Source organism: Hermetia illucens, chromosome 3 (assembly GCF_905115235.1).
Source record: "Hermetia illucens chromosome 3, iHerIll2.2.curated.20191125, whole genome shotgun sequence".
Classification (NCBI taxonomy): Eukaryota; Metazoa; Arthropoda; class Insecta; order Diptera; family Stratiomyidae; genus Hermetia; species Hermetia illucens.
The window spans coordinates 163,060,049-163,348,406 of NC_051851.1; the positions used below are offsets into that span (position 1 = coordinate 163,060,049).

General features: G+C 43.4%; 3 protein-coding genes and 1 long non-coding RNA gene across 9 annotated transcripts; 2 read left to right on the plus strand and 2 right to left on the minus strand.

The window, feature by feature from the left end:
- Nucleotides 1–21,659: 21,659 nt before the first annotated feature.
- LOC119653230 (sushi, von Willebrand factor type A, EGF and pentraxin domain-containing protein 1) lies at nucleotides 21,660–153,157 on the plus strand. 4 transcript variants are annotated; one of them, XM_038057817.1, is made up of 18 exons: nucleotides 21,660–21,778; nucleotides 22,651–22,872; nucleotides 66,832–66,931; nucleotides 67,055–67,076; nucleotides 101,047–101,128; nucleotides 126,409–127,839; nucleotides 127,903–128,105; nucleotides 128,174–128,716; nucleotides 128,779–134,082; nucleotides 134,155–135,123; nucleotides 135,184–135,396; nucleotides 135,479–135,641; nucleotides 141,824–141,952; nucleotides 142,292–142,396; nucleotides 142,755–143,583; nucleotides 143,646–144,204; nucleotides 144,356–144,466; nucleotides 151,556–153,157. In XM_038057817.1, the coding sequence occupies exons 3-18, from the start codon at nucleotides 66,863–66,865 to the stop codon at nucleotides 151,585–151,587; spliced, it is 10,764 nt and encodes a 3,587-aa protein (XP_037913745.1). In that variant the 5' UTR covers nucleotides 21,660–21,778; nucleotides 22,651–22,872; nucleotides 66,832–66,862; the 3' UTR covers nucleotides 151,588–153,157. The 4 variants fall into 4 exon arrangements, with proteins under 4 accessions (XP_037913745.1, XP_037913747.1, XP_037913748.1 ...); XM_038057819.1 differs by lacking the exon at nucleotides 151,556–153,157 and adding an exon at nucleotides 150,586–150,630; XM_038057818.1 differs by having other exon boundaries at nucleotides 21,683–21,751.
- On the plus strand, nucleotides 120,396–120,843 carry LOC119653231. The gene is made up of 2 exons (XR_005249659.1): nucleotides 120,396–120,527; nucleotides 120,606–120,843. It is a non-coding gene; the product is annotated as an uncharacterized LOC119653231 (long non-coding RNA).
- Nucleotides 153,158–166,528: 13,371 nt separating the features above from the next.
- On the minus strand, nucleotides 166,529–244,638 carry LOC119651029 (laccase-2). 2 transcript variants are annotated; one of them, XM_038054341.1, is made up of 5 exons: nucleotides 244,397–244,638; nucleotides 186,129–186,296; nucleotides 169,083–169,255; nucleotides 167,027–169,012; nucleotides 166,529–166,895 (listed from the first exon to the last, which is right to left on the minus strand). In XM_038054341.1, the coding sequence occupies exons 2-5, from the start codon at nucleotides 186,205–186,207 to the stop codon at nucleotides 166,554–166,556; spliced, it is 2,580 nt and encodes an 859-aa protein (XP_037910269.1). In that variant the 5' UTR covers nucleotides 186,208–186,296; nucleotides 244,397–244,638; the 3' UTR covers nucleotides 166,529–166,553. The 2 variants fall into 2 exon arrangements, with proteins under 2 accessions (XP_037910269.1, XP_037910268.1); XM_038054340.1 differs by lacking the exon at nucleotides 244,397–244,638 and adding an exon at nucleotides 198,283–198,765.
- Nucleotides 220,557–281,035, minus strand: LOC119651030 (alpha-(1,3)-fucosyltransferase B). 2 transcript variants are annotated; one of them, XM_038054343.1, is made up of 5 exons: nucleotides 280,925–281,035; nucleotides 280,726–280,868; nucleotides 269,822–270,231; nucleotides 237,284–237,461; nucleotides 220,557–221,573 (listed from the first exon to the last, which is right to left on the minus strand). In XM_038054343.1, the coding sequence occupies exons 1-5, from the start codon at nucleotides 280,980–280,982 to the stop codon at nucleotides 220,800–220,802; spliced, it is 1,563 nt and encodes a 520-aa protein (XP_037910271.1). In that variant the 5' UTR covers nucleotides 280,983–281,035; the 3' UTR covers nucleotides 220,557–220,799. The 2 variants fall into 2 exon arrangements, with proteins under 2 accessions (XP_037910271.1, XP_037910270.1); XM_038054342.1 differs by having other exon boundaries at nucleotides 237,284–237,473.
- Nucleotides 281,036–288,358: the final 7,323 nt, after the last annotated feature.

Consider the following 288,358-nt stretch of genomic DNA (forward strand, 5'->3'; position numbering starts at 1 on the left):
CTCTTCCTTTTGTCCGAAAATCTAGGGGAATGGAAGGAGACGTGCTCTGGGTCGTTCGAAATGCTGTTGCAACTTGGGGTGAACTATCTAGTTCAAACCTATGTATGCATCAGCGAAATTCTCCATGATCTGGGAAAGATTGCGTGAAGTTTTAGTTGATCTTTTCTTGCCTTTTATTCATTCAGATTTTTGACTTTTGAACATCTTTTTCTTCACAAGCGGGGTCGGCTCGTCATGATCGGTTTCGCCATTTGGCTCTATCGAATGCCTGATCTGGGTGCAATCTCGAGGCTTTTAAATCCCCATCCAGCGTATCAAGCTACAGTTGTTTCGGCCTGCCATCGAAGACGCCTCTCTCGCAACTTTTCCACGATCGTTGCAATCCCATAACGATCGCGGATATCCTCATTTCGGATGTGATCGAAACGTGTGACTCCACTAGTCACCCACACTCTAGATGAGTGGCAGCTCTCTTGGCAAAATGAAACTAGAGGTAGATGGACTGCGCGGCTCATCGGCAACTTAGATGCGTGGCTGAATCGGAAGCATGGTGAAACTGACAATTTCCTTACCCAATTTTTAAGTGGGCATGGAGGTTTTCAGTCTTACCTGCACAAGATTGGAAAGGCACGTTCTCCGGATTGTGTGTTTTGCAATGGAGTTGTGAACGACGCCCACCACACTTTTTTTTCTTGTGGAAGGTGGGATGGGGTTCGTCAGCAGCTCTATTTAAACACAGGGGATCTCTCTCCAGACAACATTGTCGAAGAGATGCTGAGGACTGCTGACAGGTGGAACCGTGTTGTCCATTACATTCGGACCCTTCTCGTTGATAGAACTCGACCGGTGGAGGAGTCGGATGGCAGGGGGTTCCTTGAACTGACAGTTCCCTTCCTCCTCTCCCCTCCCGTTGGTGAAAGGAATTCCCTGATTTGAAGGCTCCGCAAAGCGGGAGAGTTCGGGGACTAGCCCGAAGTAATGTGACAAACGGTTCCAGGCTAGCTCTCTGACGATGAGGAGGTGTTTAGTTGGTAGTCCGACGACGTACCGAATCGGGAGTCCAACACTGTGTGCGTAAATGCACTCACCTACCCTACCCAAAAAAAAAAAAAAAAACTAGTCCAACGTAACATCTTCGTTTCCGTTACCGCAAGACGCCATTCATTGTGTTTTAAATTCGGCCAACACTCAGAACCATAGAGGGCGACAGGATGGACGACATTGCGGTAAATTTTACATTTGAGACGTTCGTTGATGCGTCGATCACAAAGAATACCAGTTGTGGAACACCACTTCATCCAGGTTGCGTTAATGCGTGAAGCAATTTCATAACGCAGTTCTCCATTGGCTGATAGCGTTGATCCGAGGTATTTAAATCGCTCAGTTCTTGGCACATCACTGCCGCTGACAGTGACTGTGCCTGATTCATGGGGTCCAGTCGTCAAAAATTCAGTTTTGTTTAGATTCAATCTGAGACCGTGTTGCATGAGGGGATCATTCCATTTTTGGACAAGTTGCTCCAGATCATTTTTGTTATTAGACGCTAGGAAAACATCATTTGCGTAAAACAGTGTGTTGGGCGCTGGACGTTGGATATCCCATATGACGGTGTCCATAACAAGAACAAAGAGGAGTGGTAAGAGGGCGCTTCTTTGATGAACACCAACAGAGACACGAAGCGGTTTTGATACACCCGCCACAGTTCGCACTATGTTTTTGGGATCGTTGTAGAGCAGTTGAACCCAGAGCACGAATTCTTCTGGCACTAAGTGTTGTCGTAGAGCATACCAGATGAGTTCGTGTGGTACACTGTCAAACGCTTTCTCTAGATCTAGAAATGCAATGTAAAGAGGGTGATGCTTCTCACGGTGTTTCTCCATGAGTAACCCGGGTAGCGTGTATTGCGTCAGTAGTGCCGCAGTTCTTGACAAATCCGGCTTGATTCATGGTTATATACCTGGAACTCACACGGTATTCCCGTGTGTAGTTTTAGTGTGTTCCCGCATTCGCCTAACGTTTTCCCTTTTCCAAATGGGGTTCACAAAATACAAGCTCCGGCATGCTTTAGTGCAGTCCCTGGCTTTAACGATTCCGCGTTTATTATACTTACTTCCGAGTCCGTGTCAACGACTGACTCCACCTCGCTTCGTGCCTCTACGCCTAAAAGGACCTGAACACATGAAATTGTCTTACGCGATGCACGAGTATACCCTCCTATGCTACTTTCGTTGGTCGGATTTAGGGATTTTAACTTGACCTTTGGGAGTTTCCCTGATGTCGGGATTCCCGTATTGCTTTAAATTCGGAATCTTCCACCAAATGTCTTAAACGTCTGCAGAAATAACAATCCCTTCTCTCTGGCGGAGGTTTAGTCATGGCTGGTTAAGGTTTTCTGCTCTATCACGTTCTCTTTCTTCTGTTATTTCTAGCGCCATTATGTTGCCAACGGCAAGTTTGCGACAAACACGCATGTTATATTTTGTAGGTTCCCTTTGACTCTATTTTTCTACCGTGGTTTTCTACTTGGACATTTGTCAAGTTTAAGTAGGCATAGTTTGGCTGCTGGATATTCAATGCATACCTGGTGCAAGATTATTCATGCTGTGGAAAGCCGAATGCTGCAGCTTTTCCATATCCGGAGCCCGTTGTGCAATAGTGTCTGCAAAGTCTTTTAGCTGTACACGTATGTGGTTAGCCGCTGCCCTATACTTTGAGCTGGTTGCCTTCTTACAGTTGTCTAGATAGAAAAGTTATCAAAGTTTCTAAGGGAGATTGTTTCATAGTAAGTAATTTATTTACTAGGTCCTGATATGTATGATAATTTCTAGCCAAGAACTTTTCTACCTCTTCAAAGTTCGACGGCAAGCTGCTCACAACTAATTGATAGGCCTCAACACTAAGTATATTTTTTTGTTGAGGATGCTGGGAGTCCTGAGTTCGCACCCACTTAGTGACGGACCGAACTACTTGGCGAGCAACTTACTCCCTCTTTTGTAGTTCACGGACTCGTCTTTTTTGAGTTAAACCCAGGTTTTCAAAAGAGCAAAAATTGACTGACGGTTTTGTCCAGGGCAGAGGCAACTCATCAGATGCTGCGTCACCTCTGCCCTGGGAGCAGCGTGATCGAAGGTAACGATAGATGGTGATTGCTCTACTTAAATATAATCGCAAACAAGTAATGGGTACGAATTATATTCAAGTGAAATCCGTCATCAGTCTAGACCTAAACCAAACCAAACTTGGGTTTAACTCAAAAAAGAGGAGTCCGTGAACTACAAAAGAAGGAGTAAGTTGCTCCCAAGTGGTTCGGTCCGTCACTAAGTGGGTGCGGACTCAGGACTCCCAGCATCCTTAACAAAAAAATATTATTTACTTCGGCCTGGTTTAGGTCATCTACTACTGGAGCTTTTCATTCTTGCCCGGCAGATGCCCTTAATGTACTTCTACACATTCTCCCCCTAGACCATCATATGAAATACCCTATTACGCAGTGGTGTTCAATTCTGGAAGCCTGGATGCTGGACAGGTAAATCTAGTGGCCCTAGTAACATCACGAACGAAGTACCACAGAAACTCTGGGAATTCCCAACGCCCCACGTGAGCTGAGCTTCAAGAGCAATTTAGCAATGTACTTTCAAGATGTGTTGCGGAGTTATGACACAGTATTCTTTGCTGACGCATGAAAAATGGTTTAAGGAGTTGGAGTACTGGTATTTTTGGATACGCGCAGTTTAGTCGAGTCATACGGTCTTTCAGGATATGCCAGGGAATTTCATTCATGTCATTCATGCCGGTGACTGTAATATGATCCGAGCTCCAAGTGTAACATTCTGGGTTATTCTGGCTGGCAGGCAAATGACCGTTCAGGATTTGTATCTAGTGTCGATATATTCCAGGTTCATGGGATAGCGCAGAAACGCGCTGAATCCTTCGTCTGGGTTTGGGCCCATAAGAACATTGAGGGAAATGAGCCGAGCCGAACCGTTCTTCATAGTTCCTTGATGGGCCCAGTCTGCGGCTCATCTGTCACCGTGCAGGGGTGAAATCTTCTCGCACTATTTGATAATCGGTGACTCCAGACAGTGCAAGCTCGCCATCTGTGCTAAATCAAGGATAATTTAAGTCTCCTGCAACAAAACCGGATTGTGAAAGTTTTTGGGCTAAATACGTACAAATGCCTGTAGGATTACGGGGTTGTATGAGGCGTTGGTTTATAGTAGATCCATGGCACCAGATTCAACATATTCTACAATTTCCTGGCGAGCGTTGGCTTTGAAAATCTGACCCAGTTAAATTCTACTCAGCTTCTCTTTTTCACCCCAGTCACGTTCTTAGGAGAGTGTGGCTTCAAAACGGTACACCGCAGAGGCTCCCCGGAGCGGCCAATTAATATTTATTTCAGATGATCTTGCACTGAAGAAGGAAAGAAATGATTCCCGAAATACTGTATATACGACAGGAAAAAAGGTTTGCCGAAAGCGGAAATTTTTCTACTAGTTGGAATTTACAAGATTGGAAAGCAACCTACTTCATATTTAGCAACGCTAAGTTAGTTTCAGGATTTCTGAATAAATTATAATAATAATAATATAAATAAATAATAAATATAATAATAAAAAATAAAAAATAAATAAAATAAAACTCCGCCGAAGCCGGTCCCAAGCCCGGTTGTGAAAGGAGGAGGGATAGATAGCTTCAGTCTGAATGGCTGTACGCCACCGCAGCGTCTCAGGGGGTAGGTGAGGAAAGTGCAGGAACTTTGCAGTCTTGCAGATTACTCACTAAGGAAGCTATCTACACACCTGGCAGCTAGGGATAAAATGCACCACCAACAATGAGAAGAAAGAGAAATTTGAGGTCCGGTACGGATAACCGGCGGGAGTCGTCTGACTTGGTGACTGGGTCGGGCTCTCGTAATGGACAGCACGGCGTCGAAACCGCTAGTCGTGGGGCGGTTCGACGTCTAGGCGCCACGACGACCAGGAGCACAGCTCCGCCTGCTGCAGCTGTTTCGCCACAATCTGTGGCGACCACTTCAGCAGGTTCGCGTAGGAAGCGGATGAAATGGACTGAAGAAATGAACCTCTTCATCATCCGCTCCTACTACGAAATAACGGCGGGGGCGGGTATAACATCTTACCGCCCCTTGTTGCACCAGAGATTCGTCGAGCGTTTCCCGCAATTCGCGCACGTGACTGTGCAGCGAGTCGCAGACCAGTACCGCTTCATCACTCGCAGTGACACAATCCCGGCCACCATCAGGGAACGTGTTCGACTTGAAGTCATCGGGGAAACTGGTGACCGAGAGTCGATGGGGGCAGAGGCGGCGGCATCAACAACACCACGCCGCACTGCAGGCAACAGGTTCAGTACTCGCCGAAGCACTCTTCTCCACCGTCCAGCTGAGGTTTCCGCTGAAGTTCGGGACGAATTCCAAAGAGCGTGTATAGAATTCTCGGATATGGATCCTTTGCATAGACCAGGTATTCCCAGGCTCTATGCATCTCCAGCAACTCCGGGAATTCTATCTCAAATCAATGATGAGATTGCATCTCGACTGTGTGCTGATATGTCGCTGCTGCAACTACAATCACTTGTGTATTGTGGTGCAGTTGCGGCTATCAGATTGCACGGTCAGAAGATTCGCTTTCGCGTTATTGGTTTGAGTGACAAAAGAGATCCACCATGGAAAATTCGTCTGGAACGTCGGCGGGACTCACTAAGGCAGGACATTGCTAGACTGATTCAGATCAGCACTGGCAATGCCAGCCGACGGGTGAGAAATAAAGTGCAGAGGGTTTACCGGAACTATGCCATCCCCTGTGAGACACCCGTAGTTGAAATTCTGGACACACTAAAACAGAAACTTTCTGTCATATGCAGTCGGTTACGACGGTATGGCGAAAGTTATTCCAGACGTGTCCAGAATGCAACATACGCGAGGAACCAGCGGAGCTTTTTCAGATCTCTCAACGAATCCCAACAGAGCGCCCAGACAATACAGTTCTCGGTGACGGAAGCGAAAGAGTATTGGGGTGGACTTTGGGGGTTACCTGCCCAGCATGCTGAGCATGCTGAGTGGATCACCGCCGAAGGCACCCGCCATGCCAATACACCTGGCATGAATTTCGCGGATGTTACCGAAGAGGAAGTTCGACGAGCTATAAACATCTCGAAGAACTGGAGGGGCCCAGGTCTGGATCGGGTGCAGAATTTCTGGTATAAGAAATTTACCAGCGTACACAGTCGGTTGGCACGCAGTATAAATGAGGTCATGAGTCGGCCGGAGGAATTTCCACCTTTCCTCACTGCGGGAATTACCTACCTTATCCCTAAGAAGGACACGGTGCAGGACCCCGCAGACACAAGACCGATCACTTGCTTACCAACCCTCTACAAATTCATCACGTCCATTATTAGTGGAAGGATCAATGCGCACCTCGAGACCAACAACATTCTGTCCGAGGAGCAGAAGGGCTGCCGAGTTGGGTCAAGGGGTTGCAAAGAGCAACTCATTATCGACTCGGTAGTTGTAGGACAAGCAACTAGAGGCCAAAGAAACCTCTTCAGTTGCTATATCGATTATGCCAAGGCTTTTGATAGCGTTCCGCATACCTGGCTAATCGACATCCTACATCTGTATCGCATTGATCCGAAACTAATAAAGTTTTTGGCGACAGTCATGGAAGGGTGGCATACCACCTTGTCAGTCCGTACATCTGAGGGTGCTAATACCTCAGAGCCCATCCGTATTCGGAGGGGCATCTTCCAGGGGGATTCATTGAGTCCTCTTTGGTTTTGTATGGCACTGAACCCCCTTTCATGGCTACTGAATGATACTAGAGGGCATGGTTTTGCAATAAAATATGGCCTACGTGCTAAGTGCGAACTGACACACTTGATGTACCTAGATGACATCAAGCTGTATGCTGGTACTGACAACCATCTTAGAAGTCTGTTGCGAATAATAGACATGTTCAGCCGTGATATTCGGATGGAGTTTGGATTAGACAAATGTCGAATCCAAGCCATTCGCAAAGGTCATCACGAGCCGCATGCCGGACATAGCATTGGTGACCTCCACATCGAAGCTATGACCGAGACAGACTTCTACAAGTACCTAGGAATTCTGCAAGGAACCCATGCTCGAGTTGGTGATCTGAAGGAAGCTCTGCTGTCCGAATTCCTGCGACGTGTAAAGCTGGTGCTGAAATCGCATCTCTCGGGGAAGAATAAAATAAGCGCGTTGAATGTATTCGCCATCCCTTCACTGGCTTATGCATTCGGAATATTGCCGTGGACGAAGACTGACCTGGAAAACGTCCAGCGGCGGATACGGACAACTATGTCCAAATTCCGAATGCATCACCCAAAGTCTGCCGTGGAGCGGATGAACCTGCCTCGTGACATCGGAGGCAGGGGCGTGGTTGACGTGGCGGCACAACATCATCGCCAAGTCGACTCGCTGCGCGCTTATTTTTACAGCAAAGAGCAGGCGAGTCCCTTGCATGCGGCTGTCTGTAAGGCAGACTATGGACTGACTCCACTTAACTTGAAGGATCGATCTTTCAATCCTCTGAGTGGGGTGAGGTCGGACCAGGAGCGGATCGAGGAATGGAAGTCGAAGGCAATGCACGGTAAACACGTGAATTGTCTTTGGCAGCCATTTGTCGATTTGCATCTGTCGAACAGGTGGCTGTGTGCTGGGGAGCTCTTTGCTGAGACGGAGGGGTTCATGTGTGCCATTCAGGATGGCGTGGTCGCCACCCGAGCTTATAAAAAGCTCATCATGAAAGAACGGGTGGAGAACGACCAGTGCAGAATGTGTGGTTCGGCGTTAGAGACGTTGGACCATCTCATTTCTGGCTGTACTGTTATGGCACCGGTGCAATACATCACCAGGCATAATGCTGTATGTAAGGTTATCCATCAAAACCTTGCATATAAGCATGGGCTGATCACGGGAACATGTCCGGTTTACCGATATGAGCCGCAAGCAGTACTTGATAGTTCTGCTTACAGCATGTATTGGGACCGGCAAGTTCTGACTGATCGCCATACCGCACACAACAAGCCTGACGTACTGCTAGTTGACAAGACGGGTCGCTCCGCGTATATTATTGATGTTGCTATCCCCCATAATAGCAACATTGAACGGAAATACGTGGAGAAGAAGGTGAACTATGAGCCATTGGCTCGGGAAATCAAAGAAATTTGGCGTCTCGAGCGGGTGGTTGTAGTTCCCATAATATTGTCAGCTACAGGTATTGTACCTAAATCCCTCACGGCTTCCCTTGATGTCCTGGGACTTTCGCACAGTCTGGTTCAAACCATGCAGAAGTACACCATTCTGCATACGTGCTCGATGTTGCGGGGGGTGCTCGACGGATTCTCCCACTGACCTACCACCGGCCACCACCACCAGTGCCCCTTTAGTTTTTAAGTAGGTAGGATCGTCCGAGCCTAAATGCTTGGCACTTAGTGCTAGTATTAGGTAAAATCCGGCATCTGCCGAGATTGTGATAACTCGGAAAATAAAATAAACTCCGCCGAAGCCGGTCCCAAGCCCGGTTGTGAAAGGAGGAGGGATGGATAGCTTCAGTCTGAATGGCTGTACGCCACCGCAGCGTCTCAGGGGGTAGGTGAGGAAAGTGCAGGAACTTTGCAGACTTGCAGATTACTCACTAAGGAAGCTATCTACACACCTGGCAGCTAGGGATAAAATGCACCACCAAAAATGAGAAGAAGGAGAAATTTAAGGTCCGGTACGGATAACCGGCGGGAGTCGTCTGACTTGGTGACTGGGTCGGGCTCTCGTAATGGACAGCACGGCGTCGAAACCGCTAGTCGTGGGGCGGTTCGACGTCTAGGCGCCACGACGACCAGGAGCACAGCTCCGCCTGCTGCAGCTGTTTCGCCACAACCTGTGGCGACCACTTCAGCAGGTTCGCGTAGGAAGCGGATGAAATGGACTGAAGAAATGAACCTCTTCATCATCCGCTCCTACTACGAAATAACGGCGGGGGCGGGTACAACATCTTACCGCCCCTTGTTGCACCAGAGATTCGTCGAGCGTTTCCCGCAATTCGCGCACGTGACTGTGCAGCGAGTCGCAGACCAGTACCGCTTTATTACTCGCAGCGACACAATCCCGGCCACCATCAGGGAACGTGTTCGACTTGAAGTCATCGGGGAAACTGGTGACCGAGAGTCGATGGGGGCAGAGGCGGCGGCATCAACAACATCACGCCGCACTGCAGGCAACAGGTTCAGTACTCGCCGAAGCACTCTTCTCCACCGTCCAGCTGAGGTTTCCGCTGAGGTTCGGGACGAATTCCAAAGAGCGTGTATAGAATTCTCGGATATGGATCCTTTGCATAGACCAGGCATTCCCAGGCTCTATGCATCTCCAGCAACTCCGGGAATTCTATCTCAAATCAATGATGAGATTGCATCTCGACTGTGTGCTGATATGTCGCTGCTGCAACTACAATCACTTGTGTATTGTGGTGCAGTTGCGGCTATCAGATTGCACGGTCAGAAGATTCGCTTTCGTGTTATTGGTTTGAGTGACAAAAGAGATCCACCATGGAAAATTCGTCTGGAACGTCGGCGGGACTCACTAAGGCAGGACATTGCTAGACTGATTCAGATCAGCACTGGCAATGCCAGCCGACGGGTGAGAAACAAAGTGCAGAGGGTTTACCGGAACTATGCCATCCCCTGTGAGACACCCGTTGTTGAAATTCTGGACACACTAAAACAGAAACTTTCTGTCATATGCAGTCGGTTACGGCGGTATGGCGAAAGTTATTCCAGACGTGTCCAGAATGCAACATACGCGAGGAATCAGCGGAGCTTTTTCAGATCTCTCAACGAATCCCAACAGAGCGCCCAGACAATACAGTTCTCGGTGACGGAAGCGAAAGAGTATTGGGGTGGACTTTGGGGGTTACCTGCCCAGCATGCTGAGCATGCTGAGTGGATCACCGCCGAAGGCACCCGCCATGTCAATACACCTGGCATGAATTTCGCGGATGTTACCGAAGAGGAAGTTCGACGAGCCATAAACAGCTCGAAGAACTGGAGGGGCCCAGGTCTGGATCGGGTGCAGAATTTCTGGTATAAGAAATTTACCAGTGTACACAGTCGGTTGGCACGCAGTATAAATGAGGTCATGAGTCGGCCGGAGGAATTTCCACCTTTCCTCACTGCGGGGATTACCTACCTTATCCCTAAGAAGGACACGGTGCAGGACCCCGCAGACACAAGACCGATCACTTGCTTACCAACCCTCTACAAATTCATCACGTCCATTATTAGTGGAAGGATCAATGCGCACCTCGAGACCAACAACATTCTGTCCGAGGAGCAGAAGGGCTGCCGAGTTGGGTCAAGGGGTTGCAAAGAGCAACTCATTATCGACTCGGTAGTTGTAGGACAAGCAACTAGAGGCCAAAGAAACCTCTTCAGTTGCTATATCGATTATGCCAAGGCTTTTGATAGCGTTCCGCATACCTGGCTAATCGACATCCTACATCTGTATCGCATTGATCCGAAACTAATAAAGTTTTTGGCGACAGTCATGGAAGGGTGGCATACCACCTTATCAGTCCGTACATCTGAGGGTGCTAATACCTCAGAGCCCATCCGTATACGGAGGGGCATCTTCCAGGGGGATTCATTGAGTCCTCTTTGGTTTTGTATGGCACTGAACCCCCTTTCATGGCTACTGAATGATGCTAGAGGGCATGGTTTTGCAATAAAATATGGCCTACGTGCTAAGTGCGAACTGACACACTTGATGTACCTAGATGACATCAAGCTGTATGCTGGTACTGACAACCATCTTAGAAGTCTGTTGAGAATAATAGACATGTTCAGCCGTGATATTCGGATGGAGTTTGGATTAGACAAATGTCGAATCCAAGCCATCCGCAAAGGTCATCACGAGCCGCATGCCGGACATAGCATTGGTGACCTCCACATCGAAGCTATGACCGAGACAGACTTCTACAAGTACCTAGGAATTCTGCAAGGAACGCATGCTCGAGTTGGTGATCTGAAGGAAGCTCTGCTGTCCGAATTCCTGCGACGTGTAAAGCTGGTGCTGAAATCGCATCTCTCGGGGAAGAATAAAATAAGCGCGTTGAATGTATTCGCTATCCCTTCACTGGCTTATGCATTCGGAATATTGCCGTGGACAAAGACCGACCTGGAAAACGTCCAGCGGCGGATACGGACAACTATGTCCAAATTCCGAATGCATCACCCAAAGTCTGCCGTGGAGCGGATGAACTTGCCTCGTGACATCGGAGGTAGGGGCGTGGTTGACGTGGCGGCACAACATCATCGCCAAGTCGACTCGCTGCGCGCTTATTTTTACAGCAAAGAGCAGGCGAGTCCCTTGCATGCGGCTGTCTGTAAGGCAGACTGTGAACTGACTCCATTTAACTTCAAGGATCGATCTTTCAATCCTCTGAGTGGGGTGAAGTCGGACCAAGAGCGGATCGAGGAATGGAAGTCGAAGGCAATGCACGGTAAACACGTGAATTGTCTTTGGCAGCCATTTGTCGATTTGCATCTGTCGAACAGATGGCTGTGTGCTGGGGAGCTCTTTGCTGAGATGGAGGGGTTCATGTGTGCCATTCAGGATGGCGTGGTCGCCACCCGAGCTTATAAAAAGCTCATCATGAAAGAACGGGTGGAGAACGACCAGTGCAGAATGTGTGGTTCGGCGTTAGAGACGTTGGACCATCTCATTTCTGGCTGTACTGTTATGGCACCGGTGCAGTACATCACCAGGCATAATGCTGTATGTAAGGTTATCCATCAAAATCTTGCATACAAGCATGGGCTGATCACGGGGACATGTCCGGTTTACCGATACGAGCCGCAAGCAGTACTTGATAGTTCTGCTTACAGCATGTATTGGGACCGGCAAGTTCTGACTGATCGCCATACCGCACACAACAAGCCTGACGTACTGTTAGTTGACAAGACGGGTCGCTCCGCGTATATTATTGATGTTGCTATCCCCCATAATAGCAACATTGAACGGAAATACGTGGAGAAGAAGGTGAACTATGAGCCATTGGCTCGGGAAATCAAAGAAATTAGGCGTTTCGAGCGGGTGGTTGTAGTTCCCATAATATTGTCACCTACAGGTATTGTACCTAAATCCCTCACGGCTTCCCTTGATGTCCTGGGACTTTCGCACAGTCTGGTTCAAACCATGCAGAAGTACACCATTCTGCATACGTGCTCGATGTTGCGGGGAGTACTCGACGGATTCTCCCACTGACCTACCACCGGCCACCACCACCAGTGCCCCTTTAGTTTTTAAGTAGGTAGGATCGTCCGAGCCTAAATGCTTGGCACTTAGTGCTAGTATTAGGTAAAATCCGGCATCTGCCGAGATTGTGATAACTCGGAAATAAAAAAAATAAATAAAACTCTGCCGTAGCCGGTTCCAAGCCCGGTTGTGAAAGGAGGAGGGATAGATATCTTCAGTCTGAATGGCTGTACGCCACCACAGCGTCTCAGGGGGTTGGTGAGGAAAGTGGAGGAACTTTGCAGTCTGGCAGATTACTCACTGAGGAAGCTATCCCCACACCTGGCAGTTAGGTATAAAATGCAAATCAATCTGATGAGAAGAAGGATAAATTTGAGGTCCGGTACGGATAAACACCTGCTGCAGCTGTTTCGCCAAAATCTGTGGCGACCACTTCAGCAGGTTCGCGTAGGCAGTGAATGAAATGGACTGAAGAAATGAACCTCATCATCATCCGCTCCTACTACGAAATAACGGCGGGGGCGGGTACAACATCTTATCGCCCCTTGTTGCATCAGAGATTTGTCGAGCGTTTCCCGCAATTTGCGCACGTGACTGTGCAGCGATTCGCAGCCCAGTACCGCTTTATTACTCGCAGCGACACCAAAGTTTCAGTACTCGACGAAACACTCTTCTCCACCGTCCAGCAGAGGTTTCCGCTGACGTTGGGGACGAATTGGAAAGAGCGTGTAAAGAATTCTCGGTAATGGATCCTTTGCATAGACCAGGTATTCCCAGGCTCTATGCATCTAAAGTAATTCCGAGAATTCTATCTCAAATCAATGATGAGATTGCATCTCGGCTGTGTGCTGATATATCGCTGCTGCAACTAAAATCACTTGTGTATTGTGGTGCAGTTGCAGCTATCAGATTGCACGGTCAGAAGATTCGCTTTCGTGTTATTCGTTTCAATGACCAAAGAGATCCACCATGGAAAATTCGTCCGGAACGTCGGCGGGACTCACTAAGGCAGGACATTGCTAGACTGATTCAGATCAGCACTGGCAATGCCAGCAGATGGGTGAGAAATAAAGTACAGAGGGTTTACCGGAACTATGCCATCCCCAGTGAAACACCCGTAGTTGAAATTCTGGACACACTAAAGCAGAAACTTTCTGTCATATGCAGTCGGTTGTGACGGCATGGCGAAAATCATTTCAAGTTGTGTCCGCGAGGAACCAGCGGAGCTTTTTCAGATCTCTCAACGAATCCCCACAACCATGCCATGCTAATACGCTTGGCATGAATTTTGCAGATGTCACCGAAGAGGAAGTTCGACGAGCCATAAACAGCTCGAAGAACTGGAGGGTCCCAGGTCTGGATGGGGTGCAGAATTTCTGGTATAAGAAATTTACCAGTGTACACAGTTGGTTGGCACACAGTATAAATAAGGTCATTAGTCGACCGGAGGAATTTACACCCTTCTTCGCTGTGGGGATTACCTACCTTTTCCCTAAGAAGGACAAGGTGCAGGACCCCGCAGACACAATACCGATTACTTGCTTACCAACCCTTTATGAATTCATAATGTCCATTATTAGTGGAAGGGTCAATACGCACCTCGAGACCAACAACATTTTGTCCGAGGAGCAAACAGCATTTCGTTATCGACTCGGTACTTGTAGGACAAGAAACTAGAGGCCGAAGAAACCTCTTTAGTTGCCATATCGATTATGCCAAGGCATGTATTCGCTATCCCTTCACTGGCTTATGCATTCGGAATATTTCCATGGACGAAGACCGATCTGGAAAACGTCCAGCGGCGGATACGAACAACTATGTTTAAATTCCGAATGCATCATCAAAAGTCTGCCGTGGAGCGGAAGAACCTGCCTCGTGACATCGGATGTAAGGGCGTGGTTGACGTTGCGGCCTAACATCATCGCCAAAACGATTCGCTGCGCGCTTATTTTTTCAGCAAAGAGCAAGTGAATTCCTTGCATGCGGCTGTCTGTAAGGCAGACTGTGGGCTGATTCGACTTAACTTGAAGGATCGATCTTCCAATCCTCTGAGTGGGGTAAAGTCGGACCAAGAGCGGATTGATGAATGGAAGTCGAAGGTAATGCACGGTAAACACGTGAATTGTCTTTGGCAGCCGTTTGTCAATTTGCATTTGTCGAACAGATGGCTGTGTGCTGGGGAGCTCTTTGCTGAGACGGAGGGGTTCATGTGTGACATTCAGGATGGCGTGGTCGCCACCCGAGCTTATAAAAAGCACATCATGAAAGAACGGGTGGAGAACGACCAGTGCAGAATGTGTTGAACCATCTCATTTCTGGCTGTACTGTTATGGCATCGGCGCAATACATCACCAGGCATAATGCTGTAAGTAAGGTTATCCATTCAATCATGTATTGGGACCGGCAAATTCTGACTGACCGCCATACTGCACATAACAATCCTGACGTATAGTTGACAAGACTGGTCGCTCCGCGTATATTATTGATGTTGCTATCCCCCATAATAGCAACATTGAACAGAAATATGTGGAAAAGAAGGTGAACTATGAGCCACTGGTTCGGGCAATCAAGGAAATTTGGCATCTCCAGTGGGTGGTTGTAGTTCCCATAATATTGCCAGCTACAGGTATTGTACCTAAATCTCTCACTGCTTCCCTTGATGTCCTGGGACTTTCTCACAGTCTGGTTCAAACCATGCAGAGGTACACCATTCTGCATACGTGCTCGATGTTGCGGGGAGTACTAGACGGATTCTCCCACTGACCTACCAACGGCCACCACCACCAGCGCCCCTTTAGTTTTTAAGTAGGTAGGATAGTCCGAGCCTAAATGCTGGCACTTAGTGCTAGTATTAGGTAAAATCCGGCATTTGCCGAGTCTGTGACAACTCGGAAAATAATAATAATATAAAACGAATCTGTAACCATTCGCTCAAAACCGTTGGTACAGAGACCAATTTTTTTATTTCAATAAAGTTAAGTCATACAAAAAACGAAAGACTTGGTTAAAAGCGAGAAACCTGATTTCAATTTACATCATAACCAAACCTAGCTCAGTAGCATAACACCAATTTAATTTGAATAATTTCTTTCAAACCCCATTGAATGGAAAACATGTTTTTCGAAGTAATACATGCGTGACTTTTCTAACGAAGAAGATCTATCATCATCAAATATCTTGAGTAATCTTTCCTCCACGAAATTGTCTATTTGGTACGTGTACTGTCCTCATCTTCACTTGACCGCAAGATCCACCATTAAATTCATTTCATGTCGGATAGAAACCGTTCGATTTTCCACGCAAACTGAATACTTTTTGTTGACAATTTCGGAACATCTATATTCTATGATAGGCGAACAAATAATTGAGTTGTATAACTAATGGTTTTTGCAATAGCAGAACATTGTATCTGTTGCGTTGTGTTTTTCGTTATGAATTGGGGGGTATTGAACTTGGCGGACATTTTCGTAAAAGACATTGCTGCGTTAAATAATTAATAATTTATGGAAAATATTTTCTCGATTGGTATTTATGCAATGGGATTATTACCATGAATTTTGTAATATTTCAAAATTGTGTTAGGACAGCGCATATTTTGGCCATGATTCGCTGCATCTTTGTTGCCGGGTTTACATTTCTTTTCATTTTTTGCTGTCGGCTAGTAGATATGTTTCACGACACAGAGGTTACTTGTCTTCGGCGGTGATACCATTGTTGAATGTATTCAAATTTCAATTAATTTTACCACATTCCATTCCAAGTGACACAGGCATACTCGCTCTTTATGACAACCTGTACGTCTATAGTTTCAATAAAATTCCACACCATGCCCATTGCCATTGTAAAATGTGGCAGCCCAAACAAATTATTGGTAAACAGGTCGTCCAAGACTGGGCCGCACCGTAACACCTGTACAATTCTTTCGGAATGACTAAAGCATCCCAAGAATAAATTTACAACGAGTCGATTGTATTGGGCTGTTTTCCATTTATCTCTTCTCGCCGTTCTTGTAACTCACCGGCGGTAATAACGTAAAAATTATTTATGCTAACTATTGACATACGTGCATAAATAGAAGGCATCTAAACAGAACGTATAACCGTAGGCATACTTATATTGCAAGAGCACCATCGATACCTTTTCACCTACTGTTATTCCGTTTTGCTTGTACGAACCTCGAGCCGTTTCCATATTCCTGGTGCTAGCGCTGCATATGGCGGACCACATCGATGGTAAGCGGTTTAGCGGTGGCACGCGATTTTTGGTTTTTAAACCGGTTCTTTCGGTCTTCGAGAAAATGCATTGGTAGCTTACTCTCACATCTCTTCTTAGGCTGAGCCGTACGTAGACAACACAGGTGAGATTCAACCAAGAAAAGACTCTCATGGCTTGCGGGTGCGACTTCACGTTTTGCGCCTGTGAGCTACTGAGTATGATACGTGTTAGAGTTTATTGAAATCTCAGGGGTTGGGCATTGGCACTTTGAGTTTGTTTTGCCGAGTTTACGTAATATTTATTCATTTTGGGAAGATGCATGCAGGTAATGGAAGAGGTAATTTCCGCATTTGTTAACCCCGACCCCTGTCTCCACCGTTGTAATCGAATAGTCTCTTATCCTGCATTCAATCCCGTCACTTGATGTGTACGCTTCAGCCTTAGAGGGTCATTGATTTTCTGTCTCTGTCTGCAGGTTTAGGGTTCAGCTTGATATATTTCTTTAGATCACCAAATGACCATAGAGTGCGGGTCATGGTTCTGCGCTTAAGATTGTGCACAGCCAAAGTACTAACTATCTCTAAATCTTGGATCTTCTCTATGCTCCAGAAGCGGTTACTACACCTCGGAGGCGGATTAATTTTTCAGCTGCAAAATTTTGTCTTGGTCAACGAACGTGCGAACACTCCTCGAAGACGGTATCGAGGCTTCTCAGAATGCTCGCTTTCCCCAATTTCTATTCCAGCCATACAGGCTTGACATTTTTGGTGAAGTTCACCTCTTGTAGATGAAACTTTGGAAGCGGAAGGGTTGTCGACATCCACCGTCATGTGTCGGGATGGTGGAGTTAGCCGCAGTTTGGATACCGCGTCCCTGAGCAGGCGTACCATGCTGGAGTCGCTCTGATATCCAACACAGGGTCGGCGGGGAGCCCCAGATTCTCCCCGTACACCATCTCTGCGGGAGTGGCCGTGAACTCCTCTCGATGAGCTGTGCGAAAGCCGAGGAGGACGAAAGGTAAGAACCGCAACCACGTCATATCGTCACTTGCCATTGAGGTAGCCTTCAGTGTCCGGTGCCAACGTTCCAGCATCCCATTGGACCTCAGTAGTCCTGTGACGTTTGAAACCAAGGAGTTCATCTAACTCCGAGAAAAGAGTAGACTCAGACTGCATTACCTGGAGTGTGATGATTAGGGCTGGTACAACAAAGCACGGGATCCATTCTCGACAAAGGGCCTCGGCGCATGATTGTGCCGTAATATCAATCAAAGGTGCTCCTTCAGGGCAAAGCGTAAATCTTTCGAAGAGCCAATGATGTCGAGGTGGATAGTGTAAAAGCGCTTGGTTAACCTAAAGAATACGCCTACTTTCTTTTTTACGTGCGTGCTGATTTTACACTTCTGGCACGCGAAGCACTGTCTTTCTCAAGAATATACGCCCTTGTTTATGGACGCCCAGAAGTATTTTCCAGTGACTGACCGGTTCGTCATCCTGATGCCTGGGTGCGCAAGATCGTGTACTGCATGGAATACTTTCTTGCGAAAAGCGGCCAGAATAAATGGCCCAGGTCCCTTGTCTGAGGTTCGCAAAGTGTTTCGTAGTTTCGTAGGACAGAGTGGATAAATCTCTGAAATGTCTGCGCAGCGTTGCACAAGCGAAAAGTCATCTTGGCGATCTAGAAGAGTCCGAAAAGTGCGCAGATATCTGTTTTCGATATGTCTTCGGGAACATCAGGGATTTGGTGATATGCCTTGGCCAGAACCAAGGTGTTGAAAATAAGGCAGTTTGCCAGAGTACGCGCGAAATCATGGATAAATGGAATAGGGTGACGGTCGCGAATTGTCTGAGCATTCAGACATCTGTGACTTTCGCAAAGCCTCTATTAGCCGTTCAGCTTAGGGACCAAATGGGGTGGGGATGATCAACAGCTATTGGAAGGTTTGCTAATGCCCCATTTCATGAGATCATTGAACTCTTTCTTTGCAAAAGCCCTATCAGCTAGCGGTGACCTTTGAGAAGATCAGGGAGCCGGTAGTGTTGGTGTGGGGCTGCACATCGTTCTTAACCGGCTGAAAGAAACTACATTCAGTGGTGCTGTTGCCATATTTTCGGAGGTGTACCTACAGTTGTCGAAAGTTTCGACACGGCGTCCGCAATTGTCGTCACCATTGCTTTTAGGTCTTCCACTTACTGATTTGTATTTCTAGAGACTTCCGTGCGTACACCTCGTGGGCTTTATCGGCCATGGCGGACAACACCTCTAGCGGCCCCAAGTCCGCACAGGCTAGGCTGGTGCGGGTTCTCTCCGGGAGCTGCTGCAACCATAGGGACTTCAATAGCTCTGAGCCGACCTTATCCCCACCCAGCTGCCTCATTTCGAAGCACAGTCTGTCCTACGCGGAGATACTCAGAAAGGTTAAAGCTAATCCCGACCTAAAAGATCTGAGCGGAAATGTGAACAGAATCCGAAGAACCCAGAGAAGGAATCTCATGTTCAAGCTGAAAAGTGATGAATTTCGCACTCAAGCCAAAAACTCAGTTGATGAGAATGCCGAAGTGCGTGCCCAAAAACATGAGATCTACATACAATGTAAGGATCTCGATGAAGTGACATCGAAAGGCGAAATTTGTATTGCTCTGAAGGAGCATTTCAAATTGGAAGAACTTGCCGAGGAGTCTTTTGTGGGTTTACGAAAAGCCACAATACGAGTACCAGCGGAGGCAGCGCAGAAATTGCTGGCGGCCGGAAAAGTTTGGATTAGATGGATAGTCTGCTGATTAAGAGAGCAAACTTCACTAAAGGCTTACGGTCGATAGGTCATACGATGTACTGCAAGTCAGGCAGGAAAATAAGTGGTGTATATGTATGCACCAGCTGCGCCCCACTAAGTTTGGCACTGTCTGAATTAGAGATAATCTTGTTCTCCACGCAAGGGGACGAGGCCCAAAGGCTTGAGCCTTTGAGTGGTGTAGCAGAGAACGAAATGCCAGGGGGCGCAGCTTATTAGAAGCTTTTGCGCAGATGGACATAGCTTTGGCTAACGGCGGTGCTGTAAACACTTTCCAGAAAGAGGGGTAAGGTTCGGTTGCCTTGCGCTGGCGTATAGTATGCCCTGGTGCGTCAGCAAACGCTACACCCACTGCAATCACCAGGCAATTAATCAGCCTGCCGCCGAGCTAGAAGAGCACCTCAGAAGGTGGTAGGTAGAGTCGATCAGGGGCAAAAAGAATGCATCTATAAGGCAGCCCGCAAAACCCTCAAGCTCGCCATCCAGCGAAGCAAGAGGAAATACTTTAAGGAGCTCTGCTCAAAAGTGGACGCAAACCAGTGGGAGAATACTTATAGAACCCCAGCAAGAGGAGGGAAGTGTCACATTCCAACAGCCTTTGATTGTGACGGCAATTCCGCCAGCCACAAGAGAGGAGCTGCTGGAGATCAGCAATCAGACAGTAAAGCGCCGGGTCTGGACGGAGTACCGAATAAGGCCCTTAAGTTTGCCGTAAAATCCAGATCGGACGTGTTCGCTGAGTTGTTCCAAGCGTGCATGTCCGAGGGAATATTTCTAGCGGCATGCAAGCGGCAGAAATTGGCACTTTTGCCTAAGCCTGGTAAACCTCCAGGTGAACCATCCTCATATAGACCTATATGTCTTTTGGACAAAGTGGGGAAAATGATAGAGCGGGTAATCTATAACAAATTATTTCCTGCTGTTAAGAGCGAAAGGTGGCCTTTCAGATCGGCAGTATGGGTTGCGTAAAGCCAGATTAACCATTCATGTCATCAAATTGGTTACTGGTTTGGTCAGTTCGGCAAATTGGAATCTAATACGCAAATCTCCAGCGAAGGTTGCTATTCCCGCCTATCTCGCTGCTATTGTCGATATTTACTTAGCTGAAAGGAGGTTCCGGTATGACAACGATGGCGGACCTCAGGGATACGTTGATTCCGCGGGTGTCCCGCAGGGCTCCGCATTACGCTATGGAACATCATGTACAACGATGCACTTAATCTTTCCCTTTCAGGAGAAGCTACGGGGGTGGGTTACGCTGACGACATAGTGCTGGTTGTTGTCGAAAAGCATCTCGAAATGCTGAGTTATACTCAGGCGAGGCAATCAGCGCTGTTAAAAGCTGGCTAGAGAGCTCTGGTCTGATACTGGAAAAAAAATGGAAGTAGTCCTCATCACTAAGCAACGGAACGGAAATTACGCATGTATTAGAGGAAATCATATCATCACTTCCAAGTCGACCAACAAATACTTGGTGGTGGTGATAGACAGGAAGCTCAGTTATAGGAAACACGTGCAGTATGTTTGCGATAAATCATCCACTGCAAGTATGGCTCTGGCAAGGATAATGCTATAGCTAGGATGGTGACCTCAATCATGCTCTATACGACCGCAGTTTGGAGGGAGTCGTTGCGGAGGTTAGTTAACGCTAACAAACTGCGTGCACTCTACTGGAGAACAGCCCTGAGGGTATGCTTTGCCTTCAGGACTGTCTCAGATGATGCAGCATTCGTCATCTCGGGAATGATACCGATTGATACCTTGGTAGATGAAATGGCGAACATATATTCCTGCCATCAAGGAGTGGTTGGAGAGACAACACGGTGAGATTAATTATGATATAATCTCACCCAGTTTCTCACGGGGCACGGAGGATATCGCCAATACCTGCACAGGTTTTGTTTTGCACTAAACTTTACAAATAAACGTTTGTATGAATTCAACAATTTGCGAGTTTCTGGCTTAAATCTTTTGATCTACGATAGAGAAGACTCCTGAGCATACTTCCCAAATAGCTTTAAAAGTCAATTCAAGCAGTTTATATTAAGAAGTGTTGGAAACCTCTGATTCTACCGCTTAATCAGCCAGCAACTTTACATTGATCCCCTGTCCAGAGACCGCGATTCACCGCAATATACAACACACGTAAAAGTTTACCTTGCGAAAGGGGCCAAACCCAGTCTCAGAAATCTACACGAAGAGAAGAGAAATAATCTTGGAAGTGTTAAATGCTGCACAACAACTTCAAGCAACTACACAGCAACTGTGTCGTAGAGGGAAAACGTAAAAGTGAAGTAGCGAACAAGTTGTATCTTATAGAGTTTTACCTGTATTTCTTGGCCATTCCTTCCCATTGCTCTCTACCTGTCCGTTTTTCACTTACTCGCGGACAAACTTGAGTCGATCCACTGAAGAATACGAGTATTAGCCACGGTTTTTGCTAGTCTTTAGTGAGTGTTTGGCCTTCGAGTAGTATGGTACCATAGTGCAATTATTATTACTGATTTTTCATATTTCAAGTCCAGATAGATTTAGAAACATTCACCGCTGAATTATACAATTGAACAGAAAAAAAAATCATTACCGAGAATTGTGGAATAATTTTCTTCAGTAACGGATAGAATTGGATAAAAAATTGAGGATCTTACTGAAATCCCAATGGGATTCAGATGAATTGAAAGCCGAGAAAAGTGTGAAATTGTTAAAGTTACATTTTATTGAAAGAAACGAACGAACATGTGTGGTGTTTGAAGTGTTTGACCTTCTTTCTAGTCGAAATGAATTTCTCGCCATTTCACTAATTAAAAAAATAACCAAGAATAATGAACTTTCGTGAACACTAAAACAAGAAGAAAAAAAAACTGGATTTTACGAGAACATATAGCTTGCAATAATTACTCTATGAAATCGTGCTTGCTCACAATTCCGCTTTCTTCTTCATTATTTATCTTTTTCATCGGCTCAATTGCTTCTACATTTTGATTACATCTTTTTTACTTTTTTTCTTCTGATTAATACGCTTGTAGTGGAATATCTTTTCTCTCTTGCAAGTAGCTTGCGGCTGAATGAAATAGATTTCATTATTAGTTTACGTTCTATTTGATGAAAGGTTTCTGATCCTAACGTGAAAGTCGTCATTAATCTGAATTGTTCTTGCCCTTTTTTCGGAAAGTTGTTTTATTTATTGGTAAATTTGTCTTCTGCTTTCCTGGAAAATTTTCAATTGATCGGAAATCTGATGAATTTGTTCTATTGGCGGAATGTTTCGGAAGAAAAATCTTTGTTCGATTTAGATAGATAAAACCATAGCAAGTACGTTTCATTCTTATAATTTAACATTTCTTTCAAGCTGCTCCGAAATGTTTAATTTATTCCTAAGCTAAAGTTTGAGTGTTTTTCCTATAATTTCCAAGTGGATAGTTATAAATTCAAGTTTAGTGTGGTCTATTATTAGCCTCCTCGAGTGCAGAAGAATTGTGCGTGACTGCAATATTGGATACATTGTGTGCATTTAAAATTGGATTATTTCACTCCCTCATCTACCAGTCCCAGTGGTCATAGTTCGTTTTAGGTAAGTCATGAAGAATGCGTACAAGAGTAGGATTTACTTCTTAGTTAAGAGTTCTCAAGACCCGTTTAGCCTATGAACGATAAATACTGCAAATATATTCAACTAACGCCTCTCGTTCGGCTCTTGGGAGTCTGAAGTTATTTTATACAGTAAATTGAAAAAGATTAACCGGTTTCCCGTTTTTTACTTTGTCTGATTGGAATTTCTGCGGTTTGGGTGGTGAGTGATATAGACAGTAATGATTGAGAATTATTAGATTCAATGTAACGATGCTGGAGATAGCCACTATGCGGTTAGCACAGAGTTCCATACCAATAGTTATAAAATTAAGTCAAACGGGGCTCTAAGGTTTTGATTCGTTCAAAACAGGCCCTTCAATTTCCACATAACTTTTACAACTACATGCCATCCTTTAAATTCATATCTGCAAACTTCAACCTCGAAAATATCCCCTCATCTACAAAAAAATTGTGTCTACTTTTCTGGCGACTTCAAATGATGACTCTTACATAATCTGATCATGCCTCAGAACAACAGTCAACATGAGACCACAAAAAAAACCCCGAAAAAGAAAATAATCACCAAAAAGATACACTACCCAAGAATTCAGGACCCTACATTATGGAATGTTAAATCACGTCTGACCCTTTTGTTAATCTGAGAAGGAAGAGATCAATCACGATCCTTATAATTGGTTAGCCTTCAGCACAATGTGCCTATGATGGATTACAGATAATTTATGTTCTATTTCTACCAGAATCATGTATCTATTTTTTCCCGAGCTACTCAATGGCAGGTAATCAAGAAATCCATTAGTGAAAATGAAATTCTAGACGTTGGCATTTATTTGATAATGTAACTAATGTTTTCACATCCCTAATGGTTTTTGCTAGATATGCTAAGCTGAGAAATAGATACAAGAACAGGTTTTGGTTGATATGTGGTCATTGAGACAACACCAAGATTTTTTCTAGTTTCAATGCAAGTATTAGTCATATTTTTAAGCAAAAAGTTATTAGATGAATTGCTAAAACAAGTTTCTTACTCATTGGATTTTTGGGGATAACATACAACCTGTGTCCGCGTCTTTGAATGAAAAAGAGAGAGTTGAGAATGAAGTCTGTGACTAAAATTATTCCTGAAGTTAGATTGTTTTCTCTTAAATTTACCAAAGTAAATAAATCGTAGAGAGCAACTCACCCTAAGATGCTTCTTTTAATATTGAGAACAGGATATTGCAATTTGTAAAAGGTATCACCGAATTACATTTTCGACAACGGCACACCAGCTGATATCTCGTCTAGAACTGGAAATATCCACTTAATCTCACTAATTTGCTATCCCTAGCAGCTGTTTGGTGTCCTGGCCAAAGCCACTGCTTTGATTGAGGTAGGGCCTGACAGGTCTTCTTTTTTTACCATTACCAGTGCTCTCATAGAGTTTCTGGGGTGGATCAGCTGAAGCTGAAATAGGCTCTGTTGGCTGCCAACAACCGTAGCTGTTATCGGTTGTGATTTTCGACCCTAGATAGGAGAAATTTTCAACGGTCTCATAGTTGTAGTCTCCAATCTTCATTGTTTTCATTTGATCAGTGCGATTCGATGTTGTTGGTTCTTTTGGTTTTGGCGCTGACGTTGCCACTATGTACTCCGTCCGTTTTGCCTCATTATTATGCAGCCCAAGATCGCGCGCCGTCTACACGATCTGGATGAAGGTAGACTGTACATCTCGGGTTGTTCCACCGATTTTGAGCTTCCTCAGGACTTTTTATCCGACCCGATCCAATCGATTCTTCTTCTTTTTCGTCTTTCCTCTGCTTTATTCAGGCGTAATTCACTCCAGAATTTGATTTCGTTTCATTTCTAAGTCCACCCTCGGTTTCAGTAGTTCAATTTTCCTTCAATTTAAGCAGCTATTTGCTTCGCTGATAGCCCCGGAGTTCTAGAGATGGACCTTGTGCATATATGAATAAGATGAGGGCTCCCTCACAGTAGGACCTCCAAGGATGCCGCTGGTCATGTTCTTATAGGTTTAGTGATAAACACACAAGAAACTGACGATTGACCTTACTCCTGCATGGAAGAAATAGAATACACCCCAAATAGTATTCCATTTCTTTCGTGCTAAGGACTTAGAAGTCACCAAACCTCTTGTAGCTTTCTTACATATATTTTCAAAGTGCGTCCTTGAGAGCAGCTTTTCGTCTAGCATAATTCTTGTTCAGCATCTATGTATACCGTGTAGTCGAATGAATCTTAAGGAGTTAAGTTCACGCTTATCAGTGAATAGTAAGCACTAAGGCGATCTTGATTGAACTGATTCCATTGATTGTCCTGCTCGATAAGCATGTTGGCATGGATGTAGCAGATTACGCATTAACGTTAATTCTAACGTAGTTGTCCAGGACCTTCTTCACTGTTTTCAGTACGAAGAATGTCAAGCAAATAGGTCTGAAAGATTTACCTCTTTTACTCGTTTTCAGAATGAGAACCATTTTTTCCTGGCTTCATATCCTTGGTATGTATTCTTTGGCTATGTCGCTCATTTCCACCCTCAGGGGGAGTATTAGCAAGGTCTCAGCTTCAGATCGTTTCAGTGGTTTAAAAGTTTGCATTGCCCACCATACTCTAGCTTTCGAGCATACTCCTAGTTTCCCTTCTTCCCTTTATACAGAGGAGGCTAGGATCCCAGGAAATGAGTTTTGGGAATTAGCTGGTTCTAATTCCATCGGCTCCGGGTGGCTTATGATTTTTAAGCCCAGTTATTGTACGTACAGTTGCTTTTATGGTTGGTGGCAGCATTTGTCCATCGTCATCAGTTAGCAGGACGTGCCACTTTGCAATCTGCCGGTTGTTGAGTAATTCATGAAAATAAACATTCTCTTGTTTCACTATGCCCATACGGTGGAAAATCAGTTGTCCTCCTTTATCTTCGCTAGATGGGGTTCGAAGTGTATTTGGCTTCATACCGGTGCGACTCTTGAGTTCTGCAAGCCTTGCTTTCTCTGTCTGTTAAATCACTTCATCGGTCAGAACTTCTTCTTCTTCGTTTTGCCCGGAGACTTCTTCAGCTCCAGCATCAAATCTCCTTTTTGAGAGCGTCTGATTTGGCTGACGTTTCCTACAATGTCCGTCAGCTCAAGATCGGATTTGATCTTCCTGAAGATATCGGCGTAAGTCATATCACCTTTTTGAAGATGATAATTAATTCGGGCCGTAATCTTCTTTTCTGTGTCACATGCTTTCCATGCTTCCTTGGTTCCTTTTTGAGGCTTTGTTTCTCTTGGGTCGATTCTAGCCAGCGCCGCAGTTTCCACGATTTTGGTAACTTTGTTTGCCTTCCCTTTTGCCGATGAGAGGCCTTTTTGCCGTTTCGCGTCCTGTGAGGTTCCGAAAGAATCATTCGCGCCCTCTCTACTCCTCTTTTCAAGCTTACCATTCTTTGGATTTTCAGAGGGTGTCACTTGTGTTACCTGGGTGACGCGTGATTTCTTCACGACATTTTTTTCATCCTTGGCACCACTGTATAGTACACGAATGGTATGGACCATGTTTTTAATGGCCTGGTGCACATTGTGTTTGTCCATTATAAATTCAGACAACTCTACTATTTTACCTTCGAGTAGGGCAAATGATGATTCGTCCGGATTCTGACACAGCTCGTCAGCTTGGTTTTCCTAATGGGCGCTTACGTATTTATTAGCCTTCCGGGAGCTTCGCTGATTTCCGCCCTTCATCAATGTTGATTTCGGAGGAGATCGCTGGATCGTCGAGCTTCTCCTAAATGGATCAAACACTAAGTCCTGCGGTAGTCACCCCACTATGGGCTAATGGATGACTAGTTTACAGGGCATCTTTTCGTGTATTTTGAACAGGCGTTCTCGGGAGCCATATACTCTTTTTGAATGCCTCTTTCTCCAGGCTACTTGTAGTATTTGATGCAACGGTGGTCAAGTGATCCACCACCGGGGCCCTGCAGTTGAGGGATATCGACGGCCGGGAGCGTGCTGGTCCACTCCCAAAAGCCACCGGTACCGGGTTTTCGAAGCCCTACCCCGTAACTTTATTCTCCTTCTGTTCCTCCATGTTTGGTTTCATTTCTGGGTATCCTTCCCATAGTCAATTTTTATCCACAGGTGGGAGTTTATTTCCCACCTACCCGGCCTGCGTATAAGCATGATACATGCACACCTCCAAATGCCTATACGTGGATATTCCGCCGAGCATTCCCTTATCCGCACAAAGGGACGCGCCTGATGGGAGATCTGGCACATGTCTGTCTGTCTATATGTCCGTCTGTCTGTCCGTCACAAGTATTTTTCTCGTAGACTATAGCCGCGATTGACGCCAAATTTGGTGGAAGGGTGGGAACTGTGAACGCTCACGCATACAGTGAATTAAATCATTTTACGTTTAATTTAAGGGGAGGTCCTCATACATGCCAAAGGGGTGTACATTTTTTTGTGGTTGTCTTATTTATGACATAGTTCTTTTCGTTTCGAATACCTTCAACTTTTCTTGTTGCTTTTGCGCCACATAATATTGACTTTCATCCCTTTTGTATTTTTATATTACCCGGTTGGCTACGGGGTTTTAATTGATTGTCTCTTGTTGACATATCAGCATTAATTATACTCTTATCTTAATAAGGAACCTCTGCCACAAAGTCGTCAAATCCCAAGAAAGACAAATAAAGTGAATGTTTCAGGAAATACTTTCTTAAATTCCACCGAAAGCTTGTAAAACGTAAATCAAACTTTTTAATTTCGAATGCGATTTAATATTCGCTAATATAATTCTAAACACTGGAAACGATGTTATCCGGTTCACTTCTGAATTTAAATTCATTAAACCATTCAAAAAAGTGCTTTACAATAATAGTGAAAGTAACACAACTTTCTTTGCGATTGTTTTAGTTGTGGGAACGCCACTCTCAATTCGAATAATTACAGGCATTAACAAATCAATAGGTCATCAGCACTAACACTTCAAAACTCAAATCTAAGTACCCTGAATTATCGAAAGGTTAAGATACTTCATCATCATCATCATCAACGGCGCAACAACCGGTATCCGGTCTAGGCCTGCCTTAATAAGGAACTCCAGACATCCCGGTTTTGCGCCGAGGTCCACCAATTCGATATAATTGACAAATAAAGTGTGGTTGAAAATATGGCCGAGACCACATACAGGAAAACCATGGAATATCCAACAATTCCCTGGCTCGTGGGAGTCTTTCATTTCAAACATGGGCAGAGATGGTAAACCACTTGAAATTATGAAAGTAATTAACGAATCGAATTATACGATCTCAATGACGGAGCAATTAAGTCTATTCGACGCTCTTCTGGTGAGGAAGTCTGCATAGTAGCTTTCTCCCCAAGTATAGTAAAGCAGTTATTGCGAATTTGATAGGAATGTTGCGAAAGAACTGAAAAATAAAAGATAAAACTGGGAACTGATAAAATAATTCTATTTTGGGGTGTAATTCTGTTTACATTCATTTGCATCGAACACGAAGAATTTTGTGTTTTTCCAGCAAACATGAAAGTATCTGAGAAGCTCACATATACGGAAAAGATAAACGAGGATTCTGGGTCACGAATATTTTAGCTGAAAATAACATGGCCCAATGGTTATCGCATTTTATTTCTTGAATTTTTCTTTTTTGTAATGTTTTTTATATGCACATGTGATATGGGCAGAAGGTATGTGAATGTGGGAAAATAATATGAGTTTGAATTATTCATTGGATTTGGGAGGTAACTGGCATATGACCGAGATTTTAAGCCGTTAAAGCCATCAATTTCCTTTAAATGAATCTCATGATTGGCCAGGAATTATTTAATTTGGTGGAGATTTTTAATTATATAGAATGATTCATTTCGCAGTAAATTTAGTATTTAACTAAATGTATTTAGCGGTTAAAAATTCATTGCCGTTGTTGCATTTTTATTTAGATTAAAATTTAATAGAATATTTTTTATGTTAGCATTTGGTGAAGTTTGAAAAAAATAGCGAATATGAAAGTGTGGAAAAAATTATCATAATTAGAAATTCTCTCATTTGCATTTGAAAATCTATAGAAAATACCGGTGAAGCACGATTAACGTAAATGGTTATCCTCAATTTCTTGTACGCCAGCTGTCATATTTGTTGCCTCTTCAAAGTTAAGAAGTTCTGCTCAAAATCTCTTCTCTCTTGAAGAAATATTTTCTCCTAACTTTTCACCCTGCAGTCTCCCTTTGTACCCCCTAGGACAGCCTAAAAATTAAAAATTTATGTTTCACCCCGTAAAACACTTTCCTGCGCTTGGCAAGACAACCAACGGGGGTGGTGTTAAGTCTCCTCTCCGTACCGAAGTCATTCGTGCCTCCTGCTCCTCCACCTACGATTTTGTCACCATACGAGCCATTCCGTCAAACGCATGCCCCTTTGCCGTATCCTGTGTATATTTTCCCTGCCTCAGCTCCCCTTCTCAGTACGAGGATTTCTTTGACAGATTATCAGAAGTCGTAATCGTTTTGTTTCCTTCGCTTCCTTTCCTCCTCTGTGGCGACTTTTACTTTCCTATGCTTTTCTGGCCCACAACTCCCGGCCTTCCTTCCGTCCCTAATAACCCCGCCCACCCTTCCTTTCCTTGTACACATGTGCCGTGCTCCAATTTAAACTTTCTAGAAATCCACTTAGATCGCATTCTTGATCTTGTCCTCCCTAACCTTCTTGTGCGTTGTTTTTTCAAATCCTCTCATGCCTCCTCTTACGTTGTCCCTGACGTTCCCGTCTATCCTGCTCTCGAGTTCGATGTTCAGATATTCCGACTTCACTCCCCTACCGCGCGCAGGCTTACCAATTTTAACTTTCTTAGGAGAACTTCATAGGTCTGAACCTAGGCTTGGCAGCAATGAACTGGGTTTCCCTTCTCTCTTCAGTAACGTGTGACTATGCACTCAACAACTATACCACTTCCCTTCCTCTCCCAAGCGCTTGTGCTCTTACTCTCTCTAGTTCGCCACTGAAATTCACGAAAAACTTCCTCAAAAACACACTGGGAGGAAGAAGTTCCTGTCTTCTAGAACCTATGCAGAGTTAGTTTTTTTCAAAACTCTGCGTTCTTCGGTCAAATCCTTAATACGTAAGTCCAGAAACGAATATTTGACCAATGTTGAACACTTACTGGAGCGCGACAACCTCAAACCTTTCTGGTCCCATATTCGCAATTCCCGCTGTCCATTAAATTCCTGGCTCCTCAGGTAACTTCCCCCCCTTGATTTACTTTGCCGTTACTTTTCCTCAGTTTATGTTCCCTCTTCTTTCTCCCCTTCCCTCCCGCTAGTGGATGTAGCCTGTCCCGCATCGCCTACCATTTCCTTCCTTACTCCTCTCCTTGTAGAGTACCTCATTGGCAAACTTGATGCCTACGTCGACCCTGACTGTAATGATCTTCCAAACCTCTTTTTGCTTAAAATTGGTCTGTCCATCTCCCTGCCCCTATCCCTTATTTGGAACAAAAGCCTCGAAGAGAATCATTTTTCCGGCTTGTGGAAAGAGGCTCTCATCATCCCCATTCACAAAAGTGGCGATTGTGCGCTTGTCGAGATTAACCGTTGCATTTCCACTCTTTCTTTTTGTTCAAAAAACTTGGAAGGATATGTTACCGGCTGGTTGTCGACCCACTTTGGCCACCACTTAGTGAAAGAGCACGGCTTTGTTAAGCGAAGGTCCACTGCCTCAAACTTGCTCGACTTTACCAGCTTTTTCGACAAGTGTCTAAATTCATGGCAGGGAGTGCATACTATTTATACAGACTTTGCTAAAGCCTTCGACACTGTAAATCACAAGATACTTCTATCCAAACTCTCCTCTTTAAGCGTTCCCATTCCAGTTGTTTTATGGCTTGCTTCTTACCTTTCCAATCGATCCTGCCGCGTCTTTTTTGATGGCTGCACATCCTGCGTCTCGCAGGGATCTATTCTGGGTACTTTATTATTATTTTTATTTTTTATCAACGGCTTTCCCCACCAGCGCAGATCCTACCTGGGTACCTACTTCCATTCCCCGATTCCTAGGCTTTGCTGAAATTACAACGCACAACAGCTTCGCCCTTTTAATTACTCTTCTTTAAGTAGTTTTAAGCATAGGGTAAGATTATTGCCTTCTCTTCCTCCTTAGGGCAACAAGTAATTGGAGTGTACTCTGTTTATTGTGAATCTAGACTCAGATTCTCCACTTATTCTGGTAGAAACGAATCCTATTGGGACTCAGTCCTTAATGGACAAGCCGAAGCAGTCCCCTTCTGTCAGCACTCCTGCCCCCCTCTGGCACGACTTACTGAGGTTAAAGTCTAACCTACGGGTAAGTATCTGTCTTCGGGCACCATTGAACCTCCGGGCAAACGGCCTTCGTGGGAAGCAATGACTCCGAACAAAAAACACTCGGGCAAATCGCTTCCCGGCAAAAAGCTTTCGGACAAATTGCCTACGGGCAAACCGTCTCCGGGCAAGCCACCTTTGAACAGACCACCTCCGAGCAAAATACAACTCCCAGGTTATACCAATGTAGAAAGGAAAGTATTCATCTGGGACATCTGCGGCTAAGGTCAAACCAAAGCGGTAGCGGTCTTTTGACGATCGCAACTCGTTGGCTCAAATGGCTGCAAAGAGGGCTCGGCCAGGAACGGCCAAATCTTCATTTGCAACGAAGGCCATCGAAACCGATGGATGGGTTTTGTATGACGGCACCATCCGGTTACGATACAGAGCAGAGTACGCTGCTTAGAAGGAAACTCCTCCTAGCTATAAGAACTGAATCCTTGCATGGGATTACACTACGCTTTAAGTCGGCAGGTGTATACCGTAAAATATTACGGATAAACTTTACCGACGAGAGCATGAACCAGTGGCTCAGACAGTACTACTCCTCCTTCAACGATGTTTGGGAGGGTGCGCAACTGACCTTTTAAAAAGGGCTTTCTTTGACTTCCAGAAGAGGAACATAATGGCGCTGAAGTCTTGGAACAACTTGAAGTCCAGGATAACCTCAACATCTCCATCTGGATGCTATTAGGCAGCAAAGCAGGAGAAAGAGCCGATTGGCCGGAAACTTTCCTCACTATCGGCGTTCCTGAACCGGATATTGAGAAGACCGCTTGAATGCAACACTGCATTTAATCCACAGTTGATGCCTCCACAATGGACTCACGGTGAACACCACGAAGACTGGACTGGTTATATTCACTAGGAACGTTAGGTGGGGCAGCTACCTACCTTAGTAGGGATCATCCAGCTGGTACAAACAGTCAGATACTTAGGAATATATCTCGATTTCAACGTGGACGAACCATATTCAGGGCCAATACCAGAAATCTTTGCAGAGACTTGGTATCCTAAGTATTGCTCGAGCAATGAGTAGTGCGCCCACTGTGGCACTCGGAGCTATTCTAAATTGACTCTCAATCCATTCGGAGGTCAAATGGAAAGCTGCTAACGACGCATATAGGCTTGATACTATTGGCGCGTGGAAAGGCGACCAATGAAAATTTCTTGGCAAACATCAGGTGGTTCTGATGCCTGCCTATCATATGGTTTCCAGGTTCGTCTTCGAAAAGATATACTCCGTCGTAATGATCAAAAGATAAGAATGGTCGATAAATGGCCCACGAGTCTTTTGGGATTACAGACTTAATAATTTTCCGATTATAGAACTAGCTCGATCTTCCGGAAAAATGGCGACCATATTCCAGGTGGAGATATATAAAATTTGATTGGCAGTAGAAGAATGTTTGTGACAAAAATGGAGGGGCCGCACCATTCGAATTTGTTCCGACAGTTGGGCAGCATTATTAGCACTAAACAGCAACGATATATGAAACCAGTTGGAGTGGAGTTGTCATCAGGTGCTTGCTGAAACTTTGCCGATTGAACAAAACATTTCTGATGTGGGTACCCGGGCAGCCAATTATCGCTGACAATGGGGAAGCTGGTTGACTGGCTCACCAAGGTCCTGGATCCACAATGTTGGGGGCAGAACCAGCTTTTGTCATCCGGCCATTTACAGACAAGTCTACTCCGAAGGGAGAAATTCGAAGAATGCGTGAATTGAGAAATGGAGAAATTTGAATTTCTGCCGATAGACGAACATCTTTGTGAAGGAACCGGGGCGACTAGAACAGCATTTTTGTTATCTATTAAGAAGTGGTCGATGAAAACCCTAGCAGGGCTTTTAGCGGAACACTACTCCTTAAATTAAGGAAAACGTCAGAGTGGTGGTCTCGGCCATATGCAGCCAATGTGAGGAGGAGGGAGAGACGGCACTGTGCTTTGTATGCTGCTGCCTGGCTTCCTCGGACCTCAGATGAAGATACCTTGGTAAGGTTTTCTTTAACGGAGAGTCCGCGCATTCTTCGTTTCTGGAGAATGTTGTTAGATTCGTGAAAGCCTGCGAACGTCGTGTGCGAGAGGTCGTTGAATAGGAGATCCCTGAGGATAGAACAATGGGTCTAACAACGGTCTGAGTGCTTGGAGCCGCGGCTTCCCCCACTAAACTAAACTAATTAACTTAGGGGATTTCCCTTGATTTAATTCTCAAATCTATCCCAGCTCGTATTTACTTACACTGTTAAATCATTTTCAATTTTCAACTAACCAAAACCTTTTGGCAGAGTTTCAACTATGAGTTTTCCGGGAATGAACCACAGGCTAGTGATTTTTTAATGCTAAACCGCAATGACATCTTAAAAATGCAAAGCATGTAAATAAGTCGCTAAGCATATGCATTTTTGGCTTTATTTATCTTCAACCTCAATTCCAACCACCGATTTCTGAGAAAGTTGCTGCATTACATTGTTCACTGGAATTTCCAATATTTTGAGAAAACTTCCACCAACATTTCAGATTTCCTCTCTTAGCACACCTTCTAAATGACTCGACTAAAAATCTTCACCTTCACATAAGCTTCGGTAGCGTGGTAGATTGCCGAAAAGCATGAACAGATTTCAGTTTCTTTTTCTTCATTTGAAACATTTCAAGGCCAACGCTTGGTGTCATTTAAGCCAATTTTGAATGCTTGAATTAGACATGTGGAGTTGAATTTTTGTACTTAGCTAACCTTAACTGCTCCTTAGTGTATAAACTCCAGTCAAGAAAATGTTACTCAACTGCTTAATTAACAATTGAACACCTTGGAGTGCTCAAATCGTACACTTGGTAGCTCTTGTTTGTGCTGCTATAAAAGTCTTATTTTGTGATGGAGTTATTGCTTTAAATATTTCCCAAGAATGGAGACACTTAAAGTTATTGTCCACCGAAGACTTGATATTTAACGAGTGTGCTAGATGCAGTAGTGCCAGGAAACACTCGCCCACTGGCTGGTATTAACTTGATAAATGTTACATGACCATTAGAGTTTTTAGCCGGTTTTAATTTGCTTTGAACGCTGACATTATGTCATGGATCACCCATATCATGCAAAGTGGGCTGACAATGATTTTTGTCTACTATAATTCATACGTATATGGAGTAAGCCACTGGGTCTAGATCTACTTTTCCTTTTCAGCCTCTATCGCGATGTTTTTGGGTGGGTGGTTACGTTTTAACTGTATCTTTATGAGTACAAGAATTTTTTGGTTTTAACCTTGCGAATATTTGATTACGCTTGAAGTGTTTCTACTAAATTTTTGAGATTTTTGATGATTGTACCTAATTTGTGTAACATATTATGAGATTGTAAAATTTTTCGGTATTTGACTTTGAATTGCTCGAAGAGCTTCTTGTTGCTACAAAAGAATCAAATATTTTAGAAGTCAATGAGTCTTTACATCATAGTTGGTACCATTATGCATGCCTAAATAGGGATTCTGCAGGAGAGTGCATTGGGTACCTTACAGTTTCGGTTGGTGAAAGGAAACTAACGATGACACACAACATTCGAATTTATCGAAGCCAATAAATGTTATTTAGTAACCATATAATTGTATACAAATGTCAGTATTCAACTAAAAGCGTTTTACCTGACGGATCGATTTAGGCAATGGCGAAATCTCCTTGTACGTAAGTTTGCGAGGCTGCAAATGGTCGCGGCAAAATTTATAAGCAGCAAAGGCCACTTGAAATTTTGCTGCAGCGCTCGGGCATACTGGCAAGGTACTTTATTTTGTATGAATGGGCTATAACCTGATGAAATGCAGGCAACCCGAAATGCAATTTAAAGAGAAAAAGGTTTCCTTTTTTTTGGGTTAGACGACCGAATGATCACCTGATCGCAGGGGAGACTATTGGGTCCTCTTTCCAGGGCAGAGCCTACTTAACAGCCCGTGTTGATTCTATACGTGCTATTATTTTCAGTAATCGATCAATATTACTTCAGACTAGTTATCTGAGTTTATGGAGGATTTCAAATAATTGGAAAAACGTCCGAGATCTGTTATTGACTTCATGCTCGTTCAATAGAAGAAAACAAGTCGGGAAACCGGAAGCTGGACGCTTTAGGTATGAAAGGTTTTGTGTATTCCTTCGAGTGGTCATTTGGTTATGGTATTTCGTTGAATTAGGAATGAGGGAAGTTTGTTCGTGGAGTCGTATTTGGATGCCCATCGAACTGGTGCCATTTCCATTCCTGATTTCGCCTGATTTTAAAATGAAGAAAAGGCTTGGAAAATGTAATGTCATTGGTTTAAATTTAGCATCCTGTTAATTACAACTAGGTTTGCTTTATTTGGTTCTCAAGGGTACTTTCAATTACTATGGCTGGAAGCTATTGAGGTCGGGAGAAGACTCCAAAGGTCGCACTCCTTTGAAATCTTAGGCCGGAAAGACACCGGTTGGGGATACAATTACCGTGGGTCTTCTCTCTCCATCGCGGCATTTGGGTCACGAGTTCTCCAACTCCACCTGTAGGCGAGGTTGTCTTGTGTTTATTTTTCAAATTCGGTCTCGCTTTAGTGTTAAAAAGGCTCCTCTCCAAATTCCCAGACCTGGCTAGCACGGTGACGTACAAGCACGTGTTGACAGGATACTCAATTGGACCTGCATTCAAGTGCTGCGGACCTTCGTGGTCAACTTTACCAATGGTTTTTAGGTTTTAGTTAACCCGGATAGTCAATTAGACTATCCCTATTTAAATAGTTCATTATATATGCCAGTAGTTTTCGGTAATGTGCGGGCAGCAGTTGAATTAAAACACTGGCATCTTTCTATGTCAAATGGTAACCCATTGGTGTGAATAAATCGATGTTTGACCATTAGAGAACTTGCTGATAATGTAAGAGACTAACGAAATTTTGACCCTTCTGAAGTTTGTGTTAAGTCTGGTGACGGAATATCAGAAAGCCAATTGCTTTCAAGTTTGTCGGGAATTACCTTCAATCGTTCAGAAGAACATAAATGGACTACTCCATTCCAAAAATAAAATAGGGTTGTTGAGACCAGCCAAGGTTCAAACCATCTGCATTGGGTCATTATAATGCATGTCAGATTTTATATATATTAGGGGCCAAGAACAGAGCAGAAGTGAAGCAGTGTGCGATGAGTTTAGTTCTTTCCACTCAATCATTCGATCCCTAAACAAAAGCAGCAAAAGTTGAATACCTCTTCTGAAGGGTTATAACTAGCGATTATTTGTGAGCTTACGGTTATGATATTTAAGCGGAGGCCGAATCATCGCAGTGGGTGAGTGAAACGTCTCCGAAACCCGAAAAAGCTCAAATTCGTTTCAATGTCAACACGATGCTAACAGTTTTCTTTGATGCTAAGGATGTTATCCACCATAAACACTTCTGCTAAGGCAGTCCAAACCTGTTCAAGTACTGCAACGTTATAGCAACGCCATTCGTAGCAAAAAACCTGAAATGTAGAGCCCCGCCCACCCCCGCCGACAGTGGCGACGGTGTGCCTCAGCCAGATTCACGGCTTGGACCACTTTCTCAACAGTATCAATTTAGGGTCCTCCTCTCTATATTGCTTTCATCAGTTTTTTAGGATTCTCAAGCAGCTTCCCCGTTGCATCCAACATATTGCGAGAAGAATTTGGTGGTGGTGCCTTTGGGTCGCTTTTGTCCTTGCTTATCAGCATAAGCCTCGCAATCTTCTAGCGGGAGGGAAAGCACCTACTGTCAAATATGCGATGTATGCATTTCAAGTTTCAGCACTTCTCAACTGGGAATACCATCTGTTCCTGGTGCTTTGCTTGGCAGTGAGGAGTGAGCATTCCTCAGTACTTAGCCTGTCATCAACAGCACCAGCTCAGATAGGGTGGACAGGAAAAAGGGCCTTCACGCTTTGTTCCCTCTTCACTGCTTCAATGGGACAGGGTGACAGATGAGCACCAAATATTTTGATAACTAGTTTAAACCCGAGACTCTACAGCAAGCTGTTAACGTCGTTGGTTAGCTAATGTCAGCAGCGTGCTTTCCGCCTGTTGATTTTGTGGTGTTGTTTCTTACTCCCCCTTCTATATTTAGTGGATCTAAAGGTTACCTCATCTTGGCTAATCCGCCGAAGTCTGAGGTAGTTTCCTAGTAAACGTACAATTTCAGTCGATCACCAGTATACAGATTAATTACTTTTCGTGATAGAATCTCCTTTTGGTCACGCATGCATTGCAAGCCGCATGATAAGGCTCATTGTTGAATGCACTAGCGGTTTTGTTGGAGTTGTTCTATCCACGCCTGAGTTTTGTCGCTCATTTATTCCTCTTAAGGGAACTTTGGCAAATTTTCCAATGTCGATTTTCTCGAATGTCCACCCGGTGAGTCGTTGTTGAATTAGGCCGAACAACAGATAAAGTTACGTTCTGTGAAGCGGTGAAAGGACTACAGGGAGAGCGAGCTTTGGTTTTTAGCCGAAAAACCGCGTAATCTTTGAAAATCCGAGATATTGACTGCCTCACAAAAAATAGCGAAGTAGAAAGGGATCGTGGCGAGTCTGAGGAGAGCGTCGTCCACACTGCAAGCTCGGGGGGGGGGGATTGATCATGATATGGCAGTTAGCTACGGAGATCAAAGCTGATATAGTGCTCATTAGTGAACAGTAACGCAACGAGGACCCAGCTTCATGGCAACTCGACATACCCCCACCCACCCTACGCTTGTTACCCAAGCCCGAGGGAACGGCTTTGCCTAGATTCGGTGTTGAGGGGTAACATTTTTCAGTGTCACGGAATGAGACGATGCCGGACTTTCGACACAAGCTTGATGCTCCGAAGGACGTTATCTTGGACACGGAGGAGCGGACTCTGGTCGGAAGTGACTTTCCCGCCAGGACATTGGAATCGGGCACGCTTGTCTCCAACTCCATAGGGAAACAATTTATCGAAATGGTGGCGAGAACAGGACTCATGATTTTAAACAATCGATCCACCCCAACGTTCCGACGTTCAGGTTGCGGGGAACCATTCCCAAAGTAACTTTCGCATCGGAATCACTGGTCTCGCTTGTGGATGAGTGGCGAGTTCTGGAAGACTTCTCCGTAACCGACCATCAATACATCACCTTCGAAATGATTAACGCAACCTCCTGGTGTGCGCCACACATGTGGAACGTCGTGAAATTGAACACCGGTAGATTTATATCTCTTGGACTAGATGGGGCCGTCAATTAAGTTATGAACCTGACAACGGTGGACTGCGGAGCTCCAATGGCATTGGTATGTGGCTGAATTGGAAGCGTGGTGAAACTGACTACTCATTTACCTAGCTCCTAAATGGCAATGGACGCTTTCAGTCTTACCTGCATAAGATTGGACCTCGTGATTGTGTGTTTCGCAATGGGGTTGTGGATGACGCCCATCACATGCATTTCCTTGTTGAAGGTGGGATGGGATTCGTCAAAAACGTAATTTAAACAAAGGCGATCTCTCTCCAGACAATATTTTCGGAGAGATGCTGAGGTGTGCTGACCGTTAGAGCCGTGTAGCGCATTACTTTCGGATTCTTCTCGTTGCAAAGAAGATAGGGCTAGACCGGTGGAACGGCCGGATGGCAATGGATTTCTGGAACCAAAAGTTTCCTTTCTCTTCACCTTCGCCGTTGGCAAAAGGAATTCAATGATTTCGGGGCGTCCCCCCCACCCGAAAAGTGGATATAGATTTGTTCGGGCAATCCATAAATATGTGGTTTCAATAGAAACGTTGAATTAAATTTCAAGTTTAATGTTTTCAGTTGGAATAAAGAGCATAGTAGGGTATCCATTTAAAGGAGTTACCGCCGTCAATCTTGATTATTTACAGTAGAAAAGTGTTCCTACCGTGCCTCTGCCCTCCCTCCTATTAGAGACACCGGTTTCATCAGCATGTCTAGATGGTGACCTCCAATAATATCATAATTGAATAAAAACCAAATAAGAGCCGCTTACTTGATGTAGAAAATTATAAAACGTTTAATTTCAGTTTATTATTCAATTATACATCTTGTCTTGCGCATGCAAAGCAAAAATCATTGCCATTCCATCTATTAAAACTTGTGCAGAAAAAATGCTAGAATATATGAAGCAAAAACAAAAGACTTAAGCGAGAAACTTGTTTTTAAATATCAGTTTAGAATAACTAAATTACTTCCGGCTCTTTTGTTACGATTGTCAAAGTCGTTATAAAATATCTATCAAAGGAGGTTAGAGAAGTATTTTTAACTGAATTTTATTCATTTTCAATAATTTTACAACTTTAACAGCGAAATTGATTCAACGAAACGGATAAATTCTCAAAGCAGATGCTCGTAAAATATAGATATGTTTTTTTGTATTTGCTAGCACGTAGCAAAGTCGTTTTTATTAATCAGAGAAACCGGTCGTGATTTGCTTTCATCATATGTCTATCAAAATGCAAGTTCCTAAAACCCAGATATGCTTGGAAAGTCGAATACCAATGTTAACTGTGCAACTACGTTCATATGTGGTGCTGGTGCTTGCAATACAGCTTGGTGGAAAAGAAGTGATTTCGTTGGGCTTGAAATGCATACTGGGCCGGCTGAACGTGTTGATTTTTCTCTTGATTTTTACGCCCATAGGTAGAAAACCAGCTATAAAATGAATTTCTTTCATTCGTTTAACTGGTTTGAAGTTGTTACATGTTGCATTTTTCCACAATTCTTTTGGACAGTTCCTTTGGTGACCGTTGGGAAAACTTGATGTCTGTTGTTGCACTTATCCGTACAGTGAACGATGGAAAAGGTTTGGGGATTCAAGAAAAGCAAGTTTTTGAAGTGTTGTTGAAATTTTCTGTTGTTTTATAGAAAATATATTACGTGAGAAGGTAGAGTTCCGGTTGCAGTATTGGAAAATTTTATGTTTCATGAGTTTCCAGGGGGCTCATGGTCCATTGGGCGGTATTTGAAAAGTTAGTTTTTCTTCCGAAATTCTTTTGGAAACACTTCTAAATCTTCTGAAGAGACCTTTAATAACTTTTCCGGCACAAACCAATTTCGTATTTACAACACCTGAAAAACTTGCTCATGGTTTTCTGCGTCCGCAATATAGATGCGGATGATAGACTTGTACAGATTGAAATGCTGCCAAAATGCAACACTTGTCCAGGCCAAATAGAAGCTAAACTCCGTACTTCCGGAAAATACTTCAATGCATTTTAACTGCTCACTTGAAACACTTTCTTTTGTAATATTAGGTGAAGAAAATATACTTGAACATGTAGGCATGCGTCCTACTTAATTGGAAAACGGTCAGCAATTGGTTGTCTTACAATTGTCCGTAATTTTCCACTTGAAATTTCCTGTGGAAGTCGAAGATGATTGATTTCATCTAAATCATTGGCAATAACGTTAGAAACCGGCAACATGAGGAATGCGAATGGATTAGATTGAACTGAGGAGCGAAAAGATAGTTATCTTGAATTTAATACCATATGACATTCTCGGGGTAGAGAAAGTTACGCATATGGCATACAGGCAATGTTAGAATGATAAATGGAACCAAAGTGATTACTAATCCATCCGTGATGCTGTAAATGTGATGCAAACGCTTGCACTTGAAGAATAATACTTTCACTACCAACCAACGCATGAATCAATCTATCTTAGCTACTCATACGACAAAAATGTGTTAAGATTGTTCGACGACAGATTACTCATGCCCTCTGCATATCGATTTCGATCCACTTATACTTTCGATGTCCTCCAAAAACATTTCCGTGTCCAGGTCAACAAGAATGGAATAAAGAAAACCGCGAGCCGCGCCAATTCAATTGTATCTTTATTATGTGGGTCATTACTACAAGATTTACCCGTTTACACGAAACATATCTTGTGAACATAACGAAAGTAAATACCATTTAAAATAACGTCTCGAGTCAATATTTACACCGCGAACAGAGTGTTCAGGTGCTATAAGTCAAATAAATGGTGAAAGTTATCCACCGAAAAGAATATCGGAAAAGCATTTTACCGAGTAATGCCTTACAATGCATATTTTCTCGAGAGGAAAAAACCTACTTTGAGTTGAGGTGTTAATGAACCTGGAAGACTCAATGCTATTTAGAGTTTCAGAACGAGTAAATATTTTTTGTTTAATCTGGCGTCTTAGATTTTAATGAAAGTATCTCCGCAACAGTTTCTATTGCCCTGAAAAACTGGTGAAAATCAGATGAGAGCAATGATTGCCAAAAATTTATACTGAAAAGTCCCTGGGCTCATCATAATATTCATCGAGATGGTAATTGTATATATTTTTAACCTCTGAATAGTTTAACCGACATCGAACAAGTCTTGGAAGTGGAAGAAAAAAGATTGAATACAGTTCACCCGAAAGCCTTGAATACGACATCCAAGTCAACCGACAAAATTATACACAATCTTCAGATTGTTGTTGTTTCATTGGATGTCTGACATTTAAAAGTAAGATTTTTTCACGAAAGGTTTTGTTGGCTTGGCAAAAACGAGTTTTCGACTCGTTTATTCGCCAGGTTCGCTGCTTGATTCATACACAACGAGACGAAGTGAAAAGATTTTTGCATTCCAAACGTGTGACGATGATGATGATGATGATAGAGGTGGTGATTATGTTGTCTTAATCGTGTACGATCTTTTTATATACAGGTGTGTCCTACTAATGAAGAATGTGTTGCAATTAGTTGGGAGTGGTATGCCCTTTGAATTTTTAATTAAGGTTCATATGTTGCCTGAACAAGGGCCAAAAAATACCTTTGGTGTATGATTATATTGGCTGTACTAGCACGAAGAGGGAGCTAAAGCTACCTCACTACTCCTTTCATTGCTTCAGACAAATTCTCACCGAAAATTTGATGAGCTTCTCTCTCTCAACGCGATATCAACTGATTCATCGAGAGCTGTTCAAAATTTCCAAATTACTACCATATTTTGATTCGAGGAATTGCTCTGCCAATCTGCAATTCATTGACTTTTATAAATTCTAAAATACAAGAGGTTCGCTCGCACTACAAAGACTGAGGATGGAAAAATTCTTGCATACTACTCCTGAAAATTGATCCTGCTCATGTAATCCATAATTGGTCAACAATTGCTCGATTAAATTGATTGAGAACTCAATAAGATTGGAGGATTTTTCCATCCATTGAGTTTGGGTAGCAAAAGGTAAAGATCAGCAGGTGCTGGCTGTGGTGCTGCATGTGGAGAACGTCTATGAGAAAGTTGATCTGACTACCCTTAGCGACATAATGCCACTTCCCTGCTGAAATTGTTCTCTGGGTGTCAAGGATAATGTCCAATCGACGCCTACTACTAGGGTCGGACCATGTTCAAGTTGGAAATGGAATTCCCAAGGTTGCGTTTTAAGTCCAATGTTGTTCAATGTCTATACAAGATCCCCGCAATTGCCCTGCTACCATTGAAATCTTCCAATATGCGAACGATTTTCTCATTTTGGCCACTGGGGACGATTGGTTGCGTTTGCTGCTAAATCCTGAAGATTTTGCCTACAAATCAACATAACCAACTCCCGATCCATGTCCTTCAATAGAAGCAAGGTAACATCCTTGCTCATTAAAATTTATAATCTTATCCTTGCCCGTGTCAAATTCATCACTGTTCTAGGTAGGGAGACAACGAGGACGTGTTCGGACAACTGGTTTTTCTTGGTTTCTCACACCCTGTAAGGCCATCAATCTCAATAGACCTCTTGAAAGGCTCATTACAGAGCATGCCGCTACGTCCACTATGAAGCACAACACAATATTTGCTTGCATTCTGAGAAGATACTTGCGGCTGACCAGAACCATCCCATTACACCAGATTTTTGGTATGACCAAGGAGCCGCCTCTCCATTTCAGAAGGTCCCTCCTGCAAACCAAAGAACTTCTTAAATTAAAGGAAAGAAATCCCAAACCCTATCATTTGGTGGTTCAGAACCTGGATGCTGAAAATGGCCTCTCTTCGATCTATAGGTCGTTCCGAAGCTTGTTTGGCACTGTAATTCCTAATATTATTCCTGCAAACTCTAATAACAATTATCCTGTCGTATGATTTGGGGGACATTTGTGGGAGAGCCCGGGTGGCGGCAGGGAGGCAGAGGGCCTCAAATCAAGAGGTTTTCTAGTCCTGGCTTCTGATGCTGGCTGCGTTTATGCATGGTGGGTATACCTATGCGGTGGTTGGATTGGATGGGACGCAAGTTTCACCTTTCTCCTTGCATGCCAGTTCGGTTTTGGTATCAAGGTGGCTTTCAGGATGGGTGAGTAGAAGTAGTAGAATTGCTATCATTACAGACTCCCTCAATACTTATAAATTACTCAAACTAACTACGCTATCACATCACCTAGTGGGCAAAGTACATGCCCTTGCTTCTGACCCCCTTTTTACAGCTTAAAGTTTTATGGTGCCCGGCGCACGCGAGACAGCTCTTAAATGAACTGACTTTTTGACGATATCAGGTGGCAAAGGACCATTTTTTTCTAACATTCACGCTGCTTTACCCATAATTCAACCGGAAGCTACGGGTACGCTTAAAGTTTTTCTCTTTTTGTCACAACAACTCATTGAAAACAACTGGTCCTCGAAATACCGGTATATGAGGAATAAAAAACTCACTATTCGGCATTAAAAAATAAAATTTGTTTTTTTTTCAACATGACTTCGTTTGGCAACGCTCTTCAGTATCTTTCTGACAATGTTGTACAGAGGGTGTTCCATGTGTCCGCATAGATTTGCTGATGAATTCCACCCCCCCAAGAAAAAAAGATGCGATCGTCGTCGTCCCAAATCTCAATGCAGAACACATAGTTTGGGGTCGTACTTTACCTCCATGCTTACTTGGAAACTGGCTACGAAGATAATTAATCTCACTATTTTTTCGACTTGGCTATGGACTCCTGTTTCGTCGTTGGTTTGTTTCGTTAAGATCCTTTCGAATCAATCAGTGCATGTTGCCGATTCTCACGAGCAAGCCTTTTCTGAGTCTTCTCTTTTGTGCCTGTAGGTTGCAAGATTGCCGTTTCAGTTACCCCTAAGACGGTACACTAGGTAGATGCCACCGTCGAAGCTCCTCAATTCTGTCCTTTTTTTATGGTTGGAGGAGCAAATGTTAAAAAGATACTGCTATGCCAGGTGGGCGCAAAGTGTGGAATTCTCACTCACCAAAACCACCCCCAATTATCCATAATTACGCGGTTTGGGCTCTGGTTTACACCAGGACAATTAACTCAGATGTCCGTCGGGCTTTGCGGGTTTAATCCAATTTTTGCAGCTTTTCGTGTATCGCGTATGTTCCGCAGCAGGGCCACAATACGGAGCCTTTGGAAACACCTGCTGTGGCAACATATTCTTTCGGCCCCTCCTTCGTCTCGTACCAAAGAAGTGTTTCCGAAAGGTAACGCTCAATTATCCTAACTGAGTAACAAGGCCACCCAGTTTAATCAAGATGCCTGTAATGCAACCCCAGTTGGCCGAGTTAAAGGCATTTCTGACATCCAGCGTTACCACCACGTGGTACCAGCAACCAATGCCTCTTGAGCCAGATTCACGACCGTTGCTATTACATCGACCATAAAACGCGCTCTACGAAACCAATACTGGCGCTTCGATAGATCACCCGCTAGCTCGGCAAACGGAAGCACCTCATTGTATCTCACCTTTTCAACATTTTCCTCGTAGTGTTCAAAAGACAGATAAGGTGATATGAAGATGGTTTTTTGGGGCTTTGGCTGTATAATCAACCTCTGCCCCTTCCACTGGGCGAGAAACACTGTCCACCATGCACGATTCAAATGTGCTTATGAATCATGCGGGGGGCTTTGGGGGCCCCACGGATTCGTATTTTCGTTAACAGCGAGATTTCCTAATTCTACCAGCAGTTTGGTTTCTTCCTGTAGTGGAATCTCCGTCGAGACATTGTAGAATCGCAGGCCTCACTGACCCGCTGACTCACCTTTTCTAGCGTCAGGAATATCACTTTCTCGAAAGCTTCAATGGGCTAGACTGATTTTTCCATTTTCTTTGCGTATTCGAATGTCGTCTCCATCGTTTCTAGGCTTATAAAGCGGTTTGTGTACTGACCACACTTTCTTCTATTTCGCTAAGGTTGAATCATTCCTTAAGCGCAACATAAATATGCTCCCGACGTGTGATTTCATGTAGGTTCTTCCACTCGATTACTTCACTCCTGCTTGCTCATCTAGCACCTTTTCCACCTGGCTGCGAAAACTATCCGCTGTCTTCTTGCTGAATCTGTTTAGCTCCAACAACAGATCCCCTTTCTGCATACGCTATGGTATCATAATACATACTACCATCTAAGTCTGGCAATTCGTGATCGGTTTCAACATTTCAGAGGATATTCGCAAAAGACATATCTCCTATCTCGAAAATAATGATTATTTCTGGAGGAATCTTCTTTTTCCCCATTTGCCGTTTTTTGTTGTTCACCTTTGTACATTAGGCGGGTCTACGAAAGGCAGATTATTCCTCTCTTATCAAAGTTGAGGCCGTAATCGAGGAACTACCAACTTTCTTCGGAACTTTTGCCGGCTCAGCTTTCTTCGGAGATGAGGCCTTTTTCTTGTTGACGGCTTGCAATTTCCGCAATTCATTATTCATAGAAGGTATGCCACAGCTCAATGCTCATCTACGGCAAGGAACTCTCGTAGGGTGGCGTTTATAAGAATCCCCTGCACCCTCTGAATTACTTGGAGCGTGGCTCTACCTGTTCCAAAAGTTTGGACGAGTCTTCCAACGTTGACTTTGGCGTCGATACAACATTTTACACCAGGAGCTCCAACCTTGTTGCTATTTCTGTTTCGAGGATCTGAAAGGGGAAGGTTTTATTTAAGTGACGATTAAAGTCGCACTCATATTTAGGGTGTTCCCTACCCCAATTCTCTGAAGTTTTGACATATACTCAATTGATTTCCCGGGCGGATGAGCACTCGTTAGGGGCGCTGTGGTTTACTAATACCGATGTCGAAATCGCTGACTTCTTTTACACACAAAAAATTACCACGTTGGTAGAGTCAGGTTCACATCACTCTTTCGGCGTCTGCAGAGAATTGTCGATAACTTCAGGAACTTTGAGTGCGTCCCGGCGCATACGAGTCACTCGCGTTTTGTTTTTCACCAAACAAATTTCTCAACACTGGAAACGATTCTTTCGTTCGATTACCGAGGTTAAGTGTTGTTGGAAGTTGTTAGTATTATGATGAAAGACTACATTCCTTAGTTTAGTTCGGATAAATTTGGATGTCTCCCTCCTGTTGTTTTTCTCTGGAGTCATTTTGAGAGCAGGCAAGGACTTCCATTGCCTTACCCCTAACTGCCACCCCCAATCAAAGATCACAAAAAATTCAGACTGGATGAGGTCGAGGATACAATCCATTTAAGGTACCCCCTGATCATTCTATAGGGAGTTTAGTGTTGGGCTTCATGCGCGCAGTCGAGTCGTATTTTTTCTTTTTGTTTTTGTTGACGGATTTCATACTTTTAGGGGAGCTGCATAGTCACCCACGAAGGAGTGTTTGGCGGAGGTCATATATAGGAGCAAGAAAATCTATCCCAGCTGCGATATCATAAGGCCGACATAATCCTTGGGCATGACTTACAAATCGTAGAGGCTCCACTACTCATTTAGGGACCAATCCAGTTGGGATCCAGCCGTTAACCGATGAGCTGAAACAGTCTCTTCTGTCAGTACTCCTGACCATTGAATACAATCGGCGTCACCTACTGAAGCTAAAGTCTTGCCCACGAATAAGTCTCCGGGAAATAAAGTGCTTCCGGGCGAACCGCACGCGAGCCAAGCCACGAGTTGAGCCAAGGTTTAATGATAGGATTGTTCGGCCCATTTGCAATTAAAGGTAAACTAAAGGGGCAGCGGTCCTCTGACGATCCCAACTCTTGTGCCCAAAGGATGCTTTTATACTCTGGAAAGCCAAATAGTAGCCGACGCGAAACTAGTGTTGGGTTACTTTTGATGGCTGCAGCAAGGAGCTCTCCTTTGATCTGGGAGCCGGTTTCTTACAGACTTCTAACTGCAAGATTACGGTCCAGCTTAAGGAGCACCACATTTCCGCAAAGTTTTTCGATGTAGTGGAGAAGGATGCTTTCTACGAGGAATTCAGGGGAGGTTTGTTAAAGATGATATTGTGATCGTGATGGGTGACATGAATGCCAAGTTTGGCTCTGGCAAAACCCTGATGGGTGAACACGGTCTTGGAGACTCTAGCGATAATGGTGGCAGGTGTGTGGATTTCTGTAATTTCCACCACCTCGTCATAGGCAGATTCACCGAGTAACCTGAATGAGAATATCGATGACCATTGGACTGCCATAAAAAATTCTCTTTTCGCGGGTGCTACACAGGTCGTCTATTTTGCCTCGGAAGGACGTCATAAGGTCTAGCCGACTGCGGAATCGATAGTGAGCAGTGCGGATGACTTCGGATTAAACTCCTCTTAGCCTTAAGGATTGGCTTATGACAAGGCCGATGGAGCCAAAAGAGCGAAAGCGATAATGGGAGTGTCACAAGGCTGGGTACTAGGACCTCTAATGTGGAGTGTGATGCATAAGAAGTTTGGTACTTTGTTACGACTTTGACCGTATGGCTCCCGGAGGATGCAGTGGCTTATGAAGCTGAGATAGTAGGCGCTGAGGGAGTTGGCTATCAAATATCAAAGGGTGACAGTTGACTGGAGAGTTGAGAGAGACGCGGGTGCTTTCTAGTGGTTGAGACTTTCATGTGGGATCGCTCTAAACCAGGGACATCCTGCAGACATTCAAGCTGGAGCTAACGTCATATCTAATTAAACCCTCAAAATTTGAAAAATTTCCTAATTTACCGCAGACCATTCATAATTAAGCATCTACAACAATATAGCATTTCTCCTACACATTGTACATACCTTTTCTATGGACACATTCATTCATACATATATCATTGCATAATTTTTGTGTTGTCTTGTCGGCCTAGTCAAATGTGAAAACCATTCCCATTGACTGAATTCAATATAGAAGAATGGAACGATTGCGAATATAATCTTGACATGACTAAGATACGATGCGATGCGGATAATCATCTCCGCAATGATGATGATGCTGTTGTTGTTGCTGATGATATTGTGATATGAAATCATAGTTTTAAATAAGAATCAGATACGGACTTTTTATTTCTCTTTGCGTTAATGAGAAATCATTCATTTATTGAGATTTATAATGTGTCCGACTCTGAGTAAGAAAAGATATGATGAATATCTTTGATGGTTGGGTAACGTTTATTATTTTTTTTGTTAATTTTTCTGTTAGTCTATCTATCTATTACCTTTTCTTAGTTTTCTATTTGGTATTTTGTCCATGGGGATAGAAGGTTATTAGCGGTACTATTGTCTTTCAGCTGAAAGTAAATTCAAAGGTTGAACTTTGGGCATACTATTCCTCGCACTTTGTTGTTTCGTTGGATAAAACATATACAAAATTTAGCCCTATATACGAGGTGTGTTCAAAAAGTAAGATAATCCCCCTCAGAGATAATATACTTGTGCAAGCGCTCTTTCCAGTCCTTGAAACATTCCTGATCAGCACTTTTTGGTATAGCCTTAAGCTCTTCCAGTGATGCAGTCTTTATCTCGTCTATCGTTGCAACTCTCCGTCCATAGGTCTCTTCAGTTTTGGGAACAGGGAAAAGTCGCAGGGTGCCAAATCCGGTGAATATGGTGGCTGAGACAAGATTGTAGTTTGGTTTTTCGCCAAAAAATCCCTTAAAAGCAACGATGACAGCAACTCCTCTTATGGTAATTCGATGATTTTCTGAAATAAATGTCTTCACAGCTACAACGTTATCATCTGTTGTTGATTTCTGGGATGTCCAGAGCAAGCTTGTGCCACTTGTAAACATTTTTTGTACTTAAAGCATACTCAATATGCCAGTGCCAACATCCTAAGTGCTTCAGAGCACTTGATTCCATTTTTAAGGCTTTGTGTAAAACAAAACCTTATTAAAATCGTTTTACCGTCTGTCTGTCCGTCGTCTTTTTTTTTCAGGAGGTGTAAACCTTCAAAAGACACTGATCTGGACAAACCAGTGTGTGGGATTTTTACCCACTAAAACCACCAACCACTCCCTCCCTGCCCCGCGGAACCACCATAAGGTATTACATCACGGGGCGGATTCAGCTCACTCTAGCTTCGTCACCTTTCTTCTATACACGACGTACGTGTCCGCGTTTTTCTCCTCTCCTCTGCCTCCTCTGTTTATTTTGAATGGAGTTGACCGCATCCCAATTCTCTTGTTGTGTTACCATTTTCAGCTCCAGATTTTCTGGTACCAGCATCTCTCCTAGAGTCTCATCTTAGATTCATCATTTCTTCCGCAAATATTGGACAGTGGAAAAGTAAATGCTCTGGATCCTCTGGGACTCCATTGCAATTTAGACAGCCGGATGAGGTCTGCAATTTAAACCTGTGCAGATATTGGCGGTATCCTCCGTACCCCGAGAGAAACTGGGTGAGATTATAATTAATCTAACCGTGTCTTTTCAGCCACTCCTTGATGGCAGGAATAAGTCTGTGAGTCCACCGACCCTTTCCCAAGCGTTCTCACCGCCCTTGCCATCTATTTATGGATCTCTCCCTCTCAGCCTTCTTCGTCTGCGATGAGGGAGAGACTGACATCGAATTGTATATTTTCGCCATCTCATCTGCCAAGATGTCAATCGATATCATTCCAGAGATGACGAATGCTGCATCATTTGAGACAGTCCTGAACGCAGAGCATACCCTCAGGGCTATCCTCCTTTAGACTACACTCAGTTTATTAGTGTTAACTGACATTCGCTACGACTCCTTCCAAACTGGGGGCGCATTGATCATGATTGAAGTCACAACCCGGGCTATAAGCAATCTAGAGATATGCCGTGGTCCTCCCACGTTAGGCAGCATCCTTGCCAGGGCCATACTTGCCGTGGATGATTTGTCGCAAACAAACTGCAAGTGTTGCATATAGCTGAGATTCCTGTCTAGCACCACCTCCAAGTATTTGATGGTCGGCTTGGAGGTGATGATGTGATTCCCGATTCTAATACAGGCGTAATTTCTCTTCCGGCGCGTAGTGATGAGGACCAGACCAGAGCTTTCTAGCCAACTTTTAACAGCACTGATTGCCTCACTTGAGTATAACCCAGCATCTTTAAGATGCTTTGCGACAACAATCAGCGCTATGTTTTCAGCGTAACCCACCACCGTGGCTTCCCTTGGAAGGGGAAAATTACGTACATCATTGTACATGATGTTCCACAGTAGTGGGCCCAATACGGAGCTCTGCGGAACACTAGCGGAAACAGCGTATTCCTGGGGTCCTTCATCGGTGCCATACCAGAGCATACCAGTTAAATAATTATCGACGATAGCTGCGAGATAGGCGGGAATACCAACCTTCGCTAGGTATTTGTGTATTGGATTACAATTGACCGAATTGAATGCATTTTTCACATCCAGGGTTACTACCACACAATATTTGCTGGTACTACCCTTTCCGTGGGTTGCATCTTCGGCCAAGCCAGTAACCAATTTGATGGCATTAATGGTTGATCTGGCTTCACGGAACCCATACTGCCAATCTGAAAGGCCGCTTTGGCTCTCAACAACCGGGAGTAATCTATTATAGATTACCCACTCTAAAATTTTCCCCATAGAGTCCAAAAGACATATGGGTCTGTAAGAGGATAGTTCACTTGTAGGTTTACCAGGCTTAAGCAGAAGTACCAACAACGCTGGAAATATCTCCTCGGACATGCACGCTTCGAACAACTCAGCGAACATGTCCAGTTTGGACTTCATGGCAAACTTAAGGGCCTTATTCGGTACTCCGTCCAAGCCCGGCGCTTAATTGTCTCCTATTCTACCGCAGATCTCCAGCAACTCGTCTCTGGTGACAGGCGGAATTGCGGTCACATTCAGAGGTGGTTGGAATGTGTCGGTCCTCTTGCTAGGGGAATAACCCCTGGATGATTTTCAGCAAGAGGGTAGGACACGTGATTTGCGGAGATGAACGGCCTCTGAATCGTCCCATTACGATTCTGTGAGCACTTCCCCGTGGGTTTACACTCGCTTCTGAGCAGAGCTCCTTAAAGCATTTCCTCTTGCTTTGCTGGATGGCGAGCTGGAGGGTTTTGCGGGCTGACTTGTAGGCGCGCTTTTTTTGCCTCTGATTGACTCTACCTACCGCCCTCTCAGCCGCTATTCTGGCTCGGTAGTAGGCAAATCGAAGGTCAGCCAGTTCACCACTCCACCAGTAGTTTGGTCTGCTACTGGGGAATGGGTACTTCCTAGGCGTGGACACGTCACATGCTTTGGCGATGCATTGGGCCACATGGACGGCTTTTTCCGTAGAGACGCCTGCTTTATCACGTTGATCTAACCACACCTCTATGAAGGTCTGCTCATCCAAAGCTTTTGCTGACCAGCCTGAAATCTTTTTCGATTTCGGGCATGATGGATCTTTGCTCTGCGCCTGGACATATGTATCAAAGAAAATCGCCTGGTGATCGCTGTGGGTATAGCGTTCGCTGACTCACCAGGACGTACCACGTGCCAGGGCAGGGCTAACAAAGGTCAGGTCAACCGAACATGACCCTTCTTTCTGAAAAGTGTTCACAGCACCTTCGTTAGCCAAAACTATATGTCCATCTCTGCAAAAGCTTCTAACTAACTGCGCCCCTTTGCATTTAATTTTCTGCTCTATGTGAATAATAGTATAATTATTTAGGAAACATTAAACTTGAAATTATCTTATTCACGGAAATTCCCGACATTAATTCGCAATTATCCATGAAATCTAAGTCCTCTTGTTCCTATTCCAAAACAAATTGAATATCCGTTATATTCTATTGGCGCAACAACCTTTTATCTTAACCAATGAATTTTCAAGATGCTCTTCCATTTCTAAACGTTACCGACATCCTATGAATATGATTAAAAGTAACAATTCAAAAGGTTTCAGCAAGTTAGTATGAGTATATTGCAAGAGAAATATGATGAAGGGAAATTTTTATTTGAGATTAATTTAGGAAAACAGCATGATACCGGTAAAGGTTGATTATTGGGAAAGTTGCAGGTATCTATTTCGCAATTATCGTTACTTTATGGGTTACATGAGCAGAAGATGGGTAAAAGATAGATTGTATGAGATTGTATTGTATTTCAATTAGCAAATATCGAAATAAATTTAGCTAAAAAAAATATTCTCTTTATGGTCTTTTATATAAAGCAAATAAATTACATAATTTTCTTTTAAACAAAGGAAAACCGCAATAATTTCAGTTACCGTATTCCTGAATAGGCATCAATTTTTGATAAATTATTTATTAGGAAAGATATTTCCACAAACGTACTTATGGTGCTTGCATACTGGTTATTTTGATCATTGTAATTTTGTAGCTATAACATAGATATATTGTTCATTCATCATTCAGAAGAGGAAAAAAAATGAAAAATTAAAACCACAAGCAATCGATCTTCAAATACCTTATATTGAGAACTTTTTTGTTTCCGGAATTATCATATCTAAAACGGTTTGAGTTACCTCTACATCATAAACATGCCTCCAGTATCTAATTTTATCTGGTCTAGTGTTATACATAAATATGCAGACAACATAGCGCCATACGTATCAAATGTAACTGAAACTCTCTGCTCTATAAAAACACTTATGTGCCTGCATTTAATTAAACCCACCGAGACGTAATAGTATCTTCACGGTCGGGGTTAACAAAGTACTAACACAGATTTTTTACAATTGTGCAAAAATATTCATTAACCAAATCAACACTTTCAGATACATATGTATATGAATGTCTTCAAAAAATCACAAATAAAAAAGATAAATTATGCTGAAATGGTTTATTATGTATTGTTGGTCAAATTGAAGAAAATTACTTGGAAAATTGCTTAAAACATAATATAATTGGAATTATTCGCATATTAACATTATTCAGGAAAATGAAGATGTTTTTCAAGGTTTTGGGAACTCATTATCACACTAAATAGAATACGGGTCCATTTTAGTTTAATTAATTTTATTGTTTCTTGCATAGCATTATATGCCTTGTGTGGTAATTTGGCTGGACAGAAAGTCCACGACCTCTCTTTCCGCTCAACCGGACCGAGGGGCGATTAACCTAAGAATGGGCTGAAGGCAACATTTAAAGGTCCGCAACGAAGCGGTGATGTATTTTTATGCAATCATGCGAAAATCTGTTGCTACATTTTCGATTATCACACATTCTCCAGAAGTGTTTATTAAAAACAGTATAAATTGCTGTTACCAGAAAGGACTCTTCCAGTTATAGCACAAGTTGCAGGCAAGACAGCCTTTTTCACCCTTAAGTACGAGGGGGGACCCAAAAGTAGCAGGAATTGGAAGGGAGAGGAGGAACCCAACCCAACACCAAGTGTCATTTCTTTTTTTAAGGATAGCGGGGTCTTAAATCTGCATTCACTGAATATCGGACCGGACCAAAAGGGGAGTAACTTACTCCCTCTTTTTTGGTCCACGGACCCCTCGTTTAGGGCTTAGCACCCAAATTTTCAAAATATTAGGCTTTGCGGTTCTTTACCAGCCCAGAGACAAATCGTCAAACGTTGCCTCACCTCTGCCCTCGGAGCAGCGTGACCGAAGCGGCTCGCAGATTTTTCGGTTGATTAGTTTCTGAGAATATGTTCGTGAAAGAAAAGTCCACTTTCGACCCCGGTACTCCCCACCTTTCCAACAAATGCCAAAGTTGAGACCGACTTCCAAAAGTACTAACCGAGGTCCTTCATTTGATACCCCACATGACTATAATTGGTGAAGAAAAAAAATACACCCGCTTTTGATTGAATGGGCCCTCCTCCTAAGTTCGACGTAGAATGATGAAACTCACTATATGCGTGAGCGCTTACAGTTCCCACCTTTCCACCAAATTTTGTGTCAATCGCTATAACCACTTTCGAGAAAAAATGACAGACGAACAGACGGACAGACGGGTGATTGTCATTGCAAAAGATCTCGCGGATGTGGAATTGTATTCATACCAAGCAGTCACCGCTATAAAAAAGTGGCTGGAAGATGCAGGTCCTGCACTCGCGGTGGATAAAACAGGGGCGGTACTTATCACGAAGCGGCGTAAGGAAACCACTGCCCATATCAGAATGGGAAGCATATCATCACTTCAAAGCCAGCAATGAAATACCTTGGAGTGATGATAGATGCGAGACTGAATTTCAAGCAGCTCTTACAAAATGTTTGCACCAAGGTATCCAATATTAGCATGGCTCTGACTAGGATGATGCCAAATATTGGAGGCCCGCGATGCACTCGTAGACTGCTTATAGCTAGAGTAGTGAGCTTTATACTGTTTTACGCAGTGCCAATTTAGTCTGCGGCATTGCATACCGCATGCAATGCTCAAAAAAGCGTGATGTATAGAAAGACCGCCCTAAGAGTGTGCTGCGGTTATAGAACCATCTCGGACGAAGCGGATTATGCAGTAGCCGGAATGATACCGATCGACATTTTGGCCGATGAGATGGCACGTATTTATGATGGACCCGATTCTTCCTCTTATTGGCAAAGGAAAAACGCCGAAAGGGAGGAATCCTTAAGCAGGTGGCAGCAACGGTGGAAACAGGCGAAAAAGGTTCGATGGACCTACAGATTGATTCCCAGCATCAAGGTGTGGACGCAGAGAATGCATGGTGAGATAAACTGAGAGACATGGCGGTTACCGTAAATACCTCCATAGGTTTAAACTGGACAGCTCACCCAACTGTTCAAGCTACGACGGTATTCCGGAGTATTCGGAGCATGTTTTCTTCCATTGTTCTAGATTCGTTCAGAAAAGGAAAAGTCTACAGGAGACATTAGGAGGAACACTAGCACCGGAAAATATAATTGGAAAAATGCTTGCATGCCAGGAGAGCTGGAATGCATCGAACGACATGGTAGGGCAGATTAAGAGAGGCATAGGAGGCGAGAAATGCTAGGTTGCGAATGCAATCAATGGGCGAAGGGAGAGACTAGAGCCATGCCCACCTCGCGACCTCGTGCGGAGAAGAGGACAGGAGTTAGGAGGTGGTTTTATTGGATGAAAATCTCACACGCTGGAACATGTGTACCAGTGTCTTTCGAAGATTTTCACTTCCGGAAAAAGAAAAAAATAAAAAGGCGGATAGACGGACAGACAGTAAACCGATTTTAATAAAATTTTGCTTTGCACAAAACCTTAAAAATGGAGAAATGTCAGTTGAAAATCAATCCAGGACGCTCCTAAAGTCAAGAAGTGACGAAAACATCGACAAAATCAATTGCCTTGTTTGTGAAAACCATCATCGAACTATTAATGAACCCTATGAGATGTCTGAAATATCAGGCGATTTTATCCGAAGATTTGCACATGAGAAGGATTGCTGCCAAATATGTCTCCGTCATCTCACAGATGAACAAAGGAAGTATCGACTTCAGATATATTTTAAGCGGTTAATCACTGCTAACTAAATAATAAATTTCTGCGGCGACCCCTCAAGTTTCAAAATCAGCTCCAAGAGGATTTTGAATTTTTTTCCAAGGTGATACCACCACGAAACAAAACAGCAATCAAGGCAGTGGAAAAGTGTGCTTCTACTCATCCCAAAAAAATGTTCGCCAAGTCAAGTTCAACATCAAACCAATGCTGATTTGTTTTTCCGATTGCGGAGGTATTGTGAACGCAGTGTTTGTTCCTTCGGGAGAAACTGTCAGCCAGAACAAATTGAGGCAGACCATCCGGAAGAAAAGGGCAGATCTTTGGCGTACCGGCGACTGGTTCTTCCACCAAAAGCGACCTGGCACCGATTGTATGCCCCCCTACTCACCGGATCTGGCCTTTCTTTTTGTCTGAAATAATAAAAATCTTGTTTCTTTTTCGTTGGTGTAGATATTTATTCTTGCAAATGCGAAAGAAACAACAAGTTTTTTATTATTTGAGATAATTAATCGTTGGAAACACCGTATAATTACACTCAGACTTTCTTTTTGCCCCGTAGACTCCGTCCCCACGTACTCAAAGAGGGCGATCAGACCCGAGTCTGCAAGGGACTCATTTGAAGTGGCTCTTGTCACGAAGCCTCACCGGAGGCTATCTGGTACCATGGGAACCGGGATGGCCCTCTGAGAGCATATGCTCCAGGAAAATTCCTCTTAGCTGCGGCAGAGGTTGGCCTTGCATTCACTGGTATGAATACTGAGTCTGTACTCCTGTCATGGCGGGGCTCTGATTGTGGTCTCCAAATCAATTTGTATCCGAAGAGAACCGTGAGGTCATGCCTACACGGCAGGTACTCACGTTAAACCCCAGGATCTTCATGTCCCGTAAATTCGGAACGAACATGAATGAGAAAAAATTTGCCTCCGTGGAGGAGGTAAAACAAACATCGCGGGAAGGCATCAAGAACATTCCGATAAGTGAATTTAAATTCGTTTAGAGATTGTATTTTGGTCAATGGAAAATCCTTTCAAGGTGATCTAAATTTGATGGAAAGATATTAAGAAATAAAGTTATGACGAATTTCCCGTTTTGTGAGTTACCTCTCGTATAATCTGGCGCTTAAAACGAGCGTCTTCAGCGCTTTATATAAATCACAACTGAGATTACTTGAATCTTCCATAGTTTCCATGTCTGCTCGTTCTCCTTTGAGGGGCGGATACTTTGTGAATACTACTTGAAATGCTGTCAAAGTCTCATTATAAATTGGGCGACATCCCCAGCTTCTCCTCAATAATATGTTCATGGAGTGCCTTAAGGGTGGCTCAATTCATTTAGTTAGCGACTCTACACTGAACTCAAATGAAACTTCTCGGAAAATCGGTTGTCTATTTAGAAGGAGAATTCAACTATTTACCACCAGCATTCGGCATTAGTTGCCAAAGTTCTATTCTGTAATTGGACTTAGTTCTGGGAAAGCGGGTTATAAATGAGGCATGGAGCCGGTGTCTGTATCTTGTGCGATTTAAGTCCAAATGTGTGACGCGATAGTAGGCCCGGACGGCTTCGTCCAAATCACATGAGCCTAGTTCTCCCATTCTAGTGATTGACGGAATCACAGCCAAAACGGCCAAAAATGAATAACCATTCTGATGTTTTTGTGCACTAATGTTAATACCCTATGATTACTTCTCGCGATTCAGCGGCTACATCCCTCATAGTAAAACAATAGCGATAAAGCGATAAAATATTAGGTAGTTTGGCTTTGGACGCTAGAGATCATAGAAACGAAAGAAGCAAACCGAAGGCGCACTGGCTGGTTGGCCTGCAGCGACTTTCGAGTAGGCATCCTTAGAATGAAGTCACTGCCCGACGGAAACAGCGGTGGAAACGATCAGTCAGCTATATCAGCGTAAAATTGAGTCATGCGACACTTCAATACCACGTCGCTGCTCCCACCACAGCAGGAAATGAAACTACTGACTGAAACAAGTAATCTCGACATTGAAATCAAGGTAAAGAGGATGTTTCCGGCATACCTGTCAAGTCTGCTGACTGTATCCAGTGTGTATAGTACAGCATCACGTCAAGCAGTGTATACCACTGCGGAAACAATTCTCTTGGATCTTCTGGCGAATGAAGCCCACTATTTCCGCAGGGAATCAGAGCGAATCTATCCGAGGTGGCAAACTTCTGAAAAGCCATTAGAAAGGAGCCGTACAAGAGAAAGAAAAAAAGGTAGGTTAAGTTCTGTAAAGGTCGCTGGATCCATACGTGTATTCAGTGTGGTTTGAGAGAAAACATGGAAAATTTAACTCGCAGCTGACATGACGGTTATAGGAAGCATTTTCATCGGTTTGGTTTGGATGACTCTACCAATTGTACCGAATGCGCCGCTACAATGGAGGATGTAAATCCTCTGGTTGATAAAAAAATTGGGGGCGGCAAATGCCAAAATGCCTGACACTATCTCAAATGAAGAACTAGGTCGGCGAACAGGCTTTCTACTCTTATGCGATATGACAAGGAAACGGAAGTGTCAATGAATAGGTCACACATTAAGGAAGGATGATAATTGCATTGCGGTTTTGTTATGCAGTGGAATCCACTCTCTCAAGATGGCCGACGACTGGTTCGCCCCAAGGCACTTGGCGCAGAACAGTAGAGGACGAATGCGAGCGTATCGGGAAGTCGTGAGGGGAGCTGAAGGGCATTTCAGGTAACCGAGAATGATGGCACGTGGGTGTGGTTGACGCCATATATATATAGCACTAGCTGGATTTCTACCAATGATGAAGTGCGTATCCTATGACTGCCACAGTTAATGTTCTTAGTGAGCATATTTGACCTAAATATTCCAGCATTTACAGTCAGCCAGGTTTAGGTTGCTCTAGACGAATATCACGTATAGAATTTGATTCCTGTAGTCGTACCCTGTATATTCTTCCGTCCTTCAGAGGCCAGAGTAACGAGTTTATTACCAAGCGCCATAGCAAAGAGGAGAAAATGCTGTCTTGTGTTCCCTTAAGAAATATGTTTGAATTGAATAGGTTAAAATTTGAATTTAGTGATAGGGTACATAATCCGGGTTCTGTCGAATAATTTATCCGGTTGATTGTAAACGACCAAAAGGCAGACCGAAACAACGGTTTCTTGATACGCTGGATGGGGAGTTAAAAGCTTCGAGATTGCACCCAGATCCGGCATTCGATAGAGCTAAATGGCGAAAATGATCACGACGAGCCGACCTCGCTTGTGAATGGGACAAAGGCTGAAGAAAAAGAGGAAGGAGAAGATGAACATCTTTCTTAATTTGTTGTACATTAGGGTTAGATATTTAGCAGTGTCCACATTGAAGCCCTATTTCTGGTTGACCTCTTTTGTGCTTCGGTTTCGATTTTGGTACTTTAGAATTCGAATAAAAACTCCTAAATACGTGTTACATATTGTTGTAGTCCTCTCAATGAGAGCGAAACTCAATCTAGAGAAATAGAGATGAGAAATTTATTGACCTTTTTCAAAATAAAATTATATTTTATTAAACTAAATTCAATAAGAAAAAGATAGTTTCAGAGCTTTCCTATCGACCCCAATTGAATAAAATTTTCATAAAGAAATATTATATTTTAGTTGCCCGTGAGTATGATTATCAAGTTCTTCCATTATTCATGAATTCTCAATATCTTTTATTTGCAAATTACTGCTATGTAGTCAATTTCTAACTAAATAAGATTTTTCAATCTAAATTAGTTCAACAAAAACAAACCAACAATTAACCAAATTTATGCAGATACAGCACTTACAGTTTACTTCGGCCCACTGCCCGGCCAAGTAGTTAAGTGAATAATAACAGCTTTGGGGCAAAATATTTCAGATTAATAAACTTTCAGTTTCGCAAAAGAGGTCCTCACTTATATCTTAAGTATTCAGTTAAGTGCTTTATTCGCAATTATTTTTTTAGAAAGGTTCCCCGAGCTCAAAGGCCTTTTCATGGAATTTAGTTAAATTTGCACAATAAATAATAAACATCTTCAACGATTGCTATGTACAAGCGTTATTATCGATGTTTATAAAAAGATTCTTTTCGTGATAAGAAAAAGATACTATAAAACGAAATGGCTTGGAAAGGAAAGCCAAAATGAAAGCGATATTTTTTATGAAAATCAGTCCGTAAGTCGTATGTATGTCGGTAAAATTTTCAATAAGTGAGCGATAATTGCCGGCTGAAAAATAAGTTTAATCGGAAAGATGAATTTCTTTAGCCGCAAACTGGAAAGTTTTGTGGAATATCATGGACCATCATTAACAATCATAAACAAAAATTATTTTTATAGTCATTTAATTTGCAAACTTCTATTTTGCGGTAAAGAAAATCGATTGATAGTTTATTGCAGTGAGGAGTCATTTTAACCAATGGAAATTTCATTTTTTATGAGTGAGAGTTGTATCTTGAGTGGCACTAGAACGATGGTCCAAACTTCACGGATGAGACTCGATCATATCAGTTGATGTTTGTTTTAAGTCCTAAATAACTTCTCACTTTTTTAGATGTATCTTTCGTTTAATTTTACCGCCGTACTGAGTAATCCCGTTACATATGTGTAGATGGCCTAATCTGAAAAATATATTCGAAACTTAATCTCAAAGCGGATTTTATGTGACTTGGGATTAAAAGGCTTTAGCAGTTTCTAAGCATCACCGACTCTTCATTCACATCTTTAATTATGTTTTTTATCTCTTACATAAGACGTACGTGTTGCGGAGAAATTGTAGATACATTTCACCTGTCGCAAGGCAAACTAACAAAAAAGCTGAAATACATGAATATCAAATCAGTTTTATCCAACATAACTCCGTAACTTATCCACTTGTCTATCAAACCGTCTATTCACATATCTATCGCTCACTATCTATTTTGAATGTATTCAAGTCACCAATTTCACACATTTTTCGGGACTATGGAGTCATTTTTTTCTCCTTCAATACATTCTTCACGAAAACGGTAATCTACCCAATGGCCAAGACTGTGTGATGTAAACGGACAACTTCGTTTGCATAACTTATTTTCAAGACATTTATCTTTCATGTCACCTTTCGTAATTTACAGATTCGTTGGACCGTATCTGTATCACTTGGTGAATAGCAACACAAAATTGCCAAGACAGACAATAATGAGTTACGATTTTTTTGTTTGCTGCAGCCGCTTTTATGCTACTTCAAGACTTGAATGGCGAATATACGCAAATTATATCTGCTGAATTGGCTGAGTAATTTTTTGGGTGTAGATTATTTCATACCTTTGTAATTCTTGACGAATTGGAAACTTTCATTTTCTGAATCTTATTACCGGGTGACCTGTATTCGGGTTGGGTTTTAAAATGAAAAGAACGAGGGAGCCGTTTTCGGGAGTTTTGGTAAGAAACGAATCATTATTAAAGTAGATCCAAAGGATAATAATATTCTCTAACACAACATTCGTATTTGAACCTAGCTTGGAAGTGGGCTTTATCTGAATTATTACACTGATTTTGCTCAGATAATCAGCCACAGTTGAGTCATCCGATAACAGAGTGCTCTAACAGCTAAGCCATCCTTACCAAGGATGTATATCTTTTTTATAGAGATTGAGTGCTTTATGATACAATTCTGTTCAAAGAGATGATCATATTTTTTTTAGATAATGATCTGTGACTGTTCGGAAAGCGGTACATAGTTCAAATCATACAACAAATAATCAATATCTGTCTATTCTTCTCCTTGAAGAGATTTTCAATAGTACTCTCACCTAAATGCTGAGATTCCGTAGCTATACGTACAAATGTTTCTTTTGAGGTTTTATCGTGCCTTATGTTAGTAAGCCAACAGCAGTCAGTCAAACACAAAGACACATAGAAATTGATAATAAAAATCGGGTGTGAAATATTATAATTATTTGGATAGATTGATGCTTAACCAGCTCGGCCTTCGCACTGTTGAAATCTTTCAGGGAACTAGTGAATCACAGAATCACTGAAAAATGTGGTGGACAATTGATCCTATCCATGGTCATGGATCAGGTCGAATAGAAAATGTCAAGTCTCAAATCTTTTTTAAACAACTTGATTTCCTGGATTTCATCTGATTAGTTTTTAGCACAGCTGTAGAAGAAAGGGAAGACGGGAACGAAGATTTGAAGTTTAAGCTTTGCGTTTAAGCATGCGTTACGTGGTGAATCGTTAGGCAAGTTCCTTGTGGTCTCCTCAAAGAATTTTCTTGTGGTCTTTTATCTCAAGAGAGTCACAAGATGAGAACTAGAGGTTCTCATCGAGCTTGCGTAGTCCTTACCGCCTATTTCAATACGCTTGAGGGACTTGTGATAGCCAGTGACCCGATTTAGTTTGTGCTGTTTTGTCAGTTGCTTTAGGGCCCATCTTGCACACAACTAACCCAGCTAATATGTAATTGCTTCTTGTAAGGGAGATTTGGAGAGTTGCGGGAACATCACAAAAATTCTATCCAGGGCCGATCACTAGTCTTCAGGTAAAGTATTAGGTTATCGTTTAGAATGAAACACCCTTCATACCTGTAATCAAAATTAACATTCCTTCACTTAAACACGCTTGTTCTCAGCTTTGCTTATATGTTGCGATTTTTTGCTGCATAGCGTCACCAACACGCAGGCGCCAGGAATCACTCTTTCTGCAATATTCAATAATCAAGCATGGTAGAGCGGGGCATATCAATGATCCGTGGAACCGAGGGTTTGAAAGATTGTTGTAACTGAAGTGCGAAATGTGCTAGAAAAGAAAAGAAATGAAAACTAATCTTTACAAATTGGTCTTGGCTAAATTATTTCCCAAAATTTTTCTCCGTTTAATTCTACCTTAAACCCATTAATCTTCAACCTCTTATAAAAATATTTATTTCTAGTGTTTTTTTCTTTTAAATTATTTTATGCTATTGCTGGCTTTATAGGCAACTGAATGCGTGGCAAAAACATTGGGTAGCTTATGGGTGCTGGCAGTCTATGAAGAAATAATTGGCCGTAAAAATTTAGCTAGTTCTCGGCAGACCGCTAATAGTTTTGACGGTCATCTACTTCAATGTTCGTTTTTTCTCCGTTGTGTGTCTATTATCGCTACTTATCGAGTCTGCTATTCCAGATATATCTTCACCGCATGCGCAATTTATGGAAAATTTGACGGTTTTTGTTGATTTTGGTATCGTTTGGGCCGATGTTTTTACTAATGGCTTTTCTGATGAATTTGATAATTTTCACCATTCGCCATTTCCAGGTTTTCTAAGTATAATATTTTTGCTCGTCGTTCTCGGATAAAATGGGTCACTCGATAAGGGCAGTTTTGTTAACCTGTCTCAGTTTCCGTCACGTGTCACGTATTATTTTTTTGATTTTTTATAAGTTTTATAGAGCGGCACAAATGGGATGGATATAGTCCAAGCGGATTTATATGTGAAGACATTTATCTATTTTCTTGGGTCCGAACGAACGTGGCTGGCTTTAACCATCAAATCTGCATCACTGTTTACAAAAATGTCCTGGGACTGGGAAAGCAGTTGCATTCTCGTATGTCTTCTCCATAGTACTACACCCTGGGTGCCCTTTAACTCATATCTTAAGTCCTTGGAGTATTGAGGGAAGAAGACCGATCCAGAGAGTATCGGGGTTGGACCTCATAATTGGGCTATACCATTTCAGGCAGGTTGATTGGGAAATCTATTAGTTTTGTTCGTTCCAAAGAGATAAGAATGAGGAAGCTTTGAAGAAGAGTGAGGAAGCTTCCATGGCTTGTGGTGATTTTCTTGGAAGTGACAAACCGCGCGATCCAATACTCCAATAATGTTCAAGCCACTGTTATTCGCTTTAATGATACCACTCTTGACCAGAAAGTGAATCGGCCATGAGACAATAGCGATAACCGTCGAAGTTAGGAAGTTAGTAAGTTCATGTAGATGTAGTTGAATCTGGAATTGTAGGTTTTAATGCCTTTGAGAATTGATCTGTTCTGGTAGTAAATGTTGGTTCTTGGGCACATTACACATTCTCTGCCCCAATACAATTTATCTTTTTTCATTCCGAGTTAGATGTGCAAATTTTTCGCTCAGAACTTGAATCTAGAAGGGTTTGACATAGCTCCTGGATCACCCGAAAAGTGGCTGGTATCTATGGTCGTAAAACTAGCATATCTCAGGGTAACCTTGCTCCTGAAGGTAGAGTGGACAGCTAAATTTTGGACGAGCTCTTATAGTTTCCTTCTCCTTTTTTTGGAATTTCTAAAGTTTTTTCTTCGTCCCAACTTTCAAGCATATTTGTTTTCGCTGACTGCTTTTTACAGTTGTTCGTTGTTTTTGACGTATATATGACAAACTATGTGATAAAATACTCATGGCTAGGTAGGTTGATATCAGTGACCGCTCGGAGTGCTGCAAGGATTCTAGCTGGCTCAGATCTTCAGAGCCAGCCCGTAGCATTCACAGAAGAATGCAGTTCTGCCATAGAAATCTCTCTGGGGTCCCCAAAGAATAATTTACCTAGTGTCCGTAACCTGTTTCTAGCTAGAGCTGGGCAAAGGAAGTGCTTGAGACTTTGTTATAAGCGGACTAAATCCTTCTTTGCTTGCCGTAGGTGGTGAACCTTTGCCATCTGAGGTCCATGGTTGCTAAGTAGTGCGAGTGGATTCCGCCATTAACGGTCACCAGTGACTGTATCCGTCGAAAGACTGCCAAGAGAAGAGCACCGCCAGGTCTATCCGTCAGTTCGCTCACTCCCCTCTATGTTCCTATAACCTAGAGGATGGTGCCGTTGCTCACTACAAGACCTTAATGGCCACTTAGCAGTCAGTCAGAATGGCTACGTTATGGTTGGGGCTTGGATCATGCCCCAGCTATCGACGGACTTCCAGTATCGCCAGTACTTCCGCTTGAAACACATTGGTAAAACATGGGAGACCACATAACTCGGATCCACTGTGCGCATTTGACTAGGTGTTCGTTTATCTGTTCGTACCAGAAACATTCGGGTTGACTTGATGGTTGCAAGCAATTCTCTATCGTAGATGATGTGCCGTATTTCTGTGTTTGGCAGCTTTTCAGAGAAACTCCTATTGCATCCATGGTGAAGTCTGTGATGTGGGTGGTGAAGGCTATTTTTGCATCTTAGGAGAAGAAGTTTAGTATAGCGCTTAACAGTACGAGCTTATTTTTGTAACTCTCAAAAGCTTTTTTGGATACTGGCGCCCAAGACGTCCTATGCATACCTTGAGAAGGCTATTGAGAGGCGCTCGTAGATCTATTGTGTGTAGGAGATATCCTCGGCAAAATTTTGTAACCCCCAGAACGGGCGAAAGTGGCAGATTGTTTCTGATTTCCTTTACTTTCTGATGGTTTTTATTCTCTTTTGAGATCGTTTGCATGTTGTGGAAGTGTGGCAGCGCAATATATAGAAATTGGGAAAAAATGAGTGCGCGATTAAAACCATTTGAAATTTGAGCGCGCTTGAGTGGTTTCGGCATGCATTCAGTTTTGCCTATGCGCTTTTTTTAATCATTGATTTGACAAAGGAGCCGATAGCCTCGAGAAAAAAGCAAGCTCAATTGCCTTTTTACTTGACAGAAACCTGTTTGTAGTACGTGTTTCAAGCGAATGTTTTCATGGAAATCCATAAAAAAACAATAATATCTGGATAAGTGCGCAGATATATAGAAGAAGAAGGGATTTGATAAGATGTTGTAAAGAGCGCTGAGATACCAGCTGGTTGATGTTAAATCTAAATTGTGACCGTTGAAGTTGTTTTTGTGGAAATTGATTTTTCCGCAGCTCCATTCCTTTTTCAAGGGCTGGATAATGAGCGTCGATCTTGACATATGGGCTGGAAAGGGAGAGATCGAGAATGCGGCCCAAGCAATTTTTGGTGGTGTTGAGTTGGAGTGCAGCACAAACAAAGAAAGAAGAGACCAGTAGAAAAGAGTTGGAGGAAAAGGAAGGGGAGGATTTGAAGGTATTTCCAAAGTTAAGAAGATTAGGACAGCTGAACATGGGGAGGTTAAAACCGGCATGAAGAACGAACGGGAAAGAAGGAAGATTGTCGTTAAGAAGTTCAGATAAACTGTCAAACAAGTCTTTGTACAGGTGGGAGAGTCAAGTGCAGGGGAAAAATATTAAGAAATAGAAAACGGAGCAGAATTGGGCGGGAAGACGTCAAGGCAACCCAATCCCAATGTTAGTGAGAGGGGGAGAAGGTGAGTTCCGCGTGGAGTGGACGTTTAATTATAATCATGATTCCATTGCTAGTGAATTTACGAGATGCAACTCCTGTCATAACGAGAAATGGAATATCCTTCGGAGAGCTTGGAGCTTAATATTTTGTTATGAAGCCAGGTTCCCAATACTGATACAGTATCACATCTGTTGAGAAATCAAAGTCCTGCAGCTTGGTTTTTGAACCCCTAGCAGTGGATTTTCTTGAAATTTATCAGCACTTCAAGTGTTTGGACGGCTTAAGGAAGATCCTTGCTGCCAGAAAAAAGTTGTGGGGATCAAGTCAAATTTGAGGGGGGGGGGGGAGGGGCAAGTCACCTTGAACAACTGGTCAGCTGATTTTGCTCCTGATGTACTCCAACACCTTGCCCGAGGAAGTGGCGCTAGCGTGCGTCTTAAAACATAGAGCCGTTTTGTTCGGAAGGCCATCTTTATCAGTCCCACTATTTTATATTTTGGGTTTTCATCTGATTAAGTAGCTTTTACAATTACAACTTTCATTTTAGTGTTGAGTATTTTGTATGGTATAACCATCGGCGATGAAAAAAACTGATATCAAAACGAAATTCATTCAGCTAGATACTGATATTCAATATTTTCAAACCACCCTGCATTGCCAAAAACCGTGTCACATTGCATTCCATTCAAATAGTGAAGCCAAGTACCAGAACCAAACCTTGCGTAAACATATAATTTTCTACTTTTCACTTTCACATAGAAAAAGAAGTCAAACTTACTTTTCATTAACAACTAAAATTTTCTAGACTGAATCGAAAACTAATTGACCAAAATTTTCTTTTCAATAATTTCAGGTGACTGAGGTGCCATCATTTAGGGGACGCCATGGGGAGGTTAACGGCGGCCATTTTAATTTGGCTGTCCGCATTCTATTTTCAACAAATTGCAACCGAGGTAATTACCCGAAATGTCTTCATTACTATTGTACAAATGATATCTTGCACGGCATCATTTTGATTATAGTTTTTCCAAAAATCTGATCTTAATTAACTTTCCCTTATTCTTCTTTATTTATAGGATTTATTCTCGTGCCCAAATGGTAAGTTTTTTTTGTTGATTTGCTCTAGTTGTTTTGAGGACGATATATTTGTAGACCTGATTTTCGTTCTAATTAGTTCTTGTTTTGCCTCCGTAATATATAGAAAAATATTTTAATACTAACGAGAAAGATACAAACCTACCTAAAATGGTAAACAAGATTTTGCAAGGAAAGCCATCCATAACGACCGCCTAATGTCTTTCTAAGCCTATTTGGGTAAGATGGTCGCCAGATAATGAAATGGAAAGCGTGAAAACTGGCATTTTCGTCGTCACACTAAGCATTATCGATCATTGTTGTTGGGAAGTTAGACGGATTTGTAATTGTTTCCTGCATTTTCTAAGATGATTAGCACTACAAAACGGTATTTTGTTGGAAAATAATTTGAGAAATGATTATGGCATCGTAAGCAATGAAAAGATATTTCTTTCTTCCTAGTGGGAACTGAGTGTCGAAAATGACTCTGGCATCAGCAGGGTGTGTAGGGAAAAACTTTCGATTGCTTAATGGCTAGAAAGTGTTCATTTGGCGTTAGTGCTATCATCAGTAATTTAGCAGAATGGCTGGTGAGTTAAGTTGCAAGACGGTAATAAAGGCGATTAGATAATTTGTAGGATTGAATTGCTTGTTGAGGTGGAGATGTCTGTTCGGAATTCTTCCGAGCAATTAGCAATAACTTTGGGTGGTCTTTGTAGATGATACTTTCAGTACATCAGTCTGGTGGTGCCTTCTTTCAAGAGGCATCGACACTTTATTTGATTTCATCATGATTATAGGCTTTAGCCGTAGTATGTCTCTCAAATTAACCACACTAAAAGCTATCGAGCAAAGTTGGTCCGATAGAATAATGTTGATAAAAGAAGGATCAATAGCTCCTGTTCAGGAAGGAAAGTTTTCCTGCTACTACAATTTAGTTTATTTAACAAATATCTTACTTCGGGAATCAATTGTTCCTTTCTTCGATGTTTATTTCCTGAGGAAGGCAACAACTGATTCCCGAAATACCGTATTTGTTCTCTCGAATTAAATTGTACGCGATAAAGGAACAGCGATCTCAGTTGAAATACTAACCACCAAATTACTTGAAAAATTACAAACTTGGTGACTGGCATTCCTGTTCTTTCCGAACAATCCTTCGCGGTAGACTCAGGTGCCGTGTATGATCTCATTTGCCAACTCTTCCACAATGACCAATTGAACCAATACCTCTCGACGTAGACCAGGCTCTCCTTACGCTTCGATCGACACGAAGGAATATTAGGAGGTTCGTCGAAGCTCTTTGAACAGGCGGAACCGCGCTCAAATTCGTGGAAAGAGGGGGAACTAACACGTACATTATAACGTTAATATATGGGCTTTCTATGGCATGGAGGGCAAACGGCCGACATAATCCCTTTACGAATTTATGGTAGACGGCGAAAATTTCCGACCTGCAGAAGAGTCTCATAAATGCCGCTATTTAGTTCCTTGCCACAACCCTGCAACGCGATAAATTAAAGAAAAATTTACTGTTAGCAGGAGCTAGTCGGCGAAGTATTTGGGGATGCATCGGGACTTGGTTATAAAGTGATCATCCGAAAAACCGATGCTGCGTGGAATGACTGTTCACCTAATGTCGAATAGATGGGTCGCATCGTACAAACATTATTCCCGGCACACCCCGTTTAAATTGATGTGAAATGCGCCGAGTAATTCGGTTTGAGATCCAAAATGGAAGCTATTATGGGAATTTTGAAAATCGTATTGCCGTCGTTGTTCCTCGTGACGCTCAATGCTAGAGGTGCTGTCGATTTCGTAAAATACTACATATACTAGACATACTAGACATATTCGTTCGATTCCTCGAACTGCCTCTTAAGAGTATTGCGGGGTTTTCTAAGAAACTGCCTCATGCTCTATGAGACGCTGGAGGGAATTAGAGGTAACGTTGACGGTAGGACCGGGTTCCATTTAAGACCGGATCCCAGGAGCACTTTTTACGATAGTCTGCTAAGACTTGGGACGCCAGAAGACTCTCGTCTAGGCAGAAGATGCTGCGGCATTTGTTACACTGTTGAATAGGCTATAGTTTTAGTGTTGCGTTGGGAAAAACTCCACCTTGCCTTAAAACAAAATGGTGATGATCGGCCATCGGATTGTAGAGTTAAAGCTAAAGTTTAAGTACCTTGGATTGACGTACGATTCGGAGATCCGAGCAAATTAACCAGCGGCAAACAAGTTTGTAACAGGAGCTGCGGAATAAAGTCGGATAATGGCAAGCGTTGGTTGTCTTATCTCTAGTAGGAAACGACTTTTCATAGGTGCACGACGCGGAGTTGATGATGCCTTTAACAGGGACATGAGATATCTATCTCCTACTATACCGTCTCAGTGCCCACTGTGATGATAATTGCAGGAATGATCCGTGCTGCTAATGAACGCAGGCATCTGACCATTTTAAAAGTAGTTAGTCCGTGCTACCCTACACAGCTCTGGTTTGGGCAATTGCTCTGGAAATACAAACTGGTCGTTGAACATGCCGCATCATTTCGAATATTCGAAGATGGATTGGAAGTAACTACGGGAAACTAAATTACGAGTTGAAACAGTTCTTTCGTAGACATGGAGACTGTCGTACATATTTACATCGACTTTCACTGCTCCAGGTTTCTTGCGCCAGGGTTGGAGGTTGCCGCAAACAGGCGTTTCACATCCAAAAATATTGCCGAGTTCATGCTCAACTCAGCGAAGGCTTGCAGCCTAATTGAAAAAGAGTTGAAAACTCATGAACAGCTTAGAAAGGAAAAATTCGGGAAAAAAAAAGGCAGAGAACCACAACGAGCTGGAGTTAAGAACTTGTCCAGCCCCGCGGCGCTATCTTCTACAGCAGTCCCGTAGGGAGAGCACATTCTGCTTCTTCTTCTCGCGAAGTGCCTGTAAGAGCTTCTTGCCAATAAGTTTATTAATGGTGTGAAAATAACCCCTTTTCAGTGCACCATAACCTTTCAAGAGGATATGACCACCACACTTCTTCAACGGCGTTAGGAACGAGGGTTCTTTGCTTCATCAGGAAGAAGTCTATCTTGAGCCCGAAGTTCTCGGCAGAGTTTTCTTAAGCACACATGCTTTTAACATACTCATATATGGCCTGACCTTTCCCACTTTCGTAAAATTTAAGCTTCCACTTTGATGTTAAATTCTCGTCTAACGGCTTTTTAAACGCAAGCAGTCCTAGCCCCTCCACCTCACCAGCATTAACTAAATCAGTTTGCAGCAAAGGAATGCCCTTCCTAATCCTGCAGGCCGTGGCACGCCGGAGAAGAGGAGGAATATACAGCAAAGCCTGGGGGTGATGTCGTTCGAAATTGCGAAACATACAGGAACGCACGTTAACAATGCCACTCGCTAACAAACGGTAAGAAATTGCGTTTTCACATGCATTAAGGCATTATCGGTGAACCTATTAGTTCGGAAGCTGTACTACCTGGCGAACACCAGATGGGATGTTTTCACTCTGAGGAGAAAAGATACGCTCTGTGCGATGATTACTACTATCCTCCTCCGGTGAGTTCAGCAATACAACAATCCTGGCAGTCTTCCAGAATGCAGGGAAATAGCCCTTCCGTAAGCAACAGGTCATACAATTACTGGACATGAGATGGTACCGCTTGTCATATGATTTTCCATATCTCGCCGGTTATCCCATTCCAACTAGGTATCTTCCGAGCCCTGAGCCTCCTCATATTCTCTTCAATTTTGCAACAAAGCAGAGGAGAAATATCTTCCCCCTTCAGCGTGACCGCCAGGAGACACCGAATACTTTGATTTCGGAAACAGTTCACCCAGTGAAAAACAAACACTGTCACGCCAGGCCAACATAGACTTACCGGTCAACTTGATGCAAGCAATGTCATGACTGCGTTTCCGTTTGTATTTCTGGTAGACCCCTTCCTCCTTAATTATGCTTACTGACGAAACACCTTCAGTCTTCTTCCATCTTTATAACACGACACACCATACCTGTGCAAAAGCATAAATTGGTCGACATCGACAAGGGTATTAACATCATATTGACAGCGCGCCCTTTGGAATTTCTTCTTCAGGTTACGAATTTGCCACCGTTTACTGTGGAAAGCATGCATCCACCTTAAGGCATGCTTCGGTGCCCTCCGTTCAGGCGTCCTTAGCATGTCATCATTGGTAATACACATACACTCATTCAAAAACTCAACTTTCTAATCCACTGGCAAATGTATGTACTCAGAGAGAAGAGAGCGACTCGCTAACTCCTCCATGCGACCAACATATTCCACCCAGTTACAACCAGGCGTATTTCAGCGAATCGTCGTAAATGGCGGACAAATACTCGCATTTACCCCCTTATTAAGCAACACGATCTCAGTATAAGTATGGTCATTGACATTGCATCCATCTAGCAATCTCCATGACTAGACAAACACCTTTGCTACAAAATTAGCACACGTATCAAATGTCGCTGACGGCACTGGGGCTCTCAAACGTATAAACATTTGCCGGGACGTTGAAATAAACCAAATAGGGCTTCAACAGCATTTCGGACAATATCTCTTCCCTATGCATAGCACGGTGGCAAGATGTCCACTGGAAAATCTTGATGTGCCACAAAGGGAAAATTGCACTTGTGTTGGTAGCCAAGATGAACGCTGTTTCACGAAGATGTGGAACCACTTCATCCACCTGGATATCCTACGCGATATAATGCTCTAGATCTTTTGTCGGCTGTATGCAATACCACCGTCCTAAGAGCCCCGTGATAGAGACACACACGTCCCACTCATTAGTGAGAACCTCAACATAGACGCAATCTAGATGCATATCATTAACGTCCACCTTGGCCGATCTCCTAGCGATGAACACCCGCATGTCAGTAGTAGAACAATATGGCACCACTAATGCTCGCGAATGTGCTGGTCGAGATCGTGCAACACAGCATTTGTCCTAGCGCAATTCAACCACGTGGGGAGCTAAAAGAAGCCATTCGGAGAAGTAGAAAGAACTGTTGATATAAACCCTTGGAACGAGTCCTGCAGGGTGGTAATGGAATGGCTGCGGATATCACCTGAGGTGACCTATCCGCGCCTCCCGAAACAGATTGTTTTCATTCTGTTCCTTCACCATGAAAATATCGTAGGGCAAACAGTTATCCAGATAAATGAGTTCATAATACCTCCAGTAACTGAGAAGGGGAAAATATGTGGTAGGATCGGTGGCAACAAGCTCCCAGGTTTGAATGGTAACCCCGACCGAGCATTGAAACTGGCAGTGAAGTCTAGGTCCGGACTTTCGGCCAAATCTTCAAGACGTGCCTAAAAGAAGGAATATTCCCTGTCCAGTGGAAAAAGCAAAAATAGGTAAGAGACCCAGCATCATATCGTCCTATCTGCCTGCTAGATACAATGAGGAAGATGATGGAGAAAGTCAACTACAACAGACTCCCACCTATTTTTGAAAACAGCAATGGCTTGTCGAAGCGGTAGTTTGGTTTCGGGCGTGCCCACTCTACGGTGGATGCAGTAAGCATGGTGGTGAACCTGGCAAAAGACACATTGATTTCTGACGGTTGCTGTGAACCTGGTGGAAAATTACTTCTCTGAGAAAACGGATGAGACCCCTAAAGAGGCTGTAACAAGAGTACTAAGTAATGATCGGTACTAGGTGCCCTGATGTGAAATATCATGTATAATGAAATGCTTGTTCTTCCCGTCTCAGAGGGGACTACAACTGCTGGCTTGGGGTACGAAAAAACGGAAACAGTCCTAATAACGAATGGGGGTGATAATTGACACCAAATTGAGCTTTACGGAGAACCTAGAGTATGCATGCGCAAATACAGCCAATGCCACCATGGGACTTGCAAAAATATGACCGAATATTGACGGGCGGGAAAACTATCGGAGATTCCTTCTAGCTGGAGTGGTGCGATCCATCCTGCTTTACTCATCACGTATATGGACAAACTCTCAAAGACGGAAACAGGTGAACTCGGTTTACCGGCTGATGTCTTTAAAAATTTAGAGTGCTTTTAGAACCACATCAGATGAGGCAGTATTGGTGGTGGCGGGTATAACTTCTTTTGACATTCTGGCAAAAGAAATGAGTGTTCTGTACCATGCAAGATATCTGGAGGGACACACAGAGCGTAGGAGTGCAACATTAGGGTGTGTTTTGTGCAGAATCATGGGGAGACTAACTGTCACATTACGAACTTTCTCACGGGACACGGTGGTTAGAGGCAGTATCTGCATCATTTGAAGTTGGATGACTCCCCGAATTGTCCTAGATGCGGTGACAGGATCTAACTAAACCAAACGTTGGGCACGAGCTGAACCCGGAGAACTTAGTTGCGAAGATGCTGAGGTCGAAAGAGAACTGGCGTGAAAATACAGGTGAAATTGATAAAGGAGCAAAGCCGAAAAGAGGATAAGGATCAGTGCCTAAATGCAAACCTATCCCGTGAAGTAATACTTAAATGGTGGTCCCGTGGAGCTGGGTCTGGAAAAACCGGGGGTGGTTTTTAGTGGGTGTCAATCCAACACGCGCCCGCTCTACCAGATAGTCTTTGGTTCGGCAACCACCCGCTCTATGGCCAAAACTGAGGTATCTAAAACACGCAGGATGTTATCTGGCATTGCAGCAACAGACAAGTTGACTCTTCAGCTTCTGGAATGTTTTTCTTTACCGAAATTTATCCAAAATCGGTTAGAAATTTCTCTACGGGATCATTTAATCAGACTTCATCCCTTATCTTTCATCTTTCCCTCTCAAAATAAATTATTTTTAGCTGCAAACATTTAACTCTGACGTATCAACTAATTTTTCTCAAAACAAGTTTCTGGCTTAAGTCTTTCGTTTTCCATACGCGTGAGCTTCATTGTCTAAGGTTGTTACAATGAAATATGATTCAATTCTTTTGAATTTTTCGTTCTATTTTCTCCGTCATATTTGAATAATACTTAAAATAGCTTAAGAAAACCGGGAATGTCAATGGCACGGAATCTTTGGCCGTTTTTATCCACCGGATGAGTAATTCTAATCATACATTAAGCAATCAACTCGTCTCCGAATGATACGGAAGTCAATATAATTATGAAAATTGTACTTCTTTCGCGGAAACCAACTACCACACCGTCTTCTATATAGTAGGCATAAACAGCAATTGTCGGTAGAACAGGAATTTTATTGCTTCTGCAATTTCGCAAACCACTCAAAATAATAAAGATTGTGATCACGATTACAGTCATGAAAAGTCATCAAACTTCCAGCTACTTTTATCCGTATTCATTTCACCGATACAAATTTTTACACAATCAATTTCATATATCAACGATGACGAAAAAGAAATACCGAAGCAAATACAACAAATCTAATGCTGTATCTTTCTTTATTATTGTTAACATAAACATCTTAACCAGTTTTTTTTCTAGACTAATGCATGAAATGATCATTATTTCGAACGTCGTCGTCGCATGCTAATCCACTTACATGCGAGCATGTGGATCGTCCATACTGTAAAGCGATATATAAGTCGGTTACCGTTAGTAAGATCAACCAACGGTTTTTCCATATTTGCAGTTTAACATTCACTGATTCACATACTTATATGTTCAAATATGAACGGAATATCTGTTGAAAAATTGAAGCCTCAATGATGTCTCTCAACATTATTGAAGATGTGATTCGGTCAGAATTCTTTCGATTAAAATTAGATACGATTGTTGCTGATGGTACGCTCGTCTCTCGATTTACATTGGGAATGAGATACTTGAAATTTGTCTGCGGTTATTCTTAGATATTTTTATTGAAAGGGTAAATTTGATCAAGATGTACTAAAGATCTTCTGTAGTGGTGGTAACAGTTTAGGATTGATCCGAATGAGGTTTGCAGCCCAAAACTTTCTAGTTTTAATGAGCAAAACTAATATTCATTATTTAGGTAATGGAGAAAAGTTATAATGAGCAAGACAGATACTTACTAGTCATGAAATAGTGGGATCAGATTTTCGACAAGTGACTGCAACATACCGACTAAGTTTCGGTCCCATTCCCATTCCCATTCTCATCCAAACCGCATGAGCATCTTTACCCGTGGTTATCAAATGTAGGTTCCTGAAACACTTGCTACGTCAGCCATGGAATGCAACCCGTTGTGTATGGAATAAAATTGAGTAAGTTACTTCTCGTAAAATCTCTAAACCCGCCATGCACAAATATCATAGAATGTGGTTCTATGGGATCCCCAATAGTATTTTCTCTAACCAGGCTCGACTGGATAGTGCTAAATCAGCTTACAATTCCAGTCCAGTTCGACTAGTTCAGCAAAGTCTTTCGGTCAACCAACATGATGTTACTGTACTCCACATATTAACAGATACTCGTAGCTGCACCGTAGAAAACGAACAAATAAACCAACTTCTTCGTACGCTTTTTTTTCTAACGTTCTTTGAAAGATGATCTGGAGTTAATATATTACCAAACAACGTTCCATGACTGGCTTTACGGCAATACGGAATGAAATTAAAAAATCTAACGTTTTCTTCTTCACTTGTTAATTTTTCTTCCAGTTTCAGCTTTTCTATTTTCCCTCTTTCCACGATACGTGCAGCGAGTTTTCTCCAGTGTATGACTGGTGGTGAATATCTAAGTTGTTTGGCACTAAGGCCAACTACTTTGGTTATTAATAGTATTGATATCGGTTAATCGATGAGTAGATTGTTGGGTAGGTAGGTGCGGGTTAGTGGAGTATGATGACGCGCATACAGATGAGTAAAATTATGGTAGATGCAATGGATGCAGGGAGTTCTGTTTCAATGAAGGCTAAATGTAGGAGAGGTTGACACTCCATGTACAGAAAGAGCCGGATAGCCTTGAATGGGCATCTGAATTTTAGGAAGTCTGCATGACCAACTGCTTTATTGCTGTATTCACTGGCAAGCTACCCATTGCAGTAGAGGATCTTGAAAGGTAAAGATGGTATCAAGTCCAACCGAGGTTTGTCTGATAAATTTCAACGAATCGTGAATGATGTCCTTTGGTTACACTTTACTCAACATAAGAGGTAATATGTGACTGTCATTTATACAGTTTCCGATATATTAAGACGAGTTTGAAGATATTATTTTTTATCTCAGTTATTTTGTAATGAACCTGGGTTCGTTGCAGTATTGTACCAGGAGCAGTCTGTGCGTTACTTTCAGATGATTTTGCTGTAGAGGTTGTGCAAATTCTAAAGACTAGTTAAATTTTTTTCATTCATTCATTCATGTGTGAAAAATTACTTAGCTCCTCAGGAAATATACTTCTTCCAATTTTCTTCTATATTGATATTTGAAATTGTGTAATTCTTCAGTGCGGTTGCGGTTGTGACGAATGGTTCAGAACAGTATTTCATCTCAACTATCGTGATCGTGCTTTTGCATGCACGTGTATGGTTATCCCAGACCATCACATACAATTGTAATGTCTCTTCCAAGCTTTACCAATGCGAAATGGTGGCATAATATATGCGCAAGCTTCATTCGATAATTCGACTGTTATCCTGAAATTTTATATTTTCAACATTCTGCATCGATCTGATGTAAATTACCGGTGGGCTGAAAAGTTTGTAGGCTAACATACAGATGGCACTACTAGTATTAAATCCATATAATTTGTAGTTAATCCTAACCTTTGAAAGTCATGTGTACAAATTTGACAGCTGTCAGATTATTAGTTTCTGGGATAGAACATTTTGAATGAAGCAACTTTTGTTAGTTTGAAGAAAAAATCTCTTCCCTTATAAAAAAACCCGAATTTATGCATCGCAATGTGACAATGCACGAAACATGATTCCATTATTTCACACCAAAATCAAAATGATCATCATCTGAGTGGAATGTACCTGGTAAACCGACTCCAAAGCGCGCAAAGATGCAACGGTCGGCTGTTAAGGCTATGGCATCAGTATTTTGGGATGCGCAATATTCATCAACAATCTTGAGAAGGGAAAAACCATCAACAGTGACTATTATATAGCGTTATTGGAGCTGCATTCGCGGAAAAACGTCCCCGTTTGAAGAAAAAGAAAGGGTTGTTTCATCAAGATGCACCATGTCACAAATCAATGAAAATTGCATGAATTGGATTTCGAATTGCTTCTGCCTCCACCGTATTCTCCAGATCAAGCAAACAAGCGCTAAAGGTTTCGTCAAGGGCAGAGGCAACTTCCGACGCTGCTTCACCTCTACCCCCATTCCACTTTTAACAAGACAAAAACATATCATCGGCGTCGTCCACTACTCCATTGAAGAACACATAATTAGGATCAATCGTGTGAAGGAAGAGTGAAAAATTTCATCCACATTTAGAAGTTGGGTCAGGAAATAATCAATCTTACCATGCTTTTGATTCAGGTACGGATCTAAATGACTTGCGCAGTGTATCTGGCCTCTTGATTCATTTTGCCAAGAGGGTTGCCTCTCAGTTAGTCAGTGTGCTGCCGTTCTTCACGAGTAACCATCTCTCTCAAATCTTTTCTCTTACAGCTGTAGATGACTTTATGGTTCTTAACAAGGAGAGCAACGAGGATCACTGCCGCGATCACCATCACAGTCGGTTCTGAGACAGTGCGATAGGAATACACCACTTGCAAAGCTCACCGCGTCTGCAGTTGCATTTGCATAACTGACCAGGCACGAACCTTCTGGCATATTGAATCCCAGCAGACTTTCGTAGGATGCATTTTAGAGGTCGGGCGCTTTGATGGACCGCTGTGCCTTCTATCCTCTTCCAGTCCTCTAAGGTCTCATAGAGCAGAGAGCGATCTTTTGGATAATCCCTGAATATCCGCAAGAGATAGCTCGGCACGTGGAATGAATTTTCCAATCTGCCTAGCATATCTGGCCATCTTAAGGAGTTGAAGGCATTGAAATACACAGCACAAACAAAAGAGTGGGATATATTACATGAAGTGTAATATCTGTCCCGAAACATACATTGGTTGGACAAAAAGGTTGGTTCACGCCCAAGTTAGTGAGCATTTAAATGAGGCAGAACTAACCAAACCAAAACAGGCAACACAGACCATCCCTGGCGAGGTCAAGCATGTGAAGTTTGACACCTGTGAAAGTTCCTTTATAAATAGGCAAACTCCGCAAATCCACTTGAGCACGATCTAGTAAGCGCGCATTGACTGCTCTTCAAATTAATTTCTAGATAGAATTGTTAGGAAATTTTCATCACAAAACTTCAAGGGTTTCTTAACCCTTAGCGTATAAATGTGATACCTTCGTCTTCATCTTCAAAGCCCACTGATGAGATGAGCTATCACCGATCTCCATATCTGGGTAGATATAATAAAATCACTGGCTTAAAGCAAAGATTTCATTTTTGTGTTTTAATAATTGAATAAGTACAGTCGGTGCAAACAAGCCGTTTCTAATGAAAATTTAAGACATGTCTACCATCAAGCGTTATGAGAATCACTATCCGTGGAGGTTGATGACAGTGTACTTCAGCTCGATGAACTGCATCCGCCACCTCCACAACAGCATCCACGATGGATCTCCCTGCTCTTCACCCGAACTTCTTTGGGGATAAGTCCCGGCAGCACGGGTCACTTCAGTGAGTCTACCTCTCATGAGGTTTTCGAACCGTATCAAGCATATACAGCGCTCGGTATACAGACAGTCCCGTTTCCCTTTGATAATCAGCGCAAACCTCACCATTTTCCAGTGACAAGGTCAAATGCCCTCATTCAGGTAAGCGTTAAATGCCTCGGGTAGCATGTCTGGCCGTTGGTAGAACAACAGCTTATATTTTTCCGCAGAGATAGTGTGTCATGTTATGCCTTCTTATTCTTCATAGTACAGACTGACTTCATGGTGAAAAGCGGTTAGTCCTCGACTTCTTCCGCGCTACTGCCATCAACCCCTGGGAGATAACGCCTAAAGAATGCCGTCCATCCGGTCGGTGCTAAGTATGTCCGAAAAGCCCCGATTTTTCGGGTGAAAAGTTTATAACCGAGTCGCAACTGATCTGTGCCATGACCACCTCAGCATGTTTAAAACCTGTGCAAATTGGGCTCCAATTTTTTTATTTTTTTGCAGATATGCATATTTCGGCAAGTGCTTATCGCCTACGTCAGTGGTTATGTCCCAATAGGAAAAGGAATCCAACATTTTTACATTTATATTTCTTTTCTTCCACATCGAGTGGGTAATTACGTTCTTATCGATTCCCTCCTATAATTATCTTCACGAGTGAGTCTCTTGACCAAGTTAAAAAGTCAGGACTATCCGTTATCCGTAGAGAGAAAATCCGGATCCACGGTAAAAATTATACTGAAAAACGGGCCCCGAGATGAAAATTGTATTGTTCAGGGGTGAAAATGATGCTGTCCTCCCTATTATCTTTTGTTTTCATTAATATTTCCATTCCAAGCCGTCAATAAAATTCTGGCCCCTTACCACCCCTATCTCGTCAGGGGACGACCTTGATCCCTCATGAGAAGTGCGCCTTTCGAGGTTTTGTAAATTTTTGAAGTCTGAAAGGATCTTAGATTTTTTCCTTCATCATTATCAATGGCGTAACAATCGGTATCCGATCTTGGCCTGCCTTAGTAAGGAACTCCAAGCATCCTGGCTTAGCCTGCATTCAGTTGCTCAAATGAAGCTTTTCTTTTTTCTGTACCGGAACTCTCTCCAGGTGCATAACAATATACTATTAAGGTGTTTCTAAATCTAAACCAGAATCTACTTTTCTGTCCCATGATCTTTTTCCGCTTAATCCCAGAATGTCCAGGGGTCAGGGGTATCTCCCTAACAAGAGAGGGATATGGACAGCTTCTAACGAGTTGATAGAGATCTGTACCAGAATAGATGATAGTAAAGCCCTGGGCCTGGACGGAGTACCGAATGTTTGTTAACTGCCTAAGTCTGGTAAACATCTAGACGAACCATCATCATGCAGATCCATATGTCTTCTGCACAATGTTAGAGCGGGAAATCTATAATAGATTACTCCCGGTGGTTGAGAGCCAAGGCGGCCTATCAGATCCGGAGTAGGTGGTCCGTAAAGCCAGGTCAATTATTGATACCATCAAACTGGTTGCTGACTTAACCTAAGATGCAGTTCACGGCAAACATTGCTTGGTAGTGACCCTGGATGGAAAAAATGCATTCGGCTAATCGGAATCTAATACGGAATTTACGGGAATCTCAGGGGAAGATTGGTATTCCCGCCTATTTCACTGTTATCAGCGATTGTTATTTAGCTGAAAGGAGGCTCTGGTGTGACACCGATGACGGACCAAAGGGGTACGTTGTTTCCGCGAGTCTCCTGCAGGACTCCGTATTGGACCCACTGCTGTGGAACATCATGTACAACGAATACTTAATTTTCCCCTCGTGGTAGATTACGCCGAAGCACTGGTTGTGGTTACTGAATTACACTCGGGCTAAGCGACCAGTGCTGTTAAAGGTTGGTTAGAGAGCTCTGGTGCAATACTTGCGGAGGTAACGAGAGAAACGTTCCTCAAACTCATCCTCATCAATTATGCCTGTGTTAGATTTGGGAATCATACCATCACTTCCACGCCGACCATCAAATACTTAGGGGTGATGATAGATGGGAAGCTCAGTTATAAGCGACGCGTGCAGTATATATGCAACAAGGCATCCACTGCAAGTATAGTACTGGAGGACCACGGCATAACTCTCGGTTACTTATAGCTAGGATGGTGAACTTGATCATGCTCTATGCGACTTCGGTTTTTGGAGAGACGTTGTAGATGTTAGTTAACGCTTATTTACTGAGTGCAGTCTACAGTACAGCAGTCCCAAAAGTGCGCTTTGTCTTCAGAACTAACTCAGACGCAACGTCCGTCATCTCAGGAATGATGCCAACTGACATTTGGGAGATGAGCTGGCTCGCAGATGAAGAACGCCGTGAAGAAGAGATCTGCAAATAGATGACAATAGTGTTGGATACGCTCGGGAAAGAGTCGGTGGACTCACAGTGATCCTTGCCATCAAGGAGTGGTTGGGGAGACTACACGGTAACTATAATCTTACCCAGTTTTACACGCGGTATAGAGTTCTTGTACAGCTTTAAACTGGATTCTTCACCCGATTGTCCAAACTGCGATAGAGCCCCAGAGGATACAGAGCATGTATTCTTCCAATGCCCAAGATCTGTAAAAGAAAGAAGGAACCTGGAGGTGACTTTATAGGAGGTACTGGTGGTGGTTTTATTGGATAGAAGTCCCCCCACTGCTGTGTCCAGGCTGGTATCTTTTGAAAATACGTTCTCAAAAAAATAAAACTACAGTGATTCTTCCTCCGATGCTTTAATTTTCTGCTCCTCCAGATTATCTGACACCTCCCGTGACCATTAACTGCTCGCACAAGCGCAGCGGGGAGAAATAACAAGCAAATAGGAAACAGATAATCTTGAAGAAAAATCAGAAGATAAAAAATGTCTTCATCCATAAAAACTGACTGCCACTAAGATATCGAAAAGATTACGATCAAACTTGAGAGCGTCATCGCACATGTATAAGAAAATTTATTCAAGACTCAAGATTTTGGCATAACAAAATAGAATTTGAGGTCAGTCGAACAATTTACGATTAAATTAGCATCGAGGATATTTATCATATTAGTCACTATGGATTGAGGGATAATATTCAATTCAATCAACACCTTCTCACCTGTATCTTGTTTGTGTTTTCTGTGAGTATGATTTATTGTTATTGTTAAAATATAAGGGGGCGTGCGTAATAGATGGGAAGAATCATTAAGGTAAAATCATGAAAACAATCTTTCATTTGTGAAAATTAAGATAATCCGAACAATAAAAGAAAGAGTCCCCTATTAATCCTACATATGTAGTATGATATTTCGGGAACCAGTTGTTCCCTTTATCGTTGAAGAATGGGTTTGACTAATTGATTGGTGCACTTAGAAGGAAAACTTTATGATTGATGTAGCGCCAATATAGAGAGCAGCACTTTAAGATTGTTTCTGGACGTTACGAGTCTGCGACAGGTATCTTAGTTAGTTATTTATCTGAAGAGATTGTGGATATTTTTCTTGTCAGTTTATCCAGATTTCAAGGATCTTCATCAAGTATAGAGTGTATTCGTCTCCGTTTTTAACTTTAACTTTGTCGTAAAATTACTTTATGTCTGGTACTTCGGGAACCATTTGTTCCCTTCATCAAAACATCTCACACTGAAGAAAAGCATTGGTTTTCTTAATGTTGTATGTGTGTGGACTTAATAAAAAATGTTAGTTGAAAAAGGAACTTTCCTCTTTCGATTTAAATTTCCGAAATTCCATTTTCATATGTGAGGTCCTCCTTAAAAGTAACCTCCGGCAGAAGTCATTCTTACCATGCATCTCACGTCTTCCATGCATGCAACATATGGAAGTGACGAACTGAATGTAATCTTTCTCTTCTTTCCCATTATTTTCTTTAAACATAAAAACAAATCTTAATGATATCACCTCAACCATGACAACAAGCAGGTGAATCAGACAGACCGGAAGAAACGTACACAATTCCGTTAATTCAAAGTGGTCATGTTCATGGCTACTGTTACCGGCTCGGTCGACCTCAAAGAAATTGAGGAGTAACTTTGAGTGAATCTGACCACCATCATATGCGAGCATGCATGCACAATTAAACACAAAACCCATTTCTTACAATTTCTTATCATGGCCAACCTTTTCCATGAGCTCTTCTTGGCTTCTGCATTCAGCACAAGCTAACGACAAAGACAATCGAACTATATTTGGATGGAAAGGAAGCCATTTGGCTGAGGTTTATGAGCTCTGATCGAGGGTCCCAATGCGAGTGGATCAAGTGAAGGAAATGACCATTAAATGCGGCCAGTGTTCACTATGTGACCATAAAAGATAAGTTGGGTCGAAATAACGGATGCAACCGCTTCTTGCGAATAAAGATAAATTTATCTGAAAATTTGCATGTGAAATCCGCAACTCAATTAAATATAGCTTTCAACGGAATGTTGAAAGATACCAATTAGCCATTGTGGTGATCTAATTGTTTTGTCGAATCTGAATCGACTTACGCAACTTTGTCCACAGATACATCTATCTGATATGCGAATAGAAAGTAAAGATTGCTATTCAAATTGGAATGATAAATTGTATCGAATTTTTGTAGCAGCAAAAAGTTTATTGGGACCAATTTCCGGATTTTCTTTCAATTAATCTGATTCATTTTTTTTAAATAATTTTATCATTTCATGGCTATAAGAAAGCTCTCTCTTATAACTGGTTATGTAATTGTGATAATGTATGAATGCATTATGTTAATCCATATGTGGAGCATTTTATGCTTTTTAATCGTACATTAACCTTTGAAAATTCCACCAAAAGTGTTAGACGGATATACACGAACTTATGTATCTAGGAATTAATGCTATTATGCAAGACAACAATTAAGCATATTTTGAAAAGAACTCTTCAGCGGAACTGTTAAGACTATTTAACGGAAGAAACCATTCAGTAAGCAAAAATGTATCTTTGTCTGAACATGGTTTTACTACAACTCAGTTTTCATTAAGAATCGTTAATTGTTAATATCAGAACAAAGACTTCGAACGAAGATCAAGAGGAAGAAAACCTGTTTAACGATTACGTAGCCAGTTTTCAAAGTTTGGAGCGATATTGGAAACAATTTGACTATAAAGCAACCTCTAGATGGTAGCGGCTCTGTGTGAATCATTCCATGGAACGCTCCCCCTCGAAAAGGATTAATGGCAACAAAATTCTCCTTGGACTTTGTCGAAACTAAAGTTTTAATTAGAGGTAATCACATTTCTTCATAAGTATAACTTTGGCTTCGCCCCAAAACCTTCGCCTTGACGCTGGCCTTCTAAGTGGTCAGATCTGCCGATTATGGAAACGTAGAAACAATAGTTAACATTGTCAAGAACGTAGTTTCACAACTGGCGCGGTTGTAATGAATCTAGAGGAATAGGAGGATCAAATCACCTTCCTGAGTGGCCGAAAATGACCTAGAGGGAAGAGCTATCCCAGAAATCTAAAAAGTTGGCGAAATTGATCGTGAAGGTGCGCCCGCAAAGACTGAAGCTCCATCAAAGTGCTCGGTTGACACGTTCTTGCATGCCTCTGCGCTAACCAGGCTCGGTATTGGGGGGACGCGGGTCCTTTGAGCGTTTTGATCCCTCACGTGTCATTAGTACAAAATTAACGTGTCTATACCAATACGTGGGTCCAAACCGAATCTAAAAATAGACAACAACGCGAAACGGTGCGACTGAGTGCCACGATCTATAGGCAAGATCCACGACGGATCACAGTCCCGATCATTGCTTTTGCCGCCTCAGATAGTTATTGAGACGTTGCCCCCAAGATTCCCTCCCATCCTTAACATCCTTAGACCATTACCGGTCTACCGGACCGCCTCACACCCATGCACAAATTTACCAAAACCCGATTAGCTTCGTTATAACATCAAAACTATGCACCACTGTCTCATTAAGCCAATTCCCTGACTTTCCGACTACGCCTACACGACATCCATTCCTATTCTCGTCAACTTCCTTTCCGAATCCCAGCGTTTTTCAATTCTCGTCTTATAAAAAAATCCACTGGAATCCACCTATTACGAGGATGGAATGCATTCCTGAAGCCAGTATATTACTTATTAGAATTTTAAAAAGAAACTTACCTTACTAAATGCGCGAAGATGAAATTCGGGAGATCAATAAATCACTTCCAACTCCATTCTACACGGCTCCAGCACAAACAAGGAAATTTTTAAATCCCATCGGCCGTTGATCAGCTGTCCACCCACGAACCGGTCCCCATGCCGATACGCCCGCTGTGAACTCGATTGAACTCCGAGAGTTCATGTTGCAGCAACATTCGAGTGCCCTACGGATGGGGTAATCTCTCCCTTCTGTCAAGATCAATTCGCCCGAATGTATTCAAAAATGTGCAAACTGCAGCGAAAATTAGGGTAATTGCATATTATGGAATGCATTATTTCAGTAAATTAATTGAGAAAAATGCGAACGACATTCCGCTCCCGTCGCGTAGCCGCGGTCAATACACGGCATTTTGGTGGTTTCCTTTGCGTTGGAGCACAACTCCGTAGTTCAGTATCTCAGTATCTCTCCTATCCATCTCTTAGGCAGGGTCTGCCTCGTCTTCTTTTTTTGCCAGAGATATTGCCCTTATAGACTTTGCGGGCTGGATCATCCTCATCTATACGGATTAAGTGACCCGCCCACCGTAACCTATTGAGCCGAATTTTATCCACAAACGGACGGTCATGGTATCGCTCATAGATTTCGTCGTTATGTAGGCTACGGAATCGCCCATCCCCATGTAAGGGGCCAAAGATTTTTCGGAGGATTTTTCTCTTGAACACGGCCAAGAGTTCGCAATTCTTCTTGCTAAGAACCCAAGACTCCGAGGAATACATGAGGACTGCAAGATCATTGTCTTGTACAGTAAGAGCTTTGACACTATGGTGAGACGTTTCGAGCGGAACAGTTTTTGCAAGCTGAAATATGTTCTGTTAGCTGACAACAACCGTGCGCGGATTTCATCATCGTAATTGTTATCGATTGTGATTTTCGACCCTAGATAGGAGAAATTATCAACGGTCTCAAAGTTGTATTCCCCTATCCTTATTCTTCCCGTTTGACCAGTGCGGTTCGATGTTGTTGATTGGTTGGTTTTTGGTGCTGACGTTGCCACCATATACTTTGTCTTGCCTTCATTGATGTGCAGCCCAAGATCTCGCGCCGCCTGCTCGATCTGGATGAAGGCAGTTTGTACGTCTCGGGTGGTTCTCCCCATGATGTCGATATCGTCAACATAGGCCAGTAGTTGGGTGGACTTAAAGAGGATCATATCTCTTGCATTTACCTCAGCATCACGGATCACTTTCTCGAGGGCCAGGTTAAAGAGAACGCATGATAGCGCATCCCCTTGTCGTAGATGTCTTTAATGGGATGCGCGGTCCATTTACTTCCCTTAATTCTCTTTCCCACGATCGCTGCTATACGCTGAGAGTGGTGGCTGTCTCTTAACAAACGAAACGAAACGAACAAACAAAACTCATCATCGTGATGCCCATGGCTTCACTAGCCTGAATAGGAAGGATATTGGGAACCCTGTCTTTGCTCAGAAAAACGGTTTTCTCAAGAACTAGGGAGAACTAATTTTCACTTTTCAGTAGTAATCCCAGATGGCTTTACGGTTTCGTACAAGGGCAGGAGCAACTCCTCAAACGCGGCTTTACCTCTGCCGTTGTTGCACTTTAAATCCTTTCAATGATTCGCAAAACGCGACGTGAATACGGGCCTAAACTTAGTCAGAGCTAAAACTCCTTAAACACAATGTTCTGCTCTATTCAATCCATCGGCCAACTGCTAAGTGTATGCTTAGCTTGTTCAACCGTATCCCACTGAATAGGATTTATTAGGAATCTCGAGCCAAAGAAGACTATCGCATCAATTGTTCCAAAGGTCAGGACTGCGGATAGTTCCCTGAGTCAGCAACAAGCATTGTAACCTTCCAACTTGAGGGAAAAACTCCCGCTGTCAAATACGCAGTGAATGTGTTGAGTAATAAGTCCGGCTTATAGTCGGATACAGGTTTCAGCACGTTCTGGGAATACCATCCGATTCTGGTTCTTTTTTGTCCTTCATGGATAGGACCATCTCCTTTAATTTCGACTTAATTTTAACTGATTTTCAAGTTCACAGTGATGGAGTACGCTTTTTAAAGAAAACATACAGCGAATTTATCAAAACTTTGGAGGTAACAGGCCAGGGCGTTTTACCAGGAACTTGAAGCAAACAACAGATTCAAAGAGCTATCGCTCCATCATATTTAATACTCTAGCTTCAAGAAGATAAGCCAGGTGTGGCTAGAGGAGTAAAGGAGAGGGTTGGTTCCCCCCGGGGTCTTAACAAAATTAGATACGAAGGTTAGCCTCCTGATTTCCTATTGTTTTTATTTTTTTCTTTTTGATTTTTGATTGTCCTTCACCATCGACACAGCTCAAAGACAACCATAAACAACTAACCAGGACCAGGACATCGATGTCAAGAGGCTGATGTTCAGACAACTTAATCATCTCGCCATCGAGGAAGGCAATATGACAGGGGCCCAATTCGACCTCGCCAAGTATTTTACCGTGTTCGTCGATGCCCTAGATACAGCATCAAGAACCAAAGCTGGCCACTGTTGGGTTTCTTCTCAAAGCAGTTGAATCCCGCTCAACGGAATTACAGCGCCAATGATCGAGAATTGTCGTGTATCCGGATAGTTGAGTGGTTAGAGCGCAAGGCTGTCGTATGGAAGTTCGCGGTTCAAATCTCACTGGTGGCAGTGGAATTTGTATCGTGATTTGCCGTTGGATACCAATCGACTCAACGGTGAATGAGTACCCAACTCAAATCAGGGTCAGCGCAATGTTGACCACATTGCCTTCTACGATGTACTGTAGTGTACCGTTATGGCCTTGAATGAAGTGCTCTAACACACTTCAAGGCCCTGATAAAATATGGATTGTTGCACCAACGATTATTATTATTATGATAGTGAATTGTTGTATCTGAGTATTAAACACTTTGGATATTTCCTTCAAGACAGGTCGCTCATCTTCCTCACGGACCATAAGGCTCTTACCCTAAGGCAAAGATAAAGACAAAGCATCTCCTCGCCAACTTCGGCACTTAGCTTACATCAGCCAGTTCACATTGGACATTCGATATGTGTCCGGTGAAGACAACTTAGTCGCCGACGCTATGTCCCGGATCTGCGAGATCAACATTTCAGTCGCAGTCGGTTTTCCGGTAATCGCAGTCCAGAAGGATGATGCAGTTCTTCAGGACCTGCAATCGGATTTGAAATATTACAAGTTCAAAGCTCACATTTCTCTATCTACTCGGAAATCTCTGAAAAGGGATCTAGGCTATATATTTCAGCTGCTTTTAGTAAGGAAATGTTTCACTCCATGCACGATCGGACAGTGAATAGGTTAGTCCCCAGGAAGTATTTCTGGCCGTTCATCAACAAGAACGTAAACTCTTGGGCCAGAGAGTGCATCGCATGCCAAGAGTGTGAAGTGACTAGACATGCTAGGAAGGAAGTAGGTGTATTCCCTAGGTCGACAAGGCGCTTCCACACTTTACACCCTCGACTTTATAGGCCCTTTGCAAGACTGGCCCGGCTGAAAGTATTGCCTCACGATTATTGATCGGTTTAAGCGGTGGCCTGAGGCAATACCTCTTAAATACATAAAAGCACAGTCGTGTGCTGAGGCCCTCTATCGAGAATAGATTCCGGCATTCCCGCCATCATCATTACACACCAGGGATTGCACTACTTCCTTCTCGGAGCTCGAGAAGCTCCTGAGATTCAAATGTCAGCGGACAGCTCCATGCCATCCGCAGTCCAATGGAATGCTAGAACGTTGACACCGGACGGTTAAGGCAGCCATTATAGCGCACGACGAACCGTCCGAGCCGTCCGCGAAGAGTTTGCTGGCAGCCTTGCTGAGCTTTTGTACGAGGAGAACCTTCGACTCCCTGGCGACCTGGTCCTCGACAAAAGAGACGGTTTTGGAGAGACCGGATTGTTGCGCCTACTACTAAATTGGTACCCGCCTTTTGGTGGAGACTGATGCCCTCCGCTACAGTCACTATACTAGGACCCCTATAAAGTACTCGTGCATGGGGAGTAGTCGTTCCGTCTGGACGTCAGTCGCAAGCCCAAAAGGAACTCCTTGGACAGACTTGAAGCCTTTCTTCTAGCAAGCAGACGACACTGGAGGAAAGCGAGAGTGCCGCGTGTCAAACCCTTCCTTTGAAGGTCTTCGATCTCACCTAAAGAAGTTGGTTAAGGTGGCCTCGGCGGTATTCTTTTTGAGGTTCTTAAATCGTTTCCACTAATAAATCTGCAGTGGAGGGAGTTTTTGGTCGCATACCGCCCTGTCCGATCTTCCTTTCCGTTGAAATTTCTAATGTTACAACAATTACTCAGCCGGATCTTCCTCACTATCGCGCCTTTTCACTTAAACACCATACTTGAATAAAAAAGACGAATTTCCCATATTATATTGTTTACATGCGGAATGAAAAGTAGTTTTTCCAGAATAGGTCTTGCAAGCGGCTAGAAAAAAACCATTAAACCTGCACACCAGCTGAACATATGCACATACTTTTTTTTCTCTCTTCTAAAACGATTTCATTTTAGAAAACCAACTCAAGCAAACGAAGAAACTCCTCGAGAAATGTTGCTAGCACCCAGAAGAAAAAAAAGTATCTCATAAAAACCTGTTAATGCGATTGATCTGTGATGAATTAGATACGTACATCATAAGATAAGTTGGAAGAGTGCCAATGGCTAATGGCAAGCCTTGGATTGAATCAAAGCAAGTGAAGTGACTGAAATTCTTTTTAAAATTTCTTCGGGAAAGTATTGTACGCGATGCGCATTTCTCCGCGACTTCATAGAAATCGAATAGGGACGTGCGTAAGCGCGGATTCAGTGCAATAGCAGGCATTTGGATGTCTTTCAACTGAGTTTTTCTGCTTTTTTCGCGCAAATCAACTGGAGAAGTGATTAGAAATCACCAGTAAGGAAATTGCTCAATGTGTGGAAAAGATGGATGCACATCGGAACTCTTGCATTGTACAACCGATGATGCATCTTCATTGTTTCTGCTGTTGGTGGCTTGTTGTACCATTGAAGATACTCCTCTGTCCAATCGGCAGTGCTTTGGTCATACACTAGTAGCTCTGCTAACATGCACTTTTCGAATATCTATAGATTGACAATAAATTATGCAATTTGCATACCTGATCATGTATTGAGGGAGCTTAAACATGATATTTGGGTTGGGCTCGGTTTTTTCAGCTCATGGCCCCCCGAAATGAAGGAACGCATTGACTCTGATTCGACTGCACAAATGCTTGAACTTTACGAAATATCTATGAGAAAATATGCTAATCAGCTAATTATTATTAACATAATCTTTTGTGGGCAGAAGATCTGCCTTTGAGTTAGTTTAATTTGGGAGGTTCAAGGTCCCGCCCGTATTTCAAATGGAGAAAATACGCTCATTCAAATTTATGTAAAATACAATTTTTTTCTTAACAATAGAAACAATCTCAGAAAGTATCTTTTCTTGAAGTTACCTCTTAACCTGAAAGAAAGAGAAAATTTGCCATGGGCGCTGTTTTCAGAAGACGTAAAAGAGTAGAGCGGACTTTTGGAATTCGTTTCTAAAGTGACCTTAATTCAGCGTGTCTGTAGTTTATGTCTCAATTTGTTCTACTCGTACAAAGCCTAGAAACCCTTTTGTAACTCTTTTAGCAGCCCAGCCTTCCACACATTTTGAAATCTGGAAAAAAAATTCAGATAAATCTGTGAACTGTACCTCCCCAATGGTGGTGATTGTTCAGAAAAAGCGTTTCATAACGCCGTCAAGATTTTTAATTAAATCTATTATTCTATTGCATATTTATGTGTGTTTCCCTATATTTTCAAGACAACAAAGGTTGCGTCAAGCGTGTTTTTCCTTCAGTTGTTGTCGACACCGTCTATTCCCACGCATTAACCATATATCCAATCGCGTACATGCAAATAACCGTTGTTTGTGGTTCGCATGAACTGTAATGAAGCTGATTTAAGAAATATGGTGGATGTGATTATTGGGGGCCTGAGAAAACTGTAACAGCGCGTTTTCATTCCAATCAATGTTGAGTGTAGGTAATTTTACCTGTAGGTGCAATGGGCGCAATCTTTGTCAACATTTGCACACCAGACCGACTTCAGAATTGCACGCAAGGTAATGGATTATATCACAAAGTGTTGTGAAATGATGGGATTACGGAATAGTTGGGTCAACTTGAATGGGGGATGCATTACCAAAACTATAATCTAGAAATGTTCCAGACTTTATTAGGAGTCTATAATTGCTTGTTTATTACCCTTGCTTTGCTGTTTTAGTAAATAAGATAAGAGTGGTGTCAGTACGAGTTCTACTTGCTGTAGATTGCCCAGATAAGTCCGATTAATCCATTAATTACTGCCAGTTTATGGGAGTTAGCTATTACACATGAAGATTTACTTTGTCAATACGTATGAAGCCACGTCATTTTAGTTGCAACAATAAAGCTTCCCTTTCAAACAAACAGTTAAATGTATAAACGAATATGATAAAGGTTGAATTATCAGGGGTGGAAAATTGACGGAGGAGGAAAGAGGAGATGTTCCCTCTCCATTGGGTTTGAACCGTATGGCGGTCTCTCCCCCTCCCTTTTAAGAAGTTATGGATCCTAAAAGTAGGGGCCTTTTGATATCATCATGGCAAAGTTTCAAATTTTAACTCTTCCCTGTAAGGAGGAGAGGAAGGAGGGTATATAATGAAGAAAAAGAAAGCTCCCTTCTTTTTAACCCCATTAAAAAATTGTGACGGTGATCCTCCTTCCAAATTTGTGGCGCCCAAAAGTAAGGCTATTTGCATGTCAACGAACCCCATCCCCGCAGGAGCAGACAAGAGTATGAAGAGAAAAGCGGGAGTCTTCTCTCTTAGAAATTGCGGCAGTTAGCCTCCTTTAAAAAATTATGGCATTTCAAATGGGGAGGACTGCTTGAAGAAGTACAATTCGGCCATCAGGACCGCCAAGAGGCGGTCTTGGTTGGACTATTGTCAGAACATCAAAAGCACAAGTGAATCCGAGAGGCTCTGTCCAAGGAACATAAGAGCCCATCCTTTCTTAAAAAGTTGGAAGGCTCCTGGACGGAATCTTCTAACGAAACCCTGGAGCTGCTGGTTCAAACGCACTTTCCCTCCACCGAGGAGGACTGTGAGTCAGAATCGTGCTTGGAAGGTTTGCGGCAACCCCAGCTGTGCGAGACTATCAAATCAGTAATTACCGAGGATGGGATCGGCTGGGCTATAAACAGCTTCTCCGCATACAAATCTCCAGATGGCATAATGCCAGTCATGCCACAGAAGCCGCAGAAAAGGGTTGTGCCATGGCTTGTGGAGATTTACTGGAGCTGCATCTCTTTAGAATACGTACCGCAGTTCTGGAGACGCGCACGAGTGGTTTTCGTACCGAAAGCGGGCAGACGCGGTCATAAGTCCGCGAAGGACTTTCGAACAATCAGCCTAACCTCTTTCGTGCTGAAGACCCTGGAACGCGTCCTTGACATTCCCTTAAGGACGATTATGGAGAGAACGCCTTTCTCTGTTGGGTAAGTCCCAGCATGCCTACCTCAAAGGAAAATCCATAGAAACCGCCCTCCACGAGGTAATTGACACGGTTGAGTGGTCGCTGCAGTACAAGCAATATACCCTTGTTGTCTTCTTGGATATAGAGCTTTTAACAACGTCAGTATCAACGCCATCAAGGAAGCCTTGGCCGGTATTGGATTGGAAGGGGTATTTCACGCATTGGATTATATCCATGCTAAGTACCAGGATAATCCAGTCTGATTTGGGAGGCAACCACTTGACCAGAGCTGTGAACAGAGGCACGCCCCAGGGTGGCGCCATCTCACCGGTGCTCTGGTTAATAGTAATGGTGATGGCGTATGCCAACGACTTGGTGATATTAGTATCAGCGATGTTTCTGTCCATTATGAGCGACATTATGGAAGGAGCGTTGCGAAAGGTGTGCCTGTGAGCCGCAAGATGCGGACTCAACATATACCCAACCAAAAACGCACCAAGCCAAGGATACCTGAATTCCATCTACCACTGCTGAATGAACAAAAATTGTTTCTTTCCTCTAATGTAAAGTATCTGGGTGTAATCCTGGATCCTAAGCTAAATTGGAGAATGAACGTAGAACTGAGGGTTAGGAAGGCTTGTATAGCCTTCTATGCCTGCAAGAGAACCTTTACAAAGAAATGGACTCTACGGAGAATGGTTCTCTGGATGTACACCGCTGTAGTGCGTCCGATCTTAACCAACGGCTCTATTGTATGGTGGCAGGCTTTGAAGAAAAACAATAGAACGAAGCTTAATAAGATTCAAAGAACCGCGTGTGCAGGTGCTGCGGGGGCCGTCAGACTACGTGAGTCCGGATGCTTTGCAGCGAAGTCCTACGGCCACAGCAACATCCTAGATGAAATACCTCGGGAAATGTGGGCATCCCCCACGGACTATGTCACACGCAAGCTGAACTTTACGAGAAACTTTGCTGTGGATCTTCCAACCAGGCCAAAGTGGAAGACCGGCGGCATGTTGCAAGACTATGATACAGTATTCTTTACGGACGGATAAAAAATGGCCTGCGGAGTCGGCGCGGGGGTTTCCTCCAATACACATGGTGTATCCAAGTCGTATGGTCCCCCAGGTTTCGCCAGTGGAAGTCTGTCGATGGCTGGAGCGAAATTCGAGCCCCAAGCGAAACATAGCCATTCTGACCGACAGCCAAGCGGCCATCAAGGCCTTGTACTCAGCGACGACATCTTCCAGCCTGGTGGGGCAGTGCAGAGACGCGTTGAACCGTCTGGGCGGCACGCTCAAGGTCACTCTCCTCTGGGTTCCCGAGCATAGGAAGAAAAAGGGGGTCTAGCGGGCTGCTGGATTGGCCAGGCAAGGCTCTGCTCTTGGCGGCAGTCCTTCGGCGAATACAGTCGGTGTTCCGCTGGCGGCTGTCAGAGAGATTTCTAGCTGCAGGGTGGAAGAGCTGTTTTCTTTCGCGAATGCAACGGGTTGGCTCTCAAGATTCGAGCCGGCTGGACTCTGCCTCCTGCTCCCACAAGAACAGTCACGGTCTTAGGAGTTTGTGGCATCAAAACGATGTACCACAGCGTTAATTGGGCTCCTCGGAGCGGCCACTGATATCTACCTACCTACCCCTCAAATGGGGACTAATTTGATCTCATCATAGTAAAGTTATATTTGGCAGTCCCGCCTTCGAAAGGGGAAGTAAAGGTCCTACTCCAAAAGAACCCATCATGGTCACTATTTGTATCAAAGTTATTGCGCTCCGAAAAGGGGCTATTTTTGTATTATCAATGAGTTTATTGGATGTCCAGATAGCTGAGTGAGCACAAGGCTGTCGTACGGAAGGTCGCAGTTCAAATCTCACTGCTGGCAGTGGAATTTGTATCAATATTTGACGTTGGATACCAGTCGAATCAGGCTAATAATCTCGGTCGAGCGCAATGCTGACCACATTGTCTCCTACAGACTATCCTGTAGAATACCGTTACGGTCTTGAATGAAATGCTCTAACACACTTCGAGGCCCTGATCCAATTAGATTGTTACGCCAACGATTATTATTTCCGAGTTGTTCCAATCTCGGCAGATGCCGAATTTTACCTAATACTAGCACTAAGGACCAAGCATTTAGGTTTAGACGAGCCTACCTACCTAAATTATAAAGGGCCTCTAGTGACTGAATTCTACCTCTTCAGTTGTTCAACATCGTGGATGAGAAGTTGACCGTTAACGTCCTTCATAGGGCCATCGAAAGATTTGCGACCATACTTCACGAGAGTTCTTAACCGTATCCGGTGAGGTTCCTCCTCTTGTGGATGAGATGGCTGGTTACCGTACCATGCGAATATGGACTGTTCCTTCAAGTAGAAGAGAAAATATTTCCACCATCAAGCCCAGCGATGACAGTCTTCCTAACTGCACCTGCAGTTACTGCAAATCTGTTGCTTTCACTCGTACGGAAATATTCGAAACTCGAGTTCTTCCCCAAAGGGTGGAGGATGGGGATGATCGTTAAACTTCGAAAAAAGGGCTCCCATTTTGAGTGTGATAATTGAATATCTGCGTGCTCCCTGCCGTTGCAAAGATAATAGCTAAAATCAGTCTGGAACGCATCAGAGAACAGACTGTTTTCCGCTCCGGATTCCCTGCGTCGACCACATCAACCCCCCAGGGGTCATTTTGGAACAGTGCGCGGAATTTTTATCTTCGCTGCACCCGCTCTTAATGGATTTTGAGAATCCTTTCGATATCGCGAACAGGAAGTGTATCTGTATCTACGTAGGAGGGGCATTCCGGAGAAACTAATAACTATTAACATATCAGAGTGACATATGATGGTGCAGAATGTCATGCGCTACTCCGAGGTCCGCTAGGGTTGCATCCTGTCACCGATATTATTTCTTGTTGTTACCGGTGACGTTTTTTACGCTACCTTGCCCGGACGACGTGGAATTCAATGGACGATGACAACTTTCCTCAAATACCTCAACTACGATGATGACATGTATTTGCCCTCTCACTGGGTCATGAACGTTAGCCAAATGGTTTTTGATTGGGAAAGAGAGGCAAGTAGAGTCAGACAAACAAGGCAAACAAAACCAAGGTTCTCAGTCTGATGGGTGATCGCACTCTTCTTATCTGCATTCATGGACAGAGCATCGAAAGTGTCGATCAATTTGTTTACCTAGGAAGCGTAGTTTCTGCCGACGGCGGTACCGATTTAGATGTTGACCGACGCCTTCTTTCTGCATTGTTATATGGGAGTGGCACATGAACGCGAACTCCACTATCACTTAAAAGTTCCAAGCTTTTGTCAATAACTCTCTGCGTCGTATCATCAGAGTACGCTGGCCTGACTCTATCTCAAACGAACAGCTTGGTCGGCGCACAGGGTTGGCGCTCGTATGCAATGTGATAGGAAGACGGACTTAACAGTGGATAGGTCACATATTAAGGAGGGGCGAGAATTCTATTGGAGGCTACACCATGCCGTAGAATCCACTCTCCCAAGATGGTCTACGGGTGGGTCGCCCTAAGGAAACTTGGCGCAGAACCGTAGGGGAGGAATGTGAGCAACTCGGGACGTCGTGGAGTGAACTGAAAGGCATTTCAGGTAACCGGGAGTGTTGGCGCGTTAGATGGTTTTTTGCTCACCTTGGGTCGGCTTTTCAGTATATGGCTGACCTTACCCGGTCAGTATTTAAAAATTCAAATCATTCAAAACAACACAATGACAACTGCGCTACACTCAACTTATCATCAGTCCAGCCATTTAAAAACTTAAATTTTCATCAGTCCATCAGTTATTGCCATAAAAACACTCTAGATGATTAGGTTGTCATAATTTTGTCATTTTGACTAACGCCAAACTGTTGAAATACTGATCGTGTAAGGTGAGCCTATGATCTTTTCGTTATTATATCTTCGAAGAGGGTCTCAGGAGTGAAGCGATTTCTGTGGATACTTCAAAAAAGAAAATTTCCATACCCTTCCGGGGAAGGCGTACATCGGCACTATATAAGCTTTGTTTCTTATACCACTCTCTACCCCCACCGCCAAATTTCATTTCAATCGGTTTTGACTGAAAGAATTCGGAGATTGCACCCGATTTTCGGCTTTAATGACTGGACTGAAGAGTGTGGGGCCAAATGCGGAGATATCAAGGCAGGACTGGTCCTGACATTAAAAGGCCTTTAACCAAAAGTTTGGAAATCATTTCGACAATATGTTTTGAGTATAAACTTCCCAGACAAGAGCTAGCGGTCGTTTGCTTGATTGCGCGATTTTTTTTATGATGTGAATTAACTCTAGTTTAATAAGTAGCTTCCATTCCAGCATTCTCGTGCGTTACATTTTTCTCTCGGGTTCAATGTTTCATTGCTGTAACTAACTCCCTGCGAATTTCTACTCAACTAGAAAATATCTAAAAAGTACGTGTTTTGAAGTTAAAATTATGCGAGTTGGTATCAGCACATACATCTGACCACACGTATTATCGTTTATGTGTCCACTAGATCATTTCTCATAACATTCCTTTTCGCTTTTTGCTCTGCCACTTGAACTTAATAAAATAAGCACGCTCGACTCAAAACGAACGAGTCAAACTTTCTTATCCATAAATTCCAATACCATCCATCAACGAATTGCGTGTACGAATCTAATTTGCGCTCTGCCAGATAGAAATGCGCAAACCATTCACATACTCATAGGCTGGAACGCAAGTATTTAGATATATTGAAAAGTAATGAATTCAAATTGGCTCCAACGCAAATGAAAGGCGAACTGTTCCAAAAATTCAAACTCAAAACCAGCCAGACATCTTCAAACTGCCTGAAAATGAATCTAAAATCTTATCGCCTCCTTCACGACGGAAAAGTATCTTTAGAGGTCATTAAAGCCAACCCAGACTATTCTCTCTCTGACTGGGAGTAATTAGGTAGGCGCTAACGAACACATTTGTTGGGTGTTTGAAATTTCAGTTTCGTTTTTCTGCTGCTCCATTCAAATCCAAAAAAAAGTTTAATTTTCCCATTTTTTCACTCTTTTCGGCGAACTTGCATGGGGAATTGTAGCATTCATGAAAATACAACTAACATTGGGAAAATATGAAATGTTTCTAGGTCGTCGATTATTACATGGCAAATTAAGCATGGAGGTCATTATCGCGGATATTATCATGTTTACTGGTCTCGTAATGCAGCAGTATTTTGCCCCCTGACTTTGGAGGTACCAGTGGATCTCGTGCGAAGACTATGCGGACGAAGGTATTTCCATGGTTTTTGTTCTTTGTGGAGTAGCTGCCGGAAAATGGTGCATTCAATAGTTAAGCCTGGGAGTGGAGATGAAAGTAACATGCTTTCTGGGTTTAATGAATTAATATTCAACCAATTTTTTCTTCTCCGGAATTGATTTGAATGAAATAAATACAAAAGGCACTGGAGAAAGTTCAAGTGAAATTGCAAGCAGAAGAGATGAGAATTTAGATTTAAATATATCTTTAAACTGATCATAGTATGGAGCCCATATGACTTAATCAAGATATTGGTATCAATAATTATGACCTTTGCCGATCTTTGGGCTCGATCCACCATAATAACTTATAAAAAACCACGCCTTTATGATCCCACTAGATTCACAGCAAAGTCTTATTTCTTGCTTGGATCATCGCTTAAAATTATCCCAACTCCTTTAATTCGTATGTTACTCATTATTCGCCTTCCAGAATCCTCCTGTTATGGTAGGTAGGGGGCCGCTCTGAGGAGCCCATTAGCGCTGTGGTGCGCCATTTTGATGCCACAAACTCCTAAGACCATGACTGTTGTTATGGGAGCAGGGAGGCAGAGTACAGTCGGCTATGATCTTCAGAGTCAGCCCGCAGCATTCACGAAGAAAAGCAGCTCTCCCACTATGCAGGTAGAAATTTCTCTGAGGTCCCCAAAGAATGGTTTACCCAGCGTCCTTAGCCTGAATCTAGCTAGAGCTGGGCAATCACGGGGAAAGTGCATGAGGACCCCGCCCCTTCTCTGCAGCTTCGGCAATGCAAATTGTAGAGTATGCAGATCGCCGTAATCTTGAAGGCATTTCCACGCGTCTGGCACAGAAGCTCTCGTAATCGGGCTATGTGATAAGCGAGCCAAATCCCCCTAGACTTGGCACAACTGGTAAGCCTTCGCTTCCCTTCCCTCTCTTCCTTCCTTTGCGGAGATTTTAACCTCTCCATGCTCCACTGGCCTTATCATCCTAGCCTTCCAATTCCTTCCAACAACCTCTCCTATTCTTCCCTTCTACCTTCTTCCTTTATGAACACTTGCTCTGCCCTGAATTTCAACACCACCAAAAACTCCTTCGACCGCACTCTCGATTTCTTCCTTTTCAACCTCCCCGAGCGTCACCTCTCTTTACTTCCATGCATATTCCCGTATGTCAAAACTGATGCTCACCACCCCACGGTTGAATTTGAAGTGGAGCTCTCTCGTTCAAAACCCAAAACCAAGGGTAAATCTACTAAGTTGAACTCCCGCAAAGCCAATTTTGACTGTCTGAACTCAGCTTTAGCGTCTTTCAACTCATCGTGTGATCAAGCTCTAAACACCTTTTACAATATCCTGTCCGATCTCCTCGCCTGTTATGTCCCTTCTTCCCCTCCCTGCCTACGTTCGTACCCAACTTGGTTCACAACGGAAATTCTTATTAACATTCGCTTGAAACATCTCTCCCTTCTTCTATTTCGCTGACTCCACTGCCAACTCCCCACAACAATCCTGCGACCTTATCTGCACCTACTTCTCTTTAATGGTTTCTCCCTCGAGCCCTCCACACTCTACACCTCTCATAACTGCAGACTGCTCCGAATCTCTGGCCATTCCTCGCCTTACGCCTTCCTTGGTTGCGTTCCTCATTGGTATTCTTGACTCCAATGTCGGAACCGGCTCCGATAGGCTTCCTAATCTCTTCCTTCTTAACTGTAGGAAACACATTTCCCTCCCCTTGAGCATAATCTACAACAAAAGTCTAGATTAATGCTACTGCCTCGTCTCTGGAAAGAAGCCCTTATCGTCCCTATCCTCAAGAGCGGAGGCCCCTCTCTTGCTGTGAACTATCGCCCCATTTCTCTTCTCTCCTCCAAAATCCTGGAAAGATACGTCGAGGACTGGTTGACCACGCACTTCGATCACCTCATTGTCAAAAAGCAGCATGGCTTCGTGAAACATAGATTTACGGATTCAAACCTTCTGTTGCTAAATGCTTTAATTCACGACGTGCTATTTACAACGATCTCTCCAAAGTCTTTGATACCGCTGACTATAACATTCTCCTCTCTAAACTTTCATTACTAAACTTTCCTTCCTCCTTCCTGGCTTTCCTCCTATCTCTCATAGCGTTTCTGCAAAGTTTCTTTTCATAGTTAGTCATCTCGTTCCTTCACTCCTTCCTCTGGGGTTCCCCAAGGCTCTATACTTATCCCGCGACTCTTCCTGTTTTTTATCAATGACCTCGCCTCCATCCTAACTTGCCCGTATTTGCTTTACGCAGACTACCTTAAATTGTTTGCCTCTGTTTCATCTCCGCTGGACTATGCCCTCTTACAGGCCAACCTTGATAATTTAGTCCATTGGTGTTCGGTCAACAAGCTAACACTGTATGTCAACAAAAACCGCTGGATGTGGTATTGGCCTAAACCCTCCCCAACATCCTTTTCCTATTCTCTCAATGGATAACCCCTTTCACTACTGACCTCCTTCAATGACCTGGGTGTAATACTCGACGACAAACTTTGTTTCAATTCCCACTTCGTTGACATCATTAATAGAGCTTTCAAAATGTCTGGTTTTATCCTACGTTCCTCCTCCGACTTTAACTCAATTCAGCCTTCCTTAATACTTTTCTATTCCCTTGTCAGAATCATGCTTGAATATTGCTGTATAGTCTGGTGCCCCTTCCGCATTCGTGACTACCGCGCTCTTGAAGTTGTACAAAGCAAATTCACCCGGATCCTCTTTTAGAAAAAGAACCTTCCATTCAGCGCAGCTTGCAATCCCTCAACTCAACTTTTTCACTGGTCTTTGTTTGTCTTTGGTGTTTATGTCAGAATTACTTTTCTAAAGTGTTCGCGTCTACCGCATTTTCCCCCAGAGTTTTCAACAGGAATTAATGACTTTCAATAGCACCCATTCTCAAAGGAAAAATGTTGTCTAATTTACCTCCACAAATTATACTTGTTTACACTTTCTCGCCAGCTTTCAGCTGCCGATTGAAAGGTATTGAACGTCATTAGAACAAGGTACAGCTGTCAAGTATGGACAGCGCAGCGTGAATCTACAATGACATCTAGTAGTGGAATCAGCTTTGGAATAGATAAGCGTCTCGGATGAATACTATTCTATTGAGGCCTTTCCTGGAAGAAAAAAGCCATAAACGGCAGACTATGTTACTTCAAAATATAAACGATGACAAATTGACTAGCTTATCGCTTGAAGGGAGTGTCAAGTTAACTGCGATCTAATAATTTGATGCTGATGGAAAATGGTTGGTTTGAACATATATTAAGTCCAAAAAATGATATATACATGTGATTAGAGAGACCATGCAGTCAAACAGGACTTCCGGCCTTTATTTTAAATAATCCATAGATTATTTCCGTATTACCTACATACTTTATATTACTTATCAAGTGAACATGCAATTAAACTCATTTTATTACTTTCTTTTCAGGCTGGGAACTTAAAGGACTAAACTGTTATAAATATTTCAATATAAAACACTCATGGGAAAAAGCAGCCGAACTCTGCCGAAGGTAAGTTTGAAAAGGATTAGGTATAGACGTATAGGTGTCAACATATCTATATAGAAATATGCCAGTATATCATAACAATGATCACTGTGAAGGCTCGATAAGATGAACTGATCGGAAGCAAGCACTACTCTGTAGACTATCGCTTATAGGGGTTCAAACCCCTGCGTGGACATTACTAGTGTGCTTCATTTCGTAGTTCAAAGGAAATTCTTTTTAGGTACTTTAATCTAAACTAGTTTCCTACACCCTTAATTCCGGATCCGCTTTTTCTTTTCGAAGGACCGACATTGCATATATCTCTTTTCTCGGAAACTTCTATTTCTAGAAGGACTCCCTTTGTGCTGTTTGTACTATTCCAGGCCAATAAAATGTTCGAAACCCGACTCTTTTAGAGCATACTATTAGGAACTGGGCGGTGAAAGGGTGGCTGCCAGGCTGTACAGAGTCCTTAATATGAATGAATCGCTTTCGAATCCAAAGTGCTGCAATAGGAATCGGGACATTGCCAGAGCGGTTGTTACCAATGAAAAGGCGAGAGCTGCCGTACATTCCTTTGAACACTTCAAAGCACCTGGCATGAATGGCCTCTACCCAACGATGCTAAAGGAAGATATAGAGCACTTAGAGCAATTTCTAAAAAAAATCGAGGCAGTAGGTGGATCTAGGCAAAAATTGTTGTGTGCTGAAGTGGATGTTGGTCGTTACCTAACAACGGAAGCGATGAAAGGTTGCCTTCATGGTGGTGTGCTATCGCGACTTCTGTCTATTCATTGCTATGCGAACTGCAAAATACCTAATACTTCTCTTACTTAATAAAATGCTCTTAGTTTGCATCAGTGCTAAAAGCGTAAATAGTAATGGAAAACTAGCTTCCCTTCTGGGGGTTTTAACAAGGTCTATGATGGCTCTAAATGGTTGCGAATGGACGAGTGTCCACCCAGAAAATAAACGTTTCTAATATTGCAGATTAACTCGGGAGGGGGGGGGGGATTTTTAAAGATTGGTTGTAGATTTTTTCCAACAATCCCAAGTCGATGTTTGGAATCTGAAAAGGATATTCACATAAATCCAAATCTGTCAGAAGATTTGAAGCTAAAACCCACATTGATTCGCGACAATAAGCACGGCTAGATCATCTGTGAAACCGATTATCGTAACCTCCTTTGGAACAGAAAGGACAAGGACCCCATTGTAAATCACGTTCTACAGAAGAAGACCTAACACTGAACCCTGTGGTACTCCTCCAGTGACGGTGCAGTGCTTGCATCTCTTATCCGTATCGTACCAGAGTGTCCTCTCCGAGAGGTAATTTTCGAGGAGCTTATTCAAATAACTAGGAGCACCTGTTTCAGCTAGTGAGCTTTTTATTCACTCCCAGCTGGCGGAATTGAACGCATTTTTGTCACCACAGCACAGCATTTTCTAGACTACATCGCGTCTCGAGCCAGCTTCAAAACAACGTCTACGCATCGATCGTTCAGTGGGCTTGTCGAAATCCAAGTTGTCGCTCCGATAGTCCATCCTTATATTCAATGGTAGAGAGAAGTCTATTGTAGATAACCCTTTCGAGCATCTTTCCCACCATGTCGATAAGGCAAATCAAGCGGTATGATGATAATTTGAGGAAGTTCCTCCTCAGTTGCTGAAGGTATGGTGTAGACGCCGAATGCCTGCTTATGTTTTTTGCGCTCGCCTTTATCCGTGAGGAAAAGCGCTATGCCGATATCAAGCAAAAGATGTGAGCTGGTCACCTGTGGTGTTCGCACTCTTAGTTTCTTCATAACCACTCTGTACACTGTCCCCTGGGGTCTTTGGTCTGCTTCTGCGCAAAATTCCTTGGAGCATTCTCGCTTGCTGGTCCGTATAGCCTGCTTAAGCTTATCTCCAAGGTTCGCATATATTTGCCGTTTCTTGTCAAAATTTGGTCTTCCTCTAGATCGTTGGCAGATCTTTCTAGCTCTAAAAAAACATGCAGCCTGCAATTCCGCGATCACTTCATTCCACCGAAAGTTTGGCCGCCTTTTTGAAAAGACTCGTCGCCCCTTCGCTTCGCAGTGGTTGAGGTTGATTTGCAAATTCATGACATCTAAAGTAGCGCTTGAGGGACACCTGCTCCCTGCTAGTGTTCTTTATGCGTTGCTGTATGGGAGTAGTACATAGAAAGTGGATTCCACTGTTACCTAAAACCTGCAAGCTTTCGTCAGTATTTCTCTACGTCGTATCATCGGAGTACGCTGGCCTGACACAATCTTAAACGAACAATTTGGTTGGCGCACAGACTTGGCAGTCGTATACGATGTTATAGGAAGACGGAAATGGCAGTGGCTAGGTCACACATTAAAGAGGGACGATCATTGCATTGCGGGCTATGCCATGCAGTGGCATCCACGCTTCCAAGATGGCTGAAGAGTGGGTCGCCACAAGGACACTTGGCGCAAAACAGTAGACGACGGGTGCGAGGGGACGGGTCTTGGAAAGTCATGGGGGAGTTGAAACGCATTTCAGGTAACCGCGAAAGATGGTGCATAGGTGTGGTTGGCGCGCTATACCCTACCAAGGGGCGAAAGCTGTTTTAACCTGAGGGAAGTACAAACAAAAGTACGTAAAAAGACAAAAGATAATTGTAGCTCTACTTTCGATAAGTAAGACACCATTATCATTGTGATGGATCATATCTAATACAATATGTTCGTATTCAATTTCCTTTTTAGGATCATTGAACTTATAGTGGGATGGTTTGTATCATGACTGGAATTCCGCTTCCTTTGGATTGAAACATCTTAGATTTTCCAAGAGTTATTCTACATACAAACTGCGCAAGGTTAAAAACATATTAATTTCGAGTTAATTTGAGGATCTTTTCCTCTACTCCTCTCCTCCTTAATCCTTAAAAGTCTCTGCTCATTATCGGCTGAGGTTTAGGGGAAGTATCAGGCAAGAAAGCAGCTTTTCAGTGTTTTTAATCGTTTGATCTTGAAATTCAGGATGCCGAATTTTCATATTGAGGAGGATCGTTCATTGGAGTTTTCTTTTTTGGGCTCTAGAGCCTTCTCAATGCATAAGATACTGTCGGAAAGGCCGAAGTGCTAATGACTTTGGACTAGATTCTGGGGAGTTGTATTAGGGGGTACGGTTTCAGTGGCCGCTCCGAGGAGCCCAATTAGCGCTTTGGTGCGCCGTTTTGATGCCACAAACTCCTAAGACCGTGATTGTTGTTATGGGAGCAGGGAGGCAAAGTCCAGCCGGCTTGGATCTTCTTAGCCAGCCGGTAGCATTCACAAAGGAAAGCAGCTTTCCCACCCTGTAGCTAGAAATCTCTCTGAGTTCCCCAAAGAATGGTTTATCCAGTGTCCCCAGCCAGAACTGGGCAATCGCAGAGAAAGTGCATGAGGGTTTCCCTTCCTTCTGCGCAGCTTCGGCAATGCGAGTTGTAGGGTATGACGAGCCTGGGGGCATGGTCCCCTATGGGCCAGTGTCCCGTGCAGACCGCCGTAATCTTGAATGCTATGTTATAAGCGGGCCAAATTCTCCTTGACTTGGCACAGCTTGTAAGCCTTCGCCATCTCAGGCCCGCGGCTGCTAGGTAGTGCGAGTAGACTCGGCTCCCGGCAGCCGCCAGCGGAACACCGACTATATTCGCCGAAGGACTGTCAAGAGCAGAGCCTTGCCTGGCCAATCTGTCAGCCCGCTCATTCCCCTCTATGTTCCTATGCCCGGGAACCCAGAGGAGAGTGACCTTGAGCGTGCCGCCCAGACGGTTAAGCGCGTCTCTACACTGCCCCAGCCGGGAAGATGTCGTCGTTGAGTACAAGGCCTTGATGGCCGCTTGGCTGTCGGTCAGAATGGCTATGTTACGCGGTATTAGGCATAGACGTATCTTGTTTTCTAATGCTTGATACACCATTTCTCCTTACAGTGGGTTAAATATTACTATAATATTTTTCAGCACTTGATTGATTTATTATGTAAGCATATACAATGCGGGGCGTTCTTACAACATTGTCCTTGAAGAAATTAACCTAAAAGATATCCATTGGTGATTGCCAAGGACGATTACACAATCCGAAAACTGCAACAATATAACAATAATCCACAGAGATAACAGGCTCAATAACGCCCGATAAATCAATGTCGCCTGCAGAATAGACTAGAAACCAAATTCAAAGTCAAGTGTTTTTATTATATTAGAGCTGTAGCCGCTTTTGTAGGCTTTTTCAGATACTTCACATGAAAAACAAACCTCTTCAATTTGCGGTTTCTGTGAAGAGCCATTACAACATTATTGTATCTAATGATGTGTAAGACTTGATAAAATTGCGTGTAATGATAGATACGTAGCATTCGGCAAACAATCGATCGTATCTACGTAAATGGACGTTTACAAATTGTTTACTTATATTGATATAATGATACTATCGCTGCATGTTCTAACGGATTTCTGTGCAAATCTTTTATAAATTGCAATGAATTCAGGAAAGTGTTCCAGATACGAAGATACCAAATCCGTTCTAACAGTCAGTAGCACATGTAACCCAATAAGAACTGCAATTACCATCTCATGAACGGTATCAATTATCAAAACTAGTTTACTAGCAATCGACGAAATCATGAGCCTTTATTACTCCAATGGAAGCAATGGAAGCAACAATCAAGATCCAATTTGGTCCGGTGCAATCTTAATCTGCTAATGATCCTTGCCTCCATTCACAGATCAACCTAGAGTGGCGCTTCTGAAAACATATTCACGTATCTATCAAAGCCACTTCAGTTTACTTCCTATGTCATCTGAACTTTTCCCTCTGCATTTGGGTAGTGGCCAATAAAACAGTTTAACCTGTTTTCCATTTTGCATAGGCCGAGATAGACACTGAAAGAAAAACGCAGTAAGCTGAGCAGTTGTAAGTGTTCCACTTTCCAACGTACGTAGCCAACCCAAGAAGCACAACAACAAGGTACAGGTTTAAACCAATTATTATCGAGATACGAGTAATTACGAGCATGCAAATTGGCCTCGATCAAGTAGATACTGTTCTGTACGATGGCCATTGCAGTCAGCGACAAAAAGGCAAAGAGAATAGCGAAAAGATCCAGTCAAATGGTTCCAAGGAATGTTTGAATGAAGCAAGAGGAATGCCTCATGTGCCTGGAAGTATGTTTGTGGTATGGTAGCCGTTTCCAGCGTCTTGTAATGCTGTAAAGCCTAAGCACTGGTGGATTCGTAATAATTCCGTTGTTATTGCTGCTTTGCATACCATCTTAGGTCGGTCTTGTGACTAGCTTCCATGGTCTGCGCTATAGGTTGGCCGCCGTATGTATTTCTATTTATGTCGTATAGGTAGTAACCATTAACTTGACTATACCATATTGAAGAAACCGCAACTACACCGTTAGAATAATGAGACAAGTTATGCAAGAAAGAAAAGAATTCATTTCATAATTGCGGGAAGTTGGTCGCATTCTTCTTTATTTCAGATACAAGGTTTGCTATGTTGTGTTTTATTGTCACCATTGTTTGCTCTGTCAGTGGAGCAATGGAGTTGTTTCTTTCGTTGCTTTTGTTTTTCTTGATTTAACTGATGTTATTACTAATATGTACTACTATGTCGAGGTTACGTGGCTTTTTCCGCCCACTGAACTTTTTATAGCAGATACAGGCGAGACTACGTCCTAGTTATCTACAGCTTTCTAAATATAGTTTTTCTGTAGAGAGTACGGAGGGCAGTCGCTGACCACATGAACATTGTAAAGGTATCCCTTTATCCAATTTGCTTGTCTTCGGTAAGCATATCAAAATAAAAGAAGGGGTAAGTAAATGTGCATATGAGACCGCTCTGAGGGTCCCAACTAGCACTATGGTCCGCGATACCCATAAACTCCTAAGATCATGGCTGCTGTTGGGAAAACGGGCCCATTTCGTTTCGATGCCAGGGGAGGATGAGGAAACTAGAATCTAGTCGGTACAGATTTTTAGAACCAGCCAGTAACGTTTACGAAAGATAGCAACTCAGCTATCCTGTCCGCAGCTTGACTTTGGCTAGAGCTGAGTATACGCAAAGGAAGTACCTGAAGGTCTTTCTTTCCTCTCCGTAACTTTGAGTTAACTTTGAATTATAAGGTACACCGATTCAGATGGCTTGGTTCCCTGTAAACCAATGCCCGGTAAAAGCCACCCTAATCATATGCCCAGGTCTGGCACAAGAGTTCTCGCAATCGTGGCTCGTTCTAGGAAAGCCCAGCCAAATCCCCCCTACTTGGCTCAAAGGGGCAGCTTACGCCATCAGTAATCAATAAATTTTAAGTGGTCCGGGTAGTAGAACGGCGATTGTGCCCCACCGAAGGGCTTTCGAGCGCAACCGAATCCAAGCTCATTACCCTCTATGTATGACCGAAAACTCAGAGGAGGGTTCCCTTGAGTATGCCGCTCATACGGTTCAACGCGTCCCTTCACTGCCCTATCTGCCTGGAGGACACCGTCAGTGGTTATAAAGCCTCAATGGACGCGTGATAGTCGGTAAGAATGGCACCTTTGGGACTCGAGTCACGTCTCAGCCATGGTCAGGCTTCCAATATCGCCACTACACTGGCGAATATTGGAAGACCGTATCATTCTGCTAGACTGTGTGTATCCAATAAAACCCCACACCAACTTCGCAGATCATCTTTGATCCCTCCACACTCTACTCTGCTGGAAATCCCACAAAAAAATTGCTCTTGAAGCTCCGTGTGTGGCGTCGTGTGGCGTAGTCCCTTGGGAATGCATAGAACTACCGTCCAGGATGTTATTACGGCCGTAGGGCTTTGCTGTTCAACAAGTAGTGTGACAGCCTTATATGCTATGGCGTGTTTAATGTGGAGATCCAGGTGAAGAAGGTATAGCAGTACATTGGGGTCATTTGCCGGGCAGGACTACAGATTCCCAGTAGCAACTTCACAAACAGTTCTTTAAGTCCTTTTAAGGTGGATATCTTTTGTACTTCTTGTTTAGCGCTTATCCATCATTTAACAGAACCGTACGTTAGGATGTGACGAGCAATGGTTCTATTCAGAACCGTCCTATTTTCGTCCTCTTGCAGGAATTCAGTATCCAGGATCATCTGCCATACTCCAGCGAAAAAACACACCTTTCCCAACTCACCCTCTATCATTTCACTGATAACGGATACAAATTTCCCTAACACCAATATCAAGAAAGCATCGGTATGCACCATCATTTTCACTCCGCTTCTGTCCAATATATCTCACCCCTCTCACTCTCATTTATCACTATCAGAAGACTGGATAGATGGCACCACCCTGAGGAGGAATTTTGCTCGCAGCAAATGACTACTTCTCAGCTCAAATTGGATTATCCTCTTTCTTATCATGGATACTATCCAATGCGTAAAACACCTCTCCAATCATATTCTGGTTAAAGCCTCCTTAATAGCTTTGGTACTAATGTTGAATACTCCCTCTATGTCCAGGAAGGTAGGTATAGTATACTGCTTGGATTATAGTGACTACTCAACCGTGTCAATTATTTCGCGAAGGGCGGTTTCTGTGGAGGTAGGCGTACTGAGCCATAGAGAAGGGCATCCTCTCGATAACCGCATTAAGTGCCGCGCTCTATGGTCTTCAACACGGAAGAGGTGAGGCTGATTGGATGAAAATCCTTCACGACTCATTGCGACGCCTGCCCGCATTCGGCATGAAAACCCCGTGCGCGCGTCTCGGGGAGTGCGGTAGGTATCCGAATGAAATATAGCTCTGGTAAGTCCCTACACGTCAACGGCATAACCGCCCATTTGCATTTTCTAAAGAATTACTGGCATTATGCCACCTGGCCTGGAGATTTATATGCAGAGAAGTTGTTTACAGCCCTGTTGATTTTATCTTCGGCAATTACCGATTAGATAATCTCACACGACTGGGGCTGAATATCCTCTAAACAATGTTCTGACTCCCAGTCATCCTTGTTGACGGGGAAGTGCGCATAGACTAGCAGCTTCAGGGTGACACCAGAAGATTTTTTCTTGGAACTTTCTGGCATTTTAAGAAAGGAATATGTTACTGAATCTGGCAGATTCATTAGTGTCTCCGACGATTTGACAAAAGTCCAATCAAAACCGCTTCTCTCTGGCCGATTTGCATCACTTCAGGAAGTCGTTGTATGGCTGGCAGTATTTATGTCTATAGCAGATCTTGAGGGCCTTCCTCATTAGATTCGTGGACATATCTTCAATCCACCATGGTAGCAATATTTTTCTGTTTTCCTGAACCTTTGGTTCCAGCTCGTCTATCGTCGCAATTTTACCATCGGAAGCACCGGAAAGTTTGTTCTTGGCAACGGCAGTAGGTTTTTCTTGAGATTGAAAAATCTCCAACTGCGATCTGGGAAGGAAATTCTCTAGTTCTCCGCTGTGAAAGTCCCATTGTCGAGGGCCTCTTCCCAACCGCCACAGACCTCCGAACTGCGGAAATGGTGTAGTTAGCGTAACACCCCTAGTAATGAATTTATAGAGGGACTCATATCTTTCTTTGATTTCCGAGCTACCCCAAAGCGTGAGGCTCCCAATGGCGTCGTAGCCTGTCAACATGTTGACTTTGCTTCAGATGATGTAGTTGATCGGTCATGAGCCGTCTAACCAGCGGAAGATATATTCTTGGCTCCAGGCTACTCTATATTGACAACGGTTAGGTCACTCGAACATGATTCCGGACGCAGAAAGGTGTTCAAGTTTTTTGGCGAGGAGACAAGCTCTACGTGTGCTGTGAAATGAATTAGAATATTAACATTTGAGTACTTTGTTGGTTCGGTCTCCTCTTATGCAGGGCTCATATATTAATACGACGTCGATGTTTTCCTCTTTGAGAAAAATTTGCAGATTATCTGGGGCGCGTAAAGAGTGCTGCAGATGTATCTGCGCTACCCTCAGCATGATCTGCATGTATGTATAAGGGGATCGTCGTCGCCACTCGGACCGCTGATCTTCCGAGAGTTTATTGGCGGTATTAACTTCGGACAAGTCGTCGTCCAGTTTCGTGAAAAGGTGCACTTTCACCCTTGCATTCCTAATTAGAAACCGCACTTGGGAAACCACCCCTTTCAGTGCCTCAAGGTACTCTTCATTTATGCAGAGTAGAAAAGTTTGACTATTCACCCGAATTTCTCCTCCTTCGTCGATAAGGACCATAGGGTTTTGAAGATCTTCGGTAACCCAATGCGATCCATGGTCTCCGTTGAATCTCGTCGTATGGGGCTACCTTGAGTTTTATTCCCTTTCCGGCGTCACTGATCTTAGCGACGCACAAACCGAGTAAATTACTGGAGAATTGATTTCTGCGTGTTATGACCTGCGTGCCACCTGCACTCCCCATTCCCTCTTACCATTTAGGGCATGCTTGATGACTATTTCTGCCAGTCTGGCTTTAACGGTGGTCCATACCGCCGGCCACCATCCACCATCCGTAAATGGGTCTTGGCCATGTTGCTGAAGGGTTTTGCTGTGGATGCTCCGTCTGCTGGCCATTTCTATTCCACTGTTTGCCGAGGTTGTGTGGCTCCTGAGCCGTTGCACAATCTGTTCCTCTTTTCGACCTCATCCTGGCATCGATTGCGCTTGAAAGTGATAGGTTTCGTCCCTACTGGTTTGTCAGGCGTTTGCTGTTATACTCGTCGAAATTCGCCTGATATTTAGCGAGGTCCTTTTAGCCGTGCTCACCGACAGTACCGGCCTTTTTATTTTTCGAATGTGGTTGGCCTTTTGGTACTGACTCTTGAGTAGGACTCCGGCGAAACTCGTAGCTCCTCCGAAGACAGTTTTCAGCGGCTACCACCAGGAGATCGTGTATGGACTTCTCTGAATTATGTAACCTTAATCTGAAGCATAATCAGACCAGGCTACCTTAGATCAATTAAAAAAACACGAACTACATCCAGAAAATAAACATACTTAACCTGGGTAGGCTTCAAAAAAACTTTTTGAAAAAAAAATACATGGTTACATCTGTGCCTATGCAAGTTATTTTTCACCATAATCGCCATCCATTTCGATGCTCGGGGTCATGCAGGGGATGAATTTGTGAATACCTCGCGCCAGCTCCTTCGTTCACTGCTCCACCTTCCCCTTTAGTCCTTCGTTCGTTTTTCCACCTATGTGCATCTCCAGTGAAGTGAACAGATGATTGTCTGAAGGCGCCAAGTCAGGGGAATGTAGGGGTGGTTCAATACGTCCTATTCAAGCGAGGTTAACAATTGCTTCGTGGCGTTGTCCCTCTATGATCGAAAGTTGCCGTGAAACAGGCCGTGCTAGCATGCCATCCTTTTATTCTGAATTGTCCCTTTCATTTTTACAGGGTCTCGCAGTTCTTTTCTCGTGTTGATAGTCTCCCCCTAAGTCAGATATTCATTCAAAACTTTGCCTTTATGGTCCCAAAGCACGGATGCCTTGATTTTTTGTCAGAATTTGTAGTTCTCAATTTTTTGACTTAAGTGGACATGAGAGTGTCTTTTGATTTCAAGTGTGCCATGCCGTAGAGAAAAAATCCGGGCTCGGGGTGAAAATTATGTGGGAAAACGGAGTCCGGGATGAAAATTATGCGGGTTTGGGGTGAAAATTCTATTCTGGATCCCGAGGACGTCCCCCCCCCCCGTTTCGGGGAACCCCCTTTCTACTTCGTCTCGTCTGGTCTGGGTAATCCGAATAGTTTTAACCTCGTTCAAATTCTCAACCGGAGATTTCTCATCACAACGAGGTATCGAATTATAGTGCGGATTTTGAGAGATTCGGTCTCATTTTGAAGGGGGTGTAAGGGGGGGGGGGCGTTAGCGGTAGCATTGCCAATATGTCGGAAAACTATTCTTTACAGACATGGGAGCCAGAGTGCACTTACTTTCTGGAGATACCTCATGTCATTGGAAGAAACAGAGTCCATTTGAGTCTAGTTCAGCAGTGTTCCTAGTGTTCATTTTAACGCCGGATCCACACGTTTGTCAAACCTCAACAAGCTGTCGCAAATTCAAATTTGTGGATAGAGTATTTGCCTGGGTTTGTGTATTGATCGAGTATCGGTTTGTTGGCATACATCAAAGGGAATTTGCTTGTCTACGCACTTGCAAACGTGTGGATGGCGATGTTGGTCCCCAAAATCGAGTCAAACGTTTGTGGAGGTTTTGGGTTTGCGAAGGTGAAGGTCGAATAAAAATAGACAAGAATTTTCCGTTCTTATTTTATTTATTTTATTACGCAATTACCATATTTCGGGAACCAGCTACTCCCTTTTTTGTCTCCGCCCTCTTAGTTCAAAAACATAAAATTTCCGCCAAATTCAAAAATCGAGACGATCCCATTATCCATATTTATCTCCTAAAACTCCATACTTTTTTGCATTTCATTACCTAACTGCCATAGTGTCCCAGTTCTTAAACGTTCACGCTTTGATCTCGATTTCACCGGTATCATTCCAATGAGTCCCAGTCAATGGAATTCGATGGGTCATTTTTTCGTAGCCACGAGACAAGTGTGTTCGCTTGACACTCACACACTCTCCCGCCAAGAAGCAAGCAGGGCAACATCCAAAAGAACTTGATATACCACACCAAAAAAAGATACACTAACTTACATACCTCGAAAACCAATTCTTCTTATTTTCCTCGTCCGACATTGATAGCAATGCGTCTTGTACGCATGCCATAGAGTGCAAAGCGTTCTTGAAAGTTGTTAATGACCGTCCAGATTGTTGACATACAGTCAAAGAAGTAGCTTAGGACGGTAGGTATCAGATAGGTTGCTTTTTTGGTCGCCACGGTACTGTTATACAAATACGGCCAAAGTGGACAAGAGATGATATGATGGCTTCTTTCCATTTCTTCTTTTGTGGACAAATGAAATTCTTTTGATGGAGAAAATGTCGTCATCTCGGTCATAATTAACCTAGAATGCTTGGGTAAATGGAACCATTCCGTTTTTATCGGGAATAGAATGGATGTTTATGATGAACTGTATGTCAGCGGGTCGATTTTGGTTTCGATCAGATTAAAAAGTAATTACAATATCGTAGGGATTAGAGTGAAAGTATCTTGTCAGATGAATAGATGGGCGTAGGCAATATAACTTTTTTCTGGTTAAGAAAGCTGTTTGGATCTATCTTTTTAGGATGTATAAATATAGTTATGGATTCGTATCTTCAGATATGTAGAAGATTCTCCATTGGAATGCATGTAGAGGGTCACTCTGATGTATCTATAATTGGATAACTCGTCACAGTTATCTTTCCTCAAACTAACCCTTATCTACGGCTCGAATACCTGTTTTTCCCTGCTGTTGGTTGTCTATCATTTTATTATTATTATTACAAAAGATCCAGCCTAAAACGCTGCAGGTTCCACTCCAATCAAATTCAAATATGAACACAAACGAGTATTCGCATGGTAGCCGTTACTTCCAGCCATTTCAAATATTTGCCTTGAGGTGTGTAATCAAAAGTCAATCAACATCTCAAATAAAACTTGTTTATCAAAATCGATTTTGTAATAACAATTTCGTCAGCATGATGCTAACACGGTATCTATCTCGGGTCTCCATTAGGTCATACCTAAACAATTTAGCACCATAAAATCGATTGGAGCCAACCAGTTTCCTATGCAACTAATACCCGCCAGTGTGTGGAATGATAAGTGCTGTGTGCACGCTTAATTTGCGTTACAATAGCAAAGAGTTCAGATAAAGATACAATTCCATAACCCGAGACAGAAACGCCACGTAATGATTGAATAAGCGCAAACGATGGAGAGTTTTCGATGCTGGTGCCACTGTACTGAAATGGACATCCCAGTCCGTCCTATTTTCATAATTTTTAATAATTTTCTCCCCAAAAGAAAGCCAATAGCCCTTTGATGACCGTTTTTCACTCCAACATACTCGAGATACCTTCGAAATTCCACACAGGTTGAACCCACTTCAGGCTCACATATTTTGGTTAACTAGGTTCCATGGTACTGGAGAGGTTACTAACCTGAATGTAGGAAACATTTACATATATTTCTCGTAACTGCTACAGAAGGTACGATGATATGTGAGTAGATTACAGAAATTAGGTGATCACGTGCTAAGCATGCTAATCGTTTTGAATTGAAAGAAGAATTGAGATCGCGGAAGATTCGACGGTTTTGGAAGGCTTAACACAATAAAAAGAATAGTCGTAAGTTTTGTAAGCGTGCAATGATGTTACGAGTATGTCTATCGACGCGTGTACGTTGTACATTCCAAGTATTTTCGACATAATGAAAAAGGAGGAGTCAAATGGAGAACATAAAAGTTATTATTGTTTCTCAATAACTGCTCCTTATTTTACGACATGTTTTTCAACAAATAAATTGTATTCTGGGTCGCTGTCCGTAAAATGGTCTAAGAAGACCATCAAAGTTTCAGTGCCCCCTTTCAACTTTGCATCTGGTATTAGGTGTTCTTCCAGGATACTGTCCCAGAACGTGTATAGAGGTTTCGTCACACTCCGCCCAGAACCTGCAGGCAGTGCCCATAGATATCCCTAGCTTCCTTAGGTGATGATTTAATCGGCAGTCACCAGCGACAATCCCCAATCATAATTCAGAGGTTCTTCTTCGGAAGTTTCAACAGTCCTTTGTGCGTTTGTGTTAATATCCCCCAATAAGCAGCCTGGACTGCTCCATTCCGAGTAGGCTCGCCCAGTATAGTTCCCTCAGACGTTCCTGTTCATTTTTTAATGTCATAGCCATAAATCCTTTTCCGATTCCACAGAAGGGTTCTGGCCCGTGTAAAGGCGTTCCTTCTCCCTTCTTGACCAGTTCGTCCATTGCCTCATTGCCTTCCCCCTAACATGGCCTGGAACCCAGAGTGTCCACACCTTATTGTGCGAGCCGAGTGTATCCAGTCTCTCAAGGCATTCCCATACCAGTTTAAAGTTCACTTGGCTTGACCTAAATGCCACTTCCTTGGACCAATGACCCCGGCACTCGCTCTCTCGCCTGTGAGGGATCCGTCAGTGTACCAATTCATCAGTTGCTGGTTTAAGCCGTATGTCATAGCCACGCTCCCAGTTTGCCTTGTTACTCCAGATGCAAGCCAGTCTTTACAGTTTGTCTTACTACCTGGTTTATGTGCTGAGTTCAGTTCTTTGTGCGCAGATTACCACCCCATAGGTAATCATTGGCCTTACTATTGCAGTGTATGCCCGAAATAGTATCTTCGGGGTGCAACCCAATTCTGTGCCTGCTACGGACCTGCAAGTCTTCAGATCGCTCGTACCTTCCCGACAAGTGCTTCCGACATGCGACATGCGTCAGCTGATACAGAGCAGTTTCGGTTAACCGTTCCGGTAAGCGTGTTGACAATGATGTAGGAGATTATGCATTCGAATTTTAGTTCTAATGTAGTTTTGTATGACCTTCTCCACCATTTTGAGTAGGAACGACGTCAGGTAAATTGGTCTGAAAGATTTAAGGTGAAAAGGATCATTTTTACTCGCTTTCGGAATAAATGCCACTTTTGCCCGCCTCCATACCCTTGGTATATATCCTAGGGCTATGCTGCCCCTTACCACCCTTAGAAGAGAGAGTCTTTAGGATGATTTCTAGGCTTTTCAGGATTGATGCTGGGCCTCTCTTGATTGATGCTGGGGAGATGTCATCGATTCCGGGTAATTCCAGTGGTTTAAAAGTTCCCACTGCCCACCATACCCTAGTCTACGAGAATGTTTCTTTTGTTAGTTTCCAATTCTCCTTTCTTCTTCTTCAATTTGTTGTTGGTATGTCAGGCAGAATGTTCCGGTCCTCCACCGTGGGGTACGATCCTGGGAAATGAGTTTTGAGAAGCAGGTATAATCTGTCCTCCTCATTGTCGGTAAATGTCACATCCTCCTTCTTTAGACAGACATAAAATATTGTCCCGTCAGCTTTGTAAAGCCTGATTGCTGCCTGATGTGGTTTGTTTGATACCTTCACAGAATTCCTTGAAGCTGTTCCGTCTTACTTTCCTAATCGCGTATAGTAATACGAAGTCAGTGCATTGCAGTGGGCCAGTCTCCGATTCATTTTGCCCGGCTGAAGAGTTTTCGTTCTCTTTTCTGTTTTCATTTTGGCTAGGTTTCGATTCCACCAGGTTACATCCCTTGATGACTTAACTGTCTTACCTGGTCAGCTGGCCTCATATTGATCAATGACCACCTTGTTGAGATTTTTCACTACTGTTGCTAGTTCCAGTTCGCTCTTGATGTCACCGCCCCTTTGAAGGTGAGCCATGTATAATAGTTGCTCAAGTGCATTGCTTAGGAATCCCAATCCATTCTCCTGGGATGCCTTAATATTCTTTTTCTTTTCTCTCCAAATTCCGATAAGCCCGTTCATCGGAGTATTCCTTAGAGTTATGTCTAGTACCTCCTGCTATTGCTGGTCAATGTTGGAGTGTTCCATAAGATGTCGTCTCTTGGGAAGTAGCCCGATGCCACGACTGCCTTTCGAATGCTACCCCCAGCTTCCAATAAGACTTAGCTAGCCACAAGGTCCCCGGTTAGGAACTCTGAAAGACATATATATTTTAAATTACGTTTAAGAAAGATGCAAGCTCTAGTTTTTTTGCAAAAGCAGTCTTAAATAACCAACATGCCTCCTCCTTGAAATTACCCTTGCCATTACCGCCGCGGCAGCCTCCCCCGACATGGCGTTTTCTGCACGCCGCTGTCCACCTTAAGCCCTAGAAGGTGGGCAGCAGGTCAACTTTCCTGATTGATCCAGCCCTTTATGGCCTCCGAGATCCTTTCGGTGGCCTCTGTAAGTTTGTCTCCTCCGAATTATCTTTTCCCGGCTTCTCCCTCTGCACATGCACAGCTATGTTGCCAAATCTATAGTTGATATACCAACTCCGACGTTTGATTGCCTTCAGGGATCGATCATCCACCCCGAGGGTAAGTGCTCTGCCCTTGCCCTCTACCTTACTTCTGAAGACTTTCTATAATCGCGCATGGAGATTCCCATTCTGAGCGATTAGGATATCATCGTCAGCACATGTCGACAGTTTTGCTCCTTCCCAGCCTGACAATTTAGGGACTATGATCCTAAGCCACTCTCCAGTGTTCTCTGTCGTGCAGTCCACAAGTATGTGACCTGGTCGAAAACGTATCCCAGTGAAGACGAGTTTGGGAATCCATCCCTTGCACATCTGCCTGACGACAAGGTTTTCGATAGTTTCCTGCTCTTCACGAGTAAGTATTTGCTCGAAAAACGTTTTTTGGCAGTATAGTCAGTCGACTGACTTTGACCGCATTAGTAGAGGTAATGGCGGGCTTCCTGACTCTTGTCTTCACGCCTGACCTACCCGGGTTTTCTCCCCTATTAGGTTCAGATTTGGGTTTTTTTTTGGAGCATTCTCAACATGCGGACTAATCATCACTGCTCCCCGCTTTTTTGGCTCCGGTAAATGGCTTAGGTTTGTCCTCAGCGTTCTTAAGGGCCTCTTCTGGGTGCAGGTCTTCCTTCAGATAACGCACGTACCATTTAGCACCAGCGCCACTGAGGCCTGTCTCCTTCCTGACATTTGATATATTGATCCCAGATGTTCTTTTGCTTGTCCCTGCTTTTGAGCAGTGATATTTGTTGATAGTATACCAATATTGACCTTGGATCTACTGCTTGACGTCCCAACTTTTCCCCTTTTGGGTGTAATTACCTAGTTCTCGGTATTTCGGAGGTGTGCCTCCGCCTGGTTGCTCAGTTTATGTGCGGAACGGGGTCCTGCTTGTTTGGTTGTAGTTTTCTTTGTTTTTATTCGTGTACTCATTTGATTCCCCCGCACGTTAAGGTCAAACTCACTCACTGAGGCGACCAGGTATCAGTAAGCTTCCGTTCGAATACACTCAATTACCAATGACTGCAAACTATGCAATGGGCACGGTAAACATGACACTCTGGATTGGGGAAGGTGTTTTTCGACTCCCCAATCTAGATCCATATCGTTTTTTTAATAATAGGCTCACCTCAGACAGGGTGTGGCTCTCACCACTCATTAGCGGTCTTGGTATACGAGAGGTTTGGCCCCTGGAAAGCCCTATAAGAGAAACAGCTCACTCCCAGAGGGAAATAGAATGGCCCCAGGGAGCTACACTTCGCGTCAGTCTATCCTGCAGTGCACTGCTTGACCCCTTCTTCTTTCGCCTGACTTCTTCTTGTCTAAGTTTCTTATGGATGATATTAGCTTTTCGGCTGTAATCCATACCTTCATTATATTTTCAGGTGTCAAGTGCCCCAATTGTAGCTAGTAAATATCAGCCATTAAAAAAAAAGTCTGCTGCCATTCTGCAGGGGCATATACGAGGGTGATCTGAAAAGCTTCCGACCTTACAATGATAAAAGACATTTTTTGTTTAAATTTGTTTTTATTTTTCTACATAGTCTCCTTGCAAGTCACCAAGCGATTCTCCCATATCTCTAACCCGTCCAAATAGTACTCGGCATCTTTCTGTGCAAAATAATTGTTTACGAAAATCTTTGTACTCCGTGCGCAATTTTTAGATTAGGGAACAAAAAGGAGTCGCTTAGGGCTAGATCTGGTAAATAAGGAGGTGGTCAAACAGTTCAAATCGTAATTCGTTAATTTTCGCCATGGCTACCGCAGAGGTGTGAAACGGCGCATTGTCTTAATGAAACAGAATTTTTTTTCTTCAAATGTGAGCGTTTTTTTGCAATTTCTGCCTTTAGCTTGTCGGGTAATAATACGTAGTACGCTCCTGCAATAGTTTTTCCTGTTTGAAGATAATCGATTAAGATAAGTTCATGACAATCCCAAAAAATAGTCATCACTTTCTCAGCCAAACAAATAGTTTTTGCTTTGTTTTTTGAGCCGATTCTCTTTTCGCAGTCCACTGTTTTGGCTGGATTTTTGTTTCGGGCGTACGCAAGTTTCATCAACAATAGTTCATCTTCGCCAAAACTCTGATTTTTTGCGCCTAAAATTCGTCAACAGAGCGTTGAAAATATCCGTTCGAACATGTTTTTGATCTAACGTGAGCAAACGCGTATCCAACGCGCTGACAGCTTTCTCATACCTGAATCTTCATTCAATATGTGACCAACACGTTCTTTTGACATATTAATAGCTATCTCTCTCACTTTAATTCGACGGTCGTTTAGCACCATTTGGTGAACTTTAGCGATATTACCATCAGTGGTTGCAGTTTTTGGACGTTCCGAACGTTCATCGTCTCCCAAGCTTGTACGGCCACGCTGTTTAAAATTTCACGGTGGTAACTGTTGGTGCAAAGTCCCTGTACACAGCGCCAACTCATCTTTGATTTGCGTAGGCATATTGCCTTTCAAAAGCAAATATTTTATGACAGTTCAATACTCGATTTTTTCCATTATCAAAAAAACACTCACATCGACTCATCCGAACGATTGTCAAACAACAACTGCGGGTGCAAAATGGCTGAAATTTTGATGAGTATCTGTCAAAACATGCGCAACCACATTCCGTAGCTTTTATTGACGAGTGCTGCCATCTTCACGTTGAGGTCGGAAACTTTTCATTATAAGTATATGCACATATGGCTATTTTAGGCACAATCACCCTTTCTTTGTTTTTAAAGATAGACTTGAAGAGTTGAAAAAAATTCTGAATTCGTTGTCCGGCATTTTCACCCAAAGGTTAAAGGCAATTTTGAACTTGGTTGGCGATTCATAAGTAGGTGCTATACCAACTGCTTTAAGTTCATTCCCCCATCGACTTTCCCGTGGGATTTTTACTGAAATTAGATTTGTAATTTTCGCTATTTCTATGAACATCTAAAGATGCTGAAAATCAGTTTGCGCTAATTGTTATTCACTGACAGAAAATTTTGCTTCGACTAAATATTTTGACCCAAATTCAAAATGCGACCCAAAATCCACAACAATCGTGCGCTGGTTCCGCAATGGAATGCATCAAAAATAACTTTTTGGTTTTAAGGTAAGGTCAATCGATTAGACTGTTGCCATGATGTATACCCTCCATTTAGTACGTGCAGCGCACTCGATAACAATAAATTGGCGTACAATGTCTTAACTCTCAACACCTTTTCTTGCAGTTCTTTTTCATCTATCTTAATTTTTTCCGTACGTCGTGGTACCTCACAAGATACACGTTTCATACGGGTAATAAGTTGAACAACAGGTTTCCATGAGGTCGACCAGTTGGTATACCCAGAGAGACAGTTACTTTTCGTACATGCACTTCACTTTATAAAGTTGTTAATTCTATACGAAAATTATCTGTGAGAGGTAGATTTAATTTACTAAAGGTTGCGCACTCATGAGCATTCGTTAACGTTTGGCATTTTCGTCTTGGACAGTGAAAAACCACAGAATGGCTATCATGTGTGATTGGGTTTTCTCTGCGATGCGAAAGTAAAATTGGTAAGACATAATCACACTTGTCCGTAGGCAAATTCTATAATGCAAAGAGAAATTAGCCATTTTTTTATGGGTCAACAGGGCGGAATGGGAGGCAATGCTTAAGATGGATATCTACTTTGGACCATGGTTACGAAAGTCGGCGTGTTAAAGCAGTAAGATGATCCCACCGCTAATAAAGATACATCAACGAGCTTCTTAAGTCGTAGGGAAGAAAGCATGAACATTTGTTTTTGAAGAGTTGTAGATATGGTCATAAGTCGACTTAAAGACTGTGAATAGGAACCGTTATAATACACACTCATTTATGTTAATTTTATACTGAGTTTTGTAACATTTTGCCTCATCCATTAGAGTAGTCACTTTCAGTGTAAACTAATCTGTTCAAGCTATAAATTTTGAAATGTGATAGCTTGGACCCTGATGTATGCTTGCTAAGCTCTAATCTTGAGCTGCAAACTTAATCCAAATGTCCTTCGTAATCACTTCCCATTAGCGGCTGTTTGATGAGGGAGGGTTGTTGGAGCTGACCAAATGCTTCGTTGTTTTCGATAAAATCTGAAAATGCAAATCTCTCAAGTTGAGGTTCTTGCAGGCTAATGTTTTCTCTTTCTCTTATGGAGAGCAGCAAATGGAAAGTGATCTAGACTGTTACTCAAAGGCTCCAAGCTTTCGTTGGCCGACACTTTCTCTAACGAAAAGCTGAGTCTTTGTACTGGTTTGGTATCGATAGATGTGTTGATTGAAAGGTAGAAATGGCAGTGGATAGGTCACACTTTAAGAACAGGTGGCAATTCCATTGCTGGCTATAGTCTGGAATAAAAGCCCTTATCTCAGGGCGGTTGTCCTATAAGCACATGGTGTAGAAGAGTAGAAGGGAAGTGAGGTTTCTCGGTAAGTAGCGGGGCAGCTGAAGCGCACCATTAAAGATGAGAATTTTAGTCCGCATTGTCTTTTAAACTGTTGCCAAAATTGTCAGTAGCCAGCGGTATTCGATTTCATTGTTAATACTCAGGTTTGGTCATAACGATATCCAAACCCACAATATTATATCGTTTGAAAAGACAAATGCTCTTGCTAACTGTTTTCTTAAATTGCTGGAAAGCCCACATCCGGAATAAAAAAAATGTTCCCCTCCTTTAAGCACTCCTGATAACTATAATTCAACTACCCTCAGTCCTGACAACGGAGAGTCTTTAAAGCTTCCAACACTTCAATTACGTTACAATTGGCTTACTGCGTCTTGTCGTTTTCCTACTGGACTAAGACCTATTTTATTTGTTATCAGGCGGTCCTGTTGGTATTCATATTTATTAACCCAACTATGCGAATCTTTCGCGGAAGTGATCTTCGTTCCCTCATTAGATCGTAAGACACATCGCAGACTTTCAACCAATTACATTTCTGGATGCCGGAGCTTCGTCACTATCGAGCGAATGTCTCAGATTCGATTCGATTTTTACTCGCTCCTTGAGATGGATATCAGACAATCGATCCCAGAACCGTTCTCTAAGCAATTAGCACCTTCACGAGATTGCTGAAACTCCCAGGACAACCTCTCGTTAGCGCGAATTACGTAACCATAACATCGAAGACGCCTCTCGCGAAGTTTTCCCACGATTAGTGCACCCCCATATCGATCGCGGATATCCTCATTTCGGATGTAATCCAACTGTAGCACGTCACTTGTCCAGCGCAATATCTTCGTCTCCATTACATCAAGACTCCGTTCATTGTCTTTCATAATCGGACAGCACTCAGAACCTCTATGGTTCGACATCCATGTTGTATGAATGCGGGAAGCAATTTCATAACGCAGTTCTCCATTGGCTGATAGCATTGACTAGAGATATTTAAATCGCTCAGTTCTGGGCAGATCACTGCCATTGACAGTAATTGTGCCCGTTTCATGGGGATCAGTCGTCGAAAATTCAGTTTTATTCAGATTCCATCTGAGACCGTGTTGCATGAGGTGATCATTCCGTTTTTAGACAAGTTGCTCGAGATAATTTTTCCTATTCGACACTAGGAAAACATCATCTGCATAAAGCAGTGCACCTGGAGGTCCCGTGTGACAGTGTCCATAACAAGAACAAAGAGGAGTGGTGAGAAGACACTTCCCTGATGAAGACCAATAGAGATACGAAGTCGCCTTGATATACCGGCCACACTTTGAACTTTACTTTTCGAATCGTGGTAGAGCAAGTGAACCTAGCGTACGAGTTCTTCAGGCACTAAGTGTTGTCGTCGAGTATACCAGATGAGTTCATGTGGCACACGGTCAAACGCTTTCTCCAGGTCCAGAAATGTAATGTAAAGAGGGCGATGTTTCTCACGATGTTTCTCCATGAGCAACTGCGCAACGTGTATTGCGTCAGTAGTTCCACCAGTTCTTAACAAATCCGGCTTGATTCATGGTTATTTCAACGATTTCGCGTATAAGGTTGTCAAGAATGCGTTGAAGAATCTTGGTGGTATGGGAAAGAAACCGGCTCGGACGGTAATTTGAACATTTTGCTGGACTACCTTTCTTTTTCTGGAACTGCGGTACTTTCTTGCCAGTCAGATAGTGTTTTACCTTCCTGAATAACCGATTAATGAATTCACTGAGCCACAGTGTTGGGTTCCAGCTCTTCGCTTTCCAGAGCTCAAATGTGATGTCGTCAGGTCCTGTGGCTTTCACCGATTTCATTCGTTTTATTGCTTCAGTTGCGCTGACAGTTACGTCACCGGGCTTAACGTAGTCTCGTGGACTTAATCCCACGGTCTTCTTAAGACATGGATTGATTTTATGACTACAATGAAAGGCCCGCCGCAGCAAGCTACGACGGTACCAGTCTATACCGAGTGCATAGCTCAGCATTCATACTGGTGAATGCAAGACCTACCAAAATCTCTACCGAACTAAGGAGTACGGCACCCGTGTTAAAACGCAACCACAACCCCCATGAAGCTCCCACTAGGGGACCAACCGCAAACAACCGAGCTGAAGGCACATACAACAGGAGTTCACCTGAAGTATGTGAATTCAGGAGCTATCCCGGTTCCCATGGTACCAGTATACCCCTGGTAAGGTTTCGTGACTGTTGCCACTTCAGATGAGTCCTCGTGCAAACTCGGGTCTGATCGCCCTAATTAGGTCTTTGGATTATTCGCCTACTGCATCACGGCCGCCAAGCCAATGCGATACAGCGTCTCCCGGTGTCACCACTATGGAGGTTTTCCTCGGCCACTTGATTTTGGTTCAGCCGACAGGGTTGCCGCCCCGTCTTCCACCCAACCACCTCTGAGTACCAGTTGCGCTGTGAAAGTGGTGGATGAGCTAATTCTTCACTTGGAATCTGCAAATTTCGGAGACGTTTTGTGGTCAGTTGAAGGCTACTCTGCGCAAGTCGTACCTCTGTAAAGTACTCACGGTGAACGCTAAAAAGGCTGGAATAGTTGCGTTCACTTGGAATATGGTGGAGCTACAGGTTACCTGCCTTATTTTGGGTGGGAATCTAACTTGTACAACCAGTGAGGTATTTGGGAGCTCTCTTCCAAACTAACATCAAAACATTAAATCGAGGAAAAATATCAGGGATCTTGCAAGTAACTTTGGTATTGTAGGATCGTGATCGGGAAAATCTGGAGATATAATAAATCGGAGCATTTTGATTTGTGCATACATCGCTACCTAAGATAGTCTACTTACCTGGTCGGCTATGCAGATGATCTCGCGGCACTTGTTGCTGGATGTACTATTGAACAGTCGTCAACATACTCGGCATATTGATGCGAGAGCTAACCGCAGTAGTCATCCTGACTAAAAAGAGAATTTCGACCCTGTATTCCATATCGCTCGGCGGATCGATAATCGAGTCAAACCCAAAGACTCTTGACTCCAAATGAGCTTTTTTGAGCAAACCAAAGTAACAAGGCTGAAGCTGGAGTTTCGGCGTTAAGTAGGCTACTGGTAAATATTGGGGGTTCTACGGCTAGCAGGCGACTTCTTCTGATGAGTTCAACGCAGTCTGTCCTACTTTACGACGCAGAGGTATGGGCTAACGCTCTTGGCAAGGAGGTATCAGGCAAAGCTCTCTCTCGCAAGTATAGAGAGTATAGAGAGGAGGAGCTTTGCGAGTGGTGTCTGCATACCGTACTGCCTCTCAACCGGCCATGTTGATGATCGCGGGAGTGATCCCCGTTGCCCTTTTTTCTAAAGAGTTTTAAGCCATATACAAACGCAAAGGAGAAGAGCTAAGGGATGTGGTTGCTCGTGAAAAACGGTAACGCACCCTAGATGAGTGGCAGCTCTATTGGCAACAAGAATCTAGAGATAGATGGACTGCGCGGCTCATCGGCAACTTAGGTGCATGGCTGAATAGGGAGCATGGTGAGACTGATTATTTCCTTACCTAATTTTTAAGTGGGCATGAAGGTTTTCAGTCTTACCTGCGCAAGATTGGAAAGGCGCGATCTCCTGATTGTGTGTTTTGCAATGGAGTTGTAGACGACGCCTATCACACTTTTTTTTCTTGTGGAAGGTGGAATGGGGTTCGTCAGCAGATCTATTTAAACACAGGGCATCTCTCTCCAGACAACATTATCGAAGAGATGCTGAGGAGTGCTGACAGGTGAAGCTGTGTTGCCCATTACATTCGGGTCCTTCTCGTTGCAAAGAAGATAGAGCTCGACCGGTGGCGGAGCCGGATGGCAGAGGGTTCCTTGAACTGACAGTTCCCTTCCTCCTCTCCCCTCCCGGAATTGCTGATTTGAAGGCTCCACAAGGTGGGAGAGATTCCAGGCTAGCTCTCTGATGATGGGGGGGGGGGGGGGTGTTTAATTGGTAGTCCGACAACGTACCGAACCGATACTCCAACACTGTGTGCGTAAATACATTCACCTACCCTACCCCAAAAACAAACAAAAAAATCTGTTTGCTGCTGAAACTTGGCCGACTGAATGAAACAGCATCAGAACGTTGCTGGCAATGGCATTTGTTCTGTCAATTCCGCTCTGAAGGATGAAGTAACAAGAGTTCACGCAGTCGAATGGTGAAATTTTACCTCCTCTGAAAGAACTCAGGGTCCTTTTTTTTACGATCTCTTACGAGGAGAGTATATGAAAACCCTGGTAAATCGTTTAACAAGGTACTATTCCTTCAGCTACCACTTGACAACTGTGGAGTGACGGTCTTGGCTTTATACAGCCATTGTAAGGAAGAGGTGGAGGTCGCTGCGTCCGCCTCTGTAGACCTTAGATGAAGGTGCCTAGAAAGGGCTGTCTTCAACGAACAATCTGGGCACTCTTTTCCTTTGAAAACGTTCTTAGGTTCGCAAACGTCTGTGGGCAGGAGGCCGGTCAACAGGCTAGAGTGCTTGGAGCTACGGCTTTTAACGTCAAATTTATCATCTACACTTTCAGAATTAGACAACTCTGCAATCAGAGTTTTTGATTTTCCGGATTAAGCGAGCCTTGAGTCCACATTAACTGGTCGACCATACGAATTGAGAAATAGTACCCTTTCATTTCTAGTGCATTCTCCGGAAAGTAATAAGCTGGATTTGTTCAGGGAAGAGACAACTCTTGAGAGGTTGCCACGGTGTCCATGTTTGCGATTTATTAAAATGTTAGCCACAACATCTAGCTTTTAGCGGTGGTCACTCTACTTCCCAGCTACAGGTCAAGCAGTCCTTGAGGATTTTACTACCCCCTGGACAAAACCGGCGCTTCATTTTTCTGAAAAGTGTTCAATCTGGTTTGTCTGAATAAGGGATTCGTACATAATTGCCCCCGCGATTGAAATGACCATAAATTTACCACATTGTCCACCTGTCTTTACCTACCTATTTATGGCCTGTATGAAATTACTAACACTTTCCCTTTTCTCCACTTCTTTCAGGTATGGCGCTGAATTGGTAGCAGTTGATTCATATGCCGAAAACAACGTTACACTCGCGATAACAAAATCTAGCGACCCGAGTCGGAGAGGCGCTGATAAATATTGGTTAGGTCTCACTTCCTTGGACGATCTCAGAACAAATACCTTGGAATCAGCAGCAGGAACCCTGGTATCACAATACTCTGGCTTCTGGGCTTTAAATCAACCGGACCCAAAGGCTGGTGAATGTGTGGCTGTCTCCGTTGCTCAACAACGTCAATCTTGGGAATTGGATACTTGTGAAAGCCTACTACCTTTCATGTGCCGAGCCCCTGCCTGTCCGCAAAATTCGGTCCATTGTGCCAATGGTTTGTGTGTAAATGAAGCCTTCAAATGTGATGGCAATGACGACTGCGGAGATGGATCAGATGAGTTGGATTGCTCGAATGCATGCCATTTTCATATGCAATCTGGAGGAGATGTTATTGAGTCACCAAACTATCCACATAAATACGCTGCATTAAGCAAGTGCAAATGGACACTGGAGGGACCTCAAGGAAGCAACATTATCCTACAGTTCCAAGACTTCGACACTGAAAAGACTTTCGATACTGTTCAAATTTTGGTAGGAGGACGGACAGAAGACAAATCTGTATCTTTGGCAACTCTATCTGGAAAGGAAGACCTCGCTAACAGTCCCTTCGTAACTGCTTCAAATTTCATGATCGTCAAGTTCACGTCAGATGGAAGCGTCGAACGTAAAGGATTCCGTGCTACATGGAAAACGGAACCAAAAACTTGCGGAGGAACCCTGCAAGCATCTAGTCAAGGACAAGTACTCACTAGCCCAGGATATCCAAGACAATATCCTGGTGGATTGGAATGTCTTTATATCATAACGGCACAACCAGGTCGTATTATCTCGCTTGAAATTCAGGATTTGGATCTGAATGCCGGTCGCGATTACATCCTTATTCGTGATGGTGATAGTCCAATGTCACGACCAATCGCTCGTCTCACAGGCGCTGCTAAGGATAATGACAAAGTTGTGATATCAACAGGAAGCAAATTGTATCTCTACTTCAAATCCAGCCTTGGAGATTCAGGAAAAGGTTTCAGCCTTCGATACACGCAAGGATGCAAGGCAACTATTACCGCTACGAATGGAACTGTAACTTCTCCAGCTTTCGGACTCGAAAACTATCCAAGCAATCAGGAATGTTTCTTCGTTCTTCGCAACAGCTTAGGATCACCTCTTTCCTTGAAATTCGACAAGTTTGATGTTCACAAAAGCGATTTAGTTCAAGTTTACGATGGATCTTCAACAGCAGGACTTCGACTTCATTCAGGCAATGGATTCACAGGAACTACAGCACCGAAGTTAACTTTGACTGCCTCGTCTGGGGAGATGTTGATTAAGTTCGTTACAGACGCTCTGCATAATAGCGTAGGGTAGGTTTTTCCTTCTTTGCCTGGTTGATTTGCACTCATTGGTGGTTGATTTATTTTCCGTAGATGGTCAGCAACATTCTCAGCGGATTGTCCCGAACTGAAACCTGGTATCGGAGCTCTAGCTTCGAGCAGGGATACTGCATTTGGAACAGTTGTTAGTTTCACATGTCCAATTGGTCAGGAATTCGCAACAGGGAAAAACAAAATCACCACGGAGTGCTTGAAAGGCGGAACTTGGAGCGTGGATTACATACCAAAATGTCAAGGTAGGAAAACCACATCCAAATCCCTTAGTTCTTCCATAACGCTTGACATTTATTTCATTGATTTGCAGAGGTATATTGTGGTCCGGTTCCTCAAATCGACAACGGATTCTCCATTGGTTCATCTAACGTCACATATCGTGGTGTCGCCATGTATCAGTGCTACGCAGGATTTGCCTTCCCATCTGGAGCTCCTATTGAAAAGATATCTTGTCTTCCTGATGGACATTGGGAGAGAAAACCTTCTTGTTTGGCATCGCAATGCTCACCTCTGGCTGAAGTTCCAAACGCAAACGTTACTCTATTAAATGGTGGTGGAAGGAGTTATGGAACCATTGTTAAGTTCGAATGTGCTCCCGGCTATGAACGCACTGGACTTCCTGTTCTTATTTGTATGTCGAATGGAACATGGAGTGGAGATGTTCCGAAGTGCTCAAGGAAAAGATGTCATACATTCCCGGAAATTCCAAATGGATTCGTTGTAGACGCGGCTAGGAAGTACTTGTTTGGAGATGAAGCAAGAGTTCAATGCTTTAAAGGCTACAAATTGACGGGAAGCAACATTATCAAATGTGGTACAGATCAAGAGTTCGAAAAACCACCTAAATGCGAAGGTAAGTACTTTGTCTTTAAAACGGATCCAGGAATCCCATCTGATTCTCAAATGCTGTTCCAGATATCAACGAATGTACATCAACCCAATGCGACTTGGCCTCCACAGAATGTATGAACACGGCTGGCTCCTTCTACTGTCAATGTAAAAAAGGATTTGCTCCAACAACCGAATGTCGACCAGTTGGAGATTTAGGTCTAGCTAACGGAGGGATTCCAGATGAGAGCATTCTAACGTCTATTAGTGAAGAAGGATACGACCCAGGAATGATCCGCCTAAACTCAGTTGGATGGTGCGGAAACTCGGTTGAAGCTGGCTCTAACTGGGTGCTCGTAGACTTCAAAGCTCCCACGATTATCAGAGGTTTCAGGACAATGTCCGTGCAACGTTTCGATGGCAACATAGCCTTCACATCAGCTGTTCGCTTGCAATATACTGACAGCCTAACTGATGTTTTCAAGGACTATGCCAACCCCGATGGAACTGCTGTGGAATTCAGAATACTCGAACCCACTTTATCTATACTAAACCTTCCACTTCCGATAGAAGCTAGGTACGTCCGATTCAAAATTCAAGATTACGTTGGAGCTCCATGTTTGCGAATGGAAGTAATGGGTTGCACGCGATTAGACTGTGTTGATATCAACGAATGCGCTAAAGAAAATGGAGGATGCGACCAGAAATGTATCAATTCCCCCGGAAGCTACAGCTGCTCATGTAATACAGGATACCAACTCTACACCGCAAACGGAACGGCTGGATATTACATTGAAAAATCCGAAACAGGAGATCGTGATGGTGATACCTATCAGGGAAATAAAACATGCGTACCTGTCATGTGTCCTCCCCTTGTTGCTCCAGAAAATGGAAAACTTCTCACCAGTAAAGCCCAACATCACTTTGGAGACATTGTAAAATTCAACTGCAACTTTGGATATGTTATATCAGGAAGCTCATCACTTGTGTGTATGTCTAACGGGCAATGGAATGCCACAGTTCCAGAGTGTCAATATGCCAAGTGTGTATCACTACCTGACAATAAAAAGGACAATCTAACAGTTCTGCGTCCTGATCCAGAAAGTGTTTTGGTTCCATTCAGAGACAACGTGACCCTTATTTGTGGATCCCCTGGACGTCGCTTACGAAACACAGCAACATCAAGCTTCAGACAATGCGTATATGATCCAAAACCTGGGCTACCCGATTATTGGCTTTCAGGAGCACCACCTGCTTGTCCAAGAGCTGATTGTGGTCTGCCCATGCCCACTCCAGGAGCTGAATACGGACAGTATGTTGACACCAAATTCCAAAGCTCATTTTTCTTCGGCTGTCAGAATACCTTCAAACTGGCTGGTCAAACATCCAAGCATGACAACGTAGTACGTTGCCAAGGAAATGGAATATGGGACTTTGGAGATCTACGATGTGAAGGTCCAGTTTGTGAAGATCCAGGTAGACCGAATGATGGAGTTCAAATTGCTCGAAGCTATGAACAAGGTTCAGAGGTTCTATTCTCTTGTGCAAGACCAGGATATATTCTAATCAATCCACGCCCAATCACTTGTATCCGAGAGCCTGAATGCAGAGTCATCAAACCCCTAGGCATCAGCTCAGGAAAAATCCCAGACTCAGCAATAAATGCAACATCAGAACGTCCAAATTATGAGGCCAGAAATATTAGGTTGAACTCCGTGACAGGCTGGTGTGGTAAGCAGGAGGCATTCACCTATGTCAGTGTCGATTTGGGTAAGATCTACCGAGTTAAGGCCATCCTCGTTAAAGGAGTTGTGACCAATGATATTGTTGGACGTCCCACTGAAATCAGATTCTTCTACAAACAAGCTGATAATGAAAACTACGTTGTCTACTTCCCTAACTTCAATTTGACCATGCGTGACCCTGGAAATTATGGTGAACTAGCAATGATCACTTTGCCAAAATATGTCCAGGCCAGATTTGTAATTCTTGGAATTGTCAGTTACATGGACAACGCTTGCCTGAAATTCGAATTGATGGGTTGCGACGAACCGGAAGCCGAACCTCTTCTAGGATACGACTACGGGTTTTCACCATGTGTTGATAATGAGCCTCCAGTTTTCCAAAATTGCCCGCAACAGCCAATTATTGTCCGAAGAGATAGCAATGGAGCGGTAATGCCAGTGAACTTTACAGAACCCACAGCTGTTGACAACTCAGGATCGATTGCCAGGTTGGAAGTCAAACCGCAAAGTTTCAGGACACCGTCCTACATCTTCACAGATACAGTTGTCAAGTACGTAGCCTTTGATTACGATGGAAACGTTGCTATCTGCGAAATCAATATAACGGTACCTGATGTTACCCCGCCTCTATTGAGCTGTCCTCAGAGTTATGTAATTGAGCTGGTAGACAAACAAGACAGCTACACCGTCAACTTCAATGAGACTAGAAAACGGATAAAGACGTCTGATGACTCAGGTGACGTCAGACTAACTTTCATCCCGGATCAATCTACGATCCCAATTGGAGGATTCGAAAATGTAACCGTAATTGCTGCTGACAAGTATAATAATAGGGCCATATGCCACTTCCAAGTCTCTGTTCAGGCTACCCCATGTGTGGATTGGGAACTACAACCGCCTGTTAATGGGGCTATAAACTGTCTACCGAATGACAGAGGAGTAGACTGCATAGCCACATGTAAGCCCGGATACCGATTCACTGATGGTGATCCAACGAAGACCTTCTCCTGTGAAACTTCCAGATTATGGAGGCCAACCTCAGTTGTTCCAGACTGTGTCTCCGAAAATACTCAACAAGCCGATTATCATGTCACAGCCACTATTATATATCGTGCCAATGGAGCTGTAGCATCACCTTGCTTAGGCCAGTACCAGGATCTTCTGTCTCAGTACTACGATAACCTAAATGCTCTCCTGTCTCAGCGATGCTCTGCTGTCAACGTCAATATGAACGTTTCCTTCATCAAATCCATGCCAACACTTCTGGAAGAAAATGTAGTTCAAATGGACTTTGTTCTGGTTATCATTCCTGCTATTCGCCAACCACAATTGTACGACCTTTGCGGATCGACAATGAACCTAGTTTTTGACTTGAGTGTTCCTTATGCCAGTGCTGTAATCGAGCCACTTCTGAATGTTTCAAGCATTGGAAATCAATGTCCACCACTACGTGCTTTGAAGAGTTCAATCAATCGTGGATTCACCTGTAGCGTCGGCGAGGTGCTCAACATGGACACAAACGATGTGCCACGGTGTCTTCATTGTCCTGCCGGCACATATGGAAGAATGGGTCAATCGATTTGTACATACTGTCCCAGAGGATTCTACCAAAACCGCGATCGCCAAGGTTCTTGCCTGCGTTGCCCACCTGGAACCTACACCAAAGAAGAAGGCTCCAAATCCTTGCAAGCTTGCGTGCCAGTTTGCGGCTTCGGAACTTACTCGCCTACAGGTTTAGTACCTTGTCTTGAGTGTCCAAGAAACTCATTCACCGGAGAGCCTCCAACTGACGGATTCAAGGATTGCCAAGCATGCCCAGCAAACACATACACATTCCAACCATCTGCTCCTGGAAAGGACCGTTGCAGAGAAAAATGTCCAGCAGGATTCTACTCATCGACAGGATTGGCACCATGTTCTCCATGTCCACAAAACTCTTACCAAGCTACAGCTGGATCTATGACATGTAATGAGTGCCCAACAAATATGAAGACTGACGGACCAGGAGCGACAGGGCGTGAAGATTGTAAGCCTGTTATTTGTGGAGAAAACGCTTGTCAGCACGGTGGTCTCTGTGTTCCTATGGGTCATGGAATTCAATGCTTCTGCCCAGCTGGATTCTCTGGACGACGTTGCGAAATTGATATCGATGAATGCGCCTCACAACCTTGCTTCAATGGGGGAATGTGTGTTGATCTGCCCCAAGGTTATAGGTGTGAATGCCCACCAGGCTACTCAGGAATCAATTGCCAAGAGGAGCGAAGTGACTGCGGAAATGATACATGTCCAGCTCGAGCCATGTGCAAGGATGAACCAGGGTACAATAATTTCACATGCCTTTGCCGAAGTGGATACACAGGAGTGGATTGTGATATCACTATTGATCCTTGTACTGCCAATGGAAACCCATGTTCTAACGGTGCTAGTTGCTTGGCCTTGCAACAGGGACGGTATAAGTGCGATTGCTTGCCAGGATGGGAAGGGGTCCATTGTGAGAAGAACATTGACGATTGTGCCGAGAATCCTTGCTTGCTGGGAGCCAAGTGCACTGATTTGATAAACGATTTTACGTGCTCATGTCCACCAGGCTTCACCGGAAAGCGTTGTCATGAAAAGATTGATCTTTGCCTATCTGAACCTTGCAAACATGGAACATGTGTTGATAGACTGTTCGACCATGAATGTGTATGTCACCCAGGATGGACCGGTGCAGCATGTGACATCAACATTGATGATTGTGCCGAGAATCCTTGCGAAAACGACGCAACTTGCATTGACCTAGTCGACGGCTATACATGCACCTGCGAGCCTGGATACACTGGAAAGAATTGCCAGCACACAATCGACGATTGCGAATCAAATCCTTGCCAGAATGGAGCCACTTGCGTTGACCAATTGGACGGCTTTGTCTGTAAATGTCGACCTGGCTATGTAGGATTGCAGTGCGAAGCCGAGATCGATGAGTGCTTGAGCGATCCTTGCAGTCCTGTAGGAACCGAGCGTTGCGTTGATTTAGATAACAAATACGAATGTATCTGCCGAGAAGGTTTCACAGGAAAGAAATGCGAGACTGATATTGATGACTGCGCTACGACCCCATGTTTGAACTTTGGTATTTGCAAGGACAGAATAGCTGGATTCGAATGTACCTGCCAAGATGGATGGACTGGGGATAGATGTCAGAACCAAGTCACAACCTGCTCCGTCGAGAAGCCTTGTCAAAACGATGCAAAATGTATTGATCTTTTCACTGATTTCTTCTGCGTGTGCCCTAGTGGTACGGATGGCAAGCAATGCGAAACTGCTCCAGAAAGATGCATTGGCAATCCATGTATGCATGGTGGAAAATGTCAAGACTTTGGTTCAGGATTGAACTGCTCATGTCCTGAAGATTATTCTGGAATTGGTTGCCAGTACGAATTTGATGCATGTGAGGCGAATCTTTGCAAGAACGGTGCTACCTGCTTGGACAATGGAGCTGGTTATACATGTGTCTGTCCCGAAGGATATACTGGAAAGAATTGTGAGGATGATATCGTAGACTGCAAGGATAACTCTTGCCCACCAGGTGCTCAATGTGTTGACTTAACTAATGGATTCTATTGCCAATGTCCATTCAATTTGACCGGAGATGATTGCCGGAAAAGTAAGTCGTCCTTCAACCAACCTTAGATGGCCAATTTGCTTATATGTTTCCCATTTCTTATTTTCCTTACAGCAATCCAAGTGGATTACGACTTGTACTTCAGCGACCCAACCCGATCAACAGCAGCTCAAGTTGTTCCCTTCTTCACCAAATCTGCGAAGAGTCTTACCATTGCCATGTGGGTCCAATTCGCTCAAAAAGATGACTCCGGAATCTTCTTCTCACTATACGGCGTGGACTCTGCCCATATTGCCAACAACCGACGACTTCTGATTCAAGCTCATTCAAGTGGAGTTCAGGTGTCTATCTTCCCCGATCTGCAAGATGCCTTCCTCTCATTCCGTGAATACACCATGGTCAACGATGGACAATGGCATCACATCGCTATTGTTTGGGATGGCTCAATAGGACAACTGCAGCTCATTACTGAAGGATTGATCGCCAGCAAGGCTGAGTACGGTGGCGGAAGAAGTATTCCAGCATACGCATGGACAGTTCTTGGACGACCACAACCTGAAGAAACAGCATCTCCATCAACAACGACATACGCCGAAGCCGGATTCCAAGGAAAGATCACTAAGGCACAAATTTGGGGACGCGCTTTAGACGTCACCTCTGAAATTCAGAAACAAGTCAGAGATTGCCGAAGCGAACCAGTTTTGTACAATGGACTCATATTGAACTGGGCTGGATATGAAGAAACATCCGGTGGTGTTGAACGATCAGTACCATCTATGTGCGGTCAAAGGAAGTGCCCATCAGGATATTCTGGATCAAACTGTCAACAGCTTGAAGTTGATAAGGAGCCACCACAAGTCGAACATTGCCCTGGCGATTTATGGGTTATTGCAAGAAACGGTTCAGCAGTTGTTAACTGGGACGAGCCTCACTTCAGCGATAATGTAGGAGTTACAAAGATTATTGAGCGCAACGGACATCGACCTGGACAAACATTACTTTGGGGAATGTACGATATCACATACGTAGCTTATGATGCTGCAGGCAATACGGCCAGTTGCACTTTCAAGGTTTCTCTGCTAGGTAGGCGATGGTTAAGCCGGTGGCGTTTTCTGGAGACTAATAATGAATTTCATTTTGCAGCTGAATTCTGTCAACCTCTACCTGATCCAATCGGGGGAACCCAAACATGTAAGGACTGGGGAGCTGGTGGACAATTCAAGGTTTGCGAAATTTCATGTAATCCAGGATTGCGGTTCTCTGAGGCAGTTCCTGAATTCTATACTTGCGGTGCTGAAGGTTTCTGGCGTCCAACGAATGACCCTACCCAGCCTTTGGTATATCCATCATGCTCACGTAAGAATCTTTGGGTTTATCATGATCTGGTGTCCTTTTTTGATATAATGCATGTTTCAACGAATTATTTTTTCTATTACAGCCTCGAAACCAGCTCAACGTGTATTCAGGATTAAGATGCTTTTCCCATCCGATGTTCTATGTAATGAGGCCGGACAAGGAGTTTTGAGACAGCGTGTTACCAGTGCAGTTAATTCACTAAATCGCGATTGGAACTTCTGTTCATATTCAGTTGAAGGATCAAGGTATGGTATAAGTCATTAGTTCTCAAGTTAAGTAATAGCTTATGCAAGGCGCCGTCTGATCTTCTACCAACCAACGAGGAAACACGCTTGCTTTATGCTTTTCATTATCTCGCAGTTGAGGGCTGTGGTCACTATATATTCGAGGACAGCGATTAGACCAAAACCTGTAAAGGATTCATCTAAACTGATTCTTCCCACGAAGGTTCTCCGGAGGTTATGTGCTGCAAAGATGGTCAAGTGACCCTCGAATAATGTATGTTCTAGGAGAATTGGAGTTTTCGGTCAGGGTTTTTGTGGTTGGGGAGTGACATGGTGATTGTGGTTCTCTTTACGGACTCAATGCGTGGATTTGGGGGTTATAAGTCAGAGCATCCACTGGAATGAATAACAAGCCTCGGCTGTGTATCGTTGTACCACATCCTTAAGGCGCGCTCTGATTGTCGCCCCCAAAGCAATCTGTACGAAGAGGACCGTGGAATTATGTCTACATGACAGCTACTCATGTTATACCTCTAGGATTTTCATTCCCTTTTTTGAAATTCTTTCGATGCCCACTCGGAGACTCCACTTTATCATGAAGTGATATTGCATCAAAACCAATCAGCAAATTTTGGTGTCTCTAAATCTATCTTGGTCGTTATCCGGGGTTTTGTTCATAAACCATAAATTTTAGAAAGATACGTCTGCTCCAACTCAACCGAGCTAGCTCATAGATAAAGCGGGCGCGTGCGGGATTTGCACCCATTAAAAACTACCCACAGTTTTTCTAGTCTCAGCTCCATGGGACCACCATTTATTACTTCGTTTCTGCTTTCCTCCGTCTTTTTTCCTTCAGTACTTTTGTACTCTTACAACTGCGGAGGAAGCCGTAAACCAGTCCTCCTTGTACCTCAGCCTCGCCGCAACCAAATTTCCCGGATTCACGCTCCTTCCGGGCGATTGATTTTGATTCCTTCTGATCGTTGAGAACCTTGCGCAGTGAAGTATGACATATTCTGAATCCTCTGCTATGCCACCGCGTTCCGAACAATTTGGCGGATCATCCAAACCAAAGCGATGCAGATACTACCTGTAACAACGTGTTCCGTGAGGAACTGGATAATATGGTGGTTGGTCTTCCCAGGGTTTTACTCAAGGCTTACCCTAATGTTGGTAATGAGCCCATGGGTCTGCCGACTCTTTGTGGAGGTGCTCCGTAAAGCTCAGTTTGGTATATCGAATTCGCACTGGTTTCCACTTTCACGGTGTTCGTCTCTCTACGGTTCGTTATTAAGATCGCTTCCGTTTCGTCATCCGTAAAGGTCAGCTCGGCTCTTTTAGCCACCGTTCATCATTCTCACTGACTCTATCATGTAGACCTCCACATCTTGTTGGTGCTTTACTGTAACAACGTCGATCAGGTCATCCTGCAAAATTGACAATCATAACCTTTTCTGGGACCGCTAGAATAAGTACATCATTATGCGCGATATTCCGCAGTGGCAGACCTAGTAAGAAGCCCAGTATTCTACCCCCTGTGACGACAGACAGAAAGCCCGGGCCATCAAGGCGTTTCAAATTTTTCAAGCTCTTTGTCATTCCCTTCATCAAATTGTCTATCTTCATAGGAAGACTTGCTCTTCTTCAGACCAATTTCGCCAACCTGGCTAGTAACTTATCGCTATATTCCCTGAAGCTTCAAGTCTTTAAAGAAACTCATTCATTTTGGCAACCTTTGGTACTTTTTCAGCTACGATTAGCCTTTTCATGCGAGATATTGAGGCTTCGATATTGAATTTTGCTAAATTTGCTGTAGTTGCCAATATCCGCATGGAACTTCACCTTATCACAGACATCGGCACTTTGGTGCTATCAGCCAATTAAGAATTCGCGGTCTTTATGTGCTATTATCGGGGTGTGTTCAATTATAGCCGGGCTCTCTGAAAACATGAATATTCCTGATGAAGTTAAACTAACTCTGGTGCTTACTGCCTAGGAGCGCTACCACCACCATAGGAAGACACATCGGCTCCAGCTCATCGACTTGTGGGATTCGTCCCCACTGAAAACCATCCCTCGTTTCTCTGCCACTAACCGGAAAGAACACCATTTAAGCATTATCTCGCAAGATGAGTTTGTTTTTAGACTCTCCTACTTCTATCTCTTATAGCCTTCGTTCTTCAGCAGATTGTTTTGGCTCTCCCTAATTGCGAAGACGATTGTAAGCTAGTCCTTCGAATTGAGCATCTTTCCAATTATACTCTTCGGGCTCACCTTGGACATCAGAGTTTCGTTCCGTTCGGTTGCTATAGATCTTCTAGTATGCTACCGCATCCAGGATAATTTGAGAATTGTCCAGTCTAAAGTGGAGCTGATAGGGTCTGCAGCAACCCCCATGTTCCGTGAAGAACTGGATAGTAAGGTTGTTGATTTCTTCGTGTCTTCATTCACGCCATTCTTGAATATTATGATTAAGTTTATGTTTCCATTGACTCTTCTAGGACTTGTCGTACCCATGTTGCCAGCGGTCGTACTTCGCTTATGTTTTCTCATTACCTAGTACCAGTTCGGCCTCTTATAGGACCTCATCACTCTTCACAGTCTCCGCTGTGTAGATATCTACATTTTCACTATGACATCTGCGGTCTAGTTCTGTGTAAAGCCGGCAAATGCAGTTCCTACTGAGATAGAAAGTACGTGGACCCTATCGTACATTACATTTACCAGTAGAGAGCCCTGTGGTTTCCCGCAGTGAAAATGTATGCCTTCGCCCCTTTCGTATTGAAGAATTTTTCCGAGAGGTAATACTAGGCAAACAGCGCTAAATATCCGAGAACATCTGTTTCAGCTAATGCGCCTTTATTTCGGTATCAATTAGCGGCGCTTTTTTGGTATCCATGGTTAAGACCGCATTGCACCTGGCAGAATTCACCGCAGCTCATCCCGGTTTATCGCCATGCATTTACAATGTAGTGCGTAATGGCGTTTTGACGACGGGCAACAGTGAAGCCTGTCAAAAGGGGGATAGGTTACCAAAAAAAGGAGCTTTGAGGAAAATTGATCAATTATACTCCCTATGGCCTGTTTTACATCCTACGACCTTAGCAACAGTCGATTGTAGATGATGTCTTAATTTTTCTTATTCCACTGGACAAGGAATATTCCTCCTTTTGGACACGCCTTATAAGTATTATCAAATAAATCGGGACTGCCTCCACGGACGACTTCCAAGCTTTGCTGGGCATACCATCTAAACTGGCGGCCTAATAGTCTGGAATATTTCACAAATTTTATTTCTTAGAGAAGGTGCGTATAGGTCATATATCAGTATCGTCGTATACCGAGGCAGTCTCTTTTGCTTCTTCGGACGGCTTTGAGGGTGCCTTGCAAATAGCATCCATTAGCAACATCAGGCTGGACATTACTACCGAGTTTTCCTTTGAGCTTTTTATTAATCCTTCCTCCATAACACGTGCAGGTCAGAGAATTGCAATTTTCCTGTTTCACCAATAGCTGGACTGCATACTGGCCAGCAGTCACCTTCTGGCCATATGGTCATCGCATACTTCTGTGATCTATTGGGTAATTTAGGCTACTTTTCCATGGAAATACCCTTCAGGCACATATGGCCCTCGATTATCCAGCGCCGCGTAAATATTTCTTCCCCAGAAGCTTTCGTCGACTATTAAAGCAACCTATCCACTACCTTGAGAGACCTCCATACGGTGCTTGTTGCTACTTTGGTCTCAATAGAGATTGCCAGGTGGTCACTGTGAGTACGTACAATACTCATCAACTTTCAAACAAATCTCTCTGGCACTCACGATTTTCAGGTCTATTATGAATTCCAGGCCCTTTTCTCGGAAATTGTGTAAACTGGCACCATCCGCAAGTACTGTGTCCAGTTCGCCGAATGTTCCGAGTAGAAATCAACCCCTGACATTCGATTATCTTATTCACTCACTCCGTCACTATCCAAAAAGATTTTCGGCAGATATGATATCGCATTTAACACCAGAAAGTTAGGCATCTGCTCATATTTGGCAAGTGCAGCGTTTTAAGGTGCATAGAATATGTATGTGCTGACTCATCTCACCTGCGTCCTTATGAATCTTTTTTCCGCACGGTCCTGAGCCTGAAAAGCAGAGCCTCTCTAAGCCCATTGCGCTGCTCGACTTATTTGGCCTAAATTTGGCCACCGCGTTTTCGAAATATGAGTACTTCACAAATTATCCCAAATCGATATCTTCTTTCCGGTGACTCCGCGAGATTAAGTCCTACATCTCTTCCCAATGGTTTAGGTTGATTGGTATCAACTCCATTTTCGAATTGTATTAAGGGATGTCTGGGAAGCCTTCATTGTCTGCAATATGCTAATGGTCCACTTCCTCCTTCTCTTCGCATAGGTGGTGTCTAGACTGGAATCAGAGGATCAGACATTGATGGTTCTAAATTGTATACTTCCCACTTATGTGGAGCAAAATCTAGCTAAAATCGAACTTCTCATTATTGATGCGGCTCTTGGTGTCTGCGCTTGTATATTGAATTGATTCAGCATTTTTGACAGGGTATGGCGAATAGTTGTCAAATTATTGCTTGGATCAAGCATTTCGTTAGAACTTCACTGCCCTGAAAATAAAAGTTTATGATACCTTTAGTGGTGCTCTATATCACTCAAGACAATAACATATTGGTCTCCATACGGACATTTGCTCTGATAGTAAGAGAACCTACCCGTTCTGGTATCCATCTTCTTCTAGTAGTCTTTAAGGTCCTCGGACGGTTAACAGATACACAAGATTTAAAAACAAAGCCAATAGAAGATAATCGTAAGGGGCTAAATCGGGAGAGCGGGCGACCACATCAAACCGCCCCTTATTGATATAAGGCGCTCTGAGAAGTGCTCCCTCAAAACAGTCGTCGATGTTCCAGTCACCGATGTGCCGTTGGACCGCATGGTTGGAACCAAATGTCCTCTAAGTCCAACTTATCTAACCGCGGGAAAAAAGGCCTTAACATGGTTACATACCGGTTCGAATTCATTGTTACTGCGACTCAATTTCTCCCAAGGAACCAGGGACCAATAATTCCAGCTAAAGAAATTGCACATCACATTCTGACGTTAGGTGAATCCAAACGCCTTTGATGTGATTTTCGAGGTTTGGTGTCACCTTTCGTAGCGCATGACGGATCCAGACAAATGAAAAATGGTTACACCACTAGCCTCCTCAGGAACCACTTCGAGAAGAACCGCATACGCGTTCATCATAAAGTCACGTTCAGAACCTTTCTTTCGCTGTGGTGGTCGCAACTCTGGATCTCAGTTGATCTAGGGAGCCCGGGGACTCCAGTTGCTTATCTTGTGACACTTGCACTTTGTTTGAACGTATTGACGCTCGTAACAATTGATTTCCGTTCTAGGACAGGGACAAACGGAGCTAAATTAAAGTGAAAGGCGCGCTGGGTTGCGATCACAGAACATCCGCAGGAAAAGTAGGCCTTAACGGCAAAAGCACGCTCCTGGCTGTTCGAACGCAAGATGACAACTGAACTGTATTGGGACAAAACTTTGTAGTCTTGCCCACTCACTTCCGCTCCGACATCAACCGACTGAATGGCGAGAATTTCAAAGAAGAGGGTTCCGCCACCGGACCCTGTATTTTCTTACATGCTTAATTTTCTACTCGCAATTCAGCCCGAACTTTCTGCCCTAATGGGATTTCTAAGCACAGAAGTCCACCCCTGAATTCCCTTCCGCTTGAGATCGGAATGGAAGCTTTTAGTCCTCTTGAAGTAAGATCATGGAGCAACCTGGTGAGTCGCATAATAGTACGCCAGTTGTCCTTGGATTGAGTAAGAGAACTCAACTCAAAACCAGAAAAAATGGTCCCCAGAACATTGCTCGGTAACTGGCTCATTATTTTGATCGAACTCCAGGTTCAAATCATGAAGTTTTTTGATTTAGTTTGGTCCTTTTTGGCCCACAAAACCTTATTGTCAGAAAAAGGGAATACTCGTTGTGGTGGAGTTACTGCACGAAGGCTTAGAGAGTGAGCTCACAAAATGGTATGAGATAGGAGAAGAGAGTGGAAACTTATAAGTGTACTCAACATATTTGAAAAATTTGGTGCAACTTTGATTATTTTTAAAAAATATTTTCTAACTTGAAACTTAAAATTTTCCTTAAAACTTATTTATTCTAGGGAATGCAAAGACCTCCAAATCGATGTAAAATGTGATCACTACCGCGGAGGACAAGGTAACCGAGTGAAACGTCAAACCAGCGAAGATGGAGGAACCTACGTTGTAGACGCCTTGATTCCAGTTGAAAAGTAAGTACCTACCGTGTCAGTGTAAGCCGGATCTTTTTTGACTTCACCATGATTTGATTTTGGCAAACCTGAGTTTTTTTTCCAAACATTAGCACTTTAGGTTTTCTGTTGAATTTGTTTATTTGTTTGGTATCTTCGCTGATTGCAGTGTATTTGCCTATGTGTGTGTGCATGTCGATTATCAATTTTCAAGCACTGTTTTTATTTTCACCTCTTCAAGAGCACACCATCAAAATTTTAGTTGTTGTATTTCAAATTTACTGTTAAGTCTAGCATCATAGGAAATATTTGTTTTTCATTCTGTAAAATCGATATCCACGAAACTATGAAAATTTGTAGAGATGCAGCTTCTGATGATGAGGCGACCGGAGGACGCCAAGGACGTCAAGGTAGACAACAAGCTGGTGATACATATACTTTGGAGATCTCTTTCCCAGCGGTCAAGTAGGTTTCTCAGCTATACCTATAGAGACTATATACATCCTATCTTTTGGGTTCTTGGAAAAGTTTAGGGTAAAGCCTAATTGGCTAGCATGGACCATGGATTTTTACGATTGCTTACTCAAAAAGGTTTCTCCTAACTATCCCTCCCAGCTTTTTGGTTGGAAATCCTGTCATGAATCTTGATTGATTTATGCAGGGGCAAATTTAATACTCATCTTGCTTGACTAATCATTCACCATTTTGCACGTTATTTGACGATCATTTACACGCTTAGCTAACCACTCTCCACTCTCTGGGAACCAGTGGATTGTATCGGTATAAATTCAACTTTCTAAAGTCCTTCTTTATAATATTTTAGCGATCCTGTCTTACACTCATCGACTGGCGAACGCTCGGATGTGAAATCTCTTCTTGAGAAGCTCATCTTAGAAGAAGATCAATTCGCTGTCCAGGACATTCTTCCAAACACAGTAGCCGATCCAGCTTCCTTGATTCTTGCATCAGAATATGCTTGTCCAGTTGGTCAAGTTGTTATGGTTCCCGACTGTGTCCCTTGCGCAATAGGAACATTCTATGATGTTAACAACAAAACATGTAATCCCTGTCCACGCGGTACCTACCAATCGGAAACTGGCCAATTGCAATGCTCTAAATGTCCAACAATTGCTGGAAGACCTGGAGTTACAGCCGGACCTGGAGCTAGATCAGCAGCTGATTGCAAGGAACGTTGCCCAGCCGGTAAATTCTTGGATCCGGAGACAGGATTGTGTCGCCCATGCGGACATGGATTCTATCAACCACGTGAAGGTTCATTCTCTTGCGAACTTTGCGGTTTGGGACAGACTACCAGGTCAGCAGAAGCAACCTCCCGATCAGAGTGTCGGGATGAATGCAAGTCTGGAATGCAGTTGGGCGCTGATGGTAAATGCGAACCATGTCCACGAGGAACTTATCGAACCCAAGGTGTGCAACCAGCATGTCAAGCTTGCCCGTTGGGACGCACAACACCTAAGGTTGGAGCTTCATCAGTAGAGGAATGTTCGTTGCCTGTATGCAGTCCTGGAACTTATCTAAACGGAACACTGAATATGTGCATTGAATGCAGTAAAGGATATTACCAACCTGAGACTCAGCAAACGTCATGCATCATTTGCCCACCAAACCACAGTACAAACAATACAGGAGCTGTAAGTCAATCATCAAACCCCCAAGTCTTGAACTCCTTTTTTTAACACAAATATCTTTTCAGACTTCCAAGGCTGAGTGCACCAACCCATGTGACACAATTACCGAAGGACAAGCCCACTGCGATCCCAACGCTTACTGTATCCTTATGCACGACACCTTCGACTTCAAATGTGAATGTAAACCTGGCTTCAATGGAACTGGCATGCATTGTATCGATGTATGCGATGGCTATTGCGAGAATTCCGGAACCTGTGTCAAGGATCGTAAGGGAGTACCATCATGTCGATGCGTGGGATCCTTCACAGGACCACATTGCGCCGAACGATCGGAATTCGCTTATATTGCTGGCGGTATTGCTGGTGCCGTCATATTCATTATTGTGATAGTCCTTCTGATTTGGATGATTTGTGTGCGAGCGAACAAACGAAAGGATCCAAAGAAAATGCTCACGCCGGCTGTTGACCAGACTGGCTCACAAGTTAACTTCTATTATGGTGCGCATACGCCGTATGCTGAATCGATAGCACCCTCACATCATAGTACGTATGCTCACTATTATGATGATGAGGAGGACGGATGGGAAATGCCAAACTTTTATAACGAAAGTTATCTAAAGGAGGGTAAGTAACTGTCAATTATATACTATATTTCTTGAGCCAGGATTACACTTTGATATCCGAGACGTCATCCCTGTCATTGTCTTCAGATACCACATTCAATACTAGTATCGCTTTCTGCAAGTATCTAAAGAAATATCTTTTACTCATACAGGTCTCCATGGTGGTAAGATGAGCACATTAGCGAGATCTAATGCTTCGCTCTATGGTACAAAAGAAGACTTATACGATCGATTAAAACGACACGCTTATACAGGAAAGAAAGGTAAGTTCCACACGGTATTAGATATTAGCCCTTAGTACCCCCGATCGTATCAAAATTAATTTTCCGTTTGACGACTGAGTTAAGAGGCGGAACTTACCCCAAAATATGAAGGTTAACCAAACACTGAGGTAACTGCTTTTAGGTTTTTCAGATTTGTTGACACTCTTTTGTCAGATGTCTCTTTACGCCCTTTTCACAAGAGCGGTGCTTCGTCAGTCCTAGGAGAAATGACAGTTAGGTTTTCAGATTTTTCCCGAATTTTACCTAGGATTGATACATTACATTTTAGGGCATCCCATTTTTAAATTGCTGGATTATTCTGAACGATGGACAGGGTCTTCCAGAATAAGGATTCCTGGAACGAACTGATCCCTGGGACGGGTTCTTCAAACAGATATCTAATCATTTGCATGTTACTAAGGAGAATTGTGTTGTAACCTATGGTGAGAAAAAGGTGCTACTGTGTATGCCTAAGTTCAAAACAGTACTGAGTGCTGTGTATGTTGGCATCACGAGTGACTTGTGGTAGACATAACAGTATCCTGGAGCTTCTTAGCCTCCCGCATCATGCAATCGTTTTTCGGGCAAAACTGTTCGTATATGAGCGAATTGATGCTACAGTCAGACAGGGTTTTGCGAGTCAAAATATGATTTTTGCGCAAGTCTTTGATGAATTTATCTTGATATCTCTGGTAACAAGATCATCGAACTGTTAGCTTATCTAAATTCTACCAATTGGATTGAAAGGTCGGAACCATGATAGTGTTTATTATAATTTTTGGCCTTGCCAGGACTTCGTTATCTCGGCAATCTGTGGCCCGAATAGGAGAAGCTGACCTTCCTCATGCGAGTACGATTAATTTTAGGACGAGGAATTGTTCGAATTGGGACTTTTCTAAATCTAAACTTCAAACCATTTTTTTGTACACTTGGATGTCAAGTATACCATCCAAAGACCCTACCCCAGCTTTATGCTAACCACATAGGATACAGGACTGAATTTTTATTTGACTTGAAACGAAGACTTTTTGGAAGAGTTTTCTCCAAACAGGAAACGTCTTCAGATTCGTGATGTGGGAAGAAAATTGTCTGAATAGACTTGCCAGGGAGTAGGAGAATAGGCCTAGACTCTGAATTCTTGGAACTACAATTCCTCCCATTTACTTAACTCACTTAATCAGCTCAAAGTTTGTGGTGCATGTTTGATTCTATCAGTTTGACATCTAATCTAGGATGTTTATCGAAGTGGTTTTCAACATGTTGACAATAATACTTCAATATTGTTGGCAAAATTTACGTTAATTATGAAGTTCTCGCATGCGATCGACTGCGGCTGACACTACTGGTGCCATTCTCAGTCCTCAGGAAACCTCAAACCTTTCTGGCCCCGCATACGCAACTACCGTATTTCCGCCCAGCTATCTCCTCCTTTCATTAAATTCTCTGGCTCCTCTGCTAACTCCCCAAAACTATCTTCAAATTTATTCTGCCGCTACTTTTCCTCAGTTTATGTTCCCTTTACTCACTCTTCTTCTCTTTCACTAATGAGTGCAGTCTGCTCTGACTCTCCTACCATTCCCTCCCGGGGTTCTAGGACCTTAAAGGGCCCTCATATGGTGTGCGCAGCGGCCTCCGTGGAGCATCCACCCTATTGACGACCTGTGAGAATGTCTCGAGGTTCCGAAGGGTGTTAACCTCCGGTATCGTGTGCCAGGGAGGCTGAGTCGACCACTTCCTTGAGCAGACGCAGCATGCTGGTATTGCATGACCCTACTCTGATATCCAGCGGGGAGCCGCAGACTCTCCCCGTACAACATCTCCGTGGGGCTGGCCCTGAACTTCTCTCGATGCGCTGTGCGAAGACCGAGGAGGACAAAAAGCAAGGACCGCGACCACGACGGATCGTCGCCAGCCATTAAGCCGGTCTTTAACGTTTTGGCACCTTTTTGGCATGCTAGTAAGAGGTATTGCATCAGGCTACCGCGTAAACCTATCGATAATTGTAAGACAATTCTTGTATCTTGTGGATGGTGTGGCGCCCGGTCGAGCAAAGGAAGATTACTACTTCCTTTTTTACGGGCTTGATGATCTTACACTTCTGGCACGCGATGTACTGTCTGGCCCAAGAGTTTGTTCATGGATGGCCAGAAGGATTTTTCGGTTCGTCGTCCTGAAATACTTCCTTCCGAAAATCGGCGGAAATAAACAGCCTGTGTCCCTTGTCTGAGGTCTCGCAGGATAAGTAGGAGTTTGAGCCGAAGATAGGGAATTCTTTGAACTTGTATTGGAGGTTCGTCCCGAGGCCCTGAAGCTCTGCCTCCTCTTTCTATGCCTCCGCGATTCCTGTGTGATCGACCGCGGCGGGGACTGTAACCTCCGAGATTCGCGACAAAGCGTTCGTAATGACGATGTCTTTTCCAGATACGTGTTCGATGTTGGAAGTAAACTGGCTGATGAAGCTCAGTTGCCGAAGTTGGCAAGGAGACGCTTTGTCGGGCTTTTGTTTGAGCGCAAATGTAAGAGGCTTGTGGTCCGTGTGTACAGTGAGCCGCCTGCCCTTAAAGGAAAAACGGAAGTATTTAATAGAGAGGTAGTATTTAGTATAGGCGAGTAGCTCACGATCGTATGCGCTGTAGTTACGTTGAGCTGTTTCGAAAAAAAGCTCAACGGTTGCCAAGTTTGGTTAACCCGTTGGTAAAGAGTGGCGTCTGCTGCTGTGTCTGAGATATCGACAAAAAACCGCTAGGGGTGCATCTGGCCGAGGAAATGCCAAAAGTATAGGTTCGAGCTGTTGGCTGACAGTTTCAAATGCCTGGACACCTTAGTAGACCATACAACCTCGCGGGAGTCTTTCGTTTTGGACCTAGTAATGTAAGCGTTGAGAATGGCTTGGTGATGAGTGGCCTTGGGCAGGAAATGACAATAAGAGTTTAACATGCCGAAGAACCTTCGCAGATTCTCCATCGTGGTTGGGAGGGGAATGTTCTTGACCGCTTCAACCTTATCTGGGTGTCATTTAATTCCGTCAGGGGTGTCATGTAGTTGAGAAATTTCACCTGCTTTGGTAGTAATTTGCATTTTCAACGTTTAGAACTAGTCTGGTCTCAAGGAGACGTTGGAAAATGTTCTAGAGGTGGTCCAAATGTTTAGATTCGGAAGAAGAGGTGAACAAAACATCATCCATGTAGAGGAAACAGAAGTTTAAATTTCGTAGGACAGAGTGGATGAATCTCTGAAATGTCTGCACAAGCCAAATGTCATCCTGGTGCCCTCGAAGAATCGGAAAGGTGTGCAACTAACCGCTTTCGGTACGTCTTCGGGAGCGACAGGGATTTGGCCAGATCCAAGGTTGTGAAAACACGGCAGTTTATCAATGCAGGCCCCTGTAACCTCTGCAAAGCCTACATTCACCGTTTGGAATGGATAACCAACATCTGTTGGAGGGTCTACATATACACCGTTTCATAAGATCAACGAACTCTTTCTTTGCAACGGCTAGCTTCTGGGGTGAAAATGGACGCACTGTTGAGAAAATTGGAGACCCGGTAGTGTTGATGTGGTGATTCACGTCACCGGCTGGGAGAAACTACTTTCAGTAGTGATGTTGCGATATTTTCGGTGGAATGCGCGAGTGCGATGGTCGGCAATGTCCTCGAAAACAATGGAAAGAGTGTCGTTTGTGCAGGTAGAATTTTTTCCTATTAAGGCTTAATTCTTTAGGTTCACAAACAGTGACACAGTTTGCGCATAAAATAGGGGGCTAATGTCCGCCAAAACGAATTACCAGCGCAATCCGAGGCTGACGTCTACCAGCTTGTAGCCGTAAATGCGGATGGGAGAGAAGTTCTCGGCAGCCAGTCGCAAGTTTTGCGAAATTAAGGTTTTGGGACGGTGTAGAAGACGAACCGGAACCTCCGCGCCCGTGTCGACCAGAAAGCAATGTCTGCTCAGAGGGTACTTATAAGGCGATATGGTAGGCACCAAGCGAGCCTAGTTTTTTGCTGTATTGAAATTGCATCCGGTGGTACATTTATTGTTTAAGATCCGATGAGGGTTCTGGGGTGCAATCCTTGACTGCGATCGTGGTCTAACTCACGAGCCCAAAGTACCTAGGGTTGCCGTCAGTTTGGAACTGCGTCCGCGAGTGTATTTACCATTGACCTAAGGTCTCCGACCCCCGACGTGTGTCTCAATACACTTCCGCGCCCACTGGGCGCGTGTACGCCTCTTGGACTTTGTTGCCCGTGGCGGACAGCATCCCTAGTGACCCCGGGTTCGCACAGGCTAAGATAGCGTGGGGGCTGTACGGGAGCCGCTGCAGCCAGAGCGTTTTGAAAAGCTCTGAGCCGAAGTTATCCCCAGCTGCCTCATATCTTGAAACAGTTTGCTGGGGATACATTCGCCCAATGTCAGCTCGTTCATAAAGTGATTCAGCTTCGCTTCCTCAGTTACTGACAGCCGACATATGAGCTGCTGCTTGAGCCGGTTGTGGGGCCGTCTTCCAACACGTCCGCGACTAGCCCGATGGTCTCTTCGTCGAGACCGATCAGCGCATGATTAAAGCATGTGGGCGAAGTGGTGGCGACTTTAGCAAATCAGCATAACGTATTCTCGATGATACTTGTGTCTAGAGTTTCTTACGTTGATCCGTTTTTAGGCGTCACTTTTTCTTTAGTATTGGTTTCAGCTCCTGTTGCAGTTGGAAACGTTATGATCTTCTGGACTTTATTTGCTCCAAGCAGATTCTGAGTGTTTTAAGTGTGTGGAGTCTGGTTTCAAATCATTCCTTGTCAATATTTCTTCTTTGAGCGGTCGATGCGCCGTTGATGATGATGAAGGCACTTATGTGGGTTGTCAAACGAAAGGTGCAGATTAGCGCTTTTATAATAAGCCTAAATGATACGTTCGTTGTAAGGGAGGAGAATCAGAGATTAAAAGTTGCAAGCACAGAGAGGACACATTTTCAGAAAATACCTGACTAGAAAAGCTATTAAACGAGGAACGATACTGAATAGTTTGGTGCAAATACTACTATTATTAATAAAGTAATCGCACCTCAAAGTAAATGCTTCGTTTACATTTTCAGTGTTCTATGACATTATGGTTGAAATGGAAGAGAGTTAGCCTTCCAGTTTTTGTGGTCCGTGTTCGAATCCTGGTTGCGCTAAGCAAGTTTGCCTCACCTGAAATGTCCAACTTCCAGTTGGCAGCTAATTATTTTTATCCTTGCCGGTTGAAAGCTCCTTCTAATAGTTGATTTTGTTGATTGGATAACTGCCAGAACTTGAGGACATACTTTGGAATCTTTTACGTTTATCTTCATCATTAGACATTAACTTTAATCCATTCGCACTTATGGATAGGCGAATTGCAATCTATTTAAAGCATGCCAAAATCGAGTAATTTATATGTAGCTGGTCATCGGCTTTCTTTGCTTCAATGGTTGGAAAAACAAGCTCTCGATCGAGTGCGTTCCTCTTTCTTTACTAGTTACTTCTTGTCTTGCATTTATCTTTTTTTACTAACGCATGCCAACTTATTTATTGGTAACCAACTCGATACTCGTTGACTTAGCAGTTAAACTGTTTCCTCCTTATCTTAATAAACGTTTATACTACTATTATTGTCAGATGGTATTATTCTCAAATAATAATGCAAAAATGAGGCCTCAAAACCGTTCAATTACCTTCAGAATCTTGCAGAGTTAATTATACTCCGCTTATGAATTCTGGCAAAACAAGAAGGATCAAACACCGTTCCGAGAAATGAAAAAAACAATAAATTGAGATAATAATTCATCATAAATTGAAGGACGTTATAATTTGGAAAGCTCTCCAAAAGGATGAAGATATGTGCTCTGATTTAGGCAATACAACATTGGAGTTTCCATTGCTATAGAAACCAGAGAGTAACTCACACCTCCTATTACAATACTTGTCATAACTTTTTTTACTATAATTAAAATTAAAGCACTAACTATCTGCCTTTTAACTCAGAACTATCGAGGAGCCAAAAAATTATATTATTCTAAAACCCGACTTGAAAATTTCAATTTATTTCCTGTTCCAAAATAACTAATTCTAAATGTGCTGCTAATTTCAATTCAATCAACCTTATAGGAGATCCTTAGGAACATCATTTTTGGAAAAAAAGGACTCAAACTGGTAATTAAACCTTTATTAATTTACTACTAATCATAGCGCTTCTATGTGGCAAATTAATATGGTGGCACCTATTCAATAAGCAGATTATTTTTTTTCCGCTGGAGCTAACTCAAATCTCAAAATTTTTTCAACTACCAGAAATATTGTCATTACAATGTACAAATCTACAAAATTTAATTGGCATTTAAGTGCTTGTTATATGTCCAAAATGTATCTTTAAGGGCAATGTTTATAGTTTTCAAATGTACGAATCAATAAGGTTGAATCATTTTCACAAACTGGTAGAATATTTGTATAAAAGTGCAGACACACCAAACTTAGAATGATTAGCAGCATTTATTCCATGAAAATAAAACTTACCTTCTGGTTTTTGGTTCAACAAGTTCCATGCATGTCGCTTAATGGCATACTCCTGAAATGGTTCTGGTTTTTGTATATTATGAACACTATGTCCAACGATGGTTTTGCTTTTTTATATCAATACAACTAGATACTCAGAATACTCGGTTCTAGCTCCAAAATTTAATGGTACACGATTCTCTCATAATATTGCTATTTCCTAACCACACCCCAGACATCTGTTCCTAATTATTAAACATATCCACCATACCTCATGATTATATATAATCAATGATTATATGTAAATCATATGACTACATTTTGGGTCCTTGGTCCTAAATTCTTTTTTTTTGACACCAAAATTGGCTTCTCGGATATTAATATAATTCATGCAAACTTCAGTCATTCCAAAAAAGTCCAAAGATTACCAATCAAATGAATAAATATGGTTTAAGTAGTTTCGTATGGGTTTTTTGTAAATATCATTTTTTCAATATTTTCTTTCAGAAAATAAACATAATTTCCATTTCGAATTGGTTCCTGCAAATTATTATAACATTATTTATTTTTTTTTCTTTATTTTCAGAAAAGAGTGATAGCGACAGCGAAGGACAATAATTTTATTACAAAATTTAATTAGCTATTTAAATAACATAAAATATTCTCAAATAAACCGAAAGCCAACATAAATCAAGTATAGCAAATAAATATCATTCTGGTCATTGATTCCAATAAATACATAAAACTATGCGGAAATATACAACTCGAGAGTCAGACAATACTATATATTACGTCCTGAATTTCCTTCAAAGGAAATATCACTCGCATCCTGCTATATTCTGTCTAGAACGCGTGAACTGTTTTAAAAATACTCACATAGCTAGAAAAGCTGAAATTGTTAAACCAATTTGTAATTAAAACGTAGGAAACGTAAAATATACTTATTACAATTTCTTTTTATTTTTCTATATAGTATCTTCTATTATTTTATTATTATCTTTTAGTTTTGTTTATAATTTGCTTCAAACATTGTATTAATTACCAAAGTTGTTAAGTAATCTAAAACATCTTATCAAGTAAACAATGAAATACAATGCATTTCTCCAATTCAATGTTGATACAAATCTATTATCTTGTATTGACATTTAATTTGTTAGTATTTATTGCAATATAAAACTCTGCTCTATAAACAATAACAATTCAGAGCGAACCATCGAAATAGTAACCATTTGCAATATAGACTATACAATAATATTTGGACAAGTTTCGTAATCAAATATCACATATTGTATAATAATAACAAATTCAATCATGTATTACGCTAGATTATGAATTTGTATCTAAATTTTTGCACGTTTCTCTTATTACGAAACTTTTCTGAATTATAATAAAAGATGTTTAACATTACCAACGTACAACAATCTTTCAGATAAAGAAAAGAAAGTTGTTTCGTTTTTTTCTTTTTATTTTATCTTCAATTTGTTTATAATTTGTTTTATCTAAACTGAAATGTAATCTTACTTCTTAGTGCTTTTGTATCGAATTCTATTAGGAAAGAAAGTCAAGATGAAATTATATTTATAAAAAAAATAAATAAAAGTTGTTCATATCATTACTAGGGATAGAATTTGTATCTTATGTACTTTATAGACAGAAATAAAACTTAAATTTAAAGTAACTATCCAAAATATAATATTTATGTATTTTTCCGCTAATATTTGTATTACATTTATCTAATTGTAAGTTATATATATACGTGCCCTGTTAAAGAAGAGAATGAAGTGTTATTTTTTATAAAGGTGGCTACATATAGTCAGGTTTTTTGTGACTATTGATTATCTCGACTTCTTTTATAAACAAAATTAATCATTCATAACTATATGAATGATTATTTTCATAAGCAATAGTTTTATATCTTCGCATATATAAGTTTGATCATCTGTTTTGTTTTTAATTATAAATTCGCAAAAATCTAAGTACGTATAGTATACTAAACAAAAATATTGTATTTTTGATATATTTTCTCGTTTGGATGCTATCTGTAGTCTCTATTTGATAATGATAATCGAAATTGATAAGAAATTTATGTTCTTTTCATTTTCAAGTATTTTGATACTGAAAATGAAAATGGACTGAACAATTATACAGAATAAAAGTATTTACAAAATAAATAAACACTGTATTTCTTTGACTTTCAATTCAGAATTCAATACTCTAAACTGTTCACGAACTGATGGTACAAAAGACAGAAAAGTTAACTTGTTGCTTACAGTTGTTAGCGCAGGGGCATGACAAACATCAGGAGTGCGAGTTGGGGTCTTCAACAGTGTGTGCCCCGGCGAATGAATGCTACCAAAAACATAATCCAGTTCAGCGCCGCCAACGAACTCAATTTGGTGGTATTAAAAAAAATCAAAAGAAATTAAAACGGCTGAAAATGAGTGCATCCGGGCGGAAGGGTACCTTTACCACCGCAAGATTGACCCCAATCGTTCGTGTTTCTCAAGAAAGAAAACAGGGTCTCCGTCAAACGGTTGGAGGAAGCGCTCAGTAGGCAGGAGGGCTTCATCCGAGGGCTTCAAGCAACCATTATTGAAGGGACTATTAAATGGTCATTCGGCGGAGCCGAGCAACAGCTAGTTGCGGCATCCGCAACAGCGATTGAAGACATGGAGCTCCTCTAGGAAGAAGACTCCCAATCGACTGCAGCCACCATCACTACCATACCCAGTTTCCCAGCAGTAGCGGAAACTGCAGCCCCGCTCAACATTCAAAAGCAAAGCATAGCATGAGGAATTAAGTCGAAAAATTCTTGTATTTCTTTTCGTAGAAAATAACGAGGCCTTCAGGACAAAATAGCGAGCGGCCTGCCTAAAAGTCCAGTCTTTAAAGCTTTCAACCTTCGAATTCTTTCAGTCAGTCTTTCAGCGATTGACATGAAATTTGCGGTAGAGGTAGAGAAACGAAAGGTATATAGCGCCGATATACGCCTTGATAAAAAATTTCCACCCTGGAGGGAAGGAGGAGCACATCGGCACCATATAACTTTTGTTTCTTATGCCCCTTCCCAAATTTCATGTCAATCATTCTTGACTGAAAGGGCACAGAGCATTGGAAGAGTCTTTGGGAGAACTGAATCTAGTTTTCACAATGCCTTCCGATTCTCAGATTCCCATACATGTGTTTGCTAAAAGATATGGAGTTACCTTGAAACGAAGAGAAAACTGCGACGAACTAGAGGAATACGTGTAAGGATATACTGACGTCTTCTACACCGATGGATCAAAAACAGAAAATGGTTCTGGAGCAGGAGTCTATCTCTCGAATAAAAACGAGAAGTGGGCTTTTCTTTTGGGGCAATGCACAACGATCTTTCAGGTTGAAGTGTATGCGATCCTCAGGACGGCAACCTGGATGATTGAGGAGCGGTTGAAGGGCAGGCGCATCGCAATCTGTAGTGATAGCCAAGCTGCATTGAGGACTTTGATTTGTACTTTGATCACTTCAAAAATCGTTCAGGAATGTTTCTAGCTTCAATACGGTGGAATTACTCTGGGTACCTTTGGTGTAGAGGAAGATGAGATATCGGATGCCTTAGCAAAGGAGGCTTCACCTTTCCCCATGCCCGGACAGGAGCCAGAATTTGGGGTGTCAGTAGTATTGGGTGATGCTGCTTAACAACAACTGGGAACAAGCTTCCCATAATAATAGATGGCGAAGCCTTAATGCTGCTAGACACACCAAACTTTTCCTCTCAGAACAAAACAAACATATAGTAAAGTTTATCCTAACGAAAAGCAAAAAAACTTGCAAGAAGTATTGTGAGCACTGGCCATAATTCACCAGCTGGGCATATGTTCAGAATAGGAATTATCACAGATGATAGGGAATCCACGGAACATTTTCTATGTGAGTGCCCCACCTATGGACGCATCAGACATCAGATTTTTCGTGCTGATGTGCTCCAACTGCAGCGGATAGCATCACATCCACTAACGGAAATCCTGCGATACATAAACGGATCCGGGATATTCCGTTAGGCAGGGTAATCGAATACATCTTCTGTACCAACTACCTTCACAACTGTCAGGTCAGGAAAACCTGTTTTGCCTTGAGAAAACTTCCCAATATGTAGACCTCCTATGTTAGTTCCATAATCGGATTTTCCGAGAACTCCTCTGCACCTGATCCGTTTTCCGTGATTGACCCGTCGGTGAAGATTATTAGGTCTGCAATCCCAAAAGCTAGTGCCATTTATCGACCATTCTTTTCTCTTGGTAATTACAGTGAAGTGTGTTTTTTCAGAGATGATGATTCGAGAGCGTGATATCGTCAGATACTCTGCACTTTCCGATAAAAGCATCCCTGTCAAGGGATGCCACCATGACTTCGATGACCATCGCCCGATCACTTTGAACAAAGTGGGTTCATTACCAACTGCGGCAGTAGATGCTTCGCGTTCGAGGAAGCAATCTCGAACTCGTTAAATGGTCACCTCGGGAAGTGGGCATTCGAGTAGCCGCTCGCCGCAGTCCAGATTAAACTCTGGCGTGTGCTGGTACCGCCGTAAGTTTGCGGATCAAAACACGAAACATACCACCCCATGCATTGTTAACGCGACTCTAAAAACCTGAGTTCGCTGGGGGCACGGCGCCGTTTACCCGAAGTGCAGCAACGCGTGGCCCCTAAATAAATGTAAATGCAATTATCTGGTAGACGCAGGCGCGGAAGTCTCGGCCCGCCCCATCTCCAGACGCAACAACAAACTGCACGACCATCGCAACTTACGGCAAATAGACGTCTGTCTTGGCTTTCGTAGGACTTTTTCGTGGTGTTCCATTTTGGCTGACATATTAGGCGCAGAATTTCTGTGTCACTATGAGATACTGGTAGATGTGCACCGTAGGTCTCTGATAGACACCACAACCTCACCTCTCTTCCACCATAAGCCTGACAAAACGTCCCCTCGCCAACTTCGGCACTTAGCTTACATCAGCCAGTTCACATCGGACATTCAACACGTGTCCTAGATCTCTGAGATCAACATCCCAGCCGCAGTCGATCTTCCGGCAATCGCTGTGGCCTAGAAGGATGATGAAGTTCTTCAGAGCCTGCAATCGGACTCGAAATGCAAGTTTCCAATCTTCGACCTACATTTCTCTATCTACTGGGAGATCTCTGAAAAGGGACCGTATATTCCGGCCGCTTTTCATAAAGAAGTGTTTCGCTCCGTGCACTATGTTGCGTATCTCGGCATTCGGACAACGAATTGGTTGGGTCTCCAGCAAGTATTTCTGCCCGTCTATAAAGAAGGATGCATGCCAAAAGTGTAAAGTGACAAGACACCCTAAAAAGGAAGTAAATGTATTCCCTAGATCGACAAAGTGCTTCCACACTCTACACCTCGACAAGGGCCTATAAGGCCCTTTGCGAGACTGGCATGGCTTCAAGTATTGTCTCACGATTATTGATCTCTCACCGAAACCCCTAGGTTTCAACTGGGAGCGGAGCGCTGTGACGGAGCGATACCAGGCGCACTGAACGAGAGCGCAATCTGCCACGAGGCCATTTGAAAGTGCGGAACTCTGCCCATCCGCTCTTTCCTGTTTTACTGCAGCAACTAAGTGGAGGTGTTGAAATTATTCTGGACACTAAGTCGTTCCAGAACCTCAGCACCAGTATGGTCCTCTGGAAGCCAGAGAAAGCATTTTTTTTAACGATGGACGGATCGGACAAGACCCATCCATCGGTTTCGATAGCCTTGGCTACAAATACAGATTTAACTGTTACCAGCCGAACTCTCCTAGCTAGCCTTAGGTTGAAGAGTTGAGAGAGGACTGCCGCCGCTTCGATTTGCCTTGTATACGCACCCGAACGCTCCTTTCTTTCTTGTCAATTTCGGTACAACCCGGGAGTTGCCGTTTGCTGGAGGTGGTTTACCTGGAGGCATTGTTTTGCCAGAAGATCGTCTCCCCGGGGGCTGTTTTTGACCAGAAGATGCTGCCCCTTCAGTAGGTGGCGCCGATTGGAACCCAAGTTTAGAAGTGCTAAGAGAAGGAGCTTGTTTTGGCTCGTTCCTAAAGGACAGAAGTTGTCTGGGCCACAATTAAATCAGTGGAGAATCTGGGACTAGCCCCTTCACTTAGGGTTGGTTCCTCATGGCCGAAATTTAATTTTTGTTCGTTTCTTTTTTTAGATTGTTCCTAGTTATCATTGATGTTTTTTGTTTTATCGGGGAAAGTAAGTCGATCTCCCTTTTGCCGAGGTAAGGCTAGTTGAAATTAGTTGGTGTTGGCAGAGACCCTGTACCCAGATTTCCGGTTTGGGTTATCCTATACTTGAAACTTCTACAGGAAGAGTAGCTTAACGGACAAAGCTCCTGTACGTTGAATAATAACATCATCACAATATTGGGATCAGGGAATGGAAATAGATTTCGAACTTCGCGAAGGACATGTTGAAAATGTCTAAGTTGCGTGTATTATAAGAGACGGTGTGGCAAATAATGTCATTAGTGGCGGCGCAGAAAAAAGGGATCTTTAGGGAGTGAAGGTTGGACGGATAGTCCTCATGGGGAAGGTTTTTCAGAAAAAGGGACCGATGAATTTGGGAACAAGACAATCACAATTACAGGAGGGTGACCAGATCATAGTGAAGTACTCGAGGATACTTGTAATGACGGAATTGAGCAGAGTTATGCACGATTGGAAGGAGTTAAAATCAGAGGTATTATAAAGGTTCGACAATTTGAAAGACCGATTGGTGTCTTCGAGGCAGTGGGTGTCGAAAAGGAGCTGAGCTTGAGATCTTGTGTTTCTGAAATGATAAGGAATATCCATCAAGAAAGGAAGAAAAGGAAGTGGGCGATAATTTCAGTGGGTAGACATCGAGTCTCACTTGCTGACCTTTAGCGCTAACTCATTAGCAGAGCACCAGCGAACGAAGGACTGCATTTCCCCACAATCAAAGCTAGGCTAGATTTGATTGTAATGGAAACACAGTTCAAAGGCGATATAATGTTAAGCAGCTTAAGATCATTGGAAAAGAACAGGCAGAGACAAGCAAGGGGGGGGGGGGGGCAGGTCACTGATAAAAAATAAAGGAAGAGGGGAGCCAGAATAGAGACTTGTGACACGCCAGTGGAGAGAGAAAAGAGGCGAAATCTCTAGCCATCAATAGAGACGCGGCAACATCGGATAGAAAGGTAAGAGGCAAACCATCTTGTAAGTGATTTGGAGACGCTAGGACAGAGAGTTTGAAAAAGAGTATCTTGTGGTTTTCGATGTCGAAGGCTCTGGAAAAGTCAGTGTAGGTTGAATGCACTTCCTACCTAGAATTTAGGCATTCAGGGGCAGCGGGCCTAAGTTTAAAAAAAAACTGTGCTGCTCCTTCTTATGAAGTCGACAAAGTTGCCATACCTTTCCAAAATTTTGAAACGGGATGAAAGGATCTTAATTGGCCAGTAATTTTCATCAAGTGTGGGATCGCCACTCTTGTGAATGAGGACGATGATAACCTCTTTTTTTCAGGTTTTTGTTGAAAATTACGCAGAGGAGAAGAGTTATAGACTGGACAGTTTTGGAAGACCCTCGTGATCAAGACCAATATTGGCGTGAAGCTTGCCAATGAGGCACTCGACAAGCAAAGGGATGAATAGGAGAATGGCAAAGGATATTATGCAGGGTGTAGCTAATCGCGGGAGGAAAGAAGAGAGAGGAGAAAGCATTGTTTCACTGTCCTTCATATTCTCACGAAGTTACCCGACTTTGTATCCTTTATGGTAAAAAGTATAAAAATAGCTCTGGTTTTCATGGAGATAGCTGTTTCTGCTTCGTGCCTTCCATTTATCGCGCCAACATTCTCAGTTCTGAAGAAAATGTCCGCCATTTCACTCCTATCTTTTACCGACTATTGAAGTAGTGTGAGTACTGAATTGAAATTTAATTTTGTTTCAGAAGGCCATGAGGGTTTACGTCCTGACAAAAGTTCCTTTTTGGCTCATTTTATTCTCAACTTTTATTGAATGCTTATCTATAGTTTATTTGATTTTTAAGTATTATTTTTATAAAAAAGTGTAGAAGTAACTTAGTTCAATGAAATAACGTATATGGAAACGAAAAAAACGGAAAATTCTGAAAAACAAATGTGAATAATCGAGAAATTTTGAAAAGAGTACATCCTGCAAAATTGTTTTAAGAGTTTCCTGGAGCACTATCGAAGGAGGTCTACTGTGGACGATTTCTGATACTGTGATTGCAGTATGTTTACGGTAATGGGTTGGAACTACTTTAGGAACAAACGTTAGACTAATTTGGAATAATTCTAGACACATCGTCAGGACATGCGGAATGGTTTGCAAGATGAATCCCCATGGCCATCCAGGATACAAACTGCAGCTCCTCTTCCTACTCGAAGTACTTTCGAAAAGGCTGATTCAGAAAGCGTAACTTGTCCTGGAAGCATCTGTGATCCGTACATGTTGCCGTACTCGACCTTCTATTATCCAGCTGGACCATACGGACCCCGCATTTGTTTATGTCCGTATGTCCCCCTACATCAAATGTCTCCATTACCTCGCCCGTGATTGCGCAATATAAAGTGTTAAATACTGGGAAAGTTTATAGAATATGAAATTCCAATATGTGGATAATAAAGAGGATGCATTTTAAAGAATGTCTGGAAAGAAGAAAATAATTTGGCCGTTACCAAGGGAATATTGTCAATTTGTTTAAATCTTTCATCTCGGCTAGAACCTTCAACCCTCGCAAAGACAGGGGATGCTGATGGCGAGGAGGGGGACGATGGAGGCGATTGAGGATGCGAATAGAATGGGCGGCATCCGAAAGGGTATTGGGACAAGATGCTGGATGGGTGCTAATGATGGTAGGATTTGTAGAGTTGAGATTGGGAGTTACCCGTGAAGAAGACACCTGTATTTTGGAAATCAAGAAGGTTTGTGATTGAAGTGTTAGGAGAGCAGTTGAGAGAATGGATGAGTTAGCAGAAGGTTCTCTTCGACCTTCTCGATCTGAAGGGCCTAGGTAATTTTTTTTTGTTTTTAATATATGGAGGTGGAAATCTTAGGAAGACGCTGCTGCGCCAGGTTGCAGCAGTGTGTGGGATTCGCACCCACTAAAACCACCCCCACTCTTCCGCCCCTCCCCGCGGGACCACCGTGAAGTACTACTTCGCGGGGGAGGCTCTGGTTCGCTATACCAGCTCGTCCATGTCACGTCTCCGTAGCGCCGCCTTCCGGGCTCGATCCAAGTCCAGGAGTTTTGTCTGCACCACGGCTACTGCCTCATTTACCGCCATCCAGTTTCCCTCCGACTTCAGCATCTCTTCCACCAGGTTGGAGGGCTCGATGTCCGCCCCTAAGATGCTTTTCAACCTCCTTTTCTGCTGCAGAAATCTGGGACTATGGAACATAACGTGCTCCGGGTCCTCGAGTGTAGCACTGAATGCGGACAGTTGGGAGACTCATCCAACTCGAAGCGATGCAAGTACTTCCTATAGCCACCGTGTCCCGCAAGGAACTGTGTCAGGTGGTAATTCAATTCTCCGTGCTTTCGGTCGAGCCATTTATCGATACACGGGGTCAATGTATGGGTCCACCTGCCCTTGTCGGAGTTATCTCATCGTTGTTGCCACTTGCCACACGCTCTCTCCTGATGGCTTCGGAAATCTGCAATCACCTCGGCTGGATTTTCCTTCCGTTTCTCTTAGAGCCAGTGTGCCTCGCCCGCTAGAAGATCTATAGGGATCATTCCTGCGATGACACACACTGACTCCGTCGACGCCGTCCTAAATGCGCTGCACACCCTTAGCGCAATTGGCCGGTATGCCGAACTTACCTTCCTCTGGTTGACAGCGTGGTTCAACGCTCGCACCCAGACAGGGGCCACGTATAGCAGGATCGACCTCACCACTCCCGCGATGAGTAACCTGCGACTATACTTCGGCCCTCCCACGTTAGGCATCATCCTTGCAAGGGATGAGCTGGCATTTGCTGCCTTCTCTAACGCATAATCCAAGTGTCCCTTGAAACTCAGCTTGGCATCGATCATCACCCCCAGGTATTTGACAACCGATTTTGAGACGACCTCACGATTACCAACCTGGATGGTAACCGTGTTGTTCTTCCCACGGTTAGTAATGAGGACCGCCTCTGTCTTTTCGTCCGCCAGGTCCAGCTTGGCCATTCGTAACCATGACTTGATGGTATGAATGCCTTCATTTGCATAAAGCTCCACGTCCTCGGGATGCTTTGCAATTGCAACTACTGCCAGGTCGTCCGCAAAACCAATCAGCGTTGTCTCCTCCGGCACGCGAAGGCCAAGCACTCTGTCGTACATTATGTTCAACAGCAGCGGTCCCAATACAGAACCTTGAGGCACCCCTGCTGTCACAATGTACTCCTTCGGCCCGTCGTCCGTCTCGTACCAGAGAAGTCTGCCCGAAAAGTAACTCTCGATGAGCCGAGCCAAGTAGCTAGGAACACTCAGTTTGGCCAAAGCGCCCCTAATCCAGCCCCAGTTAAAAGCATTTTTGACGTCCAGCGTCACCAGAGCACAGCATTTGCCCATGGCCATTACATTTCGAGCCAATTCCACGACCTTTGCTACTGCATCGACCGTAGAACGGGCTCGCTGAAACCCATATTGCCGCTCTGAAAGACCACCCGCAAGCTCGATGAACGGGAGCAGCTTGTTGTATATCACCCTCTCCAACATCTTCGCCATGGTGTCTAAGAGACAAATAGGGCGATATGAAGAGGGCACACCGGGTGGTTTTCGGGGCTTCGGTAGCAACACCAGCTTCTGCCTCTTCCACTGCGCGGGAAACACTCCTTCCGCCATGCACGATTCGAATGTGCTTGCGAACCACCTTGGTCTGGCCTTGACCGCCACCTTCAGAGCCCTGTTCGGAATTCCGTCCAATCCCGGAGCCTTGCTGTCCCCAATACGTCTGCAGATTTCCCAAAGTTCCTCTTCGGTAACATCAGGGATCGAAAAGACGTCCTGCTGAGCTGCCAGTTGGGGTTCTCTTTCGTCCTGCTCCTGCTGCGGGAAAAGAGTTGTAATTATTTGCAACAAGAGCCGTGGGCATGTCACTTGAGGTGATTTTCGCCCGCGGATCTTCTTCATTACAACTTGGTAGCCTGTACCCCATGGATTCGTATTAGCCTCCATGCAGAGCTTCTGGTAACATTCCCGCTAGCTTCTCCAAATGGCCTTCTTAAGGTTGCTTCGCAGATCCCTGTATTCCTCCTCACGCTCCTGGTGCTCCGGTCTTCCCCTTGTCCTGTGGGAAAGTCTCCTCGCTCGGAGACAAGAGGATCTCAAGGCAGTGATCTCCGTGTTCCACCAGTAGTTTGGCCTCTTGCCGTGGTGCAAACGTCGTCGTGGCATCGTAGCGTTGCATGCTTCGGTTACACGCTGAGACAGCTGCGTGACCCTTTCCACCGCTATTCCGGATAACCGACGGATAACCTGTAACAAAATAGCTTAACCTTCCGGGGCGTTGGATTGTTGTATTTGATGATAAAACATAGCAACATAAAGGCCTCGGTTGCAGGGGCAAGTACCTTGGTGTTACGAGACTCATCGGACAGACGGGAATTCATCGTCGCCCCGGATAAGTGACTTCTTTGACGGTTGGAATGAGAGATGCCCCTCGACATTTTCGCCGTCAAGCGTGTGTTTCCATGAAATAAGATGGTTTCGCACTTCTAGGGCATCCCTAAACTCAAGTTTCCATTCCGAGAATTATTTGTGAAGGTCATCTAAAGAAGAGGCGATCTTCATCTACCTGGAAGTTTTTTATGGATATCGAGAAGAGAGTAGCAGAAAGGAGTTATCCCTGTGGGATACCAGCAGGGTATGAATAAGGTGTTAGGTGACTGTATGTGGACTTGGGATTTACGTCCATGTAGGAAGCTGAAGATTAGCGTTCAGAAGTGCTGATGGAAGTTGAAGATTCAAGAAACGTTAAATGCAAGTCTATACCACCATACGGAGTCGGAAGCCTTTCTTATATTGAGGAGTCAGTCGATAGTAGGGGTTTTCCAGTTTAGATCCAGAAGAATGTCTGATTTCAAAATGAGAAGGGCGACGTGCTTGGCCAAGTGTTAGCGAATTGGAACTTAGGAGATTGGATTGTTGGCGTCACAGCGTTCGTCTAAGTTAAATTTTGGAGTCTGCCCGAAGATTTTGGCAGAGGAGGAGAGGATCCAGATAGGCCACCAGCCATCGGAATTTAGAGAATTTTGTTTTTTTTTTTTTCTGAGAAATCTAGACAGTACAAGCACTTCCTCAATCGGCGGGAAAGTGAGCATTATATAGGCCACGGTTGTTGATGATTAAGGATAGGATGTTTTGCGACTCCGACCGGTCTTATTTTTTGATGCTGTTATTGAAGCTGCTATGGCGTTCGGACTGACGAAATGGATAAGTGGGATATTCTCTCAGAGTTCAGGGTCATGGAGTGGTTGTGAGGAAGGGCTCGTGCTGCCTTGTCGCGGTAGGAAGGATTGGTGTAAGGGGAGGTTGGAGATTGACTCGACTTCGATTTCATAAGGCTGGTTATGGACATGTAGGATGCATCGATGTCCTTGAAAGAAGTGGCCTCGGCGGAGTATGTTCTGGGGAAGCATAACACATTGTTAGGAAGTTTTCTTAGGGCAGCTTTTTCTGAGCTTATTGTATGTGACAGGATTCAGTCCAGCGTTAACGAGGTGGTTGTGGAGGTGGTAGAGCTCAGAATCCTCCCGCGGATTGACACGTCTAAGGATCGTATTTCATTTGGGAGGTGTGAGGATTGCGGAGAATATCTGTTTCTAACTAATCTCCAGCTGAGGATCTTATGTTTGGTATCTTACAGGGTATCATTGGGAAGGGAAATCAAATTGCATTAATTGAGGAAACAGGTTGGGATCAGTTCTTTGCACACTTGTTAAAGTGTATTGACGAACTTTCGAGTAAATGCTATCGTTGGAGGCTTGCATGATGAAGCGGAGTAAAACGTGCTGAAATTTGAATTTAAGGACAGCATTTATAAGCTATGACTCTCTGGAACTGATGATGAAATCCTGGTCGCTGATGCCTAGGGCCGTTTCATGGAAAGTAATATTACTGCTGATGAGGAAATGGTCGAGGTGGGAATAGGATAAATAATGCTGGGTTGAAGTGGGAGAGGTTGCCGTTGGGGAGCGGTTTGTTGAGGAATTGGTGGAGACATGTTCTGTTCGGATTCGTTCGTACACCAATTCAATCAATCAATTATAAAAGTTCAGGGTTTGTCGAACGTGTGGGCTGGAACGTGAAGAAGCGTTGAATTTTGTTAGTCACTTTTGTCGAAGAACTGATAAGGCAAAAAGTTGATGGTACGCACACATACGCGGTTTCATACAGGAGAACTATGTTGGTTTTATATTCGTCCAGGAATAGCTGCAAGCCGTGCCTACGATTTTACCGGATAATGAAGTTGTGTTTAACGTGATTGGACTGACCCTTAACTCAAAGAATCAAACTCGCAGAGGGCAAGGCTGCAGCTGGAGTTTCGGCTTTAAGTCGGTTAATGGCATGATTGAGTGTGCTACGTCTAGCAAGCGACGTCTCCTAATTAGTTTAACGTAGTTTGTCCTGCTCTGCTGCGCAGAGGTATGGTTTGATGCTCTTGATAAAAAGGTATATCGTACGCGTCTAGCGCAAGTACAGAGACGGGGAGCTTTGTTGGTGACGTCAGTGTAACGCACTGTCTCTGAATCGACCGGGATAGTGATCAGGGAGAATCTCCGATGCCCTTCATGCGGCGCTACCATCAGCATGATCTGCTTGGGTGGAGGATTTGTTATTCGCCGTCATACCGCCAATCCTCCTCTCCTCCAACAACTCGTTGGTGACGTCGGCTGGATCCAGGTCATTGTCCGGTTTTCCGGAGAGTAACACTTTCACCTTTGCGTTCCTGACTTCGAATCGCCCTTTTTAGTCTAACTTTTTCAGTACCTTCAGGCAATCTCCATCTATATGGAGTAAGGGAGGTTGGTTGTTTGCCTGGGGTTTCTCCTTCTTGATAATTACCCAGTAATCCATCTATGGGAGTTCTGAGGTTTCCAAGATGTAGGTATTGGACCACCGTGTCCATATCCATTTTCGGTTTTCGGATTTTCGATAACCAGATGTGAGCGACCTGTCACCTGGGAATTTCCTTGAGGAATTTGAGCTTTGCGTCCTCACAGGGGTTGCTGATGTTAGTAACGCACCAACTGAGAAAGTGTCTGGAGAATTGCTCCTCCACCGACCATCTGAGAGGAATTGAAACAGGAAATCGATCCCGTGTGTTCACCTTTGGCGTTCAGGAGGTGCTCGATGACTATCTCGAACAGCCAGGTTTTAACGCTGGTTTACACCTCCGGCCCTAGTTTGCCGACAGCGCCAGCGCCACATGTAGGTAACTCCTGGCCACGTCACTGAAGGCTTTCGTGGTTTGATACCTGGCAGCTGGCTGCTGCTTACCGTTCTCCAGATGTTGCCTAGCATCCGACCACTTGCACACTCTGCTCCGCTTGTGTTTTTATTCGACCCCGTCTTGAAATCAATTGCGTTTCAGAGCGGTGGTCTTCGCCTTCTGCTTGTCTGCCAGACGTTTACTGTACTGGTATTTAACGAGGTCATTTTCATACTGTAGGGCAAGATGTAGACCGATCCTTGGCGGTAAACAAATGTCAAAATTGCCATATCAACTATAGATTTGGCTGCATACCTCTGCACGCGAACAGGCAATAGCCAACGAAAGATACTTCGGAGAAGACATTGGGAGAAAGGCTACCAGGGTCCCAGATGGAATCTCGGAGATGATAGGGGCCCAAATTGCAGGGTCGAGTCGGGAAGTAGACTTACTGTCCTGTACGGCTTAGGATGCCAGCGACTTACACGCCAGCACCATATCGGAGGAGAAGGGTGATACTTTGACAGTGGAGATGAGCTCCAAATACCATCAGAGCCAACGGCCAACACTTAGATTACTCAGACAAACCTCCACCATACAAGAGCTGGATCTGCAGTGATTGGAAAACAGCATTGGAATAGTGCTATCTCAAAAACCCTGGGTGTACCGGAGATAAATTTGTGGCCTGCAAGGGGGAAGTATACAGGTAATTTGGCACTTTTTTTTTCGGGGACTCTGTGGTGATCCAAGTCTCATTTTTGCTTTAAGTCGCAGTGATATGGTCCAATCTGTTTTACAAGTCACCTGACCTGCATGGACAGAGGCACTCTTGGAGAAGGAAGCAGGTGAATTCTATATTTAATGAGGTCCCAGTGGATATTCCGATGAAAAAAAGCGTACTGTACCATTTAAGGCGTACGGAGGGGACACAGAATGCAAGAGTGTAGCAAGGTCATGGGACGAGTCTTAGAAGGGTCGCTAGCTGTAGAGACTTATTCTCAACGTTAAGTTGTGGCTTAAGCCAAAACACGGAGAGACCATGATCGCGAGAAGAAACCTCAACTAAGCGCTGGGAAAGAGTAAAAAACAAAATAAACACAAATCCTTACAGGGTATAAATAATTTCATAATTTATTTTATAAATATATCACAATCAAAAGACTCAATAAGCCTAAATATAAAATATTAATAGAATAATTAGCTAATGATGCACTCTTCACAGTAGTGGGCATATAATTTGAACATTTAGGAAAATCCTTAGGCACAGGTACCATTTGTGAATGATCACCAACTTTCAGAATCAGTGCCATTCCTATTTCTGCATGAAATTCAATGTGGCAATGGAATAGCCAATATCCTGGGTTATCAGCTTTGAAGCGTATAATAGTATAGCCGCCATCAGGGATAGTTACTGTGTCCTTAATTGGAGGATGCTTAAGATTACGATGAAGCTGGCCATTGTTATCCAAGTCTTTGATCTGAAATTGTTACATAGTAAGAGGATTTGATGAAGGATAGCAGTATAAACAAACATATTCCAATATAGATCCTACCAGGACTGGGTCTCCCCAGCCCACTCGAAGGATTCCTAGGTATTAAATTATCTTACCTGATCGATAGTCACTTCCTTGCCAATGCGATCCATTCCAATCACTCGAAAAGCATAACCGTGCAAATGAAAAGGATGATTTGCATCGAAAGTGTGTCCTTCATCCACAAGCACCATTTCAACCACAGAATTCAGGGGAATCTGCAAGACATGATGACACTCGCAAAACTCTTTGGTGCAGTCAATTCCCTTCTCCTTTAGGCTAGTTTCGTTGCAAAATGTCGATTCATCGATTTCATCACGAGCAGGTAGCAAAGGGACAGGTGGAATTTTCAAACTGATTCGATTCAACTGAGGTGCATAGACAGGACGACTGACATTATTGATCCCATATAGGGGTGGATAATAGAAGAGTGAATGGTCGATATTGTAGAAGTCATAGTAGATGTAAAATTTGAAGTCGGGTTCCTCTTGCTTCAACCACTCCTCATCCTCAGCCAAGGCACTCACTTCAGCCATGGTCAAAGAATCCACATGTCCTGGTCCTTTGTTAAGCGAATTCAATTCCAAACCTTCAACAGGAAAATCATAGTCGGTGGAAGCACTAGGCTCAACATCTGGCGCACCCTCATATCGCACGATAGCCACTTGACGAGCTCTTTCAAATCTTTCATCGCAATCCATCAATCCCTTGAATCTCATCCAATAGTTTCCGATTTTTTGGCTTGCATTCAGGACGAAATCGAAACGTTCTCCCGCATAGGCAACAAATGATTTCACCTCCACAGGCTCCAAGTCGTATCCATCTGATTGAATGACCAGCAAAGTGTGATTGTCTACCGAAATTTGAATTGGACAATTCAGGAAGCCAGTGTTAATAGTCCTGAAACGATATCTGTAGCCTTGGGTTACGTTGAACACTTCAAATGGGACAGTACGGAGGCGGTCTGTTATGTTTTCCGCTCCAACATTGGGAAACTCTTCGGTCATCCTCATGACGGATTCTCGCGGAGGAATAGCATTTTCACTATAAGTGGTTGGTTCCACATCGGCTTCAGTTAAATTGTCATCTATGGGATCCACGATAACCTTGTTTTTATTCAGGAACCTGCCTTTTCCGTTCACTAGTATATTCACTGGTTTATTGTCACCAATAGAGTGGTGATGATTTGTAAACATAGTAATTCCGTTTGTATGTATCCAGTCTTGGGTTATTATAATATGTTCAGTCAAATCGAAGTCATAAAGAGGCAGATGTGGGTCGTCTGGCTTTCGGATTATGAACGCTCCAAAGCATCCATCTCCCCGCTGTAACCCTACATGCGAATGCCAGAAATGGGTTCCTGAGTTGTCAGCTTGAAACATATATCGAAAAGTAGTGTAGGGTATTATCGGACACTGGGTCAAATTAGGCACTCCATCCATATAGGGGGTGGCTTTCTGAAGTAACCCATGCCAATGGATTGTATTACTGTCACCCAGCAATCCATTCGTCACATCCACTATAATTGTGTCATTCAAACACACTTCCAGCGCTGGCCCAGGCATATTCCTGTTCACGACAAGGACACTTTTTCGGACTCCATCTCCGGTTACGCAATGAGGCCTCATGCAGTCTGTACCATTCAACGGGCAATCATAGCATGCTTTGCTGAGTGTCTCATACCACTCCACCTGAAATTTATATTCGCAGGTCATAGGAGGAGCTCCTGCTTCACATTTCCTTTTACACGGATGGTTCTCATATGTGTCAAAAGTCAGATCGGATCTAGGGGCTGGATTAAAACCCAAGGATTTCTCTTCTTTGCAATACTGACAACAGTCTTTAGTGTACACATCTTGTGGAAGACAATTTGGTAGTTCTGGACAAGTCTTTTTAAAGGTGGATATCACTGGGGCGCTATTTTCCAGGACACACTCAAATAACATACATTTATCCTCATTGTGCCACGTATCACCTACACTATATATCTTGTCTAGATAAAGGCATTTCGTTTTTACACATAGTCCGCAGCACTTTCCTGGTATACTCTGCAATTCGTATCCCTGCAAAAAATGATTTTAAATATTTTTAATTATATATGTGACTTGATTTGTTAAAGCAAATAATATTCACCTTCCGACATTTTCTCCGGCATTCCTCCCTTATTTCTTCAGTTTGAGCATTGCCGTCCTCATCAGAGTTGCAAATGTAACTAAAGCAAGGATCTTCGGTCCTCAAAACTTGTCCGATTTTAATTTGAGTAGTGGTTCCATTTATTTCTATTTCGCATTTTAAATTATCTGAAACTAAAGAGAAACGTGTCTTAGATATCAAGATGTGAGGGGTTGCTTTGAGCAGCTCATTTAGCACTGTGTTGGCCCGTTTGCTTGCCACAGAGTCCAAAAGTTTGATTGTCGTCTGAAAGACAAGAGCAGCAGAACCATGGGAAAATAGCACCTCCCCACTCTACCCTACAAGCGGAACCAGCAACCTCAGGGTTTTTCCTTCTTTCTATAACTCCGACAATACATATTGTAGGTCATCCCAAATAGACGAGTGAATTCCACCCTTCACCCTTCCCAACAGAACACAATTCACGTCTACCGAGGGACTGCCAAGACCGAAGCTCTGCCTGGACACTTAGTCGGTCTGGTTACTACCTTCTATGTTCCTATGATCGGGAAAGGAGAAGAGGATGATTTTGAATGTGTCATCCAGACTGTTTAGGGCATCTCTGTACTGCCCAACCAGCCTTGGGGAGTACAAAACTGAACAGACTGACAAAGTGACTTTCTTATCAACGAAGTCTAAAGAGATCGCCCAGTTTCCCGAACCGAATGCTAGGCGTCGAACCTTAGCACATAAAAAGGAGGCAGGTGACAAGTTGCCACTTAGTATACACAGTGATATCTTCAAAACCCCTACGATTTGGCTCTTGATTATGCAGACGAATATGTCCTTACCGTCTCCTCAGACCATCTTTGATCCGTTTGTAAAGAATATCTTGTTGCAACTCCGAAACACTTCGCCGGCCTTTCACTCAATCCTGGCTTTATAGATATAGTTGAAGCTGGACTCATGTGTAACGTAGTCCGTTAAGAACATTTATAGCCCCCGAAGTATTTCGTCTTACGCACCAATTTAGCCGTAGGGCTACGCTGCTCAGCACGAGTTCACGAAGTCTGACAGCACTGCCCGATCCAACATATTTATCCCCTTGAGGGGAGGAGGCAAAATCAACCGCCAGACATAACTATTGAGCTCCAATAGCCGCTAGACATGTGATTCTCTGGATACTACAAAAGAAAGACCAGCCATGGCCATCTAAAAAACCTAACTTCATTTTCTCACGAGAATCTTTTTTTCTGTTTGTTAACAGAGGTGTAAAAATCTTAGAGTGACACGTTCGTTCCAGCTCAGCCATCTTTCGTTGGAGCTCGAGGGGGCGGATAAGAAATTCGCACCCATTAGAAACCACCCCCCAGTTTCTCTCCATGGAATCACCATTTTGGTATTACCTCATGAGGTGAGTTTGTTCTTAGATACTCGTGCGTCTTTTCCTTTCTGCTCCCCCCCCCCCCCCCTCTTTCTTCTTTCAGCAGCCCGTTCCGTATTTTTACAATTCTTGAGGAAACCATAACACAGATTTCTTTCGACCTCAGCATCTCCGCAGCTATATTCTCTGGACTCACGCTCCTTTCCAGCGCTTTATATTGAACTATAAAGGGAACTGAGATAGTCAAACGACCATCCTGAGTGGCCGTAGATGACCTAGAGGGAAAAGCTATCTCAAAAACTTAAAAACTTAGCGAAGTTGACCGTGAAGATCCGTTCCCAAAAACACTGAAGCTACATCCAGGCGCTCTTTTGACATGTGCCTGCTAGCTAGAGAGAGGATTCACTCTTCTTTGTCTGAAATCCGTGAACGACTGGGAAAGCATCATTGAGGACCGCCGGAAGCCGGAAAGCTAATCGCATGTAAAGTATTGGGGACGGCCGGGCATAGCACCTCGCTATATTCCCCCGCTTCCAACCTAATGTTTGCAGACCATTAGCTTCTTCCACGCCACTAGAGAAAAAGGATCAGTAACGCTCGTCGAAATCTAGAAAGAATTATCATTCACATAAAGGCAGACCATCCTGGGTGGCCGTAGACGACCTAGAGGGAAGAGCTATCGCAAAACTTAAAAGAAATTGGCTAAATTGACCGTGAAGGTCTGCCCGCAAATATTGAGGCCCCCACAGTAGTCAGTCTGTCTCCTGTCGATCGTCGCTAACGGGTTTCCATCAAGCCTCTGATAAAACCGGCTTGCGCACTTGCGACTTCACTGTTTTTCACTGTTCCTCATAAAGAAATTCTTGTAAGCGTGGACACCTATATAAGCCTTCTTGAGCCTCAGTTCTTTGTGCAGTTTCTAATTTAATTTAAAAGTAACAATCTTTGTCTATTTAGCCATGGCAGGATGGATATCTTTGTTTTGGTGATAAACAACATCAGCTCCGTTTTGGTTGGATTTGTGTCGAGTCTACATCTTCCAGGCGACAGGTACACCTTTCGAACTCTCCCTCCCCAATCCCAATCATTAATGAAGGAAACATCTCAGATATCACTAAATTGTCGGCATCCGCCACCACCTTTACCCCACTCCTGTCTACTTTCTGTACAATTTAGTGCATCACTATCAACTAGAGGGCCCGCTACCTTAGGGCCAGTCCAAGTTAAGTAGCTCTTTTCCAGATCAGATTGAATTACCCTGATTCTTACCATGGATACTACCCGTTACGTCCAATTCAATTGTGGTTAAAGCCATCAATAGAATTTGGTACTCACATTGTGGATGCTCCCCCCATATTCATGACGGCCGTTCAGTCGTGTTAATTACTTCGTGAAGAGCGGTCTCTATAAATTTGTCTTTGAGATAGGCGTGCTGAGATTGCCCTCTAGGGTCTTCAACACAAAAGAAGTGAGGCTGATTCGCCTTGGGTCCATTGGGGACTCATGGCCACGTTTGTCCCCACGCTGGCTCACATGTTGGTTTGAAGCAATACTTTTCGTGGGCCCTTCCGCGCAATCTTATAGGAGAAGATATCAAAAAGGGTTAGAAAATTGGAATCATAAGACCAGGTGAGTATATGAAGACAACTTTTTTAAGGGCAGGCTAAATGGCTCCCAAGTACAGCCTATGTGACTGTGGTTTCGTTCTTTTTCTTGGAACTTTTCAGGAAGTCTGCAGCCGAGTCTGCACTTTTTCTGCTCATATGATGTGGGTCTCCAGATGGTTTATTGGGTCTGAGAAGCAACAGAAACAAACCTTTGCTTTTTCCACTGAGCCGCCTAACCCCGATTACAACCCTTAAGGTACTTCCCGATGTGTTTATATCCGCCTCTGCACAGTGCTATTTTAAAAAGTCCATGTTGGCGTGAGCGCTTTGGGTATTATTTTCTACCTGCCGAGGTTTCGGCCCCCTTCCTCAAAGTGAGCTCCAGGGCAATTTGTTTTTTGGAAGCTTCTAGGTTTCCTGGTTTCCACCTCTTAATTTCCCGAACTCTCTTGCAGTCACCTACATTGACTGTGTTATCGTCAAAGGAGTAATTTTATGACTTTCCTTCGATTCTTTCTCTCTTCCGAGGATTCACTCTACAGAAGTCTTCTTGATTGCTCGATGTTGCTTTTGTCTTTAGTGAATTTGGACAACTCAACATTTTTGGTTCCAAGCAAAATAAAGACTGCCTCTTATAAGTTATGCACGATATTGACCTCCATTCCCACCTTTTTTGACGTTTATAGAGCTCCCTTGGCTGATATCTCTTATCGCCTTAGATATTGAAGAAGATCTCATAATCGTTGAGCCTCCCTTAAGTAAACCAAATATCGCCGTGAGAAGCCGCATGTGATCCCATATGTGTGGGTACGGTAGTTATCATTACAGTCTGTAACGAATATTGTGCTCCGTCCTGAGTTTTTGTGATGGGTATGGAAGGACAGCTCAGTGGTTAGAGCACTAGGCTGTCATACGGAAGGTCGCGGTTCAAATCTCACTGGTAGCAGTGGAATTTGCATCGTGATTTGACGTCGGATACCAGTCGACTCAGCTGTGAATGAGTACCTGAGTCGAATCAGGGTAATAATCTCGGGCGAGCGCAATGCTGACCACATTGCCTCCTACAATATACTGTAGTGTACCGTTACGGTCTTGAATGAAGTGCTCTAACACACTTCAAGGCCCTAATCCAATATGGATTGTTGCGCCAACGATTATTATTATTATTATGGAAGGACATACTGGGCTTAAATAAATTCTTTGCTAAGGTCCTTGTAGCATTAGGTAGCATCCCGTTTAGTACTTTACGAAGCTGATATTAGCTTTGATATTAGCTTCTCCAGTAAAGCATCCCCAAGCTTGCGCCAAGTTTGACTCTAGAAGGTACAATTAGCATTACAAAAGCCAACAGGGGATGCAGAAGACTGCTGAGAAGACCCAATAAGGAATCACCCTATTGCGACCTAAGTGCTTGGAACTATGGCTCCCCAGGTCCATGTAAGTGGTAAAGCCTCCCTTACTATTATTATCGGACGCATTTGGGTCGTTCTGATTTGGTTTGCTTGGTATATTCCGTACTGCAGTTTCATTTTTCCAGGCTTAGAAGAAGACCAAAGTTCTGCTCCCAAATAAGATATAAAAACAAGAATCGATTTCAAAGATGATTAATTACTGTGAACTTTGAAATCATCATAACACAGTCCAAGATAAAAAATACTACGTGTGCAGATATAATACATATTTGTATACGACAATATAAAAGAAGCTTAGCATCCTTTCTTCTTTGTTTAATCTAAACTCACGTTCTTTCAGTGATTAAAAAATCCGGCAGATAAATATTTAAACAATCAAAAGAGATTAAATAGACAAGACCATAGGAACAATATTATTTTGCATGGCCTCAATAAGATACATGAGAGATAACGCAGATAAAACGTCAGTCGTGTATCTTATTAAATATTATTGCTCAAGATAATGTAAATTCGAAACTATGATACCTCGTTATGGCGAAATTATTTAAGATGAAAGATTCAAAAATGATGTATTCAAAGTAGGTTTATGGGTGATTAAACATTTTATCTATAACCCTGTGTAGATTTAATTGTGGTACATATGCCAAATGGATTTTATGGAAGTTTCACTTCAAACTATATTATTATGTAATGAGATGAGTCTTAGATTACAGAGAATGTACAGCACAATGGATCTTTTTTCTTGAACTCAATTTCATGAAAGTGGATAGGGACTCTTTATAATCAGCTCAATGATCTTTTCCCTTTCTCCCCCCAGAGCGTAGTTTGATGTTTCCACCATCTTTGCAGTGAAGGTTTAACTAGTCATAAATAATCGACAGGACAATCCCCAAATTCAAGCCTAGCCCTGAAGTTTGCTAAAGCACCTTATTTTTGCACTGAAACAGTACCCAAGGAAGCAATAAGATCCGCATTATGATCGCTTGTTCGTGCATGGAGGTGCAAAAATCCTAGAAAGACACGTTTGTTCCATGGATCGCATCACCGCGGCTAGGTGAACCTCCGAAAATATTTCAGCACTAGCTGCCTTTTATTCATACTGTAGGTGTTCCTTAAAGCTCAGTCTGGCATCAAACATCACCCCCAGGTACTTGATAGCCGGCTTATCCGACTACTTTCTCTTTCAAAATGTTCTTTCCCCATTGTGGTGATCCCATTTATATCCTTACAGACTATAGTGATCTCCGGCCTTCTAGCCCTTATGTCGGCTTCCTTTGCTGGCTCAAGAATTTGTCGGCGATTACATCGTTCCAACACAACATTTCCTTTCTGCACCCGCTAATATGGCTAAAGTTATCTTTCAAATTGGTGAGTTCAGAGTCTGCCTTGACTTTCCTAAGAATTTCCGTCTGACCCTTCCATTCAATTGGAGAAGTGAATACCCTCCGGCCCTATCTATGTATGTCCTCTCCATTTTCGAGGTGCTACCTTTCTCCAGTTTTTCATATCCTCCTACTTTTTGTCTGACGGCTACGTGAATTTCGCCGGCTAGTTCAGCCTTCTCCCCACCTGATCCATTTTTGGGTCAATTCACAAAAAATGGATCAGGTAGGGAGAAGGCTAAACTGGCCGACGAAATTCACCCTTTTTCTTTTGAAGGCTCTCTGCCCCGTTGATTCATTTAACCATTCGCGCAGCCTCTTCCCAGGTTTCTCCTCTCTCTCTCGTTTTGAACTGGCATCACTTATGTTATTTGGTCCACTTTTCTGCCCAATGCCTTGATTCCTTTTTCATCCTGGGCCTTGGCTCTTATTATGGCCTTTAGGTTCTGGTGAATATTCCGACGTTCCTTGATGAATTCGCAAAGCCTCATGATCTTGTTACCCAGTGCTTCCTATTGGTTGCTGCATCTTACATCGCTCTGGTGGTTAAGTGTCAAAAATGCTTTTCCCTAACTAGACACTCCCCACTGGAGTTAATATTTTCTATCGTAGGGGCTTTGGCCCGCGTGGGAGGTGGCCAGCGACGAATCGAGCTTTTTCAGGAACCAAAGCAATGTCATGGTGAAAATGAAATCGTCACCCAAGTAACATAAGTGACGCCTCCTCAAAACATAGAGAGTGGTAAATTAAAAAAAAGGAATAGAGGGAAAGCGAACGATCCTTTCGGATCCAAAACGATTTCTCGCCGAAAGGGTACGCCGGAAAAAGTAACCAATATCGCAGAACAGCGGTGCTGGCCAAATGATCATCATGTTTGGCCGGACTTCGAAGCAGAACTACCCCAACCACCTAAAAATTTGGCGAAATTGACCGTGAACGTGCGCCAGGTCCACTAAAGTGCCCTCTCGATACATGCTTGGAAGCCTCTGTGTTAAATAAGTTCAGGAGTGTGGGGGGGGGGGGGGGGGGTCTTTTTAACACTTCAGAGAGTCTCATGCTACTGAGTCAACAAATGGTAATACTCCGCTTAAAGATTCCTCCGCAAAAGGGAGGTGTTTTTAAGGGAACAGACTTGAATTTGGCTCAAAACGCAGGGGATTGCGATGCAATCTAAAGATATTGATGAAGTTATGATAAAGGAAGATGTCCGCGAGGCCATATGAAAACAATGCGAGTCAATGGGTTTGCAAAAATTCGCAAGCAAAAGGGCTCAGGAAGGTGTATCGAGGCATGGTGCTCAAACTGCTGACGATTGGTCAAGTGGAAAAGCAGGTGACCTCAAGCGGTGCTGCAGACGTCATTAATTTGACCATATAGTGGTGGCATGCATCTGTGACTGCAATAGATCGAAAAGTTGCAAAAAATATGGGGAGAAGGTCACATATTCAAGGAGTACAATGCAAGATTTGCAGAGGATATGAAAACGCTGACTGTCAGGTACTGTAGGTTGCAGTAGATGCCGAGTATTTACCAGAGCCTTGGGCATAATGAGAAAATGATAAAAATGGTACAAATCAGACTCAACTGTTTTAGGGTAGCGCATAACCTACAGACATCTATTAGAAAGGAGTCCAAGCCGCGATAATTAGCAAGCCTGATTGGAGCAACAACAACGGGGCTGGGCTAAGGGCATAACTATACGGGTACATGGAAATCAAGCCAGCCAACAAATGTTGACGATCCGGAAGTGGGATTCGTTAGTGCAATAAAGCTGGCATTTATATATGCAGCGGTTACGTTTCAATATGCGCGACGATGACGCAACACAAGGGAATGTTAGGTGTGTTGGCTTTGAATGCAATTTTTCAGAATCCCTATGGATTGGACAGTCAAAAACTAACAACATGGGCAATTTTTTGATCGAAGACGTTGCAAAGCTAAACATGATGCTTACCAGAAATGACAGAAATGTACCCACTTATCGAGGAAGAGACAAGGACTTAATAGTCGATTTGGGATATATGAGTGTTACATCTTCGAGGAGTATGGTCTCAACTTACTCCGGATCGAAAACGAGCCCTGCAGCAGAACACGCTCCCGCGAATGAGGAGCTGAAAATTAGGGTTTTTCCCTGACAGCGTTTGAAGAGGATATGTTTGTAGAAATGCTATTGGAAGACCTCAATATCGATGCTAACGCTTAAGAAAATAGAATTAAAAAAACAAGACACATGCTTGGCCAGCGAAAGCTCTCCAGCAGCGGGTGAAACAATTGATAAAACGGAAAAATAACGGAGTTCTGGGCTAGACACTTTTGAGTAAAACGACTATACCAGCATTCTAATTCATAAAAGAGACCGTTAAAATTATAAATAAATTTTGTCTTCATTATCACTGAGTACATCTTTGTATGTTCTGTATCCTGCCAAATTATGGGGATATGCATCTACAGCGATCACTACGAAGACAGCATACACAAAGCCGGGGCAAACACCAGACTGGTCAACAAAACTATTCAACGAGCAAACATTCATAGATCCTTCTAAAGCAAGCGTTCCCACTAAAAGGGCTCTCCATATCATGGAATCCATCGCTAAAGCATGCAATGTGTTTATCCCTACAAGATGCATATTCTCCAGTAGAAAACCTAACTATTGGTGAAATTGTGATCTAGTGAGCCTTCGATCAACCTGCCTCCGAACCTAGCTAACGGTTCAGAAGATACTAAGTAGGTTTGATCAGAAGCAAAAGGACCAGGTATGTAAAGAAGTCCGCAAAAATATCAAACTGGTCAACCAGCAGATCAAGAGGGAATGTTTTAAGGAGCTCTGCACGAAGGCATGGGGCGACCCAGATGCGAGTCATCCCCGCAGATCACATGCTCTACTCGTCTGTTGAAAATCATTCAGGGGTTATTCTCCCGGCTAAAGGGGGGCACTGACACCTTTTAGAAATCCCTGTAGTAACCACAGACGAGCTATTATTGCCTATTCTGCTGCAGATCTGCCCATCTTCGGTGCTGGATCGAGTAACGGATAAGGTCAGTAAACGAAGAATTCCTATGCGAAGGCATTTTTTTCTACAGCATGAGTGTGGCAGATGAAAGCACTGCTGTCTAACGCTGGTAAACCTTCAAGTAAGTCACCCTCCTGATAGAGCATTATTAATAAATTTCTGGGTTTCTTGGATTTTTCTTTACATCTAATTAAAACGGCAACAAGATTCTATTATTTTCATCAACTTCGCTGGTGTTTCTGAAAACGTGATATAGTGTAGACATATGTTTACTCATAAAACAAAAAAATTGTTCTTGAAGCATTCATGACAACTAAACTTCCCATATGTCTAAATATGTATTCTGTCACTCAAATCCAGACCAGGTGTAAAAAATGGTAATCATTTATAATGTTTCAGCTGCACAAATTATCAACAGACATGGTGATGGTATCGCTGAACTTGAGCAACAAATGCATAAATGCGATTTGATGGTAGCGCTGTCAATATAAGTGGCCATACTGACAGGTAACACAGGTGATAATAACATGTGACTAGGTATCAGTAAAAAATTTCACACTTAATTTTGGAGTTTAATTGCAATTTTACGGTATGAATCCGACAATGTGATTTCGAATTGTTAATTATTGAATATATTCTCCATCTTTATCTTTTTCTCATTTGTTCTCTTGTGTTGTAGACAACTGTTTAATTTCTTTACCGGAAATTGATCGACAACGGGTAGCTTCCTCCAAACTACAATTGTTAACTTTCAATGTAAATATATATTTCGGGAGTAACTTACCCCCTTCATCAGTACAAAGCTGCCTTTACCGGGCTAAGTTAATAATAATCGATGGCGTAATAATCCAATTTGAAGATCGTAACTGGACGCTAGGGGACAATGTAGTCAAGCATAGTTAATAGCCTCGTTGAAAGATATTTTGGAACAAAACGGAAAAGGAATTTCCTGCCCCTCTTCCTAATAGTTGATTGCAGTTAAAAATGAGTGCATTTCACTGATATCTTATTGGTGGGAATGTCGAGGAATGAAACAAAAAATGAAAATCAGCTGTTGGCTTTTCTGTCAAGGAAAAAAAAAACGTTTACTAGACTACTCGCGAGATGTTTGAAAGTTTTTCTGTCCGACATACTCGTATTTCGATTCATATTTAACAAGACATCTTCTTTTTCTTCAGCCTTTGTCCCGTTCACAAGCGGGGTCTGTTCGCCGTGATCGGTTTCACCATTTTGTTTTATCAAAAGCTTGATCTGGATGCAATTGCGATGCATGAAATAGATAAGTTGAGGAGATTCCCGTGGAAATGACATGTACATCAAAGGGAACACCAGTTCAAAAACAAACTAGGCGAATGAATTCAGTTGAATTAACTTGATGTGTGACAGCCAAAATTTCAGAAGGAAGGCTAGATGGCAAAACTATGAAAAGATCATAGAGGGTTGGACGAAGTTGAAAATAATGAAGGGAAAGGAATTATGAACACATAATTGAGCCGATATGGTGTTCCTATGGCGACGCTTGTTACAGGTCACATCTAACCGATAGCATCCACGGCTTCATTCATTTCTAGTAGCAATCTATAATCTGGTGTCTTCCCCTAGACCCTAACCCACATTTCCATTTAAATAAATCCAATTTGTACATAATAATAATTCCCTGATATTGCAAGCTGCACGTTCACTAGGCAAAAATGAACGTTGACCTTTTTGCTTTTTGCAGGCTGCATATTATATTCGCTGTGGCGAAAATACTATATGTATTATAATGAGAAAAATTCTATGTAATTTTTGCTTTTGCTGCTGCAAACTTTGAATTTGATGTTCAAGGTCGCGGCAATGAAAGCAAAAATTAGTGGAGCCTGGACGGGCTAAGTAAAGCGAGATATTGTACTTACTTTAGCACCATCCGGCTGGGGAAACCCGTTTTCAGGGCAATCGCTGGTGTGAGCATGGTGGATTTTGGGGTGGACACAGAAAGAGGCAAAGGAAGTGAGAAGTAAGTTTTCCCTGCTGGGTGGCAGGAGGTTGGAAGTCAGAATAGTCTAATAGTCTAAAACGAAGGTCATAAGCCTGCGATATTGAGTCTCGCCTCCATTTCTCACCATTTATTTGATTATTCAATTAGCCCTGCGCGAGGTGGTGCTTCAAGGCTGGCACAATTACGTTTTGAAGGATTTGTCCCTGCGAACCTAACCCTTAGAGAACTGCAACCACTTTCTCGAGACGCCAAATTTCCTTGATTTCCCGAACCAGTGGCTCATAGTTCACCTTATTCCCCACGTATTTCCATTCAATATTGTTATTATGGTGGATAGCAACATCAATGATATACGCGCAGCGACCCCTCTTGCCAACTAACAGTACGTCAGGTTTGTTGTATCGTGAAATCTCAGCAGAGTCTTCGGTCGAACGGTGAAGGAGAGTCCATCGGCGAGTAATAAAACTGTTATCTGCAGTGCGGTATGGTGTTGTTGATGCCGCGGTCTCGACTCTTGCTCACCAGTTGCCGTGATGACCTAAATCGAACACGTTCCCTGATGATGGCCGGGATTGTGTCGCTACGTGTAGTGGTACTGCTTTAAGACCCGTTGCACAGTCACATGTGCGAATTGCGGGAAGCACTCGAAGAATCTCTAGTGCAACAAGGGGTGGTAAGATGTTGTACCTGCCCCGTCGTTATTTCGTAATAGGAACGGATGATCCGCTGCCTACGCGAACCTGAAGTGGTCGCCACACTTTGTGACGAAACAGCTGCTGCAGGCGGAGCATTTCTCACCATAATAAGGCTGAATGTCGCGTCGCGGAATGGTATCATCGATTTGCTGTCCATCTATCCATCATTTGTTTTTCTTAACAAAGTGAAAATTCTTAAAAGATACTGTACTGAATACGCCATTATGAGTGGTTTCTTCCGCTGCAGCCCTGCGTGAAAGAGGAGATGGCGTTCCAGTTTTATATACTCGTTATCTTTTTAGTCAAGATAGCAACCGACGTCATTCCCAAGAAAACAAACGCTTTACCACCTAACGCGCCCTTGTTTGTAGATCGCATTCAGTTTTGCGCTTACATGAGAAATGAAGTCTCTTTCCCCAAAGCGAGACTACATAGAGCAAGATATATGTCGCAATCGCAGCCGTCCTATATTCGGAATCACTCGTGAGGGATGCGTTTTACACAGACGGTTTAAAACTGAGTTTCCTGTTTATCATCATTCCAGCACATTTGATGGCTGGAATGAAAATGATGATATGATTCCTTCTTCTAATGTGAACATAATTTCTCTTACGGTGCTTGGTACGCCCAACGCACTCTAAACAGACCTTAACAGCACTAATTACTCCGCGAGACTATAACTCATGATGACCCGCGACTAGAACCAATGCTATATCGATGAGGTAACCTACTACCGTTGCCCCCTCCACAATCGGAGATTAAATACTTCACAATACATAATGCTCCATAGTAGTAGGTCCAGTACGGAGCCCTGTGGAATACCCGCTTTCTTTCTAATAAATATTTGTCGAGATAGGTGGGAACCCTGACCATTGCCAAATACTCAAGTAGAAAGCTCTAACTGGTTGAAATGAATTCATTTCTTATGTCCAGAATTATGTCAATATTTGCTGGTACTGTCCTTTCCATGAATCGCGGTTTCAGCCAATTCAGTGACCAATTTGATAGCATCACTGGTTACCCTGGCTGGTTACCCATACTGGTGACCTAAAAATTCTCCTCGGTGTTCAACAACTGTAATCTATTTTAAATCATCGGCTCTTACATATCCCCATAGTATCTAGAAGACATAGAGAACATAAGTATCCATAGGGGAAAGGCTCAACTGAAGGTTTACCAGCTTTAGGCAGGGGTGCCTGTTTCAGCCATGCTGCTCCTCAGACGTGCACGCTTCAAACAATGCAGCGATTTCTGAAATTCCTTGGTGTGTTTAAAAGCCTAATTGCTTGTTCTGTAGCTTGCTTCTGGTTATTGCAGGAAATACCATCATATTATGAGATATCTGAAAGGTGTGAGCAGTCTTTCTAGCTGGGGGAGGGGTCGCGGAATGATTTTTAACAAGAGAGAAGCATGTTTAGATTAGTTGCCGTTGCAGATGCTTGTAAAATCTTTGTAGAACTTAAAGGCATAGTTTTTATTTTAGAAAATAAGTACTTATTTCGGGAGCTACATATTCTCTTCTTCAGTGCTTAGCTACCAAACCTCTGACAGGAGTTCTTAGGTTTTTATAGAAAATATATAATAATTACATAGGTCAATTTATTATTTATCATTAAACCACTTGCTAAGGATCGTTTAATGATTAGTGTCCAGGTAGCTCAGTGGTTAGAGCACTAGGATATCGTATGGAAGGTCGCGGTTCAAACCCCACTGGTGGCAGTGCCTTTACTCGACGCCGGACGCCAGTCTACTCAGCTGTGAATGAGGACCTGAGTCAAATGAGGGCAATAATCACAGACGAGCGCAACGCTGATCACATTGCCTCCTACAGTGTACTGTAATCCTGTAGTATACCGATACCAGAAAGAAGATGAAGTGCACTAACACATTTTACGGCTCTAATCCAACTGGATGGAGTGATGCGATTGTTAGTAGTATGGGCAATCATTTTGATGAGCCTAGGGGGGCAGTTTCCTTCATCGGTGTTAAGTCGCTTTTCCGGGTCGTTCCTCATTATTTCTAGGCTCTACCATGCGTCCAATGTTCAAGCCTTATTTACATGTCGCACTGGTTCCAGGCTATCTGCAGTTACTGCACCCTATCGAAGAGGCACATTCAGTAAAAGTAGACACCCTGGAATCAGTGCGACGTGCAAATAAGGCTCATACATTGGACGCAATATTTGCATAAACTTTCTAACAATGTTGCTTAAAGTACTAATGCTTTTGCCAAATATACCGTGCACCAGTGCAGGACTGATGCATGGTATAGTTGGCAAAAGTCAGGTATTAGATTGGGACAAACCCCCTCTTCCGAAAAATGCTTACATCACCCTCTCAATCGTGGCACTAGAGCCATTACTTTTCTACGGGAACGATCGAGGTGGTATTTCCTTTGTTATTGTTTTCAGTTTTAACTTCGCGTTTCAGAACAGCAATATTTCTTCATTTAATTTTGCTTGACCAAATCAATTCAGGTGGTCATTTTGGTCATCTCGAACTTCAGGGTTCATCACAAGAACTAGCGTAATTTTAACTGCTGAGAAAACAAATTGTTGTGGTTTACGACGAGCAGAACCGTTTATCATCGCTGATGTAAGAAAACCTCAAAGACGCAATAGCTTCGTCGACATTGGCCGTAGTCATACTCACTATGATCTGGTTCAGATTCTGCTCAAGCTGATCTTGAACCGTCGCTAGAGGCTACCTTGGGACCATTGATAAGCTCAACAGAATGTTTCATTGCTCTTGGGTGTCATCATCATCTTCAAAGACGCAACAACCAGTATCCGGTCTAGACCTGCCTTAGTAAGGAACTCTGGACATCAGATCAGGAATTTGATAAAATAAAATGGCGAAACCGATCACGACGAGTCGCTTGTGAACGGGACAAAAGCTGAAGAGAAAGAAGACTTTGGCTTGAAGGTACTGTCGGATTGGTACGGTGTTTTATAGTTGCACTGCAATAATACTTGCATGGGCATGATATCCGTATTGTTAGCCACAGTCGATTCATCATCTTCATCAACGACGCAACCACCGGTATCCGCTCTAGGGCTGCCTTAATAAGGAACTCCAGACACCCCGATTTTGCACTGAGGTCCACCAATTCGATATCCCTAAAATCTGTGTAGCGTCCTGACCTCCGCCATCGCTCCATTTCAGACAGGGTTTGCCTCGTCTTCATTTTCTACCATATTGCCTTATTGACTTTTCGGACAGGATCATCCTGGATTTTATCCACAAACAGACGGTCGTGGTATCACTCATAGATTTCATCGTTATAGAGTGCGGAATCGTCCATCCCCATGAAGGGGGCCAAAAATTCTTGGGAGGATTCTTCTCTCGAACATGACCAAGAATTCACAATTTTTCTTGATAAGAACCCAGGTTTCCGAGAAATACATAAGAACTGGCAAGATCATTGTCTTCTAGAGTAAGAGCTTTGACCCTACAGTGAGACGTTTCAAGTAAAACAGTTTTTGTAAGCTGAAACAGGCTCTGTTGGTAGCCACCAACCGTGCGCGGATTTCATTGTTATGGCTGTTATCAGTTGTGATTTTCGACCCTAGGTAGGAACATTTTTTAACGGTCTCGAGGTTGTAGTTGTGATTTTCGACCGTAGGTAGGAAAATTTTTTAACGGTGTCGAGGTTATAGTCATCATCATCATCAACGGCGCAATAACCGGTATCCGGTCTAGGCCTGCCTTAATAAGGAACTCCAGACATCCCGGTTTTGCCCCGAGGTCCACCAATTCGATATTCCTAAAAGCTGTCTGGCGTCCTGACCTACGCCATCGCTCCATCTTAGGCAGGATCTGCTTCGTCTTCGTTTTCTATCATAGATATTGCCCTTACAGATTTCCCGCACTGAACCAACCTCATCCATACGGATTAAGTGACCCGCCCACCATAACCTATTGAGCCGGATTTTATCCACAACCGGACGGTCATGGTATCGCTTATAGATTTCGTCGTTATGCAGGCTACGGAATCGTCCATCCTTATGCAGGGGGCCAAAAATTCTTCGGAGGACTCTTTTCTCGAACGCCGCCAAGAGTTCGCAATTCTTCTTGCTAAGAACCCAAGTCTCCGAGGAATATATGAGGGACTGGCAAGATCATTGTCTTGTAAAGTAAAAACTTTGACCCTATGGTGAGACGTTTTGGGCGGAACAGTTTTTGTAAGCTGAAATAGACTCTGTTGGCTGACAACAACCGTGCGTGGATTTCATCATCGTAACTGTTATCGGTTGTGATTTTCGACTCTAGATAGGAGAAATTATCAACGGTCTCAAAGTTGTAGTCTCCTATCTTTATTGTTGTCATTTGACCAGTGCGATCCGATGTTGTTGGTTCTTTGTTCTTTAGTGCTGACATTGCCACCATGTACTTCATCTTTTTTTTTTATTAATGAGTATTCCGAGATATCACGCCAAATGCCGCCTGCTCGATCTGGATGAGGGTAGACTGTACATCTCGGGTTGTTTTTCCCATAATGTCAGTATCATCAGCGTAGGCGTGGGTGGACTTGAAGAGGTTCGCACCCCTCGCATTTACATCTGCATCGCGAATCACCTTCTCCAGGGCCAGGTAGAAGAGGACACATGATAGGGCATCTCCTTGTCTTAGACCGTTGTCGATATTGAATGGTCCCGGGAGTGATCCTGCTGCTTTTATCTGGCCTCACACATTGGTCAGGGTTATCCTAATCAGTCTTATCAATTTCGCCGGGGTACCGAATTCTCTGATGACCGTGTACAGTTTCACCCTGGTTATGCTGTCATAGGCTGATTTCAAGTCTATGAAAAAATGATGCACAGAGAGAAAGTCTGATCTGTCGTTGACTTGCCAGGAGTGAAGTCTCTTTGGAATGGGCCGATGATGTCCTGGGCGTATGGAGCTGTCTGCCCTTGCAAGGGAGAATATCTTATAGCAAGCAACGTAATACCTCTATAGTTGCTGAACTGTGTGATATCTCTGTTTTCATGTATGGCACAGATAATGCCTCGTTGCCAACCGTCAGGCATTGTTTCGCTGTCCCAGAACTTGAGCATCAGTTGATGATCCGCTGTTGGTTTTGCTGGCTGGTAATTACAAAGACAAAGTATATATAAAGTATGGAATTTGTGCTACATTCCAAAAACAGGTGATCAACTTGGAGTGGGATGAGGGTTATTTGGACGAAGCACACGAAACAATGGCGTGGCATGCAAATCGTGCACCTGCTCTGCCAACAAAGTTATCCTGTGTTGCAGATAAATGCTATCTTCTGAAGCACTATCTTTATACCTAACGTCATAAAGTTTCACTCATCAGTTTCCAACTTAGTCTCCTTCTTCGAGAGGATCAACACTCATAGCTGCACCCATATGGCTGTACATTTACAAATATAAACAATGCATTATCTTCCCCGTCTGGAGCATTTATTTACAACCTAAGCCGGATTTCCCGAAATAACTTTCTCATGAAGATACTTTTCAAATTTCACCTTGTCCGATAGGTCGTTATATTCCCAAGTAATCTTATAAAAATCTTTATTTGCGAGTGCCATTCACATCGCCCAAGTTGCAATATTTACGTAAAGTTTACTCACCTTTATCAAGATTCGCTGCTATAATTTCCGTGAAACCGACAACAAAGCATAGACAACATATTCTTAATGCGAGTTTCATTTTGCTAATATTGGCTGTGATGGTCTGGCGGCTTAACACGTCGGCAATAGTAATTCCTCCTCACGTACAGCCCTCAATCATATAAAGATCTGAAATTTAAAATTAACATCAACATCACCATCAAAATGCACTAAAGCTGATTTTATGTTCGCATTTTGCGACCAATCATGTCCAACTGTCTTGAGGTGAATTTTAATTGAGAATCAAGTCTTACATGCAATTACTTAATGCTCGAATGGCTAAAAACTAGAGAAGATACAACAATCTGAATAAGACATAAGTACTACCGCAACCGGCCTTATAAGTGTGCCATGAATCACATGATAGGCTTATAGGTGGACAGAAATATGTACATGGAGCTGAACAAGGTTATCCATCAAGTGGTTAGGTCCACATGAATATCTTGGAAGCGACTGGAGATAATCAATAATTATCTATTGCAACATAGCCAACCTCCGCATTGAGTGAATTGCGGAAGGTTAACTGAATGATGCTTCAAACTTCAAGATAGCAGCAGGCGTCCGGTCACGAGAAGAAAATTAGCTGCACTACCTGTTCAATATGGTTCTGCCCACGGATAGGTCAAGGGGTGACAATGCACTATTAATACAGGTAAGAGCTTCAAGATACGTCGATGTTGAATGCGTCAATAACTAGGTGCAGAAATAGCAACGAACAGTACACTTACGATGGAGGAATTTTATCTATTTCTTCTATTTAATCGAAACGATTGGCCCCTGGGATACTCTCTTTCCCCAACACTTCAGCTCCATTAATTTTACGACAGTTTAAGCCCACACTATCACTTTCTCTCCACATAATAGTCTTCAGTGCATTTTCTAAGATATCGTAGATATGTATGTATTCACCAATCATCGTGTGAGCGGAATGCAGAATAAGATTTTCATACCAGCCTCAACGCAAGTTCGTTCTTATTAAGATACGTACCTTGAAATGGAGTTTCCATTCTAGCAATGCTGCGTATAAGCCTGATTATGTCCGGTACCGCTCAATAAAAACAATAATTTCAGAATAAATTACAACCGGAAAGACGGATCTTAATACGTGGGAAATCTTACGTTCAAAAATGCTTCATGCAACTCATTGGCGGCTACCAGCATTGCACTGCAAGGGCGACGATGAGTCAAGTTTTACACAAAAGCCCTATCATTGCCAAAAATAATTAAAGATTGTATAAAGAGATAAATTTGGTAGAAGCCGCAAAAACAGCTAATTGTAATATTCATAAGGGAAATGAGCTATTGAAGGACAAACAAATTGCAAGAAAGAGGAAAACTATTATCACTATGATTCGAGGGTTTTACTAGGGGTTGCCAAAAAATCTCTTCTACGGGAAGACCCTATCTAAAGCCTGACCTGTCAAGAATGTAGGTGAGTTGCAAGAAAATACCTGGTCTAATTTAAACAATGATACAAATCTGATTCCTTAGTTGTGTACTAAACATGGTTGGAAAGTATCTGTACTGCATTAGATCAAGTCAAGTTTTACTACCTAGCTAGCGAGTGCGAAGTATCGTTGCTAAACCAAATCGCCGACATTTTGGAGTACCCACCGGAATATGATAAGCACCGTGCGGTGAACGAGAAGCCTCACTGTTTTTGGATGTACAGAATAAGAGTCCATCAAGGACTTATTCCATGGCCTCGACCTCGACAATCGAAAACCATCGCAACTCCTGCGCCGAATGCATGCCGCAGCAAGGAAAAAGGTGTCTGACACTGTCCTCAAAACATTGTTTCCTAGCGCTCCTCTAGAAATTACCGATGCCTTAACAACGTCACTCTTTCTGACCGCTACCCGCTTCGTCACATTCAGGACATTATCCTTACTGGATTACATGAGAAGAAAAAAATTTCTAAACTGGAATTCGTTCGGGCTTTTTACCAGATTCCCGGCTCAAATTTTCCAGAGATTCATGGATGAGGTCCTTCGAGGATTAGATTTCTGTACGTGCTATGTGGATGACATTCTCATCGCATAGCGAAATCCAAAGAAGCATGATCAACGTTTGAGGTTAGTACCACGAAGGCCTCGGAATACTCAATCGTCGTCAATGTAGAGAAATGCGAATTTGGATTCGATTCCTCGATATCGAATATTCAGGCCACACAATTACTCAGACCGGTATCTCGCCTCCCTAACCTCGGGTTGAGGTAGTGGAAAAATTTCAAAAACCCAAAACTGTCAAGGAATTGCGGAGGTTTTTGGGAACACTAAACTTCTACCGACAGTTTTTAAGGGACGCGGCCCATCTACAAGCACCATTGATCGATTACTCGCAGAACTCGAAGAAGAGCAACAAAACCCAAATCAACTGGAATCCGGATTCGGAGAGAGAGTTCTAGGCCTGTAAATATTCTCTCTCAGACGCTACACTTCTGGGTCATTTCAAGCCTGGACTACTTTTAAGGACCACGGATGCCTCAGACATCGCAGTCGGTGCGGTCTTGCAGCAGTTTCAAAGCGGCAGGTGGCTCTCGTTGGCATACTTTCAGCGCAATTTATAAAACGCGGAAAAGCGCTATAGCATGTATGGCAGAGCACTTTTGGCAATTTTCGCTAGTGTCAAGCAATTTATACGTTTCTTAAAGGAATCAAACTCGACAATTTTCATGGATCATAAGCCCTGGGTTTTTTTGTTTTCAACAGAAGGCCGATAAAGCATCTCCTCGGCATTCTAGGAGGCAACAAAACCATATTTCTCAATTCTCAACAAGCATCAAACATAGTGCTGAAAGTCGCAATGACGTAGCGGATGTGCTGTCATGCATCGAAGCCATCGACATTCCCCAAAGTATTTAAATATCGGATTTCTTCCGGGGACAACAGCACGACCTCGAGCTTAGTAAGCTGCTGCAGTCGAGCGGAACGTCGATGAATCTGCATCTTCTCTCCAAGCCCGAGATTTAAACACTTTCACGTGGATATAGTGGAACCTCTAATCGAATCACAGGGATACAAGTAGTGCCTAACGCTAATAGACAGGTTGTCTAGGTGGCCCGACGCTGTCTTTTGGCAAGAGAAATCGGCTCAATCGGTCGTTAAAGCGTTTTATAATCACTGGATTCTGCGTTTTGGCTCAACTCAGAAGATTATTCGAGTCAGCCTTTTTAAGGGTTACTCGCAACCTTGTTCGCCTGTGAAAGGACCAGGACTACTTCATATCACCCAGCTTCGAACGACCTCGTGGAACGGTGGCACCGGCCGTTAAAGGCTGCCGAGAAAGACCCTGCTTAGGGAGGATAGGATTTAGCAAAGTTGAGTAACTCCAACTAATTGTCGAAAGCGATAGCTGGGAGTACCGCTGCGGCTCTTCCGATTTGATTTCAATTGACTGACCTCAATGCATTTCTCATATTCCCACGTTTTCAGCCAAATCGCTAACCAATTTAAAGGTTTCAATAACAAAATTGCTATTGCTTAAAAGATATATAGAGTAATAATTGGATGGTTCGCCACGAGGTTAACCAGCTTTTCCTTCGGAATGTTTCGGTCCCTATTACTCAGCAATCATTTTCACCGTTGCGTTTTCTACGAGTTCGAAGGTTTCATTAGGATTGCCTTTCGGGTTCTAAATTTTGTTTCTACATATCCTGCAGCAAATTTTCAGTAGCTTTTCCCTGATTATTCCGGGGGCCAGTATTGTCTTTCAAGTTTCTTATGGTAGTAATGATCCTGTACTAAGGGAATGACACCTGAATGATGATAAAATTAGTGCATGATATCTCTCGTATAGTCTTTGAGAAACTTATGTTCGTCTCTGAACAGGTTCCGTTCGGGACTTTCCCTTATCTTACACAACTTACACGATGTTTCTTTTTGTTTCTTTTGACCAGTAGGCATCATTTGGCATGGTACCTAGGTTAGGCAATACACTATTTCGTCAGTAGTTAGATTTTTTGTTGACAAATCTGTATTATCTCGAAACTGAATCACATTTTGTTATGTAAGAAGCTCCATCATTTTTCCTGGAGAGCATGACATCTACCTCAATTTTGGATTCATAAGTCCCCTTTGGCAATTTTTTTCCCGATTCTTCAAAATAGATGTCAAAACTTCATTTTTCTGTTCCGCCATCTCAGCTTTGTCGTATTCCTTGCCAATGTGCCCTTTATCTACAATCCCGTCCAATGTAATGGCCAATATACTTTTGCAAGCTTTCAAGGAGTATTTACACACAAGCTGGACTATATGAAGAAAATCTGGGTCCCGTTTGAAAAGGGGCTCCGATATATTGCCAAAATATTTACATAATTTTTTAAACTTTTTACTCGGCGCGTTTCAGGAGGATTTGTGCGCAGACAGAATCACCTATGTAATGTGTGTTCTGTGCTTAAGAATACACTCAAATTTTTCCTTGCCTGTCATAAAAGGCAACTAAAAGGGGTAGACATATGTGGGTTAGCAACGTGCAAATTTCATAAGGACAACCCCTCGGATTAGGACTTACCCCGAACCTATGAACCTTAACTTTCGAGAGGGGTTTATGATTCGTTTCAGGAGCTGGAATGCTCGTTATCAACGCGGTCCCTCAGAACGTGTGCTATTTCTTCTCCTCTCCTTCTGGATGCGTGCAGCGAGAGAGTCGCTGACGTCGGCCTCGAAAAAGATCACCATCTAATAGTTGATTGCCGTGGCTTGCGTATTGCGTACGCCATTCTTCACAGAGAGCTATCCCCCCTCTAAGTTGAATATCGACCGTATGATCTAGCTGTCGTTTGAAAGTGGGAGAGCTATATTGCTCATTGAGCAGCAAGGGGTGGCCATCAAAATTGTTCTTTTCTCGAGTGCTGTGCAGGTCTCCGACCGTGTCTCAAAGGACGTCATAAGATCTGGCTGGCTACGGAATCGTGGAAGCGGACCGTTCAACGGAAAGGATGAAAGCTCTGTTGATGATGAATCTGAACCTGCATGTCATCATCATCATGTCACGTTAATGATCGACTCCCCGATGAGTAGCGGAAAAAATGAAAAGAGCGCTTTAACAAGGTTCTTAACCGTATCACATCCAGTGAACTTCCGCCTCTAGTGATCGTAACATGCGGATACGGACTGTTCTTCCAAGCAAAGAGAAATCATTTCGGTGATCAATTCTTTCAAACGCGCAAACTTATTTGTCGCTCCACCAGCAGTTTCTGCAGATCTGCTACTTCAACTCATAGGGAAATCTTAAGAATCCGAGACCTTTCCTATAAAGTGTGAAAGAAAGGTTCCAAAGAAAGGCACCTGCTTTGAGTGCGCCCATGGGAGTGTATCTGAGTGCTTCCTGCGAAAGGGCGACATATGAAAAATGACGCGTGCTGCACTCAGGTAAAATCTCAGAGGAATTTGTAATCGAAAGTGAGTCCGCTAGGGTTGCATCCTATCTCCGATATTATTTCTTCTTGTTATTGGCGACATTCTTGATGCTGTCTTGTTTAGAGTTCGACCGCGTTGATGACATCTATTTGCTCCTTCACCGGGTTATTAACCTTTGCCACATGGTTCTGATTTTGGGAAGAGAGACGAGTAAAGTTGAAGTGAAGGTAAACACCAATGATGCCAAGGTTCTCGGAATTCATTAATGAGAAAATATAAGCGAGAGGTTATGCACTCTGCGTTTGCAAGGCAAATTTATAAATATAAGCGTCATAAACGTTCACGTCTCTACAGACAAGACTGCACAGTCGAAGAAGGATATCTTCTACGAGGCAATTGAGCGGAACCTCGAACTCTGTGTCAAGATGATATCGAAATCATACTTAGCAGTCAAGTAGGGACGGAGCCCGTATTCAGGCGATACGCCGGCTCCCATAGCTAACATAAGGATACCAATGATAACGGACTGGGAATTATTCAGTTAGCAGTATCGCACGAAATGGTTGTTGAAGGTACCGCGGAAAGCGGTCCACAATCAAACGTAGGCCTCCCCAGATGAGAGCACTTTCAACCAAACTGACCACGTGCTGATTGAACGCTGTCACTTCTCAGCCTTGATGAATGTCAGAACAAATGGGGGCCAATATAGACTCGGATCACTATCTCGTTGGTATAGTCCTGCGGCTGGAATGACAACACCGCCTACCCCGATCGTCTCTGACAATCAACTGAAACTGAATACAGAAGCTATTCACTACACAGCCCTCCGTAACACGTTAAAGGGGCTAAAGCTAACAGATATCGCGGAGATGAAAAAACAACAAATGATCTTCACAACCACCGGAAGATCGTTATCATTAACACGGTCACAAACATACTTGGCCCCAATCGCAAAAAAATGCGAAACGGCTGGTTCGACGACGGTGAATCTAAAACAGAACGTAAGAATGCTGCATACCGTGTAATGTTACATTCTTAAAGAACGCGGGTACGTGCAGAGACCTGCCAAGAACTCCGTCTAGCGGAGAAGCAACTTCACAGACAGAAAAAGGAAGCCTGGGAGAACCAACGGATCTGCAAACTCGAAAAGCACAATAAGCAATCACACCAAGCGCACAAGTTTTACCAACAATTCAGCAGAATGAAGGCTCATCCTGCTAAGGCAAAGAGGGAAATCTGATTTCCGACAGAATGGGCGATGAGTTGAGTATTTTGATGAATTGCTCAATAACCAAAATATCGGCGAGTTTGAGGCCCCCTCCAACTGAAGATAACGGACAAGTACTGCCATCACGAAGCATAGAAGAAACAGTCCGTGCAATCCACCGGCTTAAAAATTATAAGTCATCAGGAGCCGATGGAATTACAACCGAATTGGTTGAATATGGAGGCAACCAATTACACCAAGCGGTTCATGAACTGATGCTCAAGGTATGCGACATCGAATCAATGCCTGACAACTGGCAATGAGGTATTACCTGTCCCATACATAAAAAGGGGGATTGCAGTGCAGCAATTATAGAGGTATCACGTTGCTGAATACCATCTATGAGGTATTCTCCATTACCTTTCTAGGCCAGATAGCCCCATACGTCCAGAATATCATTGGCCCATACCAAAGAGGCTTCACTCAAAGCAAATCAGCAATAGATCAGAGTACGAATTATATTGAAGTGAAATCCGGCGTATGATCAAACCTTAACTAGGCCGAAGTGAATTTTTTGTTGATTTTGATGCAGGGAGTCCTTAGTCCGCATTCACTTGATGACGGATCGGACCACTCAGGAAGAAATTTACTTCCTCTCTTGTGGTCCACGGACCCCTTGTTTTGAGTTAAACACCCAAGTTTTTTTTTAAAAAAAAAAGGTTGACTGCACTCCCTGAATACTCAACAAAAACTTCACTTCGGCCTGGTTTAGATCTGAACATACGATGGATTTCACTTCAATATAATTCGAACTCATGTCATGTTTATGATTATATATGAAGGACTCCCTGCATCCTCGAGAAAAAAAAATATCCATGGTAGAAAAAGAAGACGAGGCAGATCCTGTCTGAGATGGACCGATGGCGTAGGTCAGGGCGCCAGACAGCTTTTAGAAACGTCGAATTTATGGACCCCGGCGCAAAACCGTGGTGCCTGGAGTTCCTTACTAAAGCAGACCTTGCATTGTTGATGATGATGATGATACTGTAGCCTTCATCATCATCATAATTCTAGAATAAAATCAGCCCCTCCCCTCCTCTTTAAAACAGGCATTGAAACTAACAACTTTTGATACTCCACACAGTTATATCCGGTAAAAAGAAAAAAAAATACACCTCTTTTGAACATATGTCACCCTGGAATGATGTTATTCGCCTAATTTTGTGTCGATAGGTATAACCGTTTTTGAAAAAAAATGCGTATGACAGATAAACAGACAGATTTCGACATTGGGGCCAAAAAAGGCAGTCCCATACCGATTAAGTGCATTGCGAACATCGTGAGCCTATCGTGCAACAACAGTCAAAGCAACATATATTATAGCAGGCAGGACTCTATGACCCCACTTAGGCAATCGTCGAGTCCTGCAGCTATCGTAGGCAAAGGGCATAGAACGCCGCTGTTTTGAAATAGGAAAAAAGATGCGACGATTCACCAAAGGGACGCTGGACTCATAGGATTTCAAAAGTTTGTTACTACCTAACCGAATTCCTAAGCGGACGTGGAACGTATCGGGTATACCTTTATCCCTTCAGGTTTGACGACCCCCCATGTAGGACCATTCCGGAGGATGTGGAGAATGTCGTTTTTAACGTGCATAGAGGTGGAAATTGCCGTTGGGGCGCTATTGTCATGCGAGAATATTATGGACCACATGTTAGTCTCTGGAACTGCTCTGTATCAGCTGACAGAGGTACTACGGGACGCCATAGAAACAAAAGAAATTGCACTATGCGCGTTTTTGGATATCGAAGGAGCATTCGACAACACATCGCACACAGAGATACAGGATGCCCTGAGCCGCAAAGGAGTGGGAAACACCCTGGCACTCTGGATGGGCAAAATGCTAGAAAGCAGACAAATAGAGGTACAAACAGGTACAAATTCTATTATCATGAACACCACTCAAGGCTGTCCACAGGATGGAGTACTATCGCCGCTGATGTGGAGTATGGTAGTGGATAAACTCCTGGACGTGTTAACTAATACTGGAATACAAGTCCAGGGCTACGCGGACGACGTTGTTCTAATCTGTAGGGGCAAATATGAAATATGAAATATGTGATAGAATCCAAACTGGATTAAGGGTTACTAGTACCTGGTGCAGGAAGGTGGGACTGCGAATCAACCCAACCAAAACCACCATAGTACCATTCACTAGGAGGCGTAAGCTTGATCACCTGAAAGTCATAACATTACATGATATGGAGGTGAAACGAGAAACAGAGGTCAAATATTTGGGAATCACGCTAGACCAAAAATTACTCTGGAAGACACATGTCGGAAACACTTGTCGGAAAGCCACGAGGGCTCTGATGACTTGCAGATCCATAGCAGGAAAAAAATGGAGTTGCAGCCCGAAGATACTACTTTGGATATATACTGCAATAGTAAGGCCAATGATTACCTATGGAGCGGTAATCTGGGCGGAAAGAACCCAATTCAGCACACAAGCCAGGGAATTACATACGCTCCAAAGGCTGGCTTGCGTCAGTATCAGTGGGGCAATGAGGACATGCCCAACGGCATCCCTTGAGGTCCTTCTGGGATTAACCCCTATTCATCTGCACATAACACATCGTTCAATATGTCCCGGGACTAGCGTAGAAGTGGCGCTAATAATGCCATTTATATACCAAGGTTCAGAAGTACCAACCTTCAGATAAGATGTGTCAAAACTTGATGTAATTCGAAACATAACCAAGAAAGCTATAGTGGTTAAACTGACGCTACCTTTCCGATCGTGAAAAAATGGACCAAAACGAGTTTCGTGTGTTGATAAAACATTGTTTTCTAATGGGGAAAAAACACTGTTCAAGCTCAGCAATGACTTGAAAAACGTTATCCGGACTCTACTCCATCGAAAACAAACATTTGTCGGTGGTTTTCGACGTGAAACGCGGCCGTGCTGATACAAATGATGCAGAACGTTCGGGTCGGCCAAATGAGGGAGTAACTCCCGAAAACACCAAGCAAGTATTGAAAATCGTGATGGGCGACCGCAAAATGAAAGTGCGCGAGATAGCTAAGATGGTGAACATATCAACTGGTAGTGCATTTACTATTTTGCACCAAAAATTGGCTATGAAAAAGGTTTTTTCCAAATGGCTGCCGCGTTTGCTCACAATGGAACAAAAGCAACAACGTATCAATGATTCGGAGAGCTGTTTGGCACTGTTTACTCACAATAAACAGGATTTTTTGCGTCGATATGTGACAGTGGACGAAACATGGATTCACCATTTCACTCCGTACGACCGGTAAAAGCCGCCCGAAGCGTCCAAAAACACAACAGTCGGCCGGCTAAGTGATGGCGTCCGTATTCTGGGATGCGAATGGTATAATTTTCATTGACTACCTCGAAAAAGGAAAAACCATCAATAGCGACTACTACATGGTGTTATTGGATCATTTGAAGGCCGAAATAGCGAAAAAAACGCCCACACATGAAGAAGAAGAAAGTCATCTTTCATCAAGACAACGCACCGTGCCACAAGTCAATCAAAACGATGACCAAATTCAACGAATTAGGCTTCCAACTACTTCCTCATCCTCCGTACTCGCCGGATCTGGCCCCCAGCGACTGCTGGCTCTTTGCGGATCTCAAAAAGATGCTCCAGGGAAAAAGATTTGGCTCAAATAAGGAGGTGATCGCTGCTACTGAGGCTCATTTTGAGTCAAACGACAAATCGTTCTACAAACATGGCATTGAAAAGTTAGAGAAGCGTTGGAATGATTGTATAACCCTTGAAGGAGATTATGTTGATGAATAATAAAGAATTTTGCCGATAAAATGTTGTTTTCATAGTTAGTCCCGGGACTTATTGAACGATGTGTTACAGATGCAGGCAAGGAGATCAATATTCAGGATGGCCGGTAGTATGAGTGAGGCGGGGAGCTGCCTAAATCGAAGGAAGATTGATATCCTTTCTAGGCGGTATCCCGAATTACTGATACCGAGGGACAACATGACAACGAGGTTTCACTTCGATAAGAAGTTTGAAACACGTTGAAGTAACAAGGCAAACTGGGAGAGCGTGGCTGCAGCATACGGCTTAAACCAGCAACTGATTACTTGGTACACTGATGGATCCCTCACAGCAGAGGGAGCGGGTGCCGGTGTCATTGGTCCAAGGAAAATGTACTTTGTGCCAATGGGCCATAGACAAATGTGCCTCCTTTAATCTGCAAATGAACTACGGGGGGCAGAACATAGCTATTCTCACCGATAGCCAAGCAGCGATCAAGGCACTTAGGTTCAACCAGGTGAACTCTAAACTGGTATGGGAATGCCTTGAGAGACTGAATACACTCGGCTCGTCCAACAAGGTCTGGATACTTTGGGTTCCAGGCCATGCTGGATTGGAAGGCAACGAGGCAGCGGATGAACTAGCCAAGAAGGGAGCAGGGATGCCTTTACACGGGCCAGAACCCTTCTGTGGAATCGGAAACGGTTTCATGGCTATGAATCTAAGAAACGAAGAGAAACGATTGAGGGAACTATATTGGGCGGGCCTACCAGGGATGGAGCAGTCCAAGGTGCTTATTGGGGGATACGAACCCATGCGTACAAAGGATTGCTTAAACCTCACCAAAAAGAACCTCCGAATCATAGTGGGAATTCTCACTGGTCATTGTCGGCTGAACTATCACCTAGGGAAGCTAGGGATATCTACGGACACTGTCTGCAGGTTCTGTGAGGAGGAGGACGAAACCTCTATGCACGTCCTGGGACAGTGTCCGGCACTTGTGCAAAGTAGGTCGATACATCTGGGAGAACACTTAATACCAGATGCAAAGCTGAAACTTCTGGAAGTAGGGAACATACTAAAGTTCCTAACGGTTACAGGCCTGCTTGAGATACTATGATCAACAGGTACACTATAACCAGTAAAAGGGGCACAATAGTTCCTCAAGGAGGCGGTGCGACTTTCCCTTAACAGAATAATAATAATAGTCTCTGAAAGAACTTGGAGGGCGGTGGATCCACAATATGTTGAGAAAGGAGGAGCTTCGAAAGAATGTGGCGTAGTCCATAACAGATTCTTCCCTGAGAAGTACATAATATCAATACGGCAGTCCCACGGGTTACGCGAATGAGACGGAGATGGCTTAGTAAGTGAAGGACTCACATAATCGTATAGCAGGAGCGAACGGTTTTGCACCTTTCCACTTTCCAAAGACCAAAACAAGAATAGACAGACTGACTGGCACTGAACCGATTTTAATAAGGTTTTGTTTTCCGCAAAACTTAAAAAGAGCGTGTCATTAGAATCGTCAATAATTTCCTTCTTATCTTCACATCAAACATCATATGTCGCTAGTGCAATTAAAGATTAGGTTTCTTAGAAATCATAAAATTTAATTGAGCTGAAACTGCCTAATCAGCTTATATCTACCAAGATTTCCTTAACAGCTACTAAGATTGTGAAATTGTGAGGGACTTTGATGTTTCACCGGGTGGAGCGAGTATTTTACTTGAATTTACCTTTGTAATGTGGTACTGATTTTCAAATATCCAAACTTGTCGAAATCTGGAGCACATATGTATATCACTTCAATTAAATATCATTTATAAATTAATAACGAACTGGCACAACTTTCAGTAATATTTATGGTACACCTGAGCACTCTGGATAATTGCTTGAACCAAACATTCACTGAACACTTTACGCTTGCATGTTAATATCACTACCCTAGACCGAAATCCAGTTAAACACTGAAGGTTGCAATCTATTTGCCGGTCAAGATATATCGCAAGACCACCATCAGTTGCGGAATCATTAAGTCTTTAACTCCATTCAATTATTGACATCATCTCCGTGGTATCGTCACAAGATTATCACCGTCACCATCCAGCCTTTTCGCGACATACCCTCTCTAAAAATGAATTGATTTCGATTAATCAACAATGTCTGATAGTATGCGCGACGTAACCGTTATCGCGTTGCGCGATATCTGTTTGAATGTTCGCGCCCAACTGACTATAAGTGCAGCATTCGTGCTGGGCCCCACATCTACTGGTCCTAATCGCAAAACCCCCAAACTCTTCAGATAAGCATTAATAAAAGTGAAGTAATGTAGCGACTATGGATTCTCCGGTTTTTCCGAAGACGTTCTACCGTGGATACCCCAGAATTTCCCAAAAGTCACAGGGACGTTCTGAACCATCGGAATCTTAATGATAATTGCTTTTTCTACTTTTCAAGCTTTTTAACGTTGAGTAAGTTTGGTGTCCACTCAAGTGCCTACTTGCAGTCTTTTACACTATTAACATATTTGGATGTTTTGACCAGCATAGTCAGTGCCTACGGGGAACTCTGGTCTCGCAATATCTGAACCCAAAGAAAAAACAACCGTCAGGTGACTTACCCTTGGTCATGGTCTTTTTTCTGGAAAATTATCATGTTTTCTCCGAATGGTAGTGTTTTGCTCTGTCTTGAGACCTTGAACCATCCACATATCAACAGGTGATTTTTATCTAAAATATTTCTTGCTTTGTTGTTGGTTTTCGAGGCGAGATTCATTAGTGCTACCTTTTTACTCACAATATCTACTTTTGTGCTGAAACATGAGGCTTACACTTAACACGACCTGGGGGTCCGTGGGGGAGTAGTAGGAGCACGTTCTGGCCATCGATTATTATTAATTGTTATCAACAATGCTTCTAGTTTTTGCGGTAATTTAGGGGAAAGCCACGATTCTTGCTAGGGAGAATTTTCATGACTAGAAAACTTACTGACCGCCCACAAGTTACACGATTCTAGGAAGATACAGATAAATATTAATGACTGGAACTCCGTGTAATGGACCGGGCAAACTATCAATTAGATAGTGAATGTGTGTTACATATAGCATGCGATAGGAAAATCCATCATAAAATCTTGAATTTTAAATATTCTGGGGATCGTAAAATTGCGGAATTAATCAAATAGTTTCTTTGTAATCACAAGTACCGGGGAAACAGTAGTTGATTTCTGACCCGCCATTGTATTTTGTTACGCCCTGAATCGTTTCGTTTAAATTAATTGTGATCTCACTTTTATATTTCTAAAATTAATTGTGTCATAAAAGATGTAACGCTCAAGCATAGGAAGTTCAAAGAAACATAGATAAGCTTACACTTCCTACAAAAGTGAGCTTAGACCAGGAAGGAATTTGTGGGACAAAGAAAATAATTGGTTTAAAGGGGGCAACCTATTGGCTTTTTAGGTGACAAATGTAAAGTTTTGAAGCATAAACGTATTATTTTTTCGAAGTTTTTTTTTATACCAAAACTGGCTTATCTGAAGTGAAAAAAAAAATCAAGCAACTTCCTGATAGGATATTGTTTCGCGTGCAATTATAAAATTTGGAAAAAAAGTTTGTTTAGTTGTGTGAAATCAGTTTAATGTCATGTAAACACAAAACCTTGTAAACACAAAACCTTGTAAACACAAAACCTTATTAAAATCGGTTTTTTGGTCTGTCTTTTTTTTCAGGAGGTGGAAATCTTCAGAAGACAACTCCGCCCTGCTATTAACATAGTATGCCTAGGTAAAGGAGGAGGGTTTGAGGCAACGCATTCTGTACTATCCTCTGTAAAACAAAAATAAAATGCTGAGATCAGGGAAAGAGATAAATAGAGTATAATTGGAGTTATTCTACTATGCTAAATCCTACCTGATCTCTCTTGGTGACAGGCCCCGCGACAGGTCGACCAAGAAAATGCATACAATGTCGTTACAAACATGATGATCGGATTGAGTCACAAGCCTCGGAGAAATGCTAGGGGGTCCACCTCAGTCGACGCGGCAGGACGGGCCCCGGTCCTGTCGTGAAATGTGCACGAGTTCTTGACGCATGGACGGCGTCAGGACGTAAGCAAGTTAGTCCGCACACAACGAACAAAACAAATACGTGTCTGCACGCTAAATGTTGGTACCCTAACTGGAAAGACGGAGGAACTCGCAAGAGCCCTTCGGAAAAGGCGCATTGACCTCTGCGCTCTGCAAGAAACCCGATGGTCTGGTGCCAAAAGCTGCGACATTGAACGCGAACGAGCTAAAAATGGCTACAAACTTCTCTATTTTGGTAACCCACACACCCAATATGGTGTTGGCATTGCCATCTCAGAAGGTTTCCGTGTTGCCATTAAAGAAGTCGAACGATTTGATGATCGGCTAATGAAGCTCACCATTATATCAGCTGATCGCACTAGTCACTTCTTCACCGCGTACGTACCACAGACAGGTCAACCTGATGCCGAGAAAGATGTCTTCTGGCAACTTCTCGATAAAAAGGCTTGTCACGTGCCTGCTGACGATTATATAATCATTGCCGGCGACCTTAATGGTCATGTGGGTGAAAAGGCAGACGCTAACAGGTGCCATGGGGGAAAGGGGTTCGGAGCGCGCAATGAGGGTGGCGAGCGTATAATCGATTTTGGGGGACACCCATGACCTTGTACTTATGAATACATGGTTCATAAAACGATTGTCTCATCTTCCTACATTTTACCCGAGCGAACCATTTCAAAAATCTTTACGATAAACTGGACACTCGGTATGGTGAGAGAGATCTGTATCGACTTGCTAAAAGCCGTAATGAACGCACACAGGATATCGAACACTTCTGTTGCGTTAATGACAAGAACGATACTTTGCTTACCAACCTTCGAGCCGCAACGAATAGATGGCGAGAATACTTCGAGCAGATTTCAACAGAAGAATTTGCTCATCCTCCACTTCCACAATCATTGCCGACATTTGGACCAGTTCCACCAGTCAGCGCAACTGAAGTTGAGGAGGCAATAAAACAAATTAAGTCGGGAAAAGCAACAGGACCTGACGACATCGCATCTGAGCTCTGGAAAGCGAATAACTGGGACCCAACAGTGTGGCGCAGTGAATTCTTTAACCGGGTTATTCAGGAAAGAAGAACACTATCTGACTGACAAGAAAGTACCACTGTTCCTATATGGAAAAAGAAAGGTAGTCCAGCAGAATGTTCAAATTACCGTCCGATCCGATTACCGACCCATACCATGACGATTTTTGAACGCATTCTTGACAACCGTATTCGCGAAATCGTTGAAATAACCGTGAATCAAGCCGGATTTGTCAAGAACTGCGGAACTACTGACGCAATACACGCTGCGCGGTTACTCACGGAGAAACACCGCGAGAAGTATTGCCCTCTTTACATTGCATTTCTGGATCTAGAGAAAGCGTTTGACCGCGTGCCACACGAACTCATCTGGTATGCTTTACGACAACACTTCGTGCCAGAAGAACTCGTGCGCTGGGTTCAATTGCTCTGTCATGATCTGAAAAGTAAAATTCGAAGTATGGCGGGTGTATCAAAACCGCTTCGTGTCTCTGTTGGTGTTCATCAAGGAAGCGCCCTCTCACCACTCCTCTTTGTTCATGTTATGGACACCGTCACACGGGATATCCAACGTCCAGCGCCCTACACACTGCTTTATGCAGATAATGTTTTCCTAACATCTGATAGCAGAAATGATCTCGAGCAGCTTGTTCAAAAATGGAATGATCGCCTCATGCTACACGGTCTCAGATTGAATTTAAACAAAACTGAATTTTTGACGACCGATCCCCATGAAACAGGCACAATCACTGTCAGCGGCAGTGATTTGCCCAGAACTGAGCGATTTGAATACCTCGGGTCAACGCTATCAGCCAATGGAGAACTGCGTTATGAAATTGCTTCACGCATTAATGCAGCGTGGATGAAGTGGCGCTCCACAACTGGTGTTCTTTGTGATCGACGTATCAACGAACGTCTCAAATCGAAAATTTACCGCAATGTCGTCCGTCCAGTCGCTCTCTATGGTTCTGAGTGTTGGCCGACTATAAAAGACAATGAACGGCGTCTTGTGGTAATGGAGACGAAGATGCTACGTTGGCCTAGTGGCGTCACACGTTTAGATCACATCCGAAATGAGGATATCCGCAATCGTTATGGGGTTGCACTGATCGTGGAAAAGTTGCGAGAGAGGCGCCTTCGATGGTATGGTCACGCAATTCGAGCCAACGAGAATTCACTTGCCAAGATTGGTCTGAACATCGAAGTCGATGATAACCGACCAAAAGGCAGACTTAAACAACGGTGGCTTGATACGCTAGATGGGGATTTGAAAGCCTGGAGACTGCACCCAGATCAGGCATTCTATAGAGCCAAATGGCGAAGCCGATCACGACGAGCCGACCCCGCTTGTGAACGGGACAAAGGTTGAAGAAAAAGAAGAAGGAAATCTTCAGAATACACTGGCCTGGACACACCAGAGTGTGGGATTTTTACCCACTAAAACCACCAACCACTCCCTTCCTGCCCCGCGGAACCACCATAAGGTATTACATCACAGGGCGGAGTCAGCTCATTCTAGCTTAGTCACCTTTCTTCCATACGTTGTGTAAGTAACCGCGCTTTTCTCCTTTCCTCTGCCTTTCGTTGTTTATTTTGGGTAGATGCAATGATGGAGTAAACCGCATCCAAATTTTCTTGATGTGCTACCATTTTCAGCACCAGGTTTTCTGGAACCAGCACATTTACTAGAGTCTCCTCTAAATTCCTCCTTTCTTCCACAAATCTCGGAAAGTGGAAGGATATATGTTCTAGGACCTCTGGGACTCTATCGCAATTTGGACAGTCGGGTGGGGTGTCCAATTTAAACCTGTACAGGTATTGGGGATATCCTCCATGTCCCATCGTCGTCTCTCCAACCACTCCTTGATAGCAGGAATGAGTCTGTGAGCCCACCCACCCTTTCCCGAGCGTTTCCACCGCTCTTGCCATCTCACCGTCTTTCGTCTGCAATACGGGAGAAATTGGCCTCGCATTATATATATATTCGCCATTTCATCAGCCAAGATATCAATGGGCATCATTCCAGAGATTGCAAATGCTGCATCATCTGAGACCCTGCCCTGAAGGCAGAGCACACCCTCAGGGCTGTCCTCCGGTAGATTGTACTCAGTTTGTTAGCGTTAACTGACATCCACAACGCCTCCCTCCAAACTGGGGTTGCATAGAGCATGATTGAGGTCACCATCCTGGCTATAAGCAACCTAGAGGTATGCCGTGGCTCTCCCACGTTCGGCATCATCCTCGCCAGGGCCATACAGTGGATGATCTATCGCAAACATACTGCACGTATTGCTTCTAGCTGAGCTTCCTGTCTATCACCACCCCCAAGTATTTGATGGCTGGCTTGGAAGTGATGATATGATTAGGGATTCTAATAAAGGCGAAATTTCTCTTCCGATACTTAGTGATGAGGACCGCTTCTGTTTTTTTCTCTGCAAGTGTCAGGCCAGAGCTCTCTAGCCACTAACAGCACTGATTGCCTCGCTTGAGTATAACTCAACATCTTCGAGATGCTTTGCGACAACAACCAGCGCTATGCCGTCAGAGTAACCCATCACTGTGGCTTTCTCCCGAAGGAGAATATTAAGTACATCGTTGTACATGATGTTCCACAGTAGTGGGCCCAATACGGAGCCCTGCGGGACACCCGCGGAAACAACGTACTCCTGGGGTCCGTCATCGGTTTCATATCAGAGCCTCCTTTCAGTTAAATAACTATCGACGATAGCAGCGAGATAGTCGGGAATACCAACCTTCGCCAGGGATTTCCGTATTAGATTCCAATTGGCCGAATTGAAAGCATTTTTCACATCCAGGGTTACTACCATGCAATATTTGCTGGTATTACCCTTTCCGTGGATTGCACTTTCGACCAAACCAGTAACCAATTTGATGGCATCAATGGTTGATCTGGCTTTACGGAATCCATGCTACCGATCTGAAACACCGCCTTCGCTCTCAACAACCGTGAGTAATCTATTATAGATTACCCACTCTATCATTTTCCCCACAGTGTCCAAAAGACATATGGGTCGGTATGAGAATGGTTCACCTAGAGGTTTACCAGGCTTAGGCAGAAGTATCAACTTCTGCCGGTTCCATACCGCTGGAAATATTGCCTCGGACATGCAAGCTTCGATTAACTCAGCAAACATGTGTGCCCTAGATTTTACGGCAAGCTCAAGGGCCTTATTCGGTATGCCGTCCAGGCCCGGCGCTTTATTGTCTCCTACTCTACCGCAGATCTCCAGCATCTCGTCCCTGGTGACTGGTGGAATCGGCGTGACATTCAAGGGGCGCTGGAAGGTGTCAATACCCCCCTCTTGCTGGGGAAATAACCACTGGATTATTTTCAAAAAGAGTATAGGGCGCGGAGATGATCGACCTCTGAATCGTCCTGTCACGATTTTATAGGCGCTACTCCACGGATTTATGTCCACTTCCGAACAGAGCTTCGTTGATCAGAACTACATCCAACTGGGCGAATGGTTCTAATAAACACCGCCCCCTTACGTTAGTCTCTTTGCTGCCCCACTCGATAGCCCACGCATTAAAGTGACCGGCTATCACCTTTGGACCTCGTCCCCTTGCATCGTGAACAAGATCGTCTAACAGGTCTTCAAACTCAGGCAGTGTGACGCTCGATGGGGCGTAACAGCTATATACGAATTTACCACTTATTTTTGCCCACACAAAGCCACTAGCCGCCTGACCCATACTATATTGTATGGTTTGACGACTGCACACCAATATCCCTGTTCTATTAGTCGAATCTGTGACCCATACACCACCGTCAAGATTTCTGTTCGGTTCACTAATGATAGCAATCTCCATAGCGGATTCGTAAGTAGTCTGCGCAAGCAAAATCCTGTGGGACCCTGCGATGATAAAGATTTATTTGTATTAACATCACTTTTTCACTGCAGTTAACGTCTTCCTAAATGCCAGGCATTTACCCCTTTCGGCAATATGCCGGTTATCCCGTCCCCCTTTTCCTTTTTCCCCACATCTTCAACATCGATCGGACCGATAAATGCCGCTGGTGTATGCCTTTGCGAGGTATCCAAACATTAGGCATTTGAAGCACCTCTTTATAGAGATCTGTTCCCTTAGTCGGCAAACAACCGATCCAATCCAATCCCTCCCCAATCCACTGGCAGTCATTGTGGCCCTTTCTGTACCGCCATAAGCTTTTCTTAGGCTCACGATTGGTTCTCCCCTGAATTCCTCCAACTTGAATTGTAGCTTCAAAGTAGTGCAGATCTCTTCTCTGGATGTTACCTCATCGAGATCCTTGCACTGTATATAGATCTCATGTTTTTGGGAACGAACCGCGACATTCTCCCCAAATGAGTTTATAACTTAATTAAGAAAGCCGTCAATTTTTCCCATGCTGGATTTTTTCAGTTCAAAAAATGAGATCTCCTCTCTGAGTCCCCCGGATTTTGCTGACATTGCCGCCTAGGTCTTTTAGGTCAGGGTCAGATTTCACCTTTTTCTCTGCTTAGGGTAGACTTCCTTTGCTGGAGATTACAATTGCCTCCGGGCGCATTCACACCTTTGGTTTCTAGTTGCTTTTTTTGTTCACGACCTTAGTCCAACCACCGTTCTTATGTTCCTTCGGTAGCCGACATTCCTACTTTGGGCACTTTGGGCCCTTCTGAACTTTTAGTTCCGTTTGTTGTCAAGACCCCATTTTATCCTTTTTGGTGTCTGTTGATTCCCTAAAGCTTCGCCCTCTTGTCCTTTGATGTCGTTTGGGTCGCCTGGGGCTGGGATATTCGGCTTTTCCTTAGGCTTTTTTCTTCTTCCTGGGACCTATTGTAAAGCACCCCGATGGCTCTCACCATGTTCTTAACGGCTTCCTGCAAGTTGTGCTTGTCCTTGATGAATTCGGACAGCTCAACTATTTTAGTCCCAAGCTGCATAAAAGGTAGTTCTTCTGAGTCAGGGCTCTGTTTTCAGTGAGTCTTGGCCAGATTACTCCTTTTACTGACTCCTTCACCTTTTCCAGTTGCTGAGTTTCCATGAGCTTTCTCTTTTGCCGGCTTTGGATCGGAGGAGATCCTAAAATTGATGAGCTTCTCCTGAATGGATCTATTTGCTGCTGCTGGAGTACCTCTTGATCACATCCAGTGGGTGTCGAAATCGTCATTTTTAGCCAGCTATCTACTTTTAGTCCATCATTCTTTGCCTTTGCAAGTGGTGTTCTTGGCAGAGTTGTGCTTCGTTTGAATACCCCTTTCTCCAAATCTGAAACACTTGTAGCATTAGATGCAACGATGGCCAAGTTGTCCACCACCGAGGCACTGCGGGTGGGAGATATCGACGGCTGGGAGCCAACTTGCTCAATCCCAAAAACCGTCAGTACTTTACTCCTTCTCAATTCGTCCATGTTGGTTTTATTTTCTGGGTATCCTTCCCATAGCCATTTTTGTCCATGCGCCTGAGATGAGCAAGCACTAATCCATGCACAGTCAGAAAAAAAAAGTACATGAAAACATATTTTCACATCAATAGGTATGCTCCTATCTGCCACCTGGGGTCGCGCCTGATGCAAGATCTGGCAACTTCTCACAGGTCTGTTCATCAGTCGGTCCGTCTGTTTAACTGTCTTTTTTTTAAGAATAGAGGTGGAAATCTTACAAAGACACTGCCGCGCCAGGTTTCAGCAGTGTGTGGGATTCTCACCCACTAAAACACCCCCCCCCCCCCGTTTTCCTTCCCCGCCGAACCGCCGCAAAGGATTACTTTGCGTGGTGGACTGCGATTTAAGCGTCCTCCTAGCGTGCTCCGCTTTTCCAAGTTCCTCCGGTATACTTTTGATTGCGGAGTTCACCGAACACTACTTTATCTCCGACTTTAACATTTCCCCGACGCTGTTCTGCGGGCTTATGTTGATTTTCAGAGAGCCTTGCAGGCTCCACCGCTCTAAATAAACTCGTGGATATTGGAACATAACATGATCCTCAGGTGTGTAACATTCAGGACAAAAGGGAGAATCATCCAGCCTGAACTGGTGCAGATACTTTCTGTAACCACCATGTCCTGACAGGGATTGCGTCAGATGTTAATTAATCTCGGCGTCACTGGATCCACTGCTCAATACGGGGAATCAGTGTGTGGGTCCAGCGACCCCTCTACGAGTCATCCTTCGTTTCTGCCTCTTTTCCAGCGACTCTCGCCTTGCCGCCTTTCGGTATTCTGTATTCTTTCCCTCCTTTTTGGTATGAGCAGTGTGCTTCACTTGCCAGAATGACCATCGGGATGATCCCCACAATAACACAGATTACCTCGCCTGATACTGTTTTGAAGGCGCTGCACATCCTTAGCACCATTAAGCGGTAAGCCATGTTTACCCTCCTCTCATTACTCTCACATGCTATTGCCCCGTTCAAAATTGGTGCCGCGTATAATACAGTGGTGTGAACGACTCCGCCCACAAGTATTCTACGGCTATATCGTGGACCTCTAATGTTACGCATAATCGGCGGTAATGATACGTTCGTATTTGCCGGCATAGTCCAGATGTCCCTTGAAATTGACTTTAGCGTCAATCATGAACCTCAGGTATCTGATAACCGGCTTCGATGTCGATCAAGACCGCCTCCGTCTTTTGTTCCGCAAGGTCAAGCTGGTTTCGCGACGACAACGTGGCCTCCTTTGGCACGAGAAGGAAAAGGACCCCATCACGTTCCACGGGAGAGGACCAAACACTAAGCCTTGTACTACTCTTACGGTAACGGATCCTCCATCCATATCGTAACAAAGTGTCCTCTCCGAAAGGTATCTTTTGAAGAGCCTAGTCAAATAACCACGGACACCCGTTTAAGCCAGTGAGCTTTTTATCCACTCCCAGCAAGCGGAATTGAACGCATTTTTGACATCCAACGTCACCGCGTCACCATCACCACCCTGTACGCTGCTCTCCAGGGGCTTTGCTCTGCTTTTGCGGAAAGTTCCTTGAAGCATTCTCGCTTACTGATCCCTATAGCCTGCTTAAACCTACCTCGAAGGTTCACATATACTTGCCATTTCTCATCGAAGTCTGGTCTTTCTCTAGATTGTTTGCAGGTGAGTTGTTAAAGGGTAAGGTTGTCATACGGAAGGTCGCTGTTCAAATCTCACTGGTGGCAGTGGGATTTGTATCGTGATTTGACGTCGGATACCAGTCGACTCAGCTGTGAATGAGTACTTGAGTCAAATCAGGGTAATAATCTCTGGCGAACGCAATGCTGACCACATTTCCTCTTACAGTGTACTGTAGCGTATCGTTACGATCTTGAATGAAGTGCTTACACACATTACAAAGCCCTGATCCAATAGGAATTATTGCGCCAACGATTATTATTATTATATTTCAACAGCGAGAACCTGAACGGTATCCGAACTCTTTAACTCTTGATACGCTTCAGCCGCCATTTTCTTTGAATTAAATAGGAAAAGTAACACTTCCTGCAAATAACGATTATTTGGTACAAAAACGCCCCAAACCAATTGGAGAGAAGCTTTTCCCCCTTTTTTAGTAAGCGGAGCCCTCATTTTGTGCAAAGCAATTTTTCCAAAACTGAAGACTGAGTGAATGAAAAAATTGGGGGACAGTTTTCCCCAAATAAGTTTGTTCGGAGGACGCGGACTTTGCTAATCAACCTGGACCGCATTGCCGCCAATTCTAAAATGTTTCAAAAATTGCTGAATCCACTTGGACATCGACATTGACATCGACATCCTTGCCTAGGTTTAAAAACCAATTTCACGCAAAACCAATTTGTTACAACCATATTCAATCCATTTCCACCAATTAATTTGTATGTTCATCTTTGAATATAATTAGAATATGAATGTTTATATCAACGCATCATATTTGTTCCGCATTTTACCAGCATAGCAGTTTAATAGCAGTTTTGATATCCAAATTGAAAAGCCAAATAATAGTAGAATCATTTGTGGTATTACGTTATTTATAACTTCATTAAAAAACCTGTTGAATAGTAAATAAAAGAGAAGTGCGACGAATGTCCACAGTTCAACGGTGAGTCAAAGCAAACATCAAATGGAGAAACCGAGGGGGTTTCTCCGGTTTTGATAAAAATTCCAATAATAAACAAATCTAGTGACCTCAACAGTATGCATTATGGAAAAGTTTAACTCTGATATTAAAAAACTATCACAGCCAAAATTACTGACGTGAATACGATGGAAATATGAAATGTGTCGTTCAAAGGTGTCATGACTTGCAACATGGTGGAAAAACTAGTTTAAAAAAGCTTCTATTCAATTCTAAAAAGCAGGAATTGGAGAAAAACCACCAGAAATTCATGGGGACAAAAACTGTAAGGCGTACCTGACTCCATGCACGAGGAAGAATTTTGACCTTGAATCTTGACGAAGTTCCTGAAAGAAATTCGTAGTCGCACAAAATACTCACTGAAGTGCTTTTTCATAATAAATTTTATGAAGGTGTAAAATAAACCCGCTACAAGGCAACAGCACGGTTCAACTGGTTTTACATTGGGTGCTGACTCTGGTCCTTAAAGTCATCTGAGGGAATGCTCCATGTACTTCATGATTGCCCCGGGCTCTTATATTAGGTTATCATGGCGTTATCACGCCTAAACGTCACAATGATCGGGGTCATTGCGCCATTTATTACGACTATTTTGTCCGTGTTAAAATTCAGTAGGATGGATTTCCGGGAATAAACCCAAATTTCAAAAGTATGATATTCAAGGGTGCAGTAAATTAACGCGAAAGAGGAGACTTTGACTTAATATGATTTTGTTAAAATCTTTACCAAATTTTCCAGTATAGTGCTCTATATTACCTATGACCTATGCATTATTTTATTTCCAGAAAGGGAGGTTTCCAATTATATATTACAGCCCCTGGTTCTTACAAAACCCACTAACATAAGGCTCAGTCGCCTATATTAGCTATAGCATACGATGGCCCATATCTCGTAAATAGACTGTTTCCGTTACGTTCATCGTTCTTTCTTAAAGTGTGATCTATTTACTGCCACTTCCGTTCTCCAATTAACACAACTTCCAGTAACTGGCCCCTATACCCACTCAGGCCATTGTGCGACAAGTGTTAACGAAAGGTTGAAACTTTTAGTCACAATGGTCACTTTCCATGTACTATTCTCACATAACAGCACAGAAGAGCGGAGTAACCTAAACTTGATGCTGGTGTTGAGGCATCTGCATTTCGAAATTTTAGACAAAACGGCGAAGGACTCATCGCATTCCCCTGGAGTATGTCCTTCTTTTTTTTTGTTTTGAGGAGGTGGAAATCTTCAAAAGACACTAGCCTGGACACGCCAGCGTGTGGGATAAACCACCCCAACTCACCCCAAGCCCCGTGGAACCACCGTACGGTATTACATCACGGGGCAGAGTCAGCTCATTTTAGCTTGGTCCCCTTTCGACTCTACGCGGCGTTCATAGCCGCGCTTTTCTAGTCTCCTCTAGTCTAGTCTCTCGTGCCTGCATCTAGTAGACTACAGCCCCTTGTATTTGTCTCTCTGCTACCCCACTGACGGGCCCAAGCATTGAAGTCACCAGCAATCACCCTTGGACTACGATCCCTTGCGTCGAGAACAAGAGTGTCAAGCATTTCCTCGAATTCGGGCGGTATCAGGCTTAATCGGGCGTAATGGCTGTACACATATACCCCGTTTATTTTCGCCCACACAAAGCCGCTGCATGTTTGACCCCCAGTACATTGTATGGCTTGTCGACCGCATGCCCATATCGCCGTTCTACCAGTCGAATCTGCAACCCATACGCCACCGTGACAGTTTCTATAGGGTTCGCTAATGATGGCAATTTCCACCTCAGATTCGTAGATGGTCTGCTCGAGTAAATCTTGAGCGACCCTACAATGTTGAGGCTTATTTGAATAAACCTCATTTTTTCATAGAAGTCAATGCCTTCTTCTTCCCGTCCCTCGCTTCCTTCGCACAATAAGCATTTGGGGTCCCTGTTGCACGCTTTGGCAATGTGGCCTCTCTCCTCACACCTTCTGCATCGATCGGAGCGACCAATGCCGCTGGTGCATGTCTTCGCGAAATGACCAAATGCGAGGCACTTGAAGCAGCTCTTTAGAGAAATCTGCTCTCTCAGACGACAAACAACCCATCCGATTCAAACCTTCACGGCCGCCAATAACCTCTGCGCTGCGTCAACTGGCAACCGCAACGTAGCCATTTGAGTATTGCCATAGGCTTTCCGCAAACTCGCAATGGACTCTTCGGCAAGTTCCTCCAACTTGGATTGTTCCATTAAGGCAATGCAAATTTCTCCTTTGGATGTCACTTCATGGAGATCCTTGCACTGTATATAGAACTCATGTTTTTGGGCCCATACTGTGACATTCTCCCCAAGTGAGTTCCTAACCTGAGTTCAGAAGCCATCAGATCGGCGAGATCTAGACTGAAAAGTATCCAACTGTGATCTGGGAACGATCTCTGTTAAGACACTCTCCAGTCCTCCACCCTAAGAATCCCATTGCCGGTTATTAGGGTAATATCAAGGACCTCCTCCCAACCATCACAGTTCTCCGAGCTGGGGAAATGGAATGTTGATGTACTGCCCCTGTTACACACCGATAGGTTTGTATCAATAATAAAATCAAAGAATCACTCATCTCCCTCATTGATTTTCGAGCTGCCCCAAAGCGTATACCTAGCATTGGCATCGTAGCATATCAACAGGTTGGCCTTCTTTGTTGCTATGGTGTTCGTCCGATGTTGTAGTTCTTCTGGTGGAGCTGATCGGTCGTGAGCCATGTAAGCCTAGGAAATATACATGTTTTCTGCTCCCACCTACTCCAGCTTGACCACGACTAGGTCGCTGTAACTCAGGTCTGGACACAAAAAAGCGTGCAGGCTCATCCTCGCGAAAATTCATGCTCTAAATCTATCCTGATCAGTGTCTCTTATACTGTGGAATAAATAAAAATATTTGCTTTGGAGCCCTTTGGAGGAAGATCTGCGTTACTCTCACCATGATCTGCTTGCATTGGGGGTTCGTCAGTTGGCGGGGTCTAGGTCGTCGTCCGATTTTGTAGAGCACTTTTACCTTTGCGTTTCTGACTCCGAACCGGAATTTATAGTCGACCTTTTCCAGTGTTTGCTGTTTGTCTAGGGTTCCTCCTCCTTGATAACAACTCAGTCGTCCATGGGAATCCTAGGAAGGACTTTGCCTGACCTCTTTTGTGCTCAAGACCCTAGAGCACGTCCTGGATATCCACTTAAGGGCGATTATGGAGCCCACCCCAGCATGCCTACCAAAAAGAAAAATCCATAGAAACCGCCCTCCACGAGGTAATTGGCACGTTTGAGCGGCAGCCTTTGAGCAATAGATACAATAGGATACAGCTTAATAGATCTCAAAGAACCGCGTGTGCAGGTGCGACTGAAGCTCTGCAGTCCTGCCCGGCAGATGCTCTCAATGTACTCCTGCATCTCTTCCCCCTAGACCTCCACATTAAATACGTTGCAGCGTGCAGTGTCGTCAGAGTCTGGATTCTGGGCAGCGAAGTCCTACGGCGGTAGTAACATCCTAGACGAAGTACCTCGGTAAATCTGGGCATTTCCCACGGACTATGCCACACGCAAGCTGAACTTCACGAGACACTCGGCGGTGGACTTTCCGACCAGGGCAAAGTGGGGGACCGGCGTCGTGTTGCAAGGTTATGACTCTGCATTCTTTACCGATGGATCTACAGTGGATGGAATACAAACAGTGTATTCGAGTCGTATTGTCTCCCAGGTTTCGCCAGTGTATTCGGAAGTACTGGCGATAATGGAAGTCTGTCGATGGATGAAGCGAAATTCGAACCCCATGCGCAACATAGCCATTCTGACCGACAGCCAAGCGGCCATCAACGCCTTGTATTCAGCGACAGGGGGAAGAAGGAGGGGTCAACGAAGAATTAGGCCCTTGGTATGAGTGGAATCTCTAGCGGGAGCCGTTTAAAATTACCTTCCCGCGGTAATAGAATTTAGTTACCAATAATAATTACCATATTTTCGCTGTAATCTATGTATCTTACCATTTCTATCATTTTGATAGCCTTGAAGCCTGAATCAACGAAAACCAGGAACGGTTGCAGGTAGGTCTCAGTGAGTCACCAAGTCAGGAGCAATTAAATTCAGATGGTTCGTAATTAAGTGTGATTTTCTTATCCAGGATATTGGGGCACCGACGACGGACTGTACGAGTTTCTTGAATATGTTTATGCAAAGATGTCCATGTAAATTAGATTGGGAAATCGTGACCATAATACCATTGTTGCACGCTTAGAAGCGTGATCTATTCGACATTTTAGTGATTAATTATTTAGAAATTTAACGTGGTTTCAAGGTGCTCCCTAAAAAGATTTCTATTCCCTCAATATCTTCAGGGGAATATCCATGCATTGAATATTCCGATATGATTATTGCAGTTGAATTTGAAATTTTTACTTCAGTTGTTTTATCACGGATGAAGATATTATAGAAGCAACTGCAACCTATCTAACACTATAAAATATATTGAAAGCATTTCTCGCTCACGTGTGCGTTTCATATCATATCAGGTGAAGTAATGGCACTGGAGTGCACGATTAATGTAAATTACAAATCGCCGGAAACGGCACTCCGCTACCATCTGACGCGAGATTCCTATTTTTGGTTAAAAGTATCTATTGACGTAGATTTAAATAAGATCCGACTTGGAAAGCAAATAAAATCAACACAGTTTTCCCCGAACCAACAAAGAGTCATGCAGTCCTCCTTTTTGCTGGCATACGCATGGGAAGAATTTCAATTAGATTCAGCATATGTGGGTTGCGCTTACCCGTAATCGTACTTTGTTGAACCTTATGCAATAAGTGCGTGTGGAAAGCATATCTTGAATGTAGCATTGTCAGCCTCTTTAACTTCGTATTTCACATGAACGATTTTTTTGTCAACATAATCTAATATATTTCAAACTATTTCACCCTTTCCGATTTGTGAAAACTGTGAGGAGAGCAGGATTTAATGGGGTTAAACCTTCAGAGCCCCCGACCCTGCAACCCGAAACCACTTCGAGATTCCGGAAGAATTCTCTTATCAGTGTACCGCCTAGCTCTAGTCAATCCCAGACAATAGCACAGGAAGTGCTTGAGACTGTCCGAAATAGACGAAAATTGCGAATTTCCATCACCCCCGCGTCGGCAAAATGGCCAATAATGCAAATTCGGGGTGCCCAGATTCCGGGAATGAAAAAATTTTTATGCTACGATGCCACAAACGCGAGATATCGCGGAAAATCTGGCACCAGACAACGTGGCCGAAATCGAGGAAAATTGAAAATTTCCATCAGCCCCGGGTCGACAAAATCTGACGCCAGACAGACTGGCCGAAATCGAGGAAAATTGAAAATTTCCACGACCCCCGGGTCGACAAAATGGCCAGAAATGTAAAATCGTCGGATTCGCGCGAACGATACCTCGATCGAAAGGGGAGGCGTCCCAGATTCAGGAAATGCAAGAATTTTCGTGCTACGCTGCCACAAACGCAAGACATCGCGGAAAATCTGGCGCCCAACAAACTGGTCGAAATCGAGGAAAATTGAAAATTTCCACGACAGATTCGCGCGAACGATACCTCGATCGAAAGGGGAGGCGGCCCAGATTCCGGAATCGCGAGAATTTTCGTGCTACGCTGCCACAAACGCGAGATATCGTGGAAAATCTGGCGCCAGACAGAGTGGCCGAAATCGAGGAAAGTTGAAAATCTCCACGACCCCCGCATCGACAAAGTGGCCAAAAATGCAAAATCGTCGGATTTGCGCGAACGATACCTCGATCGAAAGGGGATGCGGCCCAGATTCCAAAAACGCAAGAATTTTCACGCTGTGATGCCGCAAACGCAAGATATCGCGAGAAAATCTGGCGCCGGACAAACTGCCCGAAATCGTGGAAAATTGGAAATTTCCACGACCCCCGGGTCGACAAAACGTCCAAAAATGCAAAATTGTCGGATTTGCGCGAAAGATACCTCAATCGAAAGGGGAGGCGACCCAGATTCCGGAAAAGCAAGAATGTTCATGCTACGATGCCACAAACGTGAGATATCGCGGAAAATCTGGCGCCGGACAAACTGGCCGAAATCGAGAAAAATTGAAAATTTCTACGACCCCCGGGTCGACAAGATGACCAAAAATGCAAAATCGCCGGATTCGCACGAACGATACCTCGATCAAAAGGGGAGGCGGCCCAGATTCCGGAAATGCAAGAATTTTCGTGCTGCGATACCACAAACGTGAGATATCGCGGAAAATCTGGCGCCAGACAGACTGGCCGAAATCGAGGAAAATTGAAAATTTCCACGACCCCCGGGTCGACAAAATGGCCAAAAATCGTCGGATTCGCGCGAACGATACCTTGATTGAAATGGGAGGCAGCCCAGATTCCGGAAATGCAAGAATTTTCGTGCTACGAAACCACAAACGCGAGATATCGCGGAAAATCTGGCGCCAGACAGACTGGCCGAAATCGAGGAAAATTGAAAATTTCCACGACCCCCTGGTCGACAAAATGGCCAAAAATCGTCGGATTCGCGCGAACGATACCTCGATTGAAAGGGGAGGCGGCCCAGATTCCGGAAATGCAAGAATTTTCGTGCTACGATGCCACAAACGTGAAATATCGCGGAAAATCTGGCCATAGACAGACTGGCCGAAATCGAGGAAAATTGAGAATGTGGAAAAAAATGTTTGACCCCCTTTTTAGCGTGTATTGAGACCCCGTTGAGTTCAACGTTGAACAATGTAATTCTCCGTATGTGTGAGTGGTAGACAATTCCAACATTTCTACCAAATTTCATGTCAATAAATATAACAAAACCTTAAGGGGGTCATCCCGTGTGTCGGGTTGGAGAAATCGATTTTTTTTGCATGAATTGTATCTATATATAGTGGAGAATATGTGGGCAAAGGGATTTTCCGATATTCCGAGTAGTTCAGAAATTACAGTGTTAACCAGGTAAGGAGTTTGCAGCGGCGGTTAGAGTACTCGATGAGAAAGAGCATCGAATCTTTTTTTACCGATTAGTTTTTTACCTGAGCCTTATAAATTCGAACACAGGCATAAATATAAAAAGATGGAAAACCAATCAATTGTCTAAACTTATTTGCTGTTTGGAATAAAAAGGATGATCCAGTCTAGAGTGAGCACTGAAAAGCTTTCAAGCTATACTCAGTTATATTTTGTTGTAAGTATTGTGCTGTTTGTGTGTTCAGTGATTTTCTTAAATGGATCGTACGAAGGGAGATCGCTTTAACGTTCAACGTCATGCTTGTAGTGACCGCGGCTGCGTGACGGGAGCGGAATCTCATTCGGCTCTTTCTTAATTAATCTGCTGAAACAATGCATTTAATAGTGTGCAATTGCCTGAATGTTCGCCGCAGATTGCACATTATTGAATGCATTCGAGCGAATTGATCTTGACAAGAGGCGAATGATTTGCCGCATCCGCAGGCGCATGCGCATGTTGCCGCAACATTGCCTAGCGTGTGAGAAAGGCTATGTAGCGGGAATAGAAGGGGTGCACGAACAAAGAACGCGGAGAGTGTTGCTTGGTGAAGAAGCGGTGCGGAGGAAAACAACGAGGAGTTTGGCTGAGTGAGGAGAAGGTTGCTAGAAGTTCATTATGGTCATGAACATTCCGGAGATTAATTTATAATGTGGATTAGAAAGTGAGTTTAGTTCATTATAGATAGTATATTTTGTTTTGTGAAATATGAATATTGAATTAATTTGAAGGCGTTGCGCGGAAAAATAACCGGGAGTTGGATTTTTGGCGGAGTGGAGAGGACAAAGAAGTTTTTGGGATCGAAGACAAAGGAAGTGACGTATTGCAGAAGAAAGGGTTGAACGCCGACTTCAAAGAGTCCATGAAGGGTCGTGAGCGTAGTGGGGTGATTTGCCAGTTGCGTTGTGATTCCATAAGATACTTAAAACTTCACCTCGCCTACTTTTAGCGGAACCGCCAGAACAGTTTGTGGGAATAACTGGTTCGATACGTTATTTTATGGATGAGCGGAACTTTCGCTGAGTGAATTCAGTGATTTTGCAAATGTTTGACGGGGTCCATTCCAGGACTATTCGTGGACTTGCTAGCACTCCCTCCTTGAAGTGAACGGGGTGCAAGTTGAACACTCCCAGAAAACAAACGAAAATCTTCTGTAAATTGAGTTTTCCCACCAAAAATTTGGCCAGGACGGAATTCCAAACCCAACTTACAAAATCTCTCGTCCTGTCCTGTTGGAGTCGTACGCAGATCTGGTTTTTGCAGTACTGTCCTCCCCAGTCATTTCAGTTCCCTGTACTGAGGCTTGGAATTATGATGTTTGGATGAATATTCAGTAAAAGTGTTTCGTATACTTCCTGGCGTCAGGACGACTTCAGTGTGCTGCTGTTCATTTGCATCACATAAAACTAAGGTTACTAGAATAAGAACATAATGTAGAAAGGCGTCCAAGCAATTACTTAAAAATAGAGAGTAAGCCACTTTGAACAAAGTAAACCAGCATCAATCCGAGCTCGGAGTGACATTTGGGTAAGTCATTGTTTTTTTATTTTCTTTTCTATTTTCTTTTTTTTCTATGATTTTATTTTCATTTTTTCTTAAAATTTTAGATTTTGTTTATTTTTATTTTCATTTTTTTTTCTTTAAATTTTACATCTTGTTTATTTCTATTTTCATTTTTTTTTTGTTTGTAATAATTTTTGTAATAATTAATGAATGCTTTAAGTTATCGTAGTTTGAGGACTTCCTCCCTTTCGTTCCTCTTTACTCCCGCGGAATTTCTATTAAGGGACATCCTCAAAATGAATAACTGGCCGGAGGATGTCGAGGAAGGGTGGGAACCTCAGAGGCCGCGCTTCATACAAGATCTGAGGCGGAAGAGACAGCAATTAAGACGGTGATCCGTCGTGGATCTTCCCCTCCTTGATCGCGGCACTCGGGTCAGGAGACTTACGGCTCCACGTGCGCGGTCGATCCGGTTTTTTTTTCTCTTTTCTATTTTCCAACGTTAGCTCGCGTTCTGTTTGTCCTTCGATAGGCCATCGTGAAATTTGTTGTAATGGCGAATTTAAAATCCGGTGCGGACCCACGCATCGGAAAAGGTGCGTTGTTTTGAGTAATGAAGCGTGAAGGATCAAAGCGCTCAAAGGACCCCCCCCACATTCCCGAGCCTGGCTAGCACAGAGGCGTGCAAGAACGTGTCGACCGAGCACTTTGATAGAGCTTCAATCTTTGTGGGCGGACCTTCACGGTCAATTTAGCCAATTTGTTTAGATTTTTGGGATAGCTCTGCCCTCTAGGTCGTTATCGGCCACTCAGGATGATCGACCTGATCTCCTATTTTCACTCTTAGCATTACATGCTTGCACTAAAAAACGAGTATTTCATGGGAATCGATACTTATCAGAGAAGAAAAAGGACTTCGCATCAACATCAGCAAAGAAACTTTTAGCAAACATGAACATGGATGTTCCAATTGTGACAAGATTTTTATATTGCATATTTGATTTTGCTGGAGTTTTCTCCGGTATTTCTTCAAATTTCTGCAAATAATAAAATATACGTAGTAGTAAAAAAGGAATGCGTAGGACATGTGGAGAAAAGAATGGGAACGCGGCTTAGAAATGCAAAGAAGAATCACAAAGGCATTGGTGGAAAAGGAGCTAGAAAACTTACTGATAAGGACCTCACTATATTTTCTGGGCTGGCTATTCGTCGACACGCAAATTCGATACAAGGAATGAAGCAAGAAATTTGGGAAACTTTCTTCCATAAATGTTCTACAGACGAAAATCCTCAGCATCAAAATTGTCCAGCAAGCGAGGACAGTTGGTGAAAATGGCGCAAAGCGGAAGCTAAAAGAGAACTGAATAGTTTCCACCACGAGAAGGCACCTTTGACTGAAGAAGTTCAAACAGTCATCAAACCAATCTACGAAGATTTATCACGAGATAATCTCTTGAACAGATGTTTAGGAGTAGAGACCCAGAATAACAATGAGTCGTTAAATGCATTGATCTGGACTTTCGCTCCTAAACACCTTCATTCTGGGACCAAGGTCGTAGAAATAGTCACTTTTCTGGCTGTAATTATTTTCAATGAAGGATTCAATGGCATTCTCAAAATCCTAGTGACAATGGGATGTCAAGTTGGTCACATATGTCAGGTTTATGCCGCCCGCCGTAATGAAGCGCGAATTTGGCGGTCCGAACGACGATCGACTGACCTCGCTAAAAGAGCCAGAATTGAAACCAGAGGGCAACAATCGGCCTTTTTTGAAGAAACGGAGGGTGCTTTCTATGAGCCAGGTATAGCAGATTAATGGTGAGTTAAAATTTTACTGTTGATAATCACATTTAAATTTTCAAATGCGTTTTTCTCGAAACCGCATCTTGAAAATCGGCTCAAAATCTATCCAACCAAATTCTTTGAAATTTTCACGACTTCTTTAATACATATTTCTACGGTCCGCAATCTAGGAAAATTGCAATCGGACGGGTCGTTTTTTTTTTATTCATAAAAAAACCGAAAACACCACAATCCAAAAAATTAAGTTTAAAAGCCCACCAAAAATTTACCTTTTAATATTTTCTAATTATCCTAGTTTGCAGACCGTGGAATATTGTCCATATTAAAATGCCATTTAGTTTTTTTTCCTCAGATGAACCCCAACGTGGCAGCAGAAAAACACCTTTTTTTGGAGATGGGTGCATAAATTGACACGTATTCCAAAAACTAGTAACGATATCAAACTGAAAATTTATGTTTAATATTTTTATTATTTATTTATTACATATACTAGAGATATCAATAAACATATGGTGAAAAAATCACGCTTCTATCTTTATCGAGTCCTCCAAAATAATTTTTCAAATAGGCAAAAAACGGCCTTCACACGGGATGACCCCCTTAAAAGAGGTCGGAAATGAAACTAAGCATTACAATTGTCTGTCTTATATCAAATCAGCATGTGGTTTTGTAGAATTTTATCGTCGTCGCCATGACGTATGTAGTCTAAGACGGTTATAGGTAGGTATCCCCTACCATAAAGTAATTGTTAAATTACAAACAGTTTAAATCCCGTCTTTGTTTTCGACATTAAATGGTTTATATTTTTGTTGTTTTCGATTTCGCAGAAACTTCCGAATTTTAAAGAACTTTCCCCGTGGGGTACTCCACACTGCTCCGCTGATGCTTTTATAAATGTTTTTAAAAAATTTTGAATACCATCTCTTGCGACACAGTACAAATAGTACGACTGCCGTAAATACTAGAAAGGTGGCAGCATATACAGTAAACGTCCCTACAACCGGGTCATCCGGGGGCCTTCCTTGCTTAAGACAATGTTTTGAAGTCGGCGTATTTGGAGTCGAATATCCAAGAGCTAATATCTGGTTAAACGTCTTATCAAAATCATGCTTCGTGAATGGTTGGTTAGTAATTAACAATTGATTCAATGCCTTCGCAACGTTCTTTTCAGATTCCATAATATTGCGCCAGTAGAAATTCTCCAGCCTTGCATTCATTTTTGGTAGGACGAATTCTTCGCCACAATCATAGTGACTGCCATCAGCACAGACTCCAGCCTCCGGGCGGTCCTTATGGATTTCCTCGCAGACGAAGCATTCGAAATCATTAAATAAACCTTCTTCACTCCTTTCTGTCCATTCGTCTATTTTTTGAATAAGGTACTGATTGGTAATGCCCTTCCGGCCCATCAGTTTATGGCGTAAATACGAGTTGTATTCGTTGTCGTTATTATCTAAATACTTGATCAAATTGGCTACCTCCTTGGGACTTGAGAAATCCTTCACTAGTATTGCTGATTTATCATTCGGCAACCAATCCTGCGAGATTAAACAAATAACTTATATACGTCCATTATGAAAATAAATGCAAAGTAGCTACGAAATAGATGAAAAAAATGGCCCCTAAAGAAATTTAAGTATTTATTCAGTTTTATTAAAGCTATTGCATTATTGTCACTAAATTGTCTTTTATATACAAAAATATTTAATTTAATTCAAAAGAAAAATATTTGAAAAGCGAATCGTTTGAATTGACATAATCATAGAACTTATCTTTTTTTTATATTATTTACAATTATTCTTTAATTTAAGATGAAATACAAAACCAAAACGACCAGTCCGGTTGATGGTTGAGAACTGAATTACTTCTTGCTTCTCAAACGTTAGAGGCAGAAAAGACGTCTCCCTTCATTTGTTTCTTTTCTGCCCCTAACTCATGGCACACTCGCCGGTCCTCCACTCCCGTGTCGTGATCCGCAAAGTGGATAGATCCGCGCCATCTATTCGTTGGCACTCGCAACATTCGAAATAAATTTCGAATGCCGCGAATCCTGCCGCGCCACATCACTCCGCCCCCAGTTGAAACCTAGGGGTTTCGACGACTGATCCCCGAACTTCGTTCGCCGTTAATCCACAAAGCGTACACGACGTTGCTTCGGGGCGCACACGGGTTTCAGCCTGGACAAAGAGACCGCCTTTTTGTGACCACCGATCTCGAGCTGGAAGAAATGTTCTCCCCGCTCGAGAACGCGGTACGGGCCCTCATATGGAGGCTGCAGCGGCTTCCGGACGGCATCCGTTCTGATTAGCACATGCGTGCATGTGTCCAGTTCCTTGGGCGAACAAGCAGGTATGGACGAGTGTCGAGAGGGTGGTGGCGCCTTGATACGTCGGAGATTGTCCCTCAGCAGACGCACCAACCCCGACTCCGTGAGACCCGATCTCTTGTCGAAGACCGGATCGCTTGGGAGTCTCGGGTTCTCCCCGTAAACCAGCTCCGCGGGGCTGGCAGCAAATTCCTCTCGGCGGGTTGTACGAAGGCCGAGTAGGACGAGAGGCAAGACTTGCGTCCAGGACGGATCGTCGCGTGCCATAATGGCGGCTTTCAGCGTCCGGTGCCAACGTTCCAACATCCCATTGGATTGTGGGTGGTATGCCGTAGTCCGCTGGCGTTTAAAACCAAGGAGTTTGCCTAACTCGGAGAAAAGGGTGGACTCAAATTGCATTCCCTGGTCAGTGATGACCACTGCAGGGACGCCAAAGCGAGGAATCCACTCTCGACAGAGGGCTTCAGCACATGATTGCGCCGTAATGTCTTTCAGAGGTATTGCCTAAGGCCACCGCGTGAACCTGTCGATGATTGTGAGGCAATACTTATAACCGTGCGAGTCTCGCAAAGGCCCTATTATGTCGAGGTGTATGGTGTGGAAACGCTTGGTGGTGCGGGGGAATGAGCCCACTTCCTTCCTAACATGCCTGGAGACTTTACACTTTTGGCATGCGATGCACTCTCTGGCCCAGGAATTGATATCCTTGTTCATGGAGGGCCAGAAGTATTTTCCGGTGACTAACCGGTTTGTTGTCCTGATGCCGGGGTGCGCCAAGTCGTGAACTGCGTGGAACACTTCCTTGCGAAATGTGGCCGGAATGTATGGCCGAGGTCCCTTTTCCGAGTCTTCGCAGCAGAGCGAGAGGTTTCAGCCGAAGATGGGCAACTCCCGAAATTTGTATTTGGGGTTGGACATGAGGCTCTGAAGTGCTGCGTCATCCACTTGCGCCTTGGCAATAGCCGAGAAATCGAGTGAGGCGGGGATGTTAACTTCGGAGACACGAGACAAAGCGTCAGCAACAATGTTGTCCTTCCCGGACACGTGCTGGATGTCCGACGTAAACTGGCTTATGAAGCTCAGGTGTCGAAGCTGACGAGGGGACGCTTTGTCGGGCTTCTGTTTCAAAGCGAACGTGAGAGGCTTATGGTCCGTGAACACTGTGAACGGCCTGCCTTCTAGGGAGAAACGGAAGTATTTGATGGACAGGTATGCGGCGAGCAGTTCGCGATCGTAGGTGCTGTAGTTCCGTTGAGCGGGATTCAACTGCTTCGAGAAGAAGCTCAACGGCTGCCAAACTTGGTCCACCTTTTGGTGAAGGGCAGCACCTACTGCGATGTCAGAGGCATCAACAAAAACGGCTAGGGGTGCATCTTGAAGAGGGAATGCCAAGAGTGTAGCGTCAGCCAGTTGTTGACGGGATTTGTCAAACGCGCAGACAGCCTCTTCAGACCACACGATCTCTCGTGTGTCCTTAGTTTTGGGGCCAGACAAGTACGCGTTCAAAATGGACTGGAGATGGGCGGCCTTGGGCAGGAAACGACGGTAGAAGTTTAGCATGCCCAAGAACCTCCTCAACTCCCTCACTGTCTTTGGACGCGGGAAGCTTGATATCGCTTGCACCTTGTCTGGGTCGGGCTGTATTCCTTCAGGGGAAATGAAATGGCCGAGGAATCTCACCTGTTGTTGAAGGAATTTGCATTTCTCAACGTTCAGGACTAAACCGGCCTCAAGGAGACGTTGAAAAATGCACTCGAGATGGGCTAAGTGCTCAGACTCAGTGGAAGAAGCGACCAAAACATCATCCAAATATACGAAACAGAATTCGAGGTTTCGCAGGACTGAGTGAATGAACCTTTGAAAGGTTTGCGCCGCATTGCACAATCCGAAAGTCATTCGGGTGAACTCGAAGAGTCCAAAGGGTGTGCATATTGCCGTCTTTGGAATGTCTTCAGGAGCTACTGGGATTTGGTGATAAGCCTTGGTTAAGTCCAAGGTCGAAAAGATGCGGCAATTCGCGAGGTGATGCGCAAAGTCGTGGATGAGTGGAATTGGATATCGGTCAGGAACAGTCTGTGCATTTAGCCTTCTGTAATCCCCACATGGGCGCCATTCGCCGTTTGGCTTAGGGACCATATGCAGTGGGGAAGACCAACAGCTGTTTGAGGGCCTGCAGATACCCTGTTGAACGAGTTGTTCAAACTCTTTCCGTGCAATTGCCAGTTTCTGAGATGGTAGAGGACGCACCTTCGAGAAGATCGGGGAACCAGTAGTGATAATGTGGTGCTGCACATTGTGCTTCACTGGTTTGGAGAGACTACAGTTGGTAGTAATCTGGCTGAACTTTTGGAGAAGTGCCCGAACACGAGAGTCGGTAATGTCTTCTAAAAGAACGGAAAGATTATTGCCTGGGTGAGATACCATAAGTCCCGACGAATTAAGTTTGGTCGTGGAATCTATAAGAGACTTGTTTTGCAAGTCCACCAGCAATCCATAGTGACACAGGAAGTCTGCGCCTAGTATGGGGAAGCTGACATCCGCCAGGATGAAACGCCACGAAAACGTCCTACGCAAGCCAAGACTCACGTCTACTTGCCTATACCCGTACGTGTTTATGCGGAAGGAATTTGCTGCCGCAAGTTTGAGCGGTTGAGGGAAAAGTTGATGATGCTGGGGTACGGGAAGAACCGAAACTTCCGCACCCGTGTCGACGAGGTAGTTGCGCCTGCTGAGGGGGTCGAAAATAGTTAGGCGACGTGGCGCTGCGTTCTGGGTGGCCGCCGCCAAGACCCCCCGCGGACCTAGTTTTTTGCGGTAGGAGAGAATCTACACGGTAGCGTACATCTTGTCGCTTTATCCCCGAATCTGCGGTGGTACCAGCAAATCCCTTGGTCCGTGGACTGTCTTGACGACCTGCTACCTGATCGCCCTTTTCGGGTGGCAGACCGTGAGCGTGCTCGCGATCTGGCGCCCGAACGCTGAGCGTCCAACATCGCCCGCATCTCGGCCATACTGGCTGTTAAAGCAGCAATCTCGCGCCTCAACTCACCCACCTCATCCGACGGTGGTTGAACGGCCGCCAAGGTTGGGCGTACGTACACCTCCTGGACCTGGTCGGCCGTCGCTGCCAGTTCCTCCAAGGAACCGGAGACGCAAGCGAGGATCGCCTGGGTGCCCTCCGGGAGCCGACGCAGCCAGAGCGACCTGATCAGGTCGTCGCCGATCTTGCTCCCACCCAATTGCCTCATTTCACGAAGCAATTGGCTGGGAGTTCGATCACCCAACGTTAAACCCGCCAGCAAGTGGTCTAATTTTGCCGACTCGCTTGCCGACAGGCGCCTGATCAACTCGCTCTTGAGCTGCACGTACGATGTCGACTTCACCACGTCGGACACCAGAAGTATGGACTCTTCGTCCAGGCCGACCACCGCGTAGTTGAAACGTGTCGCGTCCGATGTGATGCCGGACATTTGGAACTGTGCTTCCAAATGCACGAACCACAGTTCGGGGTTCCGCCGCCAAAACGGAGGGACGCGTACGGCGAGGGCGGTCACTTGCGGGTCCGATGGGCCTGCTGCGTCTTTATTGTCAAAAGACATCTTGTTTCACTAAAAGTACGAGATTGAGATGCAACCGCGGTGAGTTTATACTGACACGGCAGGCCGCACCCACAAATGCACGCACGAAACGAGAAAAAAAAAACGAAGCGGACGCTATCCAGCGCAGACCAAAAACACCACCAAAAATGGAGGACTCGCGATGCCAAACACCTCCACGCCGTCTCTTGCAGCGATTTCAAAATTTTTTATTACTATTTTTTTAACTGAATAAATAAATAAATATTATATATAAATGAATAATAATTTCTCTTAAGTATAGCTCCTCGTCGGTGGCGCTGGTCGAGTTTGTCGGCTGTAGCTGCGGCGTTGGCGGTGCTGGGGACGTCCGTTTGTTGCTGTTGTTGATTGTTGTGGCACTGATGTTGTTGTTGTTGATACTGCTGTGGTGGCTGTTGCTGCTGCTGTTGAATTTGTGGTGGTTGTTGTTGTGCAGGAGGGCGTTTTTCTTTCTTGCTTGTGCTCCGACTCGGGATGTGGATGGATTTCTATTACTTGACAATGGGAAATCATCTATGGCGCGAGTATAGTCCAGAGTATATTCAGCATCCGAATAATTGCATTCTTCTTCAGTTGGCTCATAGTCTCCATTTATGATCTCAAAACGTTTCTTGAAAATATCACGATGTCTTTCTTCCAAGCTGCGTTCCAATTCATAGACCTTACGATGAAATTCGGCATCAAGATGTGTTGTTATCAGTTGTAACTTTTGAAGGGCACGAACTTTTTTTTTAAAATCGGGGTCACCAATTAAGTATTTATTCAGTTTTATTAAAGCTATTGCATTATTGTCACTAAATTGTCTTTTATATACAAAAATATTTAATTTAATTCAAAAGAAAAATATTTGAAAAGCGAATCGTTTGAATTGACATAATCATAGAACTTATCTTTTTTTTATATTATTTACAATTATTCTTTAATTTAAGATGAAATACAAAACCAAAACGACCAGTCCGGTTGATGGTTGAGAACTGAATTACTTCTTGCTTCTCAAACGTTAGAGGCAGAAAAGACGTCTCCCTTCATTTGTTTCTTTTCTGCCCCTAACTCATGGCACACTCGCCGGTCCTCCACTCCCGTGTCGTGATCCGCAAAGTGGATAGATCCGCGCCATCTATTCGTTGGCACTCGCAACATTCGAAATAAATTTCGAATGCCGCGAATCCTGCCGCGCCACAAAATCATCACCTTCGACTCGCCGCATTCCCCCTAACACTGGCTTCGAAAAGTGCTAATCGAGACCTTTCTTTTGATACTTAACTTGACTATATTCGATGGAAAAAATATTTACACCCCTCTTCTGCATGTACCCCTTTTTAAACTCAACGTAGAAAAATGTAACATGGAGTCTGTATCTACTGCACTGTGCTGACTCCTAAGGGAGTGCCTGAGCCTTGCGGCCGTACACCCCTCCCTTTCGGGATGGCTTGTTTTCTGGCTGGGCCAGATGGTAGATTTCTTGCAAGGATGCGTCCTTACAAGTCCCCCACCGGTGGATGCGACTCTAGCTTGTCGACTTGTTTAACACCACAACCACCTCGAGTCCAACACCAATGTTGAGTTTCGCGCTGGGGCGCGAATGGGCCTTACTCAACCCCGAGGTACGCGTTCGATGTAGATTCCTCGACATCCGCTGCGATCATCCGTTCGACAGCCTTTAGGCTATTCTCATAGATTAAGGAAACGCATTTCCGAGCTCTATGTGGGCTCATTGCCTACAACAATAGTTGCAGGCAATGCTCGTTTCGCATCGTTGACCTTGCTAGCGGCCTACGCGAGTCTTTTCACGCACCCTCTCTAATTCTCATCCTAACTCATTCATTTAACACTCATTCAAACTCCCTGTGGCCCCATTAATCCATTCATCGAACTATCCCACTCTAACTTATAGAATTTCCCTCGCTTAATATCCTAGATAAGTTCGTTCACTCACTAGCATATTCATTCACTCCCTTCCTGATTCATTCGCAACTTCCAACTCACTTAAGTCTGAAACCCTAGAAGCCTTTTAACTTTTAAGTACTTCCCTGCAGAAATCATTAAATGCGGGGAAGACCTTCTCCGCCACCAGCTCCTCAGGGGAAAGAGGCCATTTCGAAAACTCCCTTCAACATCTAATTACCACCCTATTACGCTCATCCTCGTACGTGGGACACTCAAATAGCACGTGTAGTGCAGTCTCTTCCTCACCGCTGTAGCAGTCACTGCTTCTGCTGAGTCCAAATTGAGCTAATTTGCTCTTAAAATCCCCGTGTCCCGTAAGGAATTGACTCACATAATGGTTGATATGAAGCCATTTCATCTTAACTCTCTTTGCGGCATCTGGGAAGAAACATTTCGTAATTCTTCCCTTTTCGCTAATATCCCATTCCCTCTGCCATTTCTTTAAGATGGCATCTCTCAGTCTCCCTTTTTCTTTGCTTCCCTCAGGCAACCTCTTGTTGAAGACCTCTCCTTCAACCGAGAACCTAACTCCCCTCCTAAGCTTATAGGCAAAGTGTCTCTCAATTTCCGCAAGCTTTATCGGTAGCACACCAGCTACCATACACAGAGCATCCGTTGAGACAGTCCGGTATGCACCTGTAACTGCCATGAGCGCCATTCGTTGGGCAGATCTAACTGGCCCAATATTTGTGTCGCTCGTGAATGGTTCCCACCCTAACGCTCCATATGGTAGGATGGGAACCGACAATCCTCTATATATGAAGGTCTTGGCCCTATGACCTAAACCCCAATCAGCGTTAGCAAGTCCAACAAGGTTGTTGAATATCCTTTTGGCTTTGCCTACTGTCTCCATCATATGCAGGCGATGGTTTGTGCTAGCACTCAACCACAACCCCAAGTATTTTAACTCTGATACGACTCGTATCGTATTGCCCTGGATTTTTAAAGTGGGCCTTCTGGCCAACTTTCCCTTCAACAGGATTGCTTCCATTTTATTCGTCGAGAGTTTCAACTTTATTTCCTTGCACCAGGTGCTAACGTATTCCGTGGTGCTCCGAGCAAGATTTTCGATGTGTGATCGACTCCTGCCCTCAATGAGGATGAGGATGTCATCCGCATATGCAGTTGGAGTAATCTCCACTACAATGTCGGATAACCTGTTTATCAGTCTGTCAAACACCAGGTTCCACAGACTTGGTCCAAGTATGGACCCCTGTGTGCAACCCTTGGTGACTATTTTCTCTTCCCTCTGAAAATGAGCTATAGATGAGCCCATACAGTGCAGGTGCGCACTCCCTCACCTCCAACTCTTTCAGCATCGTCAGTAGTGGGCGCCTTCAATATCGAAGGCAATTGCCAAAACATACGGCTTGTCAGTGTCCCGCACAATGCGATTCACTTCCAAGATGGCATCTTCAGTGCCTTTCCCCCTACAGAATCCAAACTGACGTTGGGCAACACGAGTCCCGCTCGTCAGTAGTGGGTCGAGCCGATTCAAAATAAGCCTTTCCAGTAATTTGCCCGCTACAGGTAGTAGACATATAGGCCTGTAAGACTTTACTTCTTCCCTGTCTTTACCCCCTTCCTGGCTGGCTCTGACTGAGCCAATTTTCCATATATCAGGGAAGACTTCCTCTCCAAGACACTGATTATACATGTGCAGCATCTCGTGAGGGACTGCCAAAATTGCACACTTCAAGATTTCAACCTCAATCTGGTCTGCCCCTGGTGCTTTCCCATTTCGGAAGCGGTTAGCTGCGTTTAGTAGCTCCGCCATTTCGAATGGCCGTTTACTTTCAACACTTCCTCCCTCATTTTCATTACGGTCCTTAAGAGATCTCCTGATGGATTGCCTGAGGGCACGCTGAGTTTCCGTGTCCATTTCTGGCTCTTCATCAGGGAAGAATCCATCCAGCATGGCTCTTGCAGTATGTACCCAATTTCCTGTTTTCCCTCCCACGGTGTTTATTGCACCGAGGGGTTCTTCTCTATAGAGCCTCCCCATGGCTGACCTGTACGGAATTCCCCATGGATTTTCATTCCCAATTTCGAAGACGAACTTCGTCCAACTCTTTTGCTTGGACTTGCGTAGCTCGTCTTTATATGCTTTACGAGAAAGCCTAAATGAATGCAGCTTAGCGTCCCAGTGGGCAGTATCCCTAGCCTTCTGGAGCTAGAAAGGTGTAACAGTGTGACTGTTTACAGCTTCCACCTTCGCACCAAATTTCGCGTCAATCGGTTTAGCCGTTTCTGAGAAAAGTATGCTGCAGTCAGGCGGGTGTGGAACTACCTGCGCCGTAGTTGGCCCCGGAGGGAGGCTGATCTCACACTTTTCCTTAAAGGTCAGCACGGTCTCAGCTGGTGAACACTTTGCCGTATATAAAAAAAATGGCCCTTAGGATCTGTGTGGCGAAAGTAGTTATCATTACTGACTCTCTCCATACCTGTAGGTTACTCAAATAAACAGTACCATCGCATCACCTGGTTAGCAAAATACACTCTCTTGCCTCCGACCCTGTTTCCATTTCACTTGAAATTCTATAGTGTTCGACGCATGCGGGGCACCCGCTCAAAAACTCGCTCATATCGAGGTCAAGAAAGATCTGGGGTCGGGATCTACTAGGGCGGTTCAGCCCTCCACTGGGGATCTTCTTAAAACAATTCAAGAATGCGAAATCACGGGTTACACGACATTTTCCCACGGCTTTATCCATAACTAAACCGGAAGCCTCATAACGCCTACAGGCTCAGGAAAGAAACGACTAAACGGCCTTCAAACTAATTCCTATAATAAAGTTTTTATCAAGAGGTTTGGTAAGATAAAATCTAATAAATAAAACTCTATAAGGTTAGGGAAACTAACGAGAACAGAATTTTTTCGTGTAAGAACTATGTTCGTGGTCGGGTTAAATGCAGATGGTACAGATAGAGAGAAGTGTTCAAGCGAAGTACCATCTTCCCAAGAACACCAGTAAAAAAAACTAAAAGCTAAAAGCAAATTGCTGGACTACAAAACCGGTAACAATACCCATCGCGGTTGTTCAAGAGGGGCGACAACAGGAAATACTCCAGGACCAAGAGAAGAACCCATTCAGGAGATGCTCGCCAACTCTGAGATCTGCCAATGCCAAAGACTGTAAAAGAAAGAGTACAGGAAGGGTCTATACAAGCCAAAGGTAAAGAAACGTATATAAGAGGTAATCCCGTTGAGGCTCACAGAGAAAAGAGCCCTGATATAGAAAAATTACCCTTCTCCCACCTCGGACCAAATATAGTTGAGCTGTCCGAGTTTATCAAGGACAAGCGCGACGTGCACCAATTCATAAAGAATATGGTAAGACCTATCAGAGTCCGCTATAACAGATCACAGGAAGACCAAGTAGAAACCGAAACCTTAAACGGTGTCACAGGCCACTCAGGTAACGTCTAACCGTACTGCTATCGAATTACGGCCGAATAAGAGAGTACGGGAAAAGGAGGGGAACCCCTTAGGAAATCAACAGAGAAAAAAGAAATCTAGGTAGTTCCAAAAAGCGGAACTGAAAGTTCAGAAGTGGTAAAACACATAACCAAAGTATGAATGTCGACTAGCGTTAGGAGACTCATGGGGAACAAAAGCACTGAATGGATCAAAGTTACCAACAAAAAGGAAAGCAAAAATGCGATTTCGCCCAGAGGCCATAGTTACCTCTAGCAAGGTCAATCTGTCTTATGCAGAGATACTCAAAAAAGTGAAAGCTGATCCCGACCTAAAAGATTTGAGCAAAAACAAGAATAGAATTCACAAAACCCAGAAAGGGGGTCTCATGTTCGAGCTGAAAAGATCCAGCGTGGGCAAAACTGACAGCGCACTCAAGTTAAAAAACTCACTTGGGGAAAATGCTTCAATATGTACCCAAAAACATTAGATCTACGCACCGTGTAAGGGTCTCGATAAAATGACAGCAAAAGGAGGAATTTGCACTGCCTTGAAGGTACAATTCAAGTTAGAAGAACTTACGGAGGAGTCTATTGTCAGTTTGAGAAGATCCTATGGCAGTACTCAAACGACCTCGATACACAGAACTTGTAGGCGGCCGGAAAAGTTCGAATTGGATGGTAGTCTGCCGTTTAAGAGAGCAGATCTTACTAAAGAGGTTTTCCAAATGCCTCATGTTTGACAACTACGTGGAGAACGGCAACGGCATTGATCGATTCGATTTGGGTTCAGAGGGAAAGGCAATATTGCCAGGCAGTGCGTTGGGGACCCTAAATGCCTGTTGTACGAAGGAAAGGAGGTCTCGTCCCTCCTGGCATAATACCTCAAGTGGTAAATGCCTGGAATTCAGAAGGGCGTTGAATGCAATGAGAAAATGAGGTTTGTTCAAACAATCTCAATCATTGCAGGGCCACTCAGGATTTCCTTGAGTAGACCACCTACGAGTCAGAGAAGGAAATTGCCATTATGAGTGAATCTTATAAAAACCGTCACTGTGGCGTAAGTACCTTTCGGGAAGGTGCTCCAATCGTAAACCTGACCTTTGTTAGCTCACGCTGACGCGTTGTACGACGAGGCATCTTAGCAAGGATTACACCCAGAGAATTATCTTTGAACGAAGGAAACAGTCACATGGTAGACGACTAACATACCTAAAACCAAGAGGGACATCAGGCTGGTCCACAAAAGCACTAGATGTACAGACCTTCATGGAAGTGTGGTTGGACCAACCTGCTAGGACTGGCGGTCCTATAGAAAATGATCTTCATATCACATATGTGTCGCGTTCATGCCTAGGAGATGCCCATTCCCTGGTAGAAAACCCAATTATTGGTGGAATGGTGAATTAGCCAGCCTTCGATCAGCCTTTCACCGAGCCAGGTGAATGGCTCAGATGATCGTAGGCGGGATCTACAAAGGCGAAAAGAGCTCGCCTATACAGGAGCACGCAAAAACCTTAGACTGGCCATTCAGCGGAACAAGAGGGAATGATTTAGAAACCTCTGCTCAGAGGCGGACGGAAGCCCGTAGAGCAACACGAATAGAATCGTGATGGAACGGTTCAGAAGCCGTTCATCTACGCAGATCACGTGTCCCACTCTGCTGTTGAAAATCACCAAGTAGTTATTGCCCCAGCAAAAGAGAGGCAGCGACAACTTCAAACGACCTCTGAGAGGAGGTACTGAAGATTTACGGTAGAAACCCCGGGCCTAGACCGAATACCGAATAGAGCCCTTAAGCTCACGGTGAAATTGAGACCGGACATATTCGCTGAGTTTTTCGAAGCGTGCATATGCAAGGGGATATTCCCTACAGCATGGAAGCGGCAGAAATTGGTACTGTCGCCTAAGGCTGACAAGCCTCCAGGTGTGCCATCCTCCTATAAATCTATATGTCTTCTAGACACTATGGGAAAACTATTGAAGCGGATAATCTATAATAAATTGCTCCCGTCGTTCACAGTCAAGGAGGCCTCTCAGATCAACAGTATAGGTCCCGTAAAGCCAAATCCACCACTGATACCATCAATTTGATTACTGGCTTGACCGAAAACGAAATTCATGGCACTATCAAATATCGCGTGATAGTAACCTTAATAATAATAATCTTTGGCGCAATTGACATATTGGATCAGGGCCTGACAATGTGTTAAAACACTTCATTCAAGACCGTAACGGCACACTACAGTACATTATAGGAGGCAATGTGCTCAGCAGTAACTTTGGGCGTGAAAAATGCATTCAATTCATCCAACTGGGGGCGTATACAGAAGCGCCGATTGGTAGTCCCACCTATCTCGCAGCCATGATGGACAGCTACTTGCAAGAACGGATGCTCTAGCAAGACACCGAACGTCAGGAGTGCGTTGTTTTCGCGTGTGTCCCACAGGGCTCCACACTGCGCCCAATCCTTTGAAACATCATGTACAATTATACTCTTAATCTTCCCGTTTAGGAGGAGGTCACAATGGTGGGCTACGCCGATGACATTGCACTGGTTGTGGTTGTAAGACACCTTGAAGATGGTAAATTGTACTCATGCGAAGCAATCAGTACTGTTAAAGCCAGCTTGGCTCTGGAAAGAGTGATGCCGAATATAGAAGGTCCGCGGCATACTTGCTGGCTGCTTGATACATACTAGGGTAGTGACTTCAATCTTGCTGTATGCAGTCCCGGTTTTGAGATCAACGCCGCATATTTTATCTATGGCACATAAACTGGGTTTACAGAAGAACAGCCCTAAGAATGTGTTCTGACTTCCGAATCGTCTCAGCGTTCGCCATCATGACGAGCATATATATAACATCAAGTCCATCTCTCCTTTATAGACAAACAACTACTCAAGCAAGGGTCGTTGAACACATAGATTGATCCTTAACATCAAGGAGTGGCTAGAGAAAGAACATGAGGAAATCAATGATAACCGCTCCCAGTTTCCCACCGACCCTGGTGGATTCCGTCAATACCTCTATAGGAAGGGAATAAAGGAGAAACTAAGAGGAAACTCTAGGTGAAATGCTATCACCGGAAAATTTCGTCCGGAGAATGGCAGCTTGCCAGGAAGATTGGGTTGTGATCAACTCCATGATCGCAACGATCCAAAGTAAACTGCCAAAATTGGAAGAGGTGGGGAAGACGCGGTTACGATTGCCGCGGATGGACGAAAGGAGACCTAGCTAAAGTAAGCCAACTCCGCCCCCTTGATGTAATAGCTGACGATGCTTCCACGGTGTAGGGGACGTGTATCCAGGCAGTGCCTTTTGAAGATTTCCACCTCCTAAAAAACAAAAAAAAGGCAGTGAAGGCAATATTTATTCCCAAAACAAAAAAAAAACCACCTAAAAGGACGGAAAAGCTTCCAACCGATTAGTCTAGCTTTCTTTCTACTAAAAGGACTGGAAAGACTAGTAAATCAGGGGTGTATATATCCCCACTTTACTATAAGCAACACGACTACAGAAAGGCAAATCCACGGAGGCAGCACTCCATGAGCTAACGGCAAAAATTGAAAATACGATGTCCGAAAAAGAATACGTCCCAGGTGCATTCAAGGACATCGAAGGTGCTTCATTCGCACCAATTTGTGACTAGGCAAGATAGCATGGAATCGATCCGCTGTTTATCACTTTAATCCTCCTCTTACTGAAGTCAAGAAAAATCGAAATATCGATTGGCCCAGAATTTATTGAGGCAGGCTGCTCACAGGAAAAGGTTCTCTCTCCTCTGCTATGACTCCTGGTAATGGACACCTTGCTACGGCTCCTACGGACAATCTAGCCGTAATAATTATCGGCAAATTTACGGACACAATATGTAACCGCTTGAATACAACTCTGCATATAATCCACAGTTCGCACTTCCGCAACGAACTCGCGGTGAACACTAGGAAGACTGGACTAGTTATGTCCACTAGGAACGTTAGGTGGGGCAGCAACATGCTACCAGGGACGGAAGTCCAGCTGGTGCAAACAGTCTAGTATTTAGGAGCTAACGTGGGAAAACCTTAGCCAGGAACAATATCAGAAATCCTGCAGAGTGGTGTAGTGCTTTCGGACTGCGATAGGTAAGAACTGGAGACTTTCACCACAACGGATTGATTGGGTGCTTACATCTATAGTAACACCAATTTTGACATATGCACGCATCGTCTGGCAGCCAAGACTGAACTTTGCTAACAGCAGCAAGTCATGGAAGACGGATCAGGTGGCCCGACCTCTGGGAAAAATGAGTACCCAATTCCAGAGGGAGATAGATGTCATTTCACTGACAGCAGAAGAATACTTTCGACATAAATGGCAGGGTTTTACCATTCGAATCTGTTCCACAGTCGTGCAGCATTATAAGCACTAAACAGCTACAGCATATGAATTAGGTGCCACAGCAACATTGCTGGTAATGGGTCGCCAAGGATCTGGATCCACAATCGTGAGGTAAAAATCCAGCTTTTGACATCCTGCAATCCATTATCAAGTCTACTCTGAAGGATGAAATTACAAGGATTCACGCGGCCGAGTGGATAAATTTGAACTATTGCCGGCAAGTGAAAATCTGTGTTAAAGGACGAGGGCCTAGAGCGGCATGGTTGTTGTCCTATATAAAGTGGGACATGAATATGAATACCCTTTAACGGGAAACTGCTCCTTAAACCACCTTATGGAAAAGTTGTCCTGGTGGTTCCGGCTATATGCAATCAATGTGAGAAGAAGTAGGAGACGGCCCTGCATCTCATATACAGCTGCCCAGCCTCCTCAGACCTCAGATAAAGACGCCTAAGTAAGGGTTATCTCAACAAAGAATCTGCGCACTCTCTGCCTCTAGAGAATGTTCTCAGATTCGCAAAAGCCTGCTAACTCCGCAGGCAGGAGGCTATTGAATAAGCGATTTTCGGGGATAGTACAATGGGCCTAACAAACGCTTGAGTGCTTGGAGCTGCGGCTGCCTCTCAATAAACTAAACTAAGCTAACTCGACAAGCATTGATGACATTTGGAGCAGTTCCATCTGTTAGCGCCAGTAAAGTCGAGGAAGCAATAAAACGAATGAAATCGGGGAAAGCAACAGGACCTGAAGGCATCGCATCGGAACCCTGAAAACCGAAGGGCTGGAACCCGAAATTGTGGATCAATGAATTCTTCAATTGGGTTGAGGTTGAAGAAGGTAGAACACAATCTTACTGATGAGAAGGGTAGTCCAACAGAGTCTTCAAATTACCGTCCGGTCCGGTTGCTGCCCCCTAAAAGGGGAAAATTTTTGAATGCATTCTCGACAACCGTATTCGCTTTATCGTTCAAACAGGAACTGCAGAAGTACTGGCGCAATATACGATGCGCGGTTACCCATTGAAGAACATCGTGAAAATGATCGCCTTCTTTATATTGTATTTCTGGATCTAGAAGAGGCATTTGACCGTGTGTCACACTAAGTCACCTGGTATGCTCTGCGACAATTAATAGTGCGGTCAAATTTCTCTAGCGTGATCCAAACAACAAGTGAAGTTTGAAGTGTGGCGGATATATCAAAACCGCTTCGTGTCTCTGTCGATGTTCGTTAAAGAAGTGGCGTTCTTTTCTGATCGACGCATCAACGAACGTCTCAAATCCAAAATTTTGTAGTATCGTCCGCACTCTCTCCCCCTATGGTACTGAGTGTTGACTGACTATAATACACAATAAACGGCGCCTCGCGATAATGGACACGAAGACGTTAACGTAAAAATTAATAAGGATTTCCGCGACCAATATGAGGTTGCACCCATGGTGGAAAAATTGACGAGAGAGGCGTCTTCGATGGTATGGTCACCTAATTAAAACACTTCTAGTTTCCAACCAGATAAATTATGTACGGGAATGAAGGCCTTGCTGAAAAAAAAACCAAAAACATACCTCAATCGTTTGTGATCCAAAGTAAATTGGTATTGATCCAATAGTAATTGGTCTCCAAAATTTCTCCGTAATGTAATCATTACAAGCGGCGTTCTCAAAAGCAAGTATAAATTTATATGATTTCAGGAAGTTGTGAAGCTCATCCGAATCTATTGTTCGCATATAATCCTCGGTTAACCTGGAAAATGTCCTAACAGCTATTAACAATGAAAAAAATTAATTGAGAGAAATAATGGAAGCAAATAACAAAGCAAATAAATTCTAAGAAATGGCAGTGCGGAAAGATTTTAGATTTCAGGCTTAATTCAAAGTAATTATAATTTACATGCTTCTCTGAAAAGCGTGATTATTTTTTGTTTGGAATGTGAATGATTCTAAGTCCACATCCAGTTGGTGTCGGACCGGACCAAATAGAAAGCAACTTACTCTCACTTTTCTTATCCACAGACCCCTTGGCATAACACCCAAATCCTGGACCTTGGTGCTATGTCGAAAACGAGGGGTATGAAGATACCTGGGTGCTATGTCCAACACAAGGGCTAGGAGGACCAAAAAAAAGCAGGAGTAAATGTTTTTCATTTGGCCCGGTCCGACATGAAATAGGACTGAAGATCCTGGTTGAGTTGGTTAGGCGTTAATGATTTTATCTCGATGACCCGGTTCCGGTTTGTCATGGATTTTTGTCTTCGTCTTTGTGCTGACTTGCTGTTGTAGGCTTATCAAGCTTATAATAGCATTGAGTTTGGTGATAATGATACTGAAACACAAAATCATTGAAAACTGGTACTGCTTGAATGCCCTATACTCTACCAAGGAGTGAAGAAGAGACAGACAAAAGTGCAATAAGTATGGCAACAGTGGAATTTTCGTAAGGTCCATTTTTTAAGGATAAAATACAATTCAAGTTAAGGGATTTGAAAAGAGAGATCACCTGTGGCATGGTCAATGCACGAAGTAGTTCTTCAAGAAATAGTTCGATTGCTGTCAGGACTTTCACTGGAAGACCAATGAGTGGGCTGGCAGTCAAACCTGCCAATCTTTCCCTAAAAGGAGAATGTTTTGTTATTGTTAAAAGTGACCGCGATGGAGCAACACAGTAGACTGGAAGAGCGTAGCAGTGACCTACTTCTTAAACTAGCAACTGGCAGAGGGAGCGGACGCAGGGGTGATTAGTCCAAGGAAAATAACTTCAAACTACCGCGGAACATATGGATATATTTTAGACAGAAATATATGTTATAAATAGATAAGCGTTATACGGACCCGAACCATAACGAACATCAGTTAAAATGTAATGAACGTTACCTAACATCATCGCATTATTTAACATTTGCATATTACCTAACATCACCGTATTACCAAAGCAACGGTAACATTACTTCTATGATAGATATACACATATACACATGACAAACGGGACCAAACAGTAGTTCTTTCTCGTCTTACCTCTTATGATACGTTTTTTTTCCCTTAAGCCATCTCAGTCTAGCAATTTTTTACCAGTTGTCCCCTATTTTGTCAATTGCAACGATGTAGTTTCCCTGGAATAAACTTAAGCGAAGTTTGCCAGTAAATTTTTAAACTGTGAGAAAATTAAGTTTCTATTTTAGCTTACAAAAACTGTGCCAACTGTGTATTCCTCGAATACTCGAGTTCTTAGCAAAAAAAATTGCAACGTATCACCGCGTTCAAGAGACAGAAGTGTACACATTTCTACAGCCTATATAATGATGAAATTTATGAGCTATAACAAGGCTGTCTGGTTATGAATAAAATCCGACTCAATAGGCTGCGGTAGGTTGGTCGCGTAATCCGTATGAGTGAAGATGATCCCGGTAAATCTATAGAGGCAACAGCTAATGACAGACAAACAACATCAGGTAGACCTTGCCTCAACTGGAGCAATAGCGTAGGCAAAAACACCAGATAGCTACTAAGGATACCGAAATGGCCGACCGATTGTTCCGCCTTTGATCATGATGATAAGCTAAGTTTTTGGAGTTCAGAGTTCGAAGAAACGCGTTTCTTTGATATCTTCCGCCTCGCAGCCTAAACTCTTCCTTGAGGGCAGACAACTGTCGTCAAAACAAATCACTCTCGTCGATATATTGAAACTAGTCCGGTGTAAAGCCACGATCTTCGGCAAAGTTCCTGAATTTTTTAATAAAGGTGTTTCGTCGCACGATTCCCGACCGCTAGTGAAGGCAATCCATATCGAAGTTTACATTGTAGAATAAGAAAAATGGGAACTAGGTTCGTTCTGTGCAGGATAAGGCAAATGTTGCGATATGGAAAGCCTCCGCCGAAAACTGCTGTCTGAAGTTGCCAAATCTTCCATCAAGCGGGTAAGGGATGCTCGGTGGATGCGTTATGGCTTCGGAAACCCAGTGTTGGCAATTTTTGGGAGTGAGCAAGCGGGCTCACGGCCGTCGATCCGTCCAGCGACCGTAATGCCTCAGTAGTGAGAAACCTGGCTACTTTGGCATCAAATGCTACCGGAGGTCATAGTGGAGTAGAAATGAGATCAACAGCGGATCAATATCGCAAAAGTTCAAAACTTGGGAAGTCACCACTGAGTGCAACATTGCCCTTAGGCAGTCGAGATTCGTCTCGGGACTCGGAACGGAATTTGGAGAGTCCCCGGACTGACATACTTATCGATGCTGAAAAAGACGACGGTGGAAGGCAGCAAACAGCAGCGGCGTTTATTTCACTCGAGGGACGCATAAATGAACTCTGTGAGTTCATTGAGGAGAAGCGGAATATCCACCAACATATCAGGGCTTTAATACGTGCCATTAAGTTGTCCTATATTAGGGCGGCGAAGGAGAGAAATGTCCAAGCGTCATTTGGCAAAGTCACACGGAAGATGCGGGTGACGCTCCTCAACATAAGGTAGGTGACAACGCGGGCAAACGTGAATCCCTTGTTGTCCAACAAGCGCCAAAAAGAAAAAGGCATTATCCAAGAAAGGAGATACGTCCTACGCAGATATCCTTCGAAAAGTCGAAGTCAATCCGGAATTGACAGACCTGGGTGGCAGTGTGAGTCGCATCAGGCGTACGCAAAAAGCATATATGTGCTGCCCTAAGGGAAATTCAACCTTAGCAGAATAGGAGAAAGTGCTAACAGAAGAATGAAAAAGGCATATGGACGCACACAGACCGCTATTATAAGCTTGCTGGTGGAATCAGGGATTAAACCGATTACCGCGGGCAAAGTAAGAATAGATTGAGTCGTCTTAGGGAGCAAGTATCTTTCAGGAGATGCTTCAGATGCCTCAATTTCGGTCACTTTGTAGCAGAATGTACTAGGGAGCCACTTTACCAAAGACTGCACTGGAGATCCACGATGCATATTATGCAAAGGAAAAAAGGAAGTGGACGACCGGCACGTTGCAAGTGGTGGCAGGTGCCCGGCATATAGGAGGGAGTTGAATCGTAAAGCTAAATGATGTTAATACAAATCAACCTCAACCATTGCGAGGCAGTTCAAGACGTGCTCTCGCAAACCATTCGAGAGTCGAAATTACGTCAGTGCTACGTGTTTGAGAGACTCATCGAGAAACGCGATGATATGGGCATGTGGACGGGGAGCCATTCAAAAAACAATGGCATTCCCAGGAGACGGCTTTGTAAGGGCAAAAGTCAACGTCGTCCATATCTACAGCTATTATGCTCCTCCAAGCGCAACTTTACCGCAATATGAGGAAATGCTAGAGAGCTTGGTGTTGGACGCTAGGGGCCACAGCCCTAAAATCATTGCCGGCGAACATCAAGGACCAAATCTTGCTTGAAGCCTTCGCAGAGCTGAACATCGTACCAGCCAATGTTGGATGTGTGCTCACTTTCCTGACTGTACAATGCCGTGTCGGAAGTTTCACCACAGTAGGAAGCCAAACTACTGATGGTACCAAGAAATCGCGCTGTTAAGGGCTTTGCCAAAGGACCAGAGCGAAGCCAGAACATCGGCAGTCGGAGAAGAAATACCGCGATCTTCGAAGAAGCCTAAAGAAAGCTATACATGAAAGTTAGCGTGAGTACGTTGAGGCAAATACGAACCCATGGGGCGCTGCTTACAAAGTTGTAAGGAACAAGATTCGTGGACAAAAATCACCCCAAGTGATGTACCCGCGACTCTTGTTCAAAATGACCGCAATTCTTTTCACCAAACAGGAAGAAAGTTGACGTCAACAAACGGCCCAACAGGACGTCTTCACAATTCCCGGGATACCGAGGAGGAACTAAGTGTGATTTGTGAACGAATTGGGGATAATAAGGCCCCGAGATTAGATGAGATCCCGTACAAAACCCTGAAGTTGATAACTAAAATCAGATCCGCATGGTTCATAAGCACATTTGAACCGTGCATGGTGAAAGGAATGTTTCCGGCGCAGTGGAAAAGGCAGAGGTTGGTTCTGCTATCGAAGCCCCCAAAACCATCTGGCGCATCCTCTTCATTTGACCCTATTTGCCTTTTAGACACTATAGGGAAGATGTTGGAGTTGGTGGTATACAACGGACTGCTTCCGCTCGTCGAGCTAGCAGGTGATTTATCGGAGTGGCAGTATGGGTTTCGCAGAGGGCGGTCCACAGTCGATGCCATTGTAACGGTCGTAGGCCTGGTCGGAAGGCATCTTCCGCTGGTAAGTGCTGCGCGGTGGTGACGCTGCAAGTTAGGAATGCCTTTAAATCGGCCAACTGGGGTTGGATTTAGGGCCAAACTAGATTCCCCTGGTTACTAAGGTCGGACAATCGACAATAACTTCTTTCGTGCGAAACGGACGACGGGCCAAAGGAATGGCAACATTGATTGGTTTTGCAGACGACCTTGCAGTGGTACTAGTTGCGAAACACCCCCAAGATGTGGAAATGTATGCAAGCGAAACCATCCATACCATCAAAGCATGACTCGAAATAGTGAAATCGGACCTGGCGGAAGATAAGACGGAGGCGGACCTTATTACCAATTGCAGGAAAAACAACACTATCAAAATCTGGGTTGGTAATCACAAGGTTGTTTCAAAATCGATCATTAGATACCAGCTAAGTTGAGCTGCAATGGACACCTCATCCCTAGCAAGGAGGATGCCTAATATTGCAGGGCCAAAATCTAGTCGCTGGATGCTTATGGCAGGGGTGGTGAAATCCATCCTGCTATACGCGACTCCCCTCTGGGCGTGCGCACTGGATAATAAACTGAACCAGGAAAGGGAAGTTCGGCATACCGGCCAATCGCGCTTAGGGTGTGCAGTGTATATAGAACGGGAAGCAGAGTGTGTCATCGTGGCGATGATTCCTTGGATCTTCTAGCGAATGAGGCACAATATCTTTATCGGAAAAGGAAACTGAATCCGGCCGAAGTGACTGCAGACTTCCGAAAGGCCACTAGCAAAGCAGCAGCGGTGAGATAATTCCGAAAAACGCCGCTGAACCCATACACTGATCCTGTGTATTGAGAGATGAGTCGAGCACAAACGGTGAATACAGGAAGTGCTGACATCGCTTCGGATTGGATGAGCCCCCAGACTGTCCCGAATGCGCCGCTACATCCGAGGACCCGAAGCATGTTATGTTCCATTATCCAGAATTCGCAAACGAAAGAAGGAGGTTAAACGACGGCCCCAACACAGTTATCGGACCCCATAATTTCGTGGAGGAGATGCTGAAGCCCACAGCTAATTGGAGTGCCATAAACACAACAGTATTAGCGGTACAAGAAAAGCTGCAGGAACTGAAACGAGCCCGGAAAGCCCGACGGACGCGTGACTTAGTTGTGCTCTTGTAAACCAGAATCCTCCTCGTGAAGTAACAATTCACGGTGGTCCCGCGGGGATATGGGCCGGTGGTGGTTTTAGTGGGTGAGAATCCCACACACTGCTGCAACCTGGCGCAGCAGAGTCTTTTTAAAATATCCACCTCCACTCATAAAAAAAATACTTGGTGTTTTAAAAAAATGTTAGGTAGTTTCATCAGGCCAATTGAATTTTAGCCATTCCATTCAGTATGAGCACCACCAGGGTACCCAGGTGATTGAACATCTCACAAGTGGGGTGATCTCCAAATAAGAGCCGGGTTCTGCAGCCATACTAACTCGTTCTCGTGGTTACAAGACCAGCTGATGCTATGCCCGATCAAAGTCTACGTGTCCGGACGATTGTCAGGACCAATGGCTAACCAGTCGAAGACCACGACTCTCCTAAAGCCAACGACTGGACGTCGTCCAAGAGCAGTCATCAATTTGGGCTAGTATCGGGCCCAACATCCCACACTCGGGCAAACCTTACTAGCAACTGTAAAGAAGGAGCGGCGACCCAATGGAGGTCAAAAGGTGTGGCAACGGCTAGAAAGGTGCAAGCCACATCTGTTTTGGAAGAACATGTCGAACCGAGAAAACAAGCAGCAGACCTTCGCAAGTTGAAGCAAACGCTGAGGCTAGGGCGAACATCAATCAGGCGAAAAGCTAATCTCCTGGAACGTTTGATACCAACTGGTGACGAGGAGACGTACATGACGCTGCGGAATAACGAGGCTTTCCAGGAACTGAAGATCCTAACCTCCATGGTTGAATGTCAGTAGGTTGAAGATTGTGTTGAACATCATCATAAATTGCTGGGACTGCTTGGCAAACCTACGGGGATCCGGGATAACTTGGTTTGCAGTGCTTGTGAACTCCGGGAGATAGAGTTGTGGGTACGTAAAACATCACCAAAGGACACAGAGTGAAGGAAGGCGTTGAGATCACACGAGGTTTCGTTAGTTGGATCGGACTATTCCGGGGTGTACGGACCCGTTTTTGAGCGTTCCTCATCACTACAATTCTGACGAAGTGAAAGCAGTTGCGGTAGTTGGCGCGGTGGTCGCTTGCCCCGCAGTTCACCCACTTGAGACTTTCATTGTATGTATGCCATCACATTTGACGCAGTGATGTTGAAAATAGCAGTTCGGGGCCGCATGACCGACTCGCTGGCAGTTTTTGCACTGCAGAATCTATTTATCCATGATCCGGCTCGAAACGAACCAATGGGCGATTTTTGCCTGAAATCATCGATCTCGAAAATTGCGCTGAAAATGACTAGCCATTGACAACAATTGGAGGAATTTTGGTACTCACCTGTTACCCTCGGGGTTCTTTCGACAGTTGCAATTACTGTTTAGATGACACTGTGGCCAGCTGTTTGTTGTTAGATTTGGTTGGAACAGTGGTACAAGATAGCTGCTTCCGCGATACTGGGGCTGGAACCACCATATGTCGATTTGTTGGTTACTTCTCGGGATATAATAGTCCCCTGCGAAATGCGGACTAAATCCTCAAGGGGATTGTTCCGGCTCTTCTTCAGAAGCTGGACTACCATTATTTTTAGTGTCTTTTTTCGACACCATGACTTCGAAGGCGTCCTTCAATGACAGTGCTTGCACTATTTTTTGGTTTTATCACCGTTTTCCTTCCACGTCTGGAAATGTGTACTACTTTTTAATTTTTATTACAGTTTCGATTTTTTTTGTCTAGCCAGTGCGCCGCAAAATAAAACATATACTATTTAACTTGCACTTCAATGAAATAATTAAATACCGTAAACAATGGGTCCAATCGAACGGGGGACGAAGACAGCTAGGGTCTCGTACCAGGGTAGAGACAACTCATCAGACGCTGCCATACATCTGCCCGCCCTGGGAGCAGCGTGACCGAAGCACCTCGCAGGCATTATACGCACTCCTTATAATTCGCAAAGTACGACAAGGGTGCGATTTATATCCAACGTAAATCTGCCCACAATTCGGACCAAAGCTTGGCCGGAGCAAGGCAATTTTTTTTAAGGTACGAAACCGTATCCGTCTTCGTCACTCGTTTGATTTTTTAACTTTTGGTGTTAAACCCAAAAAGAGGAGTCCGCGGACCATAAAGAGTGGAAGTAAATTACTCTCCATTTGGTCGGGCCCGATATCAAGTTAATGCGGACTTAGGACTCCTCAATTCCTAAACAAAAAAGTATGACCAATTTTAACACGTTCACTAGACGATTTGGGACATTTACTTAGTTACCGCCGACTAGCGACTAACAGCATACAAGTAGACATAGGCAGCCATTACAAGTTTAACGAGAAGACTAAAGTAATGCCAAATGGCTTCCTAACATAAAGGACAAACTGTCTAAAGACATAAACTTTCGACGGACAACCAGTTCCTCAGCAAAGCCAACCGAGGTGCTGGGGTTGAACGCAGGGTTCTCTCCCTATTAAACGGATACTGAAGTTTGCAAAGGAAGCTGCTGGATGGAGAAATTTCAATTGTAAAATAGTTTTAGTGGGCAAATGTCCCCCACTCTCAGGGCACGTGAACCCTAAATAGTAGTCTTTTAAAAATGTCTAGGAGTGACAAGCTAGTGGGGAACTATTAGGTTGTTGCAAATGAAATGGCCGTTTTGGTGCTAAAATTTAAAATGACTGTAAAGCTTACAAAAATTTATTTATTTAATCAAAATAGGTGCCAGGCGATTCAAAATACTTCTCCCAACGAGACTCAAGAGCATGTATGCCAGCTTCGTAGAAGTCCAACTGTCGGGTCGTCGAAGGCAATTTTGACAGCCTCTTCGTTCCTAAATTGGTTTTCCGCCAAAAAATGATCCAAATGCTTAAAAAGGTGATATTCGGTTGGCGAAAGGTCCGGTAAACATGGTGGATGAGGCAGAGTGTCATACTACAATCCGTTCAACTTTTGAACCGTTGTTCTGAATACATGAGGTCGACCATTTTCGTGAAGGGGTTTCACACCATTCCTGTTGACTAATCTCGGTCGTTGAACACTAGATTTTTAGTGCATTTCCACGAATTGGGCGCAGTATTTCTGTGCATTTATCGTTTCTCCAGGTGCCAAAAAAGAATAGTGGATAACGCCAGCTGTAGACCACCAAACAGTCACCATTACCTTCTTCGGATGGAGGTTCGGTTTCGGCATATGCTTCGGTGGCTCATCAACATCTAGTCATTGTGCTGATCGGCCACGATTGTCATATAATATCCACTTTTCATCACATGTCACTATTCTGTGCCTGACCAGAATTTTTCCAACCACCGCCGTGTGGTTCGTTCGCTTACCGTATCAGCTCCAAATGCGCTGTTAATGTTCTTGGTCGCCTCCGCTGCTTCATGACCGAAGTTGAACTCATACAGAAAAAATATACGTTCTTGGCTCTTTTCCAGCCCTTTTTTCTTTCTCTTCACTGTTGTCACAACGATGGTCAAAACTGAAATGACTCCTTGATTAAATGAATGAAGTTTCAACTCCGAGTAGAGGTGAAAAAAATAAAGTGTCGATACGCTTTTAATTGTTTCATGTTATCCGGGCTTTCTACTTACAATGAATAACTAAGACGTGGGCGAAAAAGATTCGTTTATTTCTAAAACCTCAAGCTTACTAACTAACAATCGTTAGCTACAGAAATCTTTTATAGACTGAAAATGTTATTATGACATCTGCGCTCTGCAAGAAACCCGATGGTCTGGTTCCAAAAGCTGCGACATTGAACGCGAACGCGGTAAAAATGGCTACAAACTTCTCTATTTTGGTAACCCACACACTCAATATGGTGTTGGCATTGCCATCTCAGAGGGTTTCCGTGATGCCATTAAAGAAGTCGAACGATTTGATGATCGGCTGATGAAGCTCACCATTATATCAGCTGATCGCACTATTCACTTCTTCACCGCGTATGCACCACAGACAGGCCGACCAGATGCCGAGAAAGATGCCTTCTGGCAACTTCTCGATGAAAAGACTTGTCACGTGCCTGCTGACGATTACATAATCATTGCCGGCGACCTTAATGGTCATGTGGGTGAAAAGGCAGACGGTAACAGGTGCCATGGGGGGGTTCGGAGCGCCCAATGAAGGTGGCGAGCGTATAATCGATTTTGCGGACACCCATGACCTTGTACTTATGAATACATGGTTCATCAAACGATTGTCTCATCTTCCCACATTTTATAGTGGGAACAGTAAAACGCAAATCGACTATATTCTCATAAGACGTCAACATTTTACCACTGATTGCAAAGTCGTTCCCTATGAGACCATCGCACCTCAGCATCGGCCGTTGATTGCTGTCCTGCGAATTAAGCCACCGATAAAACGGCGTGAGGAACGCACTGGCCCGCCACGCATTAAATGGTGGCGATTTGGTGAGAAGAAATTGCAAAGTCGTTCCCTATGAGACCATCGCACCTCAGCATCGGCCGTTGATTGCTGTCCTGCGAATTAAGCCACCGATAAAACGGCGTGAGGAACGCACTGGCCCGCCACGCATTAAATGGTGGCGATTTGGTGAGAAGAAAGAAGAAACGGTCTCACTCATACGATTGTCAACCATTACGAATGTGGAAGAATCATGGAACCAAATGAAAGACACGATCCACAAAGCGGCCTCTGCAACCCTCGGGGTCTTGGCTTTGGAATGATGATGTTGAAATGAAGGTCCGTGAAAAGAAACGCCTCTACCACAAATTTCTCGACGATAAAATGCCTGCTAATTGGCAAATTTATAAGAATGCCAACCGGGAAGCAAAGAAAGCGGTCGTTGTCACCCGAGCGAACCATTTCAAAAATCTTTACGATAAACTTGACACTCGGGATGGCGAGAGAGATCTGTATCGACTTGCTAAAAGTCGTGATGAACGCACACAGGATATCGAACACTTCTGTTGTGTTAATGACAAGAACGGTACTTTGCTTACCAACCATCGAGCCGCAACGGATAGATGGCGAGAATACTTCGAGCAGATTTCAACTGAAGAATTTGCTCATCCTCCACTTTCACAATCATTGCCGACATTTGGAGCAGTTCCACTAGTCAGCGCAACTGAAGTCGAGGAGGCAATAAAACAAATGAAATCGGGGAAAGCAACAGGACCTGACGACATCGCATCTGAGCTCTGGAAAGCGAAGAGCTGGGACCCAACACTGTGGCTCAGTGAATTCTTTAACCGGGTTATTCAGGAAGGAAGAACACCATCTGACTGGCAAGAAAGTACCACTGTTCCAATATGGAAAAAGAAAGGTAGCCCAACAGAATGTTCAAATTACCGTCCGATCCGGTTACTTTCCCATACCATGAATATTTTTGAACGCATTCCTGACAACCGTATTCACGAAATCGTTGAAATAACCGTGAATCAAGCCGGATTTGTCAAGAACTGCGGAACTACTGACGCAATACACGCTGCGCGGTTACTCATGGAGAAACACCGTGAGAAGCATCGCCCTCTTTACATTGCCTTTCTGGATCTAGAGAAAGCATTTGACCGTGTACCACACGAACTCATCTGGTATGCTTTACGACAACACTTCGTGCCAGAAGAACTCGTGCGCTGGGTTCAATTGCTCTACCACGATCCAAAAAGTAAAGTTCGAAGTATCGCGGGTGTATCAAAACCGCTTCGTGTCTCTGTTGGAGTTCATCAAGGAAGTGCCCTCTCACCACTCCTCTTTGTTCTTGTTATGGACACTGTCACACGGGATATCCAACGTCCAGCGCCCTACACACTGCTTTATGCAGATGATGATTTCCTAGCATCTGATAGCAAAAATGATCTCGAGCAACTTGTTCAAAAATGGAATGATCGCCTCATGCAACATGGTCTCAGATTGAATTTAAACAAAACTGAATTTTTGACGACCGATCCCCATGAAACAGGCACAATCACTGTCAGCGGCAGTGATCTGCCCAGAACTGAGCGATTTAAATACCTCGGATCAACGCTATCAGCCAATGGAGAGCTGCGTTATGAAATTGCTTCACGCATTAACGCAACCTGGATGAAGTGGCGTTCCACAACTGGTGTCCTTTGTGATCGACGTATCAATGAACGTCTCAAATCTAAAATTTACCGCAATGTCGTCCGTCCAGTCGCTCTCTATGGTTCTGAGTGTTGGCCGACCATAAAAGACAATGAACGGCGTCTCGCGGTAATGGAGACGAAGATGCTACGTTGGACTAGTGGCGTCACACGTTTAGATCACATCCGAAATGAGGATATCCGCGATCGTTATGGGGTTGCACCGATCGTGGAAAAGTTGCGAGAGAGGCGTCTTCGATGGTATGGTCACGCAATTCGTGCAAACGAGAATTCACTTGCAAAGATTGGTCTGAACATCGAAGTCGATGGTAAACGACCAAAAGGCAGACCTAAGCAACGGTGGCTTGATACGCTGGATGGGGATTTGAAAGCCTCGAGATTGCACCCAGATTGCGAGCATGATTGAAGGGTATGTGAGTCATGTGTGTGTGATTGATACTTAACTCCTCCCTCCTTATGTTCCAAATTGTCCTCAATTTTATTGGTAAGATTTTAAACTTTTATTTTAATGGTTCTCCGTTTCAAGTAGAAATATGCAAAGATGGCTAAACAGATAACCAATAATACAATAGTTGAGCTAATGGCTCCTATTTCGTGATTTCGTTTTATATACTTTAATTCTTTTTGTTGTGTTTCCTGAGGGCTTCCAGGTATAATAAATTTACTTTGAAATGTTTGTTGCTTATTATTGAATGAGTGATTATTAATGTTGATTGTACAATTATTAAAATTGAATAAAAAGTTTCCAAAACTTGTAGTGTATGTTCTTTCGTCACAGGTGCTGTTCCAATTTATTACAGCATTGATGGTGATTACTAATCCTGTTTCTATTTCTTTGATTACTTTTGTTGTTACTTTCTCTTTATTGCAGACTCTGTTTACATATATACATAATTGGTTAGCCTTCAAATGTTTTACATGATTTTCATTATAATAGTCATATGATATTCCATTAATCTTTACAATAGTTTGTGGTTCAAAATTTATTTGATATTGACCCTTAGCAGGTATCGGTATTACATAGTATTTTGGTGTAATGATCAAATCTTTTGGTAATCTAATGACAAATATAATTTCCTGATTATTTCTAGTATTGGTAAGTACTGCTAGTTCAATGTGTTCCAATTGATGAATATTTATTTTGTTTTACAACATTTGAATTGTATTTTGCTTTCTTAAATTTTGGGGCTAATTTGTTTCGTTCTGCCTTAGGGTTTTTTATGAATACCTGGCTACGAAGTTCCTCATATTTTTCTGTCTAGATTCATTTTTTCTATTATTCTTTCCTTGTTAGATAGAATCTTATTATGTACTTTCTGTTTGTCTACTCGTCCCTGTTCTACATCTATGGGTCTTTCCTGAGTGGTTGTATGGACTTGACGATTATAGAATTCTAAAGCTTCGTAGAAGCATTCACTAGTTGTCTTCATATTCTTCCGTACTGGTATTAATCTCATCTTTTCTTGGATAGTTTCATTAAATCTCTCGATATCGGAATTTCCGGTATGTGAATATGGTTTAGTAGTATGGAAAGTTATACCCTTGTCCTGGTAAACTTCTTCCAATAACATGTTATCAAATTCGGCATCTCCTATCAAAAGTTTAGGTCGTCCTAGTGTCGCTAATATACTTAACAGTCTGACCTAATGTCAATTTTATGTCGAGATGGAATTACTATTCCAGATGCAAATTTAGAGAATTTGTCAATCATGACCAAGATATTCAGATTTTTGAATAATAGTAGATCTAGATGAGCAATCATCCTAATATCTTTTGGGGTTTCTGTGATCTGGAATTTAGGTTTTATGGGTTTCCTATCCACTTTATTTTCATTACACACTTGACATGCATTTATATAACGGTGAATATGTTATGAAGATTGTATATAGGATAGTATATTTGGTTTTTCAATCCTGAGTAATTTTCGCGTATTCCGGCATGACCGGTTTCTTTTTCATGATAGTATTTAATACGGTCGATTAGATCTTCTTCATTAGTAATTTCTTTTACTATTTGAGTAACTTTAATGAACTTTGTTACGGTATTGTCGAATCCTTCAAGGATTATTTGTTGCAGTTTGTTATACTGATGATAGGGGTCAAGCAGTGTACTGCAGGATAGACTGATGCGGAACATAGCTCCCCGAGGCCAACCTATCTTTCTCTAAGGATGAGTTGTCTCTCCTCTGGGACGGTGTGTGCCTTTTCAGGGGCCAAGCCTCTCGTCTACCAAGACCGTTAGTGAGTGGTGATAGCCACACCCTGTACGAGGTGACCCTACTATTAACAAAACGCTACGGATCTAGACTGGGGAGTCGAAAAACACCTCCCCCAATCCAGGGTGTCATGCGAACCGTGCCCATTGGATAGTTTGCAGTCGGGGGTAACTGACTGTATTCGAACGGAGCCTCACTGATACCTGGTCGCCTCAGTGAGTAAGTTAGATCTTACCGTGCTACAGGGGGCTATGGCATGGCGGACCTCTTAACCCCCATACTCGTGGGAATCAAATGAGTACAAAACTGGAAAAAAAAACAAAAACCAAAAAAGCGGGGCCCCGTACCGCAAAACTGGTTAATCAGGCGGAGGCATGTCTCCGAATTACTGAAAGCCAGGTGACTACACTCAAGAAGGGAGAAGTTGGGACGTCAAGCAGTGGATCCAAGGTGAGCATTGATATACTGCGTGGACTACAGCCAACGAACACCACTGCTCAAAGAGCAGGGACCAGCAAAAGCACGTCTGAGATAAATATAACAGACGTCAGGAAGGAGACAGGTCTCAGTGGCGCCGGGGTTAAATGGTACCTGCGCTATCTGAAGGAAGGCCTGAAACCAGAAGAGGTCCTTAAGAAGGCTCAGGACAGACCTAAGCCATCTTTACCGGAGCCGAGAAAGCGGGGAGCAGCAGAGATCAGCCCGCATGAAGGAAATGTTCCCAAAAAACCCAGACCTGAACCCACGGAAGGAGAAAACCCGGGCAGGTCAGGAGTGAAGGCAGGACCCAGGAAGCCCGGCATTAGCTATGCTAGTGCGGTCAAGGGCATTCGACTGGCCATACTGCCAAAAAGGTTTCCCGAGCAAATACTCACTCGGGAGGAACAGGAAATCATTGAGGAACTTGTCGTCAAGCAGATGATCAAGGGTTGGACGTCGAAACTGGTGTTCACCGGGATACGCTTTCGACCAGGCCTTATACTGGTGGACTGCGCGACGGAAGGTACCGCAGAATGGGTTAGAACAATAATTCCTAGATTGCCAGGCTGGGAAGGGGTGGAACTGTCAACATGTGCTGGAGATGATATACCAGGAGCTCACATGGTGACAGTTTTTCTCCCAAAGGCCGCGGCAATAGTAACAGAAGACCTTATGAGACTCCTAATTGCTCAGAACGAAGATCTCCATACTCGACTATGGAGAATCTTCAGAAGCAAGGTGGAGGGAAAGGGTAAACTCCTCACGATCGGGGTAGATGACCGATCCCTAGAGGCAATTAAACGTCGGAGTTGTCATATCAACTACCGACTTGGCAACATACCCGTGCATGTGCACAAGGAAAAGCCAAGGAAAGAGACCTCGGAGGAGGCATCGGGTGGAAAACTTACCGAGGTCCCTGAAGAAGTCGCGGAAGCCATAGAGGCGGAAAGAACGGGATCAACCAGGGAAATAGACCTGCTGCCTAGGACTCCTAGGGCTCGGGGTGGACAGCGACGCGTAGGAAAGCGCCATGTCGGAGGAGGAGGGTGACACTCCGACAGTGGAGAAGAGCTCCAAACAATAACGGAGCCAATGGCCAGCACTAGGATAGCCCAGATAAACCTCCACCATGCGAGAGCCGCATCTGCAGTGATTGCAAGGGCAAATTCCAAGGAGAACATTGGAATAGAGCTGGCTCAGGAGCCCTGGGTGTACCGGGGGCAGATTCGCGGTCTGCAAGGAGGAGACATGCAGGTAATTTGGGACTCCTCTTGTGAAAAACCAAGAGCTTGCATAATTCTCAAACGTAATCTAAAATACATATGTCTTTCAGAGTTCTTAACCGGGGACCTTGTGGCTATCCAAGTCTCATTGGAAGCCGGGAGGAGCACTCGAGAGGTAGTTGTAGCATCACGATACTTCCCAGGAGACGAGAGCCGGGCTCCACCGGAACAAGTCGCAAAGCTGACGGAGTATTGCGAGGAGAGGGCGTTACCACTTCTTCTCGGCTGCGATGCCAACGCCCACCACGAAGTGTGGGGAAGCAGTGACACTAATCGTAGAGGTGAGTACCTTCTCGAATTTATTCTTAGTAATAAGTTAGAAATACACAACGTAGGGAACACTCCAACATTTGTGACCACTGGTCAGAGAGGTACTAGATATAACTCTAGGAAATACCCTAATGAACGGGATGGTCAGGAATTGGAGGGTGTCGGATGAACCCTCAATGTCTGATCACAGGATAATCAGATTCGACATTGAGGGTAACTCCGAAATAAAAAGAATAATAAGGAATCCCAAGAGAACGGATTGGGAATCCTACACAATGCACCTGAGCAACAACATTGCCCACCTTCAAGGGAGCGGTGACATCAGCAGCGAATTAGAATTAGAAACGGTGGTGGAAGACCTCAACACAATCGTCATTGACGCATATGAGACCAGCCGTCCGGCCAAGACAGTCAAGTCATCAAGGGATGTACCATGGTGGAACAGGAACTTAGCCAGAATGAGAACGGAGGTACGAAAACTCTTTAACAGGGCAAAACGAACCGGGGACTGGCGGAGGTATAAAAATGCACTGACTGCGTATAGCAACGCCATCAGAGAAGCGAAACGGAACAGCTTTAGGGAATTCTGTGAAGGGATTGAACAGATCACAGAAGCAACCAGGCTGTACAAGGCTGTAGCCAAAGACGGGGGAATATCCTCTGTCTACTTGAAAAAGGAAGATGGGACATTCACCGAGAATGAGGAGGACAGGGTACACCTGCTTCTCAGAACTCATTTCCCGGGGTCCCGGTGACAGACGACAACAATCTGCCTGACACCCCAACAACGAATAAAAGGGGAAGGAAAGAGAGCTGGAAACTAGTAAAAGAGGTATGCTCAGAAGCTAGGCTAAGATGGGCAGTGGGAACCTTTCAACCAATGAAATCTCCCGGAGCAGATGGCATTTTCCCAGCACTTATCCAGAGAGGCCTAGGAATTATCTTAGAGTCTCTTCTGAGGGTGGTAAGGGGGAGTATAGCACTGGGTTACATACCAAGGGCATGGAGACGGGCAAAAGTGGTCTTTATTCCGAAAGCGGGTAAAAAGGATCCTTTTCACCCTAAATCTTTCAGACCAATCTGCCTAACATCGTTCGTTCTCAAAACGGTGGAGAAGGTCATAGACAACTATATTAGAACTAACGTTCTAAAGCGTAATCCCCTACATTACTGTCAACACGCTTACCGGGCAAGACGGTCAACTGAAACTGCTCTGTATCAGCTGACAGAGGTACTACGGGACGCCATGGAAACAAAAGAAATTGCATTGTGCGCGTTTTTGGATATCGAAGGAGCATTCGACAACACATCGCACACAGAGATACAAGATGCCCTGAGCTGCAAAGAGTGGGAAACACACTGGCACTCTGGATGGGCAAAATGCTAGAAAGCAGACAAATAGAGGTACAAACAGGTACAAATTCTATTATCATGAACACCACTCAAGGCTGTCCACAGGGTGGAGTACTATCGCCGCTGATGTGGAGTATGGTAGTGGATGAACTCCTGGACGTATTAACTAATACTGGAATACAAGTCCAGGGCTACGCGGACGACATTGTTTTAATCTGTAGGAGCAAATATGAAGATACCCTATGTGATAGAATCCAAACTGGATGAAGGGTTACTAGTGCCTGGTGCAGGAAGGTGGGACTGCGGATCAACCCAACCAAAACCACCATAGTACCACTCACTAGGAGGCGTAAGCTGGATCACCTGAAAGCCATAACATTACATGATATGGAGGTGAAACGAGAAACAGAGGTCAAATACTTGGGAATCACGCTAGACCAAAAATTACTCTGGAAGACACATGTCGGAAACACTTGTCGGAAAGCCACGAGGGCTCTGATGACTTGCAGATCCATAGCAGGAAAAAAATGGGGTTGTAGCCCGAAGATACTACTTTGGATATATACTGCAATAGTAAGACCAATGATTACCTATGGAGCGGTAATCTGGGCAGAAAGAACCCAACTCAGCACACAAGCCAGGGAATTACATAAGCTCCAAAGGCTGGCTTGCGTGAGTATCAGTGGGGCAATGAGGACATGCCCAACGGCATCCCTGGAGGTCCTTCTGGGATTAACCCCTCTCCATCTGCACATACAGATGCAGGCAAGGAGATCAATATTCAGGATGGTCGGTAGCATGAGTGAGGCGGGGAGCTGCCTAAATCGAAGGAAGATTGATATCCTTTCTAGGCGGTATCCCGAATTACTGATACCGAGGGACAACATGACAACGAGGTTTCACTTCGATAAGAAGTTTGAAACACGTTGGAGTAACAAGGCAAACTGGGAGAGCATGGCTGCGACATACGGCTTAAACCAGCAACTGATTACTTGGTACACTGACGGATCCCTCACAGCAGAGGGAGCGGGTGCCGGTGTCATTGGTCCAAGGAAAATGTACTTTGAGCCAATGGGCAGGTACACTAGCATATTCCAGGCGGAAATTTACGCCATAGACAAATGTGCCTCCTTTAATCTGCAAAGGAACTACAGGGGGCAGAAAATAGCTATTCTCACCGATAGCCAAGCAGCGATCAAGGCACTTAGGTCCAACCAGTTGAACTCTAAACTGGTATGGGAATGCCTTGAGAGACTGAATACACTCGGCTCGTCCAACAAGGTCTGGATACTTTGGGTTCCAGGCCATGCTGGGTTGGAAGGCAATGAGGCAGCGGATGAACTAGCCAAGAAGGGAGCAGGGATGCCTTTACACGGGCCAAAACCCTTCTGTGGAATCGGAAACGGTTTCATGGCTATGAATCTAAGAAACGAAGAGAAACGGTTGAGGGAACTATATTGGGCGGGCCTACCAGGGATGGAACAGTCCAGGGTGCTTATTGGGGGATACGAACCCATGCGCACAAAGGATTGCTTAAACCTCACCAAAAAGAACCTCCGAATCATAGTGGGAATTCTCACTGGTCATTGTCGGCTGAACTACCACCTAGGGAAGCTAGGGATATCTACGGACACTGCCTGCCTTTGTGAGGAGGAGGACGAAACCTCTATACACGTCCTGGGACAGTGTCCGGCACTTGTGCAAAGTAGGTCGATACATCTGGGAGAACACTTAATACCAGATGCAAAGCTGAAACTTCTGGAATTGGGGAACATACTAAAGTTCCTAACGGTTACTGGCCTGCTTGAGATACTATGATGAACAGGTACACTATAACCAGTAAAAGGGGCACAATAGTTCTTCAAGGACGCGGTGCGACTTTCCCTTAACAGAATAATAATAATAATATACTGATGATCATCGACTTCACTATATATATCTACGGTACCAGGTTGTAGTCGTATTTTTAGAAAGTTTATAGCTTTATCTGGTGTATCCAGTTGTTTCGAAGTTATCACGGTTCTTCTTCTACTAGTAGAGGTCATTTTGTGTCGAGATTCTTCATTTTCTACTAGGAACAATTGTTGTTGGTACTTGTTCACTATATCTTCTTTGATAGGTATATGATTATTAAAATGTTCTTCCTGTGAATGAATTGTTTGTAGATTCTCCTCCTTACACTGGGGTATTTAAATTAAATCTTGATTTTGACTCAATGGTGACAACGGAGCTCCCTGGACTTTATTCGGTAACATCGGTATGTTTTGAATGGTAATCGGGTTTACTTCATCCACTTCCTTTAATCTAGATAAGAAATCTGCAGGAATATTTTCTTTCCCTTTTATATAACTCAGATTAATGGTGTATTCTCCTAGTTTGAGAATCCATCGTTGTAAACGTGGGGTTATGTCTTTACCTTTGAATTTTTGATGGAGCCATTTGATGGGTTGATGATCCGTTTGGAGGTCAAATTCCCTTCCATATACATACGGTCTCAAATAATTCACGGCCCATACAATAGCTAACATTTCCTTCTCTATTGTGGCGTATTTCAGTTCGTATTCATTTAGGGTTCTACTGATGTAGCATACACTAGGCAGAAAAAGTGTGCGTACACTCAGTAGTATGATACTTTTCCTTAGTAAAACAAAAAAATTAAGCTAATTTTTGTGGCGAATTTATTATCCAAACATTACAAATAGTTCCGTAGTTTTAGTGTATTTAATTCACTAAGTTATAAGTCTTACAAAAACCAGGTTATAAAGCCAAAAATTAAAAGAATCGCAATAATTCAGTAGAAAAAGTCTGCGTACAGTAAACAAATATTTAAAAAAAATTATATTTGAGTAAATATGCAAAGCAAATCAGTAGCTTGTAGGATACCCTTTTCTTTTTATGACCTCTTTTAATCTTTTCGACATAGAAGATACAAGTTTAGATGTTTCTTCAACACTTATTTTATTCCATTCTTCTTGTAATACATTTTTCAGCATATCCTTTGAAGTTATATCGTATTGGCGAATTCTGCGTTCTAATAAATCCCACAGATGTTCTATGGGATTTAAATCTGGCGATTGTGGGGGTGTATGTAACTATTTGGGAACATTATATAATAGCCACAGCTTATTAACCTCAGCCGTATGCTTAGGGTCGTTGTCACGCATAAAATAAAATTCGTCACCCAGGCGTAAATTTTCAGCACTTTGTTTTAAATTACGTTTTAAAATATTTAGGTAGTCATATTTGTCCATGGTAGACTCTATAAATTGCAGATTTCCTACGCCACCACTTGCCATACACCCCCAAATCATTATTCCGCCACCACCATGCTTTACCGTTGGCATCAAATTTTCTTTATTCAATGCTGTACATGCTTTTCTCCATACTATTTTTCTTCCTTTTATTCCAAAAATGCAGTATTTACTTTCATCTGAGAAAAGCACATTTTCCCAGAATTCATTTGATTGGTTTACGTACTTATTCGCAAATTTTATTCGTTTTCGCCTATTAGTTAATGAAATAAATGGTTTCTTACGTGCAACTCGCCCATGGTAACCAGCTCTCTTGAGTGTTTTCCGTGCAGTATCAGCACAAATTTTTTTGTTGAACTTAAGGGGGTCATCCCGTGTGTCGGGTTGGAGAAATCCATTTTTTTTTTGCATGAATTGTATCTATATATAGTGGAGAATATGTGGGCAAAGGGATTTTCCGATATTCCGAGTCCTTCAGAAATTACAGGGTTAAACAGGTAAGGAGTTTGCAGCCGCGGCTAGAGTACTCGATGAGAAAGAGCATCGAATCTTTTTTTACCTGTTAGTTTTTTACCTGAGCCTTATAAATTCGAATACAGGTATAAATATAAAAAGATAGAAAACCAATCAATTGTCTAAACTTATTTGCTGTTTGGAATAAAAAGGATAATCCAGTCTAGAGTGAGCACTGAAAGACGTTCAAGTTATACTCAGTTATATTTTGTTGTAGGTATTGTGCTGTTTGTGTGTTCAGTGATTTTTTTAAATGGATCGTACGAAGGGAGATCGCTTTAACGTTCAACCTAAAAAACGAGTATTTCATGGGAATCGATAGTTATCAGAGAAGAAAAAGGACTTCGCACCAACATCAGCAAAGAAACTTTTAGCAAGCATGAACATGGATGTTCCAATTGCGACAAGTTTTGTATATTGTATATTGGATTTTGCTGGAGTTTTCTCCGGTATTTCTGCAAATTTCTGCAAATAATAAAATATACGTCGTAGTAAAAAAGGAATACGTAGAACATGTCGAGAAAAGAATGGGAACGCGGCTTAGAAATACAAAGAAGAATCACAAAGGCATTGGTGGAAAAGGGGCTAGAAAACTTACTGATAAGGACCTCATTACATTTCCTGGGCTGGATATTCGTCGACACGTAAATTCGATAGAAGGAATGAAGCAAGAAATTTGGGAAACTTTCTTCCATAAATGTTCTACAGATGAAAATCCTCAGCATCAAAATTGTCCAGCAGGCGAGGACAGTTGGTGCAAATGGCGCAAAGCGGAAGCTAAAGGAGAACTGGATAGTTTTCACCACGAGAAGGCACCTTTGACTGAAGAAGTTCAAACAGTCATCAAACCAATCTACGAAGATTTGTCACGAGATGATTTCTTGAACAGATGTGTAGGAGCAGAGACCCAGAATAAGAATGAGTCGTTAAATTGATCTGAACTTTCGGTCCTAAACACCTTCATTCTGGGGCCAATTTCTTGGATATAGCCACTTTTCTGGCTGTAATTATTTTCAATGAAGGATTCAATGGCATTCTCAAAATCCTAGTGACAATGGGATGTCAAGTTGGTCACATATGTCAGGTTTATGCCGACCACCGTAATGAAGCGCGAATTTGACGGTCCGAACGACGATCGACTGACCTCGCTAAAAGAGCCACAATTGACACCAGAGAGCAACAATTGGCCTTACAAGACTTTTTTGAAGAAACGGAGGGAGCTCTCTATGGAACAGGTATAGCAGATTAACGGTGAGCTAAAATTTTACTATTGATAATCACATTTAAATTTTCAAATGCGTTTTTCTCGAAACTGCATCTTGAAAATCGGCTGCCACCATAGCTCAAAATCGATCAAACCAAATTCTTTGAAATTTTCACGACTTCTTTAGTACATATTTCTAAGGTCCGCAAACTAGGATAATTGCAATCGGATGGGTAGTTTTTTTTTTATTCATAACAAAAGCCGTAAAAAAATACCAAAATTCGAATAATTAAGTTTAAAAGCCCACAAAAAATTTATCTTTTAATATTTTCTAATTATCCTAGTTTGCGGACCGTGGAATATTGTCCACATTAAAATGCCGTTTAGTTTTTTTCCCTCAGATGAACACAGCGCCCTCCAGCGTGGCAGCAGAAAAACACCCTTTTTTGGAGATGGGTGCATAAATTAACACCTATTCCGAAAATTAGCAACGATATCAAGCTAAAAAATTTATCACATATACTAGAGATATCAACAAATATATGGTGAAAAAATCACGTTTCTATCTTTATCCAGTCCTTCAAAATAATTTTTCAAAAAAGGGCAAAAAAAAACGGCCTTCACACGGGATGACCCCCGTAAGTTCAATATCTTTCGCAATTTGTGGTGCAGTTATTCGTGGATTCTTTTTCACCGAACCTATAATACTTCGCCTTTCCCTAATCGACAACTTCGATGGGCGACCAGATCGTGGCTTCGATGTTATTATTTCCGTCGATTTAAAGTTGTTAACTACCCTTTGAACAGATGAATGTCGCCTTCCTACTATCCTGGCTATTTCGCGGAAACTTTTTCCTTCTTCCCATAATTTTATTACAACTTTTCTTTCACTTGCACAAATCTCTTTTCGCTTCAATTCCATAATAACAATTATACACACAAAATAACGAAAAAACGTCCTTATTTTTCACACTTCAAACACAGCCATAAACCAATAACTCACAATCAATTTACTCCAAATGGCAAGGATTTATATTTCGGGGAATCACCTAATTATGTGGCTGTACGCAGACTTTTTCTACTGAACATTTGTGACTTTTCTTATTTCCCTTTTTTTATTTCAGTTTCCTTGAATTCTAATTTCGTAAAAGTGGCCTTATCAAAGCAACAAGACCACAAGCAATATGCAAACAATAAAATGTTTTTAAAAAACTAATTTATTCGTGTGTTTTACTAACGAATAACCAGGAACTGCTTAGTGTACGCACATTTTTTCTAGCGAATGTATAGGATGCTTATTTTGGCTAAGTACAGCCCCTATCGCATAGTTACTTGCGTCTGTAGTGATTACGAATTTCTTTTCGAAATCCGGGTGTCTGAGTGCTGGAAAAGTAGTTAGAATAATTTTTGATTTCTCGATTGCATTAATATATTCAACATTTGTAGTATCTATTTTCTGGTTCTTTTTCAAATATCGGGTGATTGGCTGCGCTATCTTAGCGTAATTCTTTACGAACTTTCTATAGTATCCCGTTAGTCCGTTAGTTGGTATAGGTATTGTCTGAATTTTCTCCATTTTATCGCTGTTGGGCTGTATCCCATATTGATTAATTGTGTGTCCTAAAAATTGAGTTTCTCCAACTAAAAAATGACACTTATCTACTTGGACTTTCAGGTGAGCTCTTCGCAATTTGGTGAATATATTTTTAATATTTTGTAGGTGTTCTTCAAGCGATGTTCCGAAGATTAGAATATCGTCGAGATACACTACACATATTTTATTTATCTCTTCCTTTAACACTTGATTCATTAGGTGTTGGAAGGTGGCAGGCGCATTCTTCAGTCCGAATGGCATGCGTAAATATTCATAATGTCCCTGAGCTGTCGAAAACGCGGTTTTCGCTATATCGGCTGGATTCATCATGATCTGATGGAATCGCTTGACCAAGTCCAAAGTGATGAAATATTGGGCGCGACCCAATTTTTCTAGAATGCCTTCTATTTTGGGTAGTGGGTGTTTATCATCCACTGTGACAGCATTCAGTCGTCGATAGTCGATCGCCATACGCCATTTTACAATTCCAGAGTTGTCTAATTTCTTTTTAACCATACGGGCGAATTGCATGGCGATTTACTTTCCCGTATTATGCCTTGACGAAGCATTTCTTTAATTTGTTTTTCGATCTCCTGATCGTGTATCCTTGGATTGCGGTACATTTTGGAATATATCGGATCCTCTATGGTATGGTTATCTCATGTCTCACAATGTCTGTTGCAGTTAGAGAGTCTCCTTCTTTGAAAAAGATATCCTCGTTCTTCCGAATTAAATTCGTTAACCTCTCTTTTTCCTCCGAATTCAAATGTTCACTTTTTATTTCCTCCTTTTCCACTGGTTCCATTAAATTCACATCTTCGTATTTTATTTCTACTTCCTCATTGGTTAGGAAGGGTATGGTGTTGTTTCCAAATTTGACCGTTTTGGAATTGTAGTCTATTATAGGTCCTGTTGGGTTTATGATATTAGCACCAATGATAGCGTCAAATGTTCTATTGCTAGGATCAGCCTGTCTCCACTTTGTCAATTCTCGAATTCCAATTTCGGGTTTGTTTTTGTTTTTGTTTTTAAAATCATTTTTATTTTTAAGAAATAGGTAACAATAGTATATAGATTGGAAAAATGAACAATAAAAAAACAATCTTTTAAAATAACAAAAATAACTTAAATCTAATGGCCACTGTGGGCTCTCAAAATTTTTGAATAACGATTTACAGACAGAGAAGAGAAACAGTAAGAAATGAAAATCTAATTTTACAATAAGTTGTCGGGAAATGGTCAAAAACCCGACAGAATTCACTTGGCCTTAGTGGCAAATAAAGAAATATAAAAGTAATAATAAAAGTAATAAAAAATACTTTTAACTTAAATTATTGTTCTTAAAACTATCATAATTATATATTTTATATTACACATTTTTTCTTTTTTTTTACAATAACATCCATACAAAAAAAAAACAAAGAATAATAACGTATGTATTTATAAGTTACAACTGGAGACAAAATCAGCACCCGTTCAATGTGTACATATTTACAAAGCCCCACCAAGAAACAAATGGCAGAACTGAGCACGGCCACCGCTAACCGGCATCCCGCAGCCACCAGTACCAAGATTTCTCTTTTTCATCCCGCTTAATGTCAATTGCTCTCGCTCTGGAGTATCTCCAGTCGAATCCCGGAGCCCCCACTGTCAAATTCGGGGGGTATTCTATCCTTTTGTCCGTGGCCCGTCTATGTATATGATACATAACCGGATCACCGGCAGAATCAAGAATTAGACCATTCCTGTCAAGATACACGAACGCTTCGGGAGGAATGAAGCCTGTCGTGAGAGTTTTCTCGAAATACCCATCATTTGGGTAGAACGGCTGCGAAACCAAAGGGTTCTCACCATGCGAAGCAGATCGCACTATATGATTCCGAATCAATCTGACGATAACTGTGTCGATTCTTGGCACAGCAGCAGCTGCATACATCACTTCATTAGTTACATAGTGCTCATAGTTTGACGAAGCAGTCCTATTAAGCCCCGTGCAAGCACGCAGACATTTCCTTTCAAAGATCCTTATTTTCTCCATTTGGCTAGCACTCAAATTAAACCAGATAGCACACCCGTAGGTGAGCACCGGTCTAACCAAAGTAAGATAGCAAATAATCTTAACCTTCCGGCTAAGATGTGGAGCATAAAAGAGTCTTCGGAGAGACATGAATGCTTTGCGAGCGCTCTCTAGCGCGACTTTAACGTGCTCGTTAAATTGGAGACGCTCGTCAAGACGCACACCCAGGTATCTAACGCACTTCTTATGAGGAATGCGCTCAGAACTATCCTCGTTCGCGACAATGTGGAAATCTCTCCAATTCCTTTTCAAGTTCCTACTGGCATACGCCAAGGAATTTCGAAACAGAATCGTTTCACACTTTTGCGCATTGATTTTCATCCGCCAACTGTTCGTGAAGAACTTAATATCATTGAACATCTTCTGAAGTTCAACTTGCACCTCAGTTACCTTCTTGTGCGCCGTGTAGGCTATCAGATCGTCAGCAAAGGCAACCAACGACCTTTTAGGAGATTTATTAAAATCGAAAGAATTGAGCAATTCGCCGGCAAATACCGCAAAAAGCGTAGGCGCAGTCACTGTCCCTTGCTGTAATCCATTCAGAACATGAAATTCTCTGTTAGTAGTGAGATTTCCGTCCGTAATGACAAAGCACTTGCCATACAGCATACTACACATCATCGCTACGAGGTGGCTGGGAAACTCATTCTTCAGGAGCCTGAAAATCAGTCCATCCAACCAGACGGTATCAAAGGCTTTCTCCATGTCTATAAGGCAAGCGCCTACGCACTCACCATTGTTAATCCGCCAGCAAATATCAGACGTTACCTTCGTTATTGCATGTATTGTCGAATGTCCAGATCGAAATCCGAATTGCGCGTTCGGCAATAATTCCTTCTTCTTTATATGCCCGTTCAAGGCTTTCAATACCAAAACCTCAAACACCTTACTGATGTTAGGCAGCAAACTGATTGGGCGGTAGCTTTGAGGCCTGGATGAATCCTTCCCTCTCTTTAAAATCGGGAATACTCGGGCTTTTTTCCATTGTCCTGGAAAGAAGGAATTGTTCAATAAATTATTGAACAAAATGCAATAATTACGAATGGCAATGTCTGGTAAATGCCTGAGGACCACGTTGGGAATGCCATCCATACCGGATGATCTCTTATTGTTTACTCTTCTGAATATGGAAGTTAACTCAACACATGAGACAAAGTAATCAAGCAGATTATCACTCGGTATGAGATCAGCCTGCAACGCAGAGCTAAATTGGAGAACTGTGGTGCCGTTCAGGCTTTATTTGAAATTGTGGACATCTCGTTCTACAATTTCCGAAAGTCGCGTTGGCTCTAAGTCCGTTCTGGGCCGATGCACCGATTCAAAATGCTCCCCTATAAGTTCAAGTTTCAGAGCATCATCCATCACAATGTAATTGCCTTGCGCATCAGCAGTTACACTATTCGTGTCTATACCAGAGTTAATAAGGTGTTGTATCTCGCTGCCACCGACTTTAATTCTCGACACAGTTATTCGTTACTTCTTCCGGAATAACGTATTTATCTTAGTAAACATGGAATCTGGATCGCTTGGTGAAATACCCTTTAACTTCTCCCGCCACTGGGAGTTCACTTCATTTACGTAATGTTGACGGATAAGATCCCGCGCGATCTTTAGAAGTGATTTGAACTCAACCAATATGGGATGATGATAGTCCCCATATCTTCGATAGATTTTGTTGACGCGAGTGAGCAGAAGGCTTTTCACTTTTTTCAACCGTTTTATGGCTGCAGTTTCATATCCTTCCATATTATTGCGAGGTTTAATTTTAGGGCCGACTTGTTCAATTGTTTGCAGCGTCAAGTTCTCCAGCTTGAGAAGATACTGAAGTATTTCCTCGTTGCTCAAGTTCCTGTCACCTGGTGCAATTGTACTATTGTTTTCCCCATCAAGAGGTGGGCATTCCTCTCGATATCCCCGAATAAACCTCTCTTGGAATTTCTTCCAATTTGTTTGTTTAAAGTTCAGCCTGTGGACGCCACTGTCCATCGGCAGAAGGCGAACTCTTCGTCTATCAAACAGAACTTCAATAAGAATAGCGTTATGGTCGCTATCGTAAGGAAGAGTATGTAGTTTCCGTTGAGGATTCCTAAAATTAAAATTCAAGCGCGCGTCAGCAATGCACAAATCCAGATAGGAATTTGCCCTGGGCCAGGTTGGACTCTCTGACCCATATAATTCGCATTTATACTCTATCTGGTATTGCTCTATCCAAGATTTGAGGAATACCCCTCTGGGATTGTTTGTGGCGTTTAGCCACGAGGTATGCTTAGCATTCAAGTCGCCAGCTATAATATAGTAATTATGCAGCCTATTCAGTTCGAGTATCGTAAACAGAGAATGGAATTCCTCCCTGAACTTGGCTCGGTTGTTTCCCACTGCATAGACTGACAGAATGTATAAATTCCCTTCTCTAGGCAGTGAAAAAAGAATACATGAGACTTCGAGACACTCAAAGGTTTCAAATTCAGGCCTATTAATATGCCTGAAACGATAATGGCGACCCACAAGTATTCCGGTACCACCTCCCCCATCACAATTTCGTCTATCGTTCCTCGCGAATTCAAAATCCTTGAATCTTATCGAATGCCTCGGATTGAGGTGGGTTTCTGAAATCAAGACTATGTCAGGCTGTTGTCTGGCAGCGAAATCAAGGAGCTCCGCTCTTCGATGGATTCCTACGATGGAATTCACATTAATCGCGATGATCCGGAGACCATCCAGTGGTACCGCTGTGACTGCAGACCTAGCAGCGGACATGCTGTTTGTGTAAATATTCTGTTATGCTATTTATTTTTGTATTGTGTACGTGTAGCGTATGCTGCATGTTTTCACACATGGTTAGTATTTTATTGAGGATAGTGTTCATCCCGCCACTTGCATCTTGTTGGGGCTTCTTAGCTCCCCCTTGTCGAACTACTTCTGCAAATGGGATCCCCGAGACGATTGGTGCCGAAGGGACGGTACCATCCAACGCCGCTGACACCTTCGTTCTTTGGGCCGATCTCGGTGCTTGCTGCCTTGTGACCTTAACATTGCGGTATGCAGGACATCCACGGTACGAAGCCGGATGCCCTCCGCTTCCGCAGTTAACACAGAAAGTTTTTTCCTTGCCATCTGCTTCAGTCAGCGAACATTCAGCTGCGGTATGGTCTTTCCCCGCACTTTACACATCGTAAGGTCATTTGACAGTTCACTGCCGAGTGACCATAGCACTGGCATCTTCGACACTGGACTATTTCGCCCCTTAGCAGGCGCTCAAAACGAATGGCCTGGTAATTAAGCGACCTGATGCCGATCAGGTCGCTTCCCCGGCTCTCCGGGCTTATCTGCACGAGGAAGTGCGGCAGGATTTGCTTTTCCAAAACGGACCTCCTTGTACTAAACCGTGATACTGAGAGGAACTTAACCTCAGTTCCCGTCTCCCGGAGCATTTTGAGCACCTCATCGGGCTCTTCCTCCGCATCCAAGCCTTTCAGAAGGAAGGTTTGCACCTTCTCTTCCTTTGGAGTGTAGGTGAAGTGAGGAGCCTTCACTCGCTCGAGGACCTCCCGTGCTTTTTTGTAATCTGCAATTTTATTGCATTTGACTTGGGCTCTCTCGGCCCCCGTCTTTTTAATAACAAAATTTGAGAGCCCCGCGCTCCTATCAAGTAGAGTGGCTAAATCTCTACCACCTAATTTATAAACATTAATGGGGGGCACCCTTTCCCCCTTTTCTTTATTTCGGGTGCTAATTGTATCCCCAGTCGGACCATTTTTTAAATTTTCACTCGTACTTGCACTATTTTTTAAATTTTCACTCGTACTTGCATTATTTTTAACATTATTTAACATTTTTTCTTGAGTTTTGTTTTTTTTCTTTAATTTTTTGGAAACATAAACCAAAAACTCACCCAATTTTCCATTTTCACTATTGCAACTTGCTTGTTCGCCCTCAAGGCAGCCCGGTTCGTCCATGATTGCAAAAGTAGTCGAAGATAGCTTCACCTTTTTTCTGGCTACCTTTGGAGACGGCGGGCCCGCCTCCCCAGCCATTAGCTGCTCTGTAAGCTTTTCATTTTTTTTATCAATGTTGTCATTTGCTTCTTGAAATCTTCGAGTGTCTTCGCCAGCTCGCCATTTCTTCTTTCAAGATTGACTATCCTCACTTTGGCTATTTTCAAGTCTGGATCCTCCTCGTTGCGGACTCCACGACCGATCCGAGTGCCCCTAGGCCTTATGGTGGGGGGCCGGTCTGGTCCGCCACCCGCCGGCGGCTCGCCGCTCATTCCCGCCAAGCCAAAAAAAAACGAATTTTTTCTCAAAACTTTTTAAGGAAAAGTAACTTAGATAATAACTCAAAAGTAAATTAGTTTCAATTAAGTTTTAAATTATATATTATTAATTAAGTAATATAAATATCTTTTTATATTCTTGATAAAAGTTAATTTAATTTCAATTTTAAATTATTTTTATTAATAATATCAATTTGTAGACACGTCCGTTCTCTACAAATGTCAGCCTACTACTCCCCTCCAATTTCGGGTGATGTTTTAGTAATGGTCTCAAACTGCACCTGTTGAATTCCGGATATGGTCCTATATTGTACACCTTCTACTTTTATTCTTGGGTGATTTCCCAATTTCTTTTCATTTAACAATGATGTAGTGGAGCCTGAATCGATCAATGCTCTGATCGGAAAGTTATTTATGTGTATCTTCATTATTGGAAGATTGAGGTTTCCGAGGCTGTTGACCGAAAATCCTGTTTACTTTGTGTATTATTTAATTCCATTGGTTCCGGTGGTTGCCGGCGATTTCTACCACTTACATGCCGACAATTATCGTTTCTATATCGATGAAAATGATTCCTATCTCGTCGACTTCTCCACCTGTTACTATTATACCTTCCACTGTCTTCACAATTTCTTCTATTCATTCGATCTTGATCGTCTTCTCGATTGCATCGATCCCTATATTTATAATCTTTGTTTTTATCACGGCTCTTGTCACTATGTTCACGTTCTTTGTAACCTGTGAATAGTAACTCACTGTATGACTGCTCTAAGGAAGTTACTGGTATTGTTCTAAAATATTATACATAGCATCGTTTCTATGAATTTTATTTAAAAATTTTTCTGATATACTACTCTCATTGTTAGTTGGGGTGAATTCAAAAGGGTGATTATTATCTAATTTATATTTCAAATTGAATTTATCTAAATTAAACTCAAGATGTTCGAATATTTCCTTCGCGCTTTTCGATTGAATCCTGTCAGCATCCTCCTTGATTTGTAGATATGTTTCTTTCACTCCAAATGTGTTTGTAAGCAGCACCTTCATATTTTCCCAGTTTCTGTCATTTAGACGTCTCACTACGGCTGCTGCTTTCCCTTGAATTTTTGACATCATGGTCTGGGCAACATGTTCTCTTTACGGTCCTTCAACTGCTAATCGCAGTATGTTTTCTACTTCATTTATATAATCGTATAACTGGAATCCATCTTCTCCCGTGTACGGTTGTACAGCTCTAGCTTCTCTAATTACTTCTGAAAAAGTTAACGCTACTGCCATTTTCTTGTTTTACAGTACCTGATGATCCGATGATCTACTGGTTTAATATTGTAAAAAATAAAGCACGTTCCACTTTTCACTAAATTGATTATTATCTAGCCCCTAACCGGTCTCTTTTAGGGTTACAGCATTAAGACTTGCTACTAGATAAGATTTATTTATCACACAAATACTGATTTATAGATATTATGTAGATTGTTTTTTTCCGTGGTTTTCACTACGCGGATTTAGGTTGATATGTAGTTCTGAGAAGGTTTTTGAGGTATTTTTCCTCCCTTCCAAAGACCAAGACTGCGCCAGTGAAGTTTCAAGTCCGAGCAGAGGTGAAAAAAATAAAGTGTCGATACGCTTTTAATTGTTTCACGTTATCCGGGCTTTCTACTTACAATGAATTACTAAGACGTGGACGAAAAAGATTCGTTTATTTCTAAAACCTCAAGCTTACTAACTAACAATCGTTAGCTACAGAAATCTTTTATAGACTGAAAATGTTATTATTATGAGATCTCTTATTTAGTCTGCAAGATCACATTATTATTGTTATGAGATCTCTTGATTCAAATAAGTCGTCTGCAGGATAACTTCACTTGATTGCCATTTCATGTGCAACAACCTAATATTATAGTTTGACTATGTGCTATAGCTGGCGCTCTGCTAGCAAAGCGTGGTTTCGAGAAAAACACGTATAAAGTTTCCTGTCCTTCCAGTAGCTTCCAGTAGTTAACAACTAAGCAGCTCAAGCTTGAGGGTAGATTCAAAGGCATAAAAGCGTCAAATATCACCAAAAAGGAAGCTCACAAACCTAGTGTTTGCTGAAAAATATATTTACAGGCATGCTTTAAACCTCTTGTTAATATGTAAGCGTTCATGCAGCAATAAATATGTATATACTTACGACTTCGGCAACTGCTTATTATTCAAACATTGTCCATATGAGTCAATGTCAATGTACTGCATCAATTCCTTTATATACTCCTCCCTTCCTGACGGTGAATCACAATGTGATTGCAAATACACGACCGATGCTAACTTCATTTCATTCTTAATTCTATTCTTCTCTTTCACAGGCAAAAAATACTTCGTTGTTATTAATGCATCTAAATTTTTAAGATACTGCAAAGTCAATGGCACATCACTGTACCGACTAAATGTTGACGTATAGTTCCAATGATGTAAAATAATCTCATGTTGTAGGAAGGGTACATTTTTAGGCGATTCTTCGTGTAATAGACCCCAAATCTGATTTTTCGGGCGTGGTAGTGGTAGGTCCGTATAATTGAGGTTGGAGCCATAGAACAAAATTGCCTATTGAAATAATAAAAAAATTTAATTAATTGATAAACATTTTTCCGTTTCGTTTAAATCGAATAATTGAAAATAATGATCCACAAAACGGCACAGAATGTCGTTGTATATCTTTGGATTAGGAACGAAGTCGCTAACTGACCCATGACCCATGACCCATGTAGTTAAAGTATAGGTGTGTCGGTACGTCAATGTTGCCTAGATGGTCTTCTTATCTTATCTTATCTTATCGGATCTTTTCCCACAGAATGTGAGTACCGCTGACCTTCCCACTGTCGAGATAGACACCGCCGAAGTTCCAATGGTAAGCGAAAAGGAGGTCCTCGAAGCTGCGGATAAAATTGTTGGAAACAAAGCACCTGACTTGGATAGCATCCCCAATAAAGCTCTGACGGCAGCAGTAAAAATAGCTCCAAATATGTTTGCCGAGGCGTTCACCACATGCCTTAAAGAAGGAGTATTTCCTACACAATGGAAGAAGCAGAAATTAATTCTAGTCCCCAAGCCAAACAAACCTTTGGGTGAAGCTTCGTCCTACAGGCCGATATGCCTTCTAAATAATACTGGGAAACTATTCGAACGAGTAATCTATAACAGATTAATTCGAATTGCCGAAAAGGATGGCGGTCTCTCCGAAAATCAGTTCGGTTTTCGAAAGGGGAGGTCTACAACGGATGCACTTGTCCTAGTAGCTAACACAGCTAAGACCGCACTTGACGAGGGCAAATGTTGTGCAGTGATTACACTTGATGTGAAGAATGCCTTCAATTCCGCTAGATGGAGCAAGATACTTGAGTGTCTAATGAACTTAGGCGTGGCGAAGTACCTGGTGCGTATTGTTGCCGACTTCCTAATCGATAGGACTCTGTGCTGCGAATCAGATGAAGGAATGAAATCCCACCAAACGACATGCGGAGTTCCACAAGGGTCTGTCCTAGGGCCACTCTTGTGGATTATTATGTATAACGGGGTACTGACCCTAGACCTTCCTACTGGTGTGGCCTCCATTATTTTCGCGGACGATATTGGTGTGACGGTTGTTGCACGCCTTCTCGAGGAAGCCGAGCTCTATGCAAATGAAGCAGTCTATGAGATTAAATCCTGGTTAGAGAATGCTGGTCTACAGCTCGCAGAGCATAAGACGGAAGTAGTACTTATTACCAAGCGGAGAAAGTGCACTTCCATGAAGATCAAAGTTGGAACGCAAACAATTTATTCCAAGCCTGCACTTAAGTACTTAGGTGTAATGATTGACCAGAGGTTGAATTTCAGATTGCATGTGGAGGGTGCAGCAACCAAGGCATATAACATCGGAGCGCTGGTTGCGAGAATGCTACCAAATATAGGTGGCCCAAGGCCGAGCCGTCGACTCCTTATTTCAAGGGTGGTCAGTTCGATCCTACTCTATGCAGCCCCAGTATGGGCAGATGCACTGGAAAATACAATAAATAAGAAAAAGATTGGAGCTGCGTATCGCATAAGTGTACTCCGAACATGTTGCGCTTACAGAACAATTTCTAATGAAGCAGCTTGCGTGATAGCAGGAATGATCCCGATTGAGATTCTGGCGAAAGAAATACAACAACTTTACGATCGAACGTACTTCACCGGAGAATCTCCTGCCCGTCGGCGACAGTTCGCACGAGCTGAAACTATCGCGGAATGGCTAGAGAAGTGGGACGAGTCAGAAAAAGGCCATTGGACTCACAAAATCATATGGGATATCCAAACATTCCAGAGGACGCAGAACACGTCTTTTTTCACTGCCCCAGATTCGAATCCCAAAGGGCTACATTAGAAGCTACAACCGGGGAGCACTTTACACCCGAAAATATCATGGAGCTTATGGTGAAAGCCAAGGGGATATGGACCGAAGTTGAAAAAGTAATTACAGCCATCGGAAAGAAGCTTAGGCAGGAGGAAGTCATCCGAAAGAATGAACGCGAGAGGAACACGAATGTTGACATGAGCACCGAATAAATTCTGATCCAGCCCCGCGACGTAATACCAAATGGGAAGGAGACGTAATACCAAATGGAAGGAGAAGGAGGTGGTTTTAGTGGGTAAGAGTCCCACATAACCGTGTGGCAGGAGCCTGCGATAGCTTTTGAAGCTTTCCACCTTCCATCGGAAAAAAAAAAAGATGGTCTTCTTATGTACATGTGTTTCCCCATCTCATGTGACACATACACGGCACTAACACCAGACCTTAACTTTTCTCAGGCAATTACCGTCAATGGGCAAAGATACGCAGTGATTTTTCTCCACCATAAAATTTCGAACAATACGCTGGGAGCCGAATCTCCTGTATACAGTCTTGTTGGTCCTACTTGATCTCTTTTGGTAACACACATCACAAAAAATGAAGCGATGCCAAAATATGTGGTATAGAGTGTAAACGCCCTGAAGACGACTATAAACTTCTCTATTTTGGTAGCCCACGTAATGCTATTAAAGAAGTCGAGCTATTTAATGACCGGCTGGTGAAGCTCACTATTATATCAGTGGATCGCACGATTCATTTGTTCACCGCATATCCACTACAAACAGGTCGACCCGATGCCGAGAAAGTTGCCTTCTGCCAGCTAACTGACACAAAGGCCACAAAGGATTATAAGGTGCCTCCCGATGATTATATCGCCATTGAGGTCGATCTTAATGGCGGGCGACAATAGTGCAATCATGGAGGAAAACGTTTGGAGTATGCAATAATTTTGGTGAGCGTACAGTCGAGGACACCGACTGCACGTTCTCCACGAGACTATCGCACCTAGACATCGGCCGATGATTACTATCGACCCATCCGTTATAAACATCTTTACAATATTTTAGACGGCGAGAGAGATCGATATCAACGTGTAAAAAGCCGACACCAACTTCAGTACTTTGCTTACCGATAAAGCAAATACCCCGAGTAAATTCTTAAAATCGTACCTTGCATTCTTGAATCTAGAGAAAGCATTTTACGGCGTGCCACACAAATTATGACAGCAACTAGTGACAAAGGAACCGACCCACTCGTCGGCCATTGTGGGAAATGGTAATGAATTCGTCTCGCATTCTCAAAGTATGACTTTTCCACTGCCACTTCCGCCCTCTAATCAAAACATCCATCGAGGTTTTCTCAAGCCACAGTATACCGATGACGCAGCGGAGGCGTGGAGTCTGTGAGTGACAGTGGTGATCACTTTCCATGTGCTACTGCCATATAACAACACAGAGGGAACATTGGCCGAGGTATCTGTATTTCCAAATTTTAGACAAAAGAAAAAGCGCGAATCTAATTCTGTTAATGCGTCGAGCGATATTTTGTTCGGTACCACCGTTGTCAGAAACCACGCTCCCAAGATATTTAGACGAATCATCGAATTTTCTGCCCAAGTTTGACCAACCAGAGTAAGAACCTTGAATTTGTTGTTGCTTACATTGAGGCCGCTTCTGATAGATATCATCAGCGCACTCGAGGTGTGTGCAGAAAGATGTATCTCTGTTTAAGTCCTCCCCGTTCTCCGGGGAAGGCAGTATGAAGAACGTCACCGATGACAAGAGGGACTAATATCGATGACAAGATACAACCCCAAAAGACTTTGCTTTGGACCTTGAATTCCTCTAAAATTTTATCTCAATCCAGCACGTGACATTGGGCGCCTTCATATGTCACTCTGAAAGTACCTATTAGTTTCTCCGAATTGCCCCGCCTACATAGAGCACGCCAAATACACTCTCTGCAGGTGCAGCTAGGATCTAAACTGGGCGCACTGTTCCAAAATGATGCGATCAATGCAGGAGGATCAATAGGTGAAAGTAACTTGCTCTCTGTCAATTAAGCTTTCGATATGTTCCTTTGTGCGTTCCAGGATATTTTTAACTATTATCTTTGCGACAGCAGGAAGCCCGACACCCCTTCAATTGTCATATTCAAAACGAAATCTTGATGATCATCCCCTTGTTTCACTCCCGGATTCTCAGCATGCCCATACGGGTAGCACATCTGCAGAAACTACAGGTACAGTGAGAAATAATTCTGGAGGAATAAAACCAGACATTTTGGAAGCTCGATTAATGCTGGCAGCGAAGTGGGAACCGAAACGAAGTTTGTCATCGAATATTACACCCAGATTTTGAAAGAACGTCAGTAGTGAAAGGGGTTGTCCACTAAGAAGAGGAAAAGGATATTGGGAAGTGTTTAAGCGAATAGCACATCCAGTGCCATTTGCTGACATTCAGTACCAACTTATTAACCAAACACTAACGCAAGAGAGCATCACGGTTGAACTGCAAGAGAACACAGTGGAGACGAAACAGAGGCAAATAATTTAAAGTCGTCTGCGTAAAGCAGACGCAGGCGTGGATAGAGACGAGGTCATTAATAAAAAGCAGGAAGAGTAGGAGACCAAATATAGAGCCTTGGAAAACACCAGAGAAAGGAGAGAAGGAACGGATTGAGTAACCATGAAAAGAAACTCGGTATGAGAGATAGGAGGAGGAGCCAGGAGATGATTGATGGAAGGAAGTTAAGTAGAGAGAGTTTAGAGAGGAGAATATTATGGTCAACGGTATCAAAGGCTTTAGAAAAATCAGTATGAATAGCATGCACCTTCTGTCGTAAATTGAAGCATTTAGCAACGAAGTTGGTAAAGACCGGAAGGTTGGAAGCCGTAGATCTATGTTTCACGAAACCATGCGACCATGAGATGACCAAAGTGCGTGGTCAGCCTGTCGTTGAGGTATCTCTCCAGGAGTTTAGAGCAAGAGGAGTGAAGAGAAATGGAGCGGTAGTTCATAGCAATCTCCGCCCTTGAAGATAACGATGATGAGGAGCTCTTTCCAGAGATGTGGAAAGTAGCATTCTTCTAAACTTTTGTTATATATTAAGTAAGGAAATGTATTTTAACAGTTATGAAAGAAGAGGCTAGGAAGTTTATCGGGACCAAGTCCGACATTGGTACCAATGAGGAACTCAACCAAGGATATCGTAAGGAAAGGAATGGCCTGAGATTGGGAGCAGTCTACAGTAACAAGAGGCGTAGAGTGTGGAGTGGTCGAGGCAGAAAACACGGAAGAGAAGTAAGAGCAGAGAATGTCGCAAGATTGTTGTGGGGAGTTGACAGTGGAGTCAACAAAACCAATGGAAGAAAGGAGAGATTGGTTAGGATTATGGGAATAGCGAATGTGGAATTAAAACATTTTCAAGTTACCGCGGGCAAGGGCGGCCTCGACACTCAACAAGTGCCTTTATGGACTTCACTCTGGAGAGCATGGACTCAAAGTGTTGCTTGGAGAGAGAAAAGTGGCGCTGGGGGAGGTTGGAAAGGAATAGATTGAAGGTGCGGCCCAAGGAGTTTTTGGTGGTATTGAAATTCAGGGCAGAGCAAGTGTTGATAAGGGAAGAAAGTAGAAGAGTAGAATGGGAGAGGTTGTTGGAAGAAATTGGAAAGCTGGGATGATTAGACCAGGGGAGCATGGGGAGGTTAAAATCTCAGCAAAGAAAGGAAGAGAGAGAGAAGGAAATCTGACAGTAAGGAATTCCGGCAGACTGTCAAAAAATTCTTCGTGCAGGTGAGAAATCAGGCCGGGGCCAATTTTGTCTCCTGTAGATAAATTAATGTAAATAAATTTAAATTTAATTAAAAGTTGTTTTAATTTCTCTACACGGTGACCTTGACTAGAGCAACATAAAAAAAGAGTTTTTTTTTCAAGATTAACAAATAGTATTAAAACCGCTTTTCTCAAAGCGACGCGTCATCTTCTGGAATTCCGTAATCTGGAGCAATGAGATGACTGGCAACCAAGACTACGACGCACTCAAAAATAGATTGATCGAAATCTACACGAAATCTGAAGGCAAGCGGATCAGAAAACTTCTGGAAGACCGACAAACTGAAAAATGTGATGACGTGAGAATCCTACCCAATTTCTTCGCCAGCTGAGACTGCTCGCTGGTTCACTTATGACCGACAATTACCTGCGACCCCTCCGCTTTGGAGTATTTCTTAAGCGTACACAAGAGATCCTACAACCCTCTGAACAAAGAAACTTGGGCAAATTGGGAGCCTTAGCGTCTTACCTGCACAGGATTAGAAAGGCGCATACCACACTTTTTTTTCTTGTGGAAGATGCGATGGGGTTCGACAGCAGCTCTATTTAAACACAGGGGATCTCTCTCCAGACAACATTGTCGAAGAGATGCTGAAGAGCCAACAAGTTTCTGGACTTGGAGCCGTTTTACCCATTAGCCGCGTAACCCCTTCTCGTTGCTAAGAAGATAGAGCTCGACCGGTAGAGGAGCCGCATGGCAGGGGGTTCCTTGAACTGACAAGGCGGGAGCGTTCGGGGACTAGTCAGAAGTAATGTGACAAACGGTTCCAGGCTAGCTCTCTGACGATGGGGAGGTGTTTAGTTGGTAGTCCGACGACGTACCGTCCAACACTGTGTGCGTAAATGCATTCGCCTACCCTACCCCCCCCCCCCCCCCCCCCCCAAAAAAAATACGTGATCAAGTCACATGTCAGATTAATCTCGATCGCCGTAATAAGGCGTGTATTTATCGGTCCAAATTACGTTCGAATGATTTCGCTAAAAGGACAAGAATTGAAGCCAAGGCTGTACATGTGTTTCTTGAAGAAGCTTAAGGTTTATGGAGTAAGTATAGCAGATTAGTGATCAATTACGATTTTATGGTTAAAAATCTTATTCAACTTTTTAAATGCGTCTTTCTGGACACTGCATATTGAAAATCTGCTGCCACCATAGCCCAAAATGTATGCAACAAAATTCTTTGAAATGTTCGCGACTTATTCTGAACATATTTCTACGGTCCGCAAACTAGGATAATTCCGATTCATTTGGTATTTTTTTTTTATTCATTGAAAAAGCCGTGAAAAAACACCAAAATTCACAAAAAAAAAGTTTAACACAGCGCCAAAAATTTAGCTTTCAATATTTTTTAATAATCCTAATTTGCGGACTGTAGTTAAGTCTGTATGTACGGGTAACTCCGAAATAAAAAGAATAATAAGGAATCCCAAGAGAACGGTTTGGGAATCCTACACAACGCACTTGAGCAACAACATTGCCCACCTTCAAGGGGGCGGTGATATCAGGAGCGAACTGGAATTAGAAACGGTGGTGGAAAACCTCAACACAATCGTCATTGACGCATATGAGACCAGCTGTCCGGCCAAGACAGTCAAGTCATCAAGGGATGTACCATGGTGGAACAGGAACTTAGCCAGAATGAGAACGGAGGTACGAAAACTCTTTAACCGGGTAAAACAAAACGGGGACTGGTGGAGGTATAAAAATGCACTGACTGCGTATAGCAACGCGATCAGGGAAGCGAAACGGAACAGCTTCAGGCAATTCTGTGAAGGGATTAAACAGATCACAGAAGCAACCAGGCTGCACAAGGCTGTAGCCAAAGACGGGGCAATATCCTCTGTCTACTTGAAAAAGAAAGATGGGACATTCACCGAGAATGAGGAGGACAGGGTACACCTGCTTCTCAGAACTCATTTCCCGGTCCCGGTGACAGGCGACAACAATCTGCCTGACACCCCAACAACGAATAAAAGGGGAAGGAAAGAGAGCTGGAAACTAGCAAAAGAGGTATGCTCAGAAGCTAGGCTAAGATGGGCAGTGGGAACTTTTAAACCAATGAAATCCCCCGGAGTAGACGACATTTTCCCAGCACTTATCCAGAGAGGCCTAGAAATTATCTTAGAGTCTCTTCTGAGGGTGGTAAGGGGGAGCATAGCACTGGGTTACATACCAAGGGCATGGAGACGGGCAAAAGTGGTCTTTATTACGAAAGCGGGTAAAAAGGATCCTTTTCGCCCTAAATTTTTCAGACCAATCTGCCTAACATCGTTCGTACGGTGGAGAAGGTCATAGACAACTATATTAGAACTAACGTTCTAAAGCGTAATCCCCTACATCACTGTCAACACGCTTACCGGGCAGGACGGTCAACTGAAACTGCTCTGAATCAGCTGACAGAGGTACTACGGGACGCCATAGAAACAAAAGGAATTGCACTGTGAGCGTTTTTGGATATCGAAGGAGCATTCGACAACACATCGCACACAGAGATACAGGATTGCCTGAGCCGCAAAGAATGGGAAACACCCTGGCACTCTGGATGGGCAAAATGCTAGAAAGCAGACGAATAGAGGTACAAACAGGTACAAATTCTATTATCATGAACACCACTCAAGGCTGTCCACAGGGTGGAGTACTATCGCCGCTGATGTGGAGTATGGTAGTGGATGAACTCCTGGACGTATTAACTAATCCTGGAATACAAGTCCAGGGCTACCCGGACGACATTGTTTTAATCTGTAGGGGCAAATATGAAGATACCCTATGTGATAGAATCCAAACTGGATTAAGGGTTACTAGTGCCTGGTGCAGGAAGGTGGGACTGCGGATCAACCCAACCAAAACCACCATAGTACCATTCACTAGGAGGCGTAAGCTTGATCACCTGAAAGCCATAACATTACATGATATGGAGGTGAAACGAGAAACATTAAAATATTTGGGAATCACGCTAGACCAAAAATTACTCTGGAAGACACATGTCGGAAGCACCTGTCGGAAAGCCACGAGGGCTCTGATGACTTGCAGATCCATAGCAGGAAAAAAATGGGGTTGCAGCCCGAAGATACTACTTTCGATATAAACTGCAATAGTAAGGCCAATGATTACCTATGGAGTGGTAATCTGGGCAGAAAGAACCCAACTCAGCACACAAGCCAGGGAATTACATAAGCCCCAAAGGCTGGCTTGCAGGTGTATCAGTAAGGCAATGAGGACATGCCCAACGGCATCCCTGGAGGTCCTTCTGGGATTAACCCCTCTCCATCTGTACATACAGATGCGGGCAAGGAGATCAATATTCAGGTTGGCCGGTAGTATGAGTGAGGCGGGGAGCTGCCTAAATCGAAGGTAGATTGATATCCTTTCTAGGCGGTATCCCGAATCACTGATATCGAGGGACAACATGACAACGAGGTTTCACTTCGAAAGGAAGTTTGAAACACGTTGGAGTAACAAGGCAAACTGGGAGAGCATGGCTGCGACATACGGCTTAAACCAGCAACTGATTACTTGATACACTGACGGATACTTCACAGCAGAGGGAGCAGGTACCGGTGTCATTGGTCCAAGGAAATTGTACTTTGAGCCAATGGGCAGGTACACTAGCCTATTCCAGGCGGAAATATACGCCATAGACAAATGTGCCTCCTTTAATCTGCAAGGGAACTACAGGGGGCAGAGCCAAGCAGCGATCAAGGCACTTAGATCCAATCAGGTGAACTCTAAACTGGTATGGGAATGCCTTGAGAGACTGAATACACTCGGCTCGTCCAACAAGGTGTGGATACTTTGGGTTCCAGGCCATGCTGGGTTGGAAGGCAACAAGGCAGCGGATGAACTAGCCAAGAAGGGAGCAGGGATGCCTTTACACGGGCCAAAACCCTTCTGTGGAATCGGAAACGGTTTCATGGCTATGAATCTAAGAAACGAAGAGAAACGGTTGAGGGAACTATACTGGGCGGGCCTACCAGGGATGGAGCAGTCCAGGGTGCTTATTGGGGGATACGAACCCATGCGTACAAAGGATTGCTTAAACCTCACCAAAAAGAACCTCCGAATCATAGTGGGAATTCTCACTGGTCATTGTCGACTGAACTATCACCTAGGGAAGCTAGGGATATCTACGGACACTGCCTGCAGGCTTTATGAGGAGGAGGACGAAACCTCTATACACGTCCTGGGACAGTGTCCGGCACTTGTGCAAAGTAGGTCGAGACATCTGGGAGAACACTTAATACCAGATGCAAAGCTGAAGCATCTGCTTGAGATACTATGATCAATAGGTACACTATAACCAGTAAAAGGGGCATAATAGTTCTTCAAGGACGCGGTGCGACTTTCCCTTAACACAATAATAATAATAAGTCTGTACGTTAAAATGCCATTTACTTTAAGACGATCGCAGCGCCCTCTAGCATGGCAGCAGAAAAACACTTTTTTTGGAGACGGGTGAATAAATTGCTCTGTGTTTCAATAATGAGCTGTATTATCTGACTGGAAAAATTATTACGCATGCTCAAGATATTATTAAATAAATGGCGAAAAATTCGTATTTGTTCACAAAAAAATTTCTAAAAAACAAGAGAAAAAGACGGCCTTCACACGGGATGACCCCCTTAAGAAGTCTACTCTTAGACCACCATATGCCTGGAATTTCACAGTTTACGTGTATTAACGTAATTAACGTAATTTCGTTTCAATCAATAAAGTCGCAAAAAGTTAGTTGAGATAGATCAAATAATAAATAGGCAGTAAGCCGATTTTTGATAAAAAATATATATATGGATACGAGTATGTACGAAACCGCGGATAAGAAGGTTTTGATAAGCATTTGTTTCACATTCAATTTTTATAATCACAATTTATCACGAATATGATGCAGTAGTGATTTACCTTTGAGTCGTTAACAATGTCCCGGTTATCAGTAAATACACAAGTCCACGAACCACAGGTTTTGGTGACTCGGTAGTCCCCCGTAAGACTAGTCCACCACAATATCTTATCATCTAAGCCCAGAATATGCGGGAGTAGATAACCTACATGAAATTGGTTGAAACAGTGAATACAATTCCAAATATTCGTTACTTATTACCGAGAGAAAGTAAGAATGCCAGAAAGATATCTGCTCTAAATAGGACTAAGTATCTCATAGGGGGCAAGTAGTATTCACAAGCCAAGTAAAATAGAGAGACTGACCAGAGTCGCAGAGCTGAAGGCCTACTACAGATAGCCGCATACAGTTCGTTAAAAAATAATAGGACATTGCTGCAGTTGGTATCAAGAACTACAGCATCTGTTCCGGTCTGTTCGTAATATTAAATTAATTTTTAGTTTTTATTTTGTAATAAATTGCGCATTTCCATATATATTAGGTTGTTGCATATAAAATGGCCGGTTTGGCAATCAAGTGAAGTTAGTTGCGATTTTGGTGTATCACACCACCACCAGTTGGCGCTGTTGGTGTTGAATATTGAAGTATAAATACTCCTACATTTAATCAAGGAGTCTTCTGGGCCAACTTTCTACAACATCTTCACGGCTGACGTTCCGATCCCCGATAACGGCGTTGAACTGATCCAATTCGCCGATGACACGCTTATCTTCGCTTCGAACCTCCACCCCAACAGGGCAGCCAAAGCGGTTGAGAAATACATTGTAAATCTCTGCAGGTACTACCGTAGTTGGGGAATCAAGATTAATGAGGGAAAAACGCAAATCTGCACCTTTAGGAGAAAATCTAGATACTTAGGTTCTAGAGGCATCCATAGGAAAGCTAAACGCTTGAAAATGAGAATCGGGAACACCACAGTGAGCGGATCTACTTCGATCAAATACTTGGGAGTAACCCTGCACGAACTCCTCAAGTTCAAACCCCACCTTCAGCTCGCTATCAGCAAGGCACGCGATGCAGTCAGTAGCATCTACTATCTTCTTCGCAAGACAGTAGGTCTCAGCACCAAAACCAAACTGACCCTGTATAAGGCCCTTATAAGACCCGTTATCTGTTACGGAGCACCAACTTGGATCTCTTGCTCCAACCAAGCAATGGCAAAATGCGAGTCATTCGAACGCCGAATCCTTAGACATTGCACAGGCTTGTCTTACAACTGGAAAACAAAAAAGATCGGCAAAAACGCCGAAGTGTATAGGCGAGCCAAAGTCAAACCACTTCGAGAACACGTTCTCACAATAATGGAAAGGTTCTTCGAAAGAACGGAGGACCACCCCAACCCATTAATTCGGCAACTCTACCAACAGGGTAAAACCTCCCCATTGGCCACATTCTTAAGGCCCTGCCAAATCGTGAGTTCATCTCTAAGACCCAAAATCCTAACCCTTTTTGAAACTCCTTGCCTGGTAGGGGTGGATAGAGGATAAGCACAGAAAATTGTAATGTGCTTATTGTAAATATTAGTTAAGGATTAATTATGTTAGATTAAGTTAGATTAAATTAGGTTAAGTTAAAATAAGTTAGGTTAAGTTATATGTAACTAGGTTAAGTAAGTAAAATTTCACCTTCTCGCGCCTTTAGTGCGGGCGCAGTTTGAAAATACCAAGTACTATTATAAATTGTCAAGATCGATGTATAAATAAAAATATACACAGTAAAGTAGATTACAGAGAAGGTCGGGTTGGCCAAACTATGTAATAGTCACCCGTTTGATAGCGTTAAGATCTATTAGCCGTTATTAAGCTAGCATTAAGTAATCATTGCCTAGTTGTAAGTCACTATGAGTAAATAAATGAAATGAAATGAAAATCAAGGAGTCATTTCAGTTTTGTCCATCGTTGGGATAACAGGAAATAGAAAGGAAAAAAGGATGGATAAGAGCCAAGTACGTATACTTTTTCTGTATGAGTTCACACTCGGTCATAAAGCAGCGGAGGCGACCAAGAATATTAACAGTGCATTTGGAGCTGATACGATAACCGAATGAACTACACGGCGGTCGTTCGAAAAATTTCGGCCAGGCGACGTAAACTTTCAAATTGAGCCACGTGGACACCCAAGACCCATGATTGACAACGATGAGCTGCGTTTGCTAACCGAATTCGACACACGTCAATCTGTGAGAGGCATTGCAGAGAAACTGGGCGTACACTATTCGATAGCTTCGCGGTACTTGCAACAACTTGGAAAGGTGAAAAAGCTCGACAAATGGGTTCCGCAAGTCTTTACGGAGCAAAACATAGCGCTTCGAATAGAAATTTGCAGTTTTTTACTCTCCCGCGACAGAAGCGACCCCTTTTTGCACAGAATAGTGACATGTGATGAAAAGTGGATATTATACGACAATCGTCGCGGATCAGCACAATGGCTAGATGTTGATGAGCCACCGAAGCATATGCCGAAACCGAGCCTCCATCCGAAGAAGGTACAATTACCTGTTGTGACTGTTTGGTGGTCTACACCCGGCGTTATCCACTATTCTTTTTTGGCACCTGGAGAAACGATAAATGCACAGAAATACTGTGCCCAACTCGTGGAAATCCACCAAAAATTGAGTATTCAACGGCCGAGATTAGTCAACAGAGATGGTGTGATATTCCTTTACGACAATGCACGACCTCATGTTTCAAGAACAACGGTTCAAAAGTTGAACGAATTGCAGTATGAGACTTTGCCTTATCCACCATATTCACCGGACCTTTTGCCAACCGACTACCACTTGTTTAAGTATTTGGATCATTTTTTGGCGGAAAAATAATTTAGGAACGAAGAGGCTGTCAAAATTGCCATCGACGAATTTATCAACACCCGACAGTTGGACTTCCACGAAACTGCCATTTCATTTGCCACAACCTAATAGTTATTAAGTAAAGGGCATATAATAATATTAGTCCAATGGGATCAGTGCCTTGAAGCGTGTTAGAGTTCTGCCTCATGAAGTAAAGGGCATATGGGTACTCAAAATACTGAACACTATAGGTATGATGTTATGATGATGCCAAAGGTCAGGGGATGCCCTTTGATGCTACAAAGCTATAGCACAGCCTTGGCGAAGAGGAAGCGAGTTAGGGGTTGGGGTGGGGAAGGAGTTGAGCGTGAAGGAAGTGGCGATGTATGGTGGTATTTCACGGTGCAACTCGCACTGACCCTTAGAGAATGGGAATGGAAGCGGCTACTTACCCGAATGTTGCGTTTGGGAGAGGCTCTTTAAGGGATAAGACCTAATATTTCCTGGGAACAGTGGCCTCGATAATAACGATAGATGAGAGAAAGACATCCAACATTTCATCTGTGCCCAAGGGCCCAATTTGTGATGTAATGCTCACATCACCGATGAATTTAAAAGCTCTTCGTCAAACTTTATCAAGAGCAGACAGGCCAGTTATACCTGCACCCGCCCAAATGTGAGAGTTGTTTCGAATCTAGGTCTAATGTGGTCGGCCCAGCTGAGCTTACTAGAGATGTTAATACACAGTATGTTGAGGGAGGGTGAGTCGAGAATATTCCCATCATCGACAAGGATAATAGACGATATGTCCTCATTCAATAGCTCAAACATGCTCTCCCGTTTGACACGCATTGTACTACGATGAGAGTCAGCCAGCGAAACGAACGAATACGCGACATCACAGGTGCTGTCATCAGCAAAGCTTGAGGTACCCCGGCATTTTGAGTATGAAATTCTGATTCACACCGTCCAATACAACTGGAATGGAACGGACATTGAGGAAGCCTTCAATTCATTTAACGAACTTGTCATCAAGACCAAATGCGCGAAGTTTGACTAGGAGGGCAGGGTGCCATGCTCTGTCTTCGAAACATCAAGGGCAACAATTTTGGCCTCGCCGTGATTATGAAGACAATGTAGCCATTTTTCCGTGAAAAGTATCATCAAGTCACCGGTCGAGCGCATAGAACGAAATCCATATTGCTTGTCGTTGATAAGGTGGTTTGAGTCAAGATAGGTCATTAATTTAGAGTTGATAAGCTTTTCAAAAACTTTTGACAGAATTGAAATTAATTATTGGTCGATAGTTAGAGGGATCACAAATTTCTCCTTTTTTTAGCAATTTTCCAAGCCAATGGAAAGATACCCTGAGCTTAAGACAGAGGTCTAGCCAGAGACGAGGCCCCGCATTTTAGGACTATGGGCGAGATACCATCAGGACCGGACATATCAAGTTTGGCTAGTAATTTAAAGACTTCCCTTGTGCGAAAGTGCAAGGGTCTTTGATGAGAATCGCAACTTTGTGCAAAGAAGGTGGAAGGTTAGAGTTCGCAGAAAAAATTTCGCTGAATAAATTGGCCTTCTCCAGTGATTCGTTGAAAATTTTATCATTATATATGAGAGGTGGAACAGAGGAGCTTGCGAAATTATTTTTCTCTATTTTTACAAGGACCAAAAACTTTTGCTACCATTTTGACTAGTGAAAATTTTATTCTTCGATCACCTTGGAATTTGGCTTTTTCAATCGTGGACTTGCAGATATTACACTTGGATTTATAGATTTACCTCATTTCTTCCGATGGGCAGTTTTTATAAGCTCGGTATGCCGTGTCCTTCCCATCAATAGCTAGTTTGCAATCGCTTGTAAACCAAGTCGAGGTGGAAGATTTAGAGTTTTTCAAACTATGTGGGATGAATGAACGCATATATTGAATTATATTATTCACGCAGTCGCATAAGAAGTCCACATTCTTCACAGCGAACACCACAGACTAGTTTACCACTCTTATGTATTTATTAAACGCAACCGAGTCGGCTCTGTCGTAATGCCACACTATGCCCTTGGTGGAATAAGGGCCCTTTTTTGTAGAAAGGTGGTACTAAATTTTGTAGAAAAAATGCAGTGGTTCGAACTCCCTAAGGGCGCTACTACGGAGACTGTGTACTTCTCAGGGTGTAACGGCATAGAAAGATCCAGTCGATAGGTATTTTCACCTGGTTTGTCAGGGATTCTTGTTGGACAATCCACTGGTTGCTGTATATTATGCACGTTGAAATCGCCCGCAATAGCAGGATTATGGCGGATTAGGGGAATTTAGATTAGGGACAATGGAGAAGAGCACATCATCACGAACATAAATGACAATCCCCCTATGAAGAGAGAAAACAAGCACTAAGTGGTAACCATGGACATTGTACTGGTTAATGTCAGCATATGAGCTGACCTTAGTTTGTATGGGTCATTATGTAAGGTTGAATATTATAGTATGGAACGGACCAACCGTTAGCGTATCCAATTAGAGCAAAGGGCATAGATAAGCCCTTTGCATTGGCATTTTACTAAAACTAATTTAGTGTAATAGAAATTAGATTAAGTTTCACAGAGGTAAAGAGCCGCGCATGCTCCATTCGACAGCACAACAGATAGAGACGCGCAAGACCTAGGACGAACATAACATACTATGTACATATCTTCAAAAATATTTTCCCGTGTTTATCGATAAGATCTTTCGCTCGAATGAAACCAGAAAATGCCTGGACTATCTTCATTTCTTTGAAGCCATTCAAAACCTGAAAGCAAGTGGCATAATCGATGTACAAAAAAATTGTTTTCCATGGTTTTATACGATTCTTTGCAAAGCCAAGAATGCGGATGATTCCGTTACGAACGAAAAAGTGGAAGAAGGGAAAAAGTTGCAAAATTTTCATACCATACAATTAGGTTTTCCGTTCTGGAATCGTCAAGAAAATCATGAAAGAAGAAATCCTCGAAGGAGTCAGGTCCCCATGCAAAGTGATGAATGTGCAACTACTGAACCGAAGAAATCCCCATCCCATCACCGACCGCCTGAACTGTCCAAACTGACAAACCAGCCGCATTGCACCCACGTTCCGGCCATGGCTAAAGTTGTCCAGCTCGTCAGTATATGGCGGTTTTTAACTTCAAAAAGCGGTCCCATGCACTGTGGACTGTTCACCCGTGGCTGACAGTCCTGCTTGACCATGGATGGTTGACTTAACACGAATTTAGAGGAATATTGTTGTCTTGAATTGTTGAAGAGGGCAATATTAACGGATTGGGTAAGGTAAAGAATGTGGGCACGGTAAGTGACCTATCAGGTACTCCGTCGAGTGGAGAAGCGACTTCACAGAAGAACTCGAAAAGTAGAGGGGGCAACCACACCAGGCGCGCAAGTTTTACCAAAAAATCAGCAGAATGAACAAAAATGTCAGGCGATGACGGCTTTACGGTTTCTTACCAGGTCGGAGGCAAATCATCAGACGCTGCCTCACCTCTGCCCTGGGAGCAGCGTGACCGAAGCGGCTCGCAGATGTTGAGTGCTCCTTTATATAATTCGCAGAACACGACAAGTCCAAAACTGTTGCAAGTTGAATTGACCATGTACGTCCTCACAAAAGGGAAGTTAATCCTCTATGTCCAAAAAGATGGAATATACTCTCCTTCTTGATGGCTAGAGAACTATCTCCATCATTTCAACCTCCACGAAAATTTCCGAGAAGACCATCACATCCCGAATAGACCAACGCTGGGATAGTAAGCAACACCTAAGTCCACGATTGCTAAGATCATTTTAAATTTATCATGTTTTTGCAGGCCTAGTAAAGATTTTCCCGTGAGGCTGTTCAAGTCTTTAAGAATCACACAAGATGCATTCACTATTAATATACAGCTAGTGCCTGATGAAACTCAAGCTTGTAACAAGTTAATACATACGCTAAACATTTCACCTCTGAACTGAATTAACTGTTTGGATTTTTCATTATATACCTGTCCTCATCATTTCTTGACGCACTGTATTTGAATGCATATGTTCCAACAAATAGAGATATTCATGAATAAGCTTTCATGACTGATTATTCAGAAAAGTATATTTAACTTTATAGCTTGTGTGGCTGTGGGGATATGAATTATCTTATCTTCCTCTTATCTTATGAAACCAAGCAGAAAAAAAAAGAATGGGCACACTGCCACTTTTTGCGCTTATATCACTTATAAAAAGTATTTTTGGGGAGTATTGGTGAGTATCGGGTGGTTAATATGCGCACATCTATGACAACTACCAGAATTTGCAAAGCTTTGTCTTTTTTTTTTTCATTATAAGCCGGAAAGACAACACAACAACCAAAGAAATTAATTTAAGTAGCTTTTTAAATTTTTCAGTTTGGCAGTTTCTGAGAATGGGTCCGCGAAAAAAAATGATCAATTTATAACCGCCGCAATCCCCACCTTTTAAACAAATGTCAAAACTAAGACCGTCTTCGGACTATATTTGGTGAAAAAAAAATTGTACACCCTCTTTGCATGTATGGGAACCCACTGAATCTCAACGTAGAAAGGTGAAACTGACCGCAATGTGGGCGCTCCCACTTCCCACCAAATTACATGTCAATCGGTAAAGCCGTTTCTGAGAAGAATGCGTGTGACAGACAGACATTGAACCGATTTTAACAAGGTTTTGTTTTACACGAGATACCCAACCGATGTCATCGGCAAGTCGATGTCCTCTGGACAAGGCAGCGTAAAAAACATCACCGATAACAAGAAGAAATAATATCGGCGACAAGATTCAACCCTGCCGGACTCCGCTTTAGACCTCAAAACCCTT

Excerpts from the sequence above, each read along its gene's own strand:
- LOC119653230 (XM_038057817.1), top strand. The coding sequence starts at position 66,863 with ATGGGGAGGTTAACGGCGGCCATTTTAATTTGGCTGTCCGCATTCTAT. Across the intron at positions 134,083-134,154 it reads CGGAGATGATTGCCGGAAAA|CAATCCAAGTGGATTACGAC; the intron begins GTAAGTCGTCCT and ends TTTTCCTTACAG. Across the intron at positions 144,467-151,555 it reads CGCTTATACAGGAAAGAAAG|AAAAGAGTGATAGCGACAGC; the intron begins GTAAGTTCCACA and ends CTTTATTTTCAG.
- LOC119651029 (XM_038054341.1), bottom strand. The coding sequence starts at position 186,207 with ATGAAACTCGCATTAAGAATATGTTGTCTATGCTTTGTTGTCGGTTTC. Across the intron at positions 169,256-186,128 it reads AGCAGCGAATCTTGATAAAG|TTTCAGATAATTTAAAATGC; the intron begins GTGAGTAAACTT and ends GTTTCTCTTTAG. Across the intron at positions 166,896-167,026 it reads AGGAAGTGACTATCGATCAG|ATCAAAGACTTGGATAACAA; the intron begins GTAAGATAATTT and ends TAACAATTTCAG.
- LOC119651030 (XM_038054342.1), bottom strand. The coding sequence starts at position 280,982 with ATGAGATACTTAGTCCTATTTAGAGCAGATATCTTTCTGGCATTCTTA. Across the intron at positions 280,869-280,924 it reads GGCATTCTTACTTTCTCTCG|GTTATCTACTCCCGCATATT; the intron begins GTAATAAGTAAC and ends AATTTCATGTAG. Across the intron at positions 270,232-280,725 it reads ACATTGTTAACGACTCAAAG|GCAATTTTGTTCTATGGCTC; the intron begins GTAAATCACTAC and ends TTATTTCAATAG.